Source organism: Hyla sarda, chromosome 6, assembly GCF_029499605.1.
Source record: "Hyla sarda isolate aHylSar1 chromosome 6, aHylSar1.hap1, whole genome shotgun sequence".
Classification (NCBI taxonomy): domain Eukaryota; kingdom Metazoa; phylum Chordata; class Amphibia; order Anura; family Hylidae; genus Hyla; species Hyla sarda.
In genome coordinates this window covers 139392648-139645050 of record NC_079194.1, presented here as the reverse complement: position 1 = coordinate 139645050, position 252403 = coordinate 139392648, and the positions used below count along the sequence as shown (strand labels likewise).

The window sequence follows — 252403 nt, the reverse complement described above, 5'->3', positions numbered from 1 at the left end:
AATGACGACAATTATATTACATATATTATATTTCCCATCACTGTATACATAACATAGTGTGAAATTGTGTATTCAGTTTCATAGACATAACAGTGTGAAATGTATTCAGTGTAATAGACATAACAGTGTGAAATGTGTATTCGGTGTCCTATACATAACATATAGTGTGAATTGTGTATTCGGTGTCCTAGACATAACATAGTGTGAATTGTGTATTCGGTGTCATATATATAACATATAGTGTGAATTGTGTATTCGGTGTCATATACATAACCTAGTGTGCATTGTGTATTCGGTGTCATATACATAACCTAGTGTGCATTGTGTATTCGGTGTCATATACATAACATAGTGTGAATTGTGTATTCGGTGTCATATACATAACATAGTGTGAATTGTGTATTCGGTGTCATATACATAACATAGTGTGAATTGTGTATTCGGTGTCATATACATAACATAGTGTGAATTGTGTATTCGGTGTCATATACATAACATATAGTGTGAAGTGTATTCGGTGTCATATACATAACATATAGTGTGAAGTGTATTCGGTGTCATATACATAACAGTGTGAATTGTGTATTCAGTGTCATATACATAACATAGTGTTAAGTGTATTCGGTGTCATAGACATAACATAGTGTGCATTGTGTATTCGGTGTCATAGACATAACATAGTGTGCATTGTGTATTCGGTGTCATAGACATAACATAGTGTGCATTGTGTATTCGGTGTCATATACATAACATAGTGTGAATTGTGTATTCGGTGTCATATACATAACATAGTGTGAATTGTGTATTCGGTGTCATATACATAACATAGTGTGAATTGTGTATTCGGTGTCATATACATGACATATAGTGTGAATTGTGTATTCGGTGTCCTATACATAACATATAGTGTGCATTGTGTATTCGGTGTCATATACATAACATAGTGTGAATTGTGTATTCGGTGTCATATACATAACATAGTGTGAATTGTGTATTCGGTGTCATATACATAACATAGTGTGAATTGTGTATTCGGTGTCATATACATAACATAGTGCGAATTGTGTATTCGGTGTCATATACATAACATATAGTGTTAAGTGTATTCTGTGTCATATACATAACATAGTGTGCATTGTGTATTCGGTGTCATATACATAACAGTGTGAATTGTGTATTCGGTGTCATATACATAACATAGTGTGAATTGTGTATTCGGTGTCATATACATAGTGTGAATTGTGTATTCGGTGTCATATACATAACATAGTGTGAATTGTGTATTCGGTGTCATATATATAACATATAGTGTGAATTGTGTATTCGGTGTCCTATACATAACATATAGTGTTAAGTGTATTCGGTGTCCTATACATAACCTATAGTGTGCATTGTGTATTCGGTGTCCTATACATAACCTATAGTGTGCATTGTGTATTCGGTGTCCTATACATAACAGTGTGAATTGTGTATTCGGTGTCCTATACATAACCTATAGTGTGAATTGTGTATTCGGTGTCATATACATAACATAGTGTGCATTGTGTATTCGGTGTCATATACATAACATATAGTGTGAATTGTGTATTCGGTGTCATAGACATAACATATAGTGTGAATTGTGTATTCAGTGTCATATATATAACATATAGTGTGAAATGTATTCGGTGTCCTATACATAACCTATAGTGTGCATTGTGTATTCGGTGTCATATATAAAACATATAGTGTGAATTGTGTATTCGGTGTCATATACATAACATATAGTGTGAATTGTGTATTCGGTGTCATATATATAACATATAGTGTGAAGTGTATTCGGTGTCCTATACATAACAGTGTGAATTGTGTATTCGGTGTCATATACATAACATATAGTGTGAATTGTGTATTCGGTGTCATATATATAACATATAGTGTGAATTGTGTATTCGGTGTCCTATACATAACCTATAGTGTGCATTGTGTATTCGGTGTCATAGACATAACATATAGTGTGAATTGTGTATTCGGTGTCCAATACATAACCTATAGTGTGAATTGTGTATTCGGTGTCCAATACATAACCTATAGTGTGAATTGTGTATTCGGTGTCCTATACATAACATATAGTGTGAATTGTGTATTCGGTGTCCTATACATAACATATAGTGTGAATTGTGTATTCGGTGTCCTATACATAACATATAGTGTGAATTGTGTATTCAGTGTCCTATACATAACCTATAGTGTGCATTGTGTATTCAGTGTCCTATACATAACCTATAGTGTGCATTGTGTATTCAGTGTCCTATACATAACCTATAGTGTGCATTGTGTATTCGGTGTCCTATACATAACCTATAGCCCTTCCCCAGCTCCAGTCTCCACCATCAGTAGGAATCCCATCCCCACCAGCACTATGTCTGCCCCTCCACAGATGCCGATCACACACCATGATATAGTAAACTCTACACTCCCGTATATAACCGGATAGTGACGCACATGAACGGACGGCTCCCTCCCGTACACCGGCTCCCCCGGGCGGTCATCACTCAGGATACACATACGTACAATATCAGCCGCCCATCCCCGGAGCCTGGGCCTCTTATCCGGCTCAGGGCAAAGACATCTCGGCCCGGAAGGACCTCACCCTCTCGAAGGCCTGAACTGCCTCATCTCCCTTCCCCCACCCCGAGCCTCACCTCTAGCCTGGCCGTGTTGGGCCGCTGCTTGCTGCTGTCACTGTGAAGAATTTGGGGACGCGGCGGGCTGGTTTCCTGCACGATGTTCGGGTCTCCGTCCCTCCCTCGGGCGGCGGCCGTTATTACCTCACTCGAACTCCGGCTCCAGGCAGCAGAAGAACCGCCCGGCAGAAGCTCGGCCACGACAGCTACGTGCGCGTCCACATGGGCCAGAGGCGCGCACAGCGCGGAGATCGGGGAGAATGGTGGCCGACGTAATGACGTAATGAGGCGCGGTCACGGCAGAATGTCACAAGGAGAACGGTAATGCGCATGCGTGGCCGGGAGCTGTTAAGGCGGGGTCGGAACAAGTTGGCGCTCGATAGGCCTCATTTATAAACCTACAAATGCTTACAATGTCCTCAGCTATTAAGAGGCCAGAGGGTGCCCATGTCCTCCATCCATCACAGACTGTGTTATTCTCATACCGTGGCCGCAGTGCCCTTTTACTATAAATATGTTTGGATGTGACGAGGCCTGCACTGTGTGGGTGGAGTCGGCAAACGACTAACCAATCAGATGAGGTTTGGGCGGGGCAATAGCGGATGCAGGGCCGGGCGGGGTATAAATAGACGTGCTGCTATTTCTGCTTCTCACACATACAGGGAAATGTGAGGAGGGATGAATCAGTGCATGTAAATACATGAAGTCATCGTCCTACTTGTAGACAGTACAGTGTATTGCCAGTCATATCTGTGTCCCTAACACGTCTGTGAGGAAGGCTCTAGAAGAGTATAAAGTACATTGTGTGCTACAGCTGGAAATCTGCATCCCTAACTATGCATACAGATTCCAACATTACATATTGCTATTTGAAAAGAATTGCATTATTAGAAGGAGTGATACAGGCACTGAAGAGGGTTGTCTGGGAACAGAGGGAGATATCAAAACCTGTGTAGAGAAAGAGTAGTGCAGCTGGCCATATCAACCAATCAGATTGCTGCTTACATTTGTTTTAAAGACACCTGTGAAAATGAAAGAAGCAAGCTCATTGGTTGCCATGGGCAACTGCACCAAGCTTTGTCTACACGGGTTTTGATATTGTAGTGGACTAATATAAACTGGTACAGGTCTGTAGTGCGGGTGACACGGATGACAACCATACTTACCTGATTCCTATCCGTGGTCCTGTTGTCACACTATCTTCCTTTGTATCTTCTTTTCCAGAGCAACTAGGAGCTTGGACCTTCCTGACGTCAGCGCTGCTGGTCCCCGCCTTGAGCAGATCTGGGGAACCAGCAGCAGTGACGTCAGGAAGCTCTGCCCGTGCCCCATGCCAGCTTTGGAACTAAAGATAGGGATGAAAATAGCAGGAACAGTATCAGGTAAGTATGGTTGTCGTTAGTGTCACTGGCACTACACACCTGTACCAACAGGTTAGTGCGGGTAAAATTGGTGACAGTTATCCTTTAACCACTTCTTAACGCAGCAAATTTTCATTTTTTTTTCCTACTCGCCTTTTAATGCAGGACCTCACTACTTTGTAGTGATACCTTTCATTTCACCATAAAATGTACAGCTAAACCAAACAATTATTATTTTTAGGGGTAAACTGAAAAAAAAAAAAAAAAAAACAACAGCCAGAAACCCACCTGTAATTGTGGACATCTATCGAGGTGCCACCCCTCCTATCCTCAGTCAGAAGGGACCGACCAATAGCAAGCCGGGGGCGGGGGGTTAAAGTTCAGTTCCCCCACTCTGCCCACCAAAGGTAGTCCGGGCAGAGGGGGAGAACTGTGCTGGGACCGGCGCTGTAGGTACCTTACCGGCAGCAATCCTTCTCTGTGCAGTGGCGGGTGGCGATCCTGGAGGGCCACAATTTACAGTGGTCTCTAAGCTGTAGCCCTCCAGATGTTGCAAAACTACAACTCCCGCCGTTTGTAGTTTGGGCATGCTGGTATTTGTAGTTTTGCAAGATTTAGAGGGGTACAGTTTGGAGATCACTGTGCAGTTTGCTGTCTGGGCATGCTGGGATTTGTAGTTTTGCAATATCTGGAGGTACACGGTTTGGAGATCACTGTGCGGTGGTCTCTAAACCGTGGCCTTCTAAATCTTGCAAAACAACAACTCCCAGCAAGCACGAACAGCAAATGGCTGTCTCGGCATGCTGGGAGTTGTAGTTGCATGCCTCCAGCAGTTGCATAACTAAATCTCCCAGCATGCCCTTTGGCAATCAGTACATGCTGGGAGTTGTAGTTTTGCAACAGCTAGAGGCACACTCGATGGAAAATACTGAGTTAGGTAACAAAACCTAACTCAAGGTTTTCCAACCAGTGTTCCTCCAGCTGTTGCAAAAGTACAACTCCCAGCATGCACAGTCTGAAAGTGCATGGCGGGAGTTGTAGTTTTGCACATTCACACGGGCGGGGGTTTAAAGTGAGTTTCCTGCTTCAAGTTTGAGCTGCAGCAAATTTTCCACCGCAGCTGAAACTCCTAGGGGGAAACTCACCGTAAACCCCCGCCTGTGTGAATGTACCCTAAAAACACTACACTAAATAAAGGGTAAAACACTACATATACACACACACACGTACACTGTCTCCTTCCCCCCCTCAATAAAAATGAAAAATGTCTTACGGCAGTGTTTCCAAAACGGAGGCTCCAGCTGTTGCAAAACAACAATTCCCAGCATTTCCGGACAGCCACTGACTGTCCAGGAATGCTGGGAGTTTAGCAACAGCTGGAGGCACCCTGTTTGGGAATCACTGGCATAGAATTTTTTCGGTAGCAGAGACAATTGTAACACTTGAATCCGAGTCCGCCCCTATGCAAATCCCTAATTTAGGCCTCAAATGCACATGGCATTTTCTCACTTCGGAGCCCTGTGATATTTCAAGGAAACAGTTTCGGGTATTTCTGTACTCAGGAGCAATGGGACATTTCGGCCTTAAAGGGTTACTCCGGCGCTAAGACATCTCATCCCCTATCCAAAGGATAGGGGATAAGATGCCTGATCGCAGGGGTCCCGCTACTGGGGACCCCCGTGATCTTTGACGCAGCACCCCGATACCATCAGCCCCTGGAGCATGTTTGCTCCAGGATTGATGACTGCCGATCATGGGGTCGGAGTATTGTGACGTCACGCTCCGCCCCCTCAATGCAAGCCTATGGGAGGGGGCGTGACAGCTGTCACCTGCTCCACGGTCGCTTTGGCAATCCTCTTGTATGGTCTAGGTTTATAGATGAACAGTTTCCGGCACTGGAAGTGATATTTTCCTTGTTTTCTCAGCGGGATAAAGATACTGTACTGGCAGTAGGAAACTGTATTTGTGCGGAGAAAAATGATGCCAGCACTCACCCGTTCGGAGATGAAAATTGCGGTGTATTTATTGAGGAATCACGGCAGTGATCTCGATTGAACTTGTCCCATTTCGTTGTTTTAAAGGGGTACTCCGGTGGAAAACTTTTTTTTTTTAATCAACTGGTGCCAGAAAGTTGAACAGATTTGTTAATTACTTCTATTAAAAATCTTAATCCTTCCAGTACTTATTAGCTCCTGAATACTACAGAGAAAATTATTTTCTTTTTGGAACACAGTGCTCTCTGTTGACATCACGAGCACAGTGCTCTCTGCTGACATCTCTGTCCATTTTAGGAACTGTCCAGAGCAGCATATGTTTGCTATGGGGATTTTCTCCTACTCTGGACAGTTCTTACAATGGACAGACAGAGATGTCAGCAGACAGCACTGTGCTTGTGATGTTAGCAGACAGCTCTGTGTTCCAAAAAGAAAATAATTTCCTCTGTAGTATTCAGCAGCTAATAAGTACTGGAAGGAATAAGATTTTTTAATAGAAGTAATTTACAAATCTGTTTAACTTTCTGGCACCAGTTGATAAAAAAAAAAAAAAAAAAAAAGTTTTCCACCGGAGTACCCCTTTAACCTCTTAAGGACCCAGGACGTATGGGTACGTCCTGGGTCCCGGTCCTGCGATATAACGCGGGGTCACATGGTAACCCCGCATCATATCGCGGCGGGCCCGGCGTCCTAGTGAAGCCGGGACCCGCCTCGAATAGTGCGCGGCACTGATCGCTATGCCGCGCGCTATTAACCCTTTAGCCGTGGTTAAAAACGAAAGTAAAAGTGCCCGGCTAGCTCAGGGAGCTGTTCGGGATCGCCGCGGTATAATTGCGGCATCCCGAACAGCTGTAGCGCAGGAGGAGGTCTTCTTACCTTCCTTCCTGTGCTGTCCGATCGCCGAATGAATGCTTCAAGCCTGAGATCCAGGCTTGAGCATTCAATCGCTGAAAACACTGATTGATCCATTCCTATGGAGATGGATCAATCAGTGTAAAAGATCAGTTAATGCAATGTTAGCCCCCTATAGGAGCTATAATATTGCATAAGAAAAGTGTATCATTAACCCTTTCAATTATCCCTTCCCCTAATAAAAGTTTGAATCACCCGGCATTTCCAAAAAAAAAAAAAAAATATGTAAATAATAATAAAAATAAACATATGTGGTATCGCCGCGTGCGGAAATGTCCAAATTATAAAAATATACCGCTTTTTAAACCCCTCGTTCAATGGCGTACGCGCAAAAAAATTCCAAAGTCCAAAATAGCGCATTTTTGATTACTTTTCATACCACAAAAAAGTGAATAAAAAGTGATCAAAAAGTCTGATCAGAACAAAAATGATACTGCTAAAAACTTCAGATGACGGCGCAAAAAATGAGTCCTCATAGCGCCCTGAACACAGAAAAATAAAAAAGTTATAGGGGTCAAAAGATGACCATTTTAAACGTATAAATTTTCCTGCATGTATTCATGATTTTTTTCGCAAGTGATACAAATTCAAACCTATACAAGTAGGGTATCATTTTAACTGTATGGACCTACAGAATAAAGATAAGGTATCATTTTTGACAAAAAATGTACTGCATAAAAACAGAAGCCCCCAAAACTTACAAAATAGTGTTTTTTCATCAATTTTGTCGCACATTGATTTTTTTCCCGTTTCACCGTAGATTTTTGGGTAAAATGACTAATGTCATTACAAAGTAGAATTAGTGACGCAAAAATTAAGCCATTATATATAATTTTAGGTGAAAATTTTTAAGAGATATGATTTTTTAAAGTTAAGGAAGAAAAATTGAAAATGAAAAAACGGAAAAAGCCCGGGTCCTTAAGGGGTTAATTTAATTTTGTTGTTTAAAAATGCATTTTTCAAGTTTATCGAAGAAAGCTTTCGTCTCAGTTATGCGGTTCCTTAATTCAATTTTACTTTTGGATAATTTGGTAGTTACCCTTTCATTTTATTTTTAGATAGTACAAGTTTGAAAATGAACAACAAAAAAAGTACTGGTTAAATATCCCTGGCCCAGTAGGGAACTATGAGTGCAACAATATTTATACAACAGATTCTCCCCAAGAAAAAACAATCAAGTCGGCGTCACAAACAGGGGTACTCCACTTCTCAGCGTTTGGAATAAACTGTTCCGAACGATGGAGCTGGCGTTGGGAGCTCGTGATGTCATACCCCTACCCCCTCATGACGTCATGTCCCGCCCCTCAATGCAAGTCTATTGGAGGGGGCGTGATGGCTGTCACGCCCCCTCCCATAGACTTGCATTGAGGGGGTGGGGCGTGATGTCATGAGGGGCGGGGACAGTACCCCTTTAAGGACTTAATCACTTGCAGGACTGCTTTTGTGATTTACTGCATGAAATGAATGCCCTTGTCAAACGTAGGATCTACAATCCGCCCTCTGTTCATGAGGTTCAGAGAGCATCTCCGTTTATCCCAGCTGGGAACAAGGGGGGACATTTATCAAAACCTGTGTAGAGGTGAAGTGGTGCAGTTGCCCATAGCAACCAATTAGATAGCTTCTTTCATTTTTCAGAGGCCTTTTTAAAAATGAAAGAAGCAATCTGATCGGTTGCTATGGGCAACTGTGTCACTTTTTGATATATCTCCCCCAAGGAGTACCACGACTTGCAGAATACATACAAGAACATTATAATGGAAATTCAGAAGTGCTTACCTTTTTTGTACTTGAATCAGTGACTTCCATCTCTTCGGGCAAAGACCGGCGTACAGACCTTCTACAAAGAGAAGCACGATGGATATCAAGACTAGATGCAACGATTCCCACGGGATTTAACAGAAAAGATGAATTTAACGTTTTCTGCTAACATATTTTTCTGCTCCCATATAGGTCCAAGCTGCAGTTCTGTACTGTGATGCTTTATGTATTCTGCCTTCCACTCTTCTTTTTTGTTGGTTTGATTTTTTTTTCTTTCTCTTTCGTCATCTGCCCTATTAGTCTGCTATTGCAGCTGGCAGAATGAGGCAAATTTCTTGTACGTGTTACGTCACTAGCCAAAGTCCTCCCTGGCGTGTGATTGACATAGGCCTCACGGTTACTACATTTACCTGTCCGTGCACACCTATCTGTAAGGCATGACCAAGTGGGTTTGCCCGTGAAATGGCGCAGTTGCTGCACAAGCTCGACTGAGCTCAATTTTCCTCTCCTCCTCCATACATAACTGTACTGAAGTGATTCTTCAATAAATACACCAAGATTTTCATCTCCGAACGGGAGAGTGCTGGCATCATATTTCTCTGCACAATTTTCCTCTTGTATGGTCTGCTTTCTGGCAGACAATACAATTAGATTGCCCATATCACTGATCAGTGCTATGCCAATGCCTAGCACTGAACAGTAATAGTCCCCTACTTCAAATAAAATAAAATATATATCATTATAATTAATTAATAAACATATTTGGTATCGCGGCGTGGATAAATGCCCGAACTATTAAAATATAATGTTAAATGGGCACTATCATCATCTTTATTTTTTGATATGTTGTAGTACTTATATACTACAACATATCACTAATATACTGTATTTCTATTATTTGTTTTTTGAGGGTAAATTATTGTAATTTGCTCTTGAAATCTGTCCACTAGGGTCTCCCTCCTAGTGGCCGGCTGCAGCCTGCAGCCTGAATCTCAGTGCCACGCTGATGCTCCAGGACTGTACATGTCCTGTATGGGTAAATCTGATCTGAGATCTAATTTCACTTGGGGAAATGAATAAAATCTACCAAATAGGATTTATCAAGGAGAGGGGGTAGTTCAGATGATTCTGTGGCCAAATTGTGGTGGGAGGTGATTGGTGTGTCTGCTCATGCAGCCTTGTCTAGGAGTCATCTATTGTCCATGACTCATGGACAAGCTGATGCTGGTGCAGGACTGGTTAGTGTCCCAGTAGGTATGGGGATCCCTAGTGGTGGGATTTTCAGGAGCTGTTTTCTTTATTAAATATTTCGCCACACTTTTTATTTTTTTTTTGCCTCACTGTACATTTTATGGTCAAATGAATGATGTAATTACAAAGTAGAATTTGTCCCTCATAAACAATCCCGGACGGAGTCCGATAGTGACTACGGTAGGCTAATCTCCAAAAATACTAACAAAGTTTGCTTACATTAACAAAGCTTGCTTACAGATATGGCCTTTCTATAATGTGTTCTAAATAGTGATATGACTGCTGCTGTCTGCCCTACATGAGTCTTAACCACTTAGGGACCCAGGGCGTACAGGTACGCCCTCGCTCCCTGGTACCTGTACGCCCTTGGGAATTTCGGTCTCCGCTGCGCGCCGGGTGGGGATCGGACCGGGATGCCTGCTGAAATCATTCAGCAGGCATCCTGTGACAATGCCCAGGGGGGTCCTGAGACCCCCCATGTTCGCAATCACTGCAAATCGCCGGTCAACTCAGACCGGCAATCTGCGGCGATTCCGGGTCATACGGGTCTCCGGTGATCCAGAAAATAAGGGGGATCGGGGCTGTCCAAGACACCCACGATCCCCCTGAAGGGATAGGAGTGAGGTGCCAGGGGTGCCACCCCTCCTATTCCTGCTATTGGTCAGTCAGAAGTGACTGACCAATAGCAGATCGGGGGCGGGAGGGTTTAAGTTCAGTTTCCCCGTTCTGCCCACCCACAGTAGTCCTGGCAGAACGGGGGGAACTGTCCTGCGACCGGCACCGGAGGTCACTTACCATCGGCAGTGGCGACCAGCGGCGGTGGCAGCAGGCGGCGATGACGTGCGGCTGGCTCCCTGGTGCAGACTACGGAAGCCGGTGGGTTGGCTAGCAACATCTGGAGGGCTACAGTTTGGAGACCACTATACAGTGGTCTCTAAACTGTAGCCCTCCAGATGTTGCAAAACTACAACTCCCAGCATGCCCAGACAGCTGTTTGCTGTTTGGGCATACTGGGATTTGTAGTTTTGCACCCGCTGGAGGGCTACAGTTTGGAGATCACTGTGCAGTGGTCTCTAAACTGTGGTTCTCTAGATCTTGCAAAACTACAACTCCCAGCATGCCCACAGAGCAGTTTGCTGTCTGGGCATGCTGGTATTTGTAGTTTTGCAACATCTGGAGGGCCACAGTTTGGAGATCACTGTGCGGTGGTTTCTAAACCGTGGCCCTCTAAATCTTGCAAAACTACAACTCCCAGCATGCACCAACAGCAAGCGGGAGTTGTAGTTGTGTACCTCCAGCTGTTGTATAACTACATCTCTCAGCATGCCCTTCAGTGATCAATACATGCTGTGAGTTGTCGTTTTGCAACAGCTGGAGGCACACTGGTTGGAAAATACTGAGTTAGATAACAGAATTTAACTGAAGGTTTTCCCCTTCCCGCAGACCAGAGCAGAAGATGACCGATAATCCTGATCAGTGCTGTGTCCTATACATAGCACTGAACAGGATTAGCAATCGAGTGATTGCTTTAAATAGTCCCCTATGGGGACTATTAAAGTGTAAAAATAAAAGTAAAAAAAAAAAAAAAAAAAGTAAAAAAATGTGAAAAACCCCCTCCCCCAATAAAAACGTAAATTGTACCATTTTCCCTATTTTACCCCCAAAAAGTGTAAAAAAAAAAAATTTTATATACATATTTGGTATCGCCGTGTGCGTGAATATCCGAAATATTAAAATAAAATGTAAATGATCCCGTACGGTGAACGGCGTGAACGTAAATAAAAAAAAGAAGGCCAAAATAGCTGCTTTTTTTATAACATTTTATTCCCAAAAAAATTTATAAAAAATGTAATAAAAGTTTTGTATAAGCAAATATGGTATTAATAAAAAATACAGATCGCAGTGCAAAAAATGAGCCCTCATACCGCCGCTTATACGGAAGAATGAAAAAGTTATAGGTCTTCAAAATAGGGGGATTTTAAACATACTAATTTGGTTAAAAAGTTTGCGATTTTTTTTAAGCGCAACAGTAATAGAAAAGTGTATAATCATGGGTACATTTTAATTGTATTGACCCAGAGAATAAAAAACACATGTAATTTTTACCATAAATTGTACGGCGTGAAAACAAAACCTTCCAAAATTAGCAAAATTGCGGTTTTCTTTTTAATTTCCCCACACAAATAGTATTTTTTTGGTTGCGCCATACATTTTATGAAAAGTGAGTGATGGCATTACAACGGACAACTGGTCGCGCAAAAAACAAGCCCTCATACTAGTCTGTGGATGAAAATATAAAAGAGTTATGATTTTTTGAAGGGGAGGAGGAAAAAACGAAAACGTAAAAATAAAATTGTCTGAGTCCTTAAAGGAGTAGTCCAGTAGTGAACAAGTGGTGAACAACTTATCCCCTATCCTAAGGATAGGGGATAAGTTGCAGATCGCGGGGGGTCCGACCGCTGGGGCCCCCCGCGATCTCCTGTACGGGGCCCCGAGAGCCTGCGCGAAGGGGGCATGTCAACCCCCGCACAAAGCGGCGGCCGACACGCCCCCTCAATACAACTCTATGGCAGAGCCGAAGCGCTGCCTCCGGCAATCTCCGGCTCTGCCATAGCAATGTATTGAGGGGGCGTGTCAGCCGCCGCTTCGTGCGGGGGTCGACACCTGCTATCTGGCCGGAGAGCCTGGCCCCCGTACAGAGAGATCGCAGGGGGCCCCAGCGGTCGGACCCCCTGCGATCTCAAACTTATCCCCTATCCTTAGGATAGGGGATACGTTTTTCACCACTGAACTACCCCTTTAAGGTCCAAATGGGCTGAGTACTTAAGGGGTTAAACAGGGTTGAAGAACAGCTGAGGAGTAAGCACTGTGCAGATTTTGGAAAATGGTGTACAGTATCTGGTTGGAATGATCCAGCAGTTAGATGTCAGTTCAGACCAGTGGCGTCTCCAGCATTCATATTTGGGGGGGGGGGGGGGGGGGGACATGGGGGCCAGTGACAAAAGTGGGGGGGGGGGCAATTTTAAAACGTGAATCTCTCTCTCTCTCTCTCTCTCTCTCTCTCTCTCTCTCTATATATATCTATAGGGATGTCCCAATACCATTTTTGTAAGACCGAGTACCGATACTTACATTTTAGTACTCGCCGATACCAATTACGAGTACTTTTATTTATTTTATTTATTTATTTATATAGCGCCTACAGATACCGCAGCGCTTTTTCTTATTTTAAAGGGAATCTGACACCAGGGTGACCCGGTTTCTGGCACTGCTTACTGTGCTGATATGTGGGTCCTTGTTGTGTACAATGGAGGCGGCTGCTGTAGTATGAGCCAAGATTTATCTTCTCCATTGGACAGAACAGGGAATTTGCATTGGCGGCAAGACCGATGACCACATGGTGAGCAGCTGTAGAAACCGGGTCACCTGCACTATCTACCTATAAATTCAAGTTAGTGCAGGTGACTCTGCTGTAAGATTGCCTTTAATAGGAGGTAGTATCCCCTTGCAGTCATTCATAGCAGCCCCCCCTGTACACAGCAGGCCCCCCTCCCTTGTAGACAGCAGCCCCCCCCCCTTTAGACAGCAGCAGGAACCCCTTTATACAGCAGCAGCCCCCCCCCCATAAACAGCAGCAGGGACCCCTTTAGACAGCAGCAGGGACCCCTTTAGACAGCAGCAGGGACCCCTTTAGAAAGCAGCAGAGCCCCCCTTTAGACAGCAGCAGGGACCCTTTGTAGACAGCAGATGGGCCCCTCTTTAGACAGCAGCAGGGCCCCCTTTAGACAGCAGCAGGGACCCCCTTTAGACAGCAGCAGGGACCCCTTTAGACAGCAGCAGGGACACCTTTGGACAGCAGCAGGGACCCCTTTAGACAGCAGCAGAGCCCCCCTTGTAGACAGCAGCAGAGCCCCCCTTGTAGACAGCAGCAGGGACTCCTTGTGGACAGCAGCAGGGACCCCTTTAGACAGCAGCAGGGACCCCTTGTAGACAGCAGCAGGGACCCCTTGTAGATAGCAGCAGGGACCCCTTGTAGACAGCAGCAGGGACCCCTTTTAGACAGCAGCAGGCCCCCCTTGTAGACAGCAGCAGAGAACCCTTGTAGACAGCAGCAGGGACCCCTTTAGACAGCAGCAGGGACCCATTTAGAAAGCAGCATAGCCCCCCTTTAGACAGCAGCAGGGACCCCTTTAGAAAGCAGCACGGCCCCCCTTTAGACAGCAGCAGGGACCCCTTTAGACAGCAGCAGGGACCACCTTTAGACAGCAGCCCCCACCCTTGTAGACAGCTCTCCTGCAGCTGTACTCTGTCGTGTGCTGCCGCTCCACTGCCCCGTTCTCCAGTCCTCCCGTCCCCATCATGGCATCCTATGGAGGAGCATGTGACATATACATCACTCTGCTTCCTCCGTAGCCGTAGCGTTACGCTGGGCGCGGGGGAGGAGGTGGAGTGACGTGTGTGTCACATGCTCCTCCATAGAACAATGATGCATGCAAATGGATAGTATCAGCCCCGATACCGATACTAGTATTGGTATCGGGACATCCCTATTTATTTAAAATTGGGGGGGCACAAGGGGGGCACGGCCTGATCTAGGGGGGGCCATGGCCCCCTCTGCCCCCCCCCCCTAGCGACGCCACTGGTTCAAACTAGGATTATCTGATGCTTTTAAGGATATCCTTGTAAGCTATCCATCACTTGACTTAGGCCATGACTTTAGCGGTACGACTTGACAGATGTTTAAGAGAGAGAAGACTTGAACGGTCTGTTTTTCTGTTTCTCACTCTCCTTCCTCCATGTTATTTTCTTTACCTATCTCTCATGTCTCTTCTGAGAATCCCATAAAAATACGGAAATTGTCATCCCAGGAGAGAAAATCTATCCGGAAGAAGAGCAAGTCATGCTCCAAACGTCAGCAGCCAGGAAACGCCGAAGCCTAAATGATAATCGGGGAAATCATTTAGGCGCACAGGTATCTCCAAAATGATCTTCTCAACTCTTGTTACCAGGCCAAATATTATTGTTGATTCAGGTTCTGCTGCTAATTTTGCTGATCTTGTCACGGCAAGTGCTCCGGTCCGGCGCTCGCAACCTCCTTCCCTCAGCGGGACCGCGATTCGCATCGCGGGACGTGCCCGCATGCGAAGCACGGCCCGTTCGTTACCTGCTGCTGCCCGGCTCTCAGGTTCCCTGCGTGCGCACCCCCGCCTCCACTAATTGGAGCTTGGCCCTTCCCATATGTTATTTAAGCCGGCTCCTCCCCCTCTTCCCTGCCAGAGCTTCAGTGCCCCTAGACTGAGATTAAGCGTTCCCTATTGTCTGTTTGCCTTACCTGTATATTTGACCCTTCCGCTACGTTATTTCACTACGCACCTTTGCTGCCTGCCTTGATCTTCTGCTAAGTCACACTACGCCTCTGCCTCATCCGTTTGTACCTCATCTTGCCCAGCTACCTGTGTGGTCGAGTGGTATCGGGGCTAGCGACCTGGGTGTCGTCTGCCGCAGCAAGCCCATCCTGCCTTGTGGCGGGCTCTGGTGGAGACCAGCGGAACCTTAGACTCCGCTCCCCGATACAGCCCGTTTCATCTGCCACACTAGTTGGAGGATCCATATCCAGCATCGTTACAGCAAGATCCGGCCATGGATCCTCCGGAGATTCCTCTGCCTGATAATGTGGATCTCGCTTAGGCAGCAGGCACAACAGTTAAGCCAATTGTCCGCCATGATGCAGCAGTTGCTGTCTGCTCAACAACCGCAGCAGCCAATGCCTCCTCCTGCTCCAGTGTTGCCTCTCACACCTGCAGTCATCTCGGGATCTAAGCTCTGTTTGTCTCTTCCTGAGAAGTATGAAGGGGATTCCAAGTCTTGCCGTGGTTTCGTGACACGGTGCTCCATGCACATTGAACTCATGGTGGAACAGTTCCCTACGGAACGAGCTAAGTTGGCCTTTGTCGTCTGTCTCCTAACTGGAAGGGCCTTGGCCTGGGCAACTCCGCTATGGGATCCCAGTGATCCACTCACAACTAATCTCCAGGCTTTTCTGACAGAATTCCGGGGTGTCTTTGAAGAACCTGCTTGAGCTTCTTCCACTGAGACGGCTTTGCTGAGTCTTTCCCAGGGCAGCTCCTCTGTGGGCGAGTATGCCATTCGATTTCGCACCCTGGCATCGGAGTTATCTTGGAATAATGAAGCTCTTTGCGTCACTTTCAAGAGAGGACTTTCTAATCATATCAAGGATGTCCTCGCTGCCCGAGAATTGCCATCTATCCTAAATGAACTCATACAGTTGGCATCTCGGACTGAACGACGTAAGGAACTACATCAAGAAAGGGAGTCTGCACGATCTCTGCGCTTTCCCCGCCTGACACCTGTCTTCCAGCACCCACCACAACCTTCTACGTTGCCTCCCGCAGTGGAGGCTATGCAGGTGGACCTGTCTCGCCTGACCCTGCAGGAAAGAACTCGCCGACAAGCTGAGAATCTTTGCCTCTACTGCGCCAGTGCAGATAATTTCCTCAGAGATTGTCCTCTGTGTCCACCGTCACAGGGAAACGCTCGCACCTAGGGTTTTGTGGGAGAGGCCACCCTAGGTGTGAATAGGTTCTTTCTCTATCCTCCAAAGAGACTATTTCCATTCTTGCTCTCCTGGACTCTGGTTCCGCTGGAAATTTTATTGATGCCTCCCTAGTACATAGGTATTGTCTGCCAGTATCTCGCCTTGTGAAGCCTTTATACATCTCATCAGTCAATGGAGAAAATCTGGACTGTACTGTCTTATTCCGCACAGAACCCTTATCTATGCAAGTTGGAGTTCTGCATAAGGAAAAATTGTCCTTCTATGTACTTCCTCATTGTACATCCACTGTTCTACTTGGCCTTCCTTGGTTGCAACTATATGCCCCGCATCTTCATTTGAAAACTGGAGAAGTACTTTGTTGGGGAACCTACTGCTATAACAACTGTTTTCATACCCTTCTGTCCAAGTTGGTGTCTCCTTCTACTCCTCTATCAGGTTTATCATAGTTACTTCTGGACTTTGCTGACGTCTTCAGTGAAAAGCAAGCTGAAGTTTTACCACCACATGATCGCTACGATTATCTTATCGACTTATTGCCCAGCACCACACCTCCTCGGGGCAGAATTTACCCTTTGTCTGTTCCTGAAACTCAGGCCATGTCTTCTTAAATCTTCAGAAAGGATTTATCAGGATGTCGTCCTGCCCTGCCGGAGCTGGATTTTTCTTCGTGGAAAAAAAAGACAGATCTTTGCGGCCTTGCATCGACTACTGTGCCTTGAATAAAATTACTGTCAAGAACCGCTATCCACTTCCATTGATCTCGGAATTGTTCAATCGTCTGCGTGGTGCCAGGATTTTCTCCAAACTTTACCTTCGTGGGGCCAATAATTTGATCCGTATACGTGAAGTCGACGAATGTAAGACCGCGTTTAATACTCGTGATGGACATTTCGAGTATCATCTGATGCCATTCAGACTCTGCAATGCTCCAGCAGTCTTCCAGGAGTTCCTCAATGATATATTTCGTGACCTCCTTGTCATTGTTACGCCAAGCGCTCGCGGCGTTCGCCTTCTTGCAGCGCCCCGGTCAGACCCGCTGACCGGGAGCGCTGCATTAATTTTACCGGCGGGGATGCGCCCTGCATAGCGGGACACGCCCGCTCGTGGCTCGCATCCCGGTCTCCTCACCCGTCCTGTTCCCCGACGGCTCAGTCCCAGCGCGCGCGGCCCCGCTCCCTAGGACGCGCGCGGGCTCTCTGCGATTTAAAGGGCCAGTGCGCCACTGATTGGCACCTAGCCCAATTAGTGCTCACACCTGTGCCCTCTCTATATAACCTCACTTCCCCTTCCCAGTATTGCCGGATCTTGTTGCCTTGTGCCAGTGAAAGCGTTTCCTTGTATGTCCCAAGCCAGTGTTCCAGACCCTCTGCCGTTGCCCCTGACTACGATCCTTGCTGCCTGCCCTGACCTTCTGCTATGTCCGACCTTGCTCTTGCCTAACCCCTTGTACCGCGCCTTTCTCAGCCGTCAGTTGGGGTTGAGTCGCTATCGGGTGGAACGACCTGGGGGTTACCTGCCGCTGCAAGTCCATCCCGCTTTGCGGCGGGCTCTGGTGAAAACCAGTAACCCCTTAGACTCCGTTTCCCTGGTACGGCCCACGTCATCACCCCACTGACACAGAGGATCCACCACCAGTATCCTCACAGTATCCGGATCCTGACAGTCATGCTTCGCACTTCGGCCGCCTGCACCATCCGCGAGTGCATTGTTCCCTTGTCCCCAGCTGCCGGCGGGGCTGGGATTTGCATCGCGGGACGCGCCCGCATACGAATCACAGCCTGTCACTCAACTCTCTCTCCTGCCTCTGCTGTATCTCAGCTCTGGCGCGCGCGCGTGCCCCCGTCCCTTAGGGCACACACACGCGCCGGAGCTTCAAAATTTAAAGGGCCAGTACACCCATAATTATTGTGTACATCTGACACCATTCTATAAGTCCATGCACCTCCTACGCTTCATTGCCGGATCTTCAGTGCCCCTAGTCTGAGATTAAGCGACCCTTATAGCCTGTCAGCTGTATATCCAGACCTTCCACTACATTATTAGACTCTACATCTTTGCCACCTGCCTTGACCTTCTGCTACATTTGACTACGCTACTGCCTTATCCTTCGGTACCTCGTCTTGCCCAGCTACCTGTGTTGTCGAGCCATATCGGGGGTAGCAACCTGGGTGTCGCCTGCCGCAGCAAGCCCATCCTGCCTTGCGGCGGGCTCTGGTGAAGACCAGTGGCACCTTAGACTCCGCTCGCCGATACGGTCCAAGTCATCAGCCACACAGGTTAGAGGATCCACATCCAGCTCCGTTACACTCCTATACTCCTGTGTCGTTGTCTACTTGGACAACATTCTCATCTACTCACCCAATGTCCAGACTCCTCGCTCTAACCTTCTCCAATTTTACAGTATCTCCGAAACAATCATCTCTATGCTAAACTTGAGAAGTTTACTTTCGAAAAAACAGCCTTCCATTTCTCGGGTATATCGTTACCAATCAGGGTCTTCAAATGGATCCTAACAAGTTGTCCACAGTACTGGACTGACCTTGACCTTTTGCTAAGTCCGACTACGCCTCTGCCTCATCCATCTGTACCTCGTCTTGCCCAGCTACCTGTGTGGTCGAGTCGTATTGGGGGTAGTGACCTGGGTGTCACCTGCCGCAGCAAGCACATACTGCCTTGCGGCAGGCTCTGGTGAAGACCAGCGGCACCTATCAGTCCCCGATACGGCCTGTGTCATTTACCACACAGGTTGGAGGATCCACATCCAGCATCGTTACAGATCTGAATTTTATTAAGTCTTTGGATCTTCCCTTTAAATTGTTGGAAGATCCTATCCCCATTGCTGGAGTGGATTATACACCCTTGTCTGGGGGTTGTGTTTATTCTTCCACTCCAGAAGTGGGATTACTTATGGGGTTATTGCATTTTGAAAAAAAATCACTGATTTAACTCTTAAAGGGGCAGATCTGGTTAACTGATCTACGGAGGCAGAGGCAGCTTTAGAATATCTAATGGGGTGTTTCATCTCTGCACCAATATTAGTCCAACCAGATCAGACCAAGCCTTTTATTGTTGAAGTTGATGCTTCTGAAGTTGGTGCTGGAGCAGTATTGTCGCAGGGAACTACTTCATTGACTAGGTTATGGTCTTGGGCCTTTTTCTCTCGAAAATTTTCTGCTGGAGAACAGAACTATGATGTTGGTAATCGAGAGCTTTTGGCAATTAAGTGGGCCATTTTTTCGTGAAGGGTCAGTTCATCAGATTACAGTAATTACTGATCACAAAAATGTAACCTTCCATGAGTCTGCCAAGCGTCTCAATCCTTGTTAAGCCCGCTGGGCCTTGTTTTTTACTCAGTTTAATTTTGTCATTACTTATCGTCCGTCTGGGTACTAAGAATGTTCAGGCTGATGCCTTATCTCAGAGTTTTAGTGCCTCTCAGCCTATTGATTCTAATCCACAGACAATCCTCCCAGAGGGTGTGGTTATTTCATCAGTATCCTCAGATTAAACTTTTGAGATATTGAACAATCAAGGTTTGGTTCCTCCAGAGATTCCTAGAGGCAAGATCTTTGTACCCAGTCAGTTTCGTCTCCAAATTATTGAAGAATGTCATTGTTCCCCATATGCAGGTCATCCTGCATTTCAGGGTACAAGGAAATTGCTTCAAAGGAAATTCTGGTGGCCAATTCTCAACAGGGATGTGGAGGCTTTTGTTGTTGCTTGTGAAATTTGTGCTCGAGCAAAGACTCCTCAGACATGTTCCGCACGAGAGTTGTGTCCATTGTCTATTCCCAATAGGTCCTGGACTCATAATTCTATGGATTTTATGACTGATCTGCCTCCATCTGAGGGAAAGACTGTTCTATGGGTGGTGGTAGACAGGTTCAGTAAACAGTGTCATCTCGTTACTCTGAAAAATCTCCCTTTGGCCAAAATTCTTGCTAATCTATTTTGAAGACATGTTGTTAGGTACCATGGGGTTCCAGAAAATATTGTATCTGATCGAGGTGTACAATTTGTTTCCAAATTTTGGCAGGCTTTTTGTAAACAGTTGGGAGTTGAATTGTCTTGTTCATCTGCTTTTTATCCACAATCTAATGGTCAAACAGAAAGAATGAATCAGAATGTTGAACAACACCTTAGATGTTACGTGTCAGATAGGATGAATGGGTTTCTTTTCTGTCTCTTGCTGAATTTGCTTTGAATAATTGAGAGAATTCTTCTACTGGTATGTCACCATTCTGCCAGAAAGATACTGGCAGACACTGGAGTTGTGGTACTCTATTCTACTATAAAGAGATACTTATACAAATATGGTCTTCATGGAAGAGTCATCAGAAGAAAACCTCTTCTACATCCTCACCACAAAAATCAGTGTTTGAACTTTGCAAATGAACATATAGACAAGCCTGATGCATTTTGGAAACAAGTTCTGTGGACCGATGAGGTTAAAATTGAACTTTTTGGCCGGAATGAGCAAAGGTACGTTTGGAGAAGAAGGGGAACAGAATTTAATGAAAAGAACCTCTGTCCAACTGTTAAGCACGGGGGTGGATCAATCATGCTTTGGGGTTGTATTGCAGCCAGTGGCACGGAACATCTCACAAGTAGAAGGAAAAATGTATTCAATAAAATTTCAGCAAATTTTGGATGCTAACTTGATGCCATCTGTGAAAAAGCTGAAGGTATAGAGAGGATGGCTTCTACAAATGGATAATGATCCTAAACACAACTCCAAATCCACGGGGGATTACATCAAGAGGCGTAAACTGAAGGTTTTGCCATGGCCTTCACAATCTCCTGACCTCAACATAATTGAAAATCTATGGATAGACCTTAAAAGAGCAGTGCGTGACAGACAGCCCAGAAATCTCAAAGAACTGGAAGACTTTTATAAGGAAGAATGGGCAATGATACCTCAAACAAGAATTGACAGACACGTCAGCAACAGGTAAACCAGCGTTTCTCACTCTGAATATATTTTTTTCTTTGAATATCCCACACAACGTCTACGTGATTCAACAGAGTCCTGAGAGGGACCAGGTGCAGGAGAAGATTCTAAGGCAAACTTAGTATCGGTTAAAAAGCAAAATAGAGAGAAAGGAAATAAACACCTTTTTCCCGTGAGGTACAAATCTGGGGGAATATAGAAGAGTGAGGTGATTTAGAATCTTGTAGCAAATTTATCATATGGCTTGTGCAAATATGGTAAATTTAACACAATTTTGCCAGATTTGCACACCAGGAAATTGATACATGTCCTCCAATGTGTGAAGCGGTTTCCCATTGTATTTAAGAATTATGTATTTACTGTAAAATAGTTGATTTTTTGATAGCTATGTTCACATATAGCACCCATAGAATGGGCATTTTACGGGTGAAAAATCGAAGACACTGGCAGGAATCACTCAATATCTGGCCTGGGCATCACACACTGTATTTACTAACACACCACAGTGGCTGAAATCAAACAGCATTTACTGACACATCACTCAGACCGGGATCTCACATTTACTGACACATCACACAGGTGGAAATCTCATATTTACTGACACATCACACAAGCCAGGATCTCACTTTACTTACACATCACACATGCCGGTATCTAACGTTTACTGACACATCACACAGGTCTCGGTGTCACATTTACTGACACATCACACAGGTTGGGATCTCACATTTACTGACACATCACACAGGTTGGGATCTCACATTTACTGACACATCACACAGGTTGGGATCTCACATTTACTGACACATCACACAGGTTGGGATCTCACATTTACTGACACATCACACAGGTTGGGATCTCACATTTACTGAAACATCACACAGGCCGGGATCTCACATTTGCTGACACATTACACAAGCCGGGATCTCACATTTACTGACACATCACACAGGCCGGGATCTCACATTTACTGACACATCACACAGGCCGGGATCTCACATTTACTGAAACATCACACAGGTCGGGATCTCACATTTACTGATACATCACAAAGGCAGAGGTCTCACATTTTCTGACACATCACACAGCCTGGGATCTCACATTTACTGAAACATCACACAGGCCGGGATCGCACTTTTACTGACACATCACACAGGCCGGGATCGCACATTTGCTGACACATTATGCAAGCCGGGATATCACATTTACTGACACATCACACAGGCCGGGATCTCACATTTACTGACACATCACACAGGTCGGGATCTCACATTTACTGGCACAACACGCAGGCCAGGGTCTCCCATTTAATGACACATCACACAGGCAGGGATCTCACATTTACTGACACATCACACAGGCTGAGGTCTCACATTTACTGACACATCACACAGGCCAGGGTCACACATTTACTGACACATCACACAGGCAGGGATCTCACATTTACTGAAACATCACACAGCCTGGGATCTCACATTTACTGACACATCACACAGGTCGGGATCTCACATTTACTGACACACCACACAGGCTGGGATCTCACATTTACTGACACATCACACAGGCCGGGATCTCACATTTACTGACACATCACACAGGTCGGGACCTTACATTTACTGACACATCACACAGGCCGGGATCTCACATTTACTGACACATCACACAGGTCGGGATCACACATTTACTGACACATCAGCCAGGCCGGGATCTCGCATTTACTGACACATCACACAGGTCGGGATCTTGCATTTACTGACACATCAGGGTATCACATTTACTGACACATCACACAGGCCGGGATCTCACATTTACTGACACATCACACAGGCCAGGATCTCACATTTACTGACACATCACACAGGCCGGGATCGCACATTTGCTGACACATTACGCAAGCCGGGATCTCACATTTACTGACACATCACCCAGGCCAGGGTCTCACATTTAGTGATACATCACACAGGTCGGGATCTTACATTTACTGACACATCAGGGACTCATATTTACTGACACATCACACAGGCCGGGATCTCACATTTACTGACACATCACACAGGCCGGGATCTCACATTTACTGACACATCACACAGGTCGGGATCTCACATTTACTGACACATTACGCAAGCCGGGATCTCACATTTACTGACACATCACCCAGGCCAGGGTCTCACATTTAGTGACCCATCACACAGGCCAGGATCTCACATTTAGTGACACATCACACAGGCCAGGGTCTCACATTTACTGACACATCACCCAGGCCGGGATCTCGCATTTACTGACACATCACACAGGCCGGGATCTCACATTTACTGACACATCACACAGGCCGGGATCTCACATTTACTGACACATCACACAGGCCAGGATCTCACATTTACTGACACATCACACAGGCCAGCGTCTCACATTTACTGACACATCACCCAGGCCGGGATCTCACATTTACTGACACATCACACAGGCCGGGATCTCACATTTACTGACACATCACACAGGCCAGGATCTCACATTTACTGAAACATCACACAGCCTGGGATCTCACATTTACTGACACATCACACAGGTCGGGATCTCACATTTACTGACACACCACACAGGCTGGGATCTCACATTTACTGACACATCACACAGGCTGGGATCTCACATTTACTGACACATCACACAGGTCGGGATCTTACATTTACTGACACATCACACAGGCCGGGATCTCACATTTACTGACACATCACACAGGCCCAGGATCTCACATTTATTGACACATCACCCAGGCCGGGATCTCGCATTTACTGACACATCACACAGGTCGGGATCTTGCATTTACTGACACATCAGGGTATCACATTTACTGACACATCACACAGGCCGGGATCTCACATTTACTGACACATCACACAGGTCGGGATCCTACATTTACTGACACATCAGGGACTCACATTTACTGACACATCACACAGGCCGGGATCTCACATTTGCTGACACATTACGCAAGCCGGGATCTCACATTTACTGACACATCACCCAGGCCAGGGTCTCACATTTAGTGACACATCACACAGGTTGGGATCTTACATTTACTGACACATCAGGGACTCATATTTACTGACACATCACACAGGCCAGGATCTTACATTTACTGACACATCACACAGGCCGGGATCTCACATTTACTGACACATCACACAGGTCGGGATCTCACATTTACTGACACATCACCCAGGCCAGGGTCTCACATTTAGTGACACATCACACAGGCCAGGATCTCACATTTACTGACACATCACACAGGCCAGGGTCTCACATTTACTGACACATCACCCAGGCCGGGATCTTGCATTTACTGACACATCACACAGGCCGGCATCTCACATTTACTGACACATCACACAGGCCGGGATCTCACATTTACTGACACATCACACAGGCCAGGATCTCACATTTACTGACACATCACACAGGCCAGGGTCTCACATTTACTGACACATCACCCAGGCCGGGATCTCACATTTACTGACACATCACACAGGCCGGGATCTCACATTTACTGACACATCACACAGGCCAGGATCTCACATTTACTGAAACATCACACAGCCTGGGATCTCACATTTACTGACACATCACACAGGTCGGGATCTCACATTTACTGACACACCACACAGGCTGGGATCTCACATTTACTGACACATCACACAGGCCGGGATCTCACATTTACTGACACATCACACAGGTCGGGATCTTACATTTACTGACACATCACACAGGCCGGGATCTCACATTTACTGACACATCACACAGGCCCAGGATCTCACATTTATTGACACATCACCCAGGCCGGGATCTTGCATTTACTGACACATCACACAGGTCGGGATCTTGCATTTACTGACACATCAGGGTATCACATTTACTGACACATCACACAGGCCGGGATCTCACATTTACTGACACATCACACAGGTCGGGATCCTACATTTACTGACACATCAGGGACTCACATTTACTGACACATCACACAGGCCGGGATCTCACATTTGCTGACACATTACGCAAGTCGGGATCTCACATTTACTGACACATCACCCAGGCCAGGGTCTCACATTTAGTGACACATCACACAGGTCGGGATCTTACATTTACTGACACATCAGGGACTCATATTTACTGACACATCACACAGGCCGGGATCTTACATTTACTGACACATCACACAGGCCGGGATCTCACATTTACGGACACATCACACAGGTCGGGATCTCACATTTACTGACACATCACCCAGGCCAGGGTCTCACATTTAGTGACACATCACACAGGCCAGGGTCTCACATTTACTGACACATCACACAGGCCAGGGTCTCACATTTACTGACACATCACCCAGGCCGGGATCTTGCATTTACTGACACATCAGGGTTATCACATTTACTGACACATGCCAGGATCTCACATTTACTGACACATAACACAGGCCGGGATCTCACATTTACTGACACATCAACCAGGCCAGGTCTCACATTTACTGACACATCACCCAGGCCGGGATCTTGCATTTACTGACACATCACCCAGGCCGGGATCTCGCATTTACTGACACATCACCCAGGCCGGGATCTTGCATTTATTGACTCATCACACAGGCCGGGATCTCACATTTACTGACACATAACACAGGCCGGGATCTCACATTTACTGACACATCAGGGTTATCACATTTACTGACACATGCCGGGATCTCACATTTACTGACACATAACACAGGCCGGGATCTCACATTTACTGACACATCACCCAGGCCGGGTCTCACATTTACTGACACATCACCCAGGCCGGGATCTTGCATTTACTGACACATCACCCAGGCCGGGATCTCGCATTTACTGACACATCACCCAGGCCGGGATCTCACATTTACTGACACATCACACAGGTCGGGATCTTACATTTACTGACACATCACACAGGTCGGGATCTCACATTTACTGACACATCACACAGGCCGGGATCTCACATTTACTGACACATCACACAGGCCGGGATCTCACATTTACTGACACATCACACAGGTTGGGATCTTACATTTACTGACACATCACATAGGCCGTGATCTCACATTTACTGACACATCACACAGGCCGGGATCTCACATTTACTGACACATCACACAGGCCAGGATCTCACATTTACTGACACATCACCCAGGCCGGGATCTTACATTTACTGACACATCACCCAGGCCGGGATCTTGCATTTACTGACACATCAGGGTATCACATTTACTGTCACATGACAGAGGCCGGGATCTCACATTTACTGACACATCACACAGGCTGGGATCTCACATTTACTGACAATGACGCTCTCAGCTCTCTTGGACATCAGACACATTAATCGCTGCATCATTCCGTTGGGCGAACATCCAGACGTTTAACGGCCACGCCCATGTGAGTGATTGGCAGATTGCGGGGCGGGACCTGCGGTCAGCGGTATTAGGGCGCCCTCTGCCGTAGTGTCCTGGTATTCTCACTGCCTGCGTCTAGGCCGCGGCGAGGATGGAGCCCGAGGCCTGGGGCTCTGATCTGCTGTCCCCGCTCCTGGGCTACGTGCTAGCGGTCTGGTCTGACTTCAGTCGCGACTGGGAGAGTAACGACCTGAGAGCCGCCATCTTTAAGCTACTGCTCGCCTGGCTGGTGCTCAGCGTCACCGCCATTCAGCTGGCCTGGAGGAGCTACGGCCCCACTGTAAACGGGCTTTACTACCGCCAGGGTGAGTTCGGGGGGACCCGGGACCCCTGAATTACATAACTCTTCCCCCTCTATCAGCCCCAACACATAACGACCCCCATATTCCAACAGCTGCCAGTGTACACCCCATTTACTGACAACCCAACCCCCCATATGTCACTAGCTGGCAACCTATAATCCAGTGATTTCCATATAGTGTGTCTCCAGCTGTTGCAAAACTGCAACTCCCAGCATGCCCGGACAGCCTTCGGCTGTCCGGGCATGCTGGGATTTGTAGTTTTACAACAACTAGAGGCACAGGGTTTGGAAGACACTGCTATAATCCATCCCAAACAGTTGGCACAATTATCCCCTACAGGCTATATGGATAGTGATTTCTATATTTTTTTTATAGTGCCCACATATTCCATAGCGCTGTACACATCTTGTCATCACTCAAATTGCTCCCTGTCCCCTTTGGGGGCTCAAAATCTAAATTCACCTATAAATATGTTGGAGTGTGGGAGGACGCTGGAGTACCCAGAGGAAACCCAAGGAGCAAAACATGGTGGGAACCTACAGACTCCATTCAGATGTTGTCCTTGGTGGGATTTGAACCCCAGCGCTGCAAGGCAACGGTGCTGCACCTGAATGCCAATGTACGTCCAGAATGAATGGCGCAGCACTGTGTATCCTGACCCCTTTACTGCACAACTAAATGTCACTTGTTTATTTGCTCTATTCTCAGGTATGGGAGGACAGAATGGGGGGACCCCGGAGTATCCGTCACATTACCCCATGTGGTGAGTAGCGCCTTCTCTGCCACCAGGGCTGTATTGGCCATTGAGGCCTCTGCTTAGGGCAGCAGTGTCAAGGGGGGGGGGGAGAACATGCTCCAGTGAGTAAAATAATACAAATTACATACATTCTGTGTATAGGGATGGACTCTATGGTGAATCTACAACAAAATCGGCATTTAACCCCTTAAGGACCCGGGGTTTTTCCGTTTTTGCATTTTCGTTTTTTTCCTCCTTACCTTTAAAAAATCATAACTCTTTCAATTTTGAACCTAAAGATCCATATTATGGCTTATTTTTTGCACCACCAATTCTACTTTGTAATGACATCAGACATTTTACCCAAAAATCTACAGTGAAACGGAAAAAATCATTGTGTGACAAAATTGAAGAAAAAAAAAACATTTTGTAACTTTTGGAGGCTTCCGTTTCTACGTAGTAAATTTTTCGGTAAAAATGACACCTCTTTATTCTGTAGGTCCATACGATTAAAATGATACCCTACTTATATAGGTTTGATTTTGTCATACTTCTGGAAAAATCATAACTACATGCAGGAAAATTAATACGTTTAAAATTGTCATCTTCTGACCCCTATAACTTTTTTATTTTTCCGTGTATGGGGCGGTATGAGGGCTCATTTTTTGCACCTTGATCTGAAGTTTTTAGCAGTACCATTTTTGCATTGATAGGACTTATTGACCAAAAATACACTATTTTGGACTTTTGAATTTTTTGGCGCGTACGCCATTGACCATGCGGTTTAATTATATATTTTTATAATTCAGACATTTCCGCAAACGGCGATACCACATTTTTATTTACACTGTTTTTTTTTTTTTATGGGAAAAGGGGGGTGATTAAAACTTTTATTAGGGAAGGGGTTAAATGATCTTCACTTTTTTTTTTTTTTTTGTAATGTTATAGCTCCCATAGGGACCTATAACACTGATCTTTTACATTGATCAATGGTTTCTCATAGGAAACCAGTGATCAATGATTCTGCTGCTTGACTGCTCATGCCTGGATCTCGGGCACTGAGCAGTCATTTGGCGATCGGACAGCGAGGAGGCAGGTAGGGATCCTCCGGCTGTCTTGTAAGCCGTTCAGGATGCTGTGATTTTGCCGCAGCGATCCTGAACAGCTCCCTGAGCTAACCGGCAGTGATTTAGTTTCACTTTAGATGTGGTGTTCAACTTTGAACGCCGCGTCTAAAGGGTTAATAGCACGACGCACTGATCACTCGCGTTATAGATCGAGAGCGGACTCATGACGTACTAGTACGTCATGGGTCCTTTAAGAGGTTAAAGGGGTATTCTGGCCATAGGCATCATAAGATGTCTGATCCGCTGCTAGGACCACTACACGATCTCCGCAGCCCCCGACATTCTGTGCCTGTCTGCTTCTCTAATCTCAGAAACCTCTGAATTTCTGAGATTGGGGGACATGATATCACACCACGCCCCCTCGTGACATCATGCCACGCCCCCTCAATTCATGTCTATGGGAGCGGGCGTGTCGGCTGTTATGCCACCTCCCATAGATAAGAATTGGGAGGTGGCATCCAGTGCTTGTGGAATCACCCTAATGGTGGGTGCCCTGGGCAGGATCAGCTGAAAATACAACCTTACCTGTACCCCGTATCATATCTCTTGGACACTGAATAGCTTCTGCACGGTCACACTCCGCCGAGGGTCATGTGGTGTGGGGGGGTTCTTTTACTTGATAAATTTGTTCTGTGATCGCTCGAGGTCCCTTTATTGGATGTTACATTATAATGGTGGACATCTGGTTGGGTGCAAATACTTCTCACAGCCCTATATGTTCTCTTCAGTTACTGACCATAAATGTGGTTTTGTATCGGGGATCACCGGAGTCTGAGCTGCGGTTTGTGCGATCCTGTATGTTTGATGTATGTGTCGTAGTTATTGTACATAGTACTGATACTGTGTTGTTTGTTTTATAGGGAAAGCACCAGCACAGAATCCCTAAAAACGCACCAGGAGTGACAGCATGCCAACCAGCGATGACTGTGTGCAATGGAGGAGAAGACATCAGCGCAGGGTCCACAGCGCAGTCCTCTCTGTGACTTGTCTTCTATATATTAACTTCTGTCTGAACAGAGACTGAAAGAGGAACAGACTAACAATGTCATGTTACTGCGCTACCACCCTCCTCCTGCAGGGGGCAGAAGTCTTATCCCAATACTTTAGTTCAAGGGAACCAATCATCAGATTTTACCCTATATAATGCTTGGTAAAGTGTTATATAGGGTAAAATTGTTATCCTTACCATCCCCGGGGGACGCTCCTGCCTCCAGGGATGGTGAAGATATGAAGTTATAAACTAGTCACCGCCGCCGCCGTAAGTAGTTACCTGGGCGGGGAGCTCTTCTCACCTACTCCCGTTCTTCGGCCGGCAGCGACGCCCCCTCCGCTTGATTGACTGGCAGCGTCATTGTTCCGCTCACGGAACAGACTGAGCAGAGCGATGACGCGGCCCATCAATCAAGCGGAGGGGGCGTCGCTGCCGGCCGAAAAAACGGGAGTAGGTGAGAAGAGCTCCCCGCCCAGGTAACTACTTACGGCCGTGGCGGTGACTAGTTTATAACTTCATATCTTCACCATCCCTGGGGGCAGGAGCGTCCCCCGGGAATGGTGAAAATAAAGATTTTACCCTATATAACACTTTGCCAAGCGTTATATAGGGTAAAATCTGATGACTGGTTCCCTTTAAGGGCTTTGTGTATAGAGAATCACTATGTGCATTCTTTGACTTGTATACTAAAGGGGTACTCCGGTGGAAAACTTTTTTGTTTTATCAACTGGTGTCAGAAAGTTAAACAGATTTGTAATTGACTTCTATTAAAAAAGCTTTACCCTTCCAGCTGTATGCTACAGAGGAAATTCTTTTCTTTTTGACTTTCTTTTTTGTCATGTCCACAGTGCTCTCTGCTGACACCTGATGCCCGTATCAGGAACTTTGCAGAGCAGGAGAAAATCCCCATTGCAAACCTATGCTGCTCTGGACAGTTCCTGACACGGACAGAGGTGTCAGCAGAGAGCACTGTGGAGAACACAAAAAAGAAATTCAAAAAGTAAAGAATTTCCTCTGTAGCAAACAGCTGCTAAAAAATACTGGAAGGTTAAAGATTTTTTTAATAGAAGTAATTTACAAATCTGTTTAACTTTTCTGGCACCAGTTGTAAAAAAAAAAAAAATAAAGTTTTCCACCGGTGTACCCCTTTAATGCCAGATTAAGGGTACAGCAATTACATGGCAGGCATTGCCGTCTGTACCACCTTGGATGTATTTTGGGGAATTTTCCCTTTGCCTTAGTTTAGGGGTGGCCGTTCTTAGTCTTGGCTTCCTCAGAATGTGAGTTGGTAGCTGAATGCTGTTGCCATCTGTTAGAATTGCTGTGTGATGAACATAGCCTTATTTTCCGGGAGCTGATATGTTATCCAGTGCAGCCATATTTGGGGAGGGGTGCCATTAACACAAGCAGTTGGCTCAGTTGTACATTCATTACAGCTAAGGCAAAACGGGGGGGGGGGGGGGGGACCCTGTGCAGTGTTGGATGAGGCCTGGGCTACAGGTAAGTGTTGCAGCCCCAATGCTAAAATGAATAGTTATGGCTCTAGGACAGTGTTTCCCAACCAGGGTGCCTCCAGCTGTTGCAAAACTACAACTCCCAGCATGCCCAGACAGCCGAAGGCTGTCTGGACATGCTGGGAGTTGTAGTTTTGCAGCAGCTGGAGGCACCCTGGTTGGGAAACACTACTCTAGGAACTCGAAGCGGCATAAAGTGCAGCCCTCACTGTGACCTTTATGCTGCTTTGTGTGATTGACCCACATAGATTGTAGAAAAACACCCACCAAAGAGGGCCAACTCACATGGGGGAGATTAAAGGGCCAATGTCCAGTGGTCTGTAAATTAATCTACATCCAGCCCTGTATAATAACAAGTTCTGCAACTTTTTACTAGACTGATACAATGTAACAAACCCTTAGCTGGTGGGTGTATATAATGAATGTTCTTTGTCCAGCAAGCAGGGGGTTATGAAAATGGTAAGAAAACACAGCTGCCGAACACTTCATGAGGTGACTATTAAAAGGGTTGTTTGGAGATATTGGTGCTTCAAATAATAGTCTGTGTATATATACACAAGAATAATCCCGTACTCTCCTGCCACTCCGATGGTGCCTGGGCCCTAATGTTCATGTTTCCTGGAGAAATCTGGATACAAGGAAGCAGTCACCATCCAATAGCTAGCTGAGGTGGGTCACTGCTGTGACCATATGCAGAGCAGTCACCATCCAATAGCTAGCTGAGGTGGGTCACTGCTGTGACCATATGCAGAGCAGTCCTCCATCCAATAGCTAGCTGAGGTGAGTCGCTGCTGTGACCATATGCAGAGCAGTCACCATCCAATAGCTAGCTGAGGTGGGTCACTGCTGTGACCATATGCAGAGCAGTCCTCCATCCAATAGCTAGCTGAGGTGGGTCACTGCTGTGACCATATGCAGAGCAGTCCTCCATCCAATAGCTAGCTGAGGTGAGTCGCTGCTGTGACCATATGCAGAGCAGTCACCATCCAATAGCTAGCGGAGGTGAGTCACTGCTGTGACCATATGCAGAGCAGTCCCCCATCCAATAGCTAGCTGTGGTGGGTCACTGCTGTGACCATATGCAGAGCAGTCACCCATCCAATAGCTAGCTGAGGTGAGTCACTGCTGTGACCATATGCAGAGCAGTCCCCCATCCAATAGCTAGCTGTGGTGGGTCACTGCTGTGACCATATGCAGAGCAGTCACCCATCCAATAGCTAGCTGTGGTGGGTCACTGCTGTGACCATATGCAGAGCAGTCCCCCATCCAATAGCTAGCTGAGGTGAGTCACTGCTGTGACCATATGCAGAGCAGTCACCATCCAATAGCTAGCTGAGGTGGGTCACTCCTGTGACCATATGCAGAGCAGTCACCATCCAATAGCTAGCTGAGTCACTGCTGTGACCATATGCAGAGCAGTCCCCCATCCAATAGCTAGCTGAGGTGGGTCACTCCTGTGACCATATGCAGAGCAGTCACCATCCAATAGCTAGCTGAGTCACTGCTGTGACCATATGCAGAGCAGTCCCCCATCCAATAGCTAGCTGAGGTGGGTCACTCCTGTGACCATATGCAGAGCAGTCCCCCATCCAATAGCTAGCTGTGGTGGGTCACTGCTGTGACCATATGCAGCGCAGTCCCCCATCCAATAGCTAGCTGAGGTGGGTCACTGCTGTGACCATATGCAGAGCAGTCACCCATCCAATAGCTAGCTGTGGTGGGTCACTGCTGTGACCATATGCAGAGCAGTCACCCATCCAATAGCTAGCTGAGGTGGGTCACTGCTGTGACCATATGCAGAGCAGTCACCCATCCAATAGCTAGCTGAGGTGAGTCACTGCTGTGACCATATGCAGAGCAGTCACCCATCCAATAGCTAGCTGAGGTGAGTCAGAGCAGTCACTTTACAAAATATCACCAGGAAATGATGAACAGCAGGGAAGGGCACAGAGGTGCCCTTTCCCGCTGCTTTTCACTTCCTGGTGATATTTGGAAAGTGGCAGCATCTGGTGAGTACATGATTTATTTTTTCCACAGCCTGGCCAAAAAGCATAGTAAAAGCCAAATACACAACATAGCTGCCAGCTGAAATCAGCAGGTTCAGCCGACACATTTATTGCGTATTATCAGCTTAAAAGGAATGTATCATCTCAGTGATTTTTAAATTATTAAATCTGGAATGTTACTGTGTTTTTTATTTTCTGATTGTAGAGTAATTTTTTTGTGGTTAGCCAGGGATGAGGCGCTATTTTGAACGTATGACTTGTAGGTGACACGTCTTGTGACCTGTGGGGGGGGGGGGGTTAGTTGTGACATTCAGCTGTTGACTTCTATGGAAGAGTATAGTAAGAATGCTCTGTGACAATCACAGAATCCACTGTTCAAGGAGAGGGAAGAAGCTGGGCTGTCCCCATACTGTGATGTCTAAGGGAGAGTGGCTGGCCCACTACAGAATGACTTGTATGAGTGTAGTTTGGCGTTTTCTGTCCTTCATCTGTTGTCATTAGTGCCTCCTGTTACCTGCCTACAGCTTTATAATAGTGGTGCTACATTTCATTGCAAGGGTGCGTTCACACTGCCGCCTGTGTCCGTTCCCCCCCCGGTTTATGTTCCATTGTTTATCAATGGGATTTTTTTTTTTTTTTAACAACCCTTCCACATCAGGTTTTTTTTTACCGGAGAAAAGATGGTGCATACAGTATCTTCTCCCGTCAAAAAAAATGAAAGAAAAAAACAGATACAGCAAATTTAACATTGAAGTCTATGGAACACTGATGAGCCTTCAATGTCATTCGTTTGCATCTGTTTTTTCAATCCGTTTTTTGATCCGTTTTTACTTCTGAGCATGCTCAGACCAAATAAATGTTTTTGGTTTATTAACTGAATAACCGCTCCAAATAGATAACATCCATTTGATCCGGTATTGTCCATTTTTATTTTTTTTTGTTGGGAGAAGAACGGCCGGGTCTAGACGGCCATGTGAACGCAGCCTAACTCCACCCTGATGAACAGTGACCCATACACCGGTGTAAACAGCACAAGCTGAAGAGTAACAAGAAGTGTTAAAGGGGTACTCCGGTGAAAACCTTTTTTCTTTTAAATCAACTGGTGGCAGAAAGTTAAACATATTTGTAAATTACTTCTATTAAAAAAATCTTAATCCTTCCTGTACTTATTAGCTGCTGAATACTACATAGGAAATTCTTTTCTTTTTGGAATGCTCTCTGATGACATCACGAGCACAGTGCTCTCTGCTGACGTTATTATAATAACGCTTTATTTATTGTTGTCCTTAGTGGGATTTGAACCCAAGGCCCCAGCACGGCAAGGCAGCAGTGCTAACTACTGAGCCACCATGCTGCCCTTATCATACATCTGCTATGCATGGTTCTTAAAATGGACAGAGATGTCAGCAGAGAGCACTGTGCTCGTGATGTCATCAGTGTTACAAAAAGAAAGGAATTTCCTCTGTAGCATTCAGCAGCTAATAAGTACTGGAAGGATTAAGATTTTTTAATAGAAGTAATTTACAAATATGTTTAACTTTCTGCCACCAGTTGATTTAAAAGAAAAAAGGTTTTCACCGGAGTACCCCTTTTAAGCTGTTGTGAGGGTTTGGCTCACTGGGGTGGATGGAAACAATATCACCATTCTACGAGGGAGTTGTGTTCCCCAGCCTTCTCCTAAATCCATAATGAACTGTTAGTGGTATTATTGAAAAATGTAAGTGTTTTGAAAGCACACCAATTCTTAGGGCCCATGCACACTACGAAATTTGCACCTGAAGAAATTTCATGAGGATTTAGGTGCAACAGCCCTGATTTACTATGGTAAACCCAACATGTTTTGTCGGGTTGTCCTACAAATTCTGAAAAATTGGGGGAAAAAAAATGTACTAGCTCTCCATTTTACTGATAACCTGAAAAAGGGGCATGGCTGCCAAAAAGGGGACATGTCCCTGACATTTTCACAAAAAAACATCTACTAAGGTGTCCACAGAAAATCTGACAGATCAGAGCATGTGGGGGGGGGGGGGGGGGGGGGGTGCCTGAAAGATGAAAATTTTAAACTTATACATTTTTGTGCATGTAGTAATTTTTCCTAGAAGTAATGCAAAGTCAACCCCTTTTTATAAGTCGGATATCATTTTAATCATATGGACCTAAAGAAGAAAGATAAGGTGTCATTTTTACAAAAAAATTTGCTGCGTAGAAAAGGAAGCCCACAAAAGTTACAAAATGGCATTTTTTCTTCAATTTTGTCGCACAATTTTTTTTTTTCTGTTTTGCCGTAGATTTTTGGGTAAAATTCTACTTTGTAATGACCGATGTCATTACAATGTAGAATTGGTGGTGCAAAAAATAAGCCATCATATGAAAGGGTTATGATTTTTGAAAGGTAAGGAGGACAAAAAACGAAAGTGGAAAAATGCTATGTCCTTAAGGGGTTAAAGGGGTACGTACTCCACTGGAAAGTTTTTTTTTTTTTAAATCAACTGGTGCCAGAGAATGTAAACAGATTAGTAAATTACAAATCAGCTGCTGTATGATCCACAGGAAGTTCTTTTTTTTTTTTTTAATTTCCGTTCTGACCACAGTGCTCTCTGCTGACACCTCTGTCCATTTTAGGAACTGTCCAAAGTAGAAGCAAATCCCCATACATTTGGCACCATGGTGAAAAACGTATCCCTTATAATAAGTTTAGGATTGTGGGGCGTCTGGCCACCCCCCCGCTCTGGGGCAGAGCCGGGGCTCCATACAGATCACGGGGGGCCCCAGTGGTTGGACCCCTACGATCTAAAACTTTTTTCCATATCCTGCAAATAGGGAATACGTTTTTCACCACAAAACTTCTTTAAACTTCTGTATTATGCCCAAAAGAATGAACATGTTCATTCTTTGGATGAAATACAGCTCAGTACTGCTTTACGTCGTAGCACTGATTCATTACAGTGGCACCGGTTGTCCACACAGAATTCCTCTGGGCAGAAATTCTGTACTTCAAACATCCTGTTTAACGGCACACACCGCGGCACAGAAGAACAGTCTCCGATCCCAATCAATGTCCAAATAAAGTAGTAGCCAGCTCTGTAGGTACGGTAATAGCGCAATTCTTTATTTCAAACAGCAAGAAAATAACAATATGTGAGTATGACCCTTAGTCATAGCATGTGATGCCATGAAAAGTCATACGTAAACTAAACGTGTTAGCATTTGTGTCTGATATGTTGCTTGCCATTTGCAATAAAGAATTACGGTTTTACCTAACCTACAGAGCTAGATACTACTTTCTTTGGATATTTTGTATTGTACACATACTCCTATGGGTGAAAAGTGAATCCTTGTCAATCAGTTTCCCTGGGCTTATTTCACATCTACTTCCTCCACATTTTATCAACAATCTACACGTCCTTTATAAATAGCAGAGTAGCTTAGATATAGACAAGTTGGGTCCAGGCTGGCCTGATGATCGCTAAATTTCTGTAACAGTTTTAAAAAGTCATAATTGATAAGTCACAAACTGCTGCAAAAAGTTAACCATGCCAAACTATAATTAAAGAGTACCTCTCATTAACTTAATGATTTTATCCTCCCAGTTCACTGCCTCCATCATGATAAACCACCCCCTGCCTTTATTTTTATATATTTTTTAGTTTTCTACCTTGATATTGCTCTGTATTTTCTGCTCAGTCATATTCACAGACTGGGAAGGGGCGTTACCCAGCAGGTGTGACATCATCTGAAGCCATACAGGGGAGAACTTCCTCCCTCACTCTGCTACACACAGAAAACGGCAGTTAAGTGTGAGAGGAGCTATGATTGGATATGGCTGGATCCCCCCCCCCCCCCTCAGCACTCCAGACTGCATTTCCTATGTTTGGACTTCTGCCAGGCCAGCAGGAGTCCAAAGGCTGTGCAAAAGATGGGGGAGGGGGGGGGGGGGAAATGTTCTCTGGACAAGTAGGGAGACACCCAGTGGCAACTATTTTTTTAACACAATGCAAGCATAGAAAACTTATTTTTTTAACCCCTTAAGAACCAAGTGTTCAGTTTTTGCACTTTTGTTTTTTCCTCCTTACATTTTAAAAATCATAACCCTTTAAATTTTACACCTAAAAATCCATATGATGGCTTTTTTTTTTTTTTTTGCACCACCATTTCTACTTTGTAATGACATTGGTCATTTTACCCAAAAATCTATGGTGAAACGGAAAAAAAAATAATAATCATTGTGCAATAATCATTCTGTAAACATGACACCTTATTATTCTGTAGGTCCATACGATTAAAATGATACCCTACTTATATAGGTTTGATTTTGTCGTACTTATGGAAAAAATCATAACTACATGCAGGAAAATGTATACGTTAAAAATTGTCATCTTGGCAGGGAAACTCGTTGCATCAAATAAATCGGATTTTATCTCCTTACCTGCTGTGTCCTGGGTCCGTTCAGCGCTGATGTACTCCTGCACTCTATATTAAAGCCTTCTCTCGTATTTACACAGTGAAGAAAGTAAGACACCTTGATTTCACTGCGGCAGTCCAGAACAGCTCCGCTGAGCTCACCGGCAGCGTATTCTCCCGTTTTACATGACGTGATCAACTTTGATTGCGGCGTCTAAAGGTTTAATACCGGACATCAGCCTGATCGGCGATGTCCGGTATTAGCCGCGGGTTCTGGTCACAGATCGGGAGCCGGCCACAGGACATAAATATAAGTCTGTGGTCGTTTAGGGGTTAAACAAAGTACATTAGAAAGATTTTTTTTATTTACCATAAAAGGAGTGCAATAGCAATTTTATTTTAATGAGAGTGCCCATTTAAGTTGTTTTCTTGAATTAGGGTGTGTGCATATTTTTGCTGCAAATTTTGCTACCCATTGACTTTAATAGGTAGCAGAAAATACGCACGTGTGAACACAGTCTAAATTATTATTCTCCCTTAGTGCATAAAAAGGACCTAACACTTGGCTGACCCAATGACTGCAGAGCTCCAAACTTCAGGTAATATTAAAATTATGACAAACTGTGTGGTGAAAGCTTTGTGGCATGGGTTACCATGGGTTACCAGCATGCAAACTGTACATTACCAAGCACAATGCTAGGTGTTAGGTGGAGTGGTGCATGCTGCCTCTGGACTCTGGAGCAGTGGAGAATTGTTCTGTTAAGGGCTGAATCACACTTCTCTATCTTACAGTCTAAGGGTATGTGCACACGAGCAGATCCCTTGCGTGTATTACGCTGTGGATCTGCCGCTAAAGGACAGCTGTATTCTGCTTTTACAGGTGCCTGCTCGGAGCGGCAATATGATGCTACAAGCAGACACACTAAAGCGATGTGCGAGTCGCTGCGCATGCGCGGTGTACTGGCACACATCGCGGCTGCTCCCCCTGCTCTATGAGCTAGGCCGAGAGCTCCCACGATGTGAGAGTATATCGCAGATCGCAGTGTGTCTGCTCGTAGCGGCGTATTGCCACTCCAAGCAGGCACCTGTAAAGGCAGCATACAGCGGTCCTTCAGCGGCGGATCCGCAACGTAATATGTGCTGGGGATACGCTCGTGTAAACAAACCCTAAAGTGGTTTGGCGAATGCCAGGAGAACATTACCTGCTTGACTGCATTGTACCAGTCTCTGTTGTAGACTGTGAACTGCCCTCCTGCATCATAGACTCTCAGTTAAAGGTGTACTCCGGCCCTAGAACATCTTATCTGATCGCGGGGAACCCGTCACTGGGGACCTCCGCAATCTCTCCTGCAGCACCCACCTGTCTCAGCTGCATGCAGTGCTGGAGGCTCCGTGTCTGCAGCCTCATGACCACAGGGCCGGAGTATCATGAGGTCACGACTACGCCCCCTTGTGACGTCATGCCACCTCCCATAGGCTTGCATTGAGGGGGCAGGGCATAATGTCACAAGGAGGCATGATGTCATAATACTCCGGCCCTGTGGTCATGAGGCTTCAGACACTGAGCCTCCAGCGCTGCATGCAGCTGAGACAGGTGGGTGCTGCAGGAGAGATTGCAGAAGTCCCCAGCTGCGGGACCCCCACTATCAGACATCTTGTCCCCTATCCTTTGGATAGGAGATAAGATGTCTTAGGGCCGGAGTACCCCTTTAAGCTGTGCAGGGGTTTCTATTCACAAACTAGCCAAATGGAATACAATACAGGCCAAGTTATATCCTAAAAATACTCAGCTTTTGCCAAGGTCTATAATAAGCTTGTGTGCATACCGTATTTTTCGCGGTATAAGACGCACTTTTTCTTCCCCAAAACTGGGGGGAAAAAGTTGCTGCGTCTTATACGGCGAATACACCCCTATCGCGGCGGTCCCTGCGGCCATCAACGGCCGGGACCCGCGGCTAATACAGGACATCACCGATCGCGGTGATGCCCTGTATTAACCCTTCAGACGGGGCGATCAAAGCTGACTACCGCGTCTGAAGGGAAAGTGACACTAACCCGGCTGTTTAGTCGGGCTGTTCGGGACCACCGCGCTTTCACCGCGGCGGTCCCGAACAGCCCGACTGAATAGCCGGGTTAGTGCTTACTGGACACCGGGGGGGACCTTACCTGTCTTCTCCGTTCAGGGATCCCCTGTATGGCCGGCGCTCTCCTTCCTCGTCATCACGTTGTCGCGTACGTGAGTCGGCGTGCGTAACGACGTGATGGCGGTGACGGAGAGCGAGGATACCCGGCCGGCAGCAGAGACGTTCCCGAGCGACGGGGACACGGCGACAGCGATGGAGCGACATCCAGGGCAGCAGTGATGGGTCCGGAGCGGCAGGGACACGTGAGTATTACCTCCTATGCAGTGGTCTTCAATCTGCGGACCTCCAGATGTTGCAAAACTACAACTCCCAGCATGCCCGGACAGCCAACGGCTGTCCGGGCATGCTGGGAGTTGTAGTTTTGAAACATCTGGAGGTCTGCAGGTTGAAGACCACTATTGGGTTAAACATCTTTATTTTTTTAGATTTTGCACCTATAAATTGGGTGCGTCTTATACGCCGGTGCGTCCTATAGCTGGTTTTATTTATACAGAAGCGGGACCTAAGCTTCCTGCAGTTCTACAGAACCAAGTATGGATTACGATAGGATTCAGCACTACAAGGGAACTCTGTATTACCCCTGAATGAACCTGGCTTTATTATCATGGGTATATTATGCTCAGATGTATAGATATATAAAGATCAGAAGTAAAGCATGATCTCATAGTAGACAATCATACTCTACTTTAAATTCCTGTGGCCCCTGTACTGTGTTCCCATGGAAAGGGCCGGCAATGCAGTGGAAGGCCTACTGTCACAGCTGATCCCTGTCTGAGAATACAGACCCGATAGCCTGGTACCATCATGAAAACACAAAAAGAAGACATAACGAAATCTCCTTTTACTTTACTACAAAATATACTAACACATCATTGGATGTGGAGACGCACAGAGGATCGAGACACAAATGCAGTTTCACAGCTTATACAACCAGCCCCCGAACCTGTCCCCCTCCCCCGGTAACAAACTACTAAGTGAGCTGAGGGCTGGCGCAGTCTAGTCTAAATAAGGCCATGTCGCTGCAGAATAAAAACTTCTGCTGATAGTACTTACTGTAATAAATCCCAAGCTATCGGAGCTGAATTGGCATCCTCTAGTTATAAGGGTGGGTTCAGTCTCATAAGCATGTACACATTAAAAAGCCAGCAAAAAGGTATCCAAACATGCACTGGGGTGTAGAGGACTGCAATCGGATTGGGCTCCCGCAGGACCCAATATGAAACTTTAGTCTTAAGCGGGTGGTCACAGAACATAAAGCTGGTCCTGCATACCTCAAAAATGGCACAGGGCTGATGAAATGGCATTGGGGGGGGGCTCTCTCTAAAAGCGGTGACAGAATAATTGCTGGAGCAAAGAGGATTGGACACATGTTGGGGGAAACGTGGGAGTTGCACACCTTGCGGGAGCAGGCGGTAATGCTCAAAAATCCAACAGTAGCGAGATTAAGAAAACAGTTCTTCACGAGGCTCTACTGTGGTGTCTATAGATCTTCACATACCCAGCGTAGTATATTTCTGCAAATAAAACTTACCAGGGAGGTAGGTCAAACACTGTCACAAATACACTGCATATGGTCTATATTATGGACATTTATCAACGGCTTTAGTCAGGTTTTCTTTACTATAATTGTCGCAAAATTGTCACAACTGCGACTACACGCTTTTTCGTGCGACATTTTGACTGGAAAGCGAGAAAAGCAAGTTTTCCTAAAATTTATTATGTAGTAATAATTTTAAAATTGACTACGGGTAGTCAGGTATTTATTAACTGCGACAGTCGCAACTGCGCAAAAAAAAGTTGCAACAGCGTTAAAAATTTACTAAATTTACTCCAGCTCAAACATGGAGCAGAAAAAGCTACTACCAAAGTAAAAAAGGAAAAATTGCTTACGTGAAATAAAAGTTGATAAATACGTCGCACATAAGCAAAAAAAAAGTAAGGAAAAAATTACTAAAAAAAGGAATACATAAGCAAACATTGATAAATGTCCCTCTATATCCCTATGGGGGCACAACCATACATGCTGAAATAACTTTATTCTGTAAGTGTGTGTATATATATATATATATATATATATATATATATATATATATATATATATAAATAAAGAGAAGATCAGGGCAGCACTCCAATAACGTGAAAAAAGGTAAAATTTATTCCATCAAAATAATGTGCAAAACAGCAGCGACGTTTCGATCCTCTCCAGGATCCTGGAGAGGATTGAAACGTCGCTGCTGTTTTGCACATTATTTTGATGGAATAAATTTTACCTTTTTTCACGTTATTGGAGTGCTGCCCTGATCTTCTCTTTTTTTTATATTTGGATGGATCGTTGGACTTTATCCTTTTACAGGTTGCCTGCACCTTCTCTTTTATATCTTTCGGATTTTAGAGTGCTGTTGCTCCCATATCCATATATATATATATATATATATATATATATATATATATATATATGTGTGTATATATATATATATATTCTATTTACACACACATATATATATATATATATATATATATATATATATATATATATATAGGTACAATAGAAGTATAGTATTGCCTGTATTTTCTGGAATAAATCACTTCCTTGCACTTTAAGTTGGTGTGCTGCAGTTGCCTTCTATTGTACCTACAAGTTTTGGATCCAGGACCGGGATCCCTGAGACCGCTTGCACCCATTTACTTTTTCTTCACTTTGACCTGGGAGTGCTGCTCCACAAATTTTATATATATATATACACACACACACACACACCTGTTGGCACCCCTGAAATTTTTCTACAAAATCAAGTATTTCTCACAGAAAAGGACTGCAGTAACACGTTTTGCTATACACATGTTTATTCCCTTTGTGTGTATTGGAACTAAACAAAAAAAAAAAAAAGGGAGGAAAAAAAGCAAATTGGACATAATGTCACATCAAACTCCAAAAATGGCCTGGACAAAATTATTGGCATCCTTAACTTAATATTTGGATGCACACCCTTTGGAAAAAATAACTGAAATCAGTCGCTTCCTATAACCATCAATAAGCTTCTTACACCTCTCAGCCGTAATGTTGGACCACTCTTCCTTTGCAAAGTGCTCCAGGTCTCTCTTATTGGAAGGGCGCCTTTTCCCAACAGCAATTTTAAGATCTCTCCCCAGGTGTTCAATGGGATTTAGATCTGGACCCATTGCTGGGTCCAGATCTTTGTTGCCATCCATTTCTGGGGGCTTTTTGATGTATGTTTAGGGTCATTGTCCTGCTGGAGGATCCAAGATATCCAAGATGGAAGATCCAAGTGAGAAAGGGGGAGTGTCCTCCGAAACGTCGAGAGTGTCCGGCAATCATTCACCTGTGTTACCCCTTCGTGAGAGGAAGGAAAGTCAGCTCCGCAATGCCCGCTGAAGGGTGACGCTATATCGGAAGCTGTACGAGGACTGTCGGATGTTTAAGAGAGCACTGTGGGTGAATCATTTTTGTACTTCTATATATCTGAAAAGTGGAGAACTCTCCGTGTTTGTATTACAACAATGGAAAACTAAAAAGCAGTAAAAAAAACATTTGTCTAGTGTGATTTTTATATTGCCCACACCTGTTACTTGCCCCAGGGGAGTTTAAAGAAGCATCACATGCCTGAAACAATCTTATTTTTCCACAATTCTGGTTCTAAAGTCCTCAGACAGTTCTCTTCTCCTCTTTCTGTTGTCCATGCTTAGTGTGGCACACAGACACATAATGCAAAGACTAAGTGAACTTCTCTCCTTTTATCTGCTTTCAGGTGTGATTTTTTATATTGCCCACACCTGTTACTTGCCCTCAGGTGAGTTTAATGGAACATCACGTGCTTGAAACAATCTTATTTATCCACAGTTTTGAAAGGATGCCAATAATTTTGTCCGGCCCCTGTTTGGAGTTTGGTGTGACATTATGTCCAATTTGCTTTTTTTCCTCCCTTTTTTGGTTTAGTTCCAATACACACAAAGGGAATAAACATGTGTATAGCAAAACATGTGTTACTGCAATCCTTTCCTGTGAGAAATGCTTCATTTTGTAGGAAAATTTCAGGGGTGCCAACATTTACAGCCATGACTGTGTGTGTGTGTATATTAGATAGATAGATAGATAGATAGATAGATATATATAGATAGATAGATAGATAGATAGATAGATAGATAGATAGATCTATCTATCTATCTATCTATCTATCTATCTATCTATCTATCTACACACACACACACACACACACACACACACACACACACACACACACTGGTGAAAGGGATTTTGCTGATGCAAAAGTTTCCTATATAAGAATGTTACCGATTCGCTGGCAGTATTTAGAGATCTAATAGTAAGGAAATTAAACACTAATGAGATAATCAAAACTGGTGCAAAGGAAAAAGGGAGCAGTCATACTCAGAGCTGAATTTTTTCACACTCCTACAAAACATTATGTTGCATAAAGAGAAAGCAGTCATCTGTGTGGGACCCAGGGCCCGTGGAATGTCTGACCTGATCCCTGAGTAAAGGAGAAACCGGAGCTGTGACAAAGATGAGGTACAGGCTCTCCCAAATAACCTGCTACCTTAAAGGGGTACAGTAATAAAGGAGAGGCTGATAAGGGGAGCAGTTTTTATATGAGTGGAACGACTGTACTGATAATGCGAGATTCAAAGTTAGGAGTACGGGAAGGTGTAGTGATGATGGAAGGGTCACAGTTATAAATGAGGGTGGGAAAGGTGTGATATGAGTGGGGGAGGGTGTAGTGATGATGGAAGGGTCACAGTTATAAATGAGGGTGGGAAAGGTGTGATATGAGTGGGGGAGGGTGTAGTGATGATGGAAGGGTCACAGTTATAAATGAGGGTGGGGAAGGTGTGATATGAGTGGGGGAGGGTGTCGTGATGATGATGGGAGATTCCTGATATAGTGGGGTTTGCCTCTTTCTCTCGTTACTTTATATTATAATATCTTGATGGCACAAAGGGCATTTTGCAGGTTTTGCCATCCACCAGCTTCTTCCTGACCTCCAGTTGAAGAGCCGTGTTTGCTTTTGCATATTCTGGCTCCACGTATCCCATCGCCACATTCAACCGCAAGCAGGGGGAGGGACAGCCGCTGGTCACTTCACCTGGAAAATATAGAAAGGAAATGATACCTGCAGGATGATGCAGAACTGTAGCTTGTGCTCCTCCACTCATTGGTGTAGGCAACAGTCTGAAAGGCCGCTGCTTTAATAAGACCATATAAAGATACAGGGAATGATACTATAGCCTGGAGTGTAATCTGCCCTGTACTCACCAATGACTTTTCCCTCCAGATTCAGTATTGGTGTGTGCTGGCGGACAGGAGGCCCCATAGATGTTAGCCCAACACGTTTCCGTGTCACTTTTCCTTTAATCTGTGGAACAATGACTGAGGCTCCAGGAAAGTCCAAGGCAGTTCTGCGGCGTTTACCTATGAGAAGAGGAAGGGTCGTTAATGGTCAGGTTCATGTCTTTACTCTGACTCCAAATTTAAATTTATCACAGATAACACTAATTTTCCTTCACTCACCTAACGTCCATACCAGGCTCGCCTCCACTGGACTGGTGGTCTCATCAATGTCATTGCCGTACAGACAGAGGCCAGCCTCCAGCCGTAAACTGTCCCGGGCTGCTAGACCCGCCAGCTTTACTTCAGAACTCTGCAGGAGTCTCTCTGCCAGTTCCACTGCTCTGTTAGCAGGCACAGAGATCTGCAGAGACAGCACAGAAAGCCTTGACACATAAGCCTATGACCTCCCGAAAGATTAGCATACTCCACTCTTGTGCAGTGTCAGAATCAAAAACGTTTTATATGTTGTACATCTTGGCAAAATATTATCCTTTCTAATATACTTCATAAAAATATATCTATGGCTTATAAAAAGACCACTGGCGGTCCCCATCCAATCCAGAACATAATCCGATCCAGCTGCTGCTTCATCTTTGTTAAAGCTGAAGCACAAGCTGGGACAAAGTCCAGTAAGTGAGGGCAGGACTAACATTCCTCTGTGCTCACTCCTGTCCTATCAGACTGCAGTATGAAAACAGAAAGGAGGAGGGATACAGAGCATGCTGTGATTGGATGAAGAGACCCAGCACAGAACAGCAGACTCTGAGTGAGGGCTGGCTCAGAGCTTGCTTGGGACACGACCCTTCCGGAGCAGTGGATGTATGAATGAGTGAGCAGCAGAATGGAGGGATTTCTAAGGCAAATACAGATGCTAGACACATAAAAACAGACATGCAAAGAATCTACATGACCTAGTAAGTAACATATATAAGCATTTTTGTTCTGTGATGTAACAGATACACTTAGACTCTGTCTGTGAGAAACCTTGCTTTATCCCCTCTATAAAGATTAATCTCTTAAGGACACAGGGCGCCCAGTCCCGGTATATAACGCGGGGTCCTGCCGTGACCCCGCGTCATACCGGGTCAGTCCCGGTGGCTAATGATAGCCGGGACCCTTGGCTAATAGCATGCCACACCGATCATTGTGCCGTGTGTTATTAACCCTTTAGACGCGGCGATCAATGTTGATTGCCTCATCTAAAATGAAAGTAAAAGCTTCCCGGCAGCTCAGTCGTGCTGATCGGGACCATCGCGATAAAATCACAATGTCCCGATCAGCTAGCACCCAAGCGGAGGTCCCCTCACCTGTCTCCGTCGCGTCCGATCGGTGATTGATTGCTCCAAGCCTGAGATTCAGGCTTGAGCAATTGACCGCCTATAACACTGATCAATGCAAAGCTTTGGCTTTGCAGTGAACAGTGTAAAAGATCAGTGTGTGCAGTGTTATAGCCCCCTATGGGAGCTATAACACTGCAAAAACAAAAGTGAAAAAAAGTTAATAAAAGGTCATTTAACCCCTTCCCTAATAAAAGTTTGAATCACCCCCTTTTCCCATAAAAATAAAAATAAAAAAGTTATAGGGGTCAGAAGGAGAATTTTTAACGTATAGATTTTCCTGCATGTAGTTAGGATTTTTTTCAGAAGTACGACAAAATCAAACCTATATAAGTAGGGTATCATTTTAATCGTATGGACCTACAGAATAATGATAAGGTGTCATTTTTACCAAAAAATGTACCGCGTACAAACGGAAGCCCCCATAAATTACAAAATGGCATTTTTTTCTTAAATATTTTCGCACAATTTTTCTTCCGTTTTGCCGTGAATTGTTTGGTAAAATGACTAAGGTCACTGCAAAGTAGAATTGATGACGCAAAAAAATAAGCCATCACATGGAATTTTATGTGCAAAATTGAAAGCGTTATGATTTTTAGAAGGTGATGAGGAAAGAATGAAAATGCAAAAACGCTGAGTCCTTAAGGGTTTAAATTTGTGACTTCCCATAAATAAGCACATTTCTCCTCTGAAATACTCTGATGCTGAGCTTACAGAGGCTAGTTTGAATATACGATCCTTGACAGACCATTATCAGTCCCGGTTTATTATCAGCACACCTACCTCCACCCCGTCCTCCCCTGTGTACCCACAACGGGTTACTCTGCAACCAGGAATCCCAAACACACCGGTAGTGACACCAGTCATGAATGTCAGCTTGGAAAGGTTGTCACTCAATCCAGCCTGGAGAACTTTAGCAGTAGAGGGACCTGGAGATAGAAGAACACAACAAAAAAACACGGTTTAAAAATCTGGATCCTGACCGGACACAATGATTCAGGGAGCTCTTGTCTATCCCGCTACAGTCTGTCCTGTAGATTGTGACTTCATATGGTCAGTATTCTCCTACAATTGTAAAATCATCTGATCTACCACCAGCAGAGTGTTCAAAAATTACAAATCAAGGTAATAACCCACAAAATAAAATCATCTCCCCTCCCCAATTCTGGGGTTATGTATCAGTGGAGGCAGGCAGGACAAGTCACCCCAAAATTATATAATAGCGGTCGTGGTCTGCTAGATTTAAGTTAGATAACCACTTATAGCCAGACCTTGTAGAGCCAAGAGAGCACAGTCTACAACTTCTATGGCCACATCCCGTCCGGCTGCTCTGAACTCCTGCAGGTTGTCCTGTTGGAGAGACAAATAAATATAGATAACTGGCCAACTTTATAGGATGAAACTGACAGCGACAAGATGGAACACATTACCTGCATGTGGGCAGAGTCTTTCTCAGCACAGCCGGCATTGGACACTACATAGAGGTAATTATCCGAGGTGTTCGTCACAATGAGGTCATCAATAATCCCACCACTTTCATTAGTGAAGAGGGACAGTGTACCCTACAGAGAAAGCAATACATTATCATGACAGTGAAAGGTTGTCACAGCCCCGCCCCCATTACTGACATCACTGGATATAATTACATTGTGATCAGACATGAGACCACACACCTTATACTACAGTCACATCTATTCCATCTATTACTACTGACAACCATCCTCTATATCATGTCTGAGAGGTGTCACAGCCCCGCCCCCATTACTGACATCACTGGATATAATTACATTGTGATCAGACATGAGACCACACACACCTTATACTACAGTCACATCTATTCCATCTATTACTACTGACCACCATCCTCTATATCATATCTGAGAGGTTGTCACAGCCCCGCCCCCATTACTGACATCACTGGATATAATTACATTGTGATCAGACATGAGATCCACACATCTTATACTACAGTCACATCTATTCCATCTATTACTACTGACAACCATCCTCTATATCATGTCTGAGAGGTTGTCACAGCCCCGCCCCCATTACTGACATCACTGGATATAATTACATTGTGATCAGACATGAGACCACACACACCTTATACTACAGTCACATCTATTCTCTCTATTACTGCTGACAACCATCCACTATATCATGTCTGAGAGGTTGTCACAGCCCCGCCCCCGTTACTGACATCACTGGATATAATTACATTGTGATCAGACATGAGAACCACACACCTTATACTACAGTCACATCTATTCCATCTATTACTGCTGACAACCATCCTCTATATCATGTCTGAGAGGTTGTCACAGCCCCGCCCCCATTACTGACATCACTGGATATAATTACATTGTGATCAGACATGAGATCCACACACCTTATACTACAGTCACATCTATTCCATCTATTACTACTGACAACCATCCTCTATATCATGTCTGAGAGGTTGTCACAGCCCCGCCCCCATTACTGACATCACTGGATATAATTACATTGTGATTAGACATGAGACCCACACATTATACTACAGTCACATCTATTCCATCTATTACTGCTGACAACCATCCTCTATATCATGTCTGAGAGGTTGTCACAGCCCCGCCCCCATTACTGACATCACTGGATATAATTACATTGTGATCAGACATGAGACCACACACCTTATACTACAGTCACATCTATTCCATCTATTACTGCTGACAACCATCCTCTATATCATGTCTGAGAGGTTGTCACAGCCCCGCCCCCATTACTGACATCACTGGATATAATTACATTGTGATCAGACATGAGACCACACCCCTTATACTACAGTCACATCTATTCCATCTATTACTGCTGACAACCATCCTCTATATCATGTCTGAGAGGTTGTCACAGCCCCGCCCCCATTACTGACATCACTGGATATAATTACATTGTGATCAGACATGAGACCACACCCCTTATACTACAGTCACATCTATTCCATCTATTACTGCTGACAACCATCCTCTATATCATATCTGAGAGGTTGTCACAGCCCCGCCCCCATTACTGACATCACTGGATATAATTACATTCTGATCAGACATGAGACCACACACCTTATACTACAGTCACATCTATTCCATCTATTACTGCTGACAACCATCCTCTATATCATGTCTGAGAGGTTGTCACAGCCCCGCCCCCATTACTGACATCACTGGATATAATTACATTGTGATCAGACATGAGAACCACACACCTTATACTACAGTCACATCTATTCCATCTATTACTGCTGACAACCATCCTCTATATCATGTCTGAGAGGTTGTCACAGCCCCGCCCCCATTACTGACATCACTGGATATAATTACATTGTGATCAGACATGAGAACCACACACCTTATACTACAGTCACATCTATTCCATCTATTACTGCTGACAACCATCCTCTATATCATGTCTGAGAGGTTGTCACAGCCCCGCCCCCATTACTGACATCACTGGATATAATGACATTGTGATCAGACATGAGACCACACCCCTTATACTACAGTCACATCTATTCCATCTATTACTGCTGACAACCATCCTCTATATCATGTCTGAGAGGTTGTCACAGCCCCGCCCCCATTACTGACATCACTGGATATAATTATATTGTGATCAGACATGAGACCACACACCTTATACTACAGTCACATCTATTCCATCTATTACTGCTGACAACCATCCTCTATATCATGTCTGAGAGGTTGTCACAGCCCCGCCCCCATTACTGACATCACTGGATATAATTACATTGTGATCAGACATGAGATCACACCTTATACTACAGTCACATCTATTCCATCTATTACTGCTGACAACCATCCTCTATATCATGTCTGAGAGGTTGTCACAGCCCCGCCCCCATTACTGACATCACTGGATATAATTACATTCTGATCAGACATGAGACCACACACCTTATACTACAGTCACATCTATTCCATCTATTACTGCTGACAACCATCCTCTATATCATGTCTGAGAGGTTGTCACAGCCCCGCCCCCATTACTGACATCACTGGATATAATTACATTGTGATCAGACATGAGATCCACACACCTTATACTACAGTCACATCTATTCCATCTATTACTGCTGACAACCATCCTCTATATCATGTCTGAGAGGTTGTCACAGCCCCGCCCCCATTACTGACATCACTAGATATAATTACATTGTGATCAGACATGAGACCACACACCTTATACTACAGTCACATCTATTCCATCTATTACTGCTGACAACCATCCTCTATATCATGTCTGAGAGGTTGTCACAGCCCCGCCCCCATTACTGACATCACTGGATATAATGACATTGTGATCAGACATGAGATCACACACCTTATACTACAGTCACATCTATTCCCTCTATTACTGCTGACAACCATCTATATCATGTCTGAGAGGTTGTCACAGCCCCGCCCCCATTACTGACATCACTGGATATAATTTCATTGTGATCAGACATGAGACCACACACCTTATACTACAGTCACATCTATTCCCTCTATTACTACTGACAACCATCCTCTATATCATGTCTGAGAGGTTGTCACAGCCCCGCCCCCATTACTGACATCACTGGATATAATTACATTGTGATCAGACATGAGACCACACACCTTATACTACAGTCACATCTATTCCATCTATTACTGCTGACAACCATCCTCTATATCATGTCTGAGAGGTTGTCACAGCCCCGCCCCCATTACTGACATCACTGGATATAATTACATTGTGATCAGACATGAGATCACACACCTTATGCTACAGTCACATCTATTTCATCTATTACTGCTGACAACCATCCTCTATATCATGTCTGAGAGGTTGTCACAGCCCCGCCCCCATTACTGACATCACTGGATATAATTACATTGTGATCAGACATGAGATCACACACCTTATGCTACAGTCACATCTATTTCATCTATTACTGCTGACAACCATCCTCTATATCATGTCTGAGAGGTTGTCACAGCCCCGCCCCCATTACTGACATCACTGGATATAATTACATTGTGATCAGACATGAGATCACACACCTTATACTACAGTCACATCTATTCCATCTATTACTGCTGACAACCATCCTCTATATCATGTCTGAGAGGTTATCACAGCCCCGCCCCCATTACTGACATCACTGGATATAATTACATTGTGATCAGACATGAGACCACACCCCTTATACTACAGTCACATCTATTCCATCTATTACTGCTGACAACCATCCTCTATATCATGTCTGAGAGGTTGTCACAGCCCCGCCCCCATTACTGACATCACTGGATATAATTACATTGTGATCAGACATGAGACCACACACCTTATACTACAGTCACATCTATTCCATCTGTTACTGCTGACAACCATCCTCTATATCATGTCTGAGAGGTTGTCACAGCCCCGCCCCCATTACTGACATCACTGGATATAATTACATTGTGATCAGACATGAGACCACACACCTTATACTACAGTAACATCTATTCCCTCTATTACTGCTGACAACCATCCTATATATCATGTCTGAGAGGTTGTCACAGCCCCGCCCCCATTACTGACATCACTGGATATAATGACATTGTGATCAGACATGAGAACCACACACCTTATACTACAGTAACATCTATTCCCTCTATTACTGCTGACAACCATCCTCTATATCATGTCTGAGAGGTTGTCACAGCCCCGCCCCCATTACTGACATCACTGGATATAATTACATTGTGATCAGACATGAGAACCACACACCTTATACTACAGTCACATCTATTCCATCTATTACTGCTGACAACCATCCTCTATATCATGTCTGAGAGGTAGTCACAGCCCCGCCCCCATTACTGACATCACTGGATATAATGACATTGTGATCAGACATGAGATCACACACCTTATACTACAGTCACATCTATTCCCTCTATTACTGCTGACAACCATCTATATCATGTCTGAGAGGTTGTCACAGCCCCGCCCCCATTACTGACATCACTGGATATAATTACATTGTGATCAGACATGAGATCACACACCTTATACTACAGTCACATCTATTCCATCTATTACTGCTGACAACCATCCTCTATATCATGTCTGAGAGGTTGTCACAGCCCCGCCCCCATTACTGACATCACTGGATATAATTACATTGTGATCAGACATGAGACCACACACCTTATACTACAGTCACATCTATTCCATCTATTACTGCTGACAACCATCCTCTATATCATGTCTGAGAGGTTGTCACAGCCCCGCCCCCATTATAGACATCACTGGATATAATTTCATTGTGATCAGACATGAGACCACACACCTTATACTACAGTCACATCTATTCCATCTATTACTGCTGACAACCATCCTCTATATCATGTCTGAGAGGTTGTCACAGCCCCGCCCCCATTACTGACATCACTGGATATAATTACATTGTGATAGGACATGAGACCACACACCTTATACTACAGTCACATCTATTCCCTCTATTACTACTGACAACCATCCTCTATATCATGTCTGAGAGGTTGTCACAGCCCCGCCCCCATTACTGACATCACTGGATATAATTACATTGTGATAGGACATGAGACCACACACCTTATACTACAGTCACATCTATTCCATCTATTACTGCTGACAACCATCCTCTATATCATGTCTGAGAGGTTGTCACAGCCCCGCCCCCATTACTGACATCACTAGATATAATTACATTGTGATCAGACATGAGACCACACATCTTATACTACAGTCACATCTATTCCCTCTATTACTGCTGACAACCATCCTCTCTATCATGTCTGAGAGGTTGTCACAGCCCCGCCCCCATTACTGACATCACTGGATATAATGACATTGTGATCAGACATGAGATCACACCCCTTATACTACAGTCACATCTATTCCATCTATTACTGCTGACAACCATCCTCTATATCATGTCTGAGAGGTTGTCACAGCCCCGCCCCCATTACTGACATCACTGGATATAATTACATTGTGATCAGACATGAGACCACACCCCTTATACTACAGTCACATCTATTCCCTCTATTACTGCTGACAACCATCCTCTATATCATGTCTGAGAGGTTGTCACAGCCCCGCCCCCATTACTGACATCACTGGATATAATTACATTGTGATCAGACATGAGACCACACACCTTATACTACAGTCACATCTATTCCATCTATTACTGCTGACAACCATCCTCTATATCATGTCTGAGAGGTGTCACAGCCCCGCCCCCATTACTGACATCACTGGATATAATTACATTGTGATCAGACATGAGACCACACCCCTTATACTACAGTCACATCTATTCCATCTATTACTGCTGACAACCATCCTCTATATCATGTCTGAGAGGTTGTCACAGCCCCGCCCCCATTACTGACATCACTGGATATAATTACATTGTGATCAGACATGAGACCACACACCTTATACTACAGTCACATCTATTCCATCTATTACTGCTGACAACCATCCTCTATATCATGTCTGAGAGGTTGTCACAGCCCCGCCCCCATTACTGACATCACTGGATATAATTACATTGTGATCAGACATGAGACCACACACCTTATACTACAGTCACATCTATTCCATCTATTACTGCTGACAACCATCCTCTATATCATGTCTGAGAGGTTGTCACAGCCCCGCCCCCATTACTGACATCACTAGATATAATTACATTGTGATCAGACATGAGATCCACACACCTTATACTACAGTCACATCTATTCCATCTATTACTGCTGACAACCATCCTCTATATCATGTCTGAGAGGTTGTCACAGCCCCGCCCCCATTACTGACATCACTGGATATAATTACATTGTGATCAGACATGAGACCACACATCTTATACTACAGTCACATCTATTCCATCTATTACTGCTGACAACCATCCTCTATATCATGTCTGAGAGGTTGTCACAGCCCCGCCCCCATTACTGACATCACTGGATATAATTACATTGTGATCAGACATGAGATCACACACCTTATACTACAGTCACATCTATTCCATCTATTACTGCTGACAACCATCCTCTATATCATGTCTGAGAGGTTATCACAGCCCCGCCCTCATTACTGACATCACTGGATATAATTACATTGTGATCAGACATGAGACCAAACACACCTTATACTACAGTCACATCTATTCCATCTATTACTGCTGACAACCATCCTCTATATCATGTCTGAGAGGTTGTCACAGCCCCGCCCCCATTATAGACATCACTGGATATAATTTCATTGTGATCAGACATGAGACCACACACCTTATACTACAGTCACATCTATTCCATCTATTACTGCTGACAACCATCCTCTATATCATGTCTGAGAGGTTGTCACAGCCCCGCCCCCATTACTGACATCACTGGATATAATTACATTGTGATCAGACATGAGATCACACATCTTATACTACAGTCACATCTATTCCATCTATTACTGCTGACAACCATCCTCTATATCATGTCTGAGAGGTTGTCACAGCCCCGCCCCCATTACTGACATCACTGGATATAATTACATTGTGATAGGACATGAGACCACACACACCTTATACTACAGTCACATCTATTCCCTCTATTACTACTGACAACCATCCTCTATATCATGTCTGAGAGGTTGTCACAGCCCCGCCCCCATTACTGACATCACTGGATATAATTACATTGTGATAGGACATGAGACCACACACCTTATACTACAGTCACATCTATTCCATCTATTACTGCTGACAACCATCCTCTATATCATGTCTGAGAGGTTGTCACAGCCCCGCCCCCATTACTGACATCACTGGATATAATTACATTGTGATCAGACATGAGATCACACCCCTTATACTACAGTCACATCTATTCCATCTATTACTGATGACAACCATCCTCTATATAATGTCTGAGAGGTTGTCACAGCCCCGCCCCCATTACTGACATCACTGGATATAATTACATTGCGATCAGACATGAGACCACACACCTTATATTACAGTCACATCTATTCCATCTATTACTGCTGACAACCATCCTCTATATCATGTCTGAGAGGTTGTCACAGCCCCGCCCCCATTACTGACATCACTGGATATAATTACATTGTGATCAGACATGAGACCACACCCCTTATACTACAGTCACATCTATTCCATCTATTACTGCTGACAACCATCCTCTATATCATGTCTGAGAGGTTGTCACAGCCCCGCCCCCATTACTGACATCACTGGATATAATTACATTGTGATCAGACATGAGACCACACACCTTATACTACAGTCACATCTATTCCATCTATTACTGCTGACAACCATCCTCTATATCATGTCTGAGAGGTTGTCACAGCCCCGCCCCCATTACTGACATCACTGGATATAATTACATTGTGATCAGACATGAGACCACACACCTTATACTACAGTCACATCTATTCCATCTATTACTGCTGACAACCATCCTCTATATCATGTCTGAGAGGTTGTCACAGCCCCGCCCCCATTACTGACATCACTGGATATAATTACATTGTGATCAGACATGAGACCACACACCTTATACTACAGTCACATCTATTCCATCTATTACTGCTGACAACCATCCTCTATATCATGTCTGAGAGGTTGTCACAGCTCCGCCCCCATTACTGACATCACTGGATATAATTATATTGTGATCAGACATGAGACCACACACCTTATACTACAGTCACATCTATTCCATCTATTACTGCTGACAACCATCCTCTATATCATGTCTGAGAGGTTGTCACAGCCCCGCCCCCATTACTGACATCACTGGATATAATTACATTGTGATCAGACATGAGACCACACACCTTATACTACAGTCACATCTATTCCATCTATTACTGCTGACAACCATCCTCTATATCATGTCTGAGAGGTTGTCACAGCTCCGCCCCCATTACTGACATCACTGGATATAATTATATTGTGATCAGACATGAGACCACACACCTTATACTACAGTCACATCTATTCCATCTATTACTGCTGACAACCATCCTCTATATCATGTCTGAGAGGTTGTCACAGCCCCGCCCCCATTACTGACATCACTGGATATAATTACATTGTGATCAGACATGAGATCCACACACCTTATACTACAGTCACATCTATTCCATCTATTACTGCTGACAACCATCCTCTATATCATGTCTGAGAGGTTGTCACAGCCCCGCCCCCATTACTGACATCACTGGATATAATTACATTGTGATCAGACATGAGACCACACACATTATACTACAGTCACATCTATTCCCTCTATTACTGCTGACAACCATCCTCTATATCATGTCTGAGAGGTTGTCACAGCCCCGCCCCCATTACTGACATCACTGGATATAATTACATTGTGATCAGACATGAGATCACACACCTTATACTACAGTCACATCTATTCCATCTATTACTGCTGACAACCATCCTCTATATCATGTCTGAGAAGTTGTCACAGCCCCGCCCCCATTACTGACATCACTGGATATAATTACATTGTGATCAGACATGAGATCCACACCCCTTATACTACAGTCACATCTATTCCATCTATTACTGCTGACAACCATCCTCTATATCATGTCTGAGAGGTTGTCACAGCCCCGCCCCCATTACTGACATCACTGGATATAATTACATTGTGATCAGACATGAGACCACACACCTTATACTACAGTCACATCTATTCCATCTATTACTGCTGACAACCATCCTCTATATCATGTCTGAGAGGTTGTCACAGCCCCGCCCCCATTACTGACATCACTGGATATAATTACATTGTGATCAGACATGAGATCCACACACCTTATACTACAGTCACATCTATTCCATCTATTACTGCTGACAACCATCTATATCATGTCTGAGAGGTTGTCACAGCCCCGCCCCCATTACTGACATCACTGGATATAATTACATTGTGATCAGACATGAGATCACACACCTTATACTACAGTCACATCTATTCCATCTATTACTGCTGACAACCATCCTCTATATCATGTCTGAGAGGTTGTCACAGCCCCGCCCCCATTACTGACATCACTGGATATAATTACATTGTGATCAGACATGAGACCACACACTTTATACTACAGTCACATCTATTCCATCTATTACTGCTGACAACCATCCTCTATATCATGTCTGAGAGGTTGTCACAGCCCCGCCCCCATTACTGACATCACTGGATATAATTACATTGTGATCAGACATGAGACCACACACCTTATACTACAGTCACATCTATTCCCTCTATTACTGCTGATAACCATCCTCTATATCATGTCTGAGAGGTTGTCACAGCCCCGCCCCCATTACTGACATCACTGGATATAATTACATTGTGATCAGACATGAGACCACACACCTTATACTACAGTCACATCTATTCCATCTATTACTGCTGACAACCATCCTCTATATCATGTCTGAGAGGTTGTCACAGCCCCGCCCCCATTACTGACATCACTGGATATAATTACATTGTGATCAGACATGAGACCACACACCTTATACTACAGTCACATCTATTCCCTCTATTACTGCTGATAACCATCCTCTATATCATGTCTGAGAGGTTGTCACAGCCCCGCCCCCATTACTGACATCACTGGATATAATTACATTGTGATCAGACATGAGACCACACACCTTATACTACAGTCACATCTATTCCATCTATTACTGCTGACAACCATCCTCTATATCATGTCTGAGAGGTTGTCACAGCCCCGCCCCCATTACTGACATCACTGGATATAATTACATTGTGATCAGACATGAGACCACACACCTTATACTACAGTCACATCTATTCCCTCTATTACTGCTGATAACCATCCTCTATATCATGTCTGAGAGGTTGTCACAGCCCCGCCCCCATTACTGACATCACTGGATATAATTACATTGTGATCAGACATGAGACCACACACCTTATACTACAGTCACATCTATTCCATCTATTACTGCTGACAACCATCCTCTATATCATGTCTGAGAGGTTGTCACAGCCCCGCCCCCATTACTGACATCACTGGATATAATTACATTGTGATCAGACATGAGACCACACACCTTATACTACAGTCACATCTATTCCATCTATTACTGCTGACAACCATCCTCTATATCATGTCTGAGAGGTGTCACAGCCCCGCCCCCATTACTGACATCACTGGATATAATTACATTGTGATCAGACATGAGACCACACACCTTATACTACAGTCACATCTATTCCATCTATTACTGCTGACAACCATCCTCTATATCATGTCTGAGAGGTTGTCACAGCCCCGCCCCCATTACTGACATCACTGGATATAATTACATTGTGATCAGACATGAGACCACACACCTTATACTACAGTCACATCTATTCCATCTATTACTGCTGACAACCATCCTCTATATCATGTCTGAGAGGTTGTCACAGCTCCGCCCCCATTACTGACATCACTGGATATAATTATATTGTGATCAGACATGAGACCACACATCTTATACTACAGTCACATCTATTCCATCTATTACTGCTGACAACCATCCTCTATATCATGTCTGAGAGGTTGTCACAGCCCCGCCCCCATTACTGACATCACTGGATATAATTACATTGTGATCAGACATGAGATCCACACACCTTATACTACAGTCACATCTATTCCATCTATTACTGCTGACAACCATCCTCTATATCATGTCTGAGAGGTTGTCACAGCCCCGCCCCCATTACTGACATCACTGGATATAATTACATTGTGATCAGACATGAGATCCACACACCTTATACTACAGTCACATCTATTCCATCTATTACTGCTGACAACCATCCTCTATATCATGTCTGAGAGGTTGTCACAGCCCCGCCCCCATTACTGACATCACTGGATATAGAATAGTATTGTTATCTGCTGTAAGGCCCTGGCATGTAATAAAATATGTATAAATATAATAACCTGATTTTGCTTCAGTTCAGCTATGTCACCAACCACAAGGCTTTCAATGAACATAATACGATGTTTTCCATGTATCCGAGTCTGAAATACAAGTAAAGAAGTAAAAAAATGTAGTAAATACATAATAAAGCGGAGATTAAAAAAAATAAATAAAAAAAAAACCCTGAAGAAAATACTGCAGATAAAAACTACATATCACTGCGCACAAAATAAACCCTAATACAGTGGTCCCTCAACATACGATGGTAATTCGTTCCAAACGACCCATCGTTTGTCGAATCCATCGTATGTTGAGGGATTCGGGCAATGTAAAAAGTGCATTTAATACTCACCTGTCCCTGCCGCTCCGGACCGCGTCCCCACCGCTCCCGATGCTGTCCCAGGGGCTCCCGATGCTGTCCCAGGGGCTCCCGATTCTGTCCCAGGGGCTCCCGATTCTGTCCCAGGGGCTGCCGATTCTGTCCCGCTGCTCCGGCGTCTTCTTCCGCATCTTCTGCAGGGTCCGGGTCTTGCTTTCTGGTAACGTTAATACGTTTTTGCGCCGGGACGGCGTGTGCAGCGACGTAATAACAACGCCGGAAAGCGAGGCCCGGACCCCGGAGAAGATGCAGAAGACGCCTGAGGATCGTGAAGTGGACCTGGAGCAGCGGGGATAGGTAAGTGAACCTGTCCGGGATGCTTAAACTGCTATCCGACAGCAGCTTAAGCATTTTAAGTTAAGTTAATGCGATGGCCCCGACATATAAAAGCATCGCATGTCGATTTGATCATATGTCGGGGCCATCGCATGTCGGGGGGTTACTGTACAGCCCCAGAAGAATATAAAAGTTCAATTAGTCAGAATATGGCAATTTTAAAGGGGTACTCCACCCTCAGACATCTTATCCCCTATCCAAAAGGATAGGGGATAAGATGTTTGATCACGGGGTCCCACCGCTGGGGACCCCTGCAATCTCTCCTGCAGCACCCCAGTTTCTCAGCTGCACAGAGTGAGGATCGTTCTGTGGCTGATGACGGGCGACACAGGGGACAGAGTATCGTGACATCACGGCTCCGCCCCCTCAATGTATATCTTAATGCAAGTCCCCAGCGGCGGGACCCCCACGATCAGACATCTTATTCCCTATCCAAAGGATAGGGGATAAGATGTCTAGGGGTGAAGTACCCTTTTAAACTTACTTATTTTCTTTAAAAAATGTCACTCCTCAGTGCCCACAGCCACCGCTGCTCACAGCCTCTCAGCGAGTGCAGCGCAGATGATGTCAGGAGAACGTCAAACCCGCTGAGGGCCTCTGCACCTGAGCCTGCTGGCCAGATAAGAACAACAGGGGGAGGAGGGAAGGGGAAAAGTGATGTGGCACAAGGGGTGAGGGGGGAATGATTTGGCTCAGGACACAGGGAAGTAAAAGGGGAATAAAATGGCACAGGTGGGATAAAAGGGGGGGGGGAGAAATGGCACAGGGGGTGGTAAAGAGGGGGAGATATTTTCATTAAAAGTTAAGTTTAATAGCATTTCCCAATTGTTGTCATACCGTACTGGCTGGAAGATTTGTACATCTGGGTCTGTAGATCCCCCTATATGATTTTTTACAATAAGAATTAGACTAATATATTTATGTAAAACATTGTTAGAGTTCCTGTCTAAAAGTGCTGCTTACCTGAAGCATGTGAGAGACATCAAACAGTGAGCAGTGCTGGCGGGTGTGAAGGTGAGACGCGATATGACTGTCCTTATACTGCACCGGGAGACTCCAGCCGGCAAACTCCACCATTTTACCACCATGTTCTCTGTGAAAGTCATAGAGCGCTGTGCGGGAAGACCCCTCTCCCTACAGGCAGAAGGTAAGGAACAGAAGTCACCACTTTGAATACAATATGCAATACTTTATGCTGCAAACAGACGATTGATCCTACACTAGAACTCGCATGCAGCTTAAAGGGGTATTCCAGGAAAAAACATCCTAGGACTATATCCACCTTTTCCAGCCCACCGGAGCACCTGAAGGCTGAACTAATTTATGCAGGATAAGTCATCAACTGCCGAGCCGAGAAGTTTGTGACGAATCGAATTTACTGTAAGTTCGCTCATCTCTATTTGCAACATCTGGAGGTCCGCAGGTTGAAGACCACTGCACTACGTCAAAAGCTATCACAACCCAGAATGCATTGTTACTAAACACCCTTTCACCCAGGTGTAGTGAAGTAATACAAAAGGTATAAAGACAAATCACGTATGAAAAGGGTTAAAAACTGAAATCATTAAGGCAGCCATATGAACCCAACCTAGTGTGTCCAGCAAAGAGAATGCTAAACATAATTTTATATGATATTGAGCCCCCAGTACATAGCATGTAGGCATGTAACATACTGAAGCACAGTGTACATTGCATACTATTCTGCCAGTATACAGACGTATACCTGAAGATAAACTACTTATTATGCCCAATCCTGTTATGTATCCACCACTGCGCAGTCCAATCTGTGCGTCGTGTATCGCTGCCCCAATTATTAACATATGGCCGGGCACAGAGAACAGGATTTATCAAGATCTATTGTGCATGTAACAGAAATTACTGTGTCACATAATGGAGGAGGATGATACCTTATGCTTATAGTGTACCCGGCAGATCCAACAATAAACATTTTTTTTTAAATATATCACTCAGTACCTAATCGTGACCATGTACATCTCATTTTTACGTGTCTAGCACCTTTACTTTTTTATTACACTTTTAATTTAGCTCACTAGTCTGAATTCCTCTCAGAGGGAGGAGGCGTGGCCTCAATGTGCAGGTCTCCGCCCCCTCCCTCAGTATACTGTCTGCTCACATCTCCCCTAGCATTAGCAAAACTACAACTCCCAGCTTGTCCTCACTGACAGTAGCAGGACACAAGCTGACAGTGGGAGGATTTTTCCTCCAGCTCTGAGCCCTACGCTCACAGCTGTCAATCAAGGAAGTGTGTCCATGACATAGGTGATGACGCATGGACACAGCAGGAGTAGTATGTGTCCAAGCAGGCAGGGGGGGCAGTTGTTTGACTGGCTTTTCCAATATGAAATACTAAAAATGTTCTAATGAAAGCAATTGCAAAACCTACTGGTTATACCTGCCTTACAACATATCAAAGGTTTTTCTGACAGTGCCCATTTAAGCCTCAATGTAAGTGACCGATCCGAGTGCAATCCTCATTGCCAACTGACTGGATCTCATCACAGCCAGATTAAAAACCCGCCATCCTGAAAGCAACATTTCTGAACATTTTCCTTGACCCCCGTGTCATAATCTGAGGCCAAACTCCACCGGGAGCAGAGAAAGAAGCAGAGAACCAACCTTTGGTCACAGTACAAAACTACTGCATAGTAGAAACCAAGCAGCTGCCCCCCCCAACATATACAAAACACCTGGATATAGTCACACAGAGACCTCTGTTTGCACAATGATACAGGTAGCGGCTCCGCCAAACACACATGAAATTACAAGTCGTCCGTATGATACAGTTACCGATCAGTCATGGTTATTAATCAGTCATTGATCAGTTATTGATCATACAGTTTTTGATCAGTTGTACAGTTACCAATCAGGTATATAGTTATTAATTTGTTGTACGTTACTGCTCAGTTGTATAGTTGCCAGTCATGTGGTTATTGATGAGTAGTACGGTTAATGATCAGGTGTATCAGTCAGTCATGTGGTTATTGATCAGTCGTGCAATGATCAGGTGTATCAGTCAGTCATGTGGTTATTGATCAGTCGTATAGCTATCGATCAGTTGTACATAAATTAGATGAATGTTGCACAAAGGTTTACAATTGCAAAATCAAATTCAAGTGACTGACGCTTCCTGCAGGTGGTGGGATTTCTGCAACAGTCACTGATCAGCTAAGTTATCACTCAGTCTTCTGGTCACTGATCAGTTGTATAGGATGAAGTTATCTATGATTAGTTGTTATTGATCAGTTAAAGTTATAATAACCAGATCTATGATCTCTGATGAGTCCTCTGGTTATTGATCAGTTGTATATAGTTATAATAACCAGATCTCTGATGAGTCCTCTGGTTATTGATCAGTTGTATATAGTTATAATAACCAGATCTATGATTACTGACGAGTCCTCTGGTTATTGATCAGTTGTATATAGTTATAATAACCAGATCTCTGATGAGTCCTCTGGTTATTGATCAGTTGTATATAGTTATAATAACCAGATCTATGATCTCTGATGAGTCCTCTGGTTATTGATCAGTTGTATATAGTTATAATAACCAGATCTATGATCTCTGATGAGTCCTCTGGTTATTGATCAGTTGTATATAGTTATAATAACCAGATCTATGATCACTGATGAGTCCTCTTGTTATTGATCAGTTGTATATAGTTATAATAACCAGATCTATGATCTCTGATGAGTCCTCTGGTTATTGATCAGTTGTATATAGTTATAATAACCAGATCTATGATCACTGATGAGTCCTCTTGTTATTGATCAGTTGTATATAGTTATAATAACCAGATCAGTTGCAGTAGTTACTGATAAGTTGCATTGATCGCATTCAGGCTTTGATGCAGCTGCTCCAAATCGTCTCGTGCAGCCACCTCCCGCACACGGTAGATCCGCCCCGTGCTCTCGGTACCTGGCCCCCGCTGTAGCTTCTCTTCTGCCCGCCAGAGCTCCACACTCGAGCCGCAACCGTCCGCAACCAGCGCATCGTCTCTGCTCACAGCAGCCAGTGCAGCCGACTGCGCCTGCGCAGGGAACACACCTCCACTCTCCAGCGCGCAACCGCAGAAAGCCAGTACCAGCCAGATGCTGCGCATGCGCGGAGGTAATCGGTTACTGTAAGAGGGGGAGGAGTCTTTGCAGTTCCAGCAGCTGGAATATCAGAGTTCTTGTCCTTATACCTGAAATTTCTTATATAACCTCAGGCTTGTAGCAGCTGCTGGATCCTCCAACTACAATGCGTCATGTCCAAAGGGCAATGGGCCTCATTGCTCCAAGCAAAAGAGTCCATCTGATCGCTTCTTTATGCGAAAGGGGTGCAGCCCAGGACTGCTTCTCTACATTCCGCCTAGAGCCCTAGACACAGGATAACATTCTGCTCCCTGCAGCCACCACTAGGGGGAGCTCCTGCCTACAGGAGTTTACACTGGTGGCTACATTAGACTCACTAGATGGAGTGAAATCTCTCCAAAAGACTAGTGCAGAGGAGAAGTGGTGCAATTCCCCAATAACAACCAGATTGCTTCTTTCATTTTTAAAAAGACCTCTGTGCAGGTTTTGATGAATCTCCCCCCAGATCTTGTAGGGTGTTCCTGGTATGCAGTGGTCTGTACCTACCAAACAAAGCCTAAGCTCGCCCCTTTTCCACCCAAGAACAGAAAATTGTGCCCTTTCCCCCAACCCTTAAGAAAATCATGCATGTAATGTGGACACAATACTACTGAAGTGATTATATAATACTATCATACTAATGATGTACCAATGACACCACTATACAGAGACTAATGTCACCAATAGCACCATCACAGCACTTAGGCCCTGCAGAGCGTACAGTGATTACAGTGCAGTTACATCCAGTAACTCACCGGTAGTGTCTGCTTGGAGTCCTTCTCTTTCCTTTTGGATCTGGCTCAGATTGTCATGAATATTTCTAACAACCATATTCGTCTACGCGGAATCTGGCAGACAACAAACATCTTAGGCTCTGCACATTTCCCACTTTTAACTACCATCAATGTCTAAAATAATGCCCCCCTGGTCCCCTGCATAGTATGAGTGAGTAGTTAAGTGTGTTGGGGTTAGGGTAAGAGGATTGGGTGGTGGTTAGAAGCTAGATACCCCCAGTATGTATGTAGGTAGGTAATTATTTAGCATAATGTGCATACAGGAGCAGGAATCCCTGATTAAAACCAGACACCCTGCTCTTGTGCAGGCGCTACTGCAGGTGGACCATAGCCTCTCTGGCCCCTTGCATTTCAGAAACTGATGATCTACTGGGATTTTCAAGAACCATCTTTAGGGTTTACAAAGAATGGTCTGAAAAAATATCAAATATCCAGTTATTGGCAGTTGTGTGGACTAAGATGCCTTGTTAACTCCTTAAGGACGCAGCTCATTTTCACCTTAAGGACGTAGCTCATTTTCACCTTAAGGACGCAGCCCTTTTTTGCAAGTCTGATCACTGTCACTCTAAGCATTAATAACTCTGGGATGCTTTTCCTTTTCATTCTGATTGTTTTTTCGTGACATATTCTACTTTATGTTGGTGGTAAATTTTCGTCGATACTTGCATCATGTATTGGTGAAAAAAATCCAAAATGTGATGAAAAATTAGAAAATTTAGCATTTTGTTAACTTTGAAACTCTCTGCTTATGAGGAAAATGGACATTCCAAATAAATTATATATTGATTCACATATACAATATGTCTATATTATTTTTCCATCATAAAGTTGAGATGTTTTTACTTTTGGAAGACATCAGAGGGCTTCAAAGTTCAGCAGCAATTTTCCAATTTTTCACAGAATTTTTCAGGGACCAGTTCAGTTTTGAAGTGGATTTGAAGGGCCTTCATATTAGAAATACTCCATTATAAAAACTGCACCCCTCAAAGTACTCAAAATTACATTCAGTAAATGTGTTAACCCTTTAGGTGTTTCAAAGGAATAGCAGGAAAGTGAAGGAGAAAATTCAAAACCTTAATTTTTTACTTGTTCTTGTAGACCCAGTTTTTCAATTTTTACAAGGGGTAAAAGGAGAGAAATCACCTTCTAGAGGGCTCAGAAGGGAAGGAGCAAAATGGGATTTTGGAGAGTGAGTTTTTCTGAAATGGTTTTTGGGGGGCATGTCACATTTAGGAAGCCCCTATGGTGCCAGAACGGCAAAAAAAAAGACCCACATGGCACACTATTTTGGAAACTAAACCCCTCAAGGAACGTAACAAGGGATACAGTGAGCCTTAACACCCCACAGGTGTTTGATGACTTTTCGTTAAAGTTGGATGTGTAAATTAAATTTTTTTTTTTCACTAAAATGCAGTTTTTTCCCCAAATTTTACATTTTTACAAGGGGTAATAGGAGAAAATGTCCCCCAAAATTTGTAACCCCATCTCTTCTGAGTATGGAACTACCCCATGTGTGGACATCAAGTGCACTGCGGGTGCACTACATTGCTCAGAAGAGAAGGAGTCACATTTGGCTTTTGGAAAGCAAATTTTGCAGAAATGTTTTTAGGGGGCTTGTCACGTTTAGGAAGCCCCTATGGTGCCAGAACAGCAAAAAAAAAAAAAAAAGTGGATTTGAAGGGCCTTCATATTAGAAATACTCCATTATAAAAACTGCACCCCTCAAAGTACTCAAAATTACATTCAGTAAATGTGTTAACCCTTTAGGTGTTTCAAAGGAATAGCAGGAAAGTGAAGGAGAAAATTCAAAACCTTAATTTTTTACTTGTTCTTGTAGACCCAGTTTTTACATTTTTACAAGGGGTAAAAGGAGAGAAATCACCTTCTAGAGGGCTCAGAAGGGAAGGAGCAACAATGGGATTTTGGAGAGTGAGTTTCTCTGAAATGTTTTTTGGGGGGGCATGCCACATTTAGGAAGCCCCTATGGTGCCAGAATGGCAAAAAAAAACCACATGGTACACTATTTTGGAAACTAAACCCCTCAAGGAACGTAGCAAGGGGTCCAGTGAGCCTTAACACCCCACAGGTGTTTGATGACTTTTCGTTAAAGTCGGATGTGTAAATAAATTTTTTTTTCCACTAAAAAGCAGTTTTTCCCCCGAATTTTACATTTTTACAAGGGGTAATAGGAGAAAATGTCCCCCAAAATTTGTAACATCATTTCTTCTGAGTATGGAAATACCCCATGTGTGGACATCAAGTGCACTGCGGGTGCACTACAATGCTCAGAAGAGAAGGAGTCACATTTGGCTTTTGGAAAGCAAATTTTGCAGAAATGTTTTTTAGGGGGCTTGTCACATTTAGGAAGCCCCTATGGTGCCAGAACAGCAAAAAAAAAAAAAAAAAAAACACATGGCACACTATTTTGGAAACTACACCCCTCAAGGAATGTAACAAGGGGTACAGTGAGCCTTAACACCCCACAGGTGTTTGACGACTTTTCGTTAAAGTCAAATGTGTAAATGAAAAAAAAAATGTTTCCACTTTTCCCCCCCAAATTCTAAATTTGGTAATAGGAGAAAGGGGTAATAGGAGAAAATGCCTCCCAAAATTTGTAACCCCAAAAATACCCCATATGTGGATGTAAAGTGCTCTGCTGGTGCACTACAATGCTCAGAAGAGAAGGAGCGCCATTGAGCTTTTGGAGAGAGAATTTGGTTGGAATAGAACTCGGGGGCCTTGTGCAATTACAAAGCCCACCATGTTGCCAGAACAGTGGACCCCCCACATGTGACCCCATTTTGCAAACAACACCCCTCACACAATTTAATAAGGGGTGCAGTGAGCATTTACACCCCACTGGCGTTTGACAGATCTTTGGAACAGTGGGCTGTGCAAATGAAAAATTAAATATCTCATTTTCATGGCCACTGTTCCAAAAATCTGTCAGACACCTGCGGGGTGTAAATGCTCACTGTACCCATTATTACATTACGTGAGGAGTGTCCATTGTTCTGGCACTATGGGGGCTTTGTAAACACACGTGGCCTTCAATTCCGGACAAATTGTCTCTTCAAAAGTCCAATGGCGCTCCTTCTCTTCTGAGCATTGTAGTTCGCCCGCAGAGCACTTTACATCCACATATGGGGTATGTTCTTACTCAGAAGAAATGGGGTTACACATTTTGGGGGGCTTTTTTCCTATTTTATAAAATGAAAAATTTAGGGCAACACCAGCATTTTAGTCAAAAATATTTTTTTCATTTAATTCCATCCAAATTTAACGAAAATTCATCAAACACCTGTGGGGTGTTAAGGCTCACTATACCCCTTGTTACGTTCCCTGAGAGGTGTCGTTTCCAAAATGGGGTCAGAACCGCTGTAAAATCAGCCACCCCTGTGCAAATCACCAATTTAGACCTCAAATGTACATAGTGCGCTCTCACTCCTGAGCCTTGTTTTGCGTCCACAGAGCATTTTACGCCCACATATGGGGTATTTCCGTACTCAGCAGAAATTGCAATTACAAATTTTGGGGGTCTTTTTTTCCTTTTTCCTCTAGTGAAAATAAAAATTATGGGGCAACACCAGCATGTTAGTGTAAATTTTATATTTATTTACACTAACAGGCTGGTGTAGACCCAACTTTTCCTTTTCATAAGGGGTAAAAGGAGAAAAAAAGAAAAACATTTGTCACTTGCTCCCGAATATGGAAATACCCCATATGTGGCCCTAAACTGTGTCCTTGAAATACGACAGGGCTCCGAAGTGAGATAGCGCCCTGCGCATTTGAGGACTAAATTAGGGATTGCATAGGGGTGAACATAGGGGTAGTCTATGCCAGGGTGCCTCCAGCTGTTGCTAAACTCCCAGCATGCCTGGACAGTCAGTGGCTGTCTGGAAATGCTGGGAGTTGTTATTTTGAAACAGCTGGAGGCTCTGTTTTGGAAACACTGCCGTATGATACTGTTTAAATTTTTATTGGGGGGGGGGCAGTGTAAGGGGGTGTATATGTAGTGTTTTACCCTTTATTTTGTGTTAATGTAGTGTAGTGTAGTGTTTTTAGGGTACATTCGCACTGGCGGGGGTTTGCCGCAGCTCATACTTGAAGGAAGCCGGAACTCACTGTAAACCCGCCCGTATGAATGTACCCGGTACATTCACATGAGGGGGGCAAACCTCCAGCTGTTTCAAACCTACAACTCCCAGAATGCACAGACAGACCCTGCATGCTGGGAGTTGTACTTTTGTAACAGCTGGAGGCACACTGGTTGGAAAACCTTCAGTTAGGTTCTGTTATCTAACTCAGTATTTTCCAACCGGTGTGCCTCCAACTATTGCAAAACTGCAACTACCAGCATGTACTGATCGCCGAAGGGCACGCTGGGAGATGTAGTTATACAACAGCTGGAGGTACGCAAATACAACTCCCAGCATCGTGAGACAGCCTTTTGCTGTTCGTGCATGCTGGGAGTTGTAGTTTTGCAAGATTTAGAGGGACACGGTTTAGAAACCACTGCACAGTGATCTCCAAAGTGTACCCATCTAAATCTTGCAAAACTACAAATCCCAGCATGCACAAATGGCTGTCTGGGCATGCTGGGAGTTGTAGTTTTGCAACATCTGGAGGGCTACAGTTTAGAGACCACTGTATAAAGGTCTCCAAACTGTAGCCCTCCAGATGTTGCTAGGCAACTACTCACCGGCTTCCGTAGTCTGTACCGCCGTCCGCCGCCGCCAATCGCAGGTAAGGGACCTCCACTGCGGCCGCCGGTCACGCTACAGTTCCCCCATTCTGCCCGGATTACCGTGGGTGGGCAGAACGGGGGAACCAAACATAGTTTTAAATTAGAGGGGCAAAGGTTTCTGCAGTAATACCAGGAAGTATTACTTTACTGAGAGAGTAGTGGATGCATGGAATAGTCTTCCTGCAGAAGTGGTCGCTGCAAATACAGTGAAGGAGTTTAAGCATGCATGGGATAAGTATAAGGCTATCCTTCAGATAAGATAGGACCAGGGACTATTAATAGTATTCAGAATATTGGGCAGACTAGATGGACCAAATGGTTCTTATCTGCCGACACATTCTATGTCTCTATGTTTCTATGTTTAACCCCTCCGCCCCCGATCTGCTATTGGGCATTGTTTAAATGTAATATCTTACCCGAGTACTGTTGCCGACCATGTCCATTCCTTGATGACGACAGTGTACCCATCTTATGAAGGCTATTTCCAGCAGGTTAATGCACCATGTCACAAAGCTCACATCATCTCAAAGAGGTTTCTTCGACAGGACAATGAATTTACTGTCCTTCAACTGTGGAGACCACAGTCACCAAATCTCAATCTAGTAGAGCACCTTTAGGATACGTTGGAATGGGAGATTTGGATCATGGATGTGCAGCCAACAAATCTGCAGCTGTGTGATACCATCATGTCCATATGGACCAAGATCTCTGAGGAATGTTATCAGGATCTTGAAAAATTATGCCCCAAAAAAATAAAAGCAGTTCTGAAGGCAAAGGAGGGTCCAACTCAGTGCTAGCAAGGTGTACCTAATACAGTGGCCAATGAGTGTATATAATATATATCATATATATATATATATATATATATATATATATATATATATATATATATATTGAAAAAGCTTACCCCCATCATTCTGCACTCAATACCCCTTAATAACAAAGTGAGAAGTATTCATACCCTTTGCAATGACCCTATAAATTAATCACCGGGGACCTCCCATTTCCTTTGTTCATCTTTGAGATGTTTCTACAGCTTGACTGAAATCATTTGTGGTAAATTCAGTTGATTGGACATGATTTTTGGATAGTGTACATAAGATCTCACAGCTGACAATGCATATCAGAGCAAACACCAAGCCATAAGATGGGAAACAACTGCCTGTAGAGCTCAGAGACAGGATAGTTGGGAGGTACAGATTTCAAGAAGGGTACATTTTTTTATTTTTAGTAATCGGGGGGAGAAGGGCCTTGCTAAATGGTTACCCAATGGTTACTTTGTCTGAGCTCCAAAGATCCTGTGTGCAAATAGGAGAAACTTCCCTAAAATCAACCATTGCTGCAGCATTCCACCAATCTGGACTTTATGGTCAGAAAGAAACCTCTCCTCAGTCAAAGACACATGAAAAGCTGCCTGCAGTTTGCAAAAAAAAAAAATCTAAAAGGACAAAATATAACATTCTAGCCTCAATTCTAAGTGTCATGTCTGAAGAAAATAAGGCAATGTTCATCCCCTGCCCAAAACCATCTCTACAGTGAAGCATGGTGGTGGCAGCATCATTCTGTGGGAATGTTTTCAGTGACTGGGACATGGACTGGTCAGGGTTGAGGGGAAGACTAGATTAGAGAAAAAGACAAATATATTCTTAATGAAAACGTTATCTAGAATGCTCTGGCCCTCCGACTGGGCCAATGGTTCACCTTCCAACAAGACAATGAGGGAGATTTATCAAAACCTGTGCAGAGGAAAAGTGGTGTAGTTGCCCAATTATTTTTTTCATTTTTCAGAGACCTTTAAAAAAATAAAACAACCTGATTGGTTGCTATGGGCAACTGCTTCACTTTTCCTCTGCACATTTATTTTTTTTATAAATCTCCCCCCAATGACCCTACGCACACAGCCAACACAACACAGGAGTGGATGAGGGGCAACTCTGTGAATGTCTTTGAGAGGCCCAGCCAGAACACTGACTTAAAGGGGTACTCCCACCCTAGACATCTTATCCCCTATCCAAAGTATAGGGGATAAGATGTCTGATCGTGGGGGTCCCGCCGCTGGGGACCCCCGCAATGTGGCATACGGCACCCACCTGTTTCTTGTCTGGAAGCGCTGGAGGGTCTCGGTCCGAGACCCTCCAGCGCTTCTGGACAAGAAACAGATGGGTGCCGCATGCCACATTGCGTGGGGGTCCCCAGCGGCGGGACCCCCACGATCAGACATCTTATCGCCTATCCTTTGGATAGGGGATAAGATGTCTAGGGTGGGAGTACCCATTTAAACCCAGGCAAACTGCTCTGAATATAATACTGCCACACACTGTACCCCCTGAATATAATACTGCCATACACAGTACCCCTGAATATAATACTGCCACACACTGTATCCCGGAATATAATACTGCCACACATTGTACCCTCTGAATATAATACTGCCACACACTGTACCCCTGATTATAATACTGCCACACACTGTACCCCTGAATATACTACCACACACTGTACCCCCTAAATATAATACTGCCACACACTGTACCCTCTGAATATAATACTACCACACTGTACCCCTGAATATAATACTACCACACACTGTACCCTCTGAATATAATACTACCACACACTGCACCCCCTGATTATAATACTTCCACACACCGTACCCGAATAGAATACTGCCACACACTGTGCCCCTGAATATAATACTGCCGCATATTGAACTCTCTGAATATAATACTGCCGCACACTGTACCCTCAGAATATAATACTACTACACACTGTACCCCTGAATATAATATTGCCACACACTGAGCCCCTGGTATATTACTACCACACATGGTGCCCCTGAAAATAATTCTGCCACATACTGTACCCCTGAATATAATAATGCCACGCACTGGGCGCCTGGTATGTTACTGCCACATACTATGCCCCTGGTATATTACTGCCACACACTATTCCCCTGCAATATTAATGCAACACGCTATGCCCCCAATACATTTTTGACAAACACTGTGTGCCCTGTACCGACTAATTGTACTTCTGTGCCCCAAATAATTGATGCCACTGTGCCCCCAGAATTAATGATGCCCCTGTGCCCCAGTTATTTATGCCACTGTGCCCCCAGAATTATTGATGCCACTGTGCCCCAGAGTTATTTATGCCACTGTGCCCCCAGAATTAATGATGCTACTGTGCCCCCAGAGTTATTTATTCCACTGTGCCCCCAGAATTAATGATGCCACCGTGCCCCCAGAATTAATGATGCCACCGTGCCCCCAGAATTAAGGATGCCACTGTGCCACACAAAATTAATGATGCCGCTGTGCCCCCAGAATTAGTGATGCCATTGTGCCCCCAGAGTTAATGATGTCGCTGTGCTCTCCCCCATCCATCCACAGTTTCCTCACCCCCCCACCCCCCACCATCCATTGCCTCCTCACACATACATTCCCCATCCTTTCATCCATCCTCCTGACCTCTCCTCACCTCCCCCCTCGGTCTTCTCCCTCCTCCCCCAGCCAGTACACTAACCCTCCAGTGCCGCTGGTAAAATGTTAGGTAGCGCGGAGGGTGCTGTTTCTGTGCTCCTGTGTGCACTGCCGGTGATCTGTCGGGTCAGACGCAGGGACCTGTCAGCGGCTTGGAGCATACGTGCGCGTCTTCTCCCAGCAGCCCCTGACCTGTCCAGCCCTCCACAGATTTTTAAAGAGCCCGCACTGGGGGATGAAGGTAATGGACCTGCTGTGGCAGCTTAATGTATAGCGTGGTCAGTGCTGCTCCCCCTGCGCTCCTTATAGGCAGCGATTTTAACCCTAGACTCCCTGCTAATTGTTGCGCTGCGGTGGCGCTCCCGCTGCCCTGAAACTGCTCTAACTACTAGTGTGGTGACCTGACATGTTTTGCGGCCCGCGCCCCCAATCAAACAATAGGTACGCCAATGTTCATTTGTATCGGTGTCTTAAAGACACCTATACATATGAATAGGGGGAGATCCGGCTGGAGGTCTGGATGACTGGCGGCCACGGTCCGGATCTGGACCGCAGTCTGCCAGTTGAGTACCCCTGGAATAGAGGGTCTGAATACTTATGTTTTTTTTACTTTTCAATAAATTAGATATTTCCAACATTCTGTTTTTACTTTGTCAATATGGGGTACTAAAGCAGAATGATGTAACTATGTAACTATGATGTGGGAAAACCTGATATTTTTTATTTTATTTTAGCACAAGGCCACAACATAACAAAACGTAAAAATGTTAGATGGTCTAAATAAATATAATATATATAAACACACACACATGCACAATCCAGTTTTAGCCACCGTCAGTTGTAAACTGTCAACATAACACAATAATATAAGATGCTAAACCCATCACAGTTAGGAGCCAATTTTAGAAGATTTATTTCCCATGATTCCACAAAAGAGTCCATCAAACATGATGTCACCTCAGTGCTAATCCAGTTGCCTCAGGGGATACTGTGTGATGGGGCCTCACAGCCAGCAGGATGTTCTTCAAGTGGGCAGGGAGAATGGGGCACTATTACTACATGCAGAGAGTTATGACACAAATGAATATAGTGACTAGGGATCGACCGATTATCGGTTTGGCCGATATTGGACATTATCGGTATCGGCAATTACCTTGCCGATAATGCCATTGATGTCATTGATCTGCAACGGCTTCTGCCCCTCTGGGGGGGGTGTTGAAATAGCCAATAACTTATACCGGAATATCGGAATAAGTTATTGGCTATCGGCCTGAAAGCTGACAGATTATCGTATCGGCCCTAAAAAATCGATATCGGTCGAATCCCTAATAGCGACCCCATAATAACACCTGTAGGCACAGTGGAGAGACCTGCAGGCTTCAAGTGATTAGTCAGAGGACACAGGAGGAGGAGGAGACGACCGGACATTCATCACATTTCTCAGGGCTTCTCCAAACACAATGTCCCGACTTTCATGAGAATCTTGTGTACATTACGTGTATGAGAGGAGATTTATATCATAACATCCATCCACCTGGGAAGAGAATGACAAATAATTCCATGGAGTTCATGAAGAGATATGAATAAGGAAGAACAGAAAGCTGAAAGGAATCAATAGTCTATGTATTGACCGCAAAAAAAGGCTATGAAAATAGCTAAAATCGAAACTAAACTGTTAAATGTATTAGAACTGGTACATAGGAAACAAAGGAAAAGTGGAGTAGTCAACCAAGGCAACTTATCAGATTCCAGCCTTCATTTTTCAGAGGCCATTTGGAAAAGCAGTCACCCGACTTGTTACCCATTGCACCTGCTCTACTTTTGCTCTGCACCAGTTTTGATCCCGCTCAACCTTTGCCATTAGAAAGTTGGTGGAAAGTACTTCAATCTGGTGAAGAATCTGACATGTTTTCTTACCCACCCAACATGATTCCACAGTAAAGCAATGCCTATGTGTCTTGTGATACTCACATCAAACCTCCCAACCGCTGCTGTGCTCTGACTGGAGCGCATTACCTCTGTCAGCACCCACATTTGTTGCACCTCACTGGATACGCGCTCGGGATCTGGGAGACCCTAAAATGGTGGAGGGGGTGGGAGAATGAGTGTAAACATACAACAATTTCCATTATCTGGTACATCCAGAACTTACTGCTCCCAGCAAGCCCTGTGTTAGCAATCCTTCCCATAAGGCCAGAGCACTCAAGGCTGAGATTTATCACAGGCCATAAACATTTTTATTGTAGAGAATCTATGACAGGGACCCAGGAAACCAACAGCTATTCAAGGAATGCTGGGAGAGCTCTGAATGTCAGTGCTACATTGTATGCCATGGCTGTGTTTGTAGAACAAGTCCCTTATGTAACAATATATACAAAACTGACAAGAGGTAATAATAAATGTGCCGTACACCACACTCTATAATACAATATACACTGCTCACAAAAATAAAGGGATAACTAAAAGATAACACATCCTAGATCTGAATGAATGAACTAATTGTATAAAATACTTTTGTCTTTACAAAGTTGAATATGCTGACAACAAAATCACACAAAAATGATCAATGGAAATCAAATTTATCAACCCATGGAGGTCTGGATATGGGATCACACTCAAAATCAAAGTGGAAAACCACACTACAGGCTGATCCAACTTTGATGTATTGTCCTTAAAACAAGTCAAAATGAGGCTCAGTAATGTGTGTGGCCTCCACGTGCCCGTATGACCTCCCTACAATGCCTGGGCATGCTCCTGATGAGGTGGCGGATGGTCTCCTGAGGGATGTCCTCCCAGACCTGGACTAAAGCATCCGCCAACTCCTGGACAGTCTGTGGTGCATTGTGGCGTTGGTGGATGAAGCGAGACATGATGTCCCAGATGTGCTCAATCGGATTCAGGTCTGGGGAACGGGCGGACCAGTCCACAGCATCAATGCCTTCCTCTTGCAGGAACTCCACACACTCCAGCCACATGAGGTTTAGCATCGTCTTGCATTAGGAGGAATCCAGGGCCAACCGCACCAGCATATGGTCTCCCAAGGGGTCTGAGGAGCTCATCTCGGTACCTAATGGCAGTCAGGCTACCTCTGGCAACCACATGGAGGGCTGTGCGGCCCCCCAAAGAAATGCCACCTCACACCATTACTGACCGACCGCCAAACCGGTCATGCTGGAGGATGTTGCAGGCAGCAGAATGTTCTCCACGGCGTCTCCAGACTCTGTCTCATCTTTCACATGTGCTCAGTGTGAACACATGTGAAGAGCACAGGGCACCAGTGATGAATTTACCAATCTTGGTGTTCTCCGGCAAATGCCAAACATCCTGCACGGTGTTGGGCTGTAAGCACAACCCCCACCTATGGACGTCGGGCCCTCATACCACCCCCATGGAGCCTGTTTCTGACCATTTGAGTGGACACATGCACATTTGTGGCCTTCTGGAGGTCATTTTGCAGGGCAGTGACAGTGTTCCTCCTTGCACAAAGGTGGAGGCAGAGGTCCTGCTGCTGGGTTGTTGCCCTCCTACAGCCTCCTCCACGTCTCCTGATGTGCTGGCCTGTCTCCTGGTAGTGCCTCCATACTCTGGACACTACGCTGACAGACACAGCACAGCCTTCTTGACACAGCTCGCATTGATGTGCCATCCTGGATGAGCTGCACTACCTGAGCCACTTGTGTGGGTTGTAGACTACGTCTCATGCTACCACTAGAGTGAAAGCACCGCCAGCATTTAAAAGTGACCAAAACATTAGCCAGGAAGCATAGGAACTGAGAAGTGGTCTGTGGTCACCACCTTCAAAACCACTCCATTATTGGGGGTGTCTTGCTAATTGCCTATAATTTTCACCTGTTGTCTGTTCCATTTGCACAACAGCATGTTAAATTGATTGTCAATCAGTGTTGCTTCCTGAGTGGACAGTGTGATTTCACAGAAGTGTGATTGACTTGGAGTTACATTGTGTTGTTTAAGTGTTCCCTTTATTTTTTTGAGCAGTGTAGTCCATATAAACCAAGATGCAAGTATGATGTGTAACCTGACAGGCCTCTAATTGGTTTCCGTAACATTTTTACTTCTTACCTTGTGAAGATTCTGGAGCTCCTCTTTGGGTGGCAGATGAGACAACCACCAGGAAAACTGCTTCTGTGGACTCTGGGAAGAAAGAGGTTAATAGGCGTTACAACAATCCCATGACTGAAACTTTGCTATGATCATCAGTGATCGCAGATGGTTCAAATTAAAGGACCACAATAAATAAAGATACATTTAGATTTGTTTATCTGGATGCAGTGGACGGTCCTAGGTGTCCTGGGCGTTCCCTCCATCATTATGACAGTCAGGACCATGACATCAGTAAACAGCCACACACGTCAGGTTTTGTACATTGCAGACTTTTATGGCATACTGACTGAATATGCCAAGAATTGTCCCATCACAGGTCATCGGGACAATAACTAACAACTTTACAGCATATTGTAAAAAATACAATCTTCTGAATATGTTCTATAAACAATATGTTGTATAAAGATGTATTCTATTGATGGAGAGGCATGGTTTGGTTGCATGTTTGAATGGATTGTCCCTCATAAGTATTCACAGTCCTCATTGTATGTCATGAATCTACACATATTCTTTCATCAAAAGATCTTAAAAGGCCTTTAACATTAGCCAAAGGTCAGGGGAACAACAGTTTTTAAAATCATTGTGGGGAAATTATCATTTGAGTCATTTTTGTTGCCGTTCATATATCTAAAGCCAGGCTTACACACTTTTTTTTTTTTTTTTTTTTTTAAATAAAAAATTGGCCACAAAATGGTAAAAACTACTATCGTTTGTTCCAAAAACAGTCGATTTAGTACATACAGTACACAAGTACATATAGGCATCTAAATTAGAAAACATAAATGATGGGATAAGTCATCTCCAGGCTGCAGTTAACTTGCACAAAAGCTTGTAGCTTGGCGTTACACAATTGCTGCACATCCATGATGCAAACCTCCCATTCCACCATACCCCAAGGTGCTCTATTGGATTGATCTGGTCAGTGTGAAGGAAATTGACATGTACAAGAAAGATTTGAGCTCTGTGACACTGTAATCATAAAGGGATGGACATGGTCAGGAACTATACACAGTTAGGTTGATGCCGAGAGGTATCATGCATAAAAATGTATCCCCTATCCAACCACTGGGACTCCAGCACGGGTATCCCCTGTCCAACCACAATCTCCAGCACGGGTTCCCCTCGGGAACTACCCCGGCACAAAGCGGCAGCCAACACACCCCCTTCATATATCTCTATGGGAGAGCCGGAGGTAGCTGAATGGCTCTCCCATAGAGATATAAGGAGGGGACATGTCGGCCGCGGCCTTGTGTGGGGGACAGCACGCCCCGTTACAGGGGAGAGCAGGGGTCCCATGGGACCTGTGGATAGGGATACGCTTTTATGAATGATATATCTACTTTTAACAATGCTCAATTGCTACTGGCAAAATGTGCCAAAAAAATTCCTGGCACACCATTACAACACCACCATCTTCCATTGTCCAATTTTGGTAAGCCTGTGCAAACTGTAGCCGTAGATTCCTCTTCTAAGCTGACAGAAGTGGCACCCAATGTGGTCTTCTGCTGTCGCCCATGTGCTTCAAGGTTCAATATGTTAAGCGTTCAGATATGGTATTTTGCATACATTGGTTGAGTGGTTCTTTGAGATAATGTTGCCTTTCTGTCATCTTGAACCAGTCTGCTCATTCTCCTCTGAAATCTGACATCAACAAGGCATTTTTGTCCACAAAACTGCTGCTTACTGGATATTTTCACTTTTTCTGACCATTCTCTATAAACCCTACAGATGGTTGTGTGTGAGAATCCCAGATCAGACTATCTGGCACCAACAACTATGCCAACTTCAATCACTTTAATCCCCATTCTGATGCTCAGTTTAAACTTTACCACGTTTATATGCCTAAATGCGTTTTATTGGCCGAAAAGCTATTGTTTTCTATATTTTTCTACTGGAGTCTTGCTCAAAAGACAAATGTGATTGTGGGCCTAACCAGATAAGTCCAGAGGGATGTCTGAACCTCATATTCTGTGGTGGAACTTCATGCACAAAGTAAGAATATTGCACAGTCCACCTTTCTTGTCCTAGTGAAGACATTGTGTGGCCCTTACCTGCTTTCTAGGTGGATTGACCTGTAACTCTTCAAGGGTAAATGAGAGCCAGACAGGTGATGGCTGCCTCAGGATGAACCGAATGGATGTTACGTTATCTGCATCACACAACATCTGGAGGAAAGGAGAGAATTCAGTCAGAAACCCAGAAACGGACCATAGAAAGTGGTGCAGAACCGTCAATTTATATAGATCACATAATGGCAGAATGAGAACAACTATTCCTCCCATCCCCTGAGGGGTCCTCATCAAGTGACCGCAAAACCTTTGATGGAATCACCCGCTGAGAATACAAATGGTGTTTCAGGTCAGAAGCCTCAGAGTTAACAGAAATTATGGGGGAGATTTAGCAGAACCTGTGTAGAGGTTTGTTTTTTGAAAAATGTTTTTTGAAAAATAAAAGAAGCACTATGATTAGTTCTCTATTTCTCACTTTTTCTCTACACAGGTTTTGATAAATCTCCCCCCATAGTTGTAAATCACAGCAACCAAATAGAAGATTTCTGGGCACCCTGAACAATCTGACCACTGGATCAACAATTATTTGAATAATGTTACATAGAGAACAGGGATGTGGAATTCCTATCGCCCGACGCCCGGGACATGCAGTTCCGGGCACCAGGCAGGTGAATTTCCCGACACTTAGTCCTGCTTCGGGCAAGCAGGGCCAGACCTGACAAGCATGGCGGCGATCAGAGGGGTGTATGGAGCGGGCTCCGGACTTGTGCCTGCTCCATACTCAGTAGCTGGGGGCTTCCGCTAATAGTAAGCATGCGGAAATCCCCGCGGCTGGCTATTAACCCTTTAGATCGCCACTGTCAAAGCTGACAGCGGCATCTAAAGGGACATGTGAATGCTCCCTGGTGGGCTAGTGTGGTGGATCGCCACAGCGTAATCGCGCGGGAAGGGGGGGGGGGGATTGGGGTGCAAGATCCACTATAAGGGTGCATTCACACGTGCATATGTTCTCCTGCAAATTTGCTTAAGCAGTAAAATCTGCAGCAGCAAATCTGCAGCAAAAATACGCACGTGTGAACATACGCTCAAGGTAGCCGGAGGGCTTACTTCTGCTTCCCCGGTGTCTGTGGCTCTGTCACTGATAGAGCCTGGCTGGACTAGGCTCTATCAATGGATCGCAGAGCACACAGATCAATGGAGTTCAATAGAACTCTATTGATCTGTATGAGGAATCTAATTCCTCCAAAAAGTCTAATAAAGTGTAAAAAAAAAAAAAGTTTTAATAAAAGTTTAAAAGACACACATTAACCCCTTCCATGTTAAAAGTTCAAATCTCCCCCTTTTCCTATATAAAAACATGTAAACATAATAAAAATAAACATATTTAGTATCGCTGCGTGCGTAATTGTACGAACTATTAAAATATAACATTATATATCCTGTACGGTAAATAACATAAATGTAAAAAAAAAAATACCAAACCACAGAATTGCAATTTTTATAATATCCCAGAAAAAAAAGTTCAAAAGCGATTAAAAAGTCAGATCAATACCAAAATGGTACCCATACAAAAAACAGATTATGGCGCAAAATAGCCCTCATACAGTCTGGTATGCAAAAAAAAAAAATTTTTTTTTTAAAAAGCTACAGGGGTCATAAAATGGCAATTAAAAAGTTCAGAATTTTCTTTTAATTAGTAAAACATGACAGAAACTACACAAATCTGGTATTGCGTAATCAGGCGCCTAAAGTATCAAAACAACATGTTATCTCAACCACAAGGTAAATGGCGTAGAAAAGAAAACCACAGAATTTGCTAAATTATCTTCTACTATTTCAATTTTACTTCACCGATTTTTTATATATATATATTTTCTTTTTTTTTTTTTTTTTTTTTTTTGGGTGCGGAAAATGTGTTATTGAAAGATTAAAGGGGTTCTCCGGTGCTTACACACAAGATGCCTGATTGCAGGAGTCTCGTCGTTGGAACCCCTGGGATCATGCACGCGGCACCCAGTTTGTAATCAGTCCCCGGAGCGTGTTCGCTCCAGGACTGATTACAGGCGACCACCGGGCCGGCGGCGTGTGACGTCACGCTCCGCCCGTCAATGCAAGCCTACGGGAGGGGGCGTGACAGCTATCACGCCCTCTCCCGTAGGCTTGCATTGAGGGGCGGAGCGTGACATCGCACAGGGGCGGAGGCGTGAAGTCACATGTCGCCGGCCCGGTGGTCGCCTGTAATCAGTCCCGGAGCGAACACGCTCCGGGGACTGATTACAAATGGGGTGCCGCGTGCATGATCCCGGGGGTCCCCAGCGGCGGGACTCCCGCGATCAGGCATCTTATCCCCTATCTTTTGGATAGGGGATAAGATGTGTAAGCACCGGAGAACCCCTTTAAAAATTAACATTATAGTAGGTAGTTATGGCTATAACAGGGCGAGGAGGAAAAAATTTGAGTGTAAAAGTGAAAATTGGTCCAGTGGATCGTCATGAGGGACAAGTAGATTTTGCTCCGTTTTAGTCCCGTGGACAAGTAGTTTTTTTATTAAATTTCCACACCCCCTGGAGAACCTACTTTGATAGTGGACCAGTATCAATACCATCTCCCAACCCAAAGCAATAACCTGATTTAAAGGGACACAACAACTCCAGGCTGTCCTATGCACATGTGCACTGCAGATTCATGTATTCTATTGTTCCATGTTATAAGTCCTATCAGACCCCATAATCACAACTAATGGTCTCATCACCTGCTGTCTGTACAGAGAGACGTAGTCCTGGGACCCCTCCTCCATGTGGGGGTTTGGCATTAGATTGAGGTTCCTTATACAGGTCCGCCATGTTGCAGTTTTGTTCTTCTTGAGCGCCGTCGATTGCTGCTGCTGGATTTTAACAGTGAGAAAAGCAGTGTAGTAATTCCTGAAGGAAATCTCCTGCACCTGAGAGAAAAAATAAAGAGTTAACGGCTGACCATGAATGACATCACAGCGGCAGATGATTCTCCCCAAACTGATCATTACGGATCTGCTTATGTAATAATGGAGCTTTATGTACAAGAGCGCAGTCATGTGACCTTATGTGCTCCGAGGGACAAGTGACACTCACATCAATGGTCCGAGAAACAGGGAAGGTGATATCGATAACGTTCACACCCGGAGGACCCGAATCTGACATCCCATCTCCCACCTGGAGTGGAACCGATGCTCGAATGTTGCACGGAACTACCTCTTCGGCCATGACGGCAGCACAGGAGATCAGTCACAGGTTATGGTCCTGGGAGGGTAGAAAATAATAGGGATTGACCGATATTGATTTTTTAGGGCCGATACCGATACTCTGTGGAGGTTAGGGCCAATAGCCGATAACTTATATATATATATATATATATATATATATATATATATATATATATATATATTCCGGTATAAGTTATCGGCTATTGCCGATACCGATAACGTCCAAAATCGTGAATATCGGCCGATAATATTGGCCAAAACGATAATCGGTCGATCCCTAGAAAATAACAATTAAATGCTCATATTTCTCAGTAGAGACCAATGTGAATGTATCTGTAGTAACCTGCACCCCACAATAAGAAACACTCTCTAAGACTCAGAGCCAAGGTTTGTCCATCACCCCTCCCCCATAGACAAGAAAATATAATAAGGGAGGGGCATTATCCATATAGATCACAAGATCCGAGTCCTGCTTGTGTGCCTAGTGATGTATCTGTACACTCACCTCACATACTCACCTCATTCACTCACACTCACATTCCCTCACCAAATATGTCGGCAGCCGCTCTCCAAAAAGCCTCGCTCATTGTCATTCATTACTGCACCCTTAACAAACATGGACGCCGCAGATCAACTATTCCAGCGTATCTCCATGGAGACAGAGAAGCAATTCAGGTCACATGACTAACGTCCTCTGCGTACGCTGCCACCTGCTAGAAACTGTCACGTGAGGCCCTGCCCATAGGTGTGGATGAACCAATCAGTGAACTCGGGAGGAACCACTGTATCTGGAGCCGGGGTGACAGCTAGAGTTGTGTCTTCCACCTTCCCCCCCCCCCTACACGGACGTGTATAGTGATGGCGGCCGCTCAGGTGAGTGCTCTCAGATTCCGGGTTTGGTTTGGGGCCCGGCTCCTGGGGGCCACAGAGTGTGTGGTAATAGCTTCGGGTAGACTGGCAGAGCTATAACTCGTGTACAATGACAACTTCCTCCTGGCATGTGCCAGTCTAGACATGACTTGTGGTTCTTTGTGTGGCAGGGAATTATATGTCACTGAATGTTTTACCTATAGGGACTACTGGGAGAACTAGAAGACCCAGCAAGGACTCACCCAGGTTCTAAACACATGAAGTGGTGTTCTAATAACATGGAATAATGATGTCAGCAGTGTTTCCCAACTAGTGTGCCTCCTGCTGTTGCAAAACTACAACTCCCAGCATGCCTGGACAGCCTTCGGCTGTCCAGGCATGCTGGGAGTTGTAGTTTTGCAACAACTAATTGGCAAACACTGGGTTAGAGGCAGAGTGCCCTGTAATCTGTATTATAGATATAATGGTCACATGAGTGTGTATCAATCTAAAGTGATTTGCCCATATCAACCAATCACAGTTCAGCTTTCATATCTTAACATGTTCTGGTAAAATGAAAGGAGAGCTGTGATTGGTTGCTGTGGGCAAAACCAGACCGGGCACTTTGTATGAGTGTCACGGTGCAGCCTCAGCACCGCCGTCATCACATCTCCAGAGTGTACACTCAGTGGAGTCGCTGCTGTATCATGAGTATGGCGAGCAGCGTGCTGGGGTATGCAGATGGTAGACATGTGACTTTACGCTCTAGCAGATGTTTTCTGCTTCACCAGGGGTTTAGCAGAGGGACCCTCCTGAGATTTATTCTCCGCACTCCCAAGAGACAGACATCCACTCCACAGCGGCATTGTCAGGTGACTGGAGCTCGGGGGCCATTGTCCTCCAGGCCTGATCTACAGGTAAACACAGAGAGCACAGCACCGTCACTGCAACAAGGCATTACCCCACTTCCCTGTCAGGTCGAAAAAATTCTGATCTTTTGCTAACTGGAAATTGTAGGTGACATCCAATGTGGCAGCTCCAAGGGATGGTGCCACCCAGCTTTTCCTGTCTCCTGAATGGCAGGTCTGTTATATTATTCTCGGACACATTCCATGGTTGGACGCCATTTTCTGGTTGATGATTCCCCTTCTGAAGATTCATGTTATCATTCATTTTTTTTTTTTTTTTGCAGTTGATTAGTAAACCAAAGGATATTGCTGCATTATACCGCGATCTCTGCCAGTTCCCGTCTCTGTCCAGTGTGTCCATAGGACCGGAGGTGACCACTCAGTATGGGGGAAAGTACAGCAACATTTACACAGGTAACCCAAGCTGCATCTCTTGGTAATCGAAGCTTCATCATTGCATCATGAAAAGTTTTGGAACTTTCCAATAGACTTAAAGGGGTATTCCAGGAATTTTTATTTATTTATTTATATATATATATATATATATATCAACTGGGTCCAGAAAGTTAAACAGATTTGTAAATTACTTCTATTAAGAAATCTTAATCCTTTCAATAATTATCAGCTGCTGAAGTTGAGTTGTTCTTTTCTGTCTGGCAACAGTGCTCTCTGCTGACATCTCTGCTTGTCTCGGAAAGAGTAGAAGAGGTTTGCTATGGGGACTTGCTTCTAAACTGGGCGGTTCCCGAGACACGTGTCGTCAGAGAGCACTTAGACAGAAAATAACAACTCAACTTCAGCAGCTCATAAGTACTGAAAGGATTAAAAGTAATTTACAAATCTGTTTAACTTTCTGGAGCCAGTTGATATATAAAAAAAAGTTTTTCCTTGATAACCCCTTTAAAGAAGATGTCCAGTGGTAAGAAATGTATCCCCTATCTACAGGATAGGGTATAAATGTCTGATCGCGGGGGTCGGACCACTGGGACCCCCCCCGCAATCTCCCGTACGGGGCTCCAACTCAGCCCCGGCTTCGCTCAAGGAAATGATGTTTTGTACCCAGCATGTCAGCTGGTGGAAACACGCCCCCTCTGTTCATCTCTACTAGAGAGGCGGAGACATGCAAATGCTGTGTCTCCACCTCTCCCATAGAAATGAATAGAGGGGGACCGGCTGAGTGCAAAACGTAATTTCCTGCTGGGGGGCTGTACCCGCCCACTCACCGTGCATTCACTTTTTTGCTACGAGTCTGTGCTGGGTCTTTTCATCCAATCACTGCAGGCTGCTCTGTAACCCCCTCCCCTCTGTTTTCAGACAGCAGTCTAATAGACAAGATGGGAGTGAGCGCAGCGAAGTGCTAGTTCTGTCCTCACTCACTGACTGTAATTCAGCTGGGACAAAGATGATGCTGCAACAGGACAGGGTTAAGTTCTGGATGATATGGGAACCCCTAAATGTTTTCTTCTTAATCCATGATTTCTATAAAAAGGAGATACATTTTTTATGAAGTATATTAAGAAGGTGAATGTAACCTTTTTAATATACTTATATACTTAGATGTGCAACTTATAAAAAGATTTTGATTCTGACTGTGCCCAATTTCACGCACAGATCCAGTAATGGTGAACACAGAAAGGTCCAGATTCTGTCCCAAGTAAATTGGTTTCCTTTATATCTGTTCCTAGGAAAAGTGGGTGAGCACTAGCATGGCCACTATTGCAGCACCCACAATACACACGGTATACACCCCAGACTCATCCAAGGCTGATTTGCCATGACGAAATCTGAAGAAACTAGGTGTCAAACCTTGTAGAAGTTGTTTTGGCATCCATGCTGTCACCTGACATTCCCCACACATAGATACATTTGAGAACTAGCTTCCCCCTCATGTCTCAGAAGATTGTGGTTTTGCGACTGACCCCAGTGTTTCCTTTGCAGAGTGGTCCCAGAGAGATCTGGATCGTAATGAGCAGGTGAAGTTTTGCCGCCAGTACATTGTCTTCCATGATAATAACACTGTGGTCTATGCCAGCGCCTGTGGAAATGGCAGCGAGATTAAAGGAGAGTAAGTAAATTCATTGGCCATAAACTTGAGGTCAGCTATAAAAGTCTTGTAATCCAGCATGGTATAGTCTGTAACAACTAAAAGTCACATGTCAGATTCGTAGAGATTCACCTGATCAGTCCAGCACATGGCAGATTCAAAAGACTATACTTAATGTATTGTTTGTGTGTCCAAGACCCTGCCATCATCTCCAGAGGCTCCTATAGGGCGGGTATGTACATATACTGTATGTATATATGGGGTGCTGTCCAATAGTGCAGGGAAGCTTTTAATCCAGCACATGTGCAATCCTTGGCATCCCAGAATATGAACACTTCTGTATTAGTGGTGTGCAATTGTCACTTGCGTTTAGTAACATCCACTTTTGCTATATCCCCAGACTGCTCAGCAGTGAATCGCCATCAGGAGCACTAAAAGCAGTTCTACGAGAGACCAAAAACAAGAATGGGGAGGATGTGCAGTTTCTAGAGGCGAGCAACCCCAGCATTTACACCTTCTAGTAAAAACTGTTCAAAAACTGTTTGATGCCACAGTCTCTTCTCTTCCAGGTCTGGGACAGAAATCGTAAAGTGAAAAACATCAACCTGACAGCACTGGAGAAACACGGGAAGGTGTATGAGGATGGTAGGTTGTGGGGGAATAGTATGAGAATTAAGCAGTGTGATAAAAGAGGTGGTACTTAAAGCGTACCCGTCAGATCCAACAAATTATATATATATTTTTATATATCACTCAGTACCTAATCCTGACCATGTACATCTAATTTGTATGTGTCTAGCACCAGTTTTTTTTTTTTTTTTTTTTTTTTTTTTTTTTTTTTTATATTACACTTTTAATTTAGCTCACTAGCCTGAATTCCTCTCAAAGGGAGGGGGCGTGGCCTCACTGTGCATGTCTCTGCCCCCTCCCTCAGTATGCTGTCTGCTCACATCTCCCTTAGCATTAGCAAAACTACAACTCCCAGCTTGTCCTCACTGACAGTAGCAGGACACAAGCTGACAGCGGGAGGATTTTTCCTCCAGCTGTGAGTCCTGCGCTCACAGCTGTCAATCAAGGAAGTGTGTCCATGACATAGATGATGATGCATGGACACAGCAGGAGTAGTATGTGTCCAAGCAGACAGGGGGGGGCAGTTGTCTGACTGGATTTTTCAGTATGAAATACTGAAAATGTTCTAATGAAAGCAATTGCAAAACCTATTGATTTTACATGCTTTACAACATATCAAAAGTTTTTGTATCTGACAGTGCCCATTAAATGGCTTGTTTCATGGTGGGATCCCTCGGCTGCTGTGTCAGGCAGTTAATGCTGGACAATCCTCAATTCGCACTGCAGGCGCATCTTGTAGTTTGTCGCAAATCCACACCATCTCTATCTTGGTGTAGAAAATTCACTGTCCATAGCAGTTTTATTAGGTTTGTACCGGGGATCGTGCGAGGAGCAATTCATATAATAACCAGCTAAAGAAATTCAACATATGGGAACACATTGGTTAGATTGGTTATTTCTAGAATTTTGCCCATTAACTTACATTACTCAATTGCAACAGACAGTAAAAATAAACACTGTTGAAATCACATAACTGACTGTCATTTCAAGAGATGCACCAAATTCACCAGATTTTGTGCGACAAATGATAAATTAGGCGCACCACAGCGTAAAACACAGCAAAAATAACCAAGGAAAAATAAGACCCACAACAGCCAACCCCCATTGGTTGTTACTTAGACTGTCCCTCTTCTCCTCACAGAACAGTTTGGTTCTCTGTCCTGGTCACACTCAGAGACGCATCTTCTGTACATCGCAGAGAAAAAGAGACCAAAAACAAAGTCCTTTTTTGATGCCGGAGATTCGGCAGTGACCATTGAGGAGGAAGATGAATGTGCCAGAAAAACTGTGAAGGTAAGCGAGCCACCTGTTTTTCATGTATGGTTCAATAGGAAAGGGGAGACCATATGGCCTTGGTGGGTCAGTCAAGTAGCAGTTGCACTTTTGATACCTTCACCTGCCACCCATTACTCCTTATCCCCTCACATCATAGATCCATGTCGTCCATTGCTTCTCGGCTCATATCTGCCTTTTTCTCACATTGTCATTGCTACAGGGAGATCAGTTTGTTCTTCATGAGGATTGGGGAGAAGGTTTAGTAAATAAGAGTGTCCCAGCATTGTGTGTGTTGGACATCGAGAGTGGGAACATCTCTGTGCTGGAAGGAATACCTAGTCACGTGTCTCCGGGTCAGGTGAGTATCTGCCACCAGTGCTGTCCTTGTAATGCTGATTGATCCCTGCATGTGACACTTCTCTCTCCTGACACCAGGCCTTCTGGTCCCCAGATGATACAGGTGTGCTGTTTGTAGGCTGGTGGCACAGTCCCTACCGTGTCGGCTTAAAGTACTGCGCCAACAGAAGGTAATGGTAATAGAATCTGAGCTGCCACTCTCGCACTGTTCTTACACCACTGACTTTACACTTTCTGTTTTCAGATCTGCTCTATTCTTCGTGGATCTGACTGGTGGAAAATGTGGTGAGAATTAGAATGAACCTTCAGCCATAACCCATGCACTCCCCAAATTTCCCATTTAACGACCCAGTCCTACTACTATACCCCCTGTGGAGTTATTGGAAGCACAGGACACGAGGAGTGGACAGTGTGTCATCAGTAATGATATCAGTGGTTAGAACCACATTTTGTATTACATGTAAAGGGGTGATGTCATGTATGTACACAGTGACTTGTATACATAGGAAAAAGGGGTTTAGTTTGATCAGTTTTCCTGTCTATGCAAACAAAGAGTGATGCACCATAAGGTTTCTTTTTCAAATAACTTTATAAATCTTGTGCATATTTACAATAAAATTTTGTGACACCAATAACATGCTTAAATAACATAGCTTGTCTTTGTCCGCATGGTCGGGTCAACCTGTTCGCTCCTCGATAACATAATATTTATACCTGTCCATGCCTTGTAATATTTCATCCATAGTGGTTGGAAAATGAGCCATTTTGGAGATGGTTGCACGCTGTATGGTAAGGAATCCAGCACCCATGGATCTCTTCATTAAAAGTAAACCTTTTTTTTTTCCCCAGTAAATATCACATTACAAACATCATGTTACAGATAGTGTTGAGCGGCATAGGCCATATTCGAATTCGTGAATATATGGACGAATATTCGTAATATATTCGCATATTCGTAATGTTCTCGTTTTATTTTCGCATATGCGAAAATTTACATATGCGGAAATTAGCATAATCGAAAATTAGTATATGCAAATTTTCGCATATGCGAAAATTCGCACACCAGTATCACACAGTAGTATTAGAGTCTTCTTTACACCACACAAGCTAGAAGCAGAGAGGGGTGATCACTGTGATGTGTACTGTGAAAAAAAAAAAAAAAAAAATATTCGTAATTACGAATATATAGTGCTATATTCGCGAATATGCGATATTCGCGAATAAAATTCGAATTGCGAATATTCGCGAGCAACACTAGTTACAGATAGCTTCGGTTGGTGTCTACATGTTTTGAACTTCAAACACAGGCTCTTCATGAATGAGAACCTGTGGGTGGAGCTCAAAACGCAAAGACATAGCTTGCAGCTAGCTCCAGCATTATGGCCGGCATTTATCATTGTAGGTGTAAGTGAAGCATTTATCATTGTAGGTGTAAGTGAAGCATTTTTCTACACCTTTTTTTTTGTGTGCTGGTAATGTGTAGTAGCACCAAATTTATTAAATGGTCACAGAGCATTTGATAAATTTTGTGCAGGTCACATTTTCAGTAATTTCTCTCTTCACATACACTAAAAAGCTAAGCTAAGTCTGGGCTGGTGTAGTTTTAGAGACTTTTCAATGGTTTTGTGCCTTTTCACAAAAAGGCGCAGTTCATAAAACCCTTCCATGTCATGTGTATTGCCAAAATCAGTGGATTACAACTCAAAATCATCAGAAATGTGTAAACCAAAATGTGCAAATAAACCCTGCTTGTGCCTTTATTTATTTTTTTTGTGCCTTTTCTAGACACAAAAAACAGACTAAAGACAATGATAAATGTCGGCCTATGTGTTTTAATGTGATATTTTAATGGAAGAAATAAAGGTTTACTTTTAATGAAGAGATCCATTGGTGCTAGATTACTTCCCATTCATGTACACAGTGGCTGCAGAGCATTGTTCTGAAGCATAATACAGGATGTTACTCAGGATCAGTAAAGGAATAATAATGTATGTACAGAGTGACTTCACCTGCAGATTAAGGAGTGCAGCTCTGGCCTATCATACAGTTTCCTCTCATCGACATTGCTGTGGTTAACTGATAACTGTGCCTTCAAGTTTAATCCTGCATGCTCTAGGACTTCACAATATATATGATTTGCTTTCCAGAAACGCTGTCTTGTGACTCTTCTGCTGTCTTCTCACCGCGTCTTAGTCCAGACAAGTGTCGCATTGTGTATCTGAAGTGCGGTGTGTTCGGCCCCCACCAGCAGTGCTGCCAGATGCTCATGGTTGGTGATTTCTTGCCTCTTGTCCTCACTGAAATCATTGCTGATGTTGAAAGTGGGTTTGGGGGTGAAGGTTACCTCTGGCCCCTAGTGTCCCATACCCATTGTGTAACATAAAGGCACAGAAGAGCTATAACTGGCCAGTGACAACTAATGATCCCCAATACAGACTGCTGGAGCCAGCAGTGGTTTTTAGCATTAAAGATATGCAGCTAGATATGTAAGAGACTGTAGATTATTTAGATGTCATGTAACTGATCCTTTTTGTCTCATTTATTTCAGTATGACTGGTACACTAAAGTCACCTCCACAGTTGTGGACATAGTACAGAGGTCCACAGATGGTAAGTGATTTATTGCACCCCTACTGTCTCCCCCATGTTCTGGTTAGACTTCCACCTGTCAGCACATTCAGCTCTCTCCATTGTTTCCTATCACCTCCCAGGGCAGTTTGAGGGCATTTACACAACGTTGCTGGCACCATTCTGCTGGTCAGCAGACAGCCAGAGAGTCATCATGGACACGGTGCTGCACAGTCAACAGGTAAAGAGCTGGAGGGGGCACGCACCTAGCATCCAATATGTGGCCACAGTGCTCTTCCCCTTCAGGATCTGACCCATATTGAAATAGGAGCAGATACACATCATCTAGCCACAGCTGCTATGTGTCTATAGTTTCTATACACAGAACTGTTACATTAAAACCACTAACATGAATAAAACTGATATTCTTATGACATTGGGGTCTGATAAGGAGTAGGATATATTACACTCAATAGAATAAATGCCCCAAGGAGGAGTTGTTGGAATCAAATTAAAGGGGTACTCCGCTGCTCAGCGTTTGGAACAAACTGTTCAGAATGCTGGAGCCAGCGCTGGGCGCTTGTAACGTCACACCCCACCCCCAAAATGCAAGTCTTTCGGAGGGAGCGTGACGGCTGTCACGCCCCCTCCCATAGACTTGAATTGAGGGGGCGGGGCTATGATGTCACGAGCTCCTGGCTCCAGCATTCGGAATAGTTTATTCCAAACACTGAGCAGCGGAGTACCCCTTTTAAATGTGTATGTGTGAATGTAATGATGATGGCCCTTATTTACTAAGAGTGTTGTGTAGGTTTCTTTGTGGGTTTATTTATTTATTTTCCACGGTATTTACTAAGGTTTCCCTACATTTTCCACTTTCCCTACATTTTGCTTTTTTTACACATGCTCTGATCTGTAGGGTTTTCCTCATCTGAAATCCACCACATTTTATGTGGAAACCTTAGTAAATATGTTGGGTTTTTGTGAAAATGTCGGGAACACGCCCCTTTTCTAAGGTTACGCCCCTTTCCCCATGGGTCACGCCCCTTTTCAGGTTTTCTTAGCAAAATGGAGAGTTAGTCGAGGTTTTTTCAATTCTGGTGCAAATTTGGGCACAAAATCTGTCTCAGACAGAATTTCTGGCGCAATGCGACAGAGTCTGGCGCACAACCCGACAAAACATGCGATAGTCAATGAGGGCCAATATGTAAGTGGTTACAATTTTAGAGCAAAAGGATAAGTTCAATGGGGAAACTTGTACAGTAAAAAGTAAAAAGGAGGCTGTAGTCTAAAACCTGGATACAACATGTGGTATGGCTGGGCATGGAGGCATGCAGGTTTGTTTTATGTCATCCTGCAACAAATTTGCCCACAGATGGTGTAGCCAGGCCTGAGCAGTTAGTATACCTCGTACCACCACTACTAGGGGTGACTGACTGGCATATGTGATGGGTTTGAGTATGGAGGCTATGTGATGATACTTCACTTCTGCTGGTGTGATCATCTGGGGAACAGACCACTGTTGCATCCCAACAGAACTTGAATGTGCTGCTAAATACTATATGGTTCCAGTTCATGGTAGTTTAGGTTACTCATGAATGACTCCGTTGTATACAAAGGCAATGGTGGCTCTCTGTCAAGGACAGTTAGGGATGCCATGAAGCCATATCTCTTTCTGCCATGCACCTGAAAATGGTTCAGGCTGAATCCCAGATGTGTAATGATGGTGCACAAGAAAACGTTGCTGCTTTTGCTTGTCAGAGGATCAAATGGTCTTCTCTACTAGTGGTCTGTCTGGGCCAGCTGGGGGGTCAAGAGGAAAGGATGAAATGACAGAGAGGTAGTAGCCAATTTTTTTTTTTTTTTTAAAGGGGTACTCCACTGGAAAACTTTTTTATTAATTTTTTTTTTTATATCAACTGATGCCAGAAAGTCACAGATTTGTAAATTACTTCTATTAAAAAATCTTAATCCTTCCAGTACTTATCAGCTGCTGTATGATCCATAGGAAGTTCTTTTATTTTTGAATTTCCTTTCTGTCTGACCCCAGTGCTCTCTGCTCACACCTCTGTCCATTTTAGGTACTGCCCAGAGTACAATCAAATCCCTATAGAAAACCTATCCTGCTCTGGAAAGTTCCTAAAATGGACAGAGGTGTCAGCAGAGAGCATGGTGGTCGGACAGAAAGGAAATTCAATAAGAAAAGAACTTCCTGTGGATAGTACATACAGCAGCTGATAAGTACTGGAAGGGTTAAGATTTTTTAATAGAAATAATTTACAAATCTGGCATCAGTTTTTTTTTTTTCCAGGGGAGTACCCCTTTAACCTCTTCAGGACACAGGGTGTATGGACACGCCCTGCATTCCGAGTCCTTAAGGACCGAGGGCGTATCCATACACCCGTGGGTAATCCGGTCCCCACCGCTAGCCGGTTGGGGACCGGAGCCGGTTGCCTGCTGAAATCATTCAGCAGGCACCCTGGCACATGTCGGCGATCGGAGAAAATCGCATGTCAATTCAGACATGCGATTTTCTCCAATTCCGGGCTGATCGGGTCTCTGGTGACCCGATCACCCGGAAAATAAATAGGGCTGATCGGAGTTGTCAGCAACAGCCCCGATCAGCCTAAAGGATAGGAGTGAGGTCGCAAAGCTGCGATCTCCTCCTATCCCCTGGCAGCGGATAGTATATATTCGGTAAAAGCGTTTTCGCGTTATTAATTTGTAAAGTGACGGTGGTCAGAATTGCGAAAAAGGGCTCAGTCCTTAAGGTGAAAAAGGGCTGCGTCCTTAAGGGGTTAATGCTGACGCTGGTATTTAATCAGACCACACCTGTAATAATAATTTACATATACGTCTGTATAACCACCTGCTGTGTTGTTCAGCAATCTGAAAATTCTATGTGGGTGCATTATGTTGTTTTGTGAATGAGTGTATTTAGCAAGTGAACAGTCAGTCCTTGAAGTTTGTGTTATAAAGTAGGAAAAATGGGCAACTATAATGTTCCCAACTGCTTTGACAAGTGCCAAAGAAAACCAGTTTCTAGCCAGCAGATCCTGAAGGTATTCCTGAAAAACAAAGTAGTATTCTCCATTGTGCTCCTGATGCACCCAGCTAAAGTGTTTTTCTTTTCTGTACAGAGCGTCTTAGGAAAGATACCAGACATGGGGGAGATCTATAAAACCTGTCCAGAGGTAAAGTTACTGAGTTCCCCGTATCAACCAATCAAATCGCTTCTTTCATTTTTCAGAGGCCTTTTCAAAAATGAAAGAAGCATTCTGATTGGTTGCTATGGGCAACTCAGCAACTTTTCCCCTGGACAGGTTTGTGTAATAATTCTCTGGCTCCTTGTCTGGTGATCGGCTTTATATTGTAAAATTGCTTAATTAATTTATTGCTAAATAAATTGTCTCTGTTCCATTGTACCTAGCGGGCTCTAAACCATTTGTTATTCTGCTGCTGTAGGACGTTCGGAAACTTGTACTTTTCTCATGTTTCTCAAATTATTCCCAAACAATTATAGTGTTAGAGGGCATATTATCTTGCTGAAAGAAGCTACTGCCAGTAGAGAATACCATTTCCATGTAGGGATGTATTTAAAGGGGTATTCCAGGAAAAAACTTTTTTATATATATATATCAACTGGCTCCAGAAAGTTAAACAGATTTGTAAATTACTTCTATTAAAAAAAATCTTAATCCTTTCAGTACTTATGAGCTACTGGAGTTAAGGTTGCTATTTTCTGTCTAAGTGCCCTCTGATGACACGTGTCTCGGGAACCGCCCAGTTTAGAAGCAAATCCCCATAGCAAACCTCTTCTACTCTGTGCAGTTCCCGAGACAAGCAGAGATGTCAGCAGAGAGCACTGTTGCCAGACAGAAAACAACAACTAAACTTCAGCAGCTGATAATTATTGAAAGAATTACGATTTTTTTATAGAAGTAATTTACAAATCTGTTTAACTTTCTGGAGCCAGTTGATGTAAAAAAAAAAAAAAAATATATATATATTTTTCCTGGAATACCCCTTTAAAACCTGCGCAGAGAAAAGTTGCCCAGTTCTTTCATTTTTTTAGAGACATTTTCAAAAGTGAAAGAAGCAATCTGATTGGTTGCTATGGACAACTGGGCAACTTTTCCTCTGCACAGGTTTTGATAAATCTCCCCCATGTTCCTTTTCTCCCACACAGGTCCTATTTGTAGTGGACACAATGACAGGAAAGGTGACAGCCCTCCAGTCCAAGGGTAAGAATCTCTTGTTTACTTCCGCAGCCTTGTTTGCAGGTTTAGTTTCTCTTCGATCTCCTTGTTGTTTATCTTTGTTCGGCAGAATCTTCTCCTGGTAGCTGGAAAATAATGGCCATTGACCGTGATCTCCTCGTTGTTAGATTTTCTTCTCCAAATTGTCCATCAACTGTGGTGAGTATCTCTGATTCCCTCTATTTAGCTTTTTATCCACGGTCTTTAGCTTTCGTATTAGAGTTTTCACCTTTTCTACAGAAAGTGGGGTTCCTGCCGCCAGCCGGTAGAGAGGAAGACATTACTTGGGTCTCTTTGGAGGAGGAGAATTCCATTGCAGATATAGACTGGAGCTACAAGACCCATAAACCCCCTCAGGAGCAGGAAAATACCCAATATCGTAAGTATTTACGGGAAAGGAGGAAATCTAGTCTTGACTGCTAGACAGAAAAGGATCCTCATAAACACTGACCTCGTCCTGCTCACAGGTTAAGGGCTTGTTACAGTACATACAGCTATCAAGAGAGATTTGTGCTGCAGGTCTGTTTAGCTCCTAGATGCTTGTCTGCACTAATACATTGAAATCCTGACCTAGTCCTGCTCACAGCATAAGGTTTGTTACAGTCTCTGGGTGTAGACAATTCATTCTCACTGACACAAGCAAACATCTTAGAAATGGTGTGCTATAGCAACACCGAGGGGCAGATTTATCAAGCACATCATTTATCAAAGAAAAAAAAAGTTAATTGTTCCGAAGTTATATTTGGGCCTTACATTTTCATTTTTTCCTCCTCGCCTTCAAAAAAATCATAACTCTTTTATATTTTCATCCACAGACTAGTATAAGGGCTTGTTTTTTGGCGACCAGTTGTCCGTTTTAATGACATCACTCAATTTACCATAAAATGTATGGCGCAACCAAAAAAATACTATTTGTGTGGGGAAATTAAAAAGAAAACCACAATTTTGGAAGGTTTCGTTTTCACGCCGTACAATTTACGGTAAAAATGACATGTTTTTTTATTCTGTGGGTCAATACAATTAAAATAATACCCAAGATAACATACATTTCTATTACTGTTACGCTTAAAAAAAAATCGCAAACTGTTTAACCAGATTAGTACATTTAAAAATCCCCCTATAACTTTTTCATTTTTCCGTATAAACGGCCGTATGAGGGCTCATTTTTTGCGCCGTGATCTGTACTTTTTATTTATACCATATTTGCTTATATAAATCTTAATACTTTATTTTTTATAAATTTTTTTTGGAGTAAAATGTTATAAAAAAAAGCAGAAGAAAAAATTGGAAAATCTGTTTGAAAGATGATCCCCTAACCAAGGATCCAGGAGCTGCGTGCACCCCCCTACGATAATTTTTTTTTTCTTCCATTGGCTGTGCTGTTCTTCTTCTACTACTATTATAAAAAAAGCAGCTATTTTGGATTTTTTCTTTTTTTTACGTTCATGCCGTTCACCGTACGGTATCATTAACATTTTATTTTAATAGTTGGGATATTTACGCTCGCGGCGATGCCAAATATGTATATAAAATATACACATTTTTTACATTTATTTTTACATTTTAATAGTCCCCTTAGGGGACTATTTGTAGCAATCATTCGATTGCTAATACTGTTCAGTGCTATGCATAGGACATAGCACTGATCAGTATTATCGGTCATCTTCTGCTCTGGTCTGCTCGATCGCAGACCAGAGCAGAAGATCCGTGGAAGGCAGCGGAGGCAGGTGAGGGGACCTCCGGCCGCCATGCTGGATGATCGGATCGCCGCAGCAGCGCTGCGGGCGAGCCGATCATCCATTCAAAGTGCCGTGATCTGTATTGATCACGGCATCTGAGGGGTTAACAGCTCACCAGGACGTACATTTACGTCCTGTGTAGTTAAGGGGTTAAAAGGCAGATGTCCTTACATTGAGCAAGCGTAAATTTTTAAATAAAAATTTTCTGTCCTTGGTATTAATCGGTCTAAAGGTTTTAGGCTTCACGCTTCTTGGTAAACCACACACATTTCTTTTTAGCTCGTGGTGAATGTGGTCCAAATGTTACGTTTGTGCAATTTTGGTGCACATGATTTTCCTACCACTTTTGGTGCAGTCTACACAAATACATTGATAAATTACAACCAAGTCTATTAGAATGTTTCATATCTGTTCAATCTACAAGAATATCTTGAAAAATAAATGTGTCTCAACCGAAAGTCACTAGAGTCTGCCCCTGTTGTGTCTGATGCTAGAAGGGTTCATTTTGAGATTTTCATTCTCTCTCTCTCTCCTAGCTGGCTTGGACTTTGAATCCATCTTCCTGAAGCCACAGAGCATCCTCCCGGGGAGCCAACTTCCTCTGGTAGTTTATCCTCATGGTGAGTTCCTTATGGTCGCCTGGTCTCAGGGATAGGTTCCAGGATACAGTCTCACAATGTCCTTTCCCTGCAGGGGGTCCACACTCCACATTTGTCAGCGAGTGGATGCTGTTCCCGGCGGTGCTGTGTAAGATGGGATTTGCTGTGCAGTTAGGTGAGCGGGCAGGGTAAGCATCTGCTGTAGATCATACATTATATAGTCACTGAGGTCACCTTCCCCTTTTGTCTTTATATTGCAGTAAATTACAGGGGGTCTTTAGGATTTGGACAGCAAAGTGTCATGTCCCTGCTGGGAAAGGTTGGAGATCAGGATGTGAAGGACATGCAGGTAAGCAGTCTTCACCGTGGGTTGGAGATGGGTGGGTTGTTCCGTAGTTAGCATTGCTGATTATAGCTCTCCTCCCATCCAGACAGCAGTGCTGCATTCTCTGCAGACGGAGCCGGTTCATCCACACAAAATTGTGCTGTGTGGAGGTTCTCATGGAGGTTTTCTCTCCTGCCATCTGATTGGACAGTACCCGGAGTTCTATAAAGCCTGTATTGTCCGGAATCCAGTGACCAATATACCTGCAATGGCTGGATCTACAGACATACCAGACTGGTGAGAGCTTCTCCTCATATCCAGATCCTCCTTATACAGTGAGAACTGTAAATGATCTTAAACTTTTCTACCTTCCAGGTGCAATGTAGAATCTGGCCTGACCTTCTCTTACGAGACACTCCCAGAAGCTGCACAGTGGGGGGATATGTTAAACAAATCCCCCATCATCTATGTCTCTAAGGTACCTAATGAGTCTTGTAGACTGACAGTTAAAGGAGTATTCTCATGATCAAAAGGTATCTTCTAGAATGTAGATAACTTTTCATTATGATAATACCTCTTTTGAAATAACAAAACTTTAAAAGCAGAAGTATGCCTTCCCAAACCTTTTGTTAAAGGGTTACTCCACTGGAAAACATTTTCTTGAAATCAACGGGTGCCAGAAAGTTAAACAGATTTGTAAATTGCTTCTATTTAAAAATATTAAACCTTCCAGTACTTATCAGCTTCTGTATGTTGCAAAGGAAGTTCTTTTCTTTTTGTATTTCTTTTCTGTCTGACCACAGTGCTCTCTGCTGACACCTCTGTCCATGTCAAGAACTGTCCAGAGCAGCATATGTTTGCTATGGGGGATTTGCTCCTACTCTGGACAGTTCCTGACATGGACAGAAGTGTCAGCAGAGAGCACTGTGGTCAGACAGAAAGGAAATCCAAAAAGAAAAGAACTTCCTGTGGAACAAATAGCAGCTGATAAGTACTGGAAGGATTAAGATTTTTAAATACCGTATTTATCGGCGTATAACACGCACCCCCATTTTAACAGAGAAATTTAAGTAAAAAAAATAAAACATGCTGTCCGGGCATGCTGGGAGTTGTAGTTTTGCAACATCTGGAGGTCTTCAGGTTGAAGACCACTCTTCCCCTTTCCTTACTTGTCTGCGCTTTGGCTGTCTTGCGCGCTGCAGGGTCAGTGAAGCAGATGAGTTACGTCCTCTCCCGGCTTCTCTGCACGGCATCACGGATGTCACTTTTGGGCGGCGACTACAGGAAATGAAAAGTGACGTGAGTGATGCTGCACAGAGAAGCCGGCAGAGGACATAACTCATCTGCTTCACTGACCCCGCAAGACCCTCCGCCTGACCTGCCAAAGCGCAGACAGGTAAGGAAAATAAACAAAACTATAAAAAGCAGGGAAAGGGGGAATGATGGAGGGAAAATGAAAAGTAAAACTCACTTGTCTCCCGCCCGATCCACAGGTACTGGTGTGGTGGATTGTGCGGGAGACGCTGATTAAAAGGTAGCGCAGATCCTTTTAATCAGCATCTCCTGCACTATCCACCACACCAGTACCTGTGGATCGGGCGGGAGAAAACACCGCTGGTCACTGATTTAAAGTGGCCGCGGCCGTGCTGTTAATACTTAACAAGCAGACGCTGCTGCGGACGCTTTAAATCAGTGACCAGAAGACTTATCGGCGTATAACACACAGGCAGACTTTTTGCTTTTTTTGTTATACGCCGATAAATACGGTAGAAGTAATTTACAAATATGTTTAACTTTCTGGCACCAGTTGAGTTAAAAAAGGTTTTCCAGCGGAGTACCCCTTTTAAGCTTCTTATTCCATAAATCTAGCAGGACTGTGGAGATAGTGCCATTTTCTGCTTCAGTTCTTCCAGTCCTATATTTTAGGAAATTACTCTTAAGTTTGTGTTCATTCAACCATTAAGAAAGGTCCAATAGGAATATTCAGTTTAGCCTTGAATGGTTCTTCTATTTTGTGTGGACCTAGCTCTGCTGAATGGGATATTCTTTAAAATTATAAGCTCCCAGTGCTCTAGCATCTCATTGAAATAAAAGGCTTGGACTAAGAAGACCCTAACTATTACTCCTCTAATTTCAGACCACAACATTTGTCTAAGCATTTGGGTACAGGAGCTCCAGGAGGGCACAGGTCAAGCAGGCTTGTACCTAGTAACTAACTATTCTTATATCCTCAGGTGAAGACCCCTGTTTTGCTGATGCTGGGAGCAGAGGATCGGCGGGTTCCAAACACTCAGGGTCTGGAATACTATAAAGCGCTGAGAGCACATGGGGTAGAGGCACGGTAGGCATTATCACCTATTGTCCATTATTACTGTACACTGCATTAAATACTCTCTACAGTATTTCTTTCTTCCTTGCCACTGTAGGTTACTCTGGTATCCTGGAAACAACCACTCCTTGGCCAAGGTTGATGCAGAATCTGACGGCTTCATGAACATTGCACTGTGGTTGCTCAGACACCTGAAAGAATGAGTCCCCCAAACCTTTTAATTTGTAAAGGGCTACATTGTCCAGAATATTCAGTTAACAGCTGGACAGATTATCACTGGTCAACTAATGTACCCTTGAACAAGTGGAACAATCTATTACTGCAGTACATAAGAATCTTCTAATACTTTATAATAGTTGCCAATCTGCACTTCCCTGGCTGTTACAAAACTACAACATATCCAAACTAGTAGTGACGAGTCTTGCAACAACTGCTGGTCATGTGACAGCATTTTTTCTGAACTTTGTCATCGTTAGACTTTGTTCACATATTTCTAATGCATCACTGTTTTGCAAAAATTGTAATGGTACTACAATGCTTCAACATGTGAACACAGCCCTTACACCTCTCATCCGGCTGTGGAAGAATATGGGTTTCATCTGTGCTCCAAAAACCACCCAGTATGTACTGACTTCTCCCCCACTGCCATACCCAGCCCTGAGTCGTCTAACCCCATCTTCTCTGACAGTCTTTTGATGACAGTGTGACATTATGGGTTTTTATCTCAGACTTTTTTTGTCTCATTTTTCTAACTTCTATGCAGCAATAAAATGTCACCAGATCTGCTGTCTTCTGTGTCTCTATTTACTGTTACGATCCCAGAGCTAGTCTGTAGACGTAGTGCAGAGTTATGTATTGAGGACTTAAAGGAGTACTCTTCCTCTAGACATCTTATCCCCTATCCAAAGGATAGGGGATAAGATGTCTGATCGCGGGGGTCCCACCAGTGGGGACCCCCTTGATCTCCCTGCTGCACCCGGCATTTGTTTAGAGTGTCGGGTGCAGCGCTGGCGGCTTGTGACGTTACGGCCACGCCCCACTCATGTGACGCTCACGCCTCCTCAATGCAAGTCTATGGGAGGGGGCGTGACGGCCGTCACGCCCTCTCCCATAGACTTGCATGGAGGAGGCATGGCCATGTTGTCACCAGCCTCCGCCCTGCATCGCCTGTCATCCAGCACTGAGTGAAGTTCCCTCTGTGCATTGGATGTCTGGGGTGCCGTAGCAGAGATAGTGGGGGTCCCCAGCGCAAGACCCCCGTGATCAGGCATCTTATCCCCTATCCTTTGGATAGGCGATAAGATGTCAGGGCGGAGTACCCCTTTAAATAGACAATGTAGATTCCCTCATGAAGCTCTAAAAGGATTGTCTGTTGAAGAGAGGTAGATCTAAGAAATACATTTTATTTCCTCCTGGGTGGAATCCTTCTGTCTGTGTGGTTTCTTTGGTTCAGTGATGAGTTAACAATGTGGTCACACAGCGTTAGATTGAGGAAGTGCCACACAATCAGATGACACACACCGGAGTGTCATTGGTGAGAGAAGATGATTCCCGTAGGGAGGAGATTACACATGTAATACATTGGATCATTTTTTTATCATACTAAGTAATGTCATGAACAGGGGCTGTGACAACCTCTCTGACCATCAGGTGACAATGTACTTATATTCAGGACATCTATTGACAATGTATCACAAGGGTCACTCGTTCTCACATTTGGTTTTATCAATGTGGATTTTATTGCATTTATAAAAATATATTGATTCTTCTTCCTGAAACATCAACCATTTGATGACGGTGCCTCTATGGACACCTACTGCTGCCCATAACATTATATCCTGACATTGTGCCCTGAGTGGGCTAAAACATGGGCAGCCAAAGCAGAATAAATATTTGCTGCTCCACTGTAAAGTTATTGAACATGCTGACCTGACTGCACTCAAACTTTACTGAAAATCTCACTCCCCAGAAATGTACTTTCTTTGGTTCACTTTAGCTGCAAATCCTCCCCCCCAATATCAACCTCTCCTCCAGTCCTTATTTACGGCACATGCTGCTGAGAATTGTGCTTCTTCTCTCACACCATCTTCATGACTTTGTTGATCCAGTCAACATAGATTGAGACCCTGGTGAACACTCCTGGGACGTTCTTCTTTCCACATCCACGGGACGGTATAATAACACCCTCTAACACCCAACATTCATGGGTGAGGCAGGCAAGTGGACCCCCGTAATCCCTCTGAAAGAGAAAATTGTCAAGTTAGAAAATAATGGGGGAGATTTAACAAAAACTGTACAGAGGAAAAGTGGTGCAGTTGCCCAGCACAAGCAGATAGGCTGCATTCACACCACGATTTGACCTTCCGATGCATAGATAAGATTTCGGAAGGTCAAATCGCCTGAAATCGTATCTGGTCATTTTCTCAGCATGTCAGATTTTTGACACTGACTGAAAATAGAGTCAAAAATCGGATCCCCTGAGAAAATGACCAGATCGTAGGCACTAGCTGACTACGATCGGGTCCGCAGCCCCATAAATAGTTAATGGCTCCATATCTGTGTCTACCTATCCATGCACAGATAAGATTGCAGAAGCTCAAATCGCCTGAAATCGTATCTGTGCAACGGAAGGTCAAATCAACATCCTATTAGAAAGGTATAAAATGGTAGTTTTTTTTTCATCAAACAACCCCTTTAAGTTTTAAAAAGACCTCTGAAAAAAATAATCTAATTGGTGACTGCACCACTTTTTCTCTGCAAAAGTTTCTCTCTCCCAAATTGCTAATCTTTAGGGGGGAACAACTTCTTTAGGGTGACTTACCTCGCAGGCTCCCTGCTCCACCGGTAAGGGCCTGGTGCAGATCTCATGGTCTAGCACCAGCTTCCGGCTCTTACTGTATGTGTTACATTCATCATTACTCATCACAAAGAAATGTGCCACCTTCAGTACATTCTCATGGCCAGTACCTGTAAAAGGAGGTGTGAGATGTGGTCAGGCCCTGCACACGAGAAGGAAGAGCCAAAGTGTGCAGATTCATTTGCTCAGTCAGGTTCTAATGAACACTTGGTAAACTTGGTGTGCAATAGCGATTGTAAAAATGTCTCAATATTCAACCTTTTGCCTCTTCATAACTTTCCCTTCATCATAAGATTAAAAGGGTCACTCTGGTAGAAAACTATTTTTTTCAAATTAACTGGTGCTAGAAAGTTAAACAGATTTAAATTACATTACTTCTGTTTACAAATCTTAATCCTTCCAGTACTTATCAGCTGCTGTATGCTTCAGGGGAAGTTCTTTTCTTTTTTGAATTTTTCTGTCTGACCACAGACACCTCTGTCTATGTCAGGAACTGTCCAGAGCAGGAGCAAATCCCCATAGCAAACCTCTCCTGCTCTGTACAGTTCCTGACATGGACAGAGGTGTCAGCAGAGAGCACTGTGGTCAGACTGACAAGAACTATACAACTTCCTGTGGAGCATACAGCAGCTGGTAAGTATTGGAAGGATTGAGATTTTTAAATAGAAGTAATTTACAAATCTGTAAACATTTCTGGCACCAGTTGATTTGAAAAAAAGTTTTCCACCGGAGTACCCCTTATAAGATAAGATGTCTGATCGCGGGGGTCCTGTCACTGGGGACCCCCAGGGTCTTTGGGCCGGAAGCGACGGCGTCCGGAACACGAAGCTTGAAGCTCCCATGTTCATAACGTCATGCCACACCCCCTCCATTCATGTCTAGTACATAGCAGTCACGCCTCCTCCTATAGACATGAATGGAGGGGGCGTGGCAGCTGTAGTCCCCAATCATGTGGCGCAGAGCAGAGTTCGCTCCGTGTATGGATGACTTATACTTTGGATAGGGGATAAGATGTTTTTCGGTGGAGTACCCCTTAAGGCTAACGTAAGGTATTGTATGGGGTTAGTCCTACACAAGATCTGCACCAATTAAGGTGAATAGGAAACATCCCAAAACTCTGCAAATTGCTCATTTCTGGCTTTGGTCAGGATCATCAGGCACATTGCCACAGACCTGTGAGTACTTACCCTGGGTTTCTCCCCAGCCAGCGATCTCACATTGTGTGTTTGGAGGAACAATGTATCTCTCTGGAGGAAGGCAGATGAGAGCAACTCTAGAGTTAAGAGTCAGTGGCCTAGAAATATACAAATACAAGGTTAAAGATCAGGGCAAAGCTGGCACCCTATGAATTACTAGAAGTACCGTAATAATGAAACTTCAGGCAAATGATCACAAGTATCATGATGAAGCCAACAGGGTAACGTGAGAAACTTGCAGCTTTATTTCTTTTATGCTGCTTAACTACAGTTTAATAAATACTACTGTTGTATGTTTACTGGGCTCTACAGCAGAGGTTGACAAAACTACACCCCCTTCTCTGACATCACTTTCTACTCTATAGGCACATAATACTAAGAGCTCTTTGCTCTAGTTAAGCGATGCCCTCCTGGCAGGTCACATGATTCATGCTGCTCATGCAGCAATTCCTCACCTCTCTAGTTTCAGCATGACAAGGCTAGAGTCCGACGGGCCACACATGATCTTACTGATGGGTACAGACTGCATGTCGGGGTCATCGGATCTTGGGTTGACAAAGAGTGTGCCCACCATGGCATGATAACCGGACAGATCAGCATCACTGTAGAGGACAGAGTTGATAAGTTGATGTTCTAAAGAGATCTGCATGTGGGAGGGGAGGGTTGTTGATATACACGGAATCCCAAAACATCCATAAAAAGGTATACTCCGCTGGAATTATAATTTTTTTTTTTAAATCAACTGGTGCCAGAAAGTTAAACAGATTTGTAAACTACTTCTATTTAAAAATCTTAATCTTTCCAGTACTTATCAGCTGCTGTATGCTCCACAGGAAGTTATATTTCTTTCTGGAGTTCTTTTCAGTCTGACCACAGTGCTCTCTGCTGACACCTCTGTCCGTATCAGGAACTGTCCAGAGCAGGAGAGGTTTGCTATGAGGATTTGCTCCTACTCTGGACAGTTCCTTATACGAACAGAGGTGTCAGCAGAGAGCACTGTGGTCAGACTGAGAAGAATTCCAGAAAGAAATACAACTTCCTGTGAAGCTTACTGCAGCTGATGAGTTTTAAATAGAAGTAATTTACAAATCTGTTTAACTTTCTGGCACCAGCTGATTTGAAATTTTTTGTTTTCCCCCACTGGAGTACCCCTTTAAAAGTGACAGAGAGTGGGGGTTCCCAGTCTCTTACCAGGAAGAGAAGCATTGTCTGGTGCTGATCACCCAGTCCTCCTTCACCAGTGACCCCCCACAGAAGTGATTTCCTTGTCTGGGGAAAGTAAGAGGAGAAAAAAGCAGAAGTAACACTTAAGGTAGCACTCACTGAAGGGCTAATGCTCTCACATTGCTGCTTTATTTGTGCCAATCTTAGATTTTGGTTCACCTGTTACGTAAGCTGACAGTCCACGGTGAGTTTCCTGGGAGTCCGCCCACCATACGCCCCTTTACCACAGGTCTATCGATCCTTTTACCACATGAATCAAATTCAATCTTTTCTGTAAAGATAGATACCATAAGACACAGAATGACATGGGGGCAGGGCTACTAGTAAGTAGGGGGCAGTGGCGTAGCGTGGGTTGTCAGCACCCGGGGCAAGGCAAGTAATTTGCGCCCCCTAACCCGTGGATTTTAGCACTCGAGTCTCTTCCACTAGATTAGTTAAAGAAACCCTTACCCCCCTAAGCACATGTATGTACATGTATTGCTCCCCCCCCCCCCACAATATTAGGCAGCTCCCCCCCACATTAGGTCAGCAGTTCCCCCACAATATTAGGCAGCTTCCCCCCACCCCACAGACATACAGCTTCCAGCCATATACAGGGTATGGCTGGAGGCTGTATGTCTGTACTGCTGCCCCCACAGTGATCCGGTCACCGCTCCTCCGGCCCGGGGTCACATCCACTGCTATGGCCTATGGACCATAGCAGTAGGTGTAGGGACCGGGGGAGTGGTGACCGGAACACTGAAGAAGATGACGCGCCACCGGTCAATTACCAGGCCCCGGCCAGCGCGCATCCTCCTGCGTCTCTATGGTTGTACACACGGGACGTCAGTGACGTCCCGTGCGTACAACCATAGAGGCGGAGAAGCGAAGGACCGAAGGAGGACGCGCGCTGGCCGGGGAATGGTGAGTGACCGGCGGACATCCTTATGTCCCGAAAAGATTTTTCGGGACACAGTGATGTCCGGGATAGGAATACTTCTTTTTATGTGCCCGGGCCGGCTCCCATGTGTGGCTGCAGGCGGGGGCCGACCAGAGCATATAAAAACTAATACTGTATACTAAAAACCAGGGGGCCTCCAGCTGTAGTGAAACTACAACTCCGAGCATGCCCGGACAGCCTTTGCCGGTCCGGGCATGCTGGGAGTTGTAGTTTCACAACAGCTGGAGGCCCCCTGGTTTTTAGTATACAGTATTAGTTTTTATATGCTCTGGCCGGCCCCCGCCTGCAGCCACACATGGGAGCCGGCCCGGGCACATAAAAAGAAGTATTCCTATCCCGGAGAGCGCGCCCCCCCAGATGTTGCGCCTGGTGCGGCTTGCCCCCCCTGCACCCCCCACGCTACACCTCTGGAGGGGTCACATTTTACCTGCTTCTTTAAGGCTGATTGCAGGCTCTCCATCTGTAAAAGAGAAATCAGGATTACAAAAAGAATTGACAGGACGCCAAAAGGCATTAGATTAACCCTTTTCCTGCCAGGTCTTTTGGATTTTTGCACCTCTGGTTGCCAGGACATTCTTCACACTTTTGAGATGTACAAATAAAAGCAAAATTACCAAATATAAAGAATATTAACACCACCATATTTTCTGAAAGTAGATATTTGCACATAAATACTACTCTGCACAAACACCTACAGACAATGGTTTGTATGACTGTCATTTTGTATTTATGAAATTGATAACTGTGGCTAAAAATGTAACCCAAGAAGAAAGGTACATGCACCACTAAAAAAAAAAAAAAAAAAAAAAAAAAAAAAAAAAATGCACTTTCATAACCTACATCAGCCAAGTGTTTGTCCCCAATAATGAGATATTGTCAGACAGGGCACTGGCCAGCACTGTGCAGGAACTACCATTCCTTTACTTTCCCTAAGGCTCTGCCCAATCCTCTGCAGCCTCATTGCCAAGTCTCTCTTCTTGTTTATAGCAAAACAGGAAAATCAGGTAAAGAAGATCAGGTAGATAGCAAACTCATAAGAAAAAGGTTGCCTATAAAAAACTATTTCTGGGATGCAGCTAATTTTGATAGCAATGATTCTGTAGGTCTTTACCTCCTCTATGCTGCTGCCGAATCATATGACCAATTTCCTCGATGTGGAGTCTGCTGACAGCCGCACTGCATTCTCCCTCATTGTGTGAGAGCTGGAAGCATGCACTAAGGAATGATGCAGGGGCGGACACAGACAGCAGAGGGCCCCCCTTCATATGTCACATACTGAGGTGAACCCCCATATGTCACTTGCTCAGTGGGGCCCCCACCCATATCAGTTGCTCAGGAGGGCCCCCCCTTAATATCAGTTGTTAATTATTTATTAAGGCCCCCAATATGCTGCAACTCATTCAGGCCCCCCATATGCTCATTCAGGCCCCCCATATTGATGCTCTGAGACAGTGACAGACAGTTCCATCAGACCTCAGATCAGACTAAAAATAAATAAATAAAACGTATTTCTCCTGCTCTGCTGCTCTCCATGTCCGCCGGCGTGTCCCGAAGTGAGCGCCTTCCCTGCTGGTCTCCAACAGCCCGCGCTGCACAGTCACGTGACCTGACTGCGTACAACGTCAGGTCATAGTGCGCGCTGTACACAGTCAGTCTGGAGGAGACCAGGGAGGAGGGGGAGGCCGGAGGGGTAAGTAGTGTTTCTCAGAGCTGTAGTTCGTTCCTTTTGCGCCCAAGGGAAGCCCAGAAAATTGCAGGGAATAGTGGGGGAAGGTAGGTAGGTAGCTGTTCTGTGGAGATTCTAAGTTTTCCACTTTTTGCTATTTAAATACCTAGATGGTGGCACTGGCAGGTGGAAGCAAAAAAGAAAAAAAAGAGGCCTAGCGTCTCATGCGACATTCAGCAGCAGCACATGCAGTCAGACAGTTACACCACTATACAAGGGGCAGATAATACCGCAACACTATGACCACTATCATTTCCACCATATAATGACGTGATAATATTACCATACTGATACTGAATAAAATCACTATACAGAGACATTATCACCACTATACAAGGGACAATAATTTCACCACACATCATTACCACCAGAGGGGCTGATGCAGGGCCGGATTTTTGTCTACACAGCAGTTGACATGATTTTAGTACACCACACCTAAGCACCAAGTGAATACCATCGGAGCACAAAATAAGTTTTCAGCCCAAATCAGAGGTGGTGAATGTAAGATAACGGTGATGCGTTCAGTGTATGCATCGCCACTCACCAGGTATGATACAAGGGGATTTTCTCAGGGATTGGAGTTTATTAGAATAAATAAATGCCTCCATAACAGGACAACATATTATTACTGCAGTGAATAAATAATAACAACCACTTTACACAGACCTAGATCACAATTTCACCACTCTCCAAAGAACAAATAATTGCGCCACACTATGACCACTACAATCACCACCATATAGTGATGGGATAATACTAACATAAGGATACTGAATAAAGCCGCTGTACACAGACCAATATCCCACATGCAGATCTCATTAGTGTTTCTCAAGCAGGGTGTCTCCAGCTGTTGCAAAACTACAACTCCCAGCATGCCCGGACAGTGAGTTGTAGTTTTGCAACAGCTTGAGGCACCCTGGTTGGTAGACATTGTTTACCAACCAAGGTGATAAAATAGCACATTTATCTTGTATCTTTGACGGAGGCAATTGAAAGTGTGAACCCAGCCTTGCAATTATAGTACCATGGATGTCCAAAAAACAATTACGTGCTTTCTCAAAGACACACACATCCATGTGTATGTATGTATGTATATATACATATATAGATGCAAACAAGGTAGAACCACTCACCGCTCCTGCGTCAACTGCACGTCCTCGTACCACGGACACCGGTACCACTCCCGGTTCAATAGTGACCACAAAAGAAGACGTCCGGCACTCAGGGAATGGCAGGACAAGAACTGACGCGTTTCGCACACTCAGGTGCTTAGTCGTAGATCAGAGAAATATCCCTCCTCAAAGAACTTTAGCATCCGAACATTGTGTGCCTTCTGGATGTTTTGATGCAAGATTCAAGGCTATATCTTATTTTTGAATTTCTTGTCCTGCCTATTGCGTTTTGAATAAAGCCATATACAAGTTTTACCTGCCATTCCCTGAGTGCCGGACGTCTTCTTTTCCGATACATATATAGATATACACACACCTGTACTCAAGATACACACACACCCCTATACGCAAGATACGTACACACTTATACACAAGATACACACACACCTATACACAAGACACACACACCTTTCCAAAAGACACACATACCCCTTTACACAAAAATAAATACACTAGCTATACTAACTTTCTGAGACAGGATGCTCACATGGTTTCGCCAATCCCTGGACGGCTGGGGGTCAGGACCTCTGTTGCTTAGTCATGTGGAAGAGGGGGTACAGACAGCTCTGCAGGCAGTCCCCTACTCTTCGTCTGCTGTGTGATGTCTGCTCGGACAATCCCTCCCCTCCACATCCCCTCGCACATCCTATTATGCCAGGTTGGGCAGCCAGGTAGCCCCCTCCACTACCCTAATTGTTTTCCTTTATGCTATGACTTTTACTCTGAGGAAGTCTTCTGCCCCGGTTGCTCCTCCTCCTCCTCACTGCTGCTGCCACTCAGCACCAGGTTCTTCAGGGCTCTGTCTATGCGCTGTAGTAAAGTGCAGCCTCTGCGCTCACTAGTATGAAAGGGCGGTGGGCCCCCTCACACGCTGGGCCCCTGTGCAGCTGAACCGGCTGCACAGGCGATATGTACGCCCCTGGTAATGTCTCATCCCTACTGCCTGTATTTCGTTATCTCAAGTGACAAGAGGAGGTGGATGGTGTTTCTGCCAGGAGGGAAACCCCTGGTGACTAGAAGTACAGAAGAATTTTTTTTAAATTACAAATATAATTAGAATCCTCTGTAGAAAAATGAAAAGTTGACCAAATGATTGTGACCACTTTAGCTGGATATTTTAAGAAAGTAATGAAATACGAAGATAAGCAGTTAATTTTGTGCATATCTAGGCAGAACTACAGCAGATAGGCCGTAAAAAGGACTTTTGGGGACATCACAGTTCTATGTCAAAGCTCTTGCAGTGCAGCAGCAGAAAGGGTATGTTCATAATTTCGAGCAGTTAACATTCCCATCAGTGTGAACGGGTCTTCTGCGAGACCCGTTCACACTGGAATTTCAGCGGCACCGCTGAAATTGTTCCATGCAAAGAAAGAACATGTTCATACTTTGCGCGGAATTCCGCAAGTACTGGTGACTGCGCAGTGCCCCGCGGTCTTACCGCCGAAGTATCTTCTGCAGCGGACGCCTGACAGGATCTTTGCTCACGGAACTCCGAGGGCGGAGATTCCGAAGTGTGAACATACCCTAAGGGCGAAAAATGTGGAAATGTGGAAATGTTGCCGGATGCCGGACATTGGTGATCTGTCCGATTTCCGCCATTAACCCTTTAGATGCTGCGATCAAAGTTGATTGCGGAGTCAAAAATTCTAAAAATCTACCGTAGGTAGCTCAGTGGAGCTATTGGGGCACCCGCGGCAAAATCGCAAAGTCCTGATCAGCAAAGAGTTGCGTATTTTTGGTCACTTCATAAACCATTAAAACATTTTTTATAAAAAGCATCAAAACAAAAATGCTACATATAAAAACTACAGATCATAATCTCCCTATACGGAAAAATAAAAAAAAAGTTTTATATAGGGTCAGAAAAGGAAAAGGTTAAGCATATTTCTTATTTGCGGGACAAGTTGTACTTTTCGTTGGCATTCTTTATTTTATCATATAATATATTTTGGAGCACAAAAAAAAAAATTACATATATATATATATATATATATCACGTAGGGCAAAATTGAAAAAAATATGGAGTTACATAATTTTGTGGGGCAACATTGTTTTCAGGGTTCATAGTATAGTAAATTCGACATGCTATCTTTTTTCTATGGATCAGTACGGTTTCAATGATACCAGACTTGGGTAATTTTTGTTTTGTTTTAAAAAAGGTAAAAACAAAAAATTTTTACTTGAAAAGAAAAAAAAATAAAGTTTGTTTAATGCCATGTTTTGACCCCCAATAACTTATTTTTCCACCTACAGAGCTATGTTAGGGTTCATTTTTTGCTCCATGAGTTTTAAACGGTACCCCTTTTGCATATATATGACTTTTTGATCACTTTTTAATACGCTTATTCTGGAATGTGATGTGACGAAAAATCTGCAATTTTGGCGTTTGGATTTTTTTTTTGCATTTACGCCTTTTACCGTGCAGCATCAGGATTATCATAATTTAATAGTTTTATTTGAACAATGGGAAAGGGGGTGATTTTAACTTTTATTAGGGGGAGGATTTTTGAATTTTTTTATCAGTTTCATTAGATGGCTTACATATATCAATGTTATACTATTGCATTACATTGATCTAGGTTTTCAGCAGCCTTAAGCAATCACCGATCTACGGAGCACCAGGAAGGGCAAGTTTCTTCCCCAGCAACCCATCTGCAGCCAGCGATTACATCGTGGAGCAGCAGATGGTTCCCCTAGACCCCAAGGATTACTGGCATTTAATGTTTAAATGCTGTGAACGCTATTTATCACAGCATTTAACCATTTCAATGGCGGACATCGGAGAAAGCTCAGATGTCCATCATTACCGGCAGATGTAAGCTGCAGATAGCAGCGGGGACCTGACCCGCAGGCCGGCGTCATGTTCCCCTCACCCGACCCATGACGTACCGATACATTATATATTGGAAAGGGGTTAGTAAAACAAAACCTATACAAATTGTGTATCATTGTAATCGTATGGACCCACAGAATAAAGAGAACATGTTATTACCACCAAAAATGCCAGGATGGAATGAAATAATGAAATACTGGCTTAGCTTACTGATGGCTTTTAGAAATCTGGGTATGAACTGCTGAGATGGCGAGTAGGTTGTTCTTTGCCCAAGACATCAGCTGAGTGCATTCCCTCTGTAGTGACAGACTCTTAATGCTAAATTGTCCAACTGGACCTGGAACGCCTTGTGATGGAAAAGTGGCTTGAAGTGAATTAATGCCAGCTTGATGGCCCATAACTCCTTGAGGTTGAAGGATAGCTTTAGTTCTTCCAGACACCATTTCTCTTTAATTCATAAGCCTTCCACATGGTCACCCAAGACTAAGCCTAAGGCATCCATAGTGAGGACTACTTGCAGAGGAAAGTGACTTGTCCCTGGAGAAACAGATTCAACATTAACCACCATTTGATCCTTTTGGACCTTCAGAGGCACATGAAGATGTGGATCCAGACTCTTTTTTCCTGTTCCAGTGTTACAAGACGTGGCTTTAAGCGCTCTGATGTGGGATTTCACCCATGAAAAACTGTCTCCAAACTTAGGTCAGCATGCCCAGGATCCTCATGGCAAATCTGATGGTACAAGAATTGCGATATATGAACCTTGATGGAGTTCTAGATTTGTGGATCCTGTCTTGAGATAGAATCAGAAGCATGCGCTGAGTATTTATGATGAAGTCTAAGTAAGTGATTTTGTTGGCAGGTTTGCTTTGCAACTTTTTGTGGTTTACTAGAGACTCTAAAACTTCTAGTGCTGTTTTCAGATGTTGCTCTCACTAGGAGGTTGTCCAAATACAGAGTTATACACCGTAAATGCCTTGAATTCGGAGAGTCGCTGTCAGTATTACTGCCACCCTGGTAAATACTAGATATGATGCTGAACAGGAGGCAGGAGATCTGGAGCTTATGAAGTTTATGATGGTCTCAAATTGCTACACGTAGGAATCCCCTGTAGAACAGGAATGTGTGGGTATGGGTTCTGTAAGTCTATAGAAGCTAGATAATCTCCTTGCTGGATGTTGAGAGTTGTCGACTTTTTACAAAAGAACTGGCTTAGGAACGATAAGTCAATAACAAGTCTCCAGTTTCCTCCTTCCTTAGGGACTGCAAACACCAGAGAGTAAATGCTTTTGCCTATTTATTGTGTTAGGACTTCTTCTAGGTCACCGTTCTTGATAATCTGCACAATCAAAGTGGAGCTGTGACTGATGATAAATCTGTATGGAGGATTTTTTTTTATTTTTTTTTTTATCCATGGAGTAATCACCTACTTAAGATATTTGGGACCCAGACATCTGATGATGTTTTTGAGACTGGAGCTTGGCATCATAGATCTGATCATTTTGGTGGAGAGGGCTTCTCCTTTGCAGAGTTCCTTGCTTTTCTCTATACTGCCTTCTGTCTGGGTGTTGAAAATTATGTTGTTTTCTAGGTGACCTTCCTCTCTCTCTCTATCTCCGTAAACCCTGGGCAAGATTCCATGTTCCTGCATATGCGCAGATGTGAATCTGACCTGCAACCGTGCATGTGCCGGGACATCAGCAAAGCAGGAAGACACTGTAGACATATTGGAATTCCCACAGCTCTCTGCAGTGATAAAAAAATATTATAGGAGGGATGGACCACCACCAGATGCCAGCACAACAACGCAGCAGGCATGTAAATGCACACAGCCCCACCTCCTGTAGTCAGGAGGTGGATTTTTTATCCTTGGCTCCTTTGGAATGCCTCCAACCTCGTGGCTTTGCTCCCCAGTCTCTTTGGGACCTGGTTTGCAAGGTAGATTTGCCCCCTCAGTACTGTCTACCTCGCTGTCTAAAGAACTGTTTAGGAAGATTCTTCACCTTTTTGTTGGTTAAGCCCATGATCCAATCTAATTCGGACCCAAAGAGCCTACTAGGCTGAAATTGTCGAGGTATTATCCACTGGCCTGTGACCGGCCGACACCGAAGTCATTGTTTTTGTGGCCAACTTTAGCTGATGAGAAGCCGCTTCAGAGAGATAGTCTCATCGCCTAATTGACTGACTTGAAGGAGGCCAAGATATCGTCACTGGGGACTCCTATGGCAATATCCGACTAGGCTATAGTGACCATGGCAGAAGCTGCAGCAAACATGAAACCTCTCCTTAGGACGCACTCCGATCTTCTCTCAATAGAGTCCTGCAAACTAGACCCATCGTCTGCAGGAACCATGGTGCGTTTCAACTATTTCAAATTGCCATGTTGAATTTAGTAATAGAACCCCCTGATTCTACAATGGACTCTGTCTTAGGGAACATAGCATTAAATTTCATTGTTAAAACTGGACCCTTTTCTTGTTTCTTCCACTCAGCCCTCATGACAGAGAGGAGGGTCTCATCCACTTTGAAGACCCCTTGGTACTCTAGAGGTGGGATTATAAGGCTCCCCAGGGGATTTTTTTTTGCACCAAAATTGCAGAGTTTGGCGCCAAATTTTACATCCCAGAAAATTCTGGCGGAAACATCTCACAAAGTATTCCATGGTTACTAGTGCCCAGACAAGCGATAACTGTATAAATGTTACGTTATGCGCTCCGGCCACACACGCTGGCCGTGAGCGCATGGTCCCGTTACCTGCTGCTGCCGGCGGAGCTGGGACTCGCTTCGGGCAACGCGCATGCATGCGAGTCCCAGTCTGTCACTCACCTGGTGCTTCTCCTGCCCCCATCCTCTGCCTCTCTGCTCCGGCACGCATGTCCCTGTTCCCTAGGGTGCGTGTGTGCCAGAGCTTTAAGATTTAAAGGGCTAGTGCGCTCATTAGTGTAATTCACCTGTGGTTTATTGATAAATTCCTCCACCCTCCTCACTTCCCTGCCGGATCTTTGTTGCCTTGTGCCTGAGAGAAAGCATTCCTGAGAGCTGCCTTACCGTGTATCTGATCCTTTGCTCCGTGACTTGACTTTGCTCCTCTGCCCCCTGCCTACTGACCTCCTGCTACGTCCTGACTATGCTACTTTGCCGCCTGCCTTGACCTTCTGCTATCCTGACTACGAGCTGCCTTATCCCTCCTGTGCCTCGCATCTTAACAGGAGGGATAAGGGAGGTTTAGAGCTCAAGGGATTAGAGCTCTTTTTTTGCTTACAAATGTTGCACAAAAATTGCACATGCGCTTAAAGAGTACCTGTCACCAAATAAAACTTTTAAAATAGTGTTCCTTGTGTAATTTGAAGACAATTTCCCATTCACTTGATTTTAAAATTAGCAACATAAATATGTTTAAAATGTAATATAGGTGGCACTGTTCTGTTCCCTCCCACAATTAATACAGTGAGTTTGGTCTCTTCCAGGCCTGGCAGGAGACCAAACTCAGTGTTTCTCTGCACTGAGCTTGATTGACAGCTGCACAGAAAGTGAAAGCTCCACAGATTCTCACAGAAAGCAGCACAGACTGAAACCTGCAGGAGAGCCTCACTGATAACAACACAGAAGACCTCAGGCTCTGTGCCTGTTTTAGTCTATTCATCACAGCACTACAACCATGTGAGGGCGGAAGTGGTCCCCCAACAGGCTTCAGTGATGTCATGCCTGCTGGAAAATGCCCACTTACTCCTGCTGGGAGATTGCACGATGTGAGCAAGAATAAAGGTAAGATACACAGCCTTTTAAAGCTCTGAAATTATTTTTTAAGGGTGAAAGTGGTGTTAGGAGTAGTTAGGGAACATAGCCTGAGTTAGTTAAGAACAGTTTAGATGGTGACAGGTACTTTTTAAGCAATTTTTTTGTGACTTTTTGCTGTAAGCAAAAACCACAAAAGCGCTTACTAAAGTAAATTTCACTTTAACGTGGTCAGAGATTGATCAAGTGCAAAAGTTGCACAAAAATTTGCAACCACCTCCAAAGCTACGCAAATGTAAGCCAGCCTGCCCTGGCTTACTATACTTTCTTTTGGAGAGTGGTATTTCATATTTATATGAAATTAACCCCCCCCCCCCCCTCCCTGTCGCTAATCTCCCCACCTTATCCATTGGGGCTGCTCACCTCCTCTTTTCCGCTAAACCCCCCTGTCGCCACGCTCATCTAACACAACCCCCAGTGCTGCGCTCATTTGCCCACCGTCTCCCCCCACCACCACCACCAGGGGCCGTGCTCATCTGCCCCACCACTCGCATTATGGGAGTTGCAGGATAGGGGCATCTCCAGCTGTTGCTAAACTACAACTCCCATCATGGTAGTTGTAGTTTAGCACCAGCTGGAGTCTCGCTGTTGCTCAACTACAACTCCCGTGATGGGAGTTGTAGTTTAGGAACAACAAGATTCCAGCTGTTGCTAAAGTGTAGGCTCGCTGTTGCAAAATGAAAACACTCATCATTACCAGACTGGAAGTGATGGCGGTTGTAGTTTAGGAAACTACCTGTTTGGAAACGCATCTTTATGGGTGTTCTCCCCAGGGGAGAGCCCCATAAATGTACTAAGCCTATTTTGGTGTTTTTTTTTTCTTATCAGTTCGGATCTGTTTATGCAGAGGACTACGGCGATGACCGCGTTTTTTAAAAATATTAATAAAATAGTTAATGAGGGCTGTGGGGAGTGTTTTTTGGAATACATTTTTTTTAAACATTTTTTCTTATAGATTTACTTCACAGGCTTAGTAGTGGAAGCTATCTTCTAGACGAAATCCATTACTAAGCTGGGGCTTAGCGTTAGCCTAAAAAACCGCCAGCGCTAAACCCCAATTATTACTCCAGTACCCAAGAGCCGGTACAAACAGGCCCAAAGTGTGAAAAATGGTGCTCCTAGACCTAGGTGGTAACAGACTGGCATTATTTAGGGTGGGGAGGGCCAGTAACAATGTTCCTCTCCCACCCTGGTAACGTCAGGCTGTTGCTGCTTGGTTGGTATCCGGCTAAGAATTAAAATAGGGGGAACCACACACTTTTTTTAAATTATTTAATTTATGCAAAAAATGTGTGTGGTTACCCATATTTTTATATTCTCAGCCAGATACCAACCAAGCAGCAACAGCCTCACGTTACCAGGGTGGGGGAGGACCAGTGTTACTGACCCTCCCCAGTCTAAATAATGCCAGCCTGTTACCACCCAGGCCCAGGCGCGCCATTTTTGACACTCCAGACCTGTTGGTATCGGCTCTTCCCGGGAACACTGTAACGGTGGTTACCGGGGTAATATTTGGGGGGTTAACACTAGCTGTTTTGGAGGCCAACACTACTATAAAAGACGGCTTCCACTACTAAGCCTGTAAAGTACATTTAATAAGAAACACGTTTAAAGAAAACTTTTAGTCTAAAATACACTCCCCCACAAGCCCTTGTTTAACAATTTTATGAATATTTTAACAAAAAACTAGGGTTATCTACCTAGTCCACTGAAGCCAAAGAAGTCCTCTGCATACACGGATCTGAAATGAGAAGAAGAAGAAAAAACACATAAAAATGGGTTAGTACATTTAGGGGGAATAAAAAGTGGTAAAAACTTATAATTATCACAGAGAAGAGGAGCTGGTGTTTCCAAGTGGTGTTCTGAAGTCATTTATTTGTATTGCTTGTTTGAACCAAATTTATCAACCCCCTGAGATAGTATGATCAATATGTCATACATAAGCAAAAGAAAAAAAAATGACTTCAGAACTCGCTTACCAAAGCTAACAATGCCCCCTGGCGTTTTCTCATAGTAACTTGTGGGATCTGTACTGCACCTATCTACACAATGATGAAGTAGCAGCTGGCAGAATTTTGAGTGCAGCTCTGGATGTGACTGGAGTATGTGATGTGTACGTGATGTAAAGTGTCTCTGAATCTCTACCAGACAAATGAAGCAACGGATTTACAGTCACTGAGCTATATTGTGATGGTCATGTCTATACTTCTTACCACATGGTTTTATAGGACAATAGTCAAAAGGGGTGTTGGGGTCTTTAGTGTAACACCAGGGGCCGTGGCTGTCGCCATCGGGGTTACGACAGTAGTTTTCCTGTAGAGAGTCACTGACAGGGAATCTGAGGAAAGAAGAAGAGCAACCAGTTAATTTCTGACATCTTCACATGACATGATGTAGATGCTCAGAGCCAAGAAACATACTGAAGATCATTGGACATCTCATTCCATTTGCGACACGGGATCCCCTTTCTTGTTTTATTGGCACTTCCACTATAAGTCTCCCCATTACCGAAAAAACAGCCTGTGCAAAAATCCAGAAAGTGAGAGTCAGGCTTTCTATTTCAGAGGATTTTCTACACATACAGTACATTGTAACAAAATTTCCAGCTGTGTGAGTAGAACAAGATTTGTGCTAGTGTTGTGTTCAACTCACAGAGGATTGTCTACAGTAATACATTATAACAATCTCTTAAGCTGAGCGTAAACAAGAGTGTCTCCATTCACTGACTAGAAGCAGAGATCTTGGAAATAGTGCGGGATAAAAGGAATGTCCGGGATTTGCAAAAATAGCACCACTCTTGTCCACAGGTCATGTACAGTACTGCAGCTCAGTCCCAGTCACTTTAATGGAGCCAAGCTGCAATACCAGACACACCTTTGTACAGGGGTGATGCTGATTTTGCCAAATAAAATGAATTTTTTCTAATGCTGGACAACCCCTTTACCAATATTCACAAGAATGGGGGGGGGGGGGTCTTTTTTTTTACCCTGGGTGAGTAGAACTGCGTTTACACATGCCAATCCATTCACTTGTTGCAAAACTGCTGATAAAATAGGTAATAAGTTTCATAAATTTTATATACATTTCTATACATAAGTGGTGTAGTTGTGCCAAATGTATTTATTGGCGAACATTATTATTGTTAGATCCTTAACAGCTACGGTGAAGTGGTAACTGCAAAGTCAGTGGAATTTTATAGTAAAGCTGCCACTTATCAGGTGTATTAAACCAGGAATCACTCACCCACATCTGGCACTTCATCTGGACAACGCTTGATCTGGAAACAGAATGCCATTCTCATTTTGGGGTCTGTGGTGAAACACCAGGGGGCTTCTGAACCATCAGGATTCCTACAATAATTCTCCTGCAGCCCCCTGCAAGGAATGACAAGAGGCAGTATACATTCATATGAAATCATACTTATGTTAGGACACAAACTCCTAGCATGTTTTGTGACACAGGTTGAAGACCACTATGAGGTCACTCATGTTACTCTAATAAATAAAACATTAATTGAGAAGTTTCTCATCAAGTTCCCCTTAAGCCAGGCTGAGATGTTCTCCATCACTCACTTGCAGGGGTATTTGTCAGGTAAGAACCGATGCTGGTGGTGTTTCTGGGAGTCCCATCTCTGGCAGGGAATCCCGGAGGTAGTCATGGCTGCTTTTCCACGGTATCCTTCCCCTTTGCCGGAGAAGCAATTACTGCTGATTGTTACAGTTTGCACACGCTGCTTCTCTGCTTTACAAGATGGGGGGGGGGGGGGGAAGAAATCAACAAAGCAAAAACATTACCTAATAATCCGTGGCTCTAGATAATTTTTCCAGTCTTCAAACTCTTTTTGTGGGCAATATCATCTCATATACATATCCCCTCATGTACCCACTACCCCTCATAACCCGGTCTTACTGCATTTCGAAATATTGCAGTACTCTCTCTCCACATCAGGGTCGGTGGTGTAGCACCAGGGCCTCTCCGAGCTGTCTGGGTTTCGGCAGTAGTTATCATCCAGGTGCATGTCTGGATACCTGCAAGAAAAAGAAAACACAAAGTTTATAAAGAAGGTGTATAGCTCCAGGCTAGAAATACACAAAAGCCTCAGACAACCACCAGTGCCACCCACAAGTCATTAATAGGACTGCAGGATTATCAGTTCAAATTAGGCAGAATCTTGTCTATGGATCAAGGACAAATTGGAACAGGGAACTTTACAGGCAAACCAATTATACTCAGCAATAGAGCACAACTGTAAACCCCTAAAAGAAGAAGGTCAACCAGAAAGTGTTTCAGACTTTGCCCTTATTAAATGCCATGCAATATATGTCATAAAACAACAAAACATCATTTTCCCCACACTGTCCAAGTAGCGATCCTCTATACTGTTCAGTAGAGTGATGCTGACCTCTGCTAGTAAGTAACGTCTCACTGTAATTATATATATATATTGAAATGGGGAACACTTGAGAAGGGTGTAACTGCATTCATCAACCTGAAGCTCCCTTAAGAGTTAGAAATATCCTGCAACTAAATGGGGAAGGTCACTTGATGCAGGACATAATCCTTCCACTCCTGAACAGTGCTGCTCTCCAGGGGAGATACTCAGGCAGGTAATGAGTATTACTGCACCCAGGACTATGTGGTGCCATAGACATCCAGGTCTGGGTTCTGGCTACTGCACACAGTCTTAGTAATTACTTCTCTGGGTTATAGGGATGAGGGTGAGGGCTCTGCAGGTCCCATCGCTGACATTCCCTGCCAGTCTCTGTATGGTCCAATGATCCACGGTAATCTTCTCCATTGCAGTTTAAGCAGATGGCTGGAAGAAACAAACCATAAAATTAAGTGGTTACAACACCAGTAATGTCCAACTAACAGGAGACTGGTTTGTAGAATAGAATATATTATACAAGTTATGTAATTTTCTAATGCATTTTTGATTCAACTCTGCATCATTTTTAAGATCTCTGCTTGACATCAGAGAATTAAGCACCCACCCATCCCCCAACAGCCCCGTCACCCCCCCCCCCCCCCCCAACCGGTCAAATAGTGCTAAAACTTCTCAAATGGCAAGAAGAGATCTTGTCAATTGTAAAGAACAGAAACAAATACTATAAGAACGTCACAACATTTTCTCTTATACAAATATTTAGGCTTTATTTACATAGGACTCCTCCATTACCTAACATAATGCTGTGATAGGTGAGAATGCCACGGTGGCATTGCCAACTTCTCTCTCCCGCTGCAGATCACATGATTTAAGCATGCACTTACCCTCTTCACACTTCTTGATAGCACACACTTGGTGTCTTACATTCTTGTCAGTCGTATAACACCAGGGTCCACTGGGATCACGATCTGGATTTCGGCAATAGTTCTCATCCAGCCCATTCTGAGCAGTTGGAGAATATCTAAGCAAGAGAAAGTCACATCATAACATCGTCCACCTTAATACTGTGCTGATGGCATCACAGCTCACTACTAATATACATATGAATGAACTTGGACGTCATCACTTTGAATCGCCTCATGAGGACATATCTTTTACAACAATATAACTGTTACTATTGGGGTAGGGGGCGTTACATAGAAACATAGAATGTGTCGGCAGATAAGAACCATTTGGCCCATCTAGTCTGCCCAATATTCTGAATACTATTAATAGTCCCTGACCCTATCTTATATGAAGGATAGCCTTATGCTTATCCCATGCATGTTTAAACTCCTTCACTGTATTTGCAGCGACCACTTCTGCAGGAAGGCTATTCCATGCATCCACTACTCTCTCAGTAAAGTAATACTTCCTGATATTACTGCAGAAACCTTTACCCCTCTAATATAAAACTATGTCCTCTTGTGGTAGTTTTTGTTTTTAAATATGCTCTCCTCCTTTACCGTGTTGATTCCCTTTATGTATTTAAGTCTCTATCATATCCCCTCTGTCTCTTGTGATCTTACTTGTGATCATGGGGGAACTTTAGTCTCCAGGCTTGACAAGTTTTTCCTTTGTTTGTTTTAGATACTGTTCCACGGTATGACAATCCATCACCCACAATACATTCACGAACATAATCTGAGAAAAGATCAGACAGAGTCAGTATGGGAGAATAGATAGCTCATAAAAAGATCGGAAGACTAGTGGGGGGAGGATTCTTTAAGGTGAGGTTACAAGACCCCAGAGCATCCACCAAATAATACGTTCTTAAATTATTCTCATTTGTAAACGTAGTAAAAGACTAAATTTAGCCTTCACTTATATCGGTGTCTAAAAAAAGCTGGGTGACAACCAATACGGCCTCTTCTACAAACCCCTTAGAGGTCTTCATCCAGCTTTCCCAGGTTTTTAGCAGCCATCTGTGACAGGGCAGGCTTACCTTTCTTTTGGTAGACATCATAGTTGATGTTTTTCTGTAATGTGACGTGAGCAGAATTCTGGGTCCACGGGAGCAGCCGACAGCTGTGAGACTTCAGGTTATAATCAAAAGACCTAAAAATATCATGAGAAAAATTACTTAAAATGCTCTAGCAAACTGTATTATTCTCCAGCAATGCACACTAGTGCAGCTATAACAATCACCATGTGTTATAGGCTGTATCATCTGAACAGGTGCATTGTTGTGGTAAAATGGCACAATTTTTGGCAGCAATTTAACAGAAATCACATCAAAATCACATACAATCATTGAGCCATGTAAAAGGCTAATTAAGCAAGCATCACTCTAGTAGACTGCCTGTATAAAAGGATCCAGTAGGGCTGGATTGCATATCCCGACCGACCCCTGCTGAACTCCTAGATCGTCACTTGTTTAGGGTGTATTCACACACAAAAGTATCCTGTGCATATTTGATGTGCAGGATTTGAAGCTGCAGAATTGAAGAGGTCTTTAGCCAATATTAAAATCTGCAGCTTCAAATCCTGGGCATCAAATGTGTGCCGGATACTGTAAGGGGTGAATACACCCTTAACAAACCTATTACACAGGTTGATTGTAGGGCAGGCAGGGCAGCACAAATGATTGTTGGAAGTTTGTATGACCCATTCTTCTATCATTCTGCACATTACTTTTTACACAGGGCAACGTACAGCCAATAAACAACAATGTTTTTACACTTTGAACCATGTGATCAGCCAACGATTCAGCATTTACTAATAAGTCAGATGATCACTAGGCCTATTACAAAGGGAAATTATCATCCTGGTTAATAGGACCCTTTGATACAGGATACGTAATCCACGTACACAGTGACTCCACCAGTAGACTAGTGAGTATAATATAGGATGTAATTTAGGATCAGAACAGGATAAGTAATATATGTACATGATAACAACCAGCAGAATAGTGAGTGCAGCTCTGTAGTATAATATAGGATGTAATTCAGGTTCAGTACAGGATAAGTCATTTAATGTATATACAGCAACATCATTTCTATAAATTAGATAAGATTTCTAACATTCTGTTCTCACATTGTCCTTACAGGGTATTGGGTGCAGAATGACGCTGGAAAACTGAAATTTATTTTATTTTATTTTGTTTTAGCCCAAATCCTTAACATAACAAAATGTAAGAAAAAAAATTAAAGGGTCTAAATACAGTATCTATTTATCTACAGATAGATAGAAAAAATATTGCAGCACTCTTTTGTTAAGATGCAATTACAGTGTCAGCACCCAAACCTGATCAGGGTCCATCCAGATAGAAAAACGCCAAGGTTGCCTACGATGCATGTAAACTTCCCCCACTGCCAGTTGCGACATGAAACGGGACTGACTCGTGACTCACATAGACGACAATAGACGACCGTGAGTTTCCACATGTATTCTTTAGCATGTCTTGATGTTATATTTCACAATTGTGGAAGTGTTGCAACTTGCCTACTCTGTTTCCATATTTGTAGGCTTCCCTGCTATTTTCTTGATGTTATTATTGGTAATACTAATAAAAACTTTTATTGCGAAAAAAGAAAAAAAAAGAAAACACCAAGGATGCAGCACTCCAATAAATCAAAGGGAATTAATTTTCTTATTTCTCAGTAAAGCTTCACTGAGAGATGAGAAAATAAATTCACTTTGATTTATTGGAGTGCTGCATCCTTGGTGTTTTTCTATCTAGATAGATAGATCAGATAGACAGACCGATCAGACAGACAGATCAGATAGATACCTGTTGTTATACACATTTAGATTGCCAGCAATGTGAAATCAGTGAGCAACTGCTTATGTGTCCAGCTGTAGAAACTCCTGATACTAGCACTTAGGTGAACAGTAGACCTCATTCCGTCTAAATACTTAATGTATGAATTAAGGAGCTAAGTTACCAATCTATGAATCTAGGACAGCCACCTAGCAACAGCTTAGGGATATAGGCAAATAGCTTCCAAATGGCGTCTGAAAAGTAATTGAATGCATACTATGCCTGTAATTACTGCTTACTGTGAGGTTCTGAATGGGGATGGGGCCTATCTTTAGATAAAGTTTTGCCCACCCATGGCCTCTTAATTTTTCGGAGGTGATGACTTATCCATTCACTAGAAATGTCAGTTTTGTGATGAAAAAGGGACAAAACTATTATACTATCTGTACAGTAAGTTAAAGGGGTATTCCAGGAAAAAAAATGTTTTTATATCAACTGGCTCCAGAAAGTTAAACAGATTTGTAAATTATACAATGAAAGAGAGTAGCGTGCATTCACCGCAGGTAAACAGCTGCAGGCCCGAGGTCCGAGATCACCGCGGCATAGACGGAGACGCTAAGGGGCGCTCCGAGGCTACGCTGGCTGTTTCGGACGTAGGACCGTCCTTCTTCCGGCCTCCCTGCCTCTTCCGTTCCTACGTCCGAAACAGCCGGCGTAGCCTCTGAGCGCCCCTTACCGTCTCCGTCTATGCCGCGGTGATCCCGGACCTCGGGCCTGCAGCTGTTTACCTGCGGTGAGTGCACGCTACTCTCTTTCATTGTATTGTTTGATACTTTATCTAGTGTGTGCACCCCGTAGGTGCTGCGTTGTTACTTATCGGGTCCGGAGGCTGCCTGTGTATACCAGTGGTATTGTATATCTGCATGCTTTAGCTGCACGGTGTGCTCTCTCCCTCTCTAGTGGCTTAAAGATTTGTAAATTACTTCTATTAAAAAATCTTAATCCTTCCAATAATTATAAGCTGCTGAAGTGGAGTTGTTATTTTCCGTCTGGCAACAGTGCTCTCTGCTGACATCTCTGCTTGTCTCGGGAACTGCACAGACTAGAAGAGGTTTGCTATGAGGATTTGCTTCTACTCTGGACAGTTCCTGAGACAGGTATCATCAGAGAGCACTTAGACAGAAAAGAACAACTCAACTTCAGCAGCTCATAAGTACTGAAAGGATTAAGATTTTTTAAATAGAAGTAATTTACAAAAGCTGTTGAACTTTCTGGAGCCAGTTGATATATAAAACATTTTTTTATACCTGGTTAACCCCTTTATTATAATATATATATTTATATATACCCTCCCTTCAGAGACTATGCTGCAGGGCACTAGTCCAACATGATAATGACCCCATTACACTTCAAAGATGATCACTGCCTTGCTAAAGAAGCTGGGGTAATGATGATAGACTGGCCAAGCATATCTCCAGACTGAAACCCTTATTGAGCAGATGTGGGGCATCCTCAAAAAGGGTAAGGTGGGGGAGCGCAAGGTCTCTAACATCCACCAGCTCCACAATGTCGTAATGGAGGAGTGGAAGAGGACAGTGGCAACCTGTGAAGCTCTAGTGAACTGCATGCTTAAGAGCAGGGGTGGACTGACTGGCCGGTCCAATCTGACATGGTCTGAGGGCCCAGCCTAGTAAGGGGCCTGCTGCCGCCGATACTGAGGATATAGGACACTTGTCCCAGATCTCCAGGAAGGTGAGCGTTGCTTTCTGTTGTATGCGCGGCTCACGCCCATACAGCAGAAAGCCTCTCTGTGTGTGAGCCACATCTGCAGCCTACACAGAGAGGAGACATGACCTCCACTCCCGCGCCGTGCAGGCGCTGATGTCGTCTTTTATCAGCGCCTGCACTGTGGATGTTGAAGAATGTGGCCGGCGATGGAGCTGAGAAGATCGCTGCCTGGGACAGGTGAGTATCTTTTAATTTCAACTTTGCAGGGAGGGGAGGGGACCCCCACATACTGGAGAAGAATCCCCCAGGTCGTCCCATAGTTTCGGGAATCAACTTGGTGTCTGCGAATTTGGCACACCATATAGACCTATTGCTGCAGAAACACTTCCTCAACCTAAGATTGCATCTAAAAGATACCATAGATACCATAGAAGTGCCATGGGAGGATGACTACTGGCTGGTTACAATGGACATCTCATCTTTGTACACTGTAATTGACCATAATTTAGGGATATGTGCTATATCACACTTCCTGGAACCAGGTAAGGATATGCCTACAGCTCAAAAGGACTTTGTTTTAAAGGGTTTGAGATTTATACTCTCTCATAATTATTTTGAATTTAACCAACAGATCTACTCCAAGCATACAGGTACACTGATGGGCTGGAAGGTGGCACCAAGTTTCGCTAATTTATTTGTGGCCCTCTTCGAGGAACAGGTGGTGTACCCCCATCCTTCTTTTAAACATTGTTTATTTTCTAAAACGGGTCAGAGATTATATTTTCTTTGTCTGCAATGGGAACTTTGAGTAATTAAATGTGTTTTTATCTGATCTTAATGACGAGTGGGGTCTCAGTGTTACCCAATCAGTTTTTTAGAACAACGCAGAATACCTTGACGTAATACTTTTCCATGAGGAGTCCAAGATTTTACAAACTAAAACCTATTTTAAAGCTGTTGATAGCATTAGATATTTAGATTTTAACAGTGAACATTATAGGAAATGGATTATCAATGTACCATTTAGTCAGTGTAAGCGCATTAGGCGCAACTGTACAACACAGATCGATTTTAAGGAGCAAAGTGAAATCCTGAAAGATAGATTTTGTGGCAAAAATTATCCGAAGCAGCTCATTGATGCCTCTTATGAAAAAGCAAAAACACACAGCAGAAATGTTTACAACCTGGTAAACATAGAAAAGATAAGGATAAAGTTGGAAAAGAGGATACATCTGCCAGTACGCAACCTGTTACCAACAAAGATTGGTCTGTACATTTGATTACGAGTTATTGTAAAGAGAATAAAGATATAAAAAAAGATTCTCAAACACTGGCATTCCTGCTATAAGACCTGTTCTTGAATCAACTCTTGCCTCCTAAACCAGGTCTAACTTTTTGAAGGAATCGCACTTTAAGAAATCTTGTAGTCCCAGTAAGCTCAAGAGACACAAAAAACTAAAAACTATGTTCCTGGATAGAATTGGCAGTTACAAATGCGGTAATTCCAGATGCAAATGCTGTGAAAACATCGCTAACAAAACCAAGGAATTCTCATCTAGGGTCAACAAGGAGTCTTTCCCCATCACGTCCTTTTTAAATTGTAATTCCAAGTTCATAATACACTTGCTCCAATGTCCCTGCGGCCATCAATACATTGAATTGTAATCACTCCCATAGAAGAGATATCCAAAGATGACCCTCACCGTTTCTCTTCTTTAAAAAGAAGAGAACATTTCTGGATCTATAAAATGTGTAAGAAGAAAAGTTGTCCAGCGAAGGAATAGTGCAAAAACTCTTCTTTATTGTAAAAGCCAGCAAACAGGATAAAAGTGACGTGTCTCAGGTGTCCATCTGCACCCTTAGTCATACATAGTGAAACAAAATAAATTACACTATGGCTTTCTATTAATTTATTTGTTAAATCATCTGTTATTTTACTGTAGTGCACACTACCAATCACATATACTTGGGTTTCTCTTCTAGTGTTCTGCTTATGCTCGGACCCCACCATGTGACCCTGATCCAGGCAACACGTATATAGTTACCATCAGGTACGTTATTACCTCCATCCTTTTGGTTGGATGGCGTCACGTGGACTCCGACCATAAAACAGCACAGGGATGTACCACGCGCTGCAATGCGATAGCTACACAACAGAATACTATGTGTCTATTTGTTTACACTTACGTTCAGTGAACCTCGTTCTCAGCGGACGGCAAGAAACTACTGGGCTGTGTATTTACACTCAGTCCCATTGAACTTCGATCCCAGACAGTACTGCCGGTTCATAGCGCAAACAGGCATGCTGTGATCTCTGGTTGTCATTTATAATTTTGATGATTTGGGGGGGGGGGGGGGGGACATTTTTAATGATAATTGTTTTTTTTTTCTTAGTCCTAACAGCAGCAGAAAAAATATCAGCCTAATTGGGGTTAAGCATTTATTTTATGTAATTACTACATTTCCAATTTTCCTGACTGTTTACAGGGGCAGTAATACAACCCCTCCCCTCACTTGTGCTGCTGTTAGGACTAAGGGAGAACAAATTATCATAAAAAATTAACGATTCCAACTTAATTACTAAGTTGAGATAGATTTGGTGCAAATCTGTGATAAAAATCCAGGGAGTAAATCTGTATTTAAAGCCACAAGAAAAATTTTGAGGAGAGGCTCTGATTGGGTGGAGCTTCACCTAAGGAGAAGCCCTGTCCCAATCAGGACCTCATTGTAAGTAGAAATTGTATGCATTCAATTACTTTTTGGATGGCATCTTGAGGCTAGTCGCCTAAACCCATTAGCTGTTGCCAGGTGGCCGTCTACCGAAAAGAAAATTCTCGTAGATTAACTATTCATTATTGGTTAGCCATTCTGTGTTTTAACTTCTTTTAGGGGTGCTTTCACAAGCTCTTTTCATGGAATTTTGTTTTCTCATTTGTTTGCATATATGTTTTTCTACAGATTCTTTAGCTTATCTTGCCACACATTGTGAAACTATATGTTTATGGTTTTGCTTTTTCATTCGATGCATTGTTCCCCTCTAACTCCCAATTGTCTCTTAGCTAAATATAGACTGAACCAATACACAGTCACTACCTATGATAATGGACCAATCCAATGAATTGCCCAACTGTCTGTCAACTAACTGTGGACCGAGCCAATGTACAGTCACTACCTACAAAAGCGGATCAATCCAACACAGCAACACATACGTTTAGTCATACTATTTAGAATGTATGAAGGGGTAGTAGTCTCCTGTTGCTTGACCGATTTCAGCTAAATTTAATAGGGTTGTGTATCCACCCCTAATATGTTGTTACATTAAAATTGAGACAAATCTATCAAGGCTTTGCAAGTTATTACAGAACATACATGCAGATAAAATCCATGCGAGTAAAGCAGTAGACCACAATTTGTTCAGTCAACAAAGACATTCCCTCCCAACCACCTTGTAAACTGGGAATCCCCGGGACCCACCTGCAGTCCAGGAGCTCTGAACATTTTTTGGCACAGATATGAACATCATCCTTCATCTCCTCCTTGACATTTCCTTCGTATAGGTGCACGAGTTCAGTTGCCTTAGATCGCTGATAGTCATTAAGCACACTGCGCTGGCCTGAAGAACACAAAATCAAGACTATAGATTAATAAAGACAACAAAACCAATACTTCCAGGGGGAGATTTATCAAAACCTGTCCAGGTCTCATCCCTTCTTTCATATTGCAGAGGCATTGTTTAAAACGAAAGAAGCGATCTGATTGGTTGCTATGGGCAACTCAGCAACTTTTCCTCAGGAAAGGTTTTGATAAATCTCTCCCCCAGTGTGTAACAAGAGAGATTTAACCCTTTCAGGACACAGGGCGTACAGGTGTGCCCTGACGTCCTGGTAGCTAAGGACACAGGGCGTACCTGTACGACTGTGGGAATTTTGGTCTCCGCCGCGCGCCAGGTGGGGACCAGAGTGGGATGCCTGGACAGTCTGGGCATAATAGGAGTTGAAGTTTTACAACATCTGGAGGGCTACAGTTTAGATACCACTATAAAGTGGTCTTCAAACTGTTCTCCTCCAGTTGTTGCATAGCTACAACTCCCAACATGACCTTTTGCTGTCCGGGCATGCTGGGAGTTGTAGTTTTGCAACAACTGGAGGCACACTGGTTGGGAAACATTGTCTGTTACCGGACTCCGTGTTTCGCAGCCAGTCTGCCTCCAGATGTTGCAAACTACAACTTCTAGCATGCACTGATAGACCATACATGCTGGGAGTTGTAGTTTTGCAACAGCTGGAGGCCCACTGGAGAGAATGTGTCTGGAATTGATAGCCATGTGTGTTTACAAAGGCCCCATGGTGCCTGAACAGTGGACCCCCCCACATGTGACCCCATTTTGGAAACTACACCCCTCGCGGAATGCAATAAGGGGTACAGTGAGCATTTACGCCACACAGGTGTCTGAAAGATTTTTTTGAACAGTGGTCCGTGGAAATGAAATTTTATTTTTAATTTGCATAGCCAAATGTTTCAAAGATCTGTCGAACGCCAGTGGGGTGTAAATGTTCACTGCACCTCTTATTACATTCTGTGAGGGGTGTAGTTTCCGAAATAGGGTCACATGTGGGGGTCCACTGTTCTGGCCCCATGGGGGCTTTGTAAACGCACATGGCCCCCGACTTCTATTTCAAACAAATTCTCTCTCCAAAAGCCCAATGGCGCTTCTTCTCTTCTGAGCATTGTAGTTCACCCGCAGATGACTTTACATCCACACATGGGGTATTTCCATACTCAAAAGAAATGGGGTTACAAATTTTGGGAGGATTTTTCTCCTATTACCCCTTGTGTAAATGAAAAACTTGGGGTAACTTGTGCATTTCATTTACACATCCGACTTTAACTAAAAGTCGTCAAACACCTGTGGGGTGGTAAGGCTCACTGTACGTTCCTCGAGGGGTGTAGTTTCCAAAATAGTATGCCATGTGATTTTTTTGCTGTTCTGGCACCATAGGGGCTTCCTAAATGTGACATGCCCCCCAAAAAACATTTCAGCAAAATTTGCTTTCTAAAAGCCAAATGTGACCTTCTCTTCTGAGCATTGTAGTGCTCCCGCAGTGCTTGACGTCCACACATGGGGTATTTCCATACTCCATGTATGGAGTTTGGGGGGGGGGGGGCATTTCCTCCTATTACCCCTTATAAAAAAGTAAAATTTGAGGAAAAACACAGCATTTTAGTAAAAAATTAAAATAAATAAAATTAATTTACACATCCAACTTTAATGAAAAGTCATCAAACACCTGTGGGGTGTTGAGGCTCACTGTACCCCTTGTTACGTTCCTTGAAGGGTAATATAATAAACCAACAAGTAAGGGCTCAAATAGTAAGGACTTGTACTAGACAATGTCTCTAGTGTTAGCACAAAGAATCAAAAACACCCAAAGAGAGTACACGGAGACAAAAATAGTAGATAAATATATGAAAACTTTATTAGCAAAATATTACTATGGTTAAAACCAAGGTTAAAAACGGAACAGCAACAGACAGACTACTACGGCATCTGAGCATAGGTAGTAAAGTGTGGATACAATACAACAGTACGAGGATATAGAGCTGAGATAACAAAAATCACCAATCCGGTGTATATACACATGAGTAAGTATAATCTGTAAAAAAAATTCTTTACTAGCAAATATGTACCTACATGTGATATAATGTAGAATTGCACAATACCCCAAACAAGAAGACACCTAGATTGTACTAGTCATAGACGTGGTACAAGTTAGAACCCATAGCAGATTAAAAGTGTATAGTGCGGACATCTTACCCCAGCTCAGACTGCCACCCCTAAAAGTTCATAGTGCAGACATTAACCCCAGCTCAGATGGTGTAGTTTCAAAAATAGTAGATTTTTACTGTTCTGGCATTATAGGGGCTTCCTAAATGTGACATGCCCCCCAAAACCATTTCAGAAAAACTCACTCTGTAAAATCCCATTGTCACTTCTTCCCTTCTGAGGCCTCTAGTGCACCCACAGAGCACTTTACGTACACATGAGGTATTTCCTTACTCGAGAGATATTGGGTTACACATTTTAGGAAGATTTCTCTCCTTTTACCCCTTGTAAAAATTCGAAAACTGGGTCTACAAGAACATGCAAAAGTGTAAAAAAATTTAGATTTTTGCTGCTATTCCTGTGAAACACCTAAAAGGTTAACACACTTTCTGAATGTCATTTTGAATACTTTGAGGGTGCAGTTTTTATATTGGGGTCATTTATGGGGTATTTCTAATATGAAGGCCCTTCAAATCCTCTTCAAACTGAACTGGTCCCTGAAAAATTTCGAATTGCTGCTGAACTTTGAAGCCCTCTGATGTCTTCCAAAAGTAAAAACATGTCAACTCTATGATGCAAACATAAAGTAGACATAGTGTATATGCGAATCAATATATAATTTTTCATCAAATTTTGGAATTTTTCACCAAGAAATTAAACAAGTATCGACGAAAATGTACTACTAACAAAGTAGAATATGTCACGAAAAAACAATCTTGGAATCAGAATGAAAAGTAAAAGCATCCCAGAGTTAATAATGCTTAAAGTGACAGTGGTCAGAATTGCAAAAAATTCTCGAGTCCTTAACCCCTTAAGGACCGGAGGTTTTTCCGTTTTTGCATTTTCGTTTTTTGCTCCTTGCCTTTAAAAAAATCATAACTCTTTCAAATTTACACCTAAAAATCCATATGATGGCTTATTTTTTGCGCCACCAATTCTACTTTGTAATGACGTCAGTCATTTTGCCCAAAAATCTATGGTGAAGCGGGAAAAAAAATCATTGTGTGACAAAATTGAAAAAAAAACGCTGTTTTGTAAATTTTGGGGGCTTCCGTTTCTACGTAGTACATTTTTCGGTAAAAATGACACCTGATATGTATTCTGTAGGTCCATACGATTAAAATGATACCCTACTTATATAGGTTTGATTTTGTCGGACTTCTGGAAAAAATCATAACTACATGCAGGAAAATTAATACGTTTAAAATTGTCATCTTCTGACCCCTATAACTTTTTTATTTTTCCGTGTATGGGGCGGTATGAGGGCTCATTTTTTGCGCCGTGATCTGAAGTTTTTAACGGTACCATTTTTGCATTGATAGGACTTATAGGACTTTTTATTCATTTTTAAATGATATAAAAAGTGACCAAAAATGCACTATTTTGGACTTTGGAATTTTTTGCGCGCACGCCATTGACCGAGCGGTTTAATTAATGATATATTTTTATAATTCGGACATTTCCGCACGCGGTGATACCACATATGTTTATTTTTATTTTTATTTACACTGTGTTTTTTTTTTTATTGGAAAAGGGGGGGTGATTCAAACTTTTAATAGGGGAGGAGTTAAATGATCTTTATTCACTTTTTTTTTTCACTTTTTTTTTGCAGTGTTATAGCTCCCATAGGGACCTATAACACTGCACACACTGATCTTCTATGTTGATCACTGGTTTCTCATAAGAAACCAGTGATCAACGATTCTGCCGCATGACTGCTCATGCCTGGATCTCAGGCACTGAGCAGTCATTCGGCGATCGGACAGCGAGGAGGCAGGAAGGGGCCCTCCCGCTGTCCTGTCAGCTGTTCGGGATGCCGCGATTATCCGCGGCTATCCCGAACAGCCCGACTGAGCTAGTCGGGAACTTTCACTTTTAGCCGCGATCGGCGCTGCGCGCTATTAGAGGCGGGTCCCGGCTTCACTATGACGCCGGGCCCGCCATGATATGACGCGGGGTTACTGTGTAACCCCGCGTTATATCAGAAGAGCAGGACCAAGGACGTACCGGTACGTCCTTGGTCCTTAAGGGGTTAAGGTGAAAATGGGCTTGGTCCTTAAGGGGTTAAAAAAAATTATTGTAACCCTGGAATATTTATCTCTTCTGGATGTATGAAGCTGCCATATGCAACAACAGTTATCAATATAAACCTACAAAACAAATATTGCAGCAGACAAAAAAAACAAAAAAAAACTATATAACAAAAAAAATGATTGCTTTATTGAGAATATATTAAAAACATAACATTATGGCCCTATTTTATCAAAAATAACTAGAGAGAGATTTTCCCACAGCACTAATCACAGTTCAGCTTTCACTTTACCAGAGCTCATTAAGATAGGAAAGCTGAGCTGTGATTGGTTTCTTTAGGCAAAATCTCTCTAGTTTTTCTATCACACATTTTGATAAATCAGTATATGTGCATTATATTAGATGATATCAGCCAGTGGCGTTGCGACCCGGGTGCGGGGGGTGCGGGCCGCACCGGGTGACACCAACCTAATGGGGTGACACCAAGACGCTCCGCAGCACCCCCCCCCCCCTTCACTTGCGCTGTGCGCCGGTCCGACAGCACCCCCCCACCCCCCCGGCATTCACCTGCGCTGTGCACCCGTCAGCAGCTCCCCCAACCCCCCCCCCCGCCCTTCATCGCCGATGTGCGCCCGTCCGTCAGCTGCCCCCCCCCCGGCCTTCATCGCCGCTGTGCGGCCGTCCGTCAGCACCACCGCATGGGACGTCAGTGACGTCACTCGCAGGGCGCCAGGAGAGAAGGAGTGCTGCGCTGGATGGGTGAGTGTGTGTGTGACTGTCTGTGTGTGGATCTGTGTGTGTATGTATGTGACTGTGTGTGTGTGTGTGTGTGACTGTGTGTGTGTGTATGTGACTGTGTGTGTGTGTGTGTGTGTGTTGCAGGGGGACCCAGGAGCGCTGCACCCCTGCCCACAATCATTTCTTGTATTGGAATTATGTAGGAGGCCTTCTGGTGTGCCAAGTATGCCTTATTTTCTGTGTGTGTGTGACTGTGTGACTCTGTGTGTGTGACTGTGACTCTGTGTGTGTGTGTCTGAGTGTGTGTGTTTGTGTGTGTGTCTCTCTGTGTTGTATGTGTTTTTTTTTGTGGGGGGGGGGGGGGGTTAAACAGCAATCTAATGTGGGGAGACTTTGACCCATTGTGGGGAACCTGCAAGGGAAACTGCGGCCTAATGTGGGGTAACTACTACCAAATGTGCGGAGTCTATGCTACCTAATGTGGGGAAACTGCTACCTAACGTGGGGAATTTGTGCTATCAAATGTGGGGAGTCTATGCTACCTAATGTGGGGAATCTGTGCTACCGAATGGGGGGAATCTATGCTACTTAATGTGGGGAAACTGCTACCTAATGTGGGGAATCTGTGCTACCTAATGTGGGGAAATTGCTACCTAATCTGGGGGAACACGTACCAAATGTGGGGAATCTATGCTGCCTAATGGGGGAAAATATGCTACCTAATGTGGGGGAACTGCTGCCTACCTAAAGTGGGGGAACTGCTGCCTACCTAATGCCCCCCCCTGGCAGTAGCACCCTTATCATCCACCAGCAACACCCCCCCCCCCCCCAGCAGTAGCACCTCCATTAGCAGATCCTGATGGTGGATGATGGCGGTGCTCCTGCCAGGAGGATGATCCTGCGGATGCGGATGGATGATGGGGGTGATACTGCCAGGGGGGGGGGGGGATGGCCAGTTGCACCCTCATCATCCTCCAGCAACACCCCCCCAGTAGTAGCACCCCCATCATCCACTAGCAACACCACCAAAAAAAACCTCCCGTGGTAATAGCATCAGCTAACGGATGTTGAGGGGTGTTACTGCGGTTGTGGTATTATATTCAGAGGGTGCACTGTATGGCAACGTTAAATTCAGAGGGCGCAGTTTGTGGTAATATTATATTTAGAGGGTACAGTGGGTGGTAATATTATATTCAGGGGTACAGTGTGTGGCGGTATTATATTCAGGGGTACAGTATGTGGTAGATTTATATTCAGAGGGTACAGTATGTGATGGTATTCTATTCAGAATGTACAGTGTGTGGTAGTATTATATTCAGAGGGTACAGTGTGTGGCGGTATTATATTCAGGGGCACAGTGTGTGGCAGATTTATATTCAGAGGGTACAGTATGTGGCAGATTTATATTCAGAGTGTACAGTATGTGTTGGTATTATATTCAGAATGTACAGTGTGTGGTAGTATTATATTCAGTGGGTATGATGTATGGAAGGTTTGTAATCAAAGAGTGTAGTGTATAGTAGTATTATATTTAGAGGATACAGTGTCTGGCAGGTTTATAATAATACTTGTTTTCATATAGAGGATGAGAATGCGCTGACATAGTGAGGAGACGTCTGGGCGTCACATTCTACAGACAGAAGTTTTAGCTGGACCAGGCGGTATGTACCATCTGAATTAGATAAGGGAAGACTATAGAGAAGACGTCACCTGTAGTCACTGATATCATTGTGTATTCTCCTCACTATAGAGAAGACGTCACCTGTAGTCACTGATATCATTGTGTATTCTCCTCACTATAGAGAAGACGTCACCTGTAGTCACTGATATCATTGTGTATTCTCCTCACTATAGAGAAGACGTCACCTGTAGTCACTGATATCATTGTGTATTCTCCTCACTATAGAGAAGACGTCACCTGTAGTCACTGATATCATTGTACATTCTCCTCTCTATGTCCTATCAGAGCTGTAGTCACTTGTCAGTTCTACAGTTATGGTGAGTGAAACTACAACTCCCAGCATAACCTCACCACTGCTCAAAGGGGTACTCTACTGGAAAACATATTTTTTTTATCAATTGGTGCTACAAAGTTAAACAGATTTGTAAATTACTTCTATTTAAAAATCTTAATCCTTCCAGTACTTATTAGCTGCTGTATAAGTGATTCACAGGAAGTTCTTTTCTTTTTTTATTTATTTTCTGTCTGACCACAGTGCTCTGTGCTGACACCTCTGTCCATGTCAAGAACTGTCCATAGTAGGAGCAAATCCCCATAGCAAACCTATCCTGCTCTGGATAGTTCCTGACATGGACAGAGGTGTCAGCAAATAGCACTGTGGTCAGACTGGAAAGAACTACACAACTTCCTGTGGAGCATACAGCAGCTGATAAGTACTGTAAGGATTAAGATTTTAAATAGAAGTAATTTAAAAATCTGTTTAACTTTCTGGCACCAGTTGATATAAAAGTAAATGTTCTCCAGTGGAGTACCCCTTTAAGTAATTCTGGGAGCTATATACTTAAATGGTGAAAACTTCTTTAACGCTTTCCTATTCTGTGGCAACTGGTATATCTGATTATTATACTGGAATTTCTCACAATGCGCTACAACAGTGGTGTCTGTCTCAACAGGCTAAAAACTTACTGAGGGGGGGGGGGGGGGTATGGGGTGACACCATTTTCTACCGCACCGGGTGACACCAACCCTAGCAACGCCACTGATATCAGCAACAGATATAAGAGACACTAATAGGACATATCACACCAAAATAATACTAGTGCTATAAATACATAGTGGAGAAAAACATAACCAGCTACCCACATAAAAAAAAAAAAAAATGTATCAAGAGGATGAATTGCACTAGGCGCCCAAATGCTCTAAACAAAGTAAAACTACAAGTGCAATAGAATAAGTACAGCAGCAAGTAAAAAAAAACCAGTGCAAATATTTACAACCACACTGTAATGGAGAGAGACCACAATGGGTACCAGCTCTGACATGTTTTGAAGTCATGCTTCCTAGGGGGTGGCATCTCTAACAATTGGGGGGTGTTAAATTTCGTGAATAGCTTCTTCAACCAATCACATACATAATTACATTAAGAGATAATCGGTGAACACTAAAGCTGGAGGAAGTGTGCCATGGACTCATAATATCGTGCCTTCCGCTGCAAGGATGAGCAAATTGCAAGCCCAGCTGTGGAGATCGCAGGGGGTCCCAATGGGTGGTCCATCCTCACGATTATAAACTAAGGAAAGAGGATAAGCTGACTTCCCCAGAGCCCTTTAATATTGTCTCAATTAAAGCGTACCTGTCAGATCCCACAAAAATAAATAAAGTTACTCAGTACCTAATCTTGACCATGTACATCTAATTTTTATGCCTCTAACACCTATATTTATTATATAAAATACCTCTTAGCTCACAGTGTTAGAAATTCTCTCAAGTGAAGGAGGCGTGTCCCTCCCTTGTGGTGGTGGGAGGGGATTGGTGTGTGGTGAGAGGGAGCGTGTCCCTCCCTTGTGGTGGTGGGAGGTGATTGGTGTGTGGTGGTGGGAGGTGATTGGTGTGTGGTGAGAGGGAGCGTGTCCTCCCCTGTGGTGGTGGGAGGTGATTGGTGTGTCTGCTCATGCAGCCTTGTCCATGAGTTATCTCTAGTTCATGACTCATGGACAAGTCTGATGCTGCTGCAGGACTGGTTAGTGTCCCAGTAGGTATGGGGACCCCTAGTGTTGGAGTTTTCAGAAGCTGTTTTCTTAATTAAATAGTAAAAAAAAAAAACATATTACAAAAAGTCTTTAATTTTTATCAGTAACAACATATAAAAAGTTTTTGGAGCTGACAATGCCCATTTAAGCATACATTTTTTTAGGGAAATTTGTTTTGTCTGCCACAATATTTGTTTAGTAGGTTTATATTATTAACAAAGACAAGTCTACATGGTGTGGTTTAGATGCACTAACTGCGTCACATCAGTTACTACAGTCCTCTTTAACTCCTTCATGACCCAGCATTTTTTTATTTTTTTTGTCTCACTTTTTTTTTTTTGCTCCTCACATTCTAAGAACCATAACCTAAAAAAAGTTTGTTCAATGCCATAGTCTGACCCCCAATAACATTTTTCATTTTGACACCTAAGGAGCTATGTTTATTGCGCTATGGGCTGTCATTTTTAACTGTACCACTTTAGCGTATATATGAAATTTTTATCACTTTTTATTGCCTATTTTTTCTGGGACGTGAGGTGACTAAAATCAGAAATTTTTCCATATTATTTTTTTTTGCATTTACGCCTTTCACGTAAGACCAGGAACATCAAAAAATGGGAAAAGGGGGGGGGGGGGCAATCACCAATCCACTTGGGACCAGGAACAAGGGGTAGATGGGTCCCCTAAGCCCCAGGGAATACCGGCATTCAATGTTTAAATCCCGTGATTGTTATTGATCACTGCATTTAACCATTTCAATGACTGACATTGGAGCTGGCTCTGATGTCCGTCATTACCGGTAAGTGTCAGAGGGCTCACGCCATATTCCCCTCACCCGACCCATGACATAACAGTACATAATAGGTCGGAAAGGGGTTAAAGGGGTACTCCAGTGGGAATTATTATTATTATTTTTTTTTAATCAACTGGTGCTAGAAAGTTTAAACAGATTTGTAAATTATGTTGAAAGTAAATGGGGCTCAAAGGTCAAAGATATCTGGTTTAAAATAATTAGTATTTATTAATATAGAATGAAAATAGATTAAATAGGGAATGTACAGGGCCCTTGTACTCCCCTAATTAATTTAATACACAATAATATAATATAAAAATATCAACTATAAAAATTACAACTATAAAAATAATCTGCGATTTGAGCCTGTGTTATCAATATGGCGATCTACTAATCCTGTGGAACAACACAGTGCAAATGTTCATTCAATTGTTCCTGTTCTCAGAGATCTTCAATATAAAGCAGATACAATGTAGGAGCTACAGATAACAGTTAGTCAATTGATGCAGTGGTACTGTGTCTGTCCAGACAGTGGCAACTCGATCCCACCGATACAGTGATACAATGTAGCGCTTTGTGAACAGTGAACAGTCACTTAAGATCACTCTTTAAGCATCTCTGTGTATACCGCACATCAAAATATCAAATCAGCCAGTTTGCAATAAGCTCCGTACAATGCTCACCACTCCGGGGTGTCACGGATCTCCCTTCGGTGTAGTCCTGGGGGCCGGCTGTATAGCGTCTTTTGCCCGGTGCCTTGCCTCAGTCAGGGATTGTACTGCTGGAGTCTCAGCCAACTCCTAAGAGCGCTCTTAGGAGTTGGCTGAGACTCCAGCAGTACGATCCCTGACTGAGGCAAGGCACCGGGCAAAAGACGCTATACAGCCGGCCCCCAGGACTACACCGAAGGGAGATCCGTGACACCCCGGAGTGGTGAGCATTGTACGGAGCTTATTGCAAACTGGCTGATTTGATATTTTGATATGCGGTATACACAGAGATTCTTAAAGAGTGATCTTAAGTGACTGTTCACAAAGCGCTACATAGTATCACTGTATCGGTGGGATCGAGTTGCCACTGTCTGGACAGACACAGTACCACTGCATCAATTGACTAACTGTTATCTGTAGCTGCTACATTGTATCTGCTTTATATTGAAGATCTCTGAGAACAGGAACAATTGAATGAACATTTGCACTGTGTTGTTCCACAGGATTAGTAGATCGCCATAATGATAACACAGGCTCAAATCGCAGATTATTTTTATAGTTGTTATTTTTATAGTTGATATATTTAAATTGGGATTATTAAATTTTATTATTGTGTATTAAATTAATTAGGGGAGTACAAGGGCCCTGTACATTCCCTATTTAATCTATTTTAATTCTATATTAATAAATACTAATTATTTTAAACCAGATATCTTTGACCTTTGAGCCCCATTTACTTTCAACATATTGTCCCTATTTTTATACACCGTGGGTATAGGTGTTTGTTGGGTTGCTCGGGTTTTTAGTGACGGTCAGACAGACAGGAGCCTCTCCATTGAGTTTAGATTTGTAAATTAATTCTATTTAAAAATATTTACCCTTCCAGTACTTTTTAGCAGCTGTATGCTACAGAGGAAATTATTTTCTTTTTAAAATTTTTTTGTCTTGTCCACAGTGCTCTCTGCTGACACCTGATGCCCGTATCAGGAACTGTCCAGAGCAGGAGAAAATCCCCATTGCAAACCTATGCTGCTCTGGACAGTTCCTGACATGGACAGAGGTGTCAGCAGACAGCACTGTGGACAAGACAAAAAAGAAATTAAAAAAGAAAAAGAAAAACATTTCCTCTGTAGCATACAGCTGCTAAAAGTACTGGAAGGGTAAAGATTTTTTTTTTATCATTTAAGTCATTTACAAATTTGTTTAACTTTCTGGCACTAGTTGATTTAAAAAAAATATATCTTCTCCACCGGAGTACCCCTTTAATATCTGCTGTATGCTCCAGAGAAAGTTGTGTGGTTCTTTCCAGTCTGACCACAGTGCTCTCTGCTGACATCTCTGTCCTTGTCGGGAATTGTCCAGAGTAGGAGAGGTTTGCTATGAGAATTGGCTCATGCTCTGGACAGTTCCTGACATGAACAGAGGTGTAAGCAGAGAGCACTGTGGTCAGACTCAAAAGAAATGCACATCTTTCTCTGTAGTATACAGCAGCTGATAAGTACTGGAAGGATTAAGGGTATGTTCACATTGAGTAATTTGAACTGAATCTCTGCTCGCAGAATCACCATTGACGATAATGCTGTGCTCGTGGACTTCCATGCAAAGAATGAACAGGTTCTTTCTTTGCGCAAATCGATTTCAGAGGCAGAATTATCTGCCACTGAAATTCCGCTGTGTGAACGGGTCTGCAAAGACCCATTGACACTCATGTTAGGGGTTGTTCACACTGTGGAATTCCGGCGCGCAATTGAGTGACAATTCCTCAGCGTGAACATACTCTAGCATACAAAAATAATTCCTAGCAAAATTTTTTCCACTGAATTACCCCTTGAAACCCTCCTATAGTGCTCAGATCTAATGGTTCACTGTAGATCAGGTGCTTCCCACCACACAACTGGTGCTATAGGAGAATATTCTAGCTGCCTGCAGCTGCTAATGGGGAAGCTTACTGCACAGAGATTTATATTAAAGATCAGTGGGAGCTGTATAATCCCTCTGCAGACGGTTTGTTGTGATGCCAACACTAATGGGGCAGTCAGAGCCATGTTGACCCTCTATTGCCCCCTCTCCTATGACTGCCTGATCCTGTAAATTACAGTATGACACAGTGGCCCTGATTTACCTGTCTGAGACAAAATCTGTCAAATTTGCCAATAGCAACCAATCGCACATAGTAAAGTTTTTGTCTCGGGCGGATTAAAAATCCTGGGTCAGTCTGTACAAGGACGATGTATACAACAGTCTACACAATGACTACAAACCAGAATCACACAATACTTTACCCATTTATCTAAGTTACCTGCTGTGATTAAAGCAACGGTGTGCAGGATAAGAGTGGAAAGTCCCAGCTGCATGGTGTCTGTATCTAGCTCCAGATCCCTTCGATGTGCAGAAGAAATAGTGTACCTTCCCCCTCTTCACAAATATTTGTCCAGATAACACATTAACTGGCTGGCGGTCAACGCTGCTCCAGATTCTTTATTAACGATCGGAAATAAAAATAGAAAGTATTAAGAAATATACATAGAACGCAGTTCTAAGTTCAACTACAATCCAGTAGTCCTGTTCTAGCCTTTCAGTGCTCAAAGCTCATAACAGCCCCCACATAGCAACCCCCTCAGGTGATGAGGGGTGACAACTTGTTACAGAATCATGCTGGGTCCTGCCGTTCTGTGTTCATGTAGGCGGATGAGGGACTCTGACCCTGGTGACATTTGGCAAAAAGACCAATTTCTACAGGGAATGATTCCGGGAAAGACCTGTGAAATGGTTGTGTGATGTCCATCTATCTGCATCTACGGGATGTGTTGTTTTTTTAGGCTCAAAATACCTCCCAAAAAACTAGGTGGAAATACAGCAGAAAGGTAATTTGCCATTAAACATGCACATTTTTGTACAAAAAGTTATGATTTTTTTTAAAAGAAGTAAAACAAAATATAAGTTGGGTATTATTTTAATCGTATGGACCTACAAAATAAAGTGTAATTTTTACCAAAAAGTGCACTGCGTAGAGGCAGAAGCCCCCAAAAGTTTCAAAATGGTGGGGATTTTCTTCAATTTTGTTTCGCCATAGATTTTGTGGTGAAATTATTGATGTAATTACAAAGTAAAAATTCATGTCGCAAAAAACAAGCCCCCATATGGGTCTGTAGGTGAAAAATTTAAAGCATGGTCTTTAGAAGGAGAGGTAAAAAAAAAGTGCAAAAATGAAAAAAACTGATGTCCTGAAGTTTTAAAAAGAACAAAAAAATAAAACATACGGTTTGTGTACAGTTTTTAAACAGGACACAAAAGCATAGTAGACTGTCTTTGTGTACAGTAAAAAAAAAAAAACATTACGCACAAAACCGTAAACTACCAAAAATGTACACAATCGAATACTTCTTGTTGCATACGTTCTATATGGTTGGTTACAGTTAGCCGTATACGGGAACAATATAGCAAAATCGTGATGTGAATGCACCCTTACACATTTGCTGACTATGCAGCCATGGGTATGGCACAAACATGCAGTGTTGAGTGGTCATGTGACACAATCATGTGACTTTCCTCTTCAAAGTATGCAAAAATGCAATGTGTAAACAATGTCTTCATGCTGATTACTTCAGGACCCTAAGGCTGTATTCCCACATTTAGGTTCTGAATATAAACAAAGAAATGCAGGGGGAAAAAAACATGCATGTGGGAACACAGCCTTAGGTCATTTTTATACACGGTTTTTAGTCTTGCTTTTCAAACACAAAACAATGACTGATGTGTGTAAAAAAAAAAACTGGTGCCAGAAAGTTTGTAAATGACTTCTCTTTAAAAATCTTAACCCTTCCAGTACTTATTAGCTGCTATATACTACAGTGAAAATTGTGTAATTCTTTTCAGTTTGACAACAGTGCTCTCTGCTGACACCTCTGTCCGTGTCAGGAACTGTGCAGATTAGAAGAAAATCTCCATAGAAAACCTCTCCTGCTCTGGACAGTTCCTGAGACAGACAGAGGTGTCAACAGAGAGCACTGTGCAAACTTAAAAAAAAAACTAAAAAACTGACAAGTCGTATACAGCAGCTGATAGGTACTGGAAGGGTTCAGATCTTTAAATGGAAGTAATTTACAAATTTGTTTAAACTTTCTGGCACCAGTTGATTTGAAGAAAAAAAAATTCCACCAGAGTTCCCCTTTAACCCCTTAACCCCTTAAGGACGGAGCCCATTTTCACCTCTAGGACGAAGCCCTTTTTTGCAAATCTGACCACTGTCACTTTAAACATTAATAACTCTGGAATGCTTTTAGTTATCAATCTGATTCCGAGATTGTTTTTTCGTGACATATTCTACTTTAACATAGTGGTAAATTTTTGTGGAAACTTGCATCCTTTCTTGGTGAAAAATCCCAAAATTTGATGAAAAAATGTAAAATTTTGCATTTTTCTAACTTTGAAGCTCTCTGCTTGTAAGGTAAATGGATATTCCCCAAAATTTTTTTTTGGATTCACATATATAATATGTCTACTTTATGATTGCATCATAAAATTGACGTGTTTTTACTTTTGGAAGACACCAGAGGGCTTCAAAGTTCAGCAGCAATTTTCCAATTTTTCACAAAATTTTCAAACTCGCAATTTTTCAGGGACCAGTTCAGGTTTGAAGTGGATTTGAAGGGTCTTCATATTAGAAATACCCCATAAATGACCCCATTATAAAAACTGCACCCCCAAAGTATTCAAAATGATATTCAGTAAATGTTTTAACCCTTTAGGTATTTCACAGGAAAAGCAGCAAAGTGAAGGAGAAAATTCAAAATCTTCATTTTTTACACTTGCATGTTCTTGTAGACCCAATTTTTGAATTTTTACAAGGGGTAAAAGGAGAAAATGTATACTTATATTTGTAGCCCAATTTCTCTTGAGTAAGGACATACCTCATATGTCTATGTAAAGTGTTCGGCGGGCGCAGTAGGGGGCTCAGAAGCGAAGGAGCGACAAGGGGATTTTAGAGAGTACGTTTTTCTGAAATGGTTTTTGGGGGGCATGTCGCATTTAGGAAGCCCCTATGGTGCCAGAACAGCAAAAAAAATACAAAAAAAAATGGCATACCATTTTGGAAACTAGACCCCTTGAGGAACATAACAAGGAATAAAGTGAGCCTTAATACCCCACAGGTGTTTCACGACTTTTGCATATGTAAAAAAAAAAAAAAAAATGTTGGTTTTCCCCCAAATTTCACATTTTTTAAAGGGTTAATAGCAGAAAAGACCCCCCAAAATTTGTAACCCCATCTCTTCTGAGTATGGAGGTACCCCATAAGTTGACCTAAAGTGTACTATGGGTGAACTACAATGCTCAGAAGAGAAGGCGTCATATTTGGCTTTTTGAGAGCAAATTTTGCTCGGGGGGGGGTATGTCGCATTTAGGAAGCCCATATGGTGCCAGAACAGCAAAATAACCCCCACATGGCATACCATTTTGGAAACTAGACCCCTCACAGAATGTAATGAGGGGTACAGTGAGCATTTACCCCCCCACTGGTGTCTGAGAGATCTTTGGAACAGTGGGCTGTGCAAAATTTTTCATTTTCACGGACCACTGTTCCAAAGATCCGTCAGACACCTGTGGGGTGTAAATTCTCGCTGCACCCCTTTATTACATTCCGTGAGGGATGTAGTTTCCAAAATGGGGTCACATGTGGGTGGTTTTTTTTTTTGCGTTTGTCAAAACCGCTGTAACAATCAGCCACCCCTGTGCAAATCACCTCAAATGTACATGGCGCACTCTCCCTTCTGGGCCTTGTTGTGCGCCCACATATGGGGTATCTCCGTACTCAGGAGAAATTGAATTACAAATTTTGGGGGGCGTTTTTCCCTTTTACCCCTTGTGAAAATGAAAAGTATAGGGCAACACCAGCATGTTAGTGTAAAAATTATTTTTTTACACTACATTCTGGTGTAGACCCCAACTGTTCCTTTTCATAAGGGGTAAAAGGAGAAAAAGCCCCCCAAAATTTGTTAGACAATTTCAGCCGAGTACGGAGATACCCCATATGTGACCCTAAACTGTTGCCTTGAAATACGACAGGTTTCCAAAGTGAGAGCGCCATGCGCATTTGAGGCCTGAATTAGGGACTTGCATAGGGGTGGACATAGGGGTATTCTATGCCAGTGATTCCCAAACAGGGTGCCTCCAGCTGTTGCTAAACTCCCAGCATGCTTAGACAGTCAATTGCTGTCCAGAAATGCTGGGAGTTTTTGTTTTACAACAGCTGGAGGCTCCATCTTAAACACTGCCATACAATAAGTTTTTAATTTTTATTGGGGAGGGGGCAGTGTATGTGTGTATATGTAGTGTTTTACTCTTTATTTTATGTTAGTGTAGTGTAGTGTTTTTAGGTTACATTCACACAAACAGCTGTCTGGGCATGCTGGGAGTTGTAGCTTTGCAACATCTGGAGGGCCACGGTTTAGAGACCACTGTAAACTGTGGCCCTCCGGATGTTGCTAGGCAACAACTCACCTAGCAGGACCCGGAAGTATTGCTGCCGCCGCACGTGGGGGAGGATCGCGAACGGGGATCCGGGATCCAGGTAGGGACCTTCGGCGCCGACCTTCCCTGGACGGAACGGCATGCCTGCTAAAATCATTCAGCAGGCATGCCGTGCAAATGCCAAGGGGAGTCCCGGGACCCCCGCATGTCGGCGATCGCCAGAGATCGCTTGCGAAATCACGCAAGCCATCTTTGGCGATTCGGGTTACTTGTGACCCGATGACCCGGGAATAAATGGTGATTGGCGGTGTACAATTCACCGCCAGTCACCTGCCGTTGCTGGGGAGCGGTGACAATACTGTCACCGCCCCAGCAACGCTGCTATTGGCCGGCGATCGTCCGGCCAATAGCAGAGCGGCAGAGGAGGGGTTAACGGCTCCTTCCCGCTGCTGGACCCGCTGTTTTCGTTCAGTCAGCGGGTGCAGCAGGGAGAAGAAGCCGTGGATCCCCCCTCGGAGCTCCGGAGCCCCCTCAGGAGCCTTAGAATAGGGTAAGCTTATTGCAGGGACAGGTAGGAGTTCAATAAGTTAAAAAGTTACAAAAAAGTACCCCCCCCCCTCTGACCCCCTAATAGGTCCCCAGGGTCCTATTAGGGTCTGATCCCTGACCCAGGGTCCTATTAGGGGTTCAGGGAGCTGCGTGCGCCATCCCCTTTTTTTTTTGGCCGCAGCTTTTTTTTTATTTTTATTAAAAAAATCCCCCCCTGACCCCCTAATAGGTCCCCCAGGGTCCTATTAGGGTCTGATTCCTTACCCCGGGTCCTATTAGGGGTTCAGGGAGCTGCGTTTGCCACCCCTTTTTTTTTTGGCTGCAGTTTTTTTTTTTTCTATTACTGTAATACACTTTTTACACCAAGCACCACACAGTACATACTTCCCTCCCCCCCCCCCCGCCACCGTAGAAAAAAGGCGATGGCCCGCCGGTCATTTTCGGCAGCGGAGGCTTACACTTTTTTAGCCTCCGACTCCGAATCTGCCAGTGAGGACGATGAAGATCCTACATTTTTGTGTTCTTCATCACCCTCCTCATCATCTAGCAGTGATGATGAGTCCCCCGTACGGCGGCGGAGACGCCGCCAGGCGAGGCCAAGCACCCCCCATGAGTGTGACCCAGTGGCCGACACTAGTACGAGTGGCAATGCCGCTCGTAATAGGAGTCCTGCCCCCCAGACAAGTGCATCGGAGCCCCCTTCCGATGACCCTGTCTGGAGCCCCCCAGAGGGTTATCAGCCACGGATTCCTGAGTTTGTTGGCGACTCAGGAATCCGGATTGACCATGCTGGCTTCACTGATCTGGACTTTTTAAAGTGTTTTTTCAGTGACAGCCTGGTCAATCACATGGTGGAGCAAACGAACTTGTATACCCAGCAGTTCATTGCCCACCACCCCGATTCACTTTTGGCCAGGTCCAATGAATGGCGCGCCATTGATGCAGCGGAAATTAGGACATTTTGGGGCCTCTCGCTGCATATGGGCCTGGTAAAAAAAACAAGTGCTCGTCATTATTGGAGCGGGGACGTCCTCTACCAGACCCCGCTTTACAGTATGGCGATGACACTGAGGCGGTACGAGGCGATTCGGAAATGCCTGCATTATGCAGATAATGCTGCATGTCCGCCCCGAGGTGATCCCGCCTATGACCGGCTTTACAAAGTGAGGCAGGTCATCGATCACTTTGGGGCCAAATTTTTGGAGACCTACGTACCCCTCAGGGACCTCTCGGTAGATGAGTCTCTCATCAGTTTTAAGGGGAGACTCATCTTCCGCCAGTATATTCCCTCGAAGCGGGCGCGGTATGGCGTGAAACTCTATAAACTCTGCGAGAGTACCTCCGGGTACACTTGCAGGTTTAGAGTGTATGAGGGACGAGATTCCCGTATTGAACCCCCAGAATGTCTCCCCATTCTGGGTGTTAGCGGGAAACTCGTTTGGGACCTTGTGCACCCATTGCTGGATTAGGGTTTCCACGTATACGTGGATAACTTTTATGCCAGCATCCCTCTGTTCAAATCCCTTTCCGCCAGATCCACGTCCGCTTGTGGGACCGTGTAGAAGAACCAGAGAGGCCTCCCTCTAAATTTGGTCCAGACGCCTATCACCAAGGGTGAGTCCCCTGCCATGACCCATGATAACAAGTTGTTGGTGAAGTATAAGGATAAGAGGGATGTCCTTATACTCACCACTATTCATGGGAATGGCAGCACCCCTGTCCCTGTGCGAGGTACCGTGGGACCGGTCCTCAAGCCCGATTGTATTCAGGACTATAATCAGTATATGGGGGGGGGGGGGAGTTGATCTCTCAGATCAAGTCGTCAAGCCATACAACACCATGCGGAAAACACGGGCATGGTACAAAAAAGTTGCGGTCTACTTGGTACAGGTTGCCATGTACAACGCTTTTGTACTATCCCAGTAGGATAATTCCTAAATATAACCCCCATAAATCACTAAATTGCCCAAAAAAACCTTAAAAAAAATAAAAAACTTGATAAGACCTCTGGGGGTGTTTTGTCAAAAATGGGTCAAAGGTCACTGAGTCACTATCATCCGGGACTTTTTTATGTTGCCTCAAATGCACAGCGCTCTCTCTCCACCTGAGCGGGTGCGCATTTGAGGCAACAGGTTAGGGACGGCCACACACATCACATTCCCAGAATGATGATTCAGAGCATAGGGTTTGGGGTGGGCATATTTTTTTTTAGTTTTGGCTATGCTCTGTGTCATCATTCTGGGAACATATCCTGTTTTATTATGTTTTATAATTTTCTGGCCCACTGTACCCCATATTATGGGCCTCTGTACCCCCCCTGTCTACCCCAGTTACGGCCCGTTGTCCCCCATAGTGTTCCCCTATTTTAGGGCTCAGTGCTCCCCCCATTAACGCTCCTTGAGGGGGGGGTCCCACATCCTGGCTCCACATCAAGCTCAAGGTCCCTGACTGCGCTCCCACTCAAGCAAGACCTGCTGTGCACCCGCCAAGCCTAAATCATCAAAAAATAAAAAAGGAATGTCCTTACTCCAAAGAAATTTATTTACAAATTGTGGGGTGTCTTTTCTGCTATTAACCCTTGTAAAAATTTAAAATTTGGGGGGAAACACACATTTTAGTGAAAAAAAAATAATTTTTTTTTTACACATGCAAAAGTTGTGAAACCCCTGTGGGGTATTAAGGCTTACTTTACCCCTTGTTACATTCCTCAAGGGGTCTAGTTTCCAAAATGGCATGCCATGTGGGGGGTATTTTGCTGTCCTGGCACCATAGGGGCTTCCTAAATGCGACATGTCCCCCCCATTTCAGCAAAGTTTGCAAATGTGACTCCTTCTCTTCTGAGCATTGTGGCGCTCCTGTAGTGCACTTGACGTCCACTTATGGGGTACCTACATACTCAGAAGAGATGGGGTTACAAATTTTGGGGGGGTCTTTTCTACTATTAACCCTTGCAAAAATTTGAAATTTGTGGGGAAACCCACATTTTTGTGAAAAAAAAATATATATTTTTTTTACATATGCAAAAGTCGTGAAACCCCTGTGGGGTATTAAGGTTCACTTTACCCCTTGTTACGTTCCCCAAGGGGTCTAGTTTCCAAAATATAATGCCATGTTTTTTTTTTTTTTTGCTGTCCTGGCACCATAGGGGCTTCCTAAATGCGGCTTCCCCCCAGAGCAAAAAAGCCAAATGTGACTACTCCTCTTCTGAGACCTGTAGTGCGCCAGCAGAGCACTTTTTCACCCCCATATGGGGTGTTTTCTGAATCGGGAGAAATTGGGCTTCAAATTTTGGGAGGTATTTTCTGCTTTAACCCTTTATTAAAATGTAAAATTTTTGGGAAAACAAGCATTTTATGTAAAAAAAAATTTTTTTTTTGGTACATTTGCAAAAGTCATGAAACACCTGTGGGGTATTAAGGCTCACTTAATTCCTTATTACGTTCCCCGAGGGATCAAGTTTCCAAAATGGTATGCCATATGTTTTTTTTTTATTTATTTATTTATTTATTTTTTGCTGTTTTGGCACCGTAGGGGCTTCCTAAAGGTGACATGCCCCCCAAAAACCATTTCAGAAAAATGTTCTCTCCAAAATCCCCTTGTCGCTCCTTCCCTTCTGAGCCCGCCGAACAATTTACATAGACAAATGAGGTATGTGCTTACTCGAGAGAAATTGGGCTACAAATACCAGTAAAAATTTTCTCCTTTTACCCCTTGCAAAAATTGGGTCTACAAGAACATGAGTGTAAAAAAAGATTGTGAATTTTCTCCTTCACTATTCCTGTGAAACACCTAAAGGGTTAAAACACTGACAAAGTCATTTTGAATACTTTGGGGGGGGGGGGGTGCAGTTTTTATAATGGGGTCATTTATGGAGTATTTCTAATATGAAGACCCTTCAAATCCACTTCAAAACTGAACTGGTCACTGAAAAATAGTGAGTTTGAAAATTTTGTGAAAAATTTGAAAATTGCTGCTGAACTTTGAAGCCCTCTGGTGTCTTCCAAAAGAAAAAACTCATAAATGTTATGATGCAAACATAAAGTAGACGTATTGTATATGTGATCCAAAAAATGTTTTATTTTGAATATCCATTTTCCTTACAAGCAGAGAGCTTCAGAGTTATCAAATTTTGGGATTTTTCCCCAAGAAAGGATGCAAGTTGCCACAAAAATTTACCACTATGTTAAAGCAGAATATGTCACGAAAAAACAATCTTGGAATCAGAATGATAACTAAAAGCATTCCAGAGTTATTAATGTTTAAAAAGTGACAGTGGTCAGATGTGCAAAAAACGCTCTGGTCCTAAGGTGTAAAATGGCCTGGTCCTTAAGGGGTTAAGTAACTTCTGGCTACAGCATTTTTGGGGGAAAAAATGCCAAAGAAAAACACACTGGAGATTGCTGCACAATGCTATATGTGAATTCAGCCTAAGGAAGTGTTCACAGCCTTGGTCTCCATCTCAGCAATGTGTGAAGTGGTGGGGTGAGGAGACACAATATCCAGCACTTGGAGGTTCAGTCCAGCCCCTTAACCTCTTAAGGACCAATGACGTTGTGGAACGTCATGGCACCCTGGGCTTTAAGGACCAATGACGTTCCACAACGTCATGGCATTTTCCGGTCTCTGCCGCTCGCCGGGCAGAGATCGGAACTGGATGCCTGCTGAAATCCTTCAGCAGGCATCCAGGGCAAACGCCGAGGGGGGCCATGTAGGCCCCCCATGTCGGCGATCGCCGCAAATCGCAAGGGAAATCGCCCTTGCGATCTGCGGCGATACCGGGCTGATCGGGTCTCTGGGACCCGACCGCCCGGTAATTTCGCATGATCCCGGCTGTCACACACAGCCAGGACCATGCTGGAGCCTAGGAGCGAGGTGGCAAGCCTGCCACCTCCTCCGATCCCCTGCGATCTGTCGGTTAGTTAACCGACCAATCGCAGGAGGGGGGGCGGTTACTTCCTCCCGTCCTGCCCGGCCCCTTGAAGTCCGGAGAGGACGGGAGGAAGACCGGAGGACGCGGCGGGGGACGGGGGAGTGCTGGGGACCGGCCCCGGTACTTACCTCGTCCCTGAAGACCCGGATCCAGACGATGAAGATGGCGGCGGCGGAGACAGGTGAGTAGATCTTCAGCCGCGGTCGGGCCCTTTACAGCAATGCACGTCGCCGTAAAGCGACATGCATTGCTGTAAAGGGACCCTGTAAACTACAACTCCCAGCATGCCCAGACAGCCCTTGGCGTCTGGGCATGCTGGGAGTTGCAGTTTTGCGACATCTGGAGGTCCACAGTTTGGAGACCACTGTGCCCTTCCAGATGTTGCAAAACTACACATCCTCAGCATGCCCTTACTGTCCAGGCATGCTGGGAGTTGTAGTGCTGTAACATCTGGCCCTTCAGATGTTGCAGAACTACAACTCCCAGCATGCCTGGACAGTTTTGGCATACTGCGAGTTGTAGTTTTGCAACATCTGGAAGGGCACAGATTGGGAACCACTGTATTAGTGGTCTGCAAACTGTAGTCCTCCAGATGTTGCAAAACTACAACTCCAAGCATGCTGGGAGTTGTAGTTCGGCAACATCTAGCTCTAAAGATGTTGCCGAACTACTACTCCCAGCATGCCTGAGAATGCTGGGAGTTGTGGTTTTGCAACAACAGGAGGCACACTGGTTGGGAAACATTGTCTGTTTCCTAACTCAGTGTTTCCAAACCCGTGTGCCTCCAGCTGTTGCAAAACTATAACTACCAGCATGCACTGATGGACTGTGCATGCTGGGAGTTGTAGTTTTGCAACAGCTGGAGGTCCCCCACCCCCCCCCCCCCCCCCACTGTGAATGTACAGGGTACATTCACATGGGCAGGGGGCTTACAGTGAGTATCAGGCTGCAAGTTTGCGATGCAGCAAATTTTGCGCGGCAGCTCAAACTCGCTGTAATCCCCCGCCCATGTGACTGTACCCTAAAAACACTACACTACCACAAAATAAAATAAAAAGTAAAAAACACTACATATACACATACCCCTACACAGCCCCCCTCCCCTCCCCAATAAAAATGAAAAACGTCTGGTACGCCACTGTTTCCAAAATGGAGCCTCCAGCTGTTGCAAAACAACAACTCCCAGTATTGCCGGACAGCCGTTGACTGTCCAGGCATGCTGGGAGTTTTGCAACAGCTGGAGGCACCCTGTTTGGGAATCACTGGCGTAGAATACCCCAATGTCCACCCCTATGCAAGTCCCTAATTTAGGCCTCAAATGCGCATGGCGCTCTCACTTTGGAGCCCTGTCGTATTTCAAGGCAACAGTTTAGGGTCACATATGGGGTATCGCCGTACTCGGGAGAAATTTCTTAACAAATTTTGGGGGGCTTTTTCTCCTTTCACCCCTCATGAAAAGGTGAAGTTGGGGTCTACACCAGCATGTTAGTGTAAAAAAAAAAATTTTTTACACCAACATGCTGGTGTTGCCCCATACTTTTCATTTTGACAAGAGGTAAAAGGGAAAAACACCCCCCAAAATTTGTAATGCAATTTCTCCCGACTACGGAGATACCCCATATGTGGGCGCAAAGTGCTCTTGGGGCGCACAACAAGGCCCAGAAGGGAGAGTGCACCATGTACATTTGAGGCGATTTGCACAGGGCTGGCTGATTGTTACAGCGGTTTTGACAAACGCAAAAAAAAAAAACCTCACATGTGACCCCATTTCGGAAACTACACCCCTCACGGAATGTAATGAGGGGTGCAGTGAGAATTTACACCCCACTGGTGTCTGACAGATCTTTGGAACAGTGGGCTGCGCAAATTAAAAATTTTGTACAGCCCACTGTTCCAAAGATCTGACAGACACCAGTGGGGGGTAAATGCTCACTGTACCCCTTGTTACGTTCCTCAAGGGGTCTAGTTTCCAAAATGGTATGCCATGTGGGTATTTTTTGCTGTCCTGGCACCATAGGGGCTTCCTAAATGCGACATGCCCCCGAGCAAAATTTGCTCTCAAAAAGCCAAATATGACTCCTTCTCTTCTGAGCATTGTAGTTCGTCCGTAGTACACTTCAGGTCAACTTATGGGGTACCCCCATGCTCAGAAGAGATGGGGTTACAAATTTTGGGGGGTATTTTCTGCTATTAACCCTTGCATACATGTGAAATTTGGGTGGAAACACACATTTTAGTGACATTTTTAAAACATTTTTTTACATATGCAAAAGTCGTGAAACACCTGTGGGGTATTAAGGCTCACTTTATTCCTTGTTACGTTCCTCAAGGGGTCTAGTTTCCAAAATGGTATGCCATGTGGGTATTTGTTCCTGTTCTGGCACCATAGGGGCTTCCTAAATGCAACATGCCCCCCAAAAACCATTTCAGAAAAACGTACTCTCCAAAATCCCCTCGTCGCTCCTTCGCTTCTGAGCCCTCTACTGTGCCCGCCGAACACTTTACATAGACATATGAGGTATGTGCTTACTCGAGAGAAATTGGGCTACAAATATAAGTATACATTTTCTCCTTTTACCCCTTGTAAAAATTCAAAAATTGGGTCTACAAGAACATGCAAGTGTAAAAAATGAAGATTGTGAATTTTCTCCTTCACTTTGCTGCTATTCCTGTGAAACACCTAAAGGGTTAAAACGCTGACTGAATGTCATTTTGAATACTTTGGGGGGTGCAGTTTTTATAATTGGGTCATTTATGGGGTATTTCTAATATGAAGACCCTTCAAATCCACTTCAAACCTGAACTGGTCCCTGAAAAATTGTGATTTTGGAAATTTTGTGAAAAATTGGAAAATTGCTGCTGAACTTTGAAGCCCTCTGGTGTCTTCCAAAAGTAAAAAATCGTAAATTTTATGATGCAAACATAAAGTGGACATATTGTATATGTGAATAAAAAAAATAATTATTTGGAATATCCATTTTCCTTACAAGCAGAGAGCTTCAAAGTTAGAAAAATGCAAAATTTTCAATTTTTTCATCAAATTTTGGAATTTTTCACTAAGAAACGATGCAAGTATCGACAAAATTTTACCAATAACATAAAGTAGAATATGTCACGAAAAAACAATCTTGGAATCAGAATGATAGGTAAAAGCGTCTTAGAGTTATTAATGCTTAAAGTGACAGTGGTCAGATGTTCAAAAAACGCTCTGGTCCTAAGGTGTAAAATGGCCTGGTCCTTAAGGGGTTAAACATCTGCCACATTATAGGTTCATACAACTCAAAGCCATAATACAGCTGCGTGAAGTAGTAAAGTACTCAGTATAAGCTTTCCTGTCTCTGTAGTGGACACACAGTACAGACAACAATTACACAGAGCAATAGGCTCAGCACACAGTGTATCCCACATTAATGCTCCCCCTGTATCAGAAGTTACATGGCATTGTTCACAAGAACCATGCAGAGCCTCATACCTCCATGTGACTCCTCTGTCCCTCCTGGCTGCAGCAGATGGATGGAATGATGAGGAAAATGTTGTTTGTTGGGTCTAAGCAGGGAAAGAGGAGGAGTCGCTATCAGAAATCCTGTTTTTTCCTCTCATTTCCAGCTGTGAACATGGATCAGATGACTTCCTAAAAGAGACAACAGGACTGATAACAAAAGCCTCAGCAACCTTGTAAAGCTGCAGCACCAGACAAAAGGCAACCAGTAGGCAGCCCAGCAGAGTGAGCAGTAAGGATATGTTGAATGTCCGCATGGAATTTTTCTGTGCAGACATTCCACCGACAGCGATGCCCCTGCAGAACACGCCAGCACTAGGAGCACTTGGAAATTCGCTGTCTCATAGACGGTAATGCATTTCCATGCAGACTCCACAGAAAGAATAGACATGTCTATTATTTCTGCAGACTCCCGAATCGGGATTTCCACAGCAGAAACATCTGCGGCGGAAATTCATCTTTGTACACAGTACAGCAGAATCACGTTAAAATCAATGGGACTCTGCTGCTGCAGAATGTCTGCATAAGAATTCCGCATGGAAATTCCATCATCTGAACATAGCCTAAGGGTTCATTTACACGGTGGAATATCTGAGCAGAAACCAGCAGAAAAATTTAACTTGGAAATTCCGAAGCAGCAGCCTCCCATTGTTTTGGACTCTGTAGAAAGAATTAACATGATCGTTCTTTCAGTCATATCTGCTCGGTTATGTCCGAGCGGTCCTAGCGCCTGGCGCCCACAGAATTTCTTCTCAGAAAATTTTGAGGTCGATATTCTGCCATCAGAGTAGGCCCAAACAGGCAGCCCCAGGAAAGATGCGATCGAATACAGTAGACCCAGCCTAAGAGCGGCGAGTAAGAGAGGGTTCACACTGTGTTTTCGTCTCTGTTTCTGTTATAGTATGCTTAACCCCTTAAAGGGTAGCTCCCACCATCCTATTTTTTTTCTGTCGCTGCCTATTACCAATCTATCCCTAACCCCCTCCCTGCTTTCAATTTTTATTTTTACTATATTAAAAATAACTTTTTTTCTGCCTGGTAGTGTGCTCACTACCAGGCAGACTTCCCCAGCAAGTACCATGTCACTGATGCCTGCTGGGGGGGGGACTTCCGCCCTTAGTTTATCTACACAGGGTGCCTCCAGCTGTTTCACCACTACAACTCCCAGCTTGCCGTGACATCTATTGGCTGTCAGGGCATGCTGGAAGTTGTAGTAGTGAAACAGCTGGAGGCACCCTGTGTAGATAAACTATAAGTTAGTGCCATGCGGCGCTATGGCGCTAGCCTGTTCTCTCCGTCAAACCCCCACCCCGCCATACCCAGTTCCCTCCATCACAAACCCCCGCCCGCATAAACCCCGTTCCCTCCATCACAAACCCCCTGTCCGCATACCCCGTTCCCTCCGTTATACTTATCGGCAGCGGGCATGCAGGGACAGCGGCGGCGACGAGGCGGCGGCGATGTGCGGGAGGCGTAGCCTCCCAGCCAGTGGCCGGGGAGCCAATGCGCTCGCTCCCGCCTGTCTGATTGACAGGCAGGGAGCGAGAGCAGCCTAAATGAAAAAGGACTGATTGCCAGGCCAAAATCAGTCCTTTTTCAGGCGTGACGTCACGCCAGGCTGCAGCCGGCCACTAGGAGGGAGACCCCTAGTGGCCAGTTTTCAAATGTAAATTACACCCTTATAATAAAAAAATAAATAATGAAACTATATTAGAGATATGTTGTAGTACATATGTACTACAACATATCCAACAAAAAAAGTTGGTGACAGTGCCCATTTAAGAACTGAGCCCTTTTTTTTTTGCAATTCTGACCACTGTCACTTTATGCATTAATAACTCTAGGATGCTTTTAACATTTATTCTGATTCCGAGATTGTTTTTCGTGAAATATTCTACTTTAACATAGGGGTACATTTTCATCGTTACTTGCATCCTATCTTGGTGAAAAATCCCCAAATTTCATGAAAATTTTGAAAATTTTGCATTTTTCTAAATTTGAAATTCTCTGATTGTAAGGAAAATGGATATTCCAAATAAATTATATATTGATTCACATATACAATATGTCTACTTGATGTTGGCATCATAAAGTTGACATGTTTTTACTTTTGGGAGACATCAGAGGGCTTCAGAGTTCAGCAGCAATTTTCCAATATTTCACGAAAATTTCAAAATCGGAATTTTTCAGGGACCAGTTCAGTTTGAAGTGGATTTGAGGGGCTTACATGTTAGAAATACCCCATAAATGACCCCATTATAGAAACTGCACCCCTCAAAGTATTCAAAATTACTTTCAGAAAGTTTGTTAACCCTATAGGAATAGCAGCAAAGTGAAGGAGAAAATTCAAAATCTTCATTTTTTATACTCACATGTTCTTGTAGAGCCATATTTTTTATTTTTTACAAGGGGTAAAAGGAGAGAAATCCCAAAATTTGTAACCCCATTCTCTCGAGTAAGGAAATACCTCATATGTGGATGTAAAGTGTTCTGTGGGTGCACTAGAGGGCTCAGAAGGGAAGGAGTGACAATGGGATTTTGGAGAGTGAATTTAGCTGAAATGGAAAAAAAAAAAAAAAAAAAAAAGCATACTGTTTTGGAAACTACACCCCTCAAGGAACATAACAAGGGATACAGTGAGCCTTAACACCCCATAGGTGTTTGACGACTTTTCGTTAAAGTCGGATGTGTAAATGAAAAAAAAAAATGTTTCACTAAAATGCAGGTTTCCCCCCCCCCCCCCAAATTTCACATTTTTACAAGGGGTAATAGGAGAAAATGCCCCCCAAAATTTGTAACTCCATTTCTTCTGAGTATAGCAATACCCCATGTGTGGACGTCAAGTGCTCTGCTGGTGCACTACAATGCTCAGAAGAGAAGGAGCGCCATTTGGTTTTTGGAAAGCAAATTTTGCTGAAATGGTTTTTGAGGGGGCATGTCGCATTTAGGAATGCCCCTATGGTGCCAGAACAGAAAAAAAAAACACATGACACACTATTTTGGAAACTACACCCCTCGAGGAACATAACAAGGAGTACAGTGAGTCTTAACACCCCACAGGTGCTTGACTACTTTTCATTAAAGTTTAATGTGTAAATGAAAAAAAATTTCACTAAAATTCTATTTTTTCCCCAAATTTGACATTTTTACAAGGGGTAACAGGAGAAAATGTCCCCCAAAATTTGTAACCCCATTTCTGCTGAGTAGGCTGCCGCACTACAATGCTCAGAAGAGGAGGGGCAACATTGGGCTTTTGGAGAGGGAATTTGTTTGGAATGGAAGTAGGGGGCCCCCCACATGTGACCTCATTTTGGAAACTACACCCCTTACAGAATTTAATAAGGGGTGCAGTGAGTATTTACACCCCACTGGCGTTTGACAGATGTTTGGAACACTGGGCTGTGCAAATGAAAAATTAAATTTTTCATTTTCACGGACCACTGTTCCAAAAATCTGCCAGACACCTGTGGGGTGTAAATGCTTACTGCACCCCTTATTACATTCCGTGAGGGGTGTAGTTTCCAAAATGGGGTCACATGTGGGGGGGGGGGGTCCATTGTTCTGGCACTATTGTAAACACACAATTCCGGACAAATTTTCTCTCTAAAAGCCCAATGGCACTCCTTCTCTTTTGAGCATTGTAGTTCACCCGCAGATCACTTTACATCCACATATGGGGTATTTATATACTAAGAAGAAATGGGGTTACAAATTTTGGGGGGCTTTTTTTCTCTTTTCCCCTTTGAAAATGAAAAAATTAGGGTAACACCAGCATTTTAGTAAAATTATTATTTTTTTTTTTCATTTTCCCATCCAACTTTAACGAAAATTCCTCAAACACCTGTGGGGTGTTAAGGCTCACTATACCCCTTGTTGGGTTCCGTGAGGGGTGTAGTTTCCAAAATGGGGTCACATGTGGGAATTTATTTATTTTTGCATTTATGCCAGAACCACTGTAAAATCAGCCACCCCTGTGCAAATCACCAATTTAGGCCTCAAATGTACATAGTGTGCTCTCACTCCTGAGCCTTGTTGTGCGTCCGCAGAGCATTTTACGCCCACGTATGGGGTATTTCCGTACTCAGGAGAAATTGCGTTAAAAATGTTGGGGGTCTTTTTTCCTTTTACCTCTTGTGAGAATAAAAAGTACGGGGCAACACCAGCATGTTAGAGTAAAAAAAAAACTTTTTTTACACGAACAGGCTGGTGTAGACCCCAACTTTTCCATTTCATAAGGGGTAAAAGGAGAAAAAAAAAAAGAATTTGTAACTCAATTGCTCCCGAGTATGGAAATACCCCATATGTGGCCCTAAACTGTGTCCTTGAAATACAACAGGGCTCCGAAGTAAGGAAGCGCCATGCGCATTTGAGGACTAAATTAGGGATTGCATAGGGGTGGACATAGGGATATTCTACGTTAGTGATTCCCAAACAGGGTGCCTCCAGCTGTTGCTAAACTGTTTTGCTACAGCTGGAGGCGTTTTTGAAACACTGCCGTACGATACGTTTTTCATTTTTATTGGGAGGGACCGTGTAAGGGGGTGTATATGTAGTGTTTTACCCTTTATTATGTGTTAGTGTAGTGTAGTGTTTTTAGGGTACACTCACACGGCAGGGGTTTATGGTAAGTTTCCCGCTAGGAATTTGAGCTCCAGCTGTTGCAAAACTACAACTCCCAGCATGCACTGACAGACTGTGCATGCTGGGAGTTGTACTTTTGAAACAGCTGGAGGCACACTGGTTGGAAAACCTTCAGTTAGGTTCTGTTACCTAACTCAGTATTTTCCAACCAGTGTGCCTCCAGCAGTTGCAAAACTACAACTCCCAGCATGTACTGATCGCCGAAGAGCATGCTGGGAGATGTAGTTATACAACAGCTGGAGGTACGCATCTACAACTCCCACCATGGCCAGACAGCCCTTAGGGCACATTCACTAAAAATCAGCATGTTTATTTTCTTTAAAAATCTCTTTTGCGCACTGCTCCATAAACTGCTCCAAAGTGCATGCACTATTTCTCCCGTTCAATTGCACGTCATAAAATAACGTCCGTTATTAATTATGGGTGATAACGGGTTAAAACGGCTATTAGAAAAATCCCATAGACTATAATAGGATTTTCTAACGTACATTAGGGATTTTCTAATGGCCATTTAACCCCACGATCGCCCGCGATTTTATAACAGGCGCTATATCACGGGTACTTTTCATAGTGTGAAAGCACCCTGTTAAGTTAGATTGTACACTAGATGGAACAAGGCATGACATACAGTGGGGAAAAAAGTATTTAGTCAGCCACCAATTGTGCAACTTCTCCCACTTAAAAAGATGAGAGGCCTGTAATGAGAGACATAATGAAAAAAAAAATCCATAAAATCACATTGTCTGATTTTTATAGAATTAATTTGTAAATTATGGTGGAAAAAAAGTATTTGGTCAATAACAAAAGTTCATCTCAATAATTTGTTATATATCCTTTGTTGGCAATGACAGAGGTAAAACGTTCTCTGTAAGTATTCACAGGGTTTTCACACTGTTGCTGGTATTTTGGCCCATTCCTCCATGCAGATCTCCTCTAGAGCAGTGATGTTTTGAGGCTATCGCTGGGCAACACAGACTTTCAACTCCCTCCAAAGGTTTTCTATGGGGTTGAGATCTGGAGACTGGCTAGGCCACTCTAGGACCTTGAAATGCTTTTTACGAAGCCACTCCTTCATTGCCCAGGTGGTGTGTTTAGGATCATTGTCATGCTGAAAGACTCAGCCACATTTCATCTTCAATGCCCTTGCTGATGGAAGGAGGTTTTCACTCAAAATCTCATGATACATGGCCCCATTCATTCTTTCTTTCGTTCTGGTCCCTTGGCAGAAAAACAGCCCCAAAGCATGATGTTTCCACCCCTATGCTTCACAGTAGGTATGGTGTTCTTTGGATGCAACATTCTTTCTCAGCATTCTTTCTCCTCCAAACACGACAAGTTGAGTTTTTAGCAAAAAGTTCTACTTTGGTTTCATTTGACTATATAACATTCTCCCAATCCTCTTCAGGATCATCTAATTGCTCTCTAGCAAACTTCAGACGGGCCTGGACATGTACTGGCATAAGCAAGGGGACATGTCTCTCTCCACTACAGTCCATCCTTAATGCCACTCATCTTCCTCTCCAGCCGCTACACCGACGCCTCCTCCCTGTGCCAGTCACTACACTGGTTACCAATTCAGTCCAGAATACAGTACAAAATCCTCATTCTCACACACAAAGCTCTCCACAATGCTGCACCTCCCTACATCTCCTCTCTCATCTTCGTCTAATATCCTACATGTTCTCTCCGATCTGCTAATGATCTCACACTAACATCTTCTATAATCCGAACTTCTCACTCCCGTCTCCAAGACTTCACTCGTGCTGCACCGGTTCTCTGGAATGCTATCCCTCAATCCCTCAGACTCAACAACAACATCCATTGTTTCAAACGTGGCCTAAAAACACATCTCTTCAGACAGGCCTACAACAGTCTCTAATTGGCCTCAACATATCCCCAACATATTCCCAACATATCCTCAATATATCCCCACACCTCTTGTTTGAATAGTTATTGTGTAATTTTATGTCTGATACTTGTCTTTGTTTGTACCCCATAATTGTAAGCGCTGCGGAATCTGTAGGCGCTATATAAATAAATAAATAAATAAATTAAATGTCTGGCACTGCATGATTTGAATCCCTGGTGGCGTAGTGTGTTACTGATGGTAGCCTTTGTTACTTTGGTCCCAGCTCTCTGCAGGTCATTCACTAGGTCCGCCCGTGTGGTTCTTGGATTTTTGCTCACAGTTCTTGTGATTATTTTGATACCATGGGGTGAGATCTTGCGTGGAGCCCCAGATCGAGGGAAATTATCAGTGGTCTTGTATGTCTTCCATCTTCTAATAATTGCTCCCAGAGTTGATTTCTTCACACCAAGCTGCTTACACCTATTACAGATTCAGTCTTCCCAGCCTGGCGCAAGGCTACAATTTTGTTTCTGGTGTCCTTCGACAGCTCTTTGGTCTTGGCCATAGTGGAGTTTGGAGTGTGATTGTTTGCGATTGTGGACAGGTGTCTTTTATACTGATAACAAGTTCAAACAGGTGCCATTAATACAGGTAATGAGTGGAGGACAGAGGAGACTCTTAAAGAAGAAGTTACAGGTCTGTGAGAGCCAGAAATCTTGTGTAACATTAGTGCTCCGGCCAGACATGCTGGCCGTGAGTGCTCTCTTGACATAGCCCCGCTGTCTGCGGGGCTGGGATTCGCATCGCGGGACGCGACCGCATGCGAATCTCAGTCCGTCACTCACCTCCCTGCTCCTTCCGTTCTCGCAGCCCCGGCACGGAAGCCCCTGCCTCCTAGGGCATGTGCACCAGAGCTCTTTAATTTAAAGGGCCAGTACACCTTAATTAGTGAAATCACCTGTGTCCTCAGTTACATGTTCCTGCACCTCCCACACTTCCCTGCCGGATCTTTGTTGCCTTGTGCCTGAGAGAAAGCGCTCCTGTGTATTACCTTGCCATGTATCTGATCCTTTGCTCTGTGACCTGACCTTGCTCCTTTGCCGACTGCCTACTGACCTCCTGCTACGTCCTGACTACGCTACTGTGCCGCCTGCCCTGACCTTCTGCTATCCTGACGAGCTGCCTTATCCCTTCTGTGCCTCGCATCTGCTCAGCCACCTGTGTGGTCGAGCCGTGCCAGGGGTAGCGACCTGGGTGCCGCCTGCCGCAGCAAGTCCATCCCGCTTTGCGCCGGGCTCTGGTGAAAACCAGCGGCACCTTAGACTCTGCTCCCTGGTACGGTCCGAGTTATATGCCGCACAGGTCCAGCAGATCCACATCCACTGGTGTTCCTGTCTTCTGAAACGTGAGTGTTACATCTTGCTTGTTTGTAGGTGATCAAATACTTATTTTACCAAGGAATATACCAATTTATTCATTAGAAATCCTGTATTCTTTTCCCCCATTCTGTCTTTCATAGTTGAAGTGTACCTATGATGAAAATGACAGGCCTCTCTTCTCATTAAAAGTGGAAGAACTTGCAAATTGGTAGCTGACTAAATACTTTTTTCCCCACTGTACCTGTGCGACCATGTGGCCTCCACGATTGCCACTTGGATGCGGACGCTTGACACAGGAGGCAATGAAGTGTGTATTCTCCCCACAATAAAAACACAGGCCGTTTAGTTGACGAAATCTTCTGCGCTCCGGGGTACGAATTTACTCTATTTGCATGGGGTCCACCTCAGGCACAGGTTGGTTATTATAGACAGGAGTCAAGCAAAAGAGGAGAATTGGAGGAAGATGAACACTCCTGTTTGCGCTCACGTAGACCTCTATCTAAACGAATAGCATACATCATGGCTTGGTCAAGGGTGTCAGGAGAGGGGTAAGTCACCAGCATGTTGTTTAAGGTGTCGGATAATCCCAATCTAAACTGACAAACTAATACTGGGGTGTTCCACCGAGAAGCCCCGCACCACTTTCAAAAGTCTGCGACCCTGCTTCAATGTACGCAGCTGAGATTCAACAAATGCAGCACGGTCTGGTTCTGCATACAAGAACCCCAATCCCGCAAACAGTGAATCCACGGAGGTCAACTCAGGGGCATCGGAACCAAGGGAAAATACCCATTCTTGGGGACCCCTTTGCAGAAGAGACATAATAACTCCCACTCTCTTGGCTTCTGTGCCAGAAGAGTAAGGTCTCAGGTGGAAGTATAACTTACAACTTTCACAGAAGGTCTTTTCGGTTACCCAAAAAACAATCTGGGAGACTAACTTGCAGTTCCACGGGAGCAGGGACAGAAACAGATGACAACTGGGTACGGGCAGATTCCAACTTCTGGATTCTGGCTAGCAAACCCTGGATTAACTGCCCCTGATCTTGCAGTCTCTGAGTCATGGTCTGAACTGAAGCTGACTGAGACAGGGAAGACTCACACTGCTGAAGTCTTCCAGCTAAATCCTTAACCAGCTGAGTCAAGCCCTACATTTTCTCTACCAAAGCAGACATAGCTTCCATAGTAGGAGCACAGCAAATGCAGGTATGTGGGCCTGCAATAATGTCATGTATGGGCAGGACAAAGTGAAGCCCTGAACTCACTCCCTCCCACTTGCCCTGCCTACTTTCATACCCGCCCTAGGCGACGGGTCCACAACCACAGTGACAGTCCCAGCCTGAATAAGTGCAGGGAGTAAAACATCAACAAAATAAACTTACAATACAGATGGAGGTCGGGACACAGTATGAAATCACACACCCTAACAGAAATAATAACTGAACATACGCACACAATATGTCACAGTCCACAAGCTGAGTCAGTACCAAGAGATAACGGAAAAGCCAAATCGCAGAAACAGGAGAGGAGTCAGAAAACGGAGCCAATGGGTAAAATATGCCAGAAATACAAGATAAAGTACAAACGCTAGCTAGGAGTGATAAGGATGACCCTTATGTTTCTGATGACTGATCAATATATTAATACTAATATGCCATTGCTGATGCTGGAGAAAGATATTTGTTAACTACCCTTAACCCATACATCAGCTTGCAATCTGCTCGTGACTAAGATGGAAACCTTGAAATGATGCCAGGAGGCCCAAGATGAGATGTCAGAAGACAAAACATTTGAGGAAGATACAGATTGTATGGAAGTACAAAGATCTGGGTTTTTCCAGTTCTGAGTGAGAGAGCCGCATAAATGAACTTTGGCCAAGAAAGAAATGGATGCTAAATATGCTAATATATACAGAGATGAAGCTCAACTAACCAATCAAAATATAACATGCTGATTTTGACGTCATAACTAACCGCCCCTTTTTTGTCAAATGTAAAAACTAAATGTACTTCCTTGATTAAAGCAGAGCTCTCTCTGAGAACTCTCTGATAGCATTTGGCAACTATCTGAGCTTCTTGCTGAGAGAGTTTATACCAACATTCTGTCTGGTGTATATTTCTTTATGTCGACACTCAGCATTATACAGCAGCAGTCACGCACATTTTAAGGACTCTTCCGCAACCATCCTTGACAGGAGTATGAGCTCTTTCGCAGGCAAGGCCTGGATGAATACTGAGGGTTTAAATAGGGAGCTAAGCAAACAAGGTCAGCTGACCTGAACAGGGCGACCCCTATAACTTTTTTATTTTTCCACGTACAGGGCGGTATGAGGACTAATTTTTAGCGCCGTGATCTGAAGTTTTTATTGGTATGATTTTAGTTTTGATCAGACTTTTTGATCACTTTTTATTCATTTTTTAATGGTTTAAAAAGTGACCAAAAATAAGCTTTTTTGGACTTTGGAATTTTTTTGCGCGTACGCCATTGACCGTGCGGTTTAATTAATGATATATTTTTATAGTTCAGACATTTACGCACGCGGCGATACCACATATGTTATTTTTTTTATTTACACTGTTTTATTTTTTTTATGGGAAAAGGGGGGTGATTCAAACTTTTATTAGGGAAAGGGTTAAATTACCTTTATTAACCCCTTTTTTTTTGCAGTGTTATAGGTCCCATAGGGACCTATAACACTGCACACACTGATCTCTTACACAGATCACTGGCGTGTATTAACACGCCTGTGATCAGTTTTATCGGCGCCTGACTGCTCGTGCCTGGATCTCAGGCACGGAGCAGTCATTCATCGATCGGACACCAAGGAGGCAGATAAGCGCCCTCCCGGTGTCCTGTAAGCTGTTCGAGACGCCGTGATTTCACCGCGGTGGTCCCGAACAGCCTGACTGACTAGCCGGGATAGTTTCACTTTCACTTTAGAAGCGGCGGTCAGCTTTGACCGATGCTTCTAAAGGGTTAATACCGCACATCGCCGCGATCGGCGATGTGTCGTATTAGCCATGGGTCCCGGCCGTTGATCAGCGCCGGGACCGACGCGGTATGGTGCAGGATCGCTTCATATTGCGGGAGCCGGCGCAGGACGTAAATATACGTCCTACGTCGTTAAGGGGTTAATAAGATGATTAGAGTGGGACACTTTGAGCCTAGAATAGTGCACCTTTTCACACTATTCAAATTTTCTGAGATTGTGGATTTGGGGTTTTCATGAGCTGTAAGCCATAATCATCACATAATTATGAGAAATCACGGCTTGAACGATCTCTCTTTGCATGTAATGAGTCTCTCTCATTTATTAGTTTCACCTTTTAAGTTGTATTACTGAAATAAATGAACTTTTGCACGATATTCAAATTTTTTAATACCACTTGTATACCGTTAAAGAGTAGCTCCCACCATGTATATAATTTTTTTTTTCTGTCCCTACCTATTGCTAATCTATCCCTAACACCCTCCCTGACTTTTACATTTTTTTTTCCTACCTTCTAAACGGCTTCTCTTATGCTGCTCACTCTGGCTGATGTCACTGATGCCTGCTGGGCACCGACTTCCGCCCTCACCTCATCTATGCTGCACTCCTGTCGGGAGCGCGCATAGATGAGCGGCCAATAGCACGGCAGGCTGCTCAGGGGGTTCCTTCTTCCTGTTTAGCAATTTATGTGCTACCCAGGGAGGAGGAGTATAGGAGCATCCCCAACCTGCCATGCAAAATATCCCTGCCGAGACCCGGCACCGATAAAGTTCATATAAATAATAATGAAGAAAAAAAAAACAAAAAATATAGAATCCCCCCCAAGTACAGGGTGGACCATTTATATGGATACACCTTAATAAAATGGGAATGGTTGGTGATAGTAACTTCGTGTTTATAGCACATTAGTATATGTGAGGGGGGGGGGAAGCTTTTCAAGATGGGTGGTGACCATGGAGGCCATTTTGAAATCAGCCATTTTGAATCCAACTTTTGTTTTTTTTCAATAGGAAGAGGGTCCTGTGACATATCAAACTTATTGAGAATTTCACAAGAAAAACAATGATGTGCTTGGTTTTAACGTAACTGTATTCTTTCGTGAGTTATTTACAAGTTTCTGACCACTTATAAAATGTGTTCAATGTGCTGCCCATTGTGTTGGATTGTCAATGCAACCCTCTTCTTCTACTCTTCACACACTGATAGCAAGACCGCAGGAGACATGCTAGCACAGTATCCGTAGTTTCAGGTGCTGCAGAATGGGCAAAACTAAAATTGGAACAGGACCCTCAGTTTACGCAGAAGGTTTTGTTCAGTGATGAGGCAAACTTTTATGTGAATGGTGAAGTTAAAGGGGTATTCCAGGCCAAAACTTTTTTATATATATCAACTGGCTCCGGAAAGTTAAACAGATTTGTAAATTACTTCTATTAAAAAATCTTAACCCTTCCAACAGTTATTAGCTTCTGAAGTTGAGTTGTTGTTTTCTGTCTAACTGCTCTCTGATGACTCACGTAGCGGGAGCTGTGCAGTTCCTATGGGGATATTCCCCCATCATGCACAGCTCCCGGAACGTGACATCATCATTGAGCAGTTAGACAGAAAACTTCAGAAGCTAATAACTATTGGAAGGATTAAGATTTTTTAATAGAAGTAATTTACAAATCTGTTTAACTTTCCGGAGCCAGTTGATATATATAAAAAAAGGTTTTGCCTCGAATACCCCTTTAACAAACAAAACCCCCGCTATTGGTCTGACACTAACCCACATTGGATAGATCCCTCCAAGACTGTTGGAACACAAAAATTAATGGAAACCTCAAGGCCACTGGATATGCGAAATTGCTATCTGATGATGTGTTTCCCTCTTTCTGCACTGAAGCTGGCATGTTCCCTGAGTTTTTCCAGCAAGTTGGTGCACCACCACATTATGGGCAGGGCCGTTTGAAGGAATTTGGGGGCCCCCCCCCCTTTGATGTTCACACACGTCACGCTCTAGGGCCGGTGTCAGGACATAGTAACGCTGGCCCTTGAATTCTGGGAGCGCAACATGAGCGAACGTCAATACGACGCACATTAGGTGCAGCAGAGTTCCCCCCACATTAGGTGCAGCAGAGTTCCCCCCACATTAGGTGCAGCAGAGTTCCCTACCCATACCCCCTGTCCAGAACCCCCCCAGGGCCTTTTTTTTGCTGGGGGTTTGACTGCTGAGACCCCCACCAATCACCTCGGTTAAAGTGGTTCTCCAGCTGTTGGAAAGCTAAAACTCCCATCATGTCTGAAGAGCCTCTGGCAATGAGAGTTGTAGTTTTGTAACAGCTGGAGAGACACAGATTGGACACAGTTTTACCCATCATCACTGCAGAACTTACAAGTGACTACAGCTCTGATGGGACAGTCAGGAGAATACACAATGATATCAGTGACCTGAGTGACGTCTTCTGACCTGAGTGATATCTTCTCTGTTATCTTTTCTTCTTCATCTGGTCCAGAGACCAGGTCTTCCTCCAGCTCCATCTGCTCTGCAGAGTCTGACATCCAGACATCATTGGCTTCTCACTCAGTCACCAGATCCTCATCCTCTGTATGAAGACAGTAATCATTATAACCTTGCCAGAAAGTGAACCCTAAATATAATCCTGCCCCACACTGTACCCTGAATATAATACTGCCCCACACTGTACCCTGAATATAATACTGCCCCACATTGTACCCTGAATATAATACTGCCCCACACTGCACCCTGAATATAATACTGCCCCGCATTGTACCCTGAATATAATACTGCTATACACTGTACCCTGAATATAATACTGCCCCACACTGCACCCTGAATATAATCCTGCCACACACTGTACCCTGAATATAATACTGCCCCACACTGTACCCTAAATATAATACTGCTATACACAGTACCCACTAAATATAATACTACCACACACTGTACCCACTAAATATAATACTGCCATACACTGTACCCACTAAATATAATCCTGCTATTCACTGTACCCACTAAATATAATACTGCTATACACTGTACCCTAAATAAAATACTGCCCCACACTGTACCCTGAATATAATACTGCCCCACACTGTACCCTGAATATAATACTGCCCCACACTGTACCCTGAATATAATACTGCCACACACTGTACCCGCTAAATATAATTTTGCCACACACTGCACCCTGAATATAATGCTGCCACACACTGTACCCTGAATATAATGCTGCTCCACACTGTATCCACTGAATACAATACTGCCACACATGCATACACATCATATATACATATGCACCCTTCTTATCCTGTGTCCTCATCACCCCCATAACCCCCGCCAAACCTCTCCTCATCATTACAATAACTCCCCCCCCCACCTCTCCTCATCACTATTATAACCAGGGGGAGAGGTGCAGGGAGGGGCACCTCCATTACACCCCCCCTGCACCTCATGGCCCCCATAACACCCCCCTGCATCTCTCATGGCCCCCATAACACCCCCCTGCATCTCTCATGGCCCCCATAACACCCCCCTGCATCTCTCATGACCCCCATAACACCCCCCTGCATCTCTCATGGCCCCCATAACATCCCCCCTGCATCTCTCATGACCCCCATAACACCCCCTGCATCTCTCATGACCCCCATAACACCCTACCCCCCTGCATCTCTCATGACCCCCATAACACCCCCCCTGCATCTCTCATGACCCCCATAACACCCCCCTGCATCTCTCATGACCCCCATAACACCCCTGCATCTCTCATGGCCCCCATAACACCCCCCTGCATCTCTCATGACCCCCATAACACCCCCCCTGCATCTCTCATGGCCCCCATAACATCCCCCCTGCATCTCTCATAACCCCCATAACACCCCACCCACCCTGCATCTCTCATGACCCCCATAACCCCCCCTGCATCTCTCATGACCCCCATAACACCCCCCCCCCCCCCACACACACACACACACCTCTCATCACCATTGCAGTCCCCTAACCACCATACAATTCCCCCCCCCCCCCCCGCTCCAGTTTACTTACCCTGCCGGGGATCGTTGCAGCGGCGTGAGTCTGCTGCTGCTCCTGGAGGTTAGCGTGGGGACGCAAGCAGGGACAGGTCAGGTGATTGGCGTAGACGTGCGTGCCTGCGCGGGGCACGTGACGTCTCTACTCCCATCAGCCCCTGACCTGTCCGGTGCCGGCCCCCCGAAGTGCCCCGTCGCTACAGGACGGGCAAGCACCGGCTCTGCTCGGGGCCCCAAGCAATTGTTTGGTTTGCCGGTCCGGTAGTGACGGGCATGATTATGGGTGTCAGGTCCGAGCATTCCTAGATGAACAGTTTCCTGGAAAGTGGATTGGTCATCTTGGGCCAGTTGAAAAGCCCCCAAGGTCTCCCGATCTGACCCCCTTAGACTTTTATCTTTGGGGTCATCTGAAGGCAATTGTCTATGCTGTGAAGCTATGCTGTGAAGATACGAAATGTGCAGCACCTGAAACTACGGATACTGGAAGCCTGTGCTAGCATTTCTCCTGCGGTGTTGCTATCAGTGTGTGAAGAGTGGGAGAAGAGGGTTGCATTGACAATCCAACACAATGGGCAGCACATTGAACACATTTTATAAGTGGTCAGAAACTTGTAAATAACTCATGAAAGAATAAAGTTATGTTAAAAGCAAGCACATCATTGTTTTCTTGTGAAATTCCCAATAGGTTTGATGTGTCACATGACCCTCTTCCTATTGAAAAAACTAAAGTTGGATACAAAATGGCCAACTTCAAAATGGCCGCCATGGTCACCACCCATCTTGAAAAGTTTCCCCCCTCACATATACTAATGTGCCACAAACAGGAAGTTAATATCACCAACCATTCCCATTTTATTAAGGTGTATCCACCCTGTATAGTTTAGCAACAACTGTAGGCATACTGTTTTATTAACACTGAGGACTAATCATCAGTGTGCCTACAGCTGTTGCTAAACTACAACTCCCACCATGCTCATACAGCCATGCTGTCCGGGCATGCTGGGAGTTGTAGTTTTGCAGCAGCTGGAGGCACCCTGATTATTACACACAAGTGTTTCTCCCACAGTGTGCCTACAGCTGTTGCAAAACTACAACTCCCAGCATGCATGGATAGCCAATAGCTGTCATGTCATGCATGGAGTTGTAATTGTGAAACAGCTGGAGGCACACTGTTCAGAAAACATTCATGGCATGGATATATACTATGCTATATATCCATGCCAAGAGTGTTTTTCTAACAGTGTGCTTCCAGCTGTTTCCCAATCACAACTCTCAGCATGCCTTGACAGCTATTGGCTATCCCTGCATGCTGGGAGTTTTAGTTGTGAAACAACATTAGGCGCTCTATTAGGAAATATATCATGGCATATATATATATATATATATATATATATATATATACACATACTAATATACTATATATACATGCCATGAGTGTTTTCCTAACAGGGTGCCCACAGCTGTTTAACAACTACAACTCTCAGCATGACCTGACAGCTATAGAGGCAGAATATTAGGTAAAAACTCGGGGCAGGTATTGATAGTTTAGAATATAATTTGGCCCCATAATCATATGAAAAAACCCTCCCTTCCTTGATAAATGCTCTTTTTTATAAATTTTTATTTTCTCCAAGTAAAATAAGACCTCAGATCAGAGTTACCTCAAAAGGACATGTAGAATCCTGGAGCATCAGCGCGGCACTGATATTCTGTGTGCCAATGAGCCAATGCGCGCAGCCCCGGCGTTCACAGCGCTTGCTCCTGCCTGTCTGATTGAATTCGGACCAATTGCCCGGCCGGGATCGGTCTGAATTCAGCAATGACGTCACAGCAGGCTGCAGCCGGCCACTAGGAGGGAGACCCCTAGTGGCCTAATTTCAAATAGAAAATACAATATTTGAAACACAAAACAATTATTGATGTATATTAGAGATATGTTGTAGTACATAAGTATTACAGCATATTAAAAAAAAAGCTCATGACAGTGCCCATTTAAACTACACAGTTAATGGCATGGATGTGAAAAAAAATATCAAAGTCAAGAATTGCGGATTTATGGTGACTTCATATAGCATTAAAAAAATGGTACTGATAAAAACTAGAGATCACAGCGCAGAAAATGAGCCCTTATACGGGTCAGAATCTGACAATTTTAAGCATTTAAAGTTTTTAACTAGTAAAATAAAATATAAACTGGGTATCGTTGTAATCGTATGGACCTACAAGAATAAAGATAATCGTCATCATGTTATTTTTACCAAAAAGTGCACTGCATAGAAATTAAACCCCTTAAAAGTTGCATAATAGCATTTTTTCCCCCCCACAAATATATATATTTTTTTGGGCTTCACCATACATTTTGTGGTAATGATAAATGATGTCATTAGAATTAGTCCCGCCAACAAAAAGCCATATAGATGTAAAATTTATTTAAATAAAAAATAAAAAATTTAGAGTTATGGATTTTAAAATCAAGGAGAAAAAACATAAAAAACAAATTTTTTTTACATACATTTACATAGCAGTCCAACAACCACCTGAAGTCCTGACCTTCAAACAGAAGCTTGACAAATTAAACTAGTGTCCCAGATTTCACATAACATAAGGTAAAAAGTTATAGACAGTTGGGAACATATATACAGGAAAAAAGGGGGTTTTAGGGCAAAAACATCTGCAACATGCAATACTGGATTCCCCCATGGTTTTTAACCATGTAAATATACCTTAAAGGGGTACTCCGGTGGAAAACAATTCTTTTTAACCTCTTGGGGATACAGGGCATATGCATACGCCCTGCATGCCTCATCCTTAAGGACTGTTACGCCTAGCGCTCCGGGTCCCCGCTCCTCCCCGGAGCGCTTACGGCGTCTCTCTCTCCGCAGCGCCCCGGTCGGTCCCGCTGACCGGGAGCGCTGCACTGTCATGGCCGTCGGGGATGCGATTCGCACAGCGGGACGCGCCCGCTCGCGAATCGCATCCCAGGTCACTTACCCGTCCCGGTCCCCTGCTGTCATGTGCTGGCGCGCGCGGCTCCGCTCTCTAGGGCGCGCGCGCGCCAGCTCCCTGAGACTTAAAGGGCCAGTGCACCAATGATTGGTGCCTGGCCCAATTAGCTTAATTGGCTTCCACCTGCTCCCAGACTATATCTGATCGCTGCCCCTGCAGTCCCCTGCCGGATCTTGTTGCCTTAGAGCCTAGTGAAAGCGTTGCTGTGTTTGTCCATACTGTGTACTTGACCTCCTGCTATTGCCTTATTGACTACGATTCTTGCTGCCTGCCCCGACCTTCTGCTACGTCTGACCTTTGTTTCTGTCTACTCCCTTGTACCGCGCCTATCTTCAGCAGTCAGAGAGGTTGAGCCGTTGCTAGTGGATACGACCTGGTCACTACCGCCGCAGCAAGACCATCCTGCTTTGCGGCGGGCTCTGGTGAACACCAGTAGTGACTTAGAACCGGTCCACTAGCACGGTCCACGCCAATCCCTCTCTGGCACAGAGGATCCACCTCCTGCCAGCCGGCATCGTGACAGTAGATCCGGCCATGGATCCCGCTGAAGTTCCTCTGCCAGTTGTCGCCGACCTCACTACACTGGTCGCCCAGCAAGCCCGACAGATCGCCCAACAAGATCACCAGCTGTCGTACTTGACCACCATGACACAGCAACTCCAGTCGCAGCTACATCAGCTTCAGTCACAGCTACAGCAATTTCAGTCTCAGCTACAGCAGCAACAACCATCTCCTCCGCCAGCTCCTGCACCTCCTCCGCAGCGAGTGGCCACTCCTAGCCTCCGCTTGTCCCTGCCGGACAAATTTGATGGGGACTCTAAGTTTTGCCGTGGCTTTCTTTCACAATGTTCCCTGCACTTGGAGATGATGTCGGACCAGTTTTCTACTGAAAGGTCTAAGGTGGCTTTCGTAGTCAGCCTTCTGTCTGGGAAAGCTCTGTCTTGGGCCACACCGCTCTGGGACCGCAATGACCCCGTCACTGCCTCTGTACACTCCTTCTTCTCGGAAATTCGAAGTGTCTTTGAGGAACCTGCCCGAGCCTCTTCTGCTGAGACTGCCCTGCTGAACCTGGTCCAGGGTAATTCTTCCGTTGGCGAGTACGCCATACAATTCCGTACTCTTGCTTCTGAACTATCCTGGAATAATGAGGCCCTCTGCGGGACCTTTAAAAAAGGCCTATCCAGCAACATTAAAGATGTTCTGGCCGCACGAGAAACTCCTGCTAACCTGCATGAACTCATTCATCTAGCCACTCGCATTGACATGCGTTTTTCTGAGAGGCATCAAGAGCTCCGCCAGGAAAAAGACTTAGATCTCTGGACACCTCTCCCACAGTCTCCATTGCAATCTACGCCTAGGCCTCCCGCCGAGGAGGCCATGCAAGTGGATCGGTCTCGCCTGACCCAGGAAGAGAGGAATCGCCGTAGGGAAGAGAATCTTTGTCTGTACTGTGCCAGTACCGAACATTTCTTGGTGGATTGCCCTATCCGTCCTCCACGTCTGGGAAACGCACGCTCGCACCCAGCTCTCGTGGGTGTGGCGTCTCTTGATGCTAAGTCGGCTTCTCCACGTCTCACGGTGCCCGTACGGATTTCTCCTTCAGCCAACTCCTCCCTCTCAGCCGTGGCCTGCTTGGACTCCGGTGCCTCTGGGAATTTTATTCTGGATTCCTTGGTGAATAAATTCCGCATCCCGGTGACCCGTCTCGTCAAGCCACTCTACATTTCCGCGGTCAACGGAGTCAGGTTGGATTGCACCGTGCGTTACCGCACGGAGCCCCTCCTAATGTGCATTGGACCTCATCACGAAAAAATTGAGTTTTTGGTCCTCTCCAATTGCACTTCCGAAATTCTCCTTGGACTACCCTGGCTTCAACACCATTCCCCAACCCTGGATTGGTCCACAGGGGAGATCAAGAGCTGGGGTACCTCTTGTTTCAAGGACTGCCTTAAACCGGTTCCCAGTACTCCCTGCCGTGACCCTGTGGTTCCCCCTGTAACCGGTCTCCCTAAGGTCTTTATGGACTCTGCCTGCCATAAGAAGTGCCTCTCCCCCCCTCCCAGTCCAGTCAGGCAAGCCTCGGTGCCTCCTCATGGCCCCCGTCCTGGTGTCACACTGCCCCGTGCCAGGCCTCGCCCTCTGCCCTCCCTCCCCATTCCCACTCCTGCTGTACTGCCTGACGTTGAGGAAACCCTCCATTCTTTCCCAGTGTCCTCATCCCAGGGGAGGCAGTTACCGGACAAAGAGAAGGGGAGACCTAAGGGGGGGGGGGGTACTGTTACGCCTAGCGCTCCGGGTCCCCGCTCCTCCCCGGAGCGCTTACGGCGTCTCTCTCTCCGCAGCGCCCCGGTCGGTCCCGCTGACCGGGAGCGCTGCACTGTCATGGCCGTCGGGGATGCGATTCGCACAGCGGGACGCGCCCGCTCGCGAATCGCATCCCAGGTCACTTACCCGTCCCGGTCCCCTGCTGTCATGTGCTGGCGCGCGCGGCTCCGCTCTCTAGGGCGCGCGCGCGCCAGCTCCCTGAGACTTAAAGGGCCAGTGCACCAATGATTGGTGCCTGGCCCAATTAGCTTAATTGGCTTCCACCTGCTCCCAGACTATATCTGATCGCTGCCCCTGCACTCCCCTGCCGGATCTTGTTGCCTTAGAGCCTAGTGAAAGCGTTACTGTGTTTGTCCATACTGTGTACTTGACCTCCTGCTATTGCCTTATTGACTACGATTCTTGCTGCCTGCCCCGACCTTCTGCTACGTCTGACCTTGCTTCTGTCTACTCCCTTGTACCGCGCCTATCTTCAGCAGTCAGAGAGGTTGAGCCGTTGCTAGTGGATACGACCTGGTCACTACCGCCGCAGCAAGACCATCCCGCTTTGCGGCGGGCTCTGGTGAACACCAGTAGTGACTTAGAACCGGTCCACTAGCACGGTCCACGCCAATCCCTCTCTGGCACAGAGGATCCACCTCCTGCCAGCCGGCATCGTGACAAGGACTCAGGGCGTACCTGTACACCTTGAGTATTTCCAGTCCCCGACGCTCCGTGATCGGTGATTTGCGGCAATTCCGGGTCAATCGGAAGAAAAAGGATGATAGGTGCTGTCCGAGACGGCACCTATAACCCTTTAGCAGCAGGAATGAGGTGGCACTCATGATTGTCCTGATTCGTCAGCTGTTACGGGACGACGAATCAGGACTCCTGCTGTGGGGGTGTCCTTTAACGACACGCGGTCCGCCCCTATTCCGGAGGGCGAGCGCGGGTGCCGGGAGTAGTTACCTGGCGTGGGGCCTCCGATCCCCGGGATCGGGGCCCCAGGAGCAGAGACAGCAGCAGCAGGAGGATCCTCAGAGCGCAGCCGCAGGAGGTAAGGCTGGCCTCCTGCTTTTGCTTAGCAACAACTCCCAGCATGCACAAAAGGGCATGCTGGGAGTTGTTGTCATGCAACAGCAGAAGGCAAAACTACAACTCCCAGCATGCTCTTTGGTAGTTTGTGCATGCTGGGGGTTGTAGTTATGCAAAAGCTGGAGGCACATTTTTGTGCCTCCAATTGTTGCATAACTACAACCCCCAGCATGCACAGACAGCCAAAGGGCATGCTGGGAGTTGCAGTAGTGTGCCTCCAGCTGTTGCATAACTAAAAGTCCCAGCATGCCCTTCGGCTGTAAGTGCATGCTGAGAGTTGTAGTTTTGCAAAAGCTGAAGGCACACTGGTTGCGAAACACAGAGTTTGCTACCTAACTCAGTGTTTAGCAACCAGAGTGCCTCCAGCTGTTGCAAACTACAACTCCCAGTATAAACTGATAGACCGTACATGCTGGGAGTGGTAGATTTGCAAGAGCTGGAGGCACACTGGTTGCGAAACACTGAGTTAAGTAACAAACTCCCAGTGTTTTGCAACCAGTGTGCCTCCAGCTGTTGCATAACTACAACCCCCAGCATGCATGGGCAGCCAAAGGGCATGCTGGGAGTTTTAGTAGTATGCCTCCAGCTGTCCCAGCATGCCCTTTGGCTGTCCGTGCATGCTGAGAGTTGTAACTTTTGCAACAGCTGGAGGCACACTGGTTGCGAAACACTGAGTTAAGTAACAAACTCTGGCCCTCATTTACTTAGAAAATCGGGTTGTAAGTCTATCTTGCTTTCTTACCCGACTGCTTTTTTCCCCTGGTATTTATTATTATGTCGCATCCTGTTTGTCGCACGTGGGTTTTGTTGGTTTTGGTTTCCAACTCCTCTGAGTTGTCGGGAAAAAATCCACAACAATTCAACAAATTCGGGTTGGAAACCTTTAAAAATACGTGGGAAAGCTCAGAAATGTTGGGTTATGCCCCTTTTTTGGGTTTGGGAGAATCCACATCGGGTCTGTCAGGAAAAAATGTTGCATCGTGTCGCAGACTGGCGCACTATGTCTGCGACATGTCGCAGACAAAGATGCGCCAAAAAAACCTGGCAAAACAAGTCGGGTTTAGACTAGTAAATGAGGGCCTCTGTGTTTTGCAACCAGTGTGCCTCCAGCTGTTGCATAGCTACAGACTCAAGCATGCAAGGACAGCCAAAGGGCATGCTGGGAGCTGTAGTTTTGCAACAGCTGGTAGTTTGCTCCCCCCCCCCCCATGTGAATGTACAGAGTACATTCAAACGGGCGGGGGGTTTACAGTGAGTTTCTCGATGCAAGTTTGAGATGCAGCAAATTTTCTGCTGCAGCTCAAACTCCTAGCAGGAAACTCGCTGTGAACCACCACCTGTGAGAATGTATCCTAAAAACACTACACTACACAAAATAAAAAGTAAAACACTACATATACACATACCCCTACACAGTTACCCCCCCTCCCCCGCCCACAATAAAAATTAAAAACTTCTGGTATGGCATTTCCAAAACGGAGCCTCCAGCTGTTGCAACTCCTAGTATTGCAGGACAACCATTGACTGTCCAGGCATACTGGGAGTTTTGCAACAGCTGGAGGTACCCTGTTTGGGATACACTGCCGTAGGGTAATTTTAGTGGAGGAGGCAAGTGTAATTCTTGCATCCGGGTCCATCCCTATGCAAATTCCTAATTTAGGCCTCAAATGCGCATGGCGCTCTTTCATTTCAGAGCCCTGTCATATTTCAAGGCAAAAGTTTAGGATCACATGGGGTATTCCCGTACTCAGGAGAGATTGCCTAACAAATTTTGGGGGGCTTTTTCTCCTTATACCTCTTTTGAACAGGTAAAGTTGGGGTCTACACCAGCATGTTATTGTAAAAAAAAAAAAATTTTTTACACTAACATGCTGGTGTTGGCCCATACTTTTCATTTTTACAAGAAATAAAAGGAAAAAAAGACCCCCAAAATTGGTAACGCAATTTCTCCTGAGTACGAAAATACTCATTATGTGGGCGTAAAATGCTCTGCGAGCGCAAAACAAGGCTCAGGAGTGAGAGCGCACTACGTACATTTGAGGCCTAAATTGGTGATTTGCACAGGGGGCTGATTTTACAGCAGTTCTGACATAAACGCAAAAAAATAAATACCCACATGTGACCCCATTTTGGAAACTACACCCCTCACGGAACATAACAAGGGGTATAGTGAGCCTTGACACCCCACAGGTGTTTGACGAATTTTCGTTAAAGTTGGATGGGAAAATAAATGAAACATTTTTTTTCACTAAAATGCTTTTGTTACCCTACAAAATAGGGGAAAAAAGCCCCCCAAAATGTGTTACCGCATTTCTTCTGAGTAAGAACATTCCCCATATGTGGAAGAAAAGTGCTCTGCGGGCAAACTACAATGCTCAGAAGAGAAGGAGCGCCATTGGGCTTTTGGAGAGAAAATTTGACCTGAATTTAAGGCCACGTGTGTTTACAAAGCCCCATGGTGCCAGAACAATGGACCCCCCCCCCCCCCACATGTGACTACATTTTGGAAACTACACCCCTCACGTAATGTAATAACGGGTACAGTGAGCATATACGTCCCACAGGTGTCTGACAGATTTTTGGAACAGTGGTCCGTGAAAATGAAAAATGTCATTTTTAATTTGCACAGCCTACTGTTCCAAAGATCTGTGAAATGCCAATGGGGTGTAAATGCTCACTACACTCCTTATTAAATTCTGTGAGGGGTGCAGTTTCCAAAATGGGGTAACATGTGGGGAGTGGTCTCTGTTCTGGCACCATGGGGGCTTTGTAAATGCACATGGCCCCTGACTTCCATTCCAAAAAATTTTCTCTCCAAATGCCCAATGGCGCTCCTTCTCTTCTGAGCACTGTACTTCGCCTGCAGAGCACTTGATGTCCACACATGGGATATTTCCATACTCAGAAGAAATGGAGTTACAAATTTTGGGGGGTATTTTCCCCTATTACCCCTTGTAAAAAAAATTTAAATTTTTAATCAACTGGTGGCAGAAAGTTAAACAAATTTGTAAATTACTTCTATTAAAAAATCTTTACCCTTCCAGTACATTTTAGCAGATGTATGCTGCAGAGGAAATCCTTTTCTTTTTTAATTTCTTTTTTGTCTTGTCCACAGTGCTTTCTGCTGACACCTGATGCCCGTATCAGGAACTGCCCAGAGCAGGAGAAAACCCCCATAGCAAACCTATGCTGCTCATTACAGTTCCTGATACGGGCATCAGGTGTCAGCAGAGACCACTGTGGACATGACAAAAAGAAATTCAAAAAGAAAAGAATTTCCTCTGTAGCATACATCTGCTTAAAAGTACTGGAAAGGTAAATATTTTTTAATAGAAGTAATTTACGAATCTGTTTAACTTTCTGGCACCAGTGCTGTTCTGGCACCATAGGGGCTTCCTAAATGCGACATGCCCCCCCAAAAATCATTTCAGCTAACTTTGCTTTCCAAAAGCCAAATGTGACTCCTCTTCTGAGCCTTGTAGCCTTGCAGAGCACTTGACGTCCACACATGGGATATTTCCATACTCAGAAGAAATGGGGTTACAAATTTTGGGGGACATTTTCTCCTATTACCGCTTGTAAAAATGTAAAATTTGGGGAAAAACCAGCATTTTTGTGAAAAAAAAATTTAATTTACATATCCGACTTTAACAAAAAGTCGTCAAACACCAGTGGGGTGTAAAGGCTCACTGGACCCCTTGTTACGTTCCTTGAGGGGTGTAGTTGGCAAAGTAGTATGCCATGTTTTTTTTTTTTTTTTTTTGTTGCTGTTCTAGCACCATAAGGGCTTTCTAAATGCGACATGCCCACCAAAAACCATTTCAGCTAAATTCACTCTCCAAAATCCCATTGTCGCTCCTTCCCTTCTGAGCTCTCTACTGCGCACAAAGAACACTTTACATCCACATAAGAGGTATTTCCTTATTCGAGAGAAATTGGGTTACAAATTTTGGGGGGGATTTCTGTCCTTTTACTCATTGTAAAAATTAAAAAAAATGGCTCTACAAGAACATGCGAGTGTAAAAAATGAAGATTTTGAATTTTCTCCTTCACTTTGCTGCTATTCCTGTGAAACACCTATAGGGTTAACAAACTTTCTGATTGTCATTTTGAATACTTTGAGGGGTGCAGTTTCTATAACGGGGTCATTTATGGGGTATTTCTCACAGAAAGGCCCCTCAAATCCACTTCAAACTTAACTGTTCCCTGAAAAATTTAGATTTGGAATTTTTTGCGAAAATTTTTAAAATTGCTGCTATACTTTGAAGCCCTCTAATGTCTTCAAAAAGTAAAGACATGTCAACTTTATGATGTCAACACAAAGTAGACATATTGTATTTGTGAATCAATATATAATTTATTTGGAATGTCCATTTTCCTTACAAACAGAAAGTTTCAAAGTTAGAAAAATACTAAATGTACTAAATTTTCATGAAAATTTAGCATTTTTCACTACGAAAGGATTCAAGTAACAACAAAAATTTACCACTATGTTAAAGTAGAATATGTCACAAAAAAACCTATCTCGGAATCAGAATAAAAGGTAAAAGCATCTCAGAGTTATTAATGCATAAACTGACAGTGGTCAGAATTGCAAAAAAGGGCTGTGTCCTTAGGGTCTATTCACATGTATAGTATTCTACGCAGATTTGATGCGCAGAATTTCAAGCTGTGTTCAGTCATTCAGTTTACATTGAAATCTGCAGCAGTAAATCCTGTGCATCAAATCTGCACAGAATACTGTACGTGTGAATAGACCATTAAGGTGAAAATGGGCTGAGTCCCTAAGGGATTAAATCAACTGTTGCCAGAAAGTTAAACAGATTTGTAAATTACTTCTATTTAAAAATCTTCATCTTCCAGTACTTATCAGCTGCTGTATGCTACAGAGATAAACCAAAAATCCAGACAAAAATAAATAGGATATCAGGTATGTAGCACTGTAGAGACTACTGTAATACCCCCTATATAAGTAACGCCTATTGGTAAGATATAGACTCACAACTAACCATAAGCCCAAAATGATACAATGGAGTCTTTAAATATAAATAAAATACAAAAATTTTATTGGTATGCATTAAAAACCAAACACATATATAATAGAGAAGGAAAAGACATTAAAAAAATGCGCCATCACCGGACGCCCTACATCAAAGTGCAAAGTGCCACAATATACAGTACAAAGAGTAATACCCACAAAAAAAACAAAAAAAACTTGCTCACCACTTGGTTCTTTATGGGTATTACTCGTTGTACTGTATATTGTGGCACTTTGCACTTTCTATGTTATCATCTGGGACTTCCAGCATATGGCACTTTATTTATCATGCAATTTCATGCATTCATGCTTATGAGATGTTGGTGTTTATCAATCTCCACTATTGTATCAGTATGAGGTATGCCCCATGATTATTATCCCATTGATGTAGGGTGTCCGGTGATGCCGCATTTTTTATGTCTTTTCCTCCTCTATTATATATTTTTTGGGTTTTTAATGCATTCCAATAAAATTGTCTGTATTTTATTTATATTTAAAGACTCCATTGTATCATTTATTTTTTAATTTATTTTCTGTCTGACCACAGTGCTCTCTGTTGACACCTCTGTCAGTGTCAGGAACTGTCCGGAGCAGGAGAGGTTTGCTAGGGGGATTTTCTCCTACTCTGGACTCTATGGTCTGCTTCTGTGCAGATTTGTGCAACAATGTTGCAAATTTTAACCTGTTGGGGACGAAGGGCGTATCCATACACCCGTGGGAATTTCAGTCAGGGACCGGACCGGGGTGACTGCTGATATTGATCAGCAACATCTGGAGGGCTACAGTGGTCTCTAACCTGTAGCCCTCCAGATGTTGCAAAACTACAACTCCCAGCATGCCCAGACAGCTGTTTGCTGTTTTTGGCATGCTGGAATATGTAGTTTTGCAACAGCTGGAGGACTGCAGTTTGAGACCACTATACAGTGGTCTCTAAACTGTATCCTTCCAGATCTTGCAAAACTACAACTCCTAGCATGCCCAAACAGCTCTTTGCTTTCTGGGCATGCTGGGATTTGTAGTTTTGCAACAGCTGGAGGGTCACAGTTTGGAGATCACGTTGCAGTGATCTATAAACTGTAGCCCTCCAGATGTTGCAAAACTGCAAATCCCAGCATACCCAAACAGCAAACAGCTTTCTCGGCATGCTGGGAGTTGTAATTGCGTACCTCCAGCTGTTGCATAACTACATCTCCCAGCATGCCCTTCGGCGATCAGTACTTGCTGGGAGTTGTAGTTTTGCAACAGCTGGAGGCACAATGGTTGTAAAATACTGAGTTAGGTAACAGAAACTAACTGAAAGTTTTCCAACCAGTGTGCCTCCAGCTGTTGCAAAAGTACAACTCCCAGCATGCACGGTCTGTCAGTACATGCTGGGAGTTGTAGTTTTGAAACAGCTGGAGGTTTGCCCCCCCATGTGAACGTACAGTAAGTTTCCTGCTTCAAGTTTGGGCTGCGGCAAATTTTTCGCTGCAGTGCAAACTCCTAGCGGGAAACTCACCGTAACATGCCAGTGCAAATGTACCCTAAAAACACTACACTACACTAACACATAATAAAGGGTAAAACACTACATATACACCCCTTACACTGTCCCCCCCCCCCCCCCCAATAAAAATGAAAAACGTATTGTACGGCAGTGTTTCCAAAACGGAGCCTCCAGTTGTTCCAAAACAACAACTCCCAGCATTTCTGGACAGCCACTGACTGTCCAGGCATGCTGGGAATTTAGCAACAGCTGGAGGAACCCTGTTTGGGAATCACTGGCATAGAATACCCCTATGTCCACCCCTATGCAATCCGTAATTTAGTCCTCAAATGCACATGGCGCTCTCTCATTTCAGAGCCCTGTCGTATTTCAAGGAAACAGTTTAGGGCCACATATGGGGTATTTCCGTACTCGGGAGAAATTGCACTACAAATTTTGGGGGGATTTTTTTCCTTTTACCCCTTATGAAAAGAAAAAGTTGGGGGCTACACCAGCCTGTTAGTGTAAAAAAAAGAAAACATTTTACACTAACATGCTGGTGTTGCCCCATACTTTTTATTTTCACAAGCAGTAAAAGGAAAAAAAAAATAATAATTTGTAACGCAATTTACGGAAATACCCCATATGTGGGCGTAAAATGCTCTGCGGGAGCACAACAAGGCTCAGGAGTAAGCGCGCACTATGTACATTTGAGGCCTAAATTGGTGATTTGCACAGGGGTGGCTGATTTTACAGCGGTTTTGACATAAACACAAAAACATAAATACCCACATGTGACCCCATTTTGGAAACTACACCCCTCACGGAACATGACAAGAGGTATAGTGAGCCTTAACACCCCACAGGTGTTTGACGAATTTTCATTAAATTTGGATGGGAAAATGAAAAAAAAAATTTTCACTAAAATGCTGGTGTTACCCTAAATTTTTCATTTTCACAAGGAAAAATAGGAAAAAAGCCCCCCAAAATTTGTAACCCCATTTCTTCTGAGTAAGAAAATGCCCCATGTGTGGATGTAAAGTGCTCTGCGGGCAAACTACAATGCTCAGAAGAGAAGGAGCGCCATTGGGATTTTGAAGAGAAAATGTGTCCGGAATTGAAGGCCAAGTGTGTTTACAAAGCCCCCATAGTGCCAGAACAATGGACCCCCCCCCCACATGTAACCCCATTTTGGAAACTACACCCCCCATGTAATGTATTAAGGGGTGCAGTGAGCATTTACGCCCCACAGGTGTCTGACAGATTTTTGGAACAGTGGTCCGTGAAAATAATTTTTCATTTGCACAGCCCACTGTTCCAAAGATCTGTCAAACACCAGTGGGATGTAAATACTCACTGCACCCCTTATTAAATTCTGTGAGGGGTGTAGTTTCCAAAATGGGGTCACATGTGGGGGGGTGCATTGTTCTGGCACCACGGGGGGCTTTGTAAACGCACATGGCCCCCTGACTACCATTCTAAACGAATTTGCTTTCCAAAAGCTCAATGGCGCTCCTTCTCTTCTGAGCATTGTAGGGCGCCAGCAGAGCATTTTACGTCCTAACATGGGGTATTTCCATACTCAGAAGAGATGGGGTTACAAATTTTGGTGGGCATTTTCTCCCATTACCTTTTGTAAAAATTTAAAATTTGGGGGAAAAACTGCACTTTAGTGAAAAAAAAATTTTTTTTTCATTCACACATTCGATTTTAACGAAAAGTCGTCAAACACCTGTGAGGTGTTAAAGCGGTACTCAGGTGGTCAACGTTGTTTTTCCGTTTTTGACTTACCCTATTTGTTTTGTTTCATTTCTATTCTTGTTGTTTAGCCTACTCTTTTTCCATTCTTTGTTGTCTTTTATCCCCCACTTTGTTTTCCTATCTTTGCTTCTATTCCCTGTTTCTTGCTGTGCTGAAAACTACAAATCCCAGCACGCCTTTTACCCACCCTACTATTTTCCCGGGTCAGCCCCTTTATACACAGCACACTATTATAATCAGCCTTGGTTGGGATACACTGTCATACACACACAAAAGGGACTACAACTCCCAGCATGTGTCATTCAGGAGCCTTCAGTTTTTGGTATAACACCAGCATGCTGCCTCTGTAGTCTCCCTGGGGGTTGTAGTTCACCACACCTCTATAGGCCATACACCAGTGTTTCCCAACCAGGGTGCCTCCAGGTGTTGCAAAACTACAACTCCCAGCATGCCCTGACAGCCTTTGGGCATGCTAAGAGTTGTAGTTTTGCAACAGCTGGAGGCACACTGGGTCGGAAACACTGGTGTAACATGTGTACGCTGAATAGGCTAGAACAGTGTTTTCCCAACCAGTGTGCCTCCAGCTGTTGCAAATCTACAACTCCCAGCATGCCCAAAGTCTCTCAGGGCATGCTGGGAGTTGTAGTTTTGCAACAGCTGGAGGCACACTGGTTTGTAAACACAAGCATACACACACAACAGGGACTACAACTCCCAGCATGTGTCATTCAGGAGTCCCCCCTCCCCCTTCACATATAGAGATCATCCCCAGGATGAGATTATTTCCACTGTAGTCCATACAGCCCCAGCCTGTGCACCTTGTCATCCTCCCCTTCAGATAACACACTCATCTTATCTGTGTTCTTTCTCCTGTGCAGACCTGCGTCCTTAGAATACAGAGCAGGGGGGAGGGGAGGTAAGGAGCTGTGTACTCAGCTGGATGAGATGAGGGGGCGTGGCTTATTTTGCTCATGCAGACAGAGAGGAAAAAAAAAAAAAGCTGTGACATCTTGTCCACAACAGACTCAGAACTGTGGACAACAGTAAAAGAAAACCCTCTGAACTACAGAACATCCTGCCCAAACAACAGGTAAGAAAAACACACACATGCTGCCAAAACATATAACACATGTATATTGCAAAGATATGAACCACCGGAGTACCCCTTTAAGGCTCACTGGACCCCTTGTTACGTGCCTTGAGGGGTGTAGTTTCCAAAATGGTATGCCATGTGGGGTTTTTCTGCTGTTCTGGCATCATAGGGGCTTTCTAAATGTGACATGCCCCCCAAAAACCATTTCTGCAAAATTCACTCTCCAAAATCCCATTGTTGCTCCTTCCCTTCTGAGTCCTCTACTGCGCCCGCCGAACACTTGACATACACATATGAGGTATTTCCTTTATTGAGAAAAATTGGGTTACAAATTTTGGGGGGCTTTTTCTCCTATTACCACTTGTAAAAATTTAAAAACTGGGTCTACAAGAACATACGAGTGTAAAAAATGAAGATTTTGAATTTTCTCCTTCACTTTGCTGCTATTCCCGTGAAACACCTAAAGGGTTAACAAACTTACTGAATGTCATTTTGGATACTTTGAGGGGTGCAGTTTTTATAATGGGGTCCTTTGTGGGGTATTTCTAATTTGAAGGCCCTTCAAATCCACTTCAAAACTGAACTGGTTCCTGAAAAATTCCGATTTAGAAAATGTTGTGAAAAATTGGGAAATTGCTGCTGAACTTTGAAGCCCTCTGATGTCTTCCAAAAGTAAAAACATGTCAACTTTATGATGGAAATATAAAGTAGACATATTGTGTATGTGAATCAATATATAATTTATTTGGAATGTCTATTTTCCTTACAAGCAGAGAGCTTCAAATTTAGAAAAATGCAAAATTTTCAAATTTTTCATAACATTTTTGAATTTTTCACCAAAAAATTATGCAAGTATCGACGGAAATTTACCACTACCATAAAGTAGAATATGTCACGAAAAAACAATCTCTGAATCAAATTTATAAGTAAAAACATCCCAGAGTTATTAATGCTTAAAGTGACAGTGGTCAGATTTGCAAAAAATGCTCCCGTCCTTAGGGTCATGATAGGCTCCTTCCCCAAGGGGTTAATAAACATATTTGGTATCGGCGTGTGCGTAAATGTCCGAACTATTAAAATATAATGTTAATGATCCCGTACAGTGAACGGTGTGAACGTAAAAAAAAAAGATTAGTAAATTGCTGCTTTTTTGTCACATTTTATTTAAAAAAAATTAATAAAAAAGTTTTATATACACAAATGTGGTATCAATAAAAAGTACAGATCACTACGCAAAAAATGAGCTCTCATACTGCTGCTTATATGGAAAAATGAAAAAGTTATGGGTCATCAAAATAGAGGGATTTTAAACATACTAATTTGGTTAAAAAGTTTGCGATTTTTGTTTTTAAGTGCAACAATAATAGAAAAATATGTAATCATGGGTATCATTTTAATCGTATTGACCCGCAGAATAAAGAACACATGTCATTTTTATCATAAATTGTACGGGGTGAAAACGAAACCTTCCAAAATGTGCAAAATTGCTGTTTTTGTTTTAATTTCCCCACACAAATAGTATTTTTTTGGATGCGCCATACATTTTAGGGTAAAATGAGTGATGTCATTATGAAGGACAACTGGTCACACAAAAAACAAGCCCTCATTGTCAGGATTCGGCAGGCTGGTGGTGGATCCTCTGTGTCAGTGAGGGATTGGCGTGGACCGTACCGGAGGACCGGTTCTAAGTTGCTACTGGTTTTCACCAGAGCCCGCCGCAAAGCGTGATGGTCTTGCTGCGGCGGTAGCAACCAGGTCGTGTCCACCGGTAGCGGCTCAACCTCACTGACTGCTGAGACTGGCGTGGTACAGGAGGACTAGACAGAGGCGAGGTCAGACGTAGCAGAAGGTCAGGGCAGGCGGCAATGGTTCGTAGTCAAGGGCAACGGCAGAAGGTCTGGAAACACTGATAATGGCACTCACAAAAACGCTTTCACTAGGCACAAAGGCAACAAGATCCGGCCAGGACAGGAAGGGGAAGTGGGTTTTTATTCACATGGAGGCTGAGGAAGCTAATTGACACTGATTGGGCCAGGCACCAATTAGCAGTACACTGGCTCTTTAAATCTCAGAGAGCCGGCGCGTGCGCGCCCTAGAGAGCGGGGCCGTGCGTGCCGGGACGAGACAGCCGGGGAACAGGACAGGTGAGTAGATTGGGATGCGACCCGTGGGCGGGCGCGTCCCGCTACGCGGATCGCATCCCCGCCGGCAGTGACAGTGCAGCGCTCCCGGTCAGCGGGTCTGACCGGGGCGCTGCAGAGAGGAGAATGCCGCGAGCGCTCCGGGGAGGAGCAGGGACCCGGAGCGCTCGGCGTAACAGTACCCCCCCCTTAGGTCTCCCCCCTCTTTTTATCTCCATGTCTCTTCATACGAGACAAGGACAGTGGGAGCGACTCTTGAGTCTCCTTCCAGATAACGGAGAAGTCCCGGGTTACTTCATCTACGGCAGGAAGTCCAGAAGAAGTGGGAATGGGGAGGGGGGGCAGAGGGTGAATCCTGCCACGGGGCGGAGTGGTACCAGGAAGGAGGCTATGAGGAGGTAAGATCTCTGCTTGCTTTTCGCAGAAAACATCAGAAAAGTCCTGGTAAGCCTTGGGAGGGCCCGGTAAAGGTGGAGCCTCAGGGGTATGACAAGTGGGAGCAGATGTGAGGCATAGTTTGTGACAAGAAGGACCCCAATTTTTGATCTCCCCGGTGGTCCAGTCGAGGGTAGGAGCATGACGCTGGAGCCACGGCAGACTGAGAAGAACTTCAGAGGTGCAGTTAGGCAGAACGAAAAATTCAATTTTTTCATGGTGAAGTCCAATGCTCATGGGTAGGGGTTCAGTGCGGTAGCGCACAGTGCAGTCCAATTTTTCTCCGTTAACAGAAGATATAGAGAGCGGTTTGACGAGACGGGTTACTGGGATACTGAAGCTATTAACGAAAGAGGCCAAAATAAAGTTTCCTGCAGAACCAGAGTCCAAGAAGGCCACTGCTGAGAAGGAGTTGGGGGAAGGAGAAATCCGCACAGGTACAGTCAGACGTGGAGAGGCAGAATTTACACCAAGTGACGCCACTCCCACGTGAACAGGGTGCGTGCGTGCATCTCCCAGACGCGGAGAACGAATAGGGCAGTCCACTAGGAAATGTTCGGTACTAGCACAGTACAGGCATAAATTTTAATTTCTACGACGAGTCCTCTCTTCTTGGGTCAGGCGAGACCGATCCACTTGCATAGCCTCCTCGGCGGGAGGCTCAGGAGTAGATTGCAGAGGATTCTGGAAGAGAGGTACCCAGTGATCAAGGTCCTTTTCTTGGCAGAGCTCCTGGCGTCTTTCAGAAAAACGCATATCAATGCGGGTGGCCAACTGGAAAAGTTCAGACAGGGTGGCAGGAATTTCTCGTGCGGCCAGCACATCTTTGATGTGACTGGATAAGCCTTTCTTGAAGGTCGCGCAGAGGGCCTCATTATTCCAGGATAGCTGAGAGGCGAGGGTGCGGAACTGTATAGCGTACTCGCCTACAGAAGAACTCCCTTGGACAAGGTTCAATAGTGCTGTCTTGGCTGAAGAAGCCCGAGCTGGCTCCTCAAAGACACTGCGTACTTCAGAGAAGGACTGGATAGAAGGAGTGGCAGGATCGTTGCGATCCCAAAGCGGTGTGGCCCAGGACAAGGCCTTTCCAGATAACAGGCTGACCACGAACGCCACCTTAGACCGTTCTGTAGGGAATTGGTCTGGCATCATCTCCAGGTGCAGGGAACATTGGGACAGGAACCCACGGCACAATTTAGAGTTCCCATCAAACTTGTCAGGTAGGGACAAGCGGAGTCTGGAAGTGGCAACTTGCTGCGGAGGAGAAGCAGGAGCTGGCGGAGGAGATGGTTGCTGCTGTAGAGGCAGAAGCTGCTGTAGCATGACGGTCAGTTGAGTCAGCTGCTGTCCTTGTTGCGCGATCTGTTGGGATAGCTGGGCGACCACCGTGGTTAGGTCAGCGACACAGCGGGACCTCAGCGGGATCCATGGCCGGATCTACTGTCAGGATTCGGCAGGCTGGTGGTGGATCCTCTGTGTCAGTGAGGGATTGGCGTTGACCGTACCGGAGGACCGGTTCTAAGTTGCTACTGGTTTTCACCAGAACCCGCCGCAAAGCGGGATGGTCTTGCTGCGGCGATAGCAACCAGGTCGTGTCCACCGGTAGCGGCTCAACCTCACTGACTGCTGAGACTGGCATGGTACAGGAGGACTAGACAGAGGCGAGGTCAGACGTAGCAGAAGGTCAGGGCAGGCGGCAATGGTTCATAGTCAAGGGCAACGGCAGAAGGTCTGGAAACACTGGTAATGGCACTCACAAAAACGCTTTCACTAGGCACAGGAAGGGGAAGTGGGTTTTTATTCACATGGAGGCAGAGGAAGCTAATTAACACTAATTGTGCCAGGCACCAATTAGCGGTGCACTGGCCCTTTAAATCTCAGAGAGCCGGCGCGCGCGTGCCATAGAGAGCGGGGCCGCGCGTGCCGGGACAAGACAGCCGGGGAACGGGACAGGTGAGTAGATTGGGATGCGACCCGCGGGCAGTGACAGTGCAGCGCTCCCGGTCAGCGGGTCTGACGGGGGCGCTGCAGAGAGGAGAACGCCGCGAGCGCTCCGGGGAGGAGCAGGGACCCGGAGCGCTCGGCGTAACACTCATACTAGTCTGTGGATGAAAATATAAAAGAGTAACTGATCTTAACTGAGATCTTAACTGATTCATCTTTACGATTTATAAAGCTTTTGATTTAGGGCACGTTCACACTTGGCGTATACGCAGCGTATTTCACGCTGCGCAAAATCTGCAGAAGCAGCTGGAAATACGCTACGTATCCCTCGCTCACCATTCACACAGGGCTTTCCGGCAGCAGCCCTATGTGTGCAGTGAGTTTTGCAGGCGTGGCCATGTGTCGGCGTGACTGTTACGCGCGGCTTCGCCTCCAAAACTCACTACACACATGGGGCTGCCGCCGGAAAACCCTTGTGTGAATGGTGAGTGAGGGATACGCAGCGTATTTCCCCCTGCTTCTGCAGATTTTGCGCAGCGTGAAATACGCTGCGTATACGCCACGTGGGAACGTGCCCTTAGTGTGAAGAAAATGAACTTCAGAATAATATTTCTACATTGCAAAAAGCTGTTTCTCAATTTGAGGACAATGCAGCCTTTTTGGATTTGGACCAAAAATCCAAGAAAATCTGGACAAGCTAGAAGCCACCATCATAGACATTAAACAATCTAAACTAATACATGACATACAGGATTATAAAATGGACAATGTATACATCTGGCCTCAAACAGATACAAAATCTAATACTCCCCGTTCCATCTTAAGAAAATACAAACATTGCCGTTGTAAAAATGTAGAACAGGTTAACTTCAGTTCCACCGAAATGGATTCCTCGGATTCTGCTCCTGAATCTGTTGATGTGCCTCGTCCAAAGAATTACACTCCTTCCTCTCTACATGCTCCAGTTGCACCTGTTAAGGTTAAACCATCAAAAATGACGTGCCTGCAGAAAGCATCGCACCGCCAGGCAGAAGGAGGAATCTGTATCGAAATCGCAGGAGGAACTAACAATTCCCATATACAACTTATCGGCCAAGGTACTGTCCACTCATCATACTTTATTGTTTAAAGGATTGTCTTTTTCTCCCACTCAAACTTTTGATTTATTTTCTACTTTATTGGACGTGAACAGATTTGTGAGAGGCATTACAATCCATAAACATTTTGCCCAGGTGGACAATCCATCTGGTGCATACGGGGAGGACTTTTTTGTTGACGTTCCTAATGATAATGCATTGGAGGATGTTAATGTTGCTTTGTCTAATACACAGATTAGTGGTGAACATGTACTACATTGTTCCTTTTCAGAATTATGCACTATATCTGATTTACAACATATGTATGAACCCTCTCATTCTAAATAGTGTTGAGCGGCATAGGCCATATTCGAATTCGCGAATATTCGCGAATATATGGACGAATATTCGTCATATATTCGCGAATATTCGCATATTCGTAATACTCTCGTTTTATTTTCGCATATGCGAAAATGCGCCTATGCGAACATTTTCATATGTGAAAATTAGCATATACAAAAATTTGCATAAACAGAAATTCGCATATGCGAAAATTAGCTTATGTAAATTTTCGCATATGCGAAAAGTCGCACACCAGTCTCATACAGTAGTATTAGAGCCTTCTTTACACCACACAAGCTGGAAGCAGAGAGGGGTGATCACTGTGATGTGTACTGTGAATAAAAAAAAAAAAAAAAAAACAACAACAATATTCGTAATTCCGAATATATAGCGCTATATTCGCGAATATTCGCGAATTCGCGAATATGCGATATTCGCGAATAAAATTCGTATTGCGAATATTCGCGAGCAACACTAATTCTAAAGACAGTGTCATTCCTAATTTTCAAACAAAAAATCCTTAACTTTATCCGGTCATGTCTCGTACCCAGACCCTGGATTATTTCCAGGAATCTGTGGAGCGAGACCTGACAGAATTGTTGGCGACTCTGGAATCCGGATTGACAGTTCTGGATTCACTCAAATTGACTATTTCAGTTATTTTTTCAGTGACAGTTTTGTCAATCTGATGGTGGAGCAGAGCAGACGAATCTGTACGCTCAGCAGTTCACCACCACCTTGATTCTTTTTTGGCCAGGTCCAATGAATGGTACGCCATTGATGCAGCAGAAATGAGGACATTTTGGGGCCTCTTGCTGCATATGGGCCTGGTCAAAAAGCCAAGTGTCAGACAGTACTTGAGCGGGGACATCCTATACAAGACCCCGCATTACAGTATGGTCATGACACGGAAGCGGTTCGAGGCCATTCGGAAATGCCTCCATTATACAGATAATGAGGCATGTCCACCCCAAAGTGATCCCACCTATGGCCGGCTTTACAAACTGAGGCCAGTCATCGATAACTTTGGGGCCAAATTTTTGGAGGCATACGTACCCCTCAGGGAGCTCTCGATAGATGAGTCTCTTATCAGTTTTAAGGGGAGATTCATGTTCCACCAGTATATTCCCTCGAAGTGTGCGCGGTATGGCGGGGTGTTAGCGGGAAAATAATTTGCGAGCTTGTGCACCCATTGCTGGATAAGGGTGACCACCTTTACGTGGACAACTTTTATACCAGCATCCCTCTGTTCACATCCCTTGCCGCCAGATCCATGTCCGCTTGTGGGACCGTGCGGAAAAACCAGAGAGGCCTCCCTCTAAATTTGATCCAGACACCTATGTGTGTAATCCCGTGCCCTTACCCATGAAAACCTGTTGCTGGTCAGGTATAAGGATAAGAGGGGTGTCCTTATGCTGACCACTATTCATGGTAACGGCAGCTCACCTGTCCCTGTGCGAGGTACCACAACACCGGTCCTCAAGCCCGATTGTATTCTGGACTACAATCAGTATATGGGGGGAGTTGATCTTTCTGATCAAGTCCTCAAGCCATACATGGCCATGCGGAAAACACGGGCATGGTACAAAAAAGTTGCGGTCTACATGGTACAGGTTGCCATGTACAAATCTTTTGTACTGTCCCAGTACGCTGGCAACACTGGGACATTCCTCCAGTTCTAAAAAGAAGTCCTAAAGGTCCTGATCCTTGGCAACTGGGAAAGAGCAGGACGGACTTCCCAAGGAACTGAAGTTATAGGTGCCAGGACGATCCCAGAAAAAATGCAGAGTGTGTCACAAGAGGGGGATACGGAAGGATACCACCACTCACACTTGCCCCGATCATCCAGGCCTCTGCATTAAAAACTGCTTCAGGGAGTATCACACTTCCATGCAGTACTACGTTTTCCCTATTCATTTGAATTTCCCATAATTTGACTCAAATGTACCAAGTCCAGAGTACATTCCAAGTTTTAACCCCATAAAACCATTAAATTGCCCAAAAACTCTTTTATAAAAAAAAAAAAAAAAAAAAACTGATAAGACCTCTGTGGGTACTTTTTCCAAAAATAGGTCATGGGTCACTGAGTCACTAATCATCGGGGACTTTTTATGTTGCCTCAAATGCGCAGCGCTCTCTCTCCACCTGAGCGGAGTGCTCATTTGAGGCAACAAGTTAGGGACGGCCACACACATCACATTCCCAGAATGATGATTCAGAGCATAGGGTTTGGGGTGGGCATATTTTTTACTTTGGCTATGCTCTGGGTCATCATTCTGGGAACATAACCTTTTTTATGATTTTGCGTTCCAAGGTACCCCATTTTAGTTATTTAGTGTAACCCAGTTATTTACCCCATGTAATGCCCTTTGAGGGGGGGAGGGGGCACTGTTCTGGCTTCATAGGAGAAATGCAAAGCTCAAGGACCCTGACTGCGCTCCTGCACCTTTGAGACCAGTGTGCACGCTGTTTATGACCAGACAAGAAGTGTGTCCTTATTCCAAAGAAATGTATTTACACATTTACAATGACATTTTCTCCTTTTACCACTTGTGAAAATGAAAAATTTGGGGCAACCCCAGCATTTTAGTGTAAAAAAATCTAAATTTTCCTTTTCACATCCCACTTAGAGAACATTTATCATTTAACATTTATTATTGTTACATGCCTTGAGGGGTGTCGTTTTCAAAATAGCATGCCATGTGTTTTTTTTTTTTTTTTGCTGTTCTGGCATCATAGGGGCTTACTAAATGCAACATGCCCCCCCATTTGCAAATGTGGCTCCTCCTCTTCTGAGCATTGTAGTTCGCCCGCAGTGCACTTGACGTCCACACATGGGGTATTTCCATACTCAAAAAAGATGGGGTTACACATTTTGGGGGGCATTTCTCCTATTACCCCTTGTAAAAATGTAAAATTTGGGGGAAAACAGCATTTTAGTGGAAAATAAGAATAAAAAAATAATTTACACATCCAAAGTGGTTAAACACCTGGGGTGTGTTAAGGCTCACTGTGCCCCTTGTTACGTTCCTTGAGGGGTGTAGTTTCCAAAATAGTATGCCATGTGTTTTTTTTTTTTGCAGTCCTGGCACCATAGGGGCTTCCTAAATGCAATAGCCCCCCTCCCCCCCATTTCAGCAAAATTTGCAAATGTGACTCCTTCTCTTCTGAGCATTATAGTGCGCCCGCAGTGCACTTGATGTCCACACATGGGGTATTCCCATACTCGGAAGAGATGGTGTTACTAATTTTGGGGGCATATTCTCCTATTACCCCTTGTAAAAATGTAACATTTGGGGGAAACCAGCATTTTAGTTGAAAAAAATAATAATTTACACATCCAACTTTAACGAAAAGTCGCCAAACACCTGTGGGGTGTTAAGGCTCACTGTACCCCTTGTTATGTTCCTTGAGGGGTTTAGTTTCCAAAATAGCATGCCATGTGTTTTTTATTTTTTATTTTTTTTTGCTGTCCTGGCACCATAGGGGCTTCCTAAATAGGACATGCCCCCCAAAAACCATTTCAGCAAAATTAGCTTTGCAATAGCCAAATGTGACTCCTTCTCTTCTGAGCATTGTAGTGCGCCCGCAGTGCACTTGACGTCCACATATGTGGTGTTTCCATACTCAGAAGAGATGGGGTTAAAAATTTTGGGGGCATTTTCTCCCATTACCCCTTGTAAAAATTAAAAATTTGGGGGAAAACTAGCATTTTTGTGGAAAAAAAAAATCATTTACACATCCAACTTTAACAAAAAGTCGTGAAACACCTGTGGGGTGTTAAGGCTCACTGGACCCCTTGTTACGTGCCTTGAGGGGTGTAGTTTCCAAAATAGTATGCCATGTGTTTTTTTTTTTTTTTTTTTGCTGTTCTGGCATCATAGGGGCTTCCTAAATGCGACATGCCATTTCAGAAAAACTCACTCTCCAAAATCCCACTGTCGCTCCTTCCCTTCTGAGCCCTCTAGTGCACCCGCAGAACACTTGACATACACATATGAGGTATTTCCTTACTCGAGAGAAATTGGGTTACACATTTTAGGAAGATTTCTCTCCTTTTACCCCTTGTAAAAATTCAAATCTGGGTCTACAAGAACACGCCAGTGTAAAAATGAAGATTTTGAATTTTCTCCTTCAAACTGCTGCTATTCCTGTGAAAAACCTAAAGGGTTAACAAACCTTTAGAATGTCATTTTAAATACTTTGAGGGGTGCAGTTTTTTTATAATAGGGTTATTTGTGAGGTATTTCTAATATGAAGGCCCTTCAAATCCACTTCAAAACAGAACTGGTCCCTGAAAAATTTCGATTTTGAAAATTTTGTGAAAAATTGGAAAATTGCTGCTATATTTTGAAGCCCTCAGATATCTTCCAAAAGTAAAAACATGTCAACTTTATGATGGAAACATAAAGTAGACAGATTGTGTATGTGAATCAATATATAATTTATTTGGAATATTCATTTTCCTTATAAGCAGAGAGCTTCAAAGTTAAAGAAAATGATGCAAGTATCAACAAAATGTTACCACTAACATAAATGAGACTATGTGACGGGAAAAAAAATCTCGGAATCAGAATGAAAGGTAAAAGCATCCCAGAGTTATTAATGCTTAACCCCTTAAGGACAATGGACATACTCCTACGCCCCCGTTTCCGAGTCCTTAAGGACCGAGGACGTAGGAGTACGTCCTGTCCATTCCCGGCCCCCCGCCGCTAGCCGGAGGGGAGCCGGTGTCCGATGCCTGCTGAAATCGTTCAGCAGGCATCGCGGCATATCGCGTCAGAGACGGCCCCGAACAGCCATAGCCAGCAGGGCTGAGGTGGCACTGGTGCCACCTCACGATCGCCCTGATTCGTCGGCCGGTTTCCCGGCCGACCAATCAGGGCGACTGCTGCGGGTGTCACTCCCGCAACCCGCTCCGCCCCTCTTCTGGAGGACGTGAGCGGGTGTGGGACGTGCACCCCAGGTGCTGGGGACCCCGATCCCTGGTGTTAATGTTGGGATCGGGGCCCCAGGAGCGACGGCGGCGGCAGGACTGACCTGCGCGGCGTGGATCAGCAGCAGCAGGAGGTGAGTGACAGCCGTAGCTGTAGTTATGCAACAGGAGGGGGCAGACCACCACAACTCCCAGCATTCCCTTACGGGCATGCTGGGACTTATGGTTTTGCAACAGCTGGAGGCACATTTTTTCTATGGAAAAGTGTACCTTCAGCTGCTGTATAACTACAACTCCCAGCTTGCACAATCAGCTAAAGTGCATGCTGGGAGTTGTAGTGGTGCATCTGGTGCTTGCATAACTACAACTCCCAGCATGCCCGTTTTGCAACAGCTGAAGGCACACTGAGTTAAGTAGCAAACCAGTGTGTCTCCAGTTGTTGCATAACTACAATCCCCAGCATCCCCAGCCAAAGTAGTATGCCTCCAGCTGTTGCATAACTACAAGACCCAGCATGCCCTTCCGCTGTCCGTACATGCTGGGGGTTGTAGCTTTTGCAACAGCTGAAGGCACACTGGTTGCAAAACACTGAGTTTGTTACCAAACTCGGTGTTTCACAACCAGTGTGCCTCCAGCTGTTGCAAAACTACAACTCCCAGCATGCACTGATAGACCGTACATGCTGGGAGTTGTAGTTTTGCACTCACATGGGCGGAGGATTACAGTAAGTATCCGGCTGCAAGTTTGAGCTGTGGCAAATTTTCTGCCGCAGCTCAAACTGCCAGCGAGAAACTACTGTGAACCCCCCGCCCGTGCGACTGTACCCTAAAAACACTACACTACCACAAAATAAAATAAAAAGTAAAAAACACTACATATACACATTCCCCTACACAGCCCCCCTCCCCAATAAAAATGAAAAACGTCTGGTACACCACTGTTTCCAAAACGGAGCCTCCAGCTGTTGCAAAACAACTACTCCCAGTATTGCCAGATAGCCGATGACTGTCCAGGCATGCTGAGAGTTTTAAAACAGCTGGAGGCACCCTGTTTGGGAATCACTGGCGTAGAATACCCCTATGTCCACCCCTATGCAAGTCCCTAATTTAGGTCTCAAATGTGCATGGCGCTCTTACTTTGGAGCCCTGTCGTATTTCAAGGCAACAGTTTAGGGTCACTTATGGGGTATCGCCGTACTCGGGAGAAATTGTGTTACAAATTTTGGGGGGTATTTTCTGCTATTACCCTTTTTAAAAATGTAAAATTTTTCCGTAACAAGCATTTTAGGTAAAAAAGTTTTAATTTTTTTTACATATGCAAAAGTCGTGAAACACCTGTAGGGTATTAAGGTTCACATTATCCCTTGTTACCTTCCCCGAGGGGTCTAGTTTCCAAAATGGTATGCCATGTGTTTTTTTTTTTTTTGCTGTTCTGGCACCATAGGGGCTTCCTAAATGCGGCATGCCCCCAGAGCAAAATTTGCTTTCAAAAAGCCAAATGTGACTCCTTCTCTTCTGAGACCTGTAGTGCGCCAGCAGAGCACTTTTCACCCCATATGGGGTGTTTTCTGAATCGGGAGAAATTGGGCTTCAAATTCTGCGGGGTATTTTCTGCTATTATCCTTTTTAAAAATGTAAAATTTTTGGGAAACCAAGCATTTTAGGTAATTTTTTTTTTTTTTTTTACATATGCAAAATTCGTGAATCACCTGTGGGGTATTAAGGTTCACTTTACCCCTTGTTACGTTCCCCGAGGGGTCTGGTTTCCAAAATGGTATGCCATGTGGTTTTTTTTTTGCTGTCCTGGGACCATAGGGGCTTCCTAAAGGTGACATGCCCCCCAAAAACCATTTGTCGCTCCTTCCCTTCTGAGCCCTCTACTGCGCCCGCTGAACAATTAACATAGACATATGAGGTATGTGCTTACTCGAGAGAAAAGGGTTAATACACTTATTGAATGTAATTTTGAATACTTTGGGGGGTGTAGTTTTTATAATGGGGTCTTTTGTGGGGTATTTCTAATATGAAGACCCTTCAAATCCACTTCAAACCTGAACTGGTCCATGAAAAATAGCGAGTTTGAAAATTTTGTGAAAAATTTCAAAATTGCTGCTGAACTTTGAAGCCCTCTGGTGTCTTCCAAAAGTAAAAACTCATAAATTTTATGATGCAAACATAAAGTAGACATATTGTATATATGAACCAAAAATTATTTTATTTTGAATATCCATTTTCCTTACAAGCAGAGAGCTTCAAAGTTAGAAAAATGCAAAATTTTCATTTTTTTTCATCAAATTTGGGGATTTTTCACCAAGAAAGGATGCAAGTTACCATAAAATTTTACCACTAAGTTAAAGTAGAATATGTCACGAAAAAACAATCTCGGAATCAGAATGTTAACTAAAAGCATTCCAGAGTTATTAATGTTTAAAGTGACAGTGGTAAGAATTGCAAAAAACGCTCTGGTCCTTAAGGTGTAAAATGGCCTGGTCCTTAAGGGGTTAACTGGTTGCAGTCTAAGGACGAGCTGGCTAGTCCTGAGACGGCAACCGTTGTATGGCGCGGGCTCCTGACTCGAACCCGCACCATACCGGCCAGCCCCCAGTTGATTCCTGTAGATGGGGGCCAGCGTTAATAGTCGATATGCAACGAACATTTAAACCATCCCTAGTGGTCCAGTGGGGCGGATCACCCCTCCGCAGCGTGATCGCGGGGGGAGGCGATCCACTGCTGAGGTAGCCGGAGGGCTTACTGAACGTCCTGTGCTGGCTGCTGCGCTGTGAATGATTAAACCTGACAGGACAAGGATTTTTCAATCGAGCGCAGAGCACAATTTTACACATACAAATTTTGATGCATGTAGTTATCTTTTTAAAGCAGTAAAATAAAATAAAACCTATATAAATTAGGTATGCTTATAACTGTATGGACCTGCAGAATAAAGATTTGGTGTCATTTTACCGAAAAGTGCACTGCATAGAATCGGAAGCCCTCAAAAGTTACAAAATGGCTTTTTTTTCCAATTTTGCTCCTCAAATATTTTTTTTCTGGTGTTGCCGTAAATTTTGTGGTGAAATAATTGATTTCATTATAAAGTACAATTGGTGGTGCAAAATATGGGTCTGTATGTGCAAAATTGAAAGCGTTATGATTTTTAGAAGGTGATGAGGAAAAAACGAAAGTGCAAAAACTGAAAAACCCTGTGTCCTTAACCTCTAAAGGTCCTGTGCCCGGTCCCAGTGTTTAAAACGAGGTGACACCGTGACCCCACATCACATCGGGTCGGTCCCGGCTGCTAATGATAGCCGGGACCCTGGGCTAATAGCACGCGGCACAGATCGTTGTGCCACGCGCTATTAACCCTTCAGATGCGGCGATAAAAGTTGATGGCCACGTCCAAAACGAAAGTAAAAGCTTCCCGGCAGCTCAGTCGGGCTGATCGGGACTATCGCGATAAAATCGCGATGTCCCGATCAGCCAGGACGTGAGCTGAGGTCCCCTCACCTGTCTCCGTCGCATCCAATCGACGTTTGATTGCTCCAAGCCTGAGCTACAGGCTTGAGCAATCAACCCCCTATTACGCTGATCCATGCAAAGCTATGGCTTTTCAGGGATCAGGGTAAAAGGTCAGTGCGTGCAGTGTTATAGCCCCCTATGGGAGCTATAACACTGCAAAAAAAAAAAAAGTGAAAAAAAAAAAGTTAATAAAAGTCATTTAACCCCTTCACTAATAAAAGTTTGAATTACCCCCCTTTACCCATAAAAAAAACTATGTAAATAAATTGCTGCATGCGTAAATGTCTGAACCATAAAAATATATAGTTAATTAAACCGCATACGCGCAAGAAAAGTCCTAAATAGCGTATTTTTGGTCACTTTTTATATCATAAAAAAATTAATAAAAAGCGATCAAAAAGTCTGATCAATGCAAAAATGGTACCGATAAAAACATCAGAACACGCCGCATAAAATGGTCCCCCATACCGGCCCGTATGTGGAAAAATAAAAAAGTTATAGGGGTCATAAATTTTCCTTCATGTAGTAATGATTTTTTTCAGAAGTACGACAAAATCAAACCTATCAAAGTAGGGTATCATTTTAACCGTATGGACCTACAGAATAAAGATAACGTGTCATTTTTACCGAAAAATGCACTGCGTAAAAACGGAAGCCCCCAAAAGTTACAAAATGACATTTTTTTCTTCAATTTTGTCGCACAACGAATTTTGTTTTCTGTTTCGCCGTGGATTTTTTGGTAAAATGACTAATGCAAAGTAGAATTGGTGGCGCAAAAAATAAGCCATCATATGGAATTTTATGTGCAAAATTTAAAGAGTTATGATTTTTAGAAGATGAAAATGCATAAATAGAAAAACGCTGAGTACTTAAGGGGTTAAAGGGGTACTCCGCCCCCTAGACATCTTATCCCCTATCCAAAGGATAGAGGATAAGATGTCTGATCGCGTGGGTCCCGCCAATGGGGATCCCCGCGATCTCGGCTGCAGCACCCCACTGTCATTACTACACAGGGAAAACTCACTCTGTGCGTAATGACGGGGATACAGGGGTCGGAGCATCGTGACGTCACGGCTCCGCCCTTAATGCATGTCTATGGGATGGGGTGTGTCGGCCGTCAAGCCCCCTGCCATAGAATTGTAATCCCCTATCAGACATCTTATCCCCTATCCAATAAGATGTCTAGGGGCATAGTACCCCTTTAAGATGTTAAAGGGGTACACCGGTGCTTAGACATCTTATCCCCTATCCAAAGGATAGGGGATAAGATGCCTGACCGCGGGAGTCCCGCCGCTGGGGACCCCCGCGATCTTGCACGCGGCACCCCGTTTGGGGTGAGGCAGGAGGGACAGCTGTGGGTGTACAATCTGTGAGGCAGGAGGGACAGCTGTGGGTGTACAATCTGTGAGGCAGGAGGGACAGCTGTGGGTGTACAATCTGTGAGGCAGGAGGGGCAGCTGTGGGTGTTCAATCTGTGAGGCAGGAGGGGCAGCTGTGGGTGTACAATCTGTGAGGCAGGAGGGACAGCTATGGGTGTACAATCTGTTAGGCAGGAGGGACAGCTGAGGGTGTAGAATCTGTGAGGTGGAGGGTCAGCTGTGGGTGTACAATCTGTGAGGCAGGAGGGACAGCTGTGGCTGTAGAATCTGTGAGGCAGGAGGGACAGCTGAGGGTGTAGAATCTGTGAGGTGGAGGAGCAGCTGTGGGTGTAGAATCTGTGAGGTGGAGGGTCAGCTGTGGGTGTAGAATCTGTGAGGCAGGAGGGACAGCTGTGGGTGTAGAATCTGTGAGGTGAAGGGGCTGCTGTGGGTGTAGAATCTGTGAGGCAGGAGGGACAGCTGTGGGTGTAGAATCTGTGAGGCAGGAGGTACAGCTGTGGGTGTAGAATCTGTGAGGCAGGAGGGACAGCTGTGGGTGTACAATCTGTGAGGCAGGAGGGACAGCTGTGGGTGTAGAATCTGTGAGGTGGAGGGGCTGCTGTGGGTGTAGAATCTGTGGGTGAAGGGGCAGCTGTGGGTGTAGAATTTGTGAGGCAGGAGGGGCAGCTGTGGGTGTAGAATTTGTGAGGCAGGAGGGGCAGCTGTGGGTGTAGAATCTGTGAGGTGAAGGGGCAGCTGTGGGTGTAGAATTTGTGAGGCAGGAGGGGCAGCTGTGGGTGTAGAATCTGTGAGGTGAAGGGGCAGCTGTGGGTGTAGAATTTGTGAGGCAGGAGGGGCAGACTTCTCAGTAGGAGGCAGGAGGGGCAGCTGTGGGTGTACAATCTGTGAGGTGGAGGAGCCGCTGTGGGTGTAGAATCTGTGAGGTGGAGGGTCAGCTGTGGGTGTAGAATCTGTGAGGCAGGAGGGGCAGCTGTGGGTGTAGAATCTGTGAGGCAGGAGGGGCAGCTGTGGGTGTAGAATCTGTGAGGCAGGAGGGGCAGACTTATCCATAGGAGGCAGGAGGGGCAGCTGTGGGTGTAGAATCTGTGAGGTGGAGGGTCAGCTGTGGGTGTAGAATCTGTGAGGCAGGAGGGGCAGCTGTGGGTGTAGAATCTGTGAGGTGGAGGGTCAGCTGTGGGTGTAGAATCTGTGAGGTGGAGGAGCAGCTGTGGGTGTAGAATTTGTGAGGCAGGAGGGGCAGACTTCTCAGTAGGAGGCAGGAGAGGCAGCTGTGGGTGTAGAATCTGTGAGATGGAGGGTCAGCTGTGGGTGTAGAATTTGTGAGGCAGGAGGGGGAGCTGTGGGTGTAGAATATGTGAGGCAGGAGGGGCAGACTTCTCAGTAGGAGGCAGGAGGGGCAGCTGTGGGTGTAGAATCTGTGAGGTGAAGGGGCAGCTGTGGGTGTAGAATCTGTGAGGTGAAGGGGCTGCTGTGGGTGTAGAATCTGTGAGGTGAAGGGGCTGCTGTGGGTGTAGAATTTGTGAGGCAGGAGGGTCAGACTTCTCAGTAGGAGAAGATCATGGTATGTGGGGACAAGATATGTATGGTCATTATTGATAGGAGAGGAGACAGTTGAGGGCGTGGTCTCTTTTTTGAGGGCGGGGCGGACTTCTGATAATATAACCGGTTGGCGGTGTGAGGTGGACACTTGCGACCCTGAGGGGAGGAGCGGACGCAAGTCTGCACGGGTCGCAAGTGTCCACCTCACAGCGGAAATGACAAGTGGCTTACTCACGTGACCCGTTGCTGAGGAGACGCTTGCTTTTAAGGTAAAATTGAAAGTTCGCCGTGTCGCGGCATCATGACGTCACCATGCATGCTGATGATGTAGAAAGATGGCGTCGCCAGAGCGGTTTTCTCACTCCAGTTCTTTGTTTATAACGGACCTGGGTCCTATGCGTTTCTATGTGCGGCCAGGGCCCCTGAAGCGGCAGCTAGCGCCACTTATTACTCATGGCGGCGGGATAATGTGTCGTGTGCAGGAGCCAGGGGCTTTTCTCCTCTCAGAGCCCGGGCAGACTCAGGGGATCCAGTACATATCGAGCACCTACATCACTGACTGTGTGCGCAGCAACCGGAGACTGTCCCCACGAAAATACCGAATGCTGAGCCGAGACACTGCGGGGCCTGGCCACAACTGTAACGGAGCACAGGCCCCTGACAAAATACACAGGGTGGAGGGAAGGTCCCCGGATAAGGTCAAAGCGCGACAAGGGGTTAACACAGGGGGTGAGGGGGCCACATTGTGTAAGCAGAGCCCTGATACAGGGGGTCCCAGAGAGGTAGAGGCCCAGGCAGCCCTGGAAAGTAACCCTACAGGAAACGGGCCCGCTCCCAGTTTGAATAACGCCATCACAACGGCCCCAGTAAAATGTGACCCTGTGACGTCCACTCCTGACCCCTGTGCTGATGCCATTGTGTTATGTAACCCCACGGCTTCTCCACCACTTGATCCTTGTCTAACCCCCAAGACCCCAGCATCATGTGACTCCAGACCTGTCATTGGAGGTAAAGTGCAGAATTCAGGAGTTGAACCCATTGTTAGGCTGACCACAAGTGACGAAGAGATGGAGAACACTGGAGAACGTAATGCTGTAGAAGAAGACCAGCATCAGGCAGTGCTAAGACAGAATAGTCCGCTCCGCATTGCACCAGGTCCAGTGGGGAGGCTCCCATTCAGCATGCAAGAAGACATTGCCATATTGCTTTATGTCCGGAAGAACGAGACCGCCAAGAAGTCGGTGACTGGGACCCTCCTGTGGAAGGAGCTGGAGGAGAAGCAGCTACTAAAAAGGACATGGCAGGCCATGAAATCCAGATATACCAAGTACATTGTTCGGCACAAACATCGGTACAGGCAGCACTTAGGGGCCCAGGTAACCAGCAAAACTGACCCTGCTGAGACTTCAAGAGAACTCACCAACCAACAAAGAGGACTATCCTCTACATCCACCACCTTAGGCCTTATTTCCCAGCACCATGACCTGCCACTTGCTGAGAATTCTCTAAAAAGTTCTCTTCCACATGAAGACACCCCTCATACGGCAGGTTTGGGGGTCGAAGAAACTAGTGAAGGGGCATGTACAGATCTGAACGATGATGGTGGCTTTCATTCTGGTGGAAGCACAGTGATTCGACGACTGAGAAGTGCTAACAGGAAAATAGTCAACGAAGTGTCCGTGAAACCTGTGCAGGAAAATGGTGACTCGTCATCTGAAGCAGAAGGTGTGTCCATGACATGCATTGCCCAAGAGGGGAGGGAGTCTTCACAGGGACTCAAAGCAGGTCGCTCCTGACAGCCCACCCAGAATAAAAGTGCACGGTGTACAGTGCTTCTTCCGATAGGTCTCCTAAAAGGGCCAGACCAGCCTTCTGTAAGTGTAGTTTTAAGGGTTGTCTCCACGACATGCCACCAATGTCTGTACTAGGATAAAATATCTGTTCTAATGAGAGACTGGGGTCACAATAGTCAGACTTCCTTGATCAAAGTGATCGCAGAATTAGAAAACATCCTTCTGGCTGGTGCCTATCCTGATGGTATCCGTATGCTCATAATATAATAATTTTTTTTTTTTTTTTTTAGGAAGTGGAATATCAAGTAAAGGGCTGCCAAACCCCCAAGAGAAGCAGGAGACTGGGAGTTCAGAAGACCTGCAAATATTTGAGATAGCCAATATGGAGTTTGAGGTAAGGAGAGGGGGAAAGTTTCCTTACAGTAAATTATTGTACAAATCTTATTGGAGAGGAAATTCCCTAAATGCAAATGACCAGAGCAAGCCCCCTGCATGCATTGAACAAGCAGGGAATGCTGGGAGACTTCAGCTCTGAAGTATGATGCAGGATGTAGGTGAAAATAAGAACATGATACATATGTACACAGTAATTTCCCCTGCAAAATAGTGTCTGTTGTTCTGGAGTATTATCTAGGTCGAAGATTAACTCCTGATCCTTACACGATAATTTAACCTCTTAAAGGAAATCTGTTACCAGTGTCACCTGCACTAACCTGTCTGTAGTGACAGGTAGTGCAGGTAATACTGATGACAACGGTACTTACCTTGTCCCGTTCCGTGGCGGGATCTCCGGTAATCTTGTCCGTTAGCTCCGAACACCCAGCTTGGGGCACGAACGGAGCTTAGTGACGTCGCCGCTGCTGCAAGACCCAGCAGAGAGCAGCAGTGGCTTGGGGCCTGGGTGGAGCTTAGTGACATCACCGCTGCTGCTCCCTGCTGGGTCCCACTTCTAGAGAACAGCAGCGATGATGTCACTAAGCTCCGTCCATGCCCCAAGCCGTGTGCCCGGAGTTGGAGCTAACAGACAAGATTAGCGGAGATCCCCGCCACAGAACGGGACAAAGTACAGTTGTCATCAGTGACCTGCACTCTCGGTACCGACAGGTTAGTGCAGGTGACACTGGTGATAGATTTCCATTATTGACCATCGATACGCCTTTTTCACGACTGTCCTTATTCTAGCCCGCCTTGTTTTCACAACTGGGCTAGAATAAGGCAGTGTGGCTCTCCCGTGCAGGAATCACAGGAGTTCAGCCATCAGAAAAAATAAATAAAAATAAAAAAAACTACAGTACTTGGAAGGCAACAAAGGAAAAATGAAATAAAAAAATAAAAAATGTTTGAGCATTTAGGCCTCAAGGCAATCAAGGGGAAAGCGTTAATTTTTTAATTTAACCCCTTAAAGACTCTGCCCATTTGGGCCTTAAGGACTCATACGCCGTACAATTTACAGTCAAAATTACGTGTTCTTTATTCTTTGGGTCAATACGATAAAAATGATACCCATGATAATATACTTTTCTATTACTGTTGCGATAAAAAAAAAAAATTGCAAACTGTTTAACCCCTTAACCTCTTCAGGACATAGGGCGTATGGATACGCCCTGCATTCCGAGTCCTTAAGGACCGAGGGCGTATCCATACGCCCGTGGGAATTCCGGTCCCCACCGCTAGCCGGTTGGGGACCGGAGCCGGATGCCTGCTGAAATCGTTCAGCAGGCATCCCGGCATATCGCCCAGGGGGGTCATTATGCCCCCCCCCCATGTCGGCGATGGCCGCAGATCGCTGGACAATTCAGTCCAGCGATCTGCGGAGATTCCGGGTCAATCGGGTCTCCAGTGACCCGGAATTACCGAACAGCCACAGCCTGCAGGGGTGAGGTGGTACTGGTGCCACCTCACGATCGCCCTGATTCGTCAGGCCGGATTACCAATCAGGGCGCCTGCTGCGGGTGTCCCTCCCGCAAACCGCTCCGCCCCTCTTCCGGAGGACGTGAGCGGGTGCAGGACGTGCACCCCGGGAGCTGGGGACCCCGATCCCCAGCATCAATGTTGGGATCGGGGCCCCAGGAGCGGCGGCGAGGGACTGACCTGAAGCAGCGTGGATCAGGAGTTGGGTGAGTAACAGCCTCCTCCTGTTGCTTAGCAACAGCTCCCAGCATGCAAAAAGGGCATGATGGGAGCTGTAGTTATGCAACAGCAGGAGGCAGACAACCACAACTCCCAGCATTCCCTTATGGGCATGCTGGGACTTATGGTTTTGCAACAGCTGGAGGCACATTTTTTCTATGGAAAAGTGTACCTTCAGCTGTTGTATAACTACAACTCCCAGCTTGCACAAACGGCTAAAGTGCATGCTGGGAGTTGTAGTGGTGCATCTGCTGGTTGCATAACTACAACTCCCAGCATGCCCGTTGAATGTCGGTGACTGCTGAGTTGTAGTTTTGCTGAACAGCTGAAGGCACACTGGTTGTGAAACTCAAGAGTTTTTTTTTTTTTTTACCTAACTCAGTGTTTCACGACCGGTGTGCCTCCAGCTGTTGCAAACTACAACTCTCAGCAGTCACCGTACACCATGCACCGTACATGCTGGGAGTTGTAGTATTGCAACAGCTGGAGGCACACTGGTTGTGAACACTGAGTTAGGTCACAAACTCAGTGATACATAACCAGTGTGCCTACAGCTGTTGCAAAACTAAAACTCTCAGCATGTACAGTCTGTCAGCGCATGCTGGGAGTTGTAGTTTTGCAACAGCTGCATGTCCCCCCCCAATGTGAATGTACAGGGTACACTCACATGGGCGGAGGTTTACAGTAAGTATACGGCTGCAAGTTTGAGCTGCAGCAAATTTTCTGCCGCAGCTCAAACTGCCAGCGAGAAACTACTGTGAACCCCTGCCCGTGCGACTGTACCCTAAAAACACTACACTAACACAAAATTAAAAGAGTAAAAAACACCAAATATACACATACCCCTACTAGGGATCGACCGATTATCGGTATGGGCGATTATTATCGGCCGATAATCACGATTTTGGGCATTATCGGTATCGGCAATTATCTTGCCGATAATGCCCCGCCCCCCGCACCACCCCCACCGCACCGCGACCGCCACCCCCTCGACCCACCGCACCCCCGACCCACCGCACCGCGTCGCACCCCCCACCGTGATGCTAGGCGGTATACCGGTATGGATTTTTTCCCATACCGCTATACCGGTCGGGCCCCTCCCCCACCCTCCCAGTCAATAAAAAAATGTTTACTTACCCGTAATGGGGGTGGTCCGGGCCATCCATCCATCGTTCCGGGGGCGTTCCCGGTGGAGGGTGGTCCGGTCCGGGCTGTCCTTCTTCTTCTCCACTCGGGGCAGGCTCCGGCCTAGTACGCTGCATAGACGCCGTGACGTCAGGTGCGTCGCTGCACAGCGGCGTCTATGCAGCGTACTAGGCCGCAGCCTGCCCGGAGTGGAGAAGAAGACCGTGGGAGAAGAAGGACAGCCCGGACCGGACCACCCTCCACCGGGAACGCCCCCGGAACGATGGATGGATGGCCCGGACCACCCTGACAGGTAGGGGAGAGAAGCAGGTGGTGGCGGCGGCGGCCTATGGCCCCGCAAAAGCCAGTGCAGATCATTGATTTAAAGCGCCCGCTTTAAATCAATGATCTGCAGCGGTGTCGCAGGGGGTTAAATAGCCGATAACTTATACCGGAATATCTGTATACGTTATCGGCTATCGGCCCTAACCTGCACCGATTATCGATATCGGCCCTAAAAAACCGATATCGGTCGATCCCTAACCCCTACACAGCCCCCCTCCCCAATTAAAATGACAAACGTCTGGTATGCCACTGTTTCCAAAACGGAGCCTCCAGCTGTTGCAAAACAACAACTCCCAGTATTGCCGGACAGCCGTTGACTGTCCAGGCATGCTGGGAGTTTTGCAACAGCTGGAGGCACCCTGTTTGGGAATCACTGGTATAGAATTAGGCCTCAAATGCGCATGGCGCTCTCACTTTGGAGCCCTGTCGTATTTCAAGGCAACAGTTTAGGGTCACATATGTGGTATCGCCGTACTCGGGAGAAATTGTGTTACAAATTTTGGGGGGTATTTTCTACTTTTACCCTTTTTAAAAATGAAAATTTTTTGGGAAAACAAGCATTTTAGGTAAAAATTATAATTTTTTTTTTTTTTTTTTACATTTGCAAAAGTCGTGAAACACCTGTGGGGTATAAAGGCTCGCTTTATCCCATGTTACATTCCTCGAGGGGTCTAGTTTCCAAAATGGTATGCCATATCGTTTTTTTTTTTTTTTTTTTTATGTTCTGGCACCATAGGGGCTTCCTAAATGCAACATGCCCCCCAAAAACCATTTCAGAAAAACGTACTCTCCAAAATCCCCTTGTCGCTCCTTCCCTTCTGAGCCCTCTACTGCGCCCACCGAACACTTTACATAGACATATGAGGTATGTCCTTACTCGAGAGAAATTGGGCTACAAATACAAGTAAAAATTTTCTCCTTTTACCACTTGCAAAAATTCTAAAATTGGGTCTACAAGAACATGCGAGTGTAAAAAATGAAGATTTTGAATTTTCTCCTTCACTTTGCTGCTATTCCTGCGAAACACCTAAAGGGTTAAAACACTGACTGAATGTCATTTTGAATACTTTGGGGGGTGTAGTTTTTATAATAGGGTCATTTATGGGGTATTTCTAATATGAAGACCCTTCAAATCCACTTCTAACCTGAACTAGTCCCTGAAAAATATCGAGTTTGAAAATTTTGTGAAAAATTGGAAAATTGCTGCTGAACTTTGAAGCCCTCTGGTGTCTTCCAAAAGTAAAAACTTGTCAATTTTATGATGCAAACATAAAGTAGACATATTGTATATGTGAACCAAAAAAAATTTATTCGTAATATCCATTTTCCTTACAAGCAGAAAGCTTCAAAGTTAGAAAAATGCAAAATTTGGGCTCATTTTTTGCGCCGTGATCTGTACTCTTTGATACCACATTTGCTTATATAAAACTTTTAGTACTTTTTTACTAACATTTTTTGGGAATAAAATGTTATAAAAATTTTTAAAAAAGCAGCTATTTTGGACTTTTTATTTATTTATTTATTTATTTTTTTATGTTCACGCCATTCACCGTACGGTATCATTAACATTTTAATTTAATAGTTTGGATATTCACGCACGTGGCGATTTCAAATATGTATATAAAATATATTTTTTTACACTTTTTGGTCGTGAAATAGGGAAAATGGGAACATTTTTACGTTTATTTTTTTTTTGTCACTTAATTTTTTTACTTTTATTTCTACACTTTAATAGTCCCCACAGGGGACTATTTATAGCAATCATTCGATTGCTAATACTGTTAAGTGCTATCGGTCATCTTCTGCTCTGGTCTGTGGGAAGGCAGATCATAGCAGAAGACGCCGGGAAGGCAACGGAGGCAGGTGAGGGGGCTTCAGGCTGCCATGCTGGATGATCGGATCGCCGCAGCAGCTGATAAGTACTGGAAGCATTAAGATTTTTTTTATTTTTTTTTTTTAAATAGAAGTAATTTACAAATCAGTTTACATTTCTGGCACCAGTTGATCTTAAAAAAAAAAAAATTGTTGTCCACTGGAGTACTCCCTTAATGTAGTTCTGTTGCACAGCATTGATCAGTGTAATCTGTGCTCTGCTGCTTTAAAGGCTGGAGCAGCAGAGAAAGGATCAGATGGCACGGAGGCAGGTAGGAATCATCCAGCTGTTATGTCTTGCGGTGGTCCCGATCAGCTTGGGCAACCAACCACCCATAGACAATAAGACTTTAGGTTCCACAATCAATCTTGATTTGGAGGATCTAAAGGGTTAATAGCCTAGCAGCAGCAGTCACCGCTGCTGTCTACTAGCTGTGGCCTTTGGCTGACTATTCCAGTCAGGGACAGCACGTCACAATCCCACTCCAATGCCGCCCCCCCCAAATAGTTTGTTGTAGGGAATATTTATTTATTTTTGCTGTAATGTGCTCTCTCTGGATACTAATGACCTGGCTTTCTCTTGACAGGTGGATGATGAGGATTCCAACTGCAAGGTGAAGGTTCCAGGCATCAGCCTGAAAGACTTTGTAATGGGTGAGGACTCAATAAGTGCGGACACCCAGATGCAGGTGGATGATGTGATCTCAAGCCCAGACCTGTCTGATAGTGAGGGTCTGCATGTTAGCCTGACTGACATGATGAGCGAGTTTAAGCTGGACATCTGCCAGGTCACTCAGGCACTTCTCAAGAACAGTGGGGAGGTGGGCAGCACCAGGCACTTTCTTCGTGTTGGCCGGCGGCCTGATGGTTTCCCCATCTGGGAACATGAAGATGATGTAGACTTGCAGAGGAATGACCCAGTGGTGCAGGCCCAGTTGGCCAGGAAATATGGTGCGGACAGTGTAGCTAAAAGAGCAGCCTTCCTGGCAAGTTAGAAGTCACTTGCCTTCATGTATGATGCACTGGACCACCTCTCCAATAAATCCTTCTTTCTCTGGCTGTTACAAGTTCAGCTGTATTTACCTCTGGGAAAGCACACTCTGTATAGATGCCATTCCAACTTGTATAGCATTGACATTTCTCTTTCCTTATACTGTGATGTGTGACTGTGTAATTGGTCTCCATTTTGACCTCTAGGAAAGTAGTGTGACCTCCCTCACTGAGACCTGTACATATTGATTGTCCTCTAGCTTTATTAAAAATTGCTATAAAAATAAAATGCATTTAGGAGACATGAATTTCAGCTGCTGAATAGTGTGTGGATAGATTGTCTCTACCTCTCTCTGCTGTGTCTCTACAGTATTTTACTGCCTGCAGCATATCTTGTTTTGTTATGCTTGTTTTACTCATAGATTTTTGTATGTCAAAAAAAAGTTTCATTAAAGTTATTGATTTTCAAACTTTTCCTTTTTAAATAATGTAAATTTTGACACTCAATCTGTTGTGAAAAAAAAACTTTGAGAACAATGGAGGCTGCAGCCACCCTGGACTTCACTGTGAATTCCTTCTACACTCTGAAATATCACAGTACCAGCATCACCACCAATATGTGGTGCAGGGATACTACTAGCAAGGTTACTGCAAGCTTAAAGGGATACTCTGGTGGAAGTAATTAATTAATTTTTCAGATAAACTGGTGCCAGAAAGTTAAACAGATTTGTAAAAATCTTAAACCTTCCAGCTGTCCCCCTTTTAATGCTCCATAAACAGAAAGTCACTGGGCGGAGATAAATAAAAGGTCTGGTTAGCTCTGTATTGTTTGGAAAATAAATTTTAAATAAGTACAGTGGTCCCTCAACATACAATGGTAATTCGTTCCAAACGAGCCATCGTTTGTTGAATCCATCGTATGTTGAGGGATTCGTGCAATGTTAAGTATAGGAAGCTGTAATCACCTGTCCCCGCCGCTCCCGATGGTGTCCCCGGTCCTCTGCTGGGCTCTCCTGGTCTTCTCCAGTCCTCTGCTGGGCTCTCCTGGTCTTCTCCGGTCCTCTGCTGTCTTCCGCAAGGCCTTACTGGGCCCACGTAGCAAGGTCATTACACCGCTGCGTACACCGTTCCTATTTGATGACGGGACGGTGTGCGCAGCAGCGTATTGACGTCACTGGAGAGGGCCGAGAAGACACCGGAGGACCAGCGCTGGACCCGAAGCGCACCCCGGAGCATTGTGTAGGGGTAAGTAATACTCACCGCACCACACGGGGAACATTAAGCTGCTATACGGCAGCAGCTTAAACATTTTGCGCTGCTGGATAGCGCTTAATGCGATGGCCCCGACATACAATGCTTTTTTTATGTCGATGCTGACATCGACATGCGATGGCCTCTGAGAGGCCATTGTATGTCGATTTGATCATATGTCGGGGCCATCGTATGTCGGGGGGTCACTGTATAAACTAGTCCAGTGAACAATAGACCTCAATCCTGTATGTAATGTATGGAGGAGCTCAGCTGATTCTCTGCCTAATCTAAACCTATGAATGATAACCTAGCTCATGTACCGGCTTTGATTTTCTTATTTCTCGAGTTTATTGGGCACATTTAACTGGTGTAGAGGAATAGTGGGGCAGTTGCCCATAATAACCAATCAGATCGCTTATTTTATATTTTAGAGGCCTTTTGAAAAATGAAAGAAGCTATCAGGTCGCTATGGGCAACCGCACCACTCTTCCTCTACACAGGTTTTAATAAATCTCCCCCTATGTGCCTGGATTATTCCGCTTGTCTTTCCTCATATATATATTTTTTTTAATCTATTTGTTCATGGGATTGCTTTTCTGTTCAGGGCATTGGGGGAGATTCATCAAAACCTGTCCAGAGGAAAAGTTGTTGAGTTGCCCATAGCAACCAATCAGATTGCTTCTTTGATTTTTCAGACATGAAAAAGGAAATCTGGTTGCTATGGGCAACTCAGCACCTTTTCCTCTGGACAGGTTTTGATGAATCTCCTCCATTAGTCCCCTCTCTATCTCCCAACTGTCTTAGCTAACGGTGTACAAATCCAATGCACAGTCACTAACTACAATAATAGTGACCCAAAACAGCAGCACGTAAGCTAAAACATATGAAGGGGTATTTATCCCCCTTCTTCACTAATTTCAGCCTAAGTTGTGTATCCAACCCTTATGTGTTTTTACATTATGAGATAAATCTATCAAGCTGTTTTCAAGTATCAGAACATGCAAAAAAAATCCAGTAGACCTCCCTTCATTCGGTCAAAAATAACAAAAACCAGAGAACTAGCCTTTGTTTTAGACCCACCTTTTTATTGACTTATCTTTAATCAAAAAAAAAAAGTGGTGCATATAAGACTCACCACTATTTATACTGAAACTATTTTAACATTCCGCTAAGCCATGAAAAATCTGGCTAATAACGTGCGTAAGGTTTTTGTGCAAACTGCACTGTGTACGTACATTACCCGAGTTAGGCCTCTTTCACGCAAGCATCTATTGATCCAAATTTATAGGTTAATAACTTTTAATCAGCTTTCATACTGGACAACACCTTTAATTCCATGTAGAATTTCAGAAGTGTGTATGGGCCCTGTATTAGGGTGCATTCACAGTTCACACCATATTTTTGAGATCCGGCTGGGAAATGTCAAAACTGGGCGCTCCCGTATCCCAGCTGGACCTGGCCCGCATCTTATCAAATTTTTGCCCTGTATCCGGTTTTGTGGCCAGACTGAAAACCATAGCATACCATGATTTTCAGTCTGGCCACAAAACCGGATATGGGGCAAAAATGAGCTGACCAGAGTCACTATCTGACTCCAGTTGGCTCATTCAAATGCCTGTTTTTGAAATTTCCCAGCTGGATCTCACGAAGGTGGTGTAAATGCACCCTGACACTTCAAAACAGCAGTACTAGGCAGCCAGTACATATGGTTTCAAGTTACAATTGTGACTTAACCCCTTCATGGCCCGGGGTTTTTCCATTTTTTCACTTTCGTTTTTTCCTCCTTACCTTTTAAAAAAACATAACTCTGTCAATTTTGGACCTAAAAATTCATATGATGGCTTATTTTTTGCGCCACCAATTCTACTTTGTATAGACATCAGTCATTTTACCCAAAAATCTACAGCGAAATGGACAAAAAAAATCATTGTGTGACAAAATTGAAGAAAAAACACAATTTTGTAAGTTTTGGGGGCTTCCGTTTACGCAGTACATTTTTCTGTAAAAATGACACCTTCGCTTTATTCTGTAGGTCCATATGATTAAAATTATACCCTATTTATATAGGTTTGATTTTGTCGTACTTCTGGAAAAAATCATAACTACATGCAGTAAAATTTAAGCTGAAAGACTTAAGCCTAGTGTTCTCAGACCTATTCCCAAATGGGATTTGCCTATTGTTCTTAAGGGGTTATGCTCTCCCCCTTTTGAACCTCTGGAAGAAGTCCACTTTAGGTATTTGTCCCTTAAAGTCACCTTCTTATTGGCCATAACCACAGCCAAGAGGATTGGTGAACTTCAGGCCCTTTCGGCTTTTGAGCCTTATACACTTTTTCTCCAGGACAGTCCTGTTGAGGTATTTGCCTACCTTTGTTCCTAAGCTCCCAACTTTCTCCAATATCAATCAGGCCATTGTTACGTTATGCGCTCCGGCCGCACAAGCTGGCCGTGAGCGCATAGTCCTGTTACCTGCTGCTGCCAGCGGGGCTGGGACTCGCATCGCTGGACGCGCCCGCATGCGAGCCCCAGTCCATCGCTCACCCAGTGCTTCTCCTTCCCCAGCCTCTGCCTCTCTGCTCTGGCGCACGTGTCCCCGTCCCCTAGCTTTAAAATTTAAAGGGCCAGTGCGCTCATTAGTGTAATTCACCTGTGGATCATTGCTAAATTCCTCCACCCTCCACACTTCCCTGCCGGATCTTTGTTTCCTTGTGCCTGAGAGAAAGCATTCCTGAGAGTTGCCATACCGTGTATCTGATTCTTTGCTCTGTGACTTGACCTTGCTCCTCTGCCGCCTGCCTACTGACTTCCTGCTACGTCCTGACTACGCTACTGTGCCGTCTGCCTTGACCTTCTGCTATCCTATTGTCTGCAGTATTGGATTGGCCTCGTCCTTCAGACTTACTTGCTATTCAACGCTTTCTGGGATTCGCAAACTATTTATCGTCAATTCATCTCACATTTTTCATCCTTGGTTGCTCCAATTGTGGCTCTCACTAAGAAGGCATCTAATCCTAAGTCTTGGCCTCAAGAGGCTGAAAAGGCCTTCTCCTGTTTAAAGTCTGCGTTTGCCTCTGCTTCCTTGCTTACAAGACCTGATCCGGAGAGGCCCTTTGCTTTGGAGGTTGATGCCTCATCTATTGCAGCGGGTGCCGTTCTTACTCAGAAAAACACCAAGGGCAAGACTGTTACTTGTGGGTTCTTCTCCAAGACCTTCTTTCCTGCTGAGAGGAATTACTCCATTGGAGATCGTGAACTCCTCGCTATCAAGCTAGCTTTGGAGGAATGGCGATATTTTTTGGAAGGTTCTTCTCATCCGGTGAGCATCTACTCCGACCATAAGAATCTTCTATACGTTCAGTCTGCTCAGCGTTTGAACCCCCGCCAGGCAAGGTGGTCACTGTTCTTTTCCAGATTCAACTTCTTCATTCACTTCCATCCAGCAGACAAGAACATCAGGGCTGATGCTCTCTCCAGGTCCTCTGACGTCATTGGTTTGGACTCCACCCCTAGGCATATTATTCCTGACCGTTTGACTCCTGCAGCTCCTGCCGAGATTCAGCAAGTTCCCCCCGGAAAATCCTTTGTGCCCGCCAGATTGAGACGCAAGGTCCTGAAATGGGCTCATTCTTCCTTGACAGCAGGACATCCTGGAATATGCAAGACTCTACTTCTTATCTCCCAGCACTACTGGTGGCCCCATTTTGAACGTGATGTTTCTGATTTTGTTCGTTCCTGTGAAACTTGTGCCCGTGACAAAACTCCTCGACAGAGACCTGCAGGACTCTTACAGCCTTTGCCCATTCGATCCCATATCGCCATGGATTTCATCACCGATTTGCCACATCTCATAATAACACTGTCATCTGGGTCATTGTAGATCGGTTTTCCAAGATGGCTCATTTCATTCCCCTACCAGGTCTTCCTTCTGCCCCGCAGCTGGCGAAGTACTTCTTGTTGATTGTCTTTCGTTTACATGGTCTTCCTCAGCATATCGTTTCGGATCGAGGTGTGCAGTTTGTCTGTAAGTTCTGGTAAGCCCTTTGTAACCGTCTGGACATCAATCTGGACTTCTCCTCGGCCGACCACCCTCAGTCCAACGGTCAGGTGGAGAGGGTTAATCAAATCCTAGAGATTTATCTTCGGCATTTTGTTTCAGCTCGCCAAGATGATTGGGTCGACCTTCTTCCCTGGGCTGAATTCTCATATAATCATAAGGATTCCGAGTCCACGAGATCGTCTCGCTTTTTTATTGTCTACGGACTCCATCTCCGTCCTCCTCTTCCTTTCCCAGTCTCCTCTTGTGTGCCTGCCATTGATGAGCTGGTCCATGACTTCTACCATCTGGCAACAGACCCGACAGTCATTATCTCCGGCTTCTTCACGCATGAAGGGGCAAGCGGATAAAGGTAGAAGACCTCCTCCATCCTTGTCTCCTGGTGACATGGTGTGGCTTTCATCCAAGTACATCCGCTTCAAGATCCCCTGTTACAAGCTTGGTCCTTGCTGTCTTGGTCCCTTCCAGATTCTACCAAAAAAATCAACCCTGTCTCCTACAAACTCCGTCTACCTGCTACGTTACGTATTCCCAATTCCTTCCATGTCTGTCTCCTCAAGCCCCTTGTCATAAACCGGTTTTCTCAGAAGAATCTTGTCCCCACACCTGTCTCCGGATCTTCTGACATCTTCAAGGTTAAAGAGATTCTTGCTACAAAAACTGTGAGAGGTAAATAATTGTTTTGGGTCGACTGAGAGGGTTACGGTCCTGAGAAGAGATCTTGAGAGCCTGAGGAGAATATCCTGGACCGTGACCTCAGGAGTTTTCTGACTCATAAAAGGAGGGGGAGGTGAAAGGGGGGGTACTGTTACGTTATGCACTTCGGCTGCACACGCTGGCCGTGAGCGCATGGTCCCGTTACCTGCTGCTGCCGCGAGGCTGGGACTCGCATTGCGGGACGCGCCTGCATGTGAGCCCCAGTCCGTCACTCACCTGGTGCTTCTCCTGCCCCAGCCTCTGCCTCTCTGCTCCGGCGCACATGTCCCCGTCCCCTAGGGCGCGCATGCGCCGGAGCTTTAAGATTTATCGGGCCAGTGCACTCATTAGTGTAATTCACCTGTGGTTCATTGATAAATTCCTCCACCCTCCTCACTTCCCTGCCGGATCTTTGTTGCCTCATGCCTGAGAGAAAGCATTTCTGAGAGTTTCCTTACCGTGTATCTGATCCTTTGCTCTGTGACTTGACCTTGCTCCTCTACTGCCTGCCTACTGACCTCCTGCTACATCCTGACTATGCTACTGTGCCGCCTGCCTTGACCTTCTGCTATCCTGACTATGAGCTGCCTTATCCGTCCTGTGCCTCCCATCTCCTCAGCCACCTGTGTGGTCGAGCCATGCCAGGGGTATCGACCTGGGTGCCGCCTGCCGCAGCAAGTCCTTCCCGCTTTGCGATGGGCTCTGGTGAAAACCAGTGGCACCTTAGACTCCGCTCCCTGGTATGGTCCGAGTCATCTGCCACACAGGTTTAGTGGATCCACATCCACCGGAGTTTCTGTCTTTTGAAATGTGAGTGTTACAGTCATATCCCTTCCAGTTCTATTTCCAAATCCATCCTCTCCCGAGGAAGTTGCAGATCATACTTTGGACATTTCAAGAATCCTCAGAATTTACATTTCAAGAACTGGAGAATTTAGAAGATCCAAACCTTCTTGTTTCCTTCTCAGGAAAGAACAAAGGTCTTAAAGTCTCTAAACCCTCTCTGAGTAGATAGATTAAAGAGGCAATCTGGGAGGCTTTTATAGCCCAGGAGTTAACTCCTCCTGCCTTTGTCACTGCCCATTCCACCCGGGCAGTATCTTCTTTTTTTTCTGAAAGGAAGGCTGTTCCTCTGAAACAAATCTGTACTGCTGCCTCCTGAGGCACCCATAATACATTTATTAGTCATTGCAGGGTTAATGCCAAATGTTCGGAAGAGTTGGCCTTTGGGCAATCCATCCTAAGCGCCGCTCTTCCGTAGTCCCTCCCTATTTGTGTTGTTACTTGCTAAGTCCCCACTTGTGCTGCTGGTTAGGACGTAAGGGAAGTGTTAATTTTTAACGTAAATTTGTTTTCCCTTAGTCCTACCAGCAGCACACAAATTTCCTGACCTTAGTTTTTAATTTTATTTTACTTGTTATTCAGCAATGTGGCCTGTGGGAGGAGGCCTTATATGGGGGGGCTAATTAAATGTTTAATTGCTTGAGCGGAATAAAAAATTCTGCTTTCCACGTTGCATTTTTAATTTTTTTAATTTTTTTTTATCCTTTTGTTTTGCAAAATCGCATCATGTTGAGCCTATGGCATTTTTTTTCCCTGAAATCGTAGCGTTTTTCTCCCATAGAAGTCTATGGGAGTAAAAAAACGCAAAGAAAAACGCCATGTGGGTTTTAACTTTGGCGTTTTTGTAGGCGGTTTTTATATATTTTTTTGGACAATCCAAAAAAGTGATGGAGATACCTTTTTTAATAAAATTTCATAGGGTACCATTAAAAAAAAATTATTAAAACGATACAGTAGTGATGGAAAAAATTGTATTTAAAGAAATTTGTCTCTTCTATAACAAAATTTGTATTACATTTTAAACAGGGATCAATTTATGTGGGCGGGCAGGGCACTAAAAATTTAGCCGACAATAATAAAAATGTAGTGTGTGTGTGTTTTTCACTTTTATTTTTACATTTTTTAGGTAGTACTACTACTCCCAGCATAGAACACACTGTTCCATGATGGGAGTAGTAGTACCTGTACTAATTGACAGATCGCTCCGGGTCCGTTGCTTTCCTCCTGTATAATATATAGATGCGGCCACTCTTCTATGGTCCCCTGCCCTGCCGTATATATACACCTATTCATATTTCCCGCAGAGAACTGTGATTGGCCAGATGGCTCCAGCCAATCACAACTCTCTGTGGGAAATATGAATAGGTGTATACAGGGGTGTGGAAATTAAAAAAAAAAAAACTACTTGTCCAAAGGACTAAAGCGGAACACAATCTACTTATCCCTCAAGAAAATCCACTTGTCCTGGTAGATAAAATAATTCCAACCAAAATAGTACGATCCCCCCCACTATACCACAGGGATGGATATAACATCATTTTAGACACTGCTGTTAACTTAGACAGCGGTGATCTAATGGTTTAATAGCCGGCCATGGCGATCGCAGCATGCCAGTCTATTAGCGGCGGGAGAGCTGTAGCTATCTCCTTTTACACCCGAGGCTGTGCTGTGATCTGTAGTTTTTCTCGGGACCATTTATTATCAGAACTTTTATTAGGAAAGGGGCTTATTCACATATATACGCACTTCTTAAAATATTTTTATCACTATTTTTCAGTCTTCATACGGACTTATATATGGAGTCTTTTGATTGGAAACCACCGAACAACGCTGTGTTACTGGGGGTGTTCTGCTTCTCCAGTTTGTGTGCTGCATTTTATTTACTCTAATTTATGTGTCATTACGTTGCATTTAGTTAATACATAACTACAACTCCAAGCATGCCCTGATACAGCCTATGGTTGTGTGGGTGTTGCAGCATGTTGCACTGTATAGTAGTACAGTTAAGGTTATTGTGTAACATGCTGGGAGTTGTAGTTTTGATTCGTGTCAGCTGCAGAGCCATACGCTGTGTCAAGGAATACTGGGAATTGCAGTTAGTAACTACAACACCCAGCATGCCCTGATGCAGCCGATGCCTATGCAGCTGACCCGAACCAAAACTACAACTCCCAGCATGTTGCACTTTATAGTTCTACAGTTTAGGTTACGGTGCAACATGCTGGAAGTTGTAGTTTTGGTTCAGGCGTGTTTGCGTGCATCTGTGGGGCTCTTGGTCGGCGGGTGAGTATGAAGGGGGTGGGATTCTGGTGGTGCAATTTAGTGCGGGTTGCCGGAAACCACTAAAAATACATAAAAAAAAATTAGATAGCACAACTGGCAGCAGCATTTGTCAGTCCGCCCCTGTACAAAACATACATGCATACACATATCATACATACACATTTACATACACCGGCCACTGCCCCCTATATTATACATTACATACATACATCATACAGACACATCATACGTACACCTGCCGCTGCCCACCCCACATCATACATTACATCACACAGACACCATACACACATCATATATACATATGACACATACACCATACATATGCACACATCATACATACACCCGCCGCTGATACACCCCCCCTAATCATACATTACATACATATACAACCACCCTTCCTGCCGCCTGCATGCTCGGCCTCCTCACCTGAGCCTGTGTGAGATGAAATCCCCAGCCCGTGCAGTGCAGTATGTCTCCTTCACACACACACACACGTCCTCTCCCCTCCCCCTGCTGTGTTTCCCCCGTGAAAACTTGAAACCTCCCCGTGATAAGTGAGGTCCTCATTCTCCTCCTGTCTTCTTGCATTATGCAGAGCTGTGCTCTCCATCCTCCGGGAGGGGGGATGAGGGGGCGTGGCTTAATTATCTCCTGCAGAAGTGCGACCTCGGGCTCTGCCCTCGCTCCTCCCCGGTCTAGCTTCGGCAAACTTCGGAGAGCGGAGGGGAGATCCGATTTTTCACAGGTTGGAATTTTTCACCTCACACCGGCATTAAAGAAAAATAAGGGGGAAGTCGGTCTGTCCCTGCTTGCCCGATACAGGGCTAAATCTATGAAAAATACCTGCCCGGCGCCCGAAACTACATGTCCCGGGCGTCGGGCGATATGATTTTCACATCCCTGGTGTGTGTATATATATATATGTCAGTGCAGGGGACCATAGAAGAGTGGCCGCCCGCATCTATACATTATACAGGAGGATCACAGTGGGTGTCAGGAGTGACATCCACTGTGATCTTTCCTTAACTGCAGGTACTACTACTCCAAACATGGAGCACACTCTGGTCCATGCTAGGAGCTGTAGTACCTGCATTAATAGACAGATCGCAACAGATGTCAGAAGTTGCTCCATGTTGGGAGTAGTAGTACCTGCAGTTAAGGACAGATCACAGCGGGTGTCACTCCAGTACAGAGCAAAGATGCGAGTGCTGTATAGAGCTGCTCCACATCTCTGCAATAGATCGGAAGATCGCATCGTGTGTCAGGAGTGACACCCAGGGCGATCTGTCTATTAGTACAGGTACTACTACTCCCATCATGGAACAGTCTGTTCCATGCTGGGAGAAGTAGTACTACTACCTAAAAAAAAAACATAGAGAAAAAAAAAGTGAAACACACACACACACTTTATTAAAAATTTATAAAAATTTTGTTATAAAAATAAACATTTTGTTAAATAATTTTTTTCCCATCCCTACTGCATCCTTTTTTTTTTGGTACCCAACAAATTTTGAAAAAAACGCCAAAGGGGCCAGAAATGCAATTTCCACTGAAAGGCAAAAACGACAGAAAAAATGTCAGAAGCAAGGAATTACACTGGCGTTTTTTTCAGTGATGAGAAATGCAGGAAAAAAAGTGGAATCCTTGCCTGAGGGTATCCCAACATCTACTAGCAGCAAATAGCCAAAGCCTAATGCGAATGGGCATACTCACTGGAGGAAACATAAAATAACCAGTTCAAACCAGTAAAGGGTTCCCAGTGTTACTCTATGCCAGTGATTCCTAACAAGGGTGCCTCCAGCTGTTGCATAACTTCAACTACCAGCATGCCGGGACAGCCTTTGGCTGTCCCGGCATGCTGGAAGTTGTAGTTTTTCAGCGGCTGGAGGCCCCCTGGTTGGGAAACACTGCTCTAGGTAAAGTAGGTGCATAAAGCTGTGTGCACTGAAATGCCAGGTGTCAAGTAACTGTAGTCTGCCAGTCTATCCGCACACCGTCTCCTCTGCGGTGGAGCTGTCACTGCACTACAACTCCAAGCATGCCCCGCTCCAGCTGAAGTACAGACGTGAAACGATGACTCAGGTTATTGTCACGAATACACGCTGAATAAAGCTCGCTGAAAAAAAAAAAAAAAAAAAAAGGTAAAAACAACGAACAGGAAGTCGACGGAGGGGCGGGGACTACAGAAGGGGGAGGAGTCCAATCTGTCTCGGGATAAGAGATCGCAGGCTGACCCTGGAGAGGGTGAGTCAACCCAGGGGGTACCGGGCATTGCTGTCTCTTGTGGGCAGCGGGTGTGTACCCGGGGTTATAAGTCATATGTCCCTTGTAGTGGGTGCAGCCATTACTGTCCCATCACACCTGTTACATTGTCCCTCATCACTATGGTTACAGGGGGGTCACCCATGGCATTAGGGGCTATGACTGGTACAACCATGTCAGTGACCCACAGATAACTAGGGATGATTGGATAGTTGGGGGGTGCTTGTCCCATACAGGTGACTGTCTGCAGGTACCAACCTTAGGAGTGATGTAAGGGGCGCAACTAGGCACATGATATTTGTGTTATCCATAACACTGGCGGCCATAGTGGATTCCTAAGGGGTTCTACTTTGGGAGATATCCTAAAAACATGTTGCAGATTTGGCAGGTAACATAACCCAAACCAATGTCCTTAGGGAGTACACCGGATCCTTCCAGGCAGCGCTGACATCACACGGCATGATACATGTAGGAACCCTCCATGCCCGCTCTGACCAATGTCACGCTGTGTGTGATCACATTGTATTGTTGATGCTTTTCTCAGGGTGATGGCTTCCAGAGGCTCGGGGGCGTCACTGACTAGAAGGAATTACCGACTATCCACTGAGCCAGATAAGGCCAAGGTTACAGGTAAAACGGGATGTGTGCTATCTTCTGTTAGGGGCAGTGATACCCAACCAGGGTGTCTCCAGCTGTTGCAAAACTACAACTCCCAGTATGCCCGGACAGCCGAAGGCTGTCCGGGCATGCTGAGAGTTGTAGTTTTGCAACAGCTGGAGGCACCCTGGTTTGGAATCACTGGTTACTTCATAGGCCCTATCACATTTTCCCCCTATGGCTATGTTCATGCACCAGAATGTCTGCCCACACGCTCGGAAATGCGCCGCCTCCATAGAGAGCAATGCGTCAATGAGAGGATTCTGAAAAAGGAATTGTCATGTCAATTCTTTCTGTGGATGCTGGTTTCTGAATTTCCTTAGCAAATGTTCTTCAGATAGCGTTAAGTTTCTTTAAGGGGTCCATTGCAGAGTTGCCAGACTGGTAAATTGTGCGGCAGTGCTCGCCTCGCTCCCTGGCTGTCAATTAAATCCAACCTTTTCTCTGTGGAAGGCTATTCAGGGACTTTGACATGTCAATTAGACATGTTAAAAGTTGTTGATTGCACTTGGTCCCAGCCCTGAGACCTGCTGTGATTGTGAGCTATTAGTCGGGGAAGAGGGTGTCATTGCACTCCCCGACCGACCATGAGGTCATTCTATTTCTGTGCGTAGACTTCTATGCAGAGGAATGGACGTATCTATCGGCTAGTCAGGGAACGAAGAGCAATGCTGCCCTTTTCCCTGGCTAATAAGTCCCCATCGCAGGGGGTCTCAGGAGTTGGCAACCCTGGTCCATTGTGAGAGGGAGGATAAAAGACTGTGTTTTTGGCCAGTGTCAGGCTGGTATGAGCGAGTATGTTGAAGAGTCATAGAATCCTTTAAAGGGGTACTCCGGTGCTTAGACATCTTTTCCCGGGAGTCCCGCAGCTGGGGACGCCCGTGATCATGCACGTTTGTAATCAGTCCCCTGAGTGTGTTCGCTCCGGGTCTGATTATGCTCGACCGCAGGGCCGGCTGCGTGTGACGTCACGCCTCTGCCCCCGTGTGACATCACGCTCCGCCCCCGTAGGCTTGCATTGAGGGGCGGAGGCGTGATGTCACACGCCGCCGGCCCTGCGGTCGAGCATAATCAGACCCGGAGCGAACACGCTCCGGGGACTGATTACAAACGGGGTGCCGTGTGCATGATCGCGGGCGTCCCCAACTGCGGGACTCCCACGATCAGGCATCTTATCCCCTATCCTTTGCATAAGGGATAAAATGTCTAAGCACCGGAGAACCCCTTTAAAACTAAATTTACCGGATCCTGTAGTAGCCAATGGGTGTTGAATGCTAACATATGTCATCCATATTTATGGATACTATCTTGTATAGACATCTAAATCATCAGATATTCACCTTGTCTTCATTCTTGAAGTTGATACATATCCCACTGTACAGTGGGGACACATTGTAGCCTTTAGTGTAATGTATACTTTGGGATCCTCCTGGTGGGTCCCTTTTATAGGAAAGCTAACAATGTAGTGAGAATGGGGCATCACAGCTGATGGTTCGTCACAGTATATCAGTGTAGATAATGTTCTGTAAGGGTACGTTCACACAAGCGGATTTACAGCGTATTTTACACTGCAGATCCGCTGGTGAAGGCCCGCTCTATTCTGTCTTTACATGTGCCTGCTCGTAGTGGCAATATGCCGTGACGAGCAGACACACTGCAGCGATGTGCGCGGTGTACTCGCACATTGCGGCCACTCTCCCTGCTATGAGCTAGGCAAAGAGCTCCCGGGATGTGCGAGTATACTGCCACTCGCACATCGCAGTGTGTGTCTGTTCATAGCGGCAATATGCAGGCACATGTAAAGACAGCATAGAGCGGGCCTTCACCAGTGGATCCGCAGTGAAATACGCTGCGAAAATCCACTCGTGTGAACGTACCCTTAGGCTGGCTTTACATCACGATCTGAGTGTCCGCTGCACAGATATGATTTAAGCCGATTTGAGCTTCTGAAATTGTATCTGTGCACGGACATGTACTGGCTAATTAACTATTATGGGGCTGCGGACCCGATGGTAGTCTGCTAGTGTCTACGATCTGGTAATTTTCTCGGCATGTCAGATTTTAGACATGGACTGAAAATTGTGGCAGACCAAGATTTTCAGCCCGTGTCAAAAATCTGACATGCTGAGAAAATGATCAGATCGTAGACACTAGCAGACTACGATCGGGCCCGCAGCTCACAATAGTTAATGGGTCCTTACATGTCCGTGCACAGATACGATTTCAGCCAATTTGAGCTTCGGAAATCGTATCTGTGCAGCAGACGCTCAAATCGTGATGTGAAGCCAGCCTAAGCCAAACATTAGTGCAGCACAGGTATCTTTCTTGTCCTGGTTTCCAGGCTGATAGTTTACCCTGCACTGTCTGTGCCCCCCCCCCCCAGATAAATCCTCCTGAATAGTTGCCAGTTGTGGTTTTGTGTCCTTGACATTTCTCCTTTGTTCTAGGAATTGTGAATGAGAGACTACTGAGTCAGTATCTGCACAAAATATTCCCGGGCAGTGACAGAGCACAGCATGGCGCCACTTACAGGTAACTGTACCCACAGCCTTGCACAACATGAGGTGTGTACAGAGTGATGGCAGGATACCTGGATCAAAGCTTCTGCCCTCACCCTGAGCCTAAATACCCTAGACAAGGCTAAGTGCCTGTTTGTTACCTCCCTATGCACCTGGGCAAATTCCCTCACTGTTTCCATCCTCAACTTAAATGGGCACTGTCAGACCACAAAAAACGTTTTATATGTTTTTACTGATGAAAATGAAAGACCTTTTGTATTAAGGTTGTTTAAAACTTTATGAATAATTAATAAAGAAAACAGCTCCTGAAAATCCCACCACTAGGGGTCCCCAGACCTACTGGGACACTAACCAGTACTGCAGCAGCATCAGGCCTGTCCATGAATAATTGACAAATGATTACTCATGGACAAGGCTGCATGAGCAGACACACCAATCACCTCCCACCACCACAAGGAGGGACACGCCGCCTTCTTCCCCTGAGAGGATTTCTAACTCTGTAAGCTAATGAAAATAGGTATTTTTATGATAAATATAGGTGATAGAGGCATAAAAGATTAGATACTTAGTAAAATATTATTTATTTTTTTGTGGGATCTGACAGGTACGCTTTAAAGAGAACCTATCAGTATATATATAATGCTTAGCAATGGTTATATATGCTAAAATCATTATCCTCAGTATCTCCAGGGGATTCTTGTGCCCCCAGGGATGGTGAAGATATTAAGTTATAAAGTCCCCCTGGCCGCCCGGCAAGTAGTCCCCTGGGCAGGTACTTCTACTTACCAGCTCTGTTCGCTGCAGCCTGGGCCCCGCCCCGATGGCTTGAATGACTGCTCGCGTCACTGTTCTGCTCCATCTGCTTAGGTAGCAGAGCGGTGACGCGAGCCGTCATTCAAGCCGTCAGGTCGGGGTCATGGCTAAAGCAATGCAGAGCAACAGGTGCTGGTAAGTAGAAGTCCCAGGCGACTACTTGCCGGGCGGCCGGGGGGGACTTTATAACTTGAGTAGAGTGGCTCACCTTAATATACACCCCATAAAGCCATACACTGTCAAAAACTGGCGGATTATCTCCCTGAGAAGTAAAAGGATCTGGCAGCTGTAATTCAGCGTGCCCAATCCTTCTCAAAGACATCACCTGTCAAGGGGATAGTAAGGGAGGCCCCTTAATTACATCCGATAGTAGGCAGGATTCGGCCAGCTTTAGCAACAAATATCTAACGTATATAAGTGCTGAGATAGAAGTCTTTTTGGCGGGGGGGCATTTCCCACAGCAAGAGCCCATGTCCTCTATTGGCTATTGAGAGAGATTGTTCTACTAGAATATGAAAAGAAAGTCCTTCTGTAGCTCGAATCCCACTCTTGGTAAGAGCATTAAAGGGTTGTCCGGCAAAAATCCAATGGCCGACTTGCTTCCTACCCTGTTTGTCTGACACCCACTAGATAAGAAGTTGGACCTGGGTTAATGTGTTGGGGAACCCCCACTGGGCTTTTAAGCCTCATTTGCAAAAAAAACAAAAAGGTTTAAATCTTTGCACTGGAAAGAAATACAGTGGTCCCTCAAGTTACAATATTAATTGGTGCCAGGACGACCATTGTATGTTGAAACCATTGTATGTTGAGACCATTACTCTATGGAAACCTGGTAATTCGTTCTAAAGACACCAAAATGTCATCCAAAAATAGGAAAAAGTGAGGATAATTAATATAGATAAAGCAAGTCCTTATATATATAAGGTAAGAAAGATCTGCTGGGAGCTGTAAATCACTGTCTATGTCGGTGTTTCCCAAGCAGGGAGCCTCCAGCTGTTGCAAAACTACAACTCCCAGCATGCCCGGACAGCCAAAGGCTGTCCGGGCATGCTGGGAGTTGTAGTTTTGCAACCGTTGGGGGAACCTTGCTTGGGAAACACTGGTCTATGTAGAGGACAGGAGCTTCTTCAAGGTCCTGTACAGTACACACAATGTCCTAAAAAAAAAAAAAGAGTAACATGATGCCGCCCTTACCTGGTGTCCAAAGGAGCAGGTAACCCTGGCACAGGTAAAGAGTACAGAACATGTAATACCTCCCTGTACTGTAGGGGGTGCTACCAGACACCAGTCAGTGCATACACTTCAGTAATACAGGGGTTTTACCAGTAAATGCCCAATCTGATTGGTCAGTTCTTCCGGCCATTGACACGTTTCACAGATCTGGACTGTCCATAACATTGTATGTTGAGTCTGGTTTCAACTTACAATGGTCCAGAAAAGACCATTGTATGTTGAAACTATTGTATGTTGAGGCCATTGTAAGTTGAGGGATCACTGTATAGACATAAAAAGGTATGTCTGAAATCCTGATGACTAGCATCTATTCATATGCTTATTTCTACCCCTGTTTACCTGCTGACAGGTCCGCTTTAAAAATATTCTAGCGTAATATTTATTTAATTAATTTTAATCTTTTTTAGATTTTCTTGTGGAAGTAATAAAAAGGCACGTAATATTTGCCTTCTGTAGTCCCCTGCATCTCCCATTCCAGTGACTTCCAGCCCCTTGCTGCGTATCACTTCTCCCTGCTTGCTCAGTCAAGGCCCGGAAGGGACACCGCCGCGGCCAGTGGTTGCCAGAGCCGGCAGGTTCTTCCTATTTTGACATCTCTCTTCAGTAGCAAGGAGAAAAGACGACCAGCAGGGAATTGGAAGTTGCTGGAATGAGAGTTGTGGACTAGGATAGGTAATAATCACTTATATTTTTTTTTTATGCTATCCTCAGCAAAATTTAATGATTGGGGATATTGATCAAAACCTGTCCAGAGGAAACGTTGCTGTGTTGCCCATAGCAACCAATTAGATGGCTTCTTTCTTTTTAAAAAAAGGCTTCTGACAAATGAAAGAAGTGATCTGATTGGTTGCTATGGGCAACTCAGCAACTTTTCCTCTGGACAGGATTTGATAAATCTCCCCCAATATTTTTTTATTATACTTGAGTAATATTAATGACCAGCTTTATTCCCTGTTCACTGGTCAGCTATGTGTAAAGTAACTGAGGCCAAATGAGATGGAGGGAGTGGTGAGATGGTGGAGAAGGGTGTCTTGGGTTCTCTTCTGCATGACACTGAGAACACAGGGTCTATGTACTGGTATTGGCTCCATATTTATTTTGTGAGCTGTTGTTTGTTAGAAAGACACAGGATACAGTCAGATGATGATAATGATGAATAAGTACATATATTCAGAATTATAGTCTTTAAAGGAGAACTGCGGCATAATTTTTTTTACATCCCCCTGTGTCCGGGCTGCAAAAACATAAAAAACAATCTTTAATTCGCCTTCCTACGTTCCCCCCCGTTGCAGAGATATCGGCGTCTGTTCCTCCGGTGCTGCTGGCATCTGACTTCTGGCTTCTTAGGCTCGAAACGTCACAGTGCAGGCAGCGTATCGCCGACCGCAGCGATGTCCCACCTCGGCCGGTGATAGGCTGAGCGCACTACAGCGTCATGTAAGGAGCCCAGGCAGCAGCGAGAACGTGAGGCCAGAGCTCCTTACAGCCAGCAGCACTGGAGGAACGGGACGCCGATATCTCCGCAACGGAGGAACGTAGGAAGGTGTGTTCAAGTTTGTTTTTTACAGCCCGGCCCAGAGGGACTAAATAAAATTACAGTTCTCCTTTCTTCCACAAACAGCCCCACTCTTTTGTGTAGAATTGCAGCTCCATTTGAAGTGCATGGAGCCGAGATGTAATACCATGCACAACCTTAGGACAGGTGTGGTGCTGTTTTGTTAAGAAGGCAGCTATGTTGTTGAGTAATTTTTATTGTTTTTAAATATATATCCTATATAACTCTTTTAATATGCTCTCATGTTCTGTTTTCTCATGTCGGAGTTCTTGCTGCCCCACTTAGGGCTCTGGCCTATGTAATAGAGCGTCTTGTAGATTCATAGAGATTGGCAACTGCTCCACCTGTACTTTATAATCCTATAACAGTTCTTCTCCTATGAGAAGATGTCATCACTTCTATATATAACCCAGACCCTCTAATCCTCTCCTCCAGTTACCAATTTCTGCTCCTCCCTGTTTCCTCTTAACCCCTTCGTGCCCGCAGCCACCCCTCCTATATCTCCAGTACTTAAGTATGACAGCAGTGTTTTGACACTCTGGTTGGATTACTCTTAAATCCAACCAGATTCCTCCTCCCTTTATATTACTACATGATTATTCACCCTTGCCACACACAGTTTTAGAAAGTTGGGTGACCTTGGCAGACATAGTGTTGTCAACCAGCTTTAGACAGCCTCTCAGTTAACCTACCACTTTACTGTAGTATTAACTATGTTTCCTTTATGGGTCTCCATGCAGAAAACCCCTCACTTTCCAGAACCTGGAGGTCCGACTTGACCGTCTACTGTCTACAGTGGAGACTGAGGAGAATGCAGGTGAGAGCCACATCCACACATCTGGCCCCAGGGTAACACACAGAGTTGGGCATGACAATGTGCATCTATTGTTTACTTAATCCAAACATAATTTATCTGTACAAGGACAAACCACTGAATTCTCAACTCCCCTTCACACAGTACAGCATTGGGAACTCATTGCATACAGATTCATGCAGCTATCATAATAGCTGTATACATTTGTAGATAAGGTGCTTCCCCTAGTGGTTGTAGCAGGCAGATGTCATTTTATGAAGCTATTTTATATTTATGCAGGGCATTTTCCAATAAATTTTAGGGGATGACTGATTGTCAGGAGGCTGGCTAAGAGGGAGGAGGCCCTCACAGTTATAAAACACTTGATTGACAGATATGTCCTCAGTTTATTTATTTATTTTGTTCTTTGCCAGCCACAGACCCCATTGTTGACGGACGTCTCGGACCCTCCACAGTTGTCCTGGATCACACCAGTGGCTTTGAAGGGTTGTTATTAGTTGATGATGATCTTCTGGGGGTGAGTAAGTTGTCAACATCCCCTGCGCCCAGATGCCCTCTGACACTGATTTTCTGTGGCTGATGAGATTCTTTTTCTGCAGGTGATTGGGCACAGTAACTTCAGCTCCATCAGAGCCACGACCTGTGTTTTTAAGGGTGAGACCTGTGGACAGAAACAGTCGTGGAGCAAAGTGTGATGTAGCCTCTTCTCCCATCATTGTACAGCTCAGATGAAGAAGCTGAGAGGGTTAACTTTTATCTTCATAGACAATTATCACTTGATATAGCAGAGGTCTGCAGCCGCTGGCTCTCCTGAAATCATGACACTACAACTCCCAGTATGCCCTTATAGCCTAAAGTTTTGAATACATTCTAGGAATTGTAGTTTCACAAGTGCTGAAAAGCCTTGGATTTCAGTCCTCTGTTTTATTCAGTGAAACGTTAAATTCTAAGACTGTACTGTCCTGGGTGAAGAGGTTCACATCTCATAGTAACCCAGCCATACGCGCTATAATATTCAGATTATATTTTCACTCAGATATTTGTCTCTTATATCTACAGGAAAGTGGCTGTATGAGGTGCTGATCTCCTCCCAAGGCCTCATGCAGATTGGCTGGTGTACCCTGAGCTGCCGCTTCAACCAGGAGGTAAGCCCCAGATGCTGCATGGCACACTGGGATAAATTATAGGTGACATGGTAGTCACAGGAAAAGAAGAGTCCAGTATTACAGCTAGAGAAAGTCTGTAACGTGCAGTACAAGTCACTGTGTGGCACACTCTTAACAGGTGACAATGTCTCTTTTATCACAAAGGAGGGGGTTGGTGACACACCAGATTCTTATGCCTATGATGGTAACCGGGTCCGTAAATGGAACGTGACCACCACAAACTATGGAAAGGTGAGAGCTCGAGGTGTGTTTTTTTTTTTTTCTTTTATTTTTGGAGGACATGGGGGGTGTCTGCTAATTTTTGTGGTCTGTGTTTGATCTTATTCTTTTTCCTTTCAGTCCTGGGCAGCCGGGGATATTGTAAGCTGTCTCATAGACCTGGATGAAGGAACCATCTCTTTCTGCTTGTAAGATAATGCCAGTGACAGATTAGAGTCCTGCCCTAATGACTGCCCACTTTCTCACCATTCTTTTTGTCTCTGCAGGAATGGTGTGAGTCTGGGCACTGCCTTCAGCAACATCTCCCGGGGATCTGGCATGGCGTACTTCCCTGCTATCAGCCTTTCTTTTAAGGAGTCTGTAGCGTTTAATTTTGGCTCCCGCCCTCTACGATATCCTTCCATGTGGTCAGTGCAGCTACCCTGACAACTAGAAATGTCCCCACAAAATAGGAGACCTCAAATAGTCATGTGGGAAAGCTGTTGTGTTTTAAAAGCTGTAATTTATATAAATCTCACACTATGAGGCATAATAGAGATGTTTTCTGAGACTGAGGATTATTTAGACTGGATATAATTATATCAAGCCTCAGTTTGTTGCGAGGAAGAGGTCAGGATGGGCATTCATCGTTGGATATAAATGTTTTCAATTACGTAAAACACAAATATCTATTACAATGTTTAAGAACATTTCATTATACAGTGATTGAGCTTTATGTCCGAGAGATTGTGCCGGTCCTTTAATTTTTGCAATTCTTCCTTAACTGTCCTGCTTACATATCCTGTGGAAGGGTACCGCCCCCTACAGGATCCTCCCACAGTCGATTTGCTCAAGGCCCAGAGGCTGTTGGGGTACATGAAGAATGTCCTGAGCACTGGAATAGATGTGCAGGTAAATGTCTATAACAAAATTGTGATGTATGTACTAGAGCATGACATGGTGACCTCCACTATATTCTGAGGGTCAGAGCACAGGTAATTTGTAGTGAAGAATGTGCTGCTCCCCCTCCAAGTCTTTAGCTGCAGTATATATTATGTAGAAAGAAGGATATGATCTAATGATGCTTTATTTAACAGGAGGGGCGGTTGTTGGACAAGGATCCCGCCACATGGCAGATGCAGGGAGAGCCAACCATCCTCATTACTCTGGCACATATATTTAACCATTTTGCCCCATTAATGGTAAGTCTGCTCTCTAGTCCTGTTCAGATACAGGAAACAACACTTTTGGTGCTGCCATGTTATTACTTGTTTTAGGATAGACTTAGGTTGGAAACTTTTATGTGTTTAAAGGGGGATCCCACCATTAGGTTCCATATATTCCATCTTAGGTGTAATTATTCTAGATACTGGACTTATTGGTGCCCAATTATTTTTTTTACACATGTATATGGTGTGATGCCAAGAGCTTCCCTTATAACCCATTACTTTGTCTTTCTGCAGTGTAAAGTTTATCTGGTGGAGGATGTCCTAATGAACTTTCTTCTCGGAATTCTGGAGGGTGGGGGTGCTGTTGGGGAGCACCCCCTAATTCAACATCTTCTAGACCTTATGTGGCTGCTCATGGAGGTGACTATGAACCCCTTTAGTGGGACTGAGGGTGCAGTGTTTCTCATTGAGGAGATTGCCAAAAGGCGTGTGGATACTTAAAAGCCATTCATGCTACACTAGGAAAAAGGATAAACAAAGTAGCTCTTTTCCAGAAGTAAAATAGCTTGCTCTTTGGTAACACCTATTTAACATACGATCACTGTGAGTTGATGTTTTATTACTTTAAATGCCTTAGAACATGACTGGGGATTTAATAGCAGAGCTAGGATCTCTCCCAATATCTCCTTCTGGGAGAGAACAAACTTTACATGCGGTGCGAATATAGTGGTGAATGGGGGATGTCCTGGCAGTTAGTGTCCTATCGTTGGGAAAGAGAACAATTCTGGAGGTTAATGTGCACCCTCTGGCAAGGAATGCGGGAAGTCCAATAGTTAAATGGCCATTATCATAAAATATTTTTTTTTGTTAAATCCAATAGAGCACTATAAAATAATTTTCTGTAAATACATTCATTTATTTTTTTCATTGATTTAACTTAAAAATCTCCTGTATAAAACTGGCCACTAGGGGTCCTCACAAAAGAGTCCCATGCCGATCTTTGCTCGTCGTTAGGTAAAAACAGACGGTGGCAGCACTCTGGCCTGTCGGAATACAGGAAGTGAGGGCAGGCTTTAGAAGGCTCTGTGCGCGCTCCCGGCCTGTCACTCAGCACAAGGAGAAACAGAGGGAGACATTTATTTGCGTGCCGCGCTGCAGCTGCTTGTCCATCCATCACAGGTACTGCCTGGGGCTATAGCGCTATCCCAGTCAGAGTACACAACTGGCTGGGATTTGTAGTCTCATTATGCAATATGAAAGAGGAGCAGAGGATAAAAATATATTATGCTCTGCTCTTCTTTCATGCTGCATAAGATATTTTGTGTAGGACACTACAAATCCCAGCCAGTCCTGCAGTGACTGACTGGGATAGCGCTGTGTGTGTATGTATATCATGTTGCATAAGATGTTGTGTGTAGGGGACTACAAATCCCAGCCAGTCATGCAATATGTAAGGGGAGCAGAGGATGAGGATAACAGGAGAGGAAAGGGTTACAGAGCAGCCTGCAGTGATTGGCTGACTGCCAGCTCCCTCCCAGACTCAGTGACACACAGTGAGGGCGGAAGTTTAGTCATGTAGAGTGAGGGCAGGAGAGGGACACGCCCCCTACCTGAGAGAAGATGAGAATCCAGACTGCAACAGATGTAAGCTGCTTGTATTAGAAGTATAGGGCTAAACACATAAAACTTAGATGTACATGATCAGGGTGAGGTACTGAGTAACACATAAGTGTTTTTTTTTATTATTTGGATGAGATGATAGGTACGCTTTAATATGTGCCCACTGGAGGGAAATAGGGTAGGTGCTGAGTGTTTTCCTGTCCCTACAGGACTATGAAATCCATGAGTTTCTCAAGCAGCTGATGATGTCTCTACTCCGAGCGTATCGCTTCTCACCTATAGTGCCTGACCTAGGACTGCAAGTATGTGACTGAAAGCTGTAGCCTCAACCCAGAGGGTTAATTGTGTACTTGACCTTTTACCATCATGAACATTAACTGTCCATCTTGTTCACACAGATCCACTACCTGCGTCTGACAATTGCAATTCTCAGGCATGAAAAGTCTCGTAAATATCTACTCAGCAATGTTCTGTATCCTTGGCAGTATAATGTGTATTGTGCCTGTTTTACTGATGCTTCAATACAGGGGCCTCGATAAATTTTGTCTATTTTGGGACTGGTAACCTGAAGAAATGGGTTGTGTGTCGGTATACGTGGCAGGATGGTAATGCTTGTATATGTATGTTCATTGCGGTCTGCCATCTTGATAGAAACCTGTTGGTTCATCCTTAGCATCTTGAACTGTAGATTTGATGTCCTGCGATCAGTCGTGTTTTTCTTCATTAAAAGCCCATTGCGGGTGGAGGAGGCCGGACTGCAGGAGCTGATTCCAACCACCTGGTGGCCGAACCGCTTCAACAAAGAGGTCAGTATTCACACCCTGAGCATCCTCGACATACCTTCCTCTTATGGAAAGCAGTGATTCATGATCAGTGGATGTTATTGATAGACTTCACCTGTATATTTTTGGATGTTAGGCATTTTGTGGTGTGATTGCTTTGCACTTATTTTCACATTTATAAATCTATAAATTGTTATTAATCTTTGTAAGGGAAAAGAAATCAAGGACCCAGCAGAGGAGACTGGGGAGGAGCGGCTAAGGAGGAGAGCGTACGAGAGGGGGTGCATGAGACTGAAAAAGCGGATTGAAGGTAGTGACTGATGGTTAACATTTCCAGCCAATAATTCTTTTTGGGCAAAAATGAGTTAATATCTGTAGTTTTATTGTAGTGGTGGAAGAGCTGCAGGTGCAGATCCTGAGACTATTGCTAAACAACAAGGACAAGGGAGGGGTGAGTGTGTTCTACCCCATTCCTGCCTTACACCAATTGAGAGACCACCAGATTTGGCCTGACTAAAAAGTTTTTGTCTCTGCAGGGTGAAGCATCTCGGTACATTTTTCTTAACAAGTTTAGAAAGTTTCTCCAGGAAAATGCCAGTAACAGAGGGGTGAGCAGAGCATGTCATTTTCTTTATCTCTTATTTAACATATTGTCATCTAGTCCAGGCCAATAATGTTCTGTAAATATCTCTGATACAGTTCTCATTGTCAGCAATGTCAGGTATCTCGTAGCCTAATGGCTGTGCAGGTCACTTCTATACTATTCTATTCTATACTATACTAGTATCTTTCAAATATCTGGGAAGAGTGTCTGGTATCCCTTAATCTCTTAACTGCACTGGAGGTATCCTCTGTGGTCTGATTGTCATCTCTTTCCCCCAGAACCCGACAGTTCTTTGCCCTCCAGAGTACATGGTGTGTTTCCTACACCGTCTCATCACTGCCCTAAGAGCCTGCTGGGATGAGTATCAGGCCCGATGTCCGTCTGCACTCTGCAGTGAGGGTGCGGTGAGACTTGGGATACATTAGTGTCATTTGTAGGACAGTTCTCTCTGGTTCCATCCTCATCCCCCTCTATATTCCCCACAGATGCATATGTACCACCCCAGCTCTTCTACAATGGGAAAGTGGATTATTTTGACCTACAGAGGCTCGGGGGTCTTCTCTCTCATCTACGGAAGATGCTAAAAGGTAAAGGCATAGAACTAGAATTTTGTTGCTTTCATCTGGGATATCTCACTCATTACTTTTGTTTTGTTCTCAGATGACCTTGCATCCAAGGCTAACATAGTCATTGACCCCTCTGAGTTGCAGGCGGTCACTATGGATGACCTGGAAGAGGAGGATGAATCTGCAAGCACAACTGCCCAGGTGGGTGAGGGGAAGAGACTGGCTGGGGCTCAATATGTCAGTCATCTTCCCTACATTTAATCTCTGAATCTTGTTTTTATTTTTTCTCTTCTTGATTTTAGAGGGCCTCAGCTGCACTGGCTATTGGTGGGGCATTGGCCAGGCCCAGCTGGCTGAGCTCACCAACATTAGGGAGAGCTAACCGGTTTCTGAGCACTGCAGCAGTGAGTTTGATGAACCCGCGGCGGCCACTTGGAGCCCTGGAAAAAGTCAAAGTGCGGAGCCTCAGTGTAGAGCAGCGGACTGAGGATGATAGTAAGTGATGAGGGAATGGGGAGAACTAAGGTTAAATAAGGGCTTTAATAGATGGCCCGATGCTAATTGTAAATGAGCGCCTATCTGGTAGATCCACACTCTTTACAGAGCCTATTATGGGGAGACCTGCACTAATGACTGCTGGTTTATTTGTGCCACTCTTAGCTAACAATTTCCAATAGATCACCTACTTTACCTTACCCTAAATTTCCCTTAGACCAATATTAGACCAATAATTTGCCTTATCTTTATTAGTTAATTCACATCAATTTTGTGATTTAAAATCTGTGGTGATTTTCCCCCAAAGTGTACCTGAATGAGTTAATTGCATATCATAATGCTATGCCTGATTATAGATAGGTGTAGCTGCAGTCCACACTCTATTCTCATGCTCTTGTGGGGGTTCACCACTGTTTAAAATCTATCACCATGCCCCCCTCGTCGTGTTTCACCACTAGACATGGCTTTGTCAAGAGGCTTTGCGTATTTTAGCTCATTTTAACTCTTAGCTAACAGTTACCTATACATGGAAAGATGTGCAACTGCTGAGAAATGATTGTTTTTGATGGTTCAATATGAGCTGATCAGCTGACGAACGAGCTTGCTCGTCCCCTGTCACACAGGGTGCTGTTAGACTGTCTGGCTGATAATCTTGCAGTGTAAGAGATTCCTGGGTGTGTCAGGTGAGTTTTCTGTCTCTATACTGTGTATGACATGATGATCCATCCTTGTCATCAGTACGCCATGCTCATGTCTGAAATAGCATTACATTTCTCTTCCCTTCCATTGCAGTTGAAGGACATCATGGGAATGAAGGCTTGTTGTTAGGAAGACCCCCAGAGGAGGCTGAGCTTCCCATCACCGAGAACTCTCTGCTGGAGATCCTGGACGGAGCTGTCATGATGTATAATCTGAGTGTACACCAACAGCTGGGGAAGGTGAGTATTGATCAGCCCTCTAGAGTAGGTCGCATCTAGAGCTTCTTCCTCCTCATGTCTTCTCTCTGCAGATGGTAGGTGTATCAGATGATGTGAATGAATATGCCCTAGCCCTTAAAGACACTGATGAAAAGATAAAGCGCTGCCCAAAGAGGGTGAGTACAGGGCCGAGCCTAGTTTTGCCTGTAGTGAAATGCCTCTGTCATTTTAATTTGTAAGATGTCATTTTCTGAGCAGAGGCCAGATATCCTGGAGGAACTACTAAAGAGCCAGCAAGTGTTCTTGGAGAAGCTGAACCACCTGAGCCGGCGTCTAGCATGGATCAATGTCACAATCTACTCCAAGGTATCTGCCCTGTCATGAAGTTAGAGTTCTCCTCAAACTTTACTTGAACACCAACCCCTCTGGGGCGGCATCTGTGAGAAGGGAGAAAAAATCTTCTCTGTTCCTTGCATCATATTATGCATGTTATGTATATTACAAGTGTTTATAAAGAAGTTAGTGTTTTCCTAAATTTCTTGTTACTTTAAATCCAGATTAAATTGTTCTTTTGAAGCAAAACGTGAATGATAAAGGGTATGGTTTCCTTTACCCACAGGAGAAGATGCAGGATATTTATTGGTTGCTGCAGGTCTGCCTGCGCACCATAGAGCATGCCGACCGCACCGGATCACTGTTTGCCTTTATGCCTGAGTTCTACCTGAATGTGGCCATGAACAGCTACAACTCACTAAAGAATTACTTTAGCCCTGTCAGCTGCATGGAGGAGCTTTCTGGTATGTAAGATGTGTACACAATGATGTCACCAGCTCTGAAGTATAATGCTGGATGTAAGTTAGTAAAAGTATAGGACAAGTAATGTATGTACACACTGGATGTATCAGACTGGGCTGAGGAGTCCATTAATGAAATTGATTCTGGCGACCCACTGTACATGCTATATGTAAATATTACCTAACCCCTTCCTAACTACTACATTCTCCATATATTCCATTTCTGTGAAAAGGTGGCTGCGTTTGTAAGTAGCCTCTCCACTGCAGTTTATTGAAAATGCGGTGAGTAATAATTGTTAAAAGGGGTCAGTGGAGCCTCATTCTCCCTATAGGTGAGGATCATGACGGAAACCACTGTTATTTGCACCTGTCCCTGTAAATAAAGAAGCATTGGATTTCCACAGTGAGTTGCCCTCCGCTCTCATTTGTACTGTAGGGAATTTTAAGATGGCCGGGGCACTTTAAAGGTTGAGAATACAAGGAGTCTGTGATGGTACTCTTTAGAGTATGGTTAATTAAAACCGAGACAAGGCTTTTGTGGAGAGGTGAGAAGCCAAAGGTGCCAGAGCTCTGTGAGCAGGGCCAGTTATATGGAAGACAAAGTCTTTTATAGGAAAGGGGGCACACAATTTGGTAGAGGTACTGTGGAAGTTAGGGGATGGGGAAAAGGTTGTGCCTGGCATTGTTGTGTTGGGTGGCATTGGGTAAATAAGTACCATAGATTCTGTGAAGGGGAAGCAGGGACATGGTAAAGGGTAGGAGGGGTCCTCTTAGTTATTAAAAAAAAAAAAAAAGCCACACAGGATAGAAGGGGCTCTGTGGCAGGATAGGGGATGGGGAGATGAAAGGGACTAAGGGATCTGTTGGGATAAGGGACAGAGGAAATGGAAAGGTAGTGAAAGAGACAAGGAGAAAGGCAGGCAAAGTCGTCCTACCGGAGAATGCTGCAGCGGCTACCCTCACTGACCTTTGGGCAGTGTCGCCTTGACTGGCTCTGCTGTGCTGGTGAAGATATTGACAGGATAGACACTTAAGACTCCAAATACTACAGCTTACCATAAAGAGATGCTTTCTCAAACAAATACAGATGTGGTAAAAGCAAGTAAAAATAAATGGATAGCACTCGCTGCTCCTCAACAGGGTCATCTTAGTCTGTAAATCTTTGATTGCATCCTCTAGCCCAGGCATAAGCAACCCTCGGCACTGCAGATGTTTTGGACTACAACTCCCATGATGCTTTGGCAGCATTTTAGCTGTAAGAGCATTATGGGAGATGTAGTCCAAAACATCTGCAGTGGCAAAGGTTGCCTATGTTTGCTCTAGCCTATAGTTTGGATTATATTACTCTACATTTAGGGTAATTTTACTTTCAGGAATGTTAAATGGACTGCTTTGATCCTATTATGTCCGGTAATATTATATGCTGCTCCTTTTTTTTTTTTTTTTTTATAACATATAGGTTATGAGGAGACCCTGACACGTCTGGCAGCCATTTTGGCCAAACATTTTGCTGATCCACGCATTGTAGGGACAGGTAAGTATTGGTGGATGCAGGCTTATTATAGGTTTCTTTAACTGCGCATCTCCAGTTCTGATTCCTTGGTTTTCTTACACTTCAGACATTAAGGATTCCCTGATGCAGGCACTGGCAAGCTACGTGTGTTACCCACACTCCCTGCGTGCGGTAGAGCGTATACACGAAGAGCAGTGAGTCTGGTTTTCTCAGTCAATGATACTAATCTGTCTGATACTGAGTTTGGAGTCATGAAGGTTCTACCGTTTTGTAGCGGGTCTGCAATTAGGAACTTTTGCCATCTTTCTCTTGTTACCTACTGTTCATACTTGTCAATAACTGGTGCCATCTTTTCAGGCAGATCAGCATGATGAAGAATCTCTTGGCACCATATGAGCAGCGGCCATGGGCTCAGACGAACTGGATCCTTGTGAGACTCTGGAGAGTGAGTTAAGGGATGAGGAGTAGGAAGAATATTATAGGGTGAGGGGTGGGAATGACAGTATTTGATAGTGGGTCATTGGATGGGGTGGAGAGGTTTGGCCTTGATGGGGGTTGCACTGAGTCCCATTCTGTTATTCTTAGGGTGTTGGGTCATTTTAATGAGTCCCGCCTTGTCTCCTCTGTGTGACCCACGCTGTCTCCTCTCCAGGGTTGTGGCTTTGGTTACAGATATACGAGGCTCCCGCACCTGCTGAAAACCAAACCAGAGGATGCAAACCTGCCCAGTCTGCAGAGTATGTGTGAAGAACTGTCTAGAACTGGGCTGTGTACTCTGTGCCCTGAGCACTGTGTACTATTTCCCTATGTTTTGTGTATATTGCTTGCTGCATGTAGTTTTGTGACTGGCATGCTTTGATGTGTTGGACACTGTTTTTACCTGGTTTTGCAGAGCCTTGCCCATCCACACTGCTGCAGAGTCACATGGCGGAGTTACTTCGGGGAGACCCAGAACTGGCATCCAGCTTTCTGAACAGTGTCCTAAACCAGCTGAACTGGGCATTCTCAGAGTTTATTGGGATGATTCAGGAGGTGAGGACAGGGAAGGGGATTGAGCAGGGGATGTGGTGTTTAAAGACGTTGGTGTAGTAAGGCATTCTCACCCTCACCACAGATCCAGCAGGCTGCTGAGCGTCTAGAGAGGAACTTTGTTGACAGTCGACAGTTGAAAGTTTGTGCCACCTGCTTTGACCTGTCCGTTAGCCTCCTGCGAGTCCTGGAGATGACGGTCACGCTGGTCCCTGATATTTTTCTCGACTGGAGCCGGTCTTCTTCTGAACTCCTTCTTCGCCGTTTAGCTCAGGTAGGATATTGTACATTATAATGCATCCTTTCAGAGGGCAGGAATTTTTGAAAATATACCCCCCCCCCTTTCTTTCCCATTATAAGCAATACCTAATAACAGGGAGCAATAGTACGGTGTCCATTTTAGGACATCGGCAGCTGTAGCTCCGTCCCGCATCAGGCAAAACGGCGTCCCACCTCCTCCCTCAGACCAATGCCCCCCCCCCCCCCCCAGTCAGGCAAAACAACATCCCACCTCTCCCTTACACCAATCGCCGACATCAATCAGCCACAACTCCCTACTCCCCCATCCAAGACTTCCTCGTCCAAAACTGTCATCCTTCAGACGATTCTCCCTCAGATGAAACTTCCTGCTGCCTAGCAGAGCCGACACTGAACAGCATGTATAGCAGAGTCGAAACTGTGAAACTTGCCCGTGTATTACAGGCACTACATGTGCTACAGAGTCTGTACAGCAGAGAACCGACACTCATTCGGCTCTGCTGTGTGGCAAGAAGTTTAGCCTGAGGGATGATGGAGTTTCGGAGGAGGGAGTTGTGGCTGATGGAAGACTGGAGATTGGTCTGAGGGAGAAGGCGGGACGCTGTTTTGCCTGACACGGGAGGGACTGGCGACTATGTCCTAAAATGGACGCCATACAATAGATTTTCTTCAATTGTCCTGTAGTCTGCCTTGTGCCAGTCTAAAATGTATTTTGCTTGCTATCAGTGAATAATAACAGTCTTTTCTACAATCAGAGGCTGTCGACTTGAAGAGTATGGAATTGATATGTTTATAACATGGTATTTTAACTGTACAACATTTAGACCTTCATGAAAAACATCTGAAAATATTTTCCAGTCTAACCTGAAGACAGGCAAATCTGTGAATACAATTCAAATACTGAGTGCCATTTTTTAAAGAGCAATATGCATTTCTGTCTCTAGGGGCGCTGCAGGGAAAATGGTTTCAGTTTAGTTTGGTTGTGTCTGGGCTCCATATTGTTGATATTACAGTAGTTGAGGTTTCTTTCCTCTCAGATCGACCTTAATTGACATTTAACTGATTCCTATTAATGTCCTTCCCCATTTCAGATAATGTTTGCCTATTTTCTGGCGTAAATTCTGGGTGACTAGTAAAATGTTTTTTTTTTCTTCTCCTCTCCTTTTTTCAGTTTTATTTACATTGGATTGCATATGATCTTTAACACTTGTATAAGTGTCAGGATCTGAGGTCTTAGGTTTTGAGTTTACACTTTTCCACTTTATTTGCAGCTTCTGAATCAAGTCTTGAACCGAGTGACAGCTGAAAGGAACCTATTTGACAGGGTGGTCACTCTCAGGCTCCCAGGTGAGTGAAGACCCTTTCCCCAAGCTCCTCATTAACCTCCGTACCCCATTAATGTACTGTCCTCTTACTGTCAGGTCTGGAGAGTGTTGATCATTACCCTATTCTGGTGGCTGTGACTGGTATTCTCGTACGCCTGCTGGTCGAAGGTGAACCCCAAGGGTGAGTCCGCCACTTTAACCTTGTATTGTAGCAGTGGTTTCTTATTTGTGGTCTTCCCCCCCCCCCCCCCCCCCCCCCTTTTCATAACATCCACCATTAGCTCAGAGCTTGGTGCTAAGAAAGCAATTGTGCTCAAAACAGCAAGAATCCGGCACAGTCCCCAATAGACAACCCACCACGATACTAATGCACTTGCAGATTTCAGCATAAGCTGTACTCGCAGTATGTAGCTTTCATGTGCAACATGGATGGTGCTCACAAATTAAACACTGTCAGCATAAACTCATATTCAGAGAGGACTTCGGAGCACTCACCTCGTACTCACTTGCTTTAGCAGATAAACATCTTTATTACACTTGGCAGATACACATACAGCAGGGAGGTGTACAGGTAACGTGGACGGGTGGGTTCTGCCAGTGGGCGACAGTCCATATTGCCCTCCTCGCACTTTGTCAGGCCCTGAGGGACAGGTGTAACGTGGATGGGTGGGTGCTGCCGGTGGGCGACGGTCCGTATTGCATTCCTCGCGCTTCATCAGGCCCCTCGGGACAGGTGTAATGTGGACGGGAGGGTTCTGCCGTGGGCGATGGTCCGTATCGGCAGAACCCACTGGGGCCTGACGAAGCGTGAGGAGCACGATACGGACCGTCGCCCACCGGCAGAACCCACCCGTCCACGTTACACCTGTCCACCTCCCTGTTGTATGTGTATCTGCCAAGCGCATTAAAGATGTTTATCTGCTAAAGCAAGTGCATACGAGGTGAGTGCTCCGAAGTCCTCTCTGAATATGAGTTTATGAGAAACTTCAGGGAGTCTCAACCTTCACTGTTTATGGAGTTCTACAGTGAATGGATCATGAAGTGGCTTCACACCTCCAACACATGCTGTAGAGGTGGGGCTTTGACAGCTGCTTAGTATTCTGACCAAAGACCTTTCTGGCTTATGCATGTATGTTCCATAGTTACTGTATGTGTGGGTAGAATACCACTCATGTATGTTTCACATGGTTAGGCTCTGTGGACCCATTACATAATATGGTGATGTGTATGAAAGCCAATGTTGCAACGTCCAGCATCCTTGTTGGTCTTCAGAGCATGCTGGAAACTGCCCGATTTGTGTTTGCTTGATGCTAGGGAAGATGCAGGGTGAGGCCCTCCCCCGGGATTCAGCCTTAATGGTAGGAAAACACTTAAGCACTTAGAGCCTGAGCCACGGCTAAGGTGTGAGAAGGATTATTGCTGACACAGATAAGCACAGGGCCGCGAGCCAAACATCACTGGGGCGCCACAGACCATGTAACAGCGAGTACAGGTGACTGTGAGGTGCATTAGATAAGTTTCAGTCTTTCACTTTTCAATTCTGCTATGTTGTGGACTTTTATAAAATGACTAAAATAAAAAATTCACATTTCTCCCATCATTCTGCTCTCAATAATAAGGTCTTCTCATAATAAAAAGGTGAAAACAGAATGTAGAAATCTTTGCTTATTTATGAAAATAGAAAAAGTACAATATTGCATAAAAAAATAAAAATCAGACCCTTTACTCGGTACTTAGTTGAAGCCCATTTTGCAGTGCTTACAGCCTCCATTCGTCGTAGTTAGGATGCCACAAGGTTTACACAGATGGATTTTCTGCCATTCTTCTCTGCATTTCTGTCATGTTGGATGGGGACCAGTGGTGGAAGCTATGTTCAGGTGTCTCCAGAGATGTTCAAATCTAGTCCACTCAAGGACATTCCAAGATTTTCCCTAAGTCACTCCTGTGTTGTCTTGATTCGTGCTTGGGGTCATTGGGGGATATTTATCACAGGATTTAGACAGTTTTTTCCTGTCTTAATTTGTCGCACAGAAAGTCGCAGTCTAAATATGTTCTACTTTTTTGTGACTTTAGCTCTAGAGGATTTTTAGAACATGATGCATTCTAGTCTATTTTAGACGGAAATGCATTGGAAAATGCATTGGTGCTGAATTTATCAAAAGCGACTTTTCAGCAACAAGTCGCATTGGCTGAAAGTTCGCCGAAATGTCAGACCATGCTGGAGCAGGTTTAAATACAGTCTAAAGCAGGGGTGTCAAACACCCGGCCCGCCAGACCTCGTCGTGTGGCCGGCCGCCAGCCTTCACCTTTAATCTCGCTTTTTTTTTTTTTTTTTTAAAGCTGCCTCATCAGGGCATGCGCGGCGGTCCTCCTGGTCCTCCGCCTCTATGGTTGTATGTCAGTGACGTCCCGTGCGTACAACCATAGAGACGCGTGAGGAACAGGAGGACGTGCGCAGGCCCTAGTAAGTGACCGGCGGGGCAGTATCTTCTTCAGCGTTCCGGTCACCGCTCGACCGGTCCTGGCACCTACTGCTATGGTCCATAGGCCATAGCAGTAGATGTGACCCCGGGCCGGAGGAGCGGTGACCGGATCACAGTGGGGGCAGCACACAGACATACAGCCTCCAGCCATACACTGTATATGGCTGGAGGCTGTATGTCTGTGGGGAGGGAGGGGGGGGATGCTGCCAACCTAATATGGGGGGAACTATACTGCCAACTAATGTGGGGGAACATGCTGCCAACTAATGTGGGGGAACATGCTGCCTACCTAATGTGGGGGGAACTATACTGCCAACCTAATGTGGGGGAACATGCTGCCTACTAATGTGGGGGAACATGCTGCCTACCTAATGTGGGGGAACTACAAGGTACTGTACATTGCGGTAGGAGGGGTAGTCTTATATGGCGAGTATATCCCAAACTCTACATTTTAACTGTAAAAGTTGGGGGTCGTCTTATACGCCGGCATATACGGTATGTGGGGGGGGGGGAGGGGTCCTACAGATACAACCGGCCCTTTGAGGGTGACCAAATTGCTGATGCGGCCCCCGATGAATTTGAGTTTGACACCACTGGTCTAAAGCATAGATCCCGAAGTCTGTGCACAGAATTTATCAAGAGCGACTTTTGATAAATTAGGCGCACAATAGACCAGCCTAACCCTCTGTAGTTTGGTCTATATTGATGCAGGACATAGACAGCTTTGATAAATATCCCCCATTGTCTTGTTAACCTTTGGCCCAGAGCACTTTAGACTTTTCTCCATTAAGCTAAACCTTTACCAACCTACTTGTCTGTCCCATTTGCTGGCAAACACCCCCACAGAATGATGCTGCCACTACAATGCTTCACTGTTGGGATGGAATTGGTCAGGTTTCCTCTAGACATAGGGGGAGATTTATCAAAACCTGTCCTGAGTAAAAGTTTCCCAGTTCCCCGTAGCAACCAAGCAGCTCGCTTCTTTCATTTTTAACAAGGCCTCTGCAAAATGAAAGAAGCGATCTGATTGGTTGCTATGGGCAATTTTTCCTTTGCACAATTTTTGATAAATCTCCCCCATAATGCTTAGAATTGAGGCCAAAAAGGTGCCATAAAGCCAGACTGCTGTAGTGATGGTTGACCTTATGTAAGTCTCTCCCATCTGCACACAGGATCTTTGGGGCTCAGCCAGAGTGACAATTAGGTTATTGGTCATCTCTCTTACCAAGGCCCCTTTTCCCTGATGGCTTGGTTTGGTAGGGTGTTCAGCTTTCGGAAGAGTCTGGGTTATTGCAACCCTCTTCCACTTTGTGACTTATGGAGAGCAGTAAGGCGAAGTTTCCACTTGGTTTTCTGTGTGTATTTTTCCCCAAAAAAATTTCAAAACTGCCCCATGGCGTTTTTTCATTGAAAAAACACTGCAGCCAGATGTTAGCTGTAAATCAGTGAGAAATTGCAAAATTCTTTTTCCACTTTGCGTTTTTCAGTTTGGCGGTTTTTTTTTAATCCTTTTGGCACTTTTTCCCTTGAATTTTTAAATTTTAAATTTTTTTTTTTTTTAGCTCATTGGCTGTTTTGTAAAGTCGCAGCATGTTGAGCCTATGGCGTTTTTCCCTGAAATCATGGTGTTTTTCTCCCATAGAAGTCTATGGGAGTAAAAAAAAAAAAAACACCAAGAAAAATGCCATGTGGGTTTTAACTTTGGCGTTTTTGCAGGCGGTTTTTATTCTTTTTTTTTTTTTTTTGGACTTAAGCGATCCAGAAAAGTGATGGAGATAACTTTTTAAAATAAAATTCCGTAGGGTACCATTGAAAAATATTAGAGATACAGTAGTGAAAACAAAATTGTATTTATGAAATTTATCTTTTTTATAACAAAATTTTTTATACAATTTTCAAACAGGGGGGCAGGGCACTAAAATTTATGTGTGGGGGCAGGGCACTAAAAATGTAGCCAACAATAATAAAAATGTAGTGTGTGTGTGTGTGTCTTTTTCACCTTATTTTATATTTTTTAGGTAGTACTACTACTCCCAGCATGGAACACACTGTTCCATGATGGGAGTAGTAGTACCTGTACTAATTGACAGATTGCCCCGGGTCTGCAGCGATCCTCCTGTATAATGTATAGATGTGGCCGGCCGCTCTTCTATGGTCCCCTGCACTACCGTGTGTATGTATGTATATATATATATATATATATATATATATATATATATATATATATATAATATATACCTACTCATATTTCCCGCAGAGAGCTGTGATTGGCCAGATGGTTCCAGCCAATCACAACTCTCTGTGGGAAAAATGAATAGGTGTATATATACGTCAGTGCAGGGGACCATAGAAGAGCGGCCGGCCGCATCAATACATTATACAGGAGGATCATAGCGCGTGTCAGGATTGGCACTCGCTGCGATCTGTACTTAACTGCAGGTACTACTGCTCCCAACATGGAGCACACTCTGCTCCGTGCTGGGAGCAGTAGTACCTACAGTTAAGGAGAGATCACAGCGGGTGTCACTCCTGACACCCGCCGCGATCATCCTTCATCCCTGAGATCCTGCGCTCGCATCTCTGCTCAGTACTCCGGCCGGCCACTCACCATTCATATTTCCCGCTGAGAGCGGGGATTGGCTGCCACCATCCGGCCAGTGCCCACTCTGGGTGGAAAATATGAATGATTGAGGGGAATTTCTATTCTCATCAATGGCCGGCCGGAGTACAGAGCAGAGATGCGAGTGCTGTATAGAGCCGTTCCGCATCTCTGCTATATTATGGACGATCGCATCGGGTGTCAGGAGTGACACCCGGAGCGATGTGTCTATTAGTACAGGAACTACTACTCCCATCATGGAACAGTGTGTGCCATGCTGGGAGTATTAGTACTACCTAAAAAATATTTTAAACTTAAATACCATTTTTTTCCATCACTACGGCATATTTATATTTATTTTTAATGGTACCCAACAAATTTAGAAAACTTCAAAAACACCCAAGGGGCCAAAACTACAATTTCCACTCAAAGGCAAAAAAACGTAAGAAAAAAACACCAAACACAGCTGTGGCGTTTTTTCGGGCCACAAAAAAACCAAGCCGAAACTTAGCCTCAAGGGAGATTCATCAAAACCTGTGCAAAGGAAAAGTTGACTAGCTGCCCATAGCAACCAATCAGATTTATTTTTCACATTTTCAGAAGTCTATTCAAAAAGGAAAAAGGCGATCTGATTGGTTGCTATGGACAACTGGTGAACTTTTCAACCTGGTCAACAGGTTTTGATAAATTTGCCATGTGCTCTTGGGAAGTTTCAGTGCAGCAGACATTTTTTTGTATCTTTTCTCCAGATCTGTGCTTCTCTGAGTTGTACAGGCAGTTCTTTCTACCTCATTGTTAGTTTGTTTTTTTGCTCTGATATCCATTGTGAGCTGTGCTGTGTGTCTTTCCAACTGATGAAGAGAAATAGGAGGCCTGTAGAGGTAAATTTAAGCGTGATAGCAAAGGGTCTATATACTTTTGACCATGCTAAATTTTTGTTTTTAATAAATTTGCTAAAACTTGTAAAATTCTATTTTCACATTCTCATTATTAGGTATTAAATGCAGAATGATGTGGAAAAATATATTAATAATAATAATCTTTTAGGATAACAAAATGTGAAAAAAGTGAACAGGTCTGATAACTGTCTGAATACACTTTATATACAATATATGGACTGTCTTATAATACAAGGAAGTAGGCTGCATGTAGCCTGACACCAAGGGGGAGCGAATGTATCGCCTTTACTAGGGGGACACACAACTTGTTTTTGTGGACTAATGTGACCCACTATAGGGGACATATATAACCCATCCTAGGGGCTTGGGATTGTTTAACCCAACTTTGGAGGCACATTACAGCAGTAGTACTTCATAACCTTCTCACCCTTTACTGGGGCACGTCTAACACCAAGGTGTACTTGCAACCTATCACTAGGGGAACATAAAATGCCATGGGTATGTCTAACCTACAGTCCTTGCTGTAAATGTTGGCACCTTTTGACATTTTTCTAGAAAATGAAGTATTTCTCACAGAAAAGGATTGCAGTAACACATGTTTTGCTATACACACGTTTATTCCCTTTGTGTGTATTGAATCTAAACCAAAAATGGGAGGAAAAAAAGCAAATTGGACATAATGTCACACCAAACTCCAAAAATGGTCTGGACAAAATTATTTTCACCCTTAACTTAATATTTGGTTGCACACCCTTTGGAAAAAATAACTGAAATCAGTCGCTTCTTATAACCATCAATAAGCTTCTTACACCTCTCAGCCGGAATGTTGGACCACTCTTCCTTTGCACACTGCTCCAGGTCTCTTATTGGAAGGGCGCCTTTTCCCAACAGCAATTTTAAGATCGCTCCACAGGTGTTCAATGGGATTTAGATCTGGACTCATTGCCGGCCACTTCAGAACTCTCCAGCGCTTTGTTGCCATCCATTTCTGGGTGCTTTTTGACATATGTTTGGGGTCATTGTCCTGCTGGAAGACCCAAGATCTCGGACACAAACCCAGCTTTCTGACACTGGACTGCACAGTGTGACCCAAAATCCATTGGTAATCCTCAGATTTCATGATGCCTTGCACACATTCAAGGCACCCAGTGCCAGAGGCAGCATAATAACCCCAAAACATCATCGAACCTCCACCAATTTTCACTGTAGGTACTGTGTTCTTTTCTTTGTAGGCCTCATTCTGTTTTCGGTAAACAGTAGAATGATGTGCTTTACCAAAAAGCTCTATCTTGGTCTCATCTGTCCACAAGACGTTTTCCCAGAAGGATTTTGGCTTATTCAAGTTCATTTTGGCAAAATGTAGTCTTGCTTTTTTATGTCTCTGTGTCAGCAGTGGGGTCCTCCTGGTTCTCCTGCCATAACGTTTAATTTCATTTAAATGTCGACAGTTTGCGCTGACACTGATGCTCCCTGAGCCTGCAGGACAGCTTGAATATCTTTGGAACTTGTTTGGGGCTGCTTATCCATCATCTGGACTATCCTGCGTTGACGCCTTTCATCAATTTTTCTCTTCCGTCCACGCCCAGGGAGATTAGCTACAGTGCCATGCGTTGCAAACTTCTTTATAATGTTGCGCACTGTGGACAAAGGCAAATCTAGATCTCTGGAGATGGACTTGTAACCTTTAGATTGTTGATATTTTTCCACAATTTTGGTTCTCAAGTCCTCAGACAGTTCTCTTCTCCTCTTTCTGTTGTCCATGCTTAGTGTGACACACACAGACACACAATGCAAAGACTAAGTGAACTTCTCTCCTTTTTATCTGCTTTCAGGTGTGAATTTTATATTGCCCACACCTGTTACTTGCCCCAGGTGAGTTTAAAGGAACATTACATGCTGGAAACAATCTTATTTTTCCACAATTTTGAAAGGATGCCAATAATTTTGTCCAGCCCATTTTTGGAGTTTGGTGTGACATTATGTCCAATTTGCTTTTTTTCCTCCCTTTTTTGGTTTAGTTCCAATACACACAAAGGGAATAAACATGTGTAGAGCAAAACATGTGTTACAGCAATCCTTTTCTGTGACAAATACTTCATTTTCATGAAAAATTTCAGGGGTGCCAACATATACGGCCATGGCTGTATATTAAAGGGGTTCTCCACTGCTTTAACCTTCTTTGGCCAGTTAATTAGTACTGTGGATATATATCATTAACACTTTCTTTCCTGTTGCTAACGCTACTATATGTGTTTATTTTTTTAACCTTTTTTAACAGACCCGGAAGCTGGTTAATTCCTTAGTTTGCTGGCTTGCCTCGACCACTTTTTTTTTGTTGTGTGGGAGGCCGGCCTGCCCCTCGCTTCGTTCGTGCCCGCCTCCCGCGCTAATGAATATTCTGCCGTCATAAGCGCGCACCTCCTTACGTTCAGCTTCTTCTAAGCTGAATGCTAATTGGGCTGCTTGCGGCGAATCGGCTCCGGTGATTGGCGCATGCGCAGTTTGTCCTCGATCATGAGGGTCATCTGCGCATGTGCCATTGTGATATCAGCCTCGGGCCTGACGCGCTGGGGGATTGTTAACACTAACCTAGGGAGGCGGGTCTGTTAAAAAAGGTAAAAAAAACAAACGCATATAGTAGCGTTAGCAACAGGAAAGAAAGCGTTAATGACATATAGCCACAGTACTAACTAACTGGCCAAAGAAGGTTAAAGCAGTGGAGAACCCCTTTAATTTGGTCCTTTTACACAGGCAGATTATTATTTAATCAACTTTAATAATCGCCAATTGTCTATATCTAAGTTGACTGGTGCTTGTTCAAAGGACCGTTTGCATTGAGAAACTCACACCACACGTGTCCAGTAAAATATTCCATATGAGGGCAAAGAAAACACCAATTCGGGAATATTACAGATTT

General features: G+C 44.5%; 8 protein-coding genes across 16 annotated transcripts in view; 4 read left to right on the top strand and 4 right to left on the bottom strand.

Annotated features, from left to right (window-relative positions):
* RHOA (ras homolog family member A) overlaps window positions 1-26927 on the bottom strand; it is a 53137-nt gene extending 26210 nt beyond the window's left edge. The window contains exon 1 of one of the 4 annotated variants that reach the window (XM_056525243.1): window positions 26813-26927. In XM_056525243.1, coding sequence (XP_056381218.1) covers window positions 26813-26873 — 61 coding nt within the window. In that variant the 5' untranslated portion in view covers window positions 26874-26927. Of the gene's footprint in view, window positions 1-2684; window positions 2935-3078; window positions 3103-8709; window positions 8761-26812 lie in introns of those variants that run through there. The other 3 variants (XM_056525245.1, XM_056525246.1, XM_056525244.1) reach the window with 3 other exon arrangements.
* Window positions 26893-30269, top strand: TCTA (T cell leukemia translocation altered). Its single transcript, XM_056525247.1, has 3 exons — window positions 26893-27236; window positions 27942-27996; window positions 29957-30269. The coding sequence occupies exons 1-3, from the start codon at window positions 27023-27025 to the stop codon at window positions 29997-29999; spliced, it is 312 nt and encodes a 103-aa protein (XP_056381222.1). The 5' UTR covers window positions 26893-27022; the 3' UTR covers window positions 30000-30269.
* A 14122-nt stretch (window positions 30270-44391) lies between these two features.
* AMT (aminomethyltransferase) lies at window positions 44392-64713 on the bottom strand. Its single transcript, XM_056525238.1, has 9 exons — window positions 64560-64713; window positions 61584-61754; window positions 59926-60006; window positions 48285-48416; window positions 48126-48204; window positions 47638-47783; window positions 45698-45878; window positions 45443-45598; window positions 44392-45272 (listed from the first exon to the last, which is right to left on the bottom strand). Exons 1-9 carry the CDS (start codon window positions 64632-64634, stop codon window positions 45094-45096), a joined length of 1200 nt encoding a protein of 399 aa, XP_056381213.1. The 5' UTR covers window positions 64635-64713; the 3' UTR covers window positions 44392-45093.
* A 9955-nt stretch (window positions 64714-74668) lies between these two features.
* NICN1 (nicolin 1, tubulin polyglutamylase complex subunit) lies at window positions 74669-83831 on the bottom strand. Of its 3 annotated transcripts, none has more exons than XM_056525240.1 (7): window positions 83696-83831; window positions 83018-83185; window positions 82663-82851; window positions 79953-80066; window positions 77860-77931; window positions 75751-75855; window positions 74669-75313 (listed from the first exon to the last, which is right to left on the bottom strand). In XM_056525240.1, exons 2-7 carry the CDS (start codon window positions 83147-83149, stop codon window positions 75272-75274), a joined length of 654 nt encoding a protein of 217 aa, XP_056381215.1. In that variant the 5' UTR covers window positions 83150-83185; window positions 83696-83831; the 3' UTR covers window positions 74669-75271. The 3 variants fall into 3 exon arrangements, with proteins under 3 accessions (XP_056381215.1, XP_056381216.1, XP_056381214.1); XM_056525241.1 differs by having other exon boundaries at window positions 83686-83823; XM_056525239.1 differs by having other exon boundaries at window positions 83667-83801.
* A 32-nt stretch (window positions 83832-83863) lies between these two features.
* On the top strand, window positions 83864-101809 carry APEH (acylaminoacyl-peptide hydrolase). Its single transcript, XM_056525237.1, has 22 exons — window positions 83864-84021; window positions 85190-85319; window positions 86844-86970; window positions 87350-87440; window positions 87519-87594; window positions 88721-88872; window positions 89075-89212; window positions 89290-89381; window positions 89456-89496; window positions 91359-91480; window positions 91760-91820; window positions 91922-92019; window positions 95968-96022; window positions 96108-96196; window positions 96278-96416; window positions 98313-98396; window positions 98470-98550; window positions 98636-98724; window positions 98807-98997; window positions 99076-99178; window positions 100935-101041; window positions 101127-101809. Exons 1-22 carry the CDS (start codon window positions 84007-84009, stop codon window positions 101230-101232), a joined length of 2187 nt encoding a protein of 728 aa, XP_056381212.1. The 5' UTR covers window positions 83864-84006; the 3' UTR covers window positions 101233-101809.
* Window positions 101810-102680: 871 nt separating this feature from the next.
* On the bottom strand, window positions 102681-204194 carry MST1 (macrophage stimulating 1). Of its 2 annotated transcripts, none has more exons than XM_056525234.1 (20): window positions 204070-204194; window positions 155856-156014; window positions 142736-142912; window positions 130104-130242; window positions 123144-123256; window positions 122728-122842; window positions 122044-122180; window positions 121468-121588; window positions 120682-120800; window positions 120345-120513; window positions 120016-120146; window positions 119193-119292; window positions 118986-119110; window positions 107674-107706; window positions 106466-106577; window positions 106274-106351; window positions 105538-105684; window positions 105074-105180; window positions 103851-103996; window positions 102681-103268 (listed from the first exon to the last, which is right to left on the bottom strand). In XM_056525234.1, exons 3-20 carry the CDS (start codon window positions 142788-142790, stop codon window positions 103107-103109), a joined length of 2109 nt encoding a protein of 702 aa, XP_056381209.1. In that variant the 5' UTR covers window positions 142791-142912; window positions 155856-156014; window positions 204070-204194; the 3' UTR covers window positions 102681-103106. The 2 variants fall into 2 exon arrangements, with proteins under 2 accessions (XP_056381209.1, XP_056381210.1); XM_056525235.1 differs by having other exon boundaries at window positions 102684-103268; window positions 120345-120510.
* On the top strand, window positions 204111-212549 carry TERF2IP (TERF2 interacting protein). Its single transcript, XM_056525236.1, has 3 exons — window positions 204111-205559; window positions 205918-206021; window positions 211687-212549. Exons 1-3 carry the CDS (start codon window positions 204170-204172, stop codon window positions 212092-212094), a joined length of 1902 nt encoding a protein of 633 aa, XP_056381211.1. The 5' UTR covers window positions 204111-204169; the 3' UTR covers window positions 212095-212549.
* Window positions 212550-223391: 10842 nt separating this feature from the next.
* Window positions 223392-252403, top strand: part of RNF123 (ring finger protein 123) — a 39825-nt gene continuing 10813 nt past the window's right edge. Inside the window, exons 1-35 of one of the 3 annotated variants that reach the window (XM_056525232.1) lie at window positions 223392-223460; window positions 224023-224108; window positions 226583-226667; window positions 230996-231072; window positions 231489-231586; window positions 231669-231723; window positions 232129-232214; window positions 232380-232466; window positions 232575-232642; window positions 232721-232853; window positions 233238-233345; window positions 233531-233635; window positions 233897-234022; window positions 235432-235524; window positions 235621-235694; window positions 235911-236028; window positions 236215-236314; window positions 236394-236455; window positions 236541-236612; window positions 236887-237007; window positions 237094-237195; window positions 237269-237375; window positions 237477-237669; window positions 238462-238607; window positions 238679-238762; window positions 238845-238952; window positions 239206-239383; window positions 240840-240914; window positions 241000-241087; window positions 241251-241338; window positions 241546-241630; window positions 241786-241925; window positions 242008-242196; window positions 243452-243527; window positions 243602-243686. In XM_056525232.1, the coding sequence (XP_056381207.1) occupies window positions 224027-224108; window positions 226583-226667; window positions 230996-231072; window positions 231489-231586; window positions 231669-231723; window positions 232129-232214; window positions 232380-232466; window positions 232575-232642; window positions 232721-232853; window positions 233238-233345; window positions 233531-233635; window positions 233897-234022; window positions 235432-235524; window positions 235621-235694; window positions 235911-236028; window positions 236215-236314; window positions 236394-236455; window positions 236541-236612; window positions 236887-237007; window positions 237094-237195; window positions 237269-237375; window positions 237477-237669; window positions 238462-238607; window positions 238679-238762; window positions 238845-238952; window positions 239206-239383; window positions 240840-240914; window positions 241000-241087; window positions 241251-241338; window positions 241546-241630; window positions 241786-241925; window positions 242008-242196; window positions 243452-243527; window positions 243602-243686 (3494 nt within the window). In that variant the 5' untranslated portion in view covers window positions 223392-223460; window positions 224023-224026. Of the gene's footprint in view, window positions 223461-223487; window positions 223511-224022; window positions 224109-226582; window positions 226668-230995; window positions 231073-231482; window positions 231587-231668; window positions 231724-232128; window positions 232215-232379; window positions 232467-232574; window positions 232643-232720; window positions 232854-233237; window positions 233346-233530; window positions 233636-233896; window positions 234023-235431; window positions 235525-235620; window positions 235695-235910; window positions 236029-236214; window positions 236315-236393; window positions 236456-236540; window positions 236613-236886; window positions 237008-237093; window positions 237196-237268; window positions 237376-237476; window positions 237670-238461; window positions 238608-238678; window positions 238763-238844; window positions 238953-239205; window positions 239384-240839; window positions 240915-240999; window positions 241088-241250; window positions 241339-241545; window positions 241631-241785; window positions 241926-242007; window positions 242197-243451; window positions 243528-243601; window positions 243687-252403 lie in introns of those variants that run through there. The other 2 variants (XM_056525230.1, XM_056525231.1) reach the window with 2 other exon arrangements.

What these genes read in the sequence shown, in the direction of transcription:
- TCTA (XM_056525247.1), top strand. Translation starts at nt 27,023, where the DNA reads ATGGAGCCCGAGGCCTGGGGCTCTGATCTGCTGTCCCCGCTCCTGGGC. An exon ending in CGGGCTTTACTACCGCCAGG is followed by an intron (nt 27,237 to 27,941) that starts GTGAGTTCGGGG and finishes CTCTATTCTCAG; the next exon opens with GTATGGGAGGACAGAATGGG. An exon ending in CCGTCACATTACCCCATGTG is followed by an intron (nt 27,997 to 29,956) that starts GTGAGTAGCGCC and finishes TTTGTTTTATAG; the next exon opens with GGAAAGCACCAGCACAGAAT.
- AMT (XM_056525238.1), bottom strand. Translation starts at nt 64,634, where the DNA reads ATGCGCTGGTTGCGGACGGTTGCGGCTCGAGTGTGGAGCTCTGGCGGG. An exon ending in ATGTCTCTCACATGCTTCAG is followed by an intron (nt 60,007 to 61,583) that starts GTAAGCAGCACT and finishes CTTGTATTTCAG; the next exon opens with ACTCGGATACATGGAAAACA. An exon ending in TCTGGAGGGAAAAGTCATTG is followed by an intron (nt 45,273 to 45,442) that starts GTGAGTACAGGG and finishes TATATTTTCCAG; the next exon opens with GTGAAGTGACCAGCGGCTGT.
- NICN1 (XM_056525240.1), bottom strand. Translation starts at nt 83,149, where the DNA reads ATGGCCGAAGAGGTAGTTCCGTGCAACATTCGAGCATCGGTTCCACTC. An exon ending in CTGTTTCTCGGACCATTGAT is followed by an intron (nt 82,852 to 83,017) that starts GTGAGTGTCACT and finishes TTTTTCTCTCAG; the next exon opens with GTGCAGGAGATTTCCTTCAG. An exon ending in CAGCGGTTGGGAGGTTTGAT is followed by an intron (nt 75,314 to 75,750) that starts GTGAGTATCACA and finishes TTCTCTTCCCAG; the next exon opens with GTGGATGGATGTTATGATAT.
- APEH (XM_056525237.1), top strand. An exon ending in GTCACGTGTCTCCGGGTCAG is followed by an intron (nt 89,213 to 89,289) that starts GTGAGTATCTGC and finishes TCCTGACACCAG; the next exon opens with GCCTTCTGGTCCCCAGATGA. An exon ending in AGGATGTGAAGGACATGCAG is followed by an intron (nt 98,725 to 98,806) that starts GTAAGCAGTCTT and finishes CCTCCCATCCAG; the next exon opens with ACAGCAGTGCTGCATTCTCT.
- MST1 (XM_056525234.1), bottom strand. Translation starts at nt 142,790, where the DNA reads ATGCAGCTGGGACTTTCCACTCTTATCCTGCACACCGTTGCTTTAATC. An exon ending in TTGTCCTATAAAACCATGTG is followed by an intron (nt 107,707 to 118,985) that starts GTAAGAAGTATA and finishes TCTCTTTTACAG; the next exon opens with ATGGAGAGCCTGCAATCAGC. An exon ending in TGGAGCAGGGAGCCTGCGAG is followed by an intron (nt 103,269 to 103,850) that starts GTAAGTCACCCT and finishes TTTCTCTTTCAG; the next exon opens with AGGGATTACGGGGGTCCACT.
- TERF2IP (XM_056525236.1), top strand. Translation starts at nt 204,170, where the DNA reads ATGGCGTCGCCAGAGCGGTTTTCTCACTCCAGTTCTTTGTTTATAACG. An exon ending in CTCGTCATCTGAAGCAGAAG is followed by an intron (nt 205,560 to 205,917) that starts GTGTGTCCATGA and finishes TTTTTTTTTTAG; the next exon opens with GAAGTGGAATATCAAGTAAA. An exon ending in TAGCCAATATGGAGTTTGAG is followed by an intron (nt 206,022 to 211,686) that starts GTAAGGAGAGGG and finishes TTCTCTTGACAG; the next exon opens with GTGGATGATGAGGATTCCAA.